At 37.3% G+C, this 288,358-nt stretch overlaps 2 pseudogenes; both read right to left on the bottom strand.

The window, feature by feature from the left end:
• Positions 1–29,945: 29,945 nt before the first annotated feature.
• On the bottom strand, positions 29,946–30,831 carry LOC107540572 (omega-amidase NIT2 pseudogene; annotated as a pseudogene).
• Positions 30,832–242,530: 211,699 nt separating this feature from the next.
• On the bottom strand, positions 242,531–243,957 carry LOC107540571 (neuronal acetylcholine receptor subunit alpha-6 pseudogene; annotated as a pseudogene).
• Positions 243,958–288,358: the final 44,401 nt, after the last annotated feature.

The raw sequence follows: 288,358 nt of genomic DNA, 5'->3' as shown, positions 1-288,358 counted from the left end.
GAGAAATCAGCTGACGGTCATATAGGTGCTCCCTTGTAGGTAACTAATTGTTTTTCTCTTGCTGCTTTTAAGATTTTCTCTTTGTTTTTAACCTTTGGTGTTTTAATTATATGTCTTGGTGGGGGCCTCTTTGGGTTCCTCTTGTTTGGGACTCTCTGTGCTTCCTTGACTTATAAGTGTATTTCTTTCCCCAGGTAGAGGAAGTTTTCTGTCATAATTTTTTTCAAATGGATTTTCAATTTCTTGCTCCTTCTCTTCTTCCAGAATCCCCATGATGCAAATATTGGTACACTTGAAGTTGTCCCAGGGGTTCCTTACACTATCTTTATATTTTTGAATTCTTTTTTTTTTGCTCTTCTGATTGGGTGTTTTTTGCTTCCTCGTATTCCAAATTGCTGATTTGATTCTCAGTATCCTCTACTGTTGAATCCCTGTAAATTATTCTTCATTTCAGTTAGTGTATCCTTCATTTCTGACTGGTTGGTCCTTTTTTATGTTTTTGATGTTCTCACTAAGTTTCTTGAAATTCTCACTAAGTTCCCTGAAGTTCTCATTAAGTTTCTTGAGAATCCTTATAACCATTGTTTTGAACTCTATGTCTAATAGTTTGCTTGCTTCCATTTCATTTAGTTCTTTTTATGGAGATTTCTTCTGTTCTTTCATTTGTAACATGTTTCTTTGTCACCACATTTTGGCTGCTTCCCTGTATTTCTTTCTATTAGGTAGAGCTGCTATGTCTCCTGGAAATTGTAGAGTGGCCTGGTGTAGTAGGTATCCTATTGGGCCCAGTGGCTCAGCCTCCACAGTTCCCTGAGCTAGACACTCTAGGTGTTTCCCTGTGTGGGCTGTGTGCACTGTCCTATTGTAGTTGAGCCTTGATTGCTATTGGCATTACTGGGAGGAATTGACCCCATGCCAATCAGCTATGTGGACCAGTTGCCACTACAGTAGAGAGTTGCTGTGCATGAGAAAGCCCTATGGAGCAGGACTTGCTTCAGTGGAGCTTAGTGCTCACCAAGTTTTCCTCTTCAGTGTGTCACTTGTGGATGTGGTAGGTTTAAATCTGGCATGATCTGAAGCTGACCACCAAGTGTGCTGGCTTTGGGGCCTCCCAGGAGGTGCAAAGTCAGCCTCTGCCTGTTTGTTCCCTGCCAGGGATCAACCTGCACAAGCTAGAGAGCTATCTGCTGATGGCTGCTACTTATGCTGGGCTTGGAAGTGTCCAGGAGAGGCCAAGCTGTGAACCTTGGCAAGCTGCCACTAGGCCTGGGGCCATTTATTGAAGGTATGGGGGATACTGAAGCCATCTTCTGATTGCTTGAGAGATTTTAGGAAAGTCTGAAGCTTGAGCCAGAACAGACCATTTATATGGAAAAGCCACTGCAAATAGCTTGGTTGGGGCTAAAAATTGGGTGGGACAGGGCTCTCAGGGAATCACCATGGTGGGGCAAACAGTGTGGGCCAGGTTGATGGAGACTCAGATATGGGGCATGCCAGTTAGCTCTGTGGTGGAGGAAGAATCAGCAGAGTAATAATGACCTCTGCCAGCAATTTTGTCTGGGAGAAAACTGCCCCCTAACTTCTTCCCTGATTCCAGACAATTTAGTTCCTCCCTGTATGTTCCTGGATCCTTTCAAGCTGCTGCTCCAGTGCTGGAGCTCAGAGGGAGAGAGTCTAAGTAAGTCTGTGTGGGCCCTTTAATAAGAACTGCCTGGATCTCTAGCTGCTTCGCTGTCACTCAGCCATAATTCCCACTGGTTTTTACAACCTAAAGCTGTGGGAACTTCTCTTTCCAGCACTGGAAGCTGATGGTTCTGGTGTGGGACTAGGGCCCCTTGCTCCTCACAGGGGATCTCCACAGCCAAGATACCCCTCCCAATTAAAACCATGCCACAAGTGGGTATTGGGCCAGCCTGGTCCGTGCCTCCACACCGCCTACCAGTCTCAATGGGATTTCTTCTTAAATCTCTAGTTGTAGGGCTTTCATTCAGTCAGATGTCAGGTGGTTCTGAATGATGATTGTTTTGTATTTTAGTTGTAATTTTGATATGGTGTGGGAAGAGATGAGTACCACATTTACCTATGCCACCATCTTGATTCTTTCTGTATTAATTTTCTTTCTCCTGGACTAGGCTCTGAGCTCCTTGAAGGCAGTTTCTGTAACTTTCATCTTTCCCCCTAGTTAAGTGCCTGACAAGTATTTAATGTACACCTTGTATAAATGAGTGAATGAAGGCAGGCAATTAGTTTCTTTATGAACATTGGGTGACTTATTGAGTTATTGTTAACAGAAAAAAGAGTTTTCCTGCTATTTATTGGTAACTGTGTAACTTTGTTCTTGCTACTCATCTAAAAAGAACATACATAATAGCACTTAAACACCTATAGTTAGTTAAATTAAAATATTAATAATTGTTTTTCTGGAGATAGCATATGGTTTAAAAATGGGATAAGGAAGTAAATACATTGGCAAATCAGGATCACCACTTTAGTAAAAGAGTGAAAAATGAGGTATCATTTCCGAATTTAAAAAAATAGAGAAGCTGCTCTGTGGATAAAAAACTTCAGTAAAGTTAGGAAGTGTCCAATTCAATGAAACAATATTCTGTTTGTTTAATTAAAAAAACAGATGGGTTATCTGGCTGCTGATGACTTCAGCTTTGTGAAGATGACACTTCTTTTTACTCAGAAAGAAATGGAAGATGCGACTACTTATTGAATAGATTTTGTATTTTTATCAGCCTCCTCAGAGTTTTTTCTCATTATGGCGCTATTATTTAAAAAGATGAAGATAAGAATCAGAGAGGATTAAGAGTGAGTTACCTAAAATATGGTAAAAATCTGCTGTATTTCTTAGGTTACATAAATCTTATATGTGCCAGTTCAGAGCTTTCTTCCAATTATATCTTATGTTTGTTCATGTATTTCCATGTGTTTTGTGTACTGACAGTATTTCAGAACAACTTGTTCATTTAGATTGTATCCATGGCATTGGGGAATCACTTTTTCAGGAATTTTTGCTGTGTAAGAAAAATTATGTTGTTCTCTAAGGCCTTTATAGTATTCTTATAGATTTTAGTAAGCATGCTATTTATTAATTTATAAATTAAAGAAATATACATTGATGTAGTTATAGTTTCTGCTTATATTCAACTTTTATCTAGAAGAGAAGATAGACTTTAGTTAGATAATTTTACAAATGAATTTAAAATTACAGTCCCGATCAGTGCCTCAGAGGATATGCCCATGTTGTCCTGAAGGTGCACATCTGAAGGATGAGAGGAAATTATTAAGCAAATGTGAAAATTTGTACTAAGGTGAATGACACTACCCCACATAGTTGTGTAGATAATGCATTTCACAAAAGATCCCAGCTTCTCTGGCCCACTAGCTTTATTAACTCAGAGTGACAATTGGTGATAGATGAGAAATGTGGGTTAAGAGACAGGGAAGACTGTTGAGAATGACTTCTGAGTTAAAGACTAAGCCACTGGATAGATGATGATGTCATTCACTGTCTGAATTGGATTTGTGCCTTTAAGAATAATTTGCTGTAAGTTGATATATAAAGCATCTTGAAATCTACACCCAAATATGCTCTCTAATTCTATCACCTGCCATTTATCTGGATTACAGTATAGCCTAGCCATAGTAATTAATAACAAAGTTCCTGAGAATTGAAAGTACTTTCATGCTTCCATGTCTTTGCTAATGCTATTTTCCCTGACTAGACTGGAATATCTTTTCCCTCTTATTCTGACTGGAAAACTAAAAATTTAAGGTTCTAAACAAAGAAGATTTATCTGTGCAGCTTCTCACCACCTCCTACTTCCCAAAGAAGAATGACTGTACTGTCTTATATTCTCCCCAAATATCTTCTGCATGCCTCTAATACTGCTTAACAGATAACTATTTGATGTCTTCCATCAAATCATGGACGCCTTGAGAGCAACTGCCCTTTCTCTTCCTTCCTTTTTCCTTCCTCTTCCTTCTTTTTTCCTTCCTTCTTCAGTCTTTCCTTCCTTTTTAAGATTAGTTTTCTTTCTGTTTTTAACCACACAATTTAAAAAGTCAAATAGTAAACCAAGATTTGTTTAAAAAAAAGAGCAGACTCTTCTACCCTCTTGTTTCCTAACCACTTTCATAGACAACCATTTTCAACAAGTAAATAATTTTTTATCATTTATCACCAAATAAGCTTATATTGTTACTTCTTAATTTTTCAGTTTGAGACATTATCTATTGACTCTTTCCTATGAGAGATGATAGCTTTTTATTTATATTTATTTATTTTTATTATTTTTTAAAGGTTTGTTTGTTTTTTAATATATCTTTATTGATTTCAGAGAGAGGAAAGGAGAGGGAGAGAGAGAGATAGAAACATCAATGATGAGAGAGTCATTGATCGGCTGCAGCCCGCAACCCGGGCATGTGCCCTGACCGGGAATCGAACTCTGATCACCTGGATCCTAGGTCGATGCTCAACCGCTGAGCCACGCCCAACTGGGTGAGATGATAGCTTTTTAAATGAAGGATTTAGTATTTGTTTCACACCCCCCTTAGAAGACACATTCACTAGTGTGTACATATAGTATCATAAACTTCTTGTCCTTCATTCTCTCAGTGGAACTATATTGTAATTTTGGTTGGTTCAAAATTCAGTGTTTATATTGCTATGACTTTGTATATGCTATTGAAAGTTGGCCCATGCAGTAATCATGTATGCACAACTTTTTCCCCTTGAGATTAATAATTGTCTTATTTTGTTTTCTATGTATTTATTATCTCCTTTCAATATGTTCAAACTTATCAGCTATTTCATTTTCTTAAGAAGATGCACAAAAAGAGTTGAAAATATATTCTATCTTCACACCTAACTGATAGTTTGCTACTATAGAATTCTGGCAAATCATTTTAGAAAATAATAAATTCTAGAAGGTTTTTAAAAAATATATATCTTTATTGATTACAGAGAGAGGAAAGGAAAGGGAGAGGGAGAGATAGAAACATCAGTGATGAGAGAGTCATTGATCAGCTGCCTCCTGCACTCCCCCGACTGGGGATTGAGCCTGCAATCTGGTCATGTGCACTGACCAGGAATTGAACCCCGATCCCCTGGATTCTAGGTTGATGCTCAACTGCTGAGCCATGCCTGATGGGGCCAGAAGATAATTTTGAAGGCATTGTGCCACTGACCTTTAGCTTTCAGTACAGCATTTAAGAAGTTAAACACTATCCTGATTCTTGAGTTTTTGTATGAAACTACTTCTCTTAGGAATCTTATAAAAGATGGGCCTGCAATAGCCAGAGAAGTTTTTATATTGCATTTCAATACACAGAAATGCATGGTGACATTCCCGAGAGAGTATAAGTTAGACAAACTTAGTTCAAATTCTGACTCTGCCCATAAATGTCTGAGCAACAGCAGGTAAGTCCCTTCATGTCCCTGAATGTCAATTTTCTCACCTGAAAATGGGGAGAATGATGTCTACCATTTGGGGTGGAGTGAGGATTAGAGATAGTGAGACCTATAGAAGATATCTTACCAATGGCTAATATTTTTCTTCTTCTTTGTGTATTACCATAAAAAGAGAATCAGCAACCATTCCCGAAACATTGGTATTTTATTGAATTTTGTGTAGCTGCACAGAGATAAATCAAGAATTTTCAACTAGGCAGGATTTTTTCTTTGCTTCCTAACAAAGCTTATTTGTTTTTCTAAGGTGAGTGCTTCCCTAAAGTCCTTAGAGTTAAAATTTAAATATATTTGATTTTTTCCCCTGATTATAAAAGTACAGATGCCCCTCTACTTATAATGGGGTTATGTTCTGATCAACCTATTGTAAGTTAAAAATATTGTAACATACTGGACATCATAGCTTAGCCTAGTTTACCATACACATGTTCAGAACATTTATTTTAGCCTACAGTTAGGCAAAATCATCTAACATAATGAGTACACTGTGGAGTATTGGTGGTTTACTTTCACGACCATGTGGCTGGCTGAGAGCTCTGGTTTGCTGCTGCTGCCCTGAATCACCAGAGAATATTGTACCACATATTGCTAACCCAGGAAAAGATCAGAATTTAAAATTTGAAGTATGGTTTCTCCTGAATGGATGTATATTGCTTTTGCATCATTATAGAGTAAAAAAAATCATAAGTTGAAACATTGGAAGTCAGGGACTGTCTGCAAAATATGCCCATTGTAAAACATGTAACCTATAGAAGCAGGAGGAGTTAAAAGCTCAGTTTTTAATTTATTGATTTATTTCTACTTAATATTTATACATAGGAAGAGATGATGTAGGAGGTGAACAGTGCATGTGCATATCATTAATGGGAATTGTACTTCTGTCCTGTGGATTAAAATACTAGTCTATTGAACTCCTGGTTAGTGCATTTCATAAAAATAGAAGAGGATATGTGTGGATAGAGCCAAATTAATTTAAGGAGAGGGTGCTAACTTGAATATAAAGGAAGAAAGAGAAAAATAATCAGATAAACTAGTGAAAACAGTGGATAATGATGATACTACATATGACTTGAAGCAAAGGTTGAAGAAGATGCTTCATACAGATGATATAACAATTAAGAAAAGATCAAGACTGCTGCCTGTGTTCTCAGAGTTCTCCTTGGCATTGCATATGAGTAATCAACAATGTAAACTTAGGAAACATGGGTGGTTTGAAACTCAAGACTGAAATATAGCCAGTTGACAGAATATGTTATTCCAAACAATAGTGATATTAGGAAAGGATGAAGAATATTGCCGTGAGCTATTACAAATACACCCATTAAAAAATCCATGGAATAAAGGACAGTACAGAAGTAATATTATAGTGAGATTTTACTACTGATCATATTGCCAAATGCATGGATGGTTAGTTTGTATGATCAGATCACAAAAACTTCCATATAATATTTTATACCTCTTATAAACCAAAAACAGTTGTCATGTTCTTGACTGGCTTTACTAATAACTTCATCTAACTAATTAAGAGATCTGCAAGTTGGAACTTAACTCTGACCAAGGAGAGACATTTTCTGGTGATGAGTAAGGGAGGATATTTAACAAGCAGCATGGTAATCATTTTACATACAGTATATTTTTTCACTAATTCTCCCAGTAATTTTACAAGGTAGGTATTAAAGTAAAAAAATTCAAATGACAAAATTGCTGCTCAGAGAAGTTATATAATGGCTTCTGTGGACAAGTTATGAATAAAATATTGGAATACAATCCAGGTCTTTCTGGCTTTATGCCTATTGTTTGTGAATGCATGGGTGCAGACTTAATGATAACCAGTGAGAGGAATACTGGGCATGATAAACATCCTAGATTTTAGGAAGTTAGACTTCACAAAGTGGACAGGAAAATAAATGAGCATAATTATATGGCATGAGTCCCTGAAAGAGAAATGAGCTAAAACATTTGAATATTATCAAAAATGCAGTTTTGCCACATGATTACAAAACAAATGATGGAGAAGAACCAAAAGAAATCAGTGTGCATACACTGAGGATTCTCAAATGAGCTCAGATTTTCACAACTATGAACAAAAGGTAGAAGGAAGAGCACATGACTACAGATGACTGTGACTGTCACAGACTTTTAAGAATAGAATTATGAGAGGAGTGAAGATGGCGGTGGAATAGGTGAAAGCAACACACAACTCCTCCTGGCACCAAACCAGACTTACAGTTAAAATTTAGAGCAATTAACCTGAATTAACAACAGAAGGACACCTGAACTGTTGTATTATATCCAAAGATCGAAGAAAATAAATTAAACAGAGACTGGTAAGAAGGGCAGAGATGTGGAAAGGCCTGGTCCCTGCACCCAGGGGCAATGGCTGTGAAGCCAGAGAAATATTGCAGATGCAAAAACTCTACCTTGAGTAAAGTGGGCTCTCAATCCCATGCCAAAACCCCCAACCTAGAACAACAGGGTCTGGAAGAAGAGCCTGAATAACATTTGGTAGCAAAAATAAGCGAGGACTTAATCCACTGGAAGGAGAGGGAGTCTGTTTGAATCCTGGGTGTTCTCTGTAAAGGCTATGCACAGGGACCTTTTCTTGGGCACTCACCCAAGGCTCTGGTAGAGGGTAGAAGACTCAGGGCATACAAGAAGAAGCCATAGGGAGAGGATCTGGGTGACATAGTGCTGGAGATCAGGAAGGTAAACTTCTGAGGTCTCTGTCCTGAGCCAACATCCCACACCACCCTTGGGCACCATCTCCCAGGGTTCAGCACTTTTATTCTTACAGAATGAGCTGGAGAAAGTGCACTAACCCTGTCCTCCAAATACTGGCAACACCAACCTGCCGAACTTGAAACTGGCATAAAGGACTGTTGGCTTTGCCCAAAAGAAACCTGAGCTTTATTTTTTTCTCTGGAGAAACTTTTGACAGTCTTAGACAAACATTGAACTGAATGGCTTGGGAACAAGAGCCAATCTTCACCCCTTCCCATGGGTTAGGCTGGCACCATCCCCCATGGAAGGCACCCTGGTCAGGGCCTCAGGCAGCAGGCAGCTGTGGAGCTAAGGGGAGGCCTTCACTTGTAAGCCTCCCTTCAGTATCCTTGGTGGGGTGACACCAAGCTAGAAAGGGAGTGGCTAACTACCCTGCCAACCCTGCACCCTCCCCCCTAACAAAGTGTCACCTGGGTTTGCATTCCCAAAACCTGCAGGCACCACCAGCCAAGTGCAGATCCACAGTGGGAAGGAAGTACAAACCAGATCTGGGAAAGTTGGAGCCACCCCTTGGAAGTTTACATCAGGGCCTTTGCAGAGATAGAAGGGGCAACAAGTTCTCCCCTCCCAAGAGCTGGTGCCACAACAAGCATAGAGGGCAGCCTTGATCTGTCCCTTCAAGCCCCACTGCACCTTCCTGTGTGTGCAGACTTGTAGGGTAAAGGGGCTACAACTCAGACTGGGAAATTTGGTGTGATCCCCTTAGAGCCTTCTTGCAGAATCTCTAGTATGGAGCTAGAAGGAGAGCAGCTACCTCCTCTCTCAAGGGCCAAGAACCTGCACTTCTACAATCAAAGGGTGGATTGGATTTGCATTCCCAGATTCTGCTGGCCCCACCCTTTTAATCTCATATCCACTGGTGGCTCAAATCAGAGCTTAAACATTGGACCTGACTTACTTGGAGCACCCCAACAGGGACTCTGGAAGTGCACTATTGAGATAGGAGAAGGCAAGCAGCTCTCTCTTCCCTCCCAACGGCAAGCACCACCCTAAGCAGAGGGGACAGCCTTGTTCTCTTCCACCAAGCTCAGCCAGCACTTCCCTGCTGGTACAGCCTCACAGGGGAAGGGGGACACAATTCAGAACTGTGTCATTTGGTATGACCCCCTTGGAGCCTCCCCTCAAGGTGTCTGATGGGACACCACTAAGCTAGAAGGGAAGCAGCTAGCCCCCCTCTCAAGGTCTGAGGGCCTGTGCCATCTCAATCAAATGGGTATTGGATTTTTACTCCCTTTTCCAGCTGGCCCCACCCTGATAATGTCTTTTCTGTGGTGTGATAGTTGATCCCACCCACCAATAGGCCAACAACAATCATCTCCCAATTACAACAGGAAGGTCCACATAACCCACACAAGGGATATTCCTAGAGCATTCAGCTCAGGAGATCAAGGAGACATTACCACTAAGTTCCACAGGACACTTACTACATAAGGCCACCCCATGAAGACTGGGAGTCATAGTAATTAAGTTTAACACATAGAAATAAACACAAAGACACAGTTTAAATGGGGTGACAAAGAAACAACCCCCAAATGAAAGAAAAGGAAAAATATCCAGAGAAAGAACTAAATGAAATGGAAGCAAGCAATTTAACAGACACAGAGTTCAAAATATTGGTTATAAGGATGCTCTAGAAAGAATTAAAAGTACACTGGATGAAGTGGAGGATAGAATCAGCGATTTGGAAGACAATGTAGAAAAAAACACCCAAACAGAGCAACAAAAAGAGAAAAGAATTAAGAAGAATGAGGATAGTTTAAGGGAACTCTGGGACAATGTAAAATGTAATAACATCCGTGTCATAGGGACTCCAGAAGGAGAAGAAGGTAAGCAAGGGATAGAGAACCTTTTTGAAGAAATCACAGAAAACTTCCCTAACCTGATACAAGGAAAAGACACACAAGTTCAGGAAGCACAGAGAGTCCCCATCAAGATGAATAGAAAGAAACCCACACAAAGACACATCATAATTAAAATGGCAAAGGCCAAAGACAAAGAGAGAATCTTACAGGCAACAAGAGAGAGACAGTATTTGCAAGGTAGTCCCCATAAGCCTGACAGCAGATTTCTCAACAGAAAGACTTCAGGTCAGAAAGGACTGGCATGAAGTTCTCAAAGTAATGAAAACAAGAACCTGCAACCAAGACTGCTCTATCCAACAAAGCTATCATTAAAAATTGAAGGTGAAATAAAGAGCTTTCCAGACAAAAGAAAGCTAAAGGAGTTCAGTACCACCAAACCAGCATTGTAAGAAATGCTAAAATGTCTGCTTTAAGTAGAAGAATATAGAGAAAGGTATATAGGTGTAAAGAAAAAAAATCGCATTAAATAAGTACATATCAATAATAATCTTAAATGTAAATGGATTAAATGCTCCAATCACGAGACATAAGGTAGCTGAATGGATAAGAAAGCAGGACCCATACATAGGCTGACCACAAGAGACCCACCTCAGAAAAAAAGATTCACAGAGGCTGAAAGTGAAGGATTGGAAAGAACTATTCCATGCAAATGGAAATGAAAAAGAAAAAAAAAGCTGTGGTAGTAATACTTATTTCTGACAAAATAGACTTCAAAACAAAGACCGTAATAAGAGACAAAGAAGGTCACTCCAAAATACTAAAGGAATCAATCCAATGGGAAGGTATAACCCTTATAAACATATATGCACCAAATATAGGAGCACCTAAATATATAAAAAAATTCTTGGTGGACTTTTGGGTGAGATTGACAGCAATACAGTAATAGTAGGGGACTTTAGCATGCCACTGTCATCATTGGATGTATCATCCAGACAAAAAAATCAATATGGAAACTGACTCTAAATGACACACTAGATCTAATGGATTTAATTCACATTTACAGAACATTTGCTCCCAAAGCAGCAGAATATTCATTTTTCTCAAGTGCACATGGAACAGTCTCAAAGACAGACCACATGTTAGGACACAAAACAAGGCTCTACAAGTTGAAGAAGACTGAAATCATATCATGCATCTTCTCAGATCACAATGGCATGAACCTAGAAATCAGCCATTATAAAAAAACTCAAAAATAGTCAAACACATGGAGGCTAAATAGCATGTTATTAAACAATGAATGGGATACCAATGAGATCAAGGAAGAAATAAAAAACTTCCCAAAGGCAAATAAAAATGAACACAAAACAACCCAAAATCGATGGGACAAAGCAAAAGAGGTCCTAAGAGGAAAGTTCATAGCATTACAGGCATGCCTCAAGAAACAAGAAAAAGCTAATAAACTTTCTTTCTTTCTTCTTCTTCTTTTTTTAAAAAATATATCTTTATTGATTTTGGAGAGAGGAAAGGAGAGGGAGAGAGAGAGATATAGAAACATCAATGATGAGAGAGTCACTGATTGGCTGCAGCCTCCAACCCAGACATGTGCCCTGACCGGGGAATTGAACCCCGATCTCCTGGATCCTAGGCCGACGCTCAACCACTGAGCCATGGCCAGGTGGCTCAGACTCTAATAAACTTTCTAACACTACAACTGAAAGAATTAGAAAGGGAACAACAAGAAAATCCCAGAAAAATAGAAGGAAAGAAATAATAAAGATCAGGGTGGAAATGAATAAATTGGAGACTAAAACAAAAGTACAAAAGAAGAATGAAACCAAGAGCTGGTTCTTTGAGAAGATAAACAAGATTGATGAACCTTTATCCAGTCTCAAAAAACAAAGAGGACCCAAATAAAATAAAAATGAGACAGTCAATATAACCACTGACACCACAGAAATGTAAAGAATTGTAAGAACATACTATGAGCAACTATATGCCAACAAACTGGACAACCTGGGAGAAATGAACAAATTCCTAGAAACATATAGTCTTCCAAAACAAAATCAGGAAGAATCAGAAAACCTGAATAGGCCAATAGCAACTAATAAAATTAAAGCAGTAATAAAAGAAATAAAGGTCTGGGACCAGATGGCTTCAAAGGTGAGTTTTACCAAACATTCAAAGAAGAACTAATACCTATCCTCCTCAAACTATTCCAAAACATCAAAACATTCAAGAAGAAGGAAGACTTTTAAGCTCTTTTTATGACTGGCTTTATCCTAATTACAAAACTAGATAAAAACACTACAAAGAAAGAAAATTACAGGCCAATATCCCTGATGAACATAGACACTAAAATCCTCCACAAAATTCTAGCAAAATTGGATCCAGCAATACATTACAAATATCATACAGTATGACCAATACAGATTTATCCTGGGGATGCAAGGCTGGTATAATATTTGAAAATCAACAAATGTGATACATCACATAAACAAAATGAAGGACAAAAATCACATTATGACATCAGTAGAAGCAGAAAAAGCATTTGACAAAATCTAGCACCCATTTTTTTTTTAAATCCTCATTATAGGATATTTTTTTCCATTGCTTTTCAGAAAGAGTAGAAGAGACAGAGAGATATAGAAACTTAGATGTGAAAGAGACACATTCTTTGGTTGCCTCCTGAACATGTGCTATGTAGGGCCAGGGGTTGAGGCTGTAACCAAGGTATGTGCTCTTGGCCAGAATCGAACCCAGGACCCTTCAGTCCACAGGCCATACTCTAACCACTGAGCCAAACCATCTAGGGCAAAATTCAGCACCCATATTTTTATTTTATATATATATATGTGTGTATATATATATATATATATATATATACACATATATGTATATGTGTATATATACGTGTATATATATGTATATATGTATATTTATTGATTTCAGAGGGAGGAAGGAAGAGGGAGAGAGAGGGCTAGAAACGTCGTTGATGAGAGATTTGTCACTGATCAGCTGCCTCCTGTACATACCCAACTGGGGATTGAGCCCACAACCTGGGCATGTGCCCTGACTGGGAATTGAACCATGATCTCCTAGATTCTAGGTCCATGCTCAACTACTGAGTCACACCCAGCTGGGCCCAGCACCCATCTTTGATAAAAACTCTCAGCCAAGTGGGATTAGAGGGAACATAACTCAACATAAAAAAGGACATGTATGACAAACCCAAAGTCAACATCATCCTCATTCAGCAAAAACTAAAAGCATTTCCACTAAGAACAGAAACAAGGCAGGGGTGTCCACTTTCAGCACTCTTATTCAATGCAGTACTAGAAATCCTTGCTACAATGATCTGACAAGAAGAAAACATAAAAGGCATCCAAATTAGAAAGGAGGAAGTTAAACTGTCATTATTCATAGGTGACAAGATATTGTACACAGTAAACCATAAAACCTCCACCAAAATACTACTAGATTTAATAAATGACTTTGGCAGTGTACCAGGAAACAAAATTAACATCTGAAAATCAAAGGCATTTAATACAATAATAGTGAACTCTTAGAAGGAGAAGTTAAAAATACAATACTATTTACCATTGGAACAACAACAAAATAAGATACCTAGGAATAAAATCTACCAAGGAGGTAAAAGACCTGTACTTGGAAAACAACAGGATATTGAAAAAAGAAATAAAGAAAAAACAAAGAAGTGGAAGAGTATACCATCTTCACGAATTTGAAGAATTAACATTATTAAAATACCCATATTACCCAAAGCAATTTGTATATTCAATGGAATTTCTATTAAAACACTGACTGTACATTTCACAGAACTAGAAAAAATATTCCAAAAATTCATGTGGAACCAAAAAAGACCCCGAATAGCTGCAGCAATCTTGAGGAAGAGGAACAAAGTTGGAGGGATCACAATACTGAATATCAAACTATACTACCAAGCCATTGTAATCAAAACAGGCTGGTACTGGGACAAGAACAGGCATATAGATCAATGTAACAAAACAGAGACCCCAGAAATAGACCCACGTCATTATGATCAGTTAATATGTGACAAAGGAGGCAAGAGCATACAATGGAGTAAAGACAGCCTCTTCAATAAGTGGTGCTGGGAAAATTGGACAGGAACATGCAAAAACATGAAACTAGGCCATCAAGTTACATCATACACAAGATTAAACTCAAAATGGACAAAGCACTTAAATGTAAGTCATGAAACCATAAAAATCCTAGCAGAAAACATAGGCAGCAAAATCTCAGACATCTCTGTAGCAATATGTTTGATGATACATCTCCTAGGGCAAGGGAAACATAGGAGAAAATATACAAATAGGACTAAATCAAACTAAAAAGCTTCTGTACAGCAAAAGAAACCATCAACAAAATGCAGATGGAATGCATGGTATGGGAGAACATATTTGTCAATGATACAATGGATAAGGGGCTAATTTCCAAAGTATATAAAGAACTCATACAACTCAACAAGACAAAGACAAACAATCCAATTAAAAAATGGGCAAAGAACCTGAATATACCCTTCTCCAAAGAACTCATACAGATGGCCAACAGACATAAAAAAATGCTCACTGTCACTAATCATCAGAGAGATGCAAATTAAAACCACAATATGGTGTCACCTCACACCTGTCAGAATGGCTACCATTAACAAACCAACAAATGACAAGTGCTGGTGAGGATGTGGAGAAAAAGGAACCCTAGTACACTACTGGTGGGAATGCAGAATGATGAAGCCACTATGGAAAACAGTATAGAGGTTCCTCAAAAAATTAAAAATGTAACTGCCATTTGACCCAGTGATCCCACTTTTAGGAATATATCCTAAGAAAACTGAAACAACAATCAGAAAAAATATATGCATCTCTATGTTCATAGCAGCATTATTTACAATAGCTAAGATCTGGGAATAGTCCAAGTACCCATCAGTAAATCAGTGGATAAAAAAGCTGTGGTACATTTACACCATGCAACACTATGCAGCTGTATAAAAGAAGGATCTCTTACCTTTTGAGACAGTATGGATGGACCTGGAGAGTATTATGCCAAGCAAAATAAGCCAGTAAGAGAAAGACAAATATCACATGATCTTTCTTATATGTGGTATCTAAGGAACAAAATAAATTGATGAACAAGATAGGACCACAGGCATGGAAGCGTGAAACAGACTGACAGATCCCAGAGGAAAAGTGGGAAGGAGAAAGGGATGAGATTAACCAAAGAACTTACAAAAGTATATATGTATAGCCCATGGACACAGACAATAAACCGGTGAAGATCCATTAGGGGCATGGGAGATGGGTAGAGGGGGCAAAGGGGGAAAATGGGGGATATCTGTAATTCTCTCAACAATAAAATAAATTTAAAAACAATAGAATCTGCATCTTCACATGAGTTGAGCCTTATAAAAATATAATGAGACTGGAAAGGCTTTTTAAAAATTTCGGGTATAACAAAGTCAAATAATGACATGTCCTGCTCAGGACTAATGGGAAAAAGCAAAAGGGTGAAAAAGAGAAAGAATCCACAAATCAAATCTGGCTTTCAGATTTGAGGAAAATGATTTTATAATTGGTAAGGATAGAACAAATATTTGAAGGAGGAATCTAAGGCCCTAAGAAAGGGAAGAGATTGTATGACGGCACGGACTGTCTTCAAGTGAAGTGTCTCCATAAAGACCTCTGAGAGGACACGGAACTAGACTGCTGTTGGTGTCTTCATGTCTTAATTCACTAGTACTGGTTGCTCTTGAGCCTGGAAGACTGATTCAGTAAGTTAAAGTGGAAGCACCACACAGTATAAATGATCCAATGGGTTGGGTTTTGAGCTGAGGTTGAATAATTGGTAGATATAGTCCAGAACACCAAGCAAAAGATACTTATAGAAAAAGAATAAAAGAAAGAGAAGCTAGGAAAGGCATTTGACCTGGCAGTAGTGACAATCATGGGTGCCTAGTCTCAATCCTGCACATTAGTGCATGCATGTTAGGTTTATTTTGTGATGTTGGAGGTAGAATGGTGAACAGGAAAATAAACTGACTTTGAAGAGCATTAATAGGTATTGAGATATATTGAAAACTATAGACCTGAAGAGACTTAGAAAACACCTAAAGTTGTCCAGATTTGGGGAGACTGGAACCTGGGAACAAACGTGGGGCTTATTAATATAATTCTCTAAGATTGATTTAAAGGGATGATCCTTCTTCACTGCATGGCATCCTTTTAAAATTTCTCACAATTTTTAGCCCAGTTTAAAAAAACCTAGTTAAAATATACCATTTTACAATGTTTATTATTAGAATAAATAATACTATAAACAAAAACTCTAAAAAGTTTTCAAGTCTCAAAGATCTTAAATGGAAACTTTCTACAGTTCAAAGTTAAGCAACTTTAATCTGAAGGCCATATTAGAAAAACAGGTATATTAGTCAAAAATAATTCAATGATGCTGTCAGATAAAGATATCAGAAGTGATGATTTGCTTTCGAAGAACCCTATGATAGAGATTCCTGGATTATCATAATAAGATTCAAATACAGCAATATCAATTTGGATAATATGTTCTAATTTCTCTAGATTTTTATTTCCTCACATATACAATGAGAGGCATAAAGTTGATGAATTTTCTCTCTCATTCTCTCATGCCTATGTTGTTCTGAACCCTTACACAGAAGCAAGACAGTCAGCAGTCATCTTGTCCCAAGCCAGGATTCCAGGTACTTGACGTTTCCTTCTAAACAATAGTGCTAACAGGTAGACTAGGAAAAACAATCTGGGCTCTAACTATATGATTTATTACCAACTTTGACTTGTCCAGTTAGTAGGAGAAGTGGAGTCATCAGTAGAATCTATAGAGTCTTTGTGAGAATTAAAAAAGATGCTGGCCTGATCAGCTCTATGTGTAGGTACTCAGCCTGGCAAGTGGATTTCAGCTCCCACACAAGCACTTGTCTATGCATGCCTGGGCAGAGCTAAATTTAAGCTATCAGAATCTAGAGACTTAGTTAATTTTGTGTTACATTATTACAGTAATGACATGATGTAATGTAGTAGTGAGTTTATTTTAGAGGCAGAATTCATTTTAATAGTTTTTCAAATGACTCCAGTTTTATATTTATGGAATCATTAAAAGTCTGGAGTAATCACCTAAATTTTTCAGTTGTACCTCATTAAATTTTATAGAGGAAATGATATGCTTTAGTACTGTATATTCACAGAGTTGGGATTCATGAAGGTCTTAGGAAATATACTCATGTGTAACAGAGGCCTATGGTATTTTCAAAGCATTTGGATGACTCTACTCTTTTTTCTTTATTATAACAAAAAATACATAACATAGGTTGGGTCTGTTTTAATATTGTTTTACTGTAAACATATCTTCTTTTCCCATATTTGAAATATTTAGAGAGGCCTAATTTGTACATATTTGAAGTTAAACCAGCATGGGTAGCAAAAGTTAAGTGTGCATTTGTAAAACAAAATCATTAATAGTGAACACTTTTATGATAAAATGATGTTATGACTTATTTTACACAAATGTAAAAATTGAGAAGCTATTCCTGACATCAGATAATTGTGCAATGAGGATAATAAATCAAGGGTTTTAAGGGTTTTAAGGTCCATGATTTCTGAATAGTGTTGGGAAAATTTCCAAAATATATTAGATATCTAACAACAGATTTTGAAGAAATCCATTCATATATTTGATTGGTTGTTTCAAGGAATTAAGTGTATATTAAAAACAAAAAAAAGCAATTATTCTGAAACTCATTTGTCCTCTTTAAACAGTAAATATGGCAATAATTGAATAATTAAGAAATTTAATACAGATGAATTGTAAACTAAGTTGGCTATGAGAATCAACATCATGAACCACAACTATGGGAAATGCTTTGAAATTAAGCACATTTTTGATAGCTCCAACTGCCTTTGTAATTAATTATTCACTCTTTTCCATTTTTATAAACTTTAAACGTGCCTGGCTGATGTGTCAGTGGTTGAGCATCAATCTATGATCCAGGAGATTGTGGTTTGATAACCAGTCAGGTTACATGCCTGGGTTACAGGCTCGATCCCCAGTAGGGGGCACGCAGGAGGCATCTGATCAGTGACTCTCATCATTTATATTTCTATCTCTCTCTTCACCCCTCCTCTCTCTGAAATCAATAAAGACATTTTATTTTATTTATTTTTTGTAATTCCAACTTCTATTTTTTTAATAATCAAGATTTTTTTAATTGTTCAAAATATTACAAATGTCCCTTTTCTCCCCATTGACCCCTCCCACCCTGCCCCACTCCCCTCTCCAGTCTCTCACCACACCATTGTTTGTGTCCTTGAGTTATTCATATATGCATACAAATTCTTTGGTTAGTCTTCCCCACTCACACTGCCCTCCTTCCCTCTGAAATTCATCAATATGATCCACGCTTCTATATAATCAAATCTATTCTGTTAATCAGTTAATTCAGTTCTTTAGATTCCACATATAAGTGAGATCATGTGATGTTTGTCTTTCTCTCCTCGGCTTCTTTCACTTAGCTTAATATTCTCCAAGTCCATCCATACTGTCCCAAAGGGTATGAGATCCTTCTCCTTTATCCTTCTTCAGTATTTCATGGTGTAAATATCCCACAACTTTTTTATCCACTGACATACTGATGGGCACTTGGGCTGTTTCCAGATCTTAGTTATAGTAAATTGTGCTGCTATGAACATAGGGCTGCATATATTCTATCTGATTAGTGCTTCAGGATTCTTAACATATACAGAGGTACCTCGTTTTTCAAACATTTCCTTTGATGAACATTATGGTTTATGAATGCCGTAAACCTGGAAGTAAATGCTTCAGTTTTCGAACACGCCTTGGAAGTCGAACATGCCACACGGCTTCTGCTGAGTGCAAGATCCTGATGCCTAGCTGTCAGCTGTTGATCCCTTAGTTTTTGTACATTTCAGAACTTGGACGGTCTTCTGGAATGGATTACTTTTGAAAACTGAGGTATTCCAAGAAATGGGATCACTGGGTAAAAAGGCAGTTCCATTTTTAATTTTTTGAGGAACCTCCATACTGTTTTCCATAGTGACTTTACCAGTCTGGATTCCCACCAGCAGTGTACTAGGGTTCCCTTTTCTCCACATCCTCGCCAACACGTGTCATTTGTCAATTTGTTGATGATAGCCATTCGGACAGGTGTGAAGTGATATCTCATTGTCGTTTTAATTTTTATCTCTCTGATGATTAGTGACATTGAACATTTTTTCATATGTCTCTTGACCACCTGTATGTCCTCTTTGAAGAAGTATCTATTCAGGTCCTTTGCCCATTTTTTAATTGGATTGTTTGTCTTTGTCTTGTTGAGTTGTATGGGTTCTTTGTACACTTTGAAAATTAGCACCTTATTAGATACATCCTTGGCAAATATGTTTTCCCATACTGTGGGTTTCCTTTGTATTTTGAGGCTGTACAGAAGCTTTTTAATTTGATGTAGTCCCATTTGTTTATTTTTTCATTTGTTTCTCTTGTCCTAGGAGATGTATCAATGAAAATTCCAGTACATGAGATATCTCTGACTTTACTGCTATGTTTTCTTCCAGTTTTTTATGGTTTTGCGGCTTACATTTAACTCTTTTGTCCATTTTGAGTTTAATCTTGTGTATGGTGTAACTTGATGGTCTAGTTTCTTGTTTTTGCATGTTCCTGTCCAATTTTCCCAGCACCACTTATTGAAGAGGCTGTCTTTACTCCATTGTATGCTCTTGCCTCCTTTGTCACATATTAACTGATCATAATGACGTGGGTCTATTTCTGGGGTCTCTGTTCTGTTCCATTGATCTATATGTCTGTTGTTGTACCAATACCAGACTCTTTTGATTACAATGGCTTTGTAGTACAGTTTGATATCTAGTAAAGTTATCCCTCCCACTCTGTTCTTCATTCTCAAGGTGTCTCTGGCTATTTGGGGTATTAATTGGTTCCATATAAATTTTTGAAATGTTTGTTCTAGATTTTTGAAATATTCTGTTAGTATTTTAATAGGAATTGCATTGAATTTATAAATTGCTTTGGGTAATATGGACATTTTAATGATATTAATTCTTCCAATCCATGAGCATGGTATATTTTGCCACTTGTTTATATCTTCCTTATTTCTTCTTCCAGTGCCCTGTAGTTTTCTGAGTGCAGGTCTTTTACAGCCTTGATTGAGTTTATTTGTAGATATCCTATTTTTTGAGTCGCAATGGTAAATTGTATTTTTTTTTTTAGTTTCTCTATCTGAGAATTCATTGTCGGTGTATAAAATGCCATCAAATTCTGGATGTTAATTTTGTATCCAGCTACCGTGCTGAATTCATTTATCAAATCTAGTAGAACTTTGATGGAGTCTCTAGGGTTTCTATGTACAATATCATGTCATCTGCAAATAATGACAGTTTTACTTCTTCATTTCCAGTTTGGATACCTTTTATGTTTTCTTCTTGTCTGATGGCTGTGGCTAGGATTTCCAGTACTATGTTGAATAAGCAGACATCCCTGGCATGTTCCTGTTTTTAAGGGAAATGGTTTTAGTTTTTGACCATCAATTATTATGTTGGCTGAAGGTTTGTCATATATGGCTTTTATTATGTTGAGATATGTTTTCTCTATTCCTACTTTGCTGAGGGCTTTTATCAAAAGAGGGTGCTGGATTTTGTCAAATGTTTTTCTGCATCTGTTGATGTGAACATATGATTTTGTTCTTCATTTTGTTTATGTGATGTATCACATTTATTGATTTACAGATGTCATACCAGCCTTGCGTCCCCAGAATAAGTCCCACTTAGGGATGGTGTATGATCTTTTTAATGTATTGCTGGATCCAGCTTTCTAGTATTTTGTTGAGGATTTTAGCATCTATATTCATCAGGGATATTGGCCTGTAATTTTCTTTCTTTGTAGTGTCTTTATCTGGTTTTGGGACTACAATGATGCTGGCCTAATAAAAAGAGTTTGGGAGTTGTCCCTCCTCTTGAATTTTCTGGGATAGTTTGAGAAGGATAGGTGTTAATTCTTTTTTGAATGTTTGGTAAAACTCACCTGTAAATCCATCTGGTCCAGGACTTTTGTTTGCTGGGAGTTTTTTGATTACTGCTTCAATTTCATTAGTTGTTATTGGCCTATTCAAGTTTTCTGATTCTTCCTGATTCAGCTTTGGGAAGATTGTAGGCTTGCAGAAATTAGTTCATTTCACCCACATTGTCAAGTTTATTGGCATATAGTTGCTCATAGTATTTTCTTACAATTCTTTGTATTTCTGTTGGTTCAGTTGTTATATTACCCCTTTCATTTCTGATTTTGTTTATTTGGGTCCTCTCTCTTTCTTGGTGAAACTGAGTAAAGGTACATCAATCTTATTTATATTCTCAAAGAACCAGCTCTTGGTTTCATTGATTTTTTATTGTTTTTTTTAGTCTCTATGTCATTAATCTCTGCTCTGATCTTTATTGTTTCCTTCATTCCTCTTCTGAGGGGCTTTTCTAGCTCTTATTGTTCTAGTTCTTTTAGTTTTTGTGTTAGATGGTTTAATAGAGCTTTTTCTTATTTCTTGAGGTATGTTTGTATTGCTATGAACTTTCCTCTCAGGACTGTTTTTGCTGTGTCCCATAGGTTGTGGGTTGTTCTCTGTTCTTTTTCATTATTTTCCATGAAGTGTTTGATTTCTTTCTTGATCTCATTGGTAACCCATTTATTGTTTAATAACATGCTATTTAGCCTCCATGTGTTTCAATATTTTTGAGTTTATTTATACTGGTTGATTTCTAGTTTCATGACATTGTGATCCAAGAAGATGCTTGATATGATTTCAATCTTCTTATATTTGTAGAGACTTGCCTTGTGCCCTAATCTGTGGTCTATTTTTGAGAATGTTCCATGTGCACTTGAGACGAATGTGTATTCTGCTGCTTTGAGATGAAATGTTCTGTAAATGTCAATTAAATCCATTAGATCTAGTGTGTCATTTAAGGTCTGTGTTTCTCTGTTGACTTTTTGTCTTGATGATCTGTCCAATGATGACAGTCAGGTGTTAAAGTTCCCCCCTATGATTGTGTTACTGTCTGTCTCCCCCTCAGGGTCCACCAAGAAATTTTTTATATATTTAGGTGCTCCTATATTGGGTGCATATATATTTATAAGGGTTATTTCCTCCTGCTGGATTGATCCCTTTAGTATTATGTAGTGACCATCTTTTTCTCTTGTTATGGTCTTTATTTTGAAGTCTATTTTGTCAGAAATAAGTATTGCTTCTCCAGCTTTTTTCCCCATTTCTATTTGTATGGCATATTTTTTCCCATCACTTCACTTTTAGTTTGTGTGAATCTTTTGCTCTCAGGTGGATCTCTCATAGACAGCATATATTTAGGTCTTGTTTTCTTATCCATTCAGCTACCCTTGTCTTTTGATTGGAGCATTTATTCTGTTTACATTTAAGTTTATTATTGATATATACTTATTTAATGCCATTTTCCCCCTTTATGCTGATGTATTTTTCTCACTATTCTTTCTTTTCCTTAGAGCAGTCCTTTCAGCATTTCTTGCATTGCTGGTTTGGTGGTACTGATCTCCTGTAGCCTCCTTTCATCTGGGAAGCTCTTTATTTCACCTTCAGTTTTAAATGATAGCTGTATAAAGCAGTCTTGGTTGGATGTGCTTGCTTTTTATTGCTTTGAGAACTTCATGCCACTACCTTTTGGCCTGAAGTGTTTCTGTTGAGAAAGTGTTTGTCAGCCTTGTGGGGGTTCCCTTTTAGGTCACTGCTTGTCTCTCTCTTACAGCCCTTAATATTCTCTCTTTTTCCTTAACATTTGCCATTTTAATTGTGATGTGTCTTGGAGTGGGTCTCTTTGGGTCCCTCTTGTTTGGAACCCTCTGTGCTTCCTGAACTTGTGTGGCTTTCTCCTTCGCCACCCTAGGGAAGTTTTCTCTCATTATTTCCTCCACCAAGTTCTCTATCCCTTGCTTTCTTTCCTCCCCCTCTGGCACTCCTATAATGCAAATGTTGTTTTGCTTTATGTTGTCCCAAAGTTCCCTTAGACTGTCCTCATGCTTTTTTAAGTGTTTTTTCTTTTTGGGGCTCTGATTGTGTGATTTTCTCTACCTTGTCTTCTAAGTCACTTATTCTATCCTGTGCTTCATTGATCCTGCTTTTAATTCCTTCCAGTGCATTCTTGATATCAGATACAGCATTCTTTATCTCTGTCTGAGTTTTATTTATGGTATGTATCTCTTTTTTCATGTTTTCACTAAGGTTCTCGATGTTATCATCTAGAGTCTTCATAAGTTCCTTGAACATCTTCATCATCCATACTCTGAACTCCATATCTGATAACTTGCTTAACTCCATCTCACCAATGTCTTTTTCTGGCAATGTTTCCTTTTCTTTAATTTGGGGATTGTTTCTTTGTCTCCCCATTTTGGTAGGTCTTAGGTCTTGTATCTATATATTAGATATATTTGCTCTGTCCCTGTCTTGTGGGTGGGATTTTGTCTTGTGAGTCCAGTGGAGCCCAGAGGTGTATATTGTTTTTCATACTGGTGGAAATTTAGAAAATAATAATAAACTAAAATGTAAAAAATAGAGAAGCTACTGGGAGATAACAGAAGCAGAGAAAAGATTCTGAAAGAAGGGCCAGCAAAAAATTAAGGGGGAGAATAGGAATAGGATAATAGTTGAAAATGAGAAAACAAAAATACAATAAAGGGAATAAGAAAAACTAACAATCAGACAGGAAGACAGAAGGGAGCAAAATGAAAGAATGAAAGTAAAGTAGAGAAAGAAAGAAGAAATAGAAGAAAAAAGTTATGCCAATGGATTGAGAGGAGAGAGAGAGATAAAGCCCAGGCAGGCAGGGAGTCTGGTAAGAGATTTGGGGTAAACTAGAGGAAAGCAGTAAACTTGGTTATAATGATAAAGCCCCAGTCTTTAAGCAGGGATATCAAGAGAGTCTTGATACTAGAAGCAAGGATAAAACAAAACAAAGCAAATAACCAAAACAAAACCAAAAACAAGCTAAGTAAGACAAAATTCTTTTATAAAAAAGAGAAAAAAAAATTTAGTTAAAAAAATGTTTAAAAAAAATTTAAAAAGGAAAAAAAAGAGATTTTTATAAAATTTAAAAAAGAAGAAAAAACAAATTTTCTCCCCTTTGTCTTCTTCCTAAGGAAAAAAGAGAAAAAATAAATAAACCCACAAACACAAAACAGACAAAAAACCCCCCCAAACCAAAAAAACCCAAACCAAACCAAACAAAAAAACAGCAGAAAAAAAGGTAGTTTCTTCTGGGCAACTTATGTTGTCTGAGGGTCACTGTTTTTTTGTGATTTCAGTTCTCCTGGGAGGTACTTGTGTATCACTGCAATGTGAGGAGCCATCTAGGTTTGGCTCTGGTGTCCTTAGGTAGAGGGTTGATCTGAGGCTCTCCGTGGGCCACCTCCTCTTGTCAGCTATTTTGCAACCTTGTAGTTGCCTGGTCTTGCTCCAGAGTCTTCTGTAGAGTCTTTAGGGTACAGGGTGGCTAACGTAGCCCAAGGTATCACTCTCCTTAGAGGTGTCACTGTCAGGCGCTCACTCTGTGGGAGTTAGTCTCTGCTCCACTGCCAGCTCCTCAGTCCCTACCCTGTCCTCTGATTCTAGTTCCCCAGGCTCTGTCCTGCTACAGCTTCAGATTGATTTCAGCCAGCCTGTTGCCTTTTCTGTATAGGCCGTTTCAGCAGCCTGGGCCCAGTGGGTTCGATTAAGAACACATTCTGGTGGGCCCTTTGCCTGCCCAGTCCCCAGCAGGGGTTTTCAGCATTTTCTCCAATTCCCAAACAATAGTTCCTGAGAGTCTTATTCTTGCAAAGTCCTTCTGAGAGCTCTCACTTCCCCCTCAGTACTGTGCCCTGTGGGTGTGTCTGGGGCTTCAGTGAGCGGGACCCACCCCTTTCCTGTTGGGGGGGTGCTCCCAGCAGCAGGAGAGGCTGGCGGGCTCCGCCCCTCCCTTCTCAGCTCTGGTTTGCTGGCCACACCAGGCCCGCCCCTCAGACCGTCTACTGTGCAGTCCCCAATGGCAGCCTCGGCTTTTCTGTCGGCACAGTGCATGCTGGGAAGGTGGGAACCAGTTCTGTGATCAAACTCACAAAGGCACAGAGCAACACACAGGCAGAGAGTTGACCTTGCAAGGACCCGCCACCCTTGCTCCAAGGCACCCAGCGGGAGGGGACCCAACGTCAAATCCACGCAGCTCTCCACACTGCTGGTCTGAGCAAAGCTGGAGCAGCTTCAAGCTCCACCAAGGGGTCCCTCATGGCTGGTCACAGATCCCAGCCTCCCGGCACTGGGAGCTCAGGGTGGGAGGGCTCCTCCCCTCCCCCACGCCACACAGATTCAGCAGTTTCTGGGGCTCAACACAGTGCCCCACAGGGAGGCAGAGGGTCTCCCTGTGTGGGTGCTCAGTGCAGTCCTCTGGTCCCTCACTACTTGGGTGCCACAGGCCTTGGGACAGCCTTCCCTATGGTCGGCACCCCAAACACCAGACACTGCCGGTCACAGCTGCCACTAGAGGCTTTGTTTCCTAGGAAGGCGCCGTTCCCTCTGGGACTCACCACTCCCCTGGGTCCCTTTGCCCTGTGCACGAGGCGCTCCTTCCCCTCTCTGCTCCGGGTGTGGGATCCCCACTTTTGGATGCTGTCCACAGAGCTTTGCAGCCTCCAAGCCTGTAGGCTCGGAGCCCAGAACAGGTTTCAGGGGGACTCCCCCTTCCTACAGCCCCCTCTTACCGGACTCCGTGATGTTTCTTCAGTGCTCCCCACTCACACTTCGTCCACTCAGGTATGTTTCTCTGTTTTTTTCAAGCTGGTTACATAGGATTTTAGGAGGAAATCAAGTCCATGGCTGGAGTGGGGGCACTGCTGCTTCTCACAGGGCTGCTATCTTCCCTCTTCCCTGAACTCTATTTCTAATAACTTGCTTAATTTCATCTTCAAGGACTTTTTCTGACATTTTTTATTTTCTTTCATTTGGGGTTTGTTTCTTTGCCATCCCACTTTGGCGGCTCTTAGTGTTTGTATCTGTATATTAGATATATTTGCTTGTGGGCTGGGATTTTGTAGTGTATGTCCAGTGGGGCCCAGAGCTGTGTTTTCCTTATACTTTTGATGTATGTACTCTGAGTGTGTCCCTTTTCTGCGTGTCTTTTTTGTGGATTTTTTGGGCTCTCCTGTTGTGATTGGGTCTAAGTTGTTGTTGACTGATTCTTGTGAATACCCTCCTCTGAAGTGTCCACCTGTGTGGCTCAGCCACAACCACATCATGTGTGCTGTTGTACAGGCACTGGCAAGGAAAGACAAAACACAATCAAACTGCTAGGAAACAAGCAGTATCATAAAAATTATTCTGACAATTACAATGAAAACATCACAAATGAAAGTAGAATTGAGAGAATGAAGGGAGAACAAATATGCTAAAGAAAAAAAGAGAGAGAGAGAGAAAGAAAAAAATAGAGAGAGAGTGTGTGTGTGTGTGTGAGAGAGAAGGATATTATTGCTATTAAAAAAAATAATAATAAAATAAAAAGTAAAAAATAGAGAAGCTACTAAAAGGTAAAAGGGCAGAATATAGATTCTGAAAGAAGGGTGAACCAAAAATTAAGGGTAGAGCATAGGAATAGAAAAATAGTTGAAAAATAAAAAATAAAAATATAATAATGACACAAACAGAAACAAACAAACAAACAAAAGGACAGGAAGACAGAAGGAAGAAAAAGAAAAGAAAGAAAGAAAAAAGAAAGATAAGAAAGAAGAAGAAATAATTATGCCAAAAGAACAAGAAGAGAAAGAGAAATAAAGCAAGGGCAGGGAGTGAGTCCAATAAGAGATTTGGGGAAAACAATAGAGAAAAGCAGTGACTTTATTGGTTATAATAATAATATCCCAGCAATTAAGCAGAGAATAACAAGAATATCTTGATAATAAAACAAAAACCAAACAATACAAAGCAAAAAAACAACAATCAAAGCAAAATAAAATTTTTTAACAAATCAATTAAAAAATTTAAAAATTAAGGAAAAATTAAAAATTTCAAAATAAATGTTATTTTCCCCCTCTCTTTTTTCTAAAATAAAAAAAAAGTCAATCAGGTGAGTTTCATTGGGGCAGCTTCTGTTGTCTGAGGCTCACTATTTTGTACACTGATTTCAGGTCTCCTAGGAGTTACTTGTCTATCAGCTAATGTCAGGCTCTGTCTAGGTTTGGCTCTGGTGTCCTTAGGTGTTTGGTCCAAGGTTCTTTGTGGAACACATCCTTTCACCAGCTATTTTGCCTCCCCCTTGTGCTTGCCTGGTCTTACTCCAGAGTCTTCTGAATAGTCTTTAGGGTGTAGGATGGCTAGTGTAGCTTGGGATATTTCTCCCTTTAATTAGAGGTTTCCTTGTCAGGCACTCACTTTGGGGAAGTTCGTCTTTGCTTCAAAGCCTTCTCCTCAGTTTCTATCCTATCCTCCAATTCTAGTTCCCCATATAATGGCCTGCTGCAGGTTCAGATTGAATTCAGCCTGTTGCCTTTTTTGTATGGGCTGTTTCAGAGGCCTGGGCTCAGTGGGTTCAATTAAACAAAAAAATTCCTGTGAGTACTTTGCCTGCCCAGCTGGGGTTTTAACTTTTTCCTCCAGTTCCCAAACATTTGTCCCTGAGAGTCTTTTTTTTGTATTACCATCCTATGAGCTGATCTCCCTTCCCCCCCCCAGGACTGTGCCCTGTGGGGGATATCTGGGGCTTCACTGTGTTGAACTAGCCACAGTCCTGTTGGGAGTGGTACCCCTAGCCTGCAGGAGAGGTAGTCATGCTTTGCCTCTCCTTCCCTAGATCTGGTTGTCTGGTTACATGGGGCACTTGTTTCAAACTCTTCACAATGGAGACACAAATCCCAGGTTTCCCTGGTCTCTGCTCCCAATTCAAGCCAGGAAGGTGGAAACCCATTCAGCAATCAAAAACTCAAAAGCACACAAAGCAACACACAGGCGGAGAACCTGCCCACTAGGTCCCTTCTCCCCTGTGCCTTGGTACCAAGCAGGAGGGTTCACAAGGTCAGCCCCACACAGCTCCCCTCCACAGCTGATCTCAGTATGCCTGGGGTAGCTCCTTGCACTCTATCCTGCCTCCCCATGGAGCAGGTAAAAAACCAAGATTCACTGCACCGGTAGCTGCGGCAGCTGGAGTCCTGATCTGCCCTTCTAGTGGCTCCAGACCATCTCTGGTGGCAGGAGGGCTCTCTTTCCCTTCCCCACTCCACACAGATCAAATGCTTTCTGGGGTTCTACACAATGCCTTATAGGAAGCTAGAGAGTCCTGTATGTGGCTGCTCAGTGCAGCTCTTGGGCCTCTTTCTTTCTTTTTTTTTTAACTTGTACAAAAATCTGTATTTGTAAGAGCCAAAAACTGGAAACTCAAATGCTCATCAACAGGTGGAAAAATTATGGTATATCCATACAACCGACTACTACTCAGCAATAAAAAAGGAATGAATTACTGATGCACACACAGATAAATCTCTAAGTGATGATGAAAGACAAATTAAAAAGTACATATATGGTATGAGTCTTTTTATATAATTCTAAAAATTCAAACTAATCTACAGTGACAAAACCAATCAGTGATTGCCTGGGAACAAGACATATAGCTAGAGGAATTACAAAAGAGAACAAGGTATCTTTTGGGGGTGGGTGGGTAGCATCATTACTTTGATTAAAGTGGTTTATGGATGTATACATGTGTCTTATGGTGTACATCTATTCCCAGTTGTTTGTGTAGAGGTGTCATATTGATATAGACCAAACTTGGCCTTCATGGAAGTATTTACACCACAGAAATTGGCAAATGCTACCACAAAATCATGCTTTTTCTTGGACAGCTGGTTGTTAAAACATTTACTAGCCCACTGCTAGCTATAACATACATAAAGAATTCTGAGAACCACTAGGCTAAAAACTTGCCTTTATCAAGGTAGAAAGTATTACTAGGGAGGAAAACAAACAAAAAAAGGGCATTTCAGATACTTTCTCCCATTAAGAAAAGCTCTTTTTCCCTGGATGGTGTGTCTAAGTTGGTTGGGCATTGTCCTATGCACCAAAAGATTGCTGGTTCGATTCTCAGTCAGGGCACATGCCTGGGTTGTGGGCTTGATCCCAGTGGGAGGATGGGGGATGTGCAGGAGGCAGCCAATCAGTGTTTTGCTCTCACATTGATGCTTATCTAAACATCAATAAAAAATCTTCTAAAAAATCCACAAAAACACTTCTGCAGAGACATACCTTAGTTGCCTGGCCAAATGTTGCCACTGCAATTCTCCCACAGGACTCACTTTTGACACAGAATTTACCCTAAGACCAGGAGGGTTAGCTCCTTGAAGGCTGACACAGAGGCTGCCATCTCCTCTAGCAAACACCAAGGATCCATCACCTTGCTTCCCACAGGTACTCACAGATGAAAAAGGTAACTTTAAGGTACTGCTTGAAAAAGAGTATACCTGTTTTCTACATAACAGGTTCCAATTCCAACAATGAGATAAGAAATTTATGACACAAATGCATTTGTAACAGGTTAATCAACCACCAGAATATCCAAATCTGATACTTTTACCAACTTCTCTAAGGCAGTTTCAATATGGAATAAGGTTTAGTGCCATCCTCTCCTCTTTCTGCTCTTCAGTGCCCACCTGAGTCTTTCTGACTATTTAATAAGGTGTGGAGATTATCAGTGTGCTTCAGTTCCATCATCTCAACACAGTTCCTGGGAAGGGAAGGCTAAAATTAAAAAAAAAAAAAAAAATCCCCATGAAAGAATTCAGCAGGGAAATGATGATGTTGCAGACATGTCTCTTTCTATTTTGTGACATGATGGAAACATAAACCTTAGGGCTTTTTTTGCCTCCACTGCATAGAGGTCTGATTGCTTCTGGCTAAAAATGGGGCTTTGCTGGTATATTTCAGCCACTTTCTTCAAGTCTATGTCTGAATACATGATCGTTTCTTCAGTGCCAGCTTTGGCCAGGATCTCCCCCCAAGGATTCACAACAGTACTGTGTCCTCAGGCAACATAGGAGGCTTTGTCATCTCTGGCAGGAGATGCTGTGGCCACATACACCTGATTGTCAACTGCCCAGAGTCGCTGAAGTTAACTCCCAGTGAGCCGGTCCAGTGGTCAGATTAAAAGCTCCAGGATAGACCAACAGCTGGCAGCCTCTCTGCAGGTAAACTTGTGCAAGCTCTGTGAAGCACATGTCATAGCAGATGCCCAGGCCCACTTTGTAGTAAGGAGTCTCAAATGTGGAGAAACTATCACCAAGACTCAATGTTTTAGATTCTTGAAATGTCATTTTCCCAGGAATGTCAATGTCAAAAAGATGGAGCTTTCTGTGCTTTACTAGTAAAGCTCCATCAGGCCCCCGAACGGCACAGGATCCTCTTCAGGAATGGAACCTCCAGTGAGGTTCTCCAATGCTGCACTCCTTTGCTACTTCAGAAAGCTCCTGTGTGGATTCACCGGGAATTTTCTCTGCATATTTGAGAAAATAGTTTGTGCCATATGGAGAGTTAAAGCATTCTGGCAGAGAAACTATTTTAGCCCCTTCTGTGGCTGCCTTCTGGACAAGGCCACAAGCTCAAGTGACATTATCTGATTTGATAGAAGAAACTTGAATTTAGATGAGGGCCAAGTGGAACATGGCCATGGCCTCCCTGGAAGCACCTCCTGTGACAGAGGTAGAGGTAAGTTCTCAGAACCAACTCCGGCAACACCGTGAGGGGCAGGGAAAATCCCTCAGTCCTCTTTCTTATTCCAGTGCCACACACTGTGGGACAGTCATTTGCATGGTGAGCACCTGGGGTGAAAGTGACCTGTCCCATCTGCCACCATTAGGTGCATTGTTTCACTGGGAGTCGCAGTCCCCTCCTCACAAGCACATATTCCCCTGGGTCCCTCTGCCCTCCATGCGGGGCTCTCCTTCTTTTCTCCTCCACTCCAGGTGTGAGATCCCCGCTTTTGGATGCCAGTCTGCACTCCCAAAGGGAGGGAGCTTTGCAGCCTCTAAGCCTTGGGGCTTGGAGCCCAGCAAAGGCTTCAGGGGGGACTCCCCCTTTCTATGCCTCCCCCTTTTACCAGACTCTATGATGTTTCTTCAGTGCTCCCTACTCAAATTATGTCCACTCAGATATATTTCTCAGGTTTTTCCAAGCTGGTTACATGTTATTTCAGCGGTAAATCAAGTCTGTGGCTGGGAGTAAGGGCGCTCTGCTTCATGTCACAGTGCCTCCATCTTTCCAGACCTAAAGACATATTTTTAAAAGAAAGCTTTAAAGGCAAACTGCATGCTAGGATGTCATAAAATTTCACTTTTAATCAGTCTAAAATTGTAAGGGTCACATTTTGATATCTGCAGTATAAAAGCAATGTACTGCAGGAGCTTGAGTTTAATGTTTTGCTAGCATAGCATGAGGTAACAGTTAATGTTTTTCTTTTCTTTATTTCTTTATTTCTTTTAAATTGAATAACATTTTTATTTTAAATAAAAGATCAGAATTGACTTTTTTAAAAAGTGCTGGACTCCTGGCCATGAATATGTACTAATTGATGATGTGAGAAAGAATCCTTTACCTTGATTAAGTGCTAGAAATGAAGCCAGCCCAAATTAATTTTTAGAGTAGTTCAGGTTTGTGCATAGCCATGATCAATAATGAGCAATGATGTTGTGGGAGGCATTATTACTGTTCTGACCACTGTGTCCCAGCTGCCACTGTATTCTTAACAATGGGAACGTATTATTAGCAGTGAGGCATATGACATGAGCAAGTGGGGGTGGGTGGCAGGGGTTGAAAGGTTGTGACATAACAACTTCACTCTAGATATTGAAAGAGGACATGAGAAGCGTTTAGGGGAAATAGTCCAAAAGAGCAAAGCAATAGAAGAGAAATATTCTGGGAAGCATAGCGGCCTTGAGCAAACAAGTGTTTGTCATTTCATTATGTATTTTCCTGGTGCTATGCAGGGCTACTGTTTGCTAAGGGAAGTATTAGTAATAGGACTTTCTTTCAGTGATTTGAAGGTGAATAAATCTTTTCTTTCTACTGGGAGGGACTGATGAACTACCCTCTTCTCATTCATTTACTTTGTGGAAGAGACCAGGCTTTTCCAAATGAACTTAATGTCTAACAACAGAGTTGAACAATTCTGACAGCTTTTCTTTGTTTTTTTTTTTTTGTTTCTTGGATGTAATCAAATCTATCTTAAGAATTCATCAAGCCTACAAGGGAAATATTTGCAAGCAGAAATATTTCTGACAAAGTATCAACATTACTGAAGGTAAGAAATGGTATGGCTCCCTGGGAAGAACCCAGAACCTGAGGGTCAGGAAACAGAGATAGTTCTGGGTATGCCTCTGGCTGGCTGATGCCTCTTGGCAAGTTGTACAGTGCGTCGAACTCACTTTTTTTTTTTTTTTAACTTAAAACATAAGCAGATTTATTATGTCCCTGGATTTAAAGGAGCTATGAAGCCCCAGGATCCCCAGAGGTGCCTCAGTGTCAGATTGGCTGCCCTCCGCTGAGCCTGCTGCTAACCCAGCTTTTCAGCTTGCATATGTTGTATATATTGTTATATTAGATTTGTGGGGGAAAAAGGTAATCCAGCTAAAAACATTTGAAAACCACTGGGTTAAGATTAAAAAGAAACTGAAAATGTCAGAAATTGTATTTGCCTGGAGAGAAAGGATGTTATCTCTTTGTCTTTTTACTGGTCACATACCAGGTGCTCCACCCATATTTATTATATGAATGCAATAATTGTAATGTGCACATGGGAAGGAACTGCAAAAATGCAAGGCACCATATCTGTATTGATATGTCCTGTTTTCCATTCCACATAGCTTGTGACCAGTAGTGAAGGAAAATATGGACTGTTCGATGGGTAACAGCTAATTTTATTGAATTTGTGTATATAATCAGAAATTCAGTCTAAGAACGAGCTATAGTATTATAAAGTCCAGATAATCTAGACATAAAACTGGGCAATTTTGAACAGAGTAGAAAAGTAACTTACTTTGATTAGAAAACACAATTTAAGGAATAAGGTCAGTTTGCAGTTTGTTTCAAATAGGAGTGAGTACTTTTTTCCTCTATGCAGTTTGTAAACTCCCAAATCATTTTCTTTGCATGGCAATATCTGTTCTATGACCTATTCTAGACAAAGAGGAAGTTTACAATTTACTTCTCCATTAAATAACTTGTGTGTGTGTGTGTGTGTGTGTGTGTGTGTGCTGCAAAAACAAGAGAGAAACAAGAATAACTGTAACATATGCTTAAAGGTCTAAGAATAAAGACACATGTAAATGGGGTTCATGGTGGGTGTTCTGTGCACCTGAATGAATATTCCCAAATCACAGCTAGAAAATTTTTGGAGTAAACTGACTTAATTTAGGGCAAATCAATAGTGGTCCCTGAACTCGAGGGGAATAAATGAGCAAGAAAAAAAAATTTGTTGACATGACTTCACTAAGGAAAACAACATTCAAGTAATGAATGATACAGTCTTCTGCCTGAGGAATTACTGAGCCTTTAACAAGGCAAACTCAGCTTCAACTGGCAGGAGGTTTGTTTTAAAACTGAAAGGAGAAAAAGGATCTGGGCTTACAAATGATGGGAAGATATATTATCAACAGGGGGGAAAATCAGAAAATAGCAACCAACTTGTTTTCCCAACACAACTGAAAGGAGAAAGAAGGAAAGCAATTTAATGTTTCCTGGTCAAGCAGTTACATTTCTTTATCTTTACTAACAGGGCTTGTCAAGATGGTTCTGGAAATTGCATGACTGTAAGTAATGAATCATAATAGATTTCAGTGAAATGCTTTATTTCTATTTCTCCAAGCTCATTGTTTCTTGCTTGACTTTCATGGGAAGTTTAAGTTTTCATTCTTCAGCTAGTTAGTTTCTGACTTCCCTGGTCATGAGGCTGAACAAACAATGAAGAAGGAGTTATAGTCTCTGTTTTTTTTTCCTTTCTCCCTCAATCTCAATTTCTTTCTCTCTCATCAGTACAACAACATATCGATAGTACTGAATCATGAATGGACTCTCTGGTCTTAAGCTTGACTTCCAAACTACCACTCTGACTATGGTATGATGGTGGTTATTGCTGTATTTGAGATAACCATCACATTCTCCAGCTTTAATGAGCTCACCTCTGAACAGATAGTCTTATAAAATATGCACAGGGTAAAAAAGAATAGTTTGAGTTTCTCTCAGATAACTCTAATGTCTACAATTCTTTATTTTTCCTGCCTTTACTTTAATGGTTATTGGAGGAAAATATTGTTTTTCTGACTTGCTTGGTTTACTTACTCAGTTTTAATAAATAATAATATGGTACCATTCACTATTATTTTTCTTTTTGTCCTCTGTCAGGGTATAGATCAACCTTGTTAATATTTAGTATTATATCCCAGAACAAAGTAGAGTTAATTAACCATAATAACCAAACCCTTAACCTAGACATGTTGCTTCTGCTTTAGTACTTGTTCAAAAGATGTAGAAGGTGAGTTAGATTTGACTTTAGCACCAGGGCCAAGTTCACTTGGTAGTTATTAAGATAACATAATGGTCAAATTAACTGTTGAAGGAAAATGCCCAGGGTAGGAAGTACCAATAATTATTAGTAAATCCTGTTTAGATTTTAGTGCTTCCCTATCCCAGTAGATTGATGTGTCATAGAAAATATTATGGTTGTAATTTCAAGGTTAGTCTTATCAAGACTATTTAAATTGTAAAGTACTTTATTTTTGATATCATTAATGTTTTGCAAGGAGCCTGCAGCTCTTATTATTCATGAACCTCCAAGACTTCTGAATATGTATATATCTGAATTTTGGGGGGTTTGGGTGAAATGGTGAGGGACAGAGAGGATAAAAAATCCAGTGTTTGCAATAGAAGAGAAGAGAGCTGGTTGGAAAGCCACTGATTGTTCACTGCTAGTGGCTTCCACAGCAGTGTCATAGAGGAATTTGGTGGGATTGAGGAGGGCAGAGTTGTGCCAATTATTATGGAATTTTAGGGACTTAGTCATAGAACTAAATAATTTTATAGATAGAAAATTACTTCCTTATGTGGCAAATATAAATCAAGACATGAGTAAAGGTAGGGTGACCATAAACCTTCATTTGTCTGGGACTATTCTCACTTATGCCCTTTGTCCTGGCTAGCTGTTATTAATAACATGCATGGTAGCAATCCTCCAAGAGGTGCCCAATGATCCTTGCCTCCCAGTGTTCACATTCTAAGTAATCCCCTCCAATATTACCCCAGTTGGTCTGTCTGATGAGTAGAAAAAGGCAACAGTGATTATTTGTTACTTCTGAGATTTAGATACCAAGACACTATGATTCATATCTGCTTCCCATTTCCCCCACCCCCCTTTCTCTCTCTCTCTCTCTCTCTCTCTCTCTCTCTCTCTCTCTCATTATTTACCCTCAGGGAAGCCTGATGTCTTGCCAGGAGCAGTTTTCATGTAAGGTTTCTTGGGAGGAACAGAAGCTTCCTGCCAACATCCATTTATCGCTTGGAAGCATATTGTCCAGTCCAGTCAAGCCTTCAGATGACTATAGTTTGGGTCTAAATCTTGACTGTAACCTCATTAGAGACCCTGAGACAGAACCACTGAGCTAAGCTTCTCTTTGATTTATGACCCTGAGAAATTGTGTGAGATAATGAGTATTTGTTGTTTTAAGCTGCTAAATTTTGGGATAATTTGCTATGTAGTAATATATAATAATTACAGTATTCCCTTTACTCCCCAAAGTGTTTTGATTTGGATGAAAAATTGTAAAATAATCTATATAAAGTGAATATGTTAACAGAAGTCTAATTCATAAACTTATTAGGAATTTTTCTCTTCTATTGCCGGTTGGAACTTTTACTATGATATTAATATACAGACATGAAAGTTATCAGGACAGAAGCATTTGACAGTGACAGGAGTTTAAATTTGTAGACTCAGAATCTTGAAAGACAGTATAACAGGGTAGATAAGAATATTGGATTTTTGAATAAAATTTGCCTGGATTTGAATTCTGACTCTACCATTTACTAACCTTGAAGAGTTAACTTTCCTGCCTCAGTTTTATCATGTAAAAAGTAGGGATAATAACTGTACCTCCCCATAGGATTTTTTTGAGGATTAAAAATGTGTAAAGCTCTTACAATGATCCTTGGCACATATATTCAATAAGAGTTACCTATTATTTTTGCAATAAGGAATTAAGTGAATATTTTCCCTTTGTTCTATTTATGCACAAATAGATGTTTCTTTTCCAATGGTATCCTCAATGATTTATTCCTTAAGTGCTTTTATATTCTTAGTGTGTGCCAGGGACATTAGATAGAAATGCATTATCCTTTAAGGGGCTTACAGCATAGTTGGGAAATTTTCCATATGAATATATACACACACACACATATATATTATATAATGTAAACAATAAATATGAATACATATATAGATTATATATATGTACATCAGCTATAAAAATATTCAATTTAAGGACTGGATGATAAAGTACAGATTGTATAAAGGGAAAATAGGAGTAAGTTAAAAAAAACTCTGGAGTATTGAATAAGAATGGGATAACTTTCTGGACATGGTAAAACACTTTGAAGCTTAGTTGATATCAGTATTGAGGAGACAGATTTAGTGGTCTTCAATATCGTGATTATATTTCAGTCTATGAGGTGATGGATGAATTCTCAATGAAAGTGAATTTGGAGAGAAATTCTTCCTCAAAGAGGTGTAAAGGCGCTGAAATCTGCAAGGGTGTGGGGTGGAAGGTGAAGTGTACTGTTATACAAGTGAAGGGAAAGAGAAGGTAGAGGAGCTAGTTTAAGAACCAAGATAGTGCCCGGCGGGGCGTGGCTCAGCAGTTGAGCATCGACCTAGGATCCAGGCGATCGGGGTTCAATTCCCGGTCAGGGCACATGCCCTGGTTGCAGGCTCAATCAATGACTCTCTCATCATTGATGTTTCTATCTCTCTCTCCCTCTCCTTTCCTCTCTCTGAAACCAATAAAGATATATTTAAAAAAAAAAAAAAGAACCAAGATAGTGTTAAAAAAGAGATGGTGGTCAACAATATCAAATACTATAGAGAGATTTTTGTTTGACAATTAAGAATGGATTTTATATATCACTGTCAGACTGTAGAAACTAGATTTTAAGGAACTTAGGGGCACTGAAGAAATGAAGATGGGACAAACTTGGCTCATGCTGCAGACTTTCCTAAATTCTCTCAAAGGTTCACAAACCCCAAACAAACAGCTTCAGGAAGCCATATACCTCTTGCTAAGGGTCCCTAGGCCTGGTACTAGCAGCAAGTGAACTTGCTTCACAGCTTGTCCTCTCCTGGGCAACTCTAAGCCCAGCACAAGTAACAACCAACTTCATATTGCTTTGTAGCTCATGCTGGGCAGTTGAACTTGGCCTGCACCTCCCTGGAAGCCTCAGAGCCAGTGCACCCAGTGGCCAGCTTCATACCTTCCCTGTGCACCACTCAGCCACTTCCATGAGTAACATACTTAAGGGTGGACTCAGTAGGCACCCAAGCCCTGCTGAAGTGAATTCTGGCCTGTGGATTTGGCCCCTGCACAGTAGCTCACTCATTATTGTTGCCTTGTCCTGGGGGGACACCCTTCATTGATGTGCCAACAGCAATCAAGGCTCAACTAAGACAAAAGATTGAATATAGCCCACATAGGGGGGCATACCTGGAGTGCCTGGCTTGGGTGCCTGACAGGGGAGGCTATGCCCTGAAAGGCGCCTACTATACAAAGCTATTGTATTAAGACTGGGAGACATAGCAGATATACCTATTACATAGAAAAAACAGAGGCAAGCAAAATGAAGAGACAAAAAACATGTATCTAATGAAAAACAGGAGAAATCTAGAAAAAGAACTAAAGGAAATGGAGGTAAGCAAACAACCAGATACAGAGTTCAAAACAATGGTTATAAGGATGCTGAAGGAACTTGGTGAGAACTTCAACAGCATAAAAAATCCCACAAAAACCATAAAAAAGAACCAGTCAGAAACCACGAATACAATAACTGAAATGAATACACTAGAAGGAATCAACAGCAGATTAGATGAAGCAGAGGACTGAATCAGCAATTGAGAAGACATGGGAAAAGAAAACACCCAATCAGAGCAGCAAAATGGAAAAATAATTTTAAAAATGAGAATAGTTTAAGGAACATCTGGAACAACATCAAGCATAACAACATTTGCATGATAGGGTTAACAGTAGGAGACAAGAGAGAGCAAGGGATGATTAAGAACCTGTTTGAAAAAATGCTGATTAGAAACTTCCTTAACTTGATGAAGGAAAAAGACAAAAATCCAAGAAGCACAGAACCCAAAGAGGTCCACACCAAGACACATCATAATTAAAATGGCAAAGGTTAAAGAGAGAATACTGAAAGCAGCAAAGGACTGCTTTCAATAATCAAAAGACATAAGGTAACTGAATGGATAAGAAAACATGACTCTTACATATGCTGTCTATAAGAGACTGCAGGTTGAAATACACACACATATTGCAAGTAAAGGGATGGAAAAACATATTTCATGAAAATGGAAACAAACAAAAAAGCTTGAGTAGCAATACCAGACAAAACAGACTTTAAAACAAATGCTATAACAAGAGATGAAGAAGGACCCAGCAATTTCACTTCTTGGTATTTATCTGAAGAAACCCCAAAACACTAAATCAAAGAGATGCATGCATCCTTATGTTCATTGCAGTATTATTTATAATAGCCAAAATATGAAAGCAACTTAAATGTCCATCAATAGACAAATGGATAACAAAGAAGTGGTACACATATAGAATGGAATATGACTCAGCCATAAAGAAAAATGAAACCTTGCCATCTGTAACAACATGGATGGACTCAGAGGGTATTGTGCTGAGTAAACTAAGTCAGGGGAAGACAGATGAAGATGATTTCACTCTTATGTGGAATCTCATAAACAAAATAAATGAACAAGCGGAACAGAAACAGACTCATAAATACAAAGAACATTTTATTTATTTATTCATTTATATTTTTAATCCTAATCTGAGGATATACTTTTATTGATTTTAGAGAGAAAGAAAGGGAGAGAGAGACAGAAACATTTATGTGAGAGAGAGACATCAATCACTTTCCTCCCCACAACCTGGGTATGTGCTCTGATTGGGAATCTAATCTATCACCCTTCAGTGCACAAGAGAATGCTCCAACCAACTGAGGCACACTGACCAAGGACAGAGAATATTTTGATGGTTGACAGATGGAGGAGATTTGGAGGAATGGGTGAAAAAAGTGAAGGGTTTGAGAAGTACAAATTGGGCCTGGCTGGTATTGCTCAGTGGGTTGAGCATCGACTCATGAACCAGGAAGTCACAGTTGGTCAGGGTTCAATTCCTGGTCAGGGTACAGGACTGGGTTTTGGGTTAGATCCCCAGTGAGGGGCATGCAGGAGGCAACCAATCAATGACTCTCTCTTATCATTGATGTTTCTATCTCTCTTTCCCTCTCCCTTCCTCTCTCTGAAAAAAATTTAAAAAGAAGAAAAAAAGAGTACAAATTGGTACTTCTTAAATTGGTTCAGAATATTTATAGGGATGTAAAGTACAGCATAGGGAATATTGTCAATAATATTGTAGAAACTATGTATGGTCAGATGAGTACAAGTTTTATTATGGTAATCACTTTATAAGTTATATAAATTTCTAATTGCTATATTGTATACCTGAAACTAATATAATATTGTATGTCAACTGTAATTGAAAAATAAAAATTATTAAAAAAATAAACGTGGCACTTATAATCAGCAATTTGAAGAGTTTGTGAAATGAACAAAAGTAGAGACATAGAAAGAGGAAAAGAGTCAGTTTTCATTTTCTTTTTTTTACTATAAATCCAGGAATTTTTTTAAATTCAAAAATTCAAAACAACTAGAAATGGTAAATACTATCACAAAGCAAAGATAGTTCAATAATTATTTTCTATACTAATATGTTAAAACAGGAAAAAATACAGCTCTCCCTCACCCACACATGGCAGATAAAAATCAGGAGGTATATCTCAGCTGTAGATGTCTCCCAGAGAAGCAAGGTGTCCCAGCCCTAGACCAGAATCCCAGCCCAGGGTGCCAGTGCCAGGAAGAGTAGTCACCGTAACTTCTGGAAGTAAAAACCAGCAAGGACTGGGTCTGAATGAGATGAGGGCTTCTGAGTCCTAGGCAGTTCCTCTTAAAGAGTCTGTGTATGGACTTACTTGGACTCACTCCCTCTGAGTTCCAGGGCTAGGGCAGCAGCTTGAAAGGCACCAGGGACATACAGGAAGGAATGAAACTGTCTAGCATCAGAGCAAAAGCTGGAGGGGCAGTTTTCTTCCAGACAGATTTGCTGGCTGAGGCCATTGTTTTTTTCTGAGCCCTTCCCCCATAGAGACAGATGGGCACCATATCTGAGTCTCCATCAACCTGGATATCACTACTTTTTCCCCCTTGGTGATTCCCTGAGACCCCGCCCCACCCAAATTGTGGGCCCACACAAGCCCTTGTCAGTGACTCCTATACAAATGCCTTTTTTTGGATCATGCTTCAGACTTTCATAAAATTTCTTAAATAAGCAGTATCTGGCCTTGTTGTGTCCCATACTTCTTGCTAAGTGGCCCCAAGCCTGGAACTAGCAGCAGATGGCCTTGGTTCATAGCTTGGCCTCTCTTGGGCACCTCCAAGCCCAGCACAATTAACTTCCATCTTCAGATCACATTGCACCTCATGCAGGGTGGCCCTGTAAGAACACAGGTGGTGGATGACTTTGGCCTGCACTTCCCAGGAGGCCCTGGAGTCAGTGAACCTGGTGGACAGCTTCAGACCATGTTGAAGCACCACCCAATCACCTTCACAAGAGACACGCTGAAGAGGCTGACTCAGCAGGCACCAGAGCCCTGCTGAAGTAAGTCCTATTCTTTGGGTTGGGCTCCTGCAAAGCTGATTCATTGCAGCCAGTCCTTTCAGCCCATCAGCCTGGGGGTAAATCCCTCCTATTTATGTGCCAACAGCAATCAAGGCTCAAACAAAACAGGAGGGTGTACATAGCCTGCAAGGGGTGGGGGAGCAAGGGGAGCACACCTGGGGTGCCCAGTTGGGGTGAATGGGGAGGCTGTGCCACTGGACCCTATAGGACACCTACTACATTAGGCCACTCTACCAAGCCTGAGAAATGTTATAGCTCTACCTAGTACATAGAAACAAACACGGAGAGTCTACCAAAATGAGGAGATAAAGAAACATCTTCCAAATGAAAGAAAAGAACAAAATTCCAAAAAAGCCAGTATTAAAAATGGAGACTCTGAGTCTTGGAAGATAAAAAAGAGCTGTATTAGGAGAGACTTATTGAATATTATACAACTATAATGCCAGGATTTATTTTAAATATTGCTCCATATATTTTGTATTAGATGGTGATTATATTGCCTGTAATTTACTTTAAAACATTTCAGTATAAACACTGTAAAATACATCATGGGTTTAAGTTAACTTTGTTCTATAGCTAAGGGGCTATTAGTTAACATCAGAGGTGCCCTAATCAGAATTTATATTTCAGGGATTGTTGGTTATTCTCTGAAGTAAGTTAATGAGGAATATATACTTCAGAGGATGTTATGGCAAACATTTAAATATCACCATTTAAACCAGTACTGTAACAGTGGGGAATTGTAACCCACCCTACCATTATTTGACACTGTTTCTGTAAATGTTGACTCTGGTTAATATGCAGCTTGTAGGAGGAAGATGAAATACACTGGAGCAGAGGTATCCTAGCTAAAGCCAATCTAGAGCAAATTCCCTAGGTGCAGATGCATAGGTGAGCCCAGTCAAGTTGAGCTGACCTCTAGCAGATTCATAGACATGCGAACTATAATAATAAATGACTTTTATAAGGCACTGAGTTTTGCTGTGGTTTGTTAATCAGCAGAAGCTAAGTGATACAAGCATGACAATCTCCATTTATATCTTTTACCAGTTGTAAATATATAAAGTAACTTTCAGAGAATACATTAGATGATTTCCCTACATATCTTTTCCATGTTAAGCTTACTTGATGATGTAACTAATCTCTTAGTAATGTAAAATTACTTTGGTGTCAAAAAAGAAAAACACAAATTAATTCATAGGGGAAATGCTAACTCTAAAATGTAGCTTGTAGATAAACAGCAGACACATGACCCTTAAAGTGTTGATAGGTGGACATTAATCCTTTTAGGAAGGTTAAAACAGCACAGCTCCCACCCAGCCAGGTGTGGCTCAGTGGTTGAGCATCGTCCTAGGATCCAGGTGATCAGGGTTTGATTCCCGGTCAGGGCACATGCCCGGGTTGCAGGCTGCAGCCAATCAATGACTCTCTCATCATTGATGTTTCTATCCCTCTCCCTCTCCTTTCCTCTCTCTGAAATCAATAAAGATATATTAAAAAAAAATAAAACAAATAAAACAGTACAGCTCCCAGTGAAAATCTGCAGCATTTTCTTTAGCACAAGGTCTGTGACAGATGAAAAACTTATTCTATTTCTGCCCTTGTTAATAAAATGCACTATGATACATCTGAAATGCTAAATCTAGAGTGACTGACTTTCAGTACTATAAATCAAGAGAAAATGTACAGAAGTTATAGAGTTAGACAGTTTACTAAAAATTTTTCTTGTTTTTTGAGGTAGGACTGTAGTGCTATGAACTTCCCTCCTAAGGCTGCTTTTGCTGTGTCCCATAGATTTTGGGCTGTTATGTATTCATTTTCATTTGTTTCCAGGAAGTTTTTGATTTCTTTCTTGATCTTATTATTTAATAACATGCTATGTAGCCTGCACGTGTTTGAATGTTTTGGAGTATTTTTACTGTAGTTGATTTCTAATTTCATGCTTGTATTGTGATCTGAGATGCTTGATGTGATTTCAGTCTTCTTGAACTTGTAGAGACTTGTTTTGTGTCCTAACATGTGGTCTATCTTTGAGAATGAACCATGTGCACTTGAGAGGAATGTATATTCTGCAGCTTTGGGGTGAAATGTTCTGTAAATATCAGTTAAATCCAGTGTGCCATTTAGAGTCACTGTTTCTGTGTTGATCTAGTGTGCCATTTAGAGTCACTGTTTCTGTGTTGACTTTTTGTCTGGAAGACCTATCCAGTGAAGTCAATGGGGTGTTAAAGTCCACGACTATGACTGTATTGCTGTTGATCTCTGCTTTAATTACTTAAAGTTATTATTGATAAGTCCTTATTTATTGCCACTTTAATCCTTTATGGCTATGTTTCTCTCCCCATTTCTTCTTGTTATTACAGCAGTCCCTTTAACATTTACTGCAGTGCTGGTTTGGTGGTGACAAACTCCTTTAGCCTTTTTTGTCTGGGAAGCTCTTTATTTCACCAGAGAAAGATTAATATTTCAATATAACTCTTTTTAACCTGTTTCACCATTGTTGTGGCCAAATTTGTGATTGATCCTATTTTTCATTAAATATGGAAGCCTTTGCTCTATTCACTTAAGATAATAGCAGTCCACCAAATTTTATATAATTTGCATTGATGTTGGCCCTTGAAATTTATTTTTAAGCATGTGCAGAGCTTTGATATTACATATGCATTCATATTTATTTCTTCTATTTCATATTTTCTAGTCATGAGCAGTTAATAAATAATTTTTAAATGATATGATGAATCTGAGTTTGACAAAAATAAATCATTAGTGGGTTTTCTAAGAGTTCTAGTCACTTGTGGAAACAGAAAGAATGGGATGTAATTTGCTGTAAAGGAAAAATTCCCTGCGTGATGAGATATGTATTTTGGGTGAGAAATTGACATTTATACTTAAATGAATGAAAGGCCTCACCTGAAAATGTCTTTTATGCTGAGTGACATAATGCATAATTATCTGTTACAGTTGTTGATGTGTTTTGTGTATAGGTTATGATTTTCATTTGCAGAACACCCAACTTACAAGGCTCATGTAATACAATATATAAAGAAACTTGGTGCCCCAGAGTTTTAAAAATCATTAATCATAGTGAATTAAGACAGTTAATCAAGACTTAGACACTGACAAGAAATTGTCCCAGAGGATTTCTACCTTGAAAAGCTTTCCAAAATGATGGTTTCTACTTTCTACTTGACTGCCTCAGTAAGCCAACTCATTTTCCTCAGGAGCAACTCAAGGTCAAGGATATGACTATGTCAGCTTTAAGTGATGTTCTTCCTCACACATGTAATCTAGACTTCCATTGTTATGACTGATGGTGAGAGTTGTACTGTCAAGAAGAAGCCATCACAATGTCTAGGAGGAGATTAAGTAAAGAAAAAGACCAATGATATTGCACATTTCAATTTGTCTTTAAATAAAATATTTAATTGGATATTTGTATAATATGATGCAATTAAATTAAAAAATTTAAACAATAAATGGAGAGTGTTACTCTATATGAAATATGCAGAAGAATTAGGCTAGGCTACGGTAGATTACTCTGGGGAAAAAATCAAAATAAAAATCTAATTGGTTTAATCTCTGTAAATATTAAAATTTCTGTAATTAATTTCAAATGGAATTTCTTAACCAGTTTTTCTCCTTTGATTATCCAGTGCTCTTCATTGTAGCAAATTATTTCAGTGCTGTGTCACAGAAACTGAATTCTTGAAGTCCTCGCAGAATCACATGTTTCATTAATGTTGATCTGAGAGACATCTCTGATGAGCCTGTACACAATAAAGCTCATTTACACAGCTGATCTGAAGCTGATGAGCGATTCTGAAGGGAGTCAGGCTGGTAATAAAGACTCCACCAAAGTGGGGTGATTACATCTCTGTTCTCATAAAATAATCTCATAACCTTATTTATTTGTTGAATTTCTCAAGGATTAAATGTATAATCTTTTCCAGTATATTGTCCCCTATAATTTGAAAGTGAGTTGGAGGATTAAGTTAACTAGTTAACTTTCAGGAGAATTCAAGTTCCTTAAACTCACTTTGCTTCGATATACTGGAACTTAGAAAATTCTGAAATTTGTTTCAATCCTTTATTTAGTTTTGTAGAAACATTCTGGCCTCTGGTACAACAATGACAAATTCATTTTTCCTAAGCTCTTTTCTTTTCTTTTTAAAAAAAGAAAAAAATGCCTAGGATTTGTCACAAAATTATATTAAAAAAAGAATTTAAAATAGCCACCTTTCTCCAGGAATATATGTATGTCCTAGAGCTTATTACAGAATGTACTCGACAGTAAATGACAAAGTAATAAAGGAAAAATGCTATTGGAAGCAGGTGACATTAAAAATAGTGAAATTTTGCTTTCATAGCCTCTTTTCTAAAGAATGATGGCTAAAAGAAAATTACACCAATTTAAAAATGAATTCTAAACATGAAGCTGAAAATAAAAGCAAGACATTTTTATAACAATACAAAATTATACTTCTGAAGAATTAAAAATAACTAAGAAATACTTTTTTAGCCATTGACTTGTATAACCTTTAAGGCCTTTTTCTGCCCTTCTCACTACACCTCACCATACCGTAGGTTTAAATTCATAATGCTGACTTCCACTCATGTATCAAAGACAAAGTTACAGTATTGAGAAGTATTTGAAATACATTTAAAAATTGGTGAATAGATAATGAAAATTGATCCCCAATGAATAATGCAAATTAAAATGTTAATAGGTTGATATTTTTTGGCTTTTCTACTTTTAACTTTGAGATATTAAAACTAAGGTTTAGAGAAATTTTAAAAACATAATGTTTAATTATCAGTGGACAAGGTCCATAATAATAATAATTTAAAGTATTCATACAAGTATTCTTACAATAGTGTGTAGAACTCTTTTTTTTTTGAAAACCAAAGCAAGATAATTTATCTTATGAATTAGTAATATATTGCAACAGTGCTAAATATAATTATACTTATGCTGCTATAATTAAGCCATACCATGATTAAGAGTCTGTCTGCCTTCTCAATTATAAATAAATATTTTAAGCCATTATCTTAGAATTTCATGCTGTTTTCAGGGAAGAATTTATCTTTGCCAAATACAAATCAAATCTTATATTAATGAACCAATTTTGCTATTTTCTGCAGTTGTCATTGTAGTGGTGTGTGGAAATTGAGACAGTGGTTCATAGTCTTAATTCACTTGTGTTAAGCAGAATGCAGAATAAAGCAATAAACATTTAAAATAATAATATTATTATTAATAATAATAATAAATGACTGGAAAGAAATAGCTTTTGGGAGTAAATGAGTTTACTATAAATTTTTATTATGTTTCATTTTGGTTAGCCTTCTCTGCTTACTTATTGAACTTTGCTGTAGATAGAGTTGCAAATATATCCAAACAACAGCTTGTTCAGGAATTGCTACACAATTCCTTATATAAATAGAAATGAAATATCATAGCTGGCCACTTAATTTCTTTCTGTTCTTCTTGGCACCATTTAATCCACTCTGGAATTGATTTAATCTATTTTCAAATAACATTATAGGGTACAGTAAATCACCCACTTGACCCCATCAAATCATTAAGAAATATTTGTGAGTCCACTGCATTCATATACTTTAATAGACATTATTTCTCCTTTCAGTGATCATTTATTGAGTACAAAGTTTTTGTATTGCTCTGTTTTGTGGGATAAAATGCATAGTTCCTATGTTGTTGTTGTTGCTTTTTTTAATCAAGCTCATGGTCCAATGCAAGAATTGGGAAAGCAAACAGACATTTACTATGTATGGTATGTACTGTGGTAGAGAAAGTATAAGGTGCTACAAGAAAGGTGAAAAAAAAAGAAAGAATACCACCTAAATCACAGGGGATGAGGGGAAGTCAGAGAATATTCCTAGAGGAGATAACAGCCTACTTGTTTTAAAAGAAGACAAGGTGATAGATAGGTTAAAAAATAGATGAAGGGGGATTCCAAGATGGTAGCAGATTAAATGGAGGCTACACTAACACCAGGACCAAACTGGAATTACAACTAAAACACAAAAAAACCATCCTGAATAATTAACTACAACTGAAGATGAGCTGGAGAGCACCCTCATAACCAAGGACATAAAGAGGAGACTGCATACAGACTGGTTGGAAGTGTAGAGGTGCTAAAGGGCTCCCTGGGTGCCCACAGGCAGCAGCTGGAGGTTGGGAGGGATATCGCAGCTGTGGGGGATTCCCACTGAAAACTTTGTGGTCTAAACACCAGGCTGGGCTTCCCAGCCCAGAGCACCAAAATGGAGAAAGTTGCCTATGTAACATCTGGCTGTGAAAAGCAGCCAGGTTTCTGTCTGCCAGGGAGAACTGCCTAGTAATGCAGACACCCTCTTAAAGGGCCAATGTACAAAATTAGTATGTAGCCACTCACCTTGGGCTCCTACAGAAGGAGGGTAGAGTGGACTAGAGCTATGTGAGGAGAATCTAGGGGTGCTGCCTAGGGGAATAGAGCTCATAGAGCATCCCTCTGTATTCCTGTGCTGAGTCATTCCCCTATATGGCAGAAGATCTCTTTCTCAGGCAGACATTTACCTTCCAAGGAACTTTTGCCTGGGAGAGAATTGCCCCATCCTGTTGGAAAATCTCTCACCCAACCCTGAGGAGTTTCACCATCCTGGTGCTCATTGAGAGACTGAATAACAGCACCTGAGTGCTTTGAGTCTTTGCCTGATTTGCTTCTGGACCCAGAGCTTGGGAAAATAGATCCTGGTGCACATATTGATATTGTCCAAACACACCCAGCCCCAGCAGAGGAAACCACAAGATGTGGAGTGCTGAAAACTTAAACAGTGTACTTAAGGCCAGTCACAAACTGCATCTGACATTGGCCTGCACTGGAGATCATCCAAAAGACTTGAAGTCCTAGCAGATCTACCTAATATATAGAAACAAACCCAAACAGGCAGCTAAAATGGGGAGACAAAAAAAACACCCCAACATGATGAGCTAAATGAAATGGAAATAAGCAATCTATCAGATATAAAGTTTAGAATAATGATTGTAAGGATGCTCAACACCATGAGAAAAGGTATGGAAACTATGAAGGAAATTAAGAATGATAGTAGGAAAAAACCTACAAAAAATTGTAAGGAATAAACAGCAGATTAGTGGAAGCTGAGGATAGGATCAGCAAATTAGAAGACAGGATAGAAAAAATTCCTCAATCAGAGAACCAAATATAAAAAACAATTAAAAAACAGGAGAACAGTTTAAAGGAGCTGTATGATAACATAGAACATAACAATATTCACATCATAGGAGACAAGACAGAAGATGTAGAAAGTAAGCAAGGGTTAGAGAACCTGTTTAAAGAAATAATGGCATAAAATTTTGCTAACCTAGTGAAGGAAAATGTCATATATGTTCAGGAGGCACAGAGAGCCCCAAGCAAGAAGAACCTAAAGAGACCCACACCCAGAAACATCATAATTAAAATGCCAAAAATTCAAGATGAAGAGAGAATCTTAAAGGCAGCAAGAGAAAAGCAATCTGTTACCTACAAAGGAGCTCCCATAAGGCTGTCAGATAACTTCTCATCAGAAACTCTATAGGTCAGAAGGGAATGGCATCAAGTATTCAAGGTAATGCAAAAACAAAGATCTGAAACCAAGACTACACTAAGCAAGGCTATCATTCAAAATAGATGGTGGAAAAAGAGCTTCCCAAACAAAATAAAAGGCTAAAGGTGTTTATCACCACTAAACCAGCATTGCAAGAAATGTTAAAGGGAGTACTGTAATAAGAAGTTGAAATAGAGAAAATGAGAAACATGGGCATAAAGAAATAAAATGGCAATAGATAAGTACCTATCAATAATAACCAAGAGAGGATCTGAGTAGGATAAGGTTCATGTGTGTGGGAGCCCACTAGAGATCAGAGATCCAGAGTACAGTGCCATCAATCTATATATTTGTGTGGTTTTCTTGACAAGCTCTCAGCAGCCCAGGTGTAAGATAAGAGAAGGCTGATTGTTGAATTTATCTAGAATTTGCAGAGTAGCTGTGGGAGAAAGAGAAGGGGACTAGAATATTGAGAGCCCTGGGGAGAGAGTAGTTACAAAGTTGCATTATGGATTTTAGGCTAGTGAGGGAAGGAAGCAGAGCCATGGAGCATGATCATAAATGAGGGTAGCATGAACGACTCAAACTTTTGAAAAGCTTTGGTGAAGGCAAAATCCCTGGGAAGATTAGATATTAAATAAAGAGATTTGGAAATGGCATAAAACTAAGAAGCACTTAAATATAAATTGCAAATCAGATAATTTTAAGGGAAACTTGCAGAATTTGAATATCAGATACTATTCCATGATAATATAGGTGCATTTTGGATGGCTCCAGAACCGAGGGATGAGCCAGAGGAAACAATTCCTGAGCAAGCAACTACCACAAAGAGACCTCAATATTGATAGTTCTCTCAGACTTGGGACAATAGTTTTCTACTTTCTCTTCCTGAAGACTCTATTATGGTTGAACTTCCACAACCCCACTTGAGGATTTTTAATTTCAGGAAGTTTCAGTTGCTGAAAGGAATGGGACATTAATAATAATATTAGTTTCCTGGTCATGACATGTTAGTCTATTGGCCCTCTTGAAATCTTGCTCCATTCGGTATATTTTCTCAGAATACAACAACTAGTAAAGTATTTCTTGGGGGAGAATATAATGTTCAGAACTTAGGTTCTGTTCTTCCTGACGAGTTTGGTATTTCCAAAGGGCTCAATCTCTCCACATTTTGCTCCCATTTGGGTATGTCCCCTAGAAAAATGCCCATATCTTTCCTTGCTCCTACACTGTAGAACATGGGTATTGTCAACACTGCTCTCTTACAATAATTGTAATTTTCAGATCTTTGGGGTCTGTGTGGCAGAAGAGATGGAGGGGGAGAGGGAACAATATTCTTCCAACCTGCCTAACCTTCTTGGTTTCTGTTCCCCATCAAAGTCATACCTGAGTCCCATCTTGACGATGTCTTGTCATCTTTGACTGTCTCAGCTGAAACTGAGCTGCTACTGTTGTTTTTATGTCTTGCCATGGCCAGTGGTTATAGGTCAACCAGGGTTGTGCCTTTGGCAGCCACTATCCTTTCCTTCCAGCTGCCTCATCAGAAATCTGAAAGTCATCCTAGAAAAATGCTCTCCCCCTACCTTCCTATTTGCTTCACTCACATACAGTAATCACAAAATCCTTTAAGGTACACCTTCTTAATATCTTAAATTTTTTGAATTTCATCCCTCCTCATTGTGATTAACTTTGATTTCTCTTCCCTGGATTCTAGAAATTGCCTTCTAGTATCTGTTTGTTTTCTTTCCCCCTCTATTTTTCACAGGCAGACAGAATAATATTTTCAAAAGACTAATCTGATTGGCTTGCTCTCTTGATTAAAATATCTTCAATAGCTTCTCATTTACCCAAAAATAATATAAAAAGCTTTTATTATCTGACCACAATTTAAATCTCTAGTCTCTTCCCTTGTCCCTCTCCACTCTGCATTCTAGGCTACAGCTCTAGTGTATCACTTGCAGTTTCTCGAATAGGCTGGGAACCCAGGTACCTCCCTCATCTGTTATAATAACACCAGAGGTACTATTGAAAATATTTGTCACCTCCTGTGGTATGGGGACCACTTGAAAATAATAGAGAACAGGACAATCAGAATGTATAATGGTTATAAACACCTGGCTTAATATCTGTATTGAGGAGCCCCCATTCTTATCCACATAACACTTACTATAATGAATTGCTATCTTGCATATTAGAGTAGAAGCCTCTGTCTTGTTTCTGTTGTATTTCTGGCTACATTGTAGAAACTAAAATGTTTTTGAATTAATTTAATGACTGAATTTGTCAATTAAATTCCAGCATAAGGATCTATTTGTGAAGTCCTAATTCTTATCCTGTTCTCCTTGTGACCTTTAGATATTGAGGGAAATGAAAAAGTAGAGCTTCCTTTTGCGAAGTAGGCTGTCATCTATACTTGAAGTACAAACAGATTTGTCTCTCTCTTTACCTACTCCCTTATATACTGCCAGAGTGAGAAGGTGATGGATAACATTGCTACCTTCTGAATATTACATACTAGAGCTCACTTTTTGTGAGTTTTGGTTTTGCATTTCCCCTGAATTGCTGAGTTTTGATCCCTGGATAATATTCCATTCAGCAGGACATAATGAGGCTGCATAAATGATAATGGAGTTTGTTCATTAGTAAAGTTCTTGTATGAGTGGTTAGGCAGGGCTATAATGATAAATCCTTGTTTCTCTGTCTTAGGGAACAATATCTCTCATCTCACATGATTTCATAGAAACTTGTCACTGCCCTATTAAGAGTTGGAATTTATGTCTTCTGCCTTTGAAGCTAGGTTGACCTCTGTGACTGCCATGGCCAATAAAGTATGGCAGAAGCAAGATTACATGACTCTGAAGTTATGTCATAAATATACAACACACCTCTGCCAATAAAGTATGGCAGAAGTGAGATTACATGACTCTGAAGTTATGTCATAAATATACAACACACCTCTGACTTGTTCTCTTGAAATGTTTGCCTTCACAACCAGGTTGTGAGGAAGGCCATACAAGTGAGTGGAGAGGCCACGTGTAGGAAATCTAGTTCAAGTCTGAGTCTGAAGGCAGGAAAAAACAGATGTCGCAGCTCAAAGACAGTGGGGTGGAGAAAGCAATTTCTCCCTTAATCCACCTTTTTGTTCTAACCAGGTCTTCAATGGATTGGATGAGGCCCATCCACACTGGAAGGCAATCATCTTTACTTAGTCTACCAATTCAAACGTTAATCTCATCTAGAAACAGCCTCACAGACATATACAGAATAATGTTTCAACAAATACCTGGTCACTCTATGGCTCAGTCAAGTAAATACATAAAATTAATCATCACAGACACTAAAGTTTGGGGTGATTTATTCAGAAGAAATAGGTAACTGGAATAGGTGTCTATTCCTCCATGTTAAAGGTAGTACATTTTGTAAATATAGTGATTAAAATATAAAAAATTATGTTTGAAAACTTAAAAACATTACTTCCCTTTTCTTAATAATCTTTTTGATGGTCACAGTCATGTTAATCACATCTCTGTATTGATTTGTATTTCTAAAGCAATTCTGTACATGGAGATACAAATAAATATATATTTTTAAAGAAACTAGCAATAGATTTCTTCTTCTTTCTCCCTTCTTCTGAGCAATTCCATCCTTAAAGAAGCAAAAAGAGAATTCCAGTCAAGGTGGTGGCATAAGCCAATGCAGTACTCAAAACTTCCTAAAACCATATCAAAATTACAACTATATTACAAAACAAGCATCATTCAGAAATGCCTGAAATCTAACTGAGCATAAGTTCTACAAGTAAGGACATAAAGAATAACACATTGAGACTGATAGGAGGGGCAGAGATGCAGAAGTGGCTGGTCCCACACCCTTGTGTAGTGGTTAAAAATTGGGAGTGATATCTTGGCTGTTGAAGACCCACTGAAGAGCAGGGCTCCTAGTCCCACACCAGGCCAACCATCTCAGGATTCCAGTGCCAGGAAGAGAAGTACCCACAACTCTGGCTATGAAAATCAGCAAGGATTATGGCTGAGTGATACAGAGGGCTGCTGGAGTCTCAAGCATTCCTCTTAAAGGTCCACACACTGACTTACTTGTACTTATCTACTCTGAGTTCCAGTGCTGGGGCTGCAGCTTCAAAGGCACCAGAGACATACAGGGAAGAATTGCATTGGCTAACATCAGGGTAAGGGTTGGAGGGGCAACTTCCTCTTAGATAGAAGTGCTGGCAGAGGCCATTGTTCCTTTGATGAACCCTCCCTCAACAGAGATAGCAGGTAGGCACCATATCTGACTCTCCATCAACTTGGCTATCACTGTTTGCTCTTCTCTGGTGATTCCCTGAGACCCTGCTTCACCCAACTTGCAGGCACACCCAAGCCATTGCCAGCAAATGACATCTCTTGGCTCATGTTTCAGGCTTCCCTAAAATCACTCTAACAAAAAGCGTATGGCCTCTGCCTACCAAGTACCTTTTGCTAAATGGCCCTAAACTTGGCACTAGTGGTAGCCAGCCACAGTTTGGCCTCTTCTGGGCACCTCTAAGCCCAGCACAGTAGCATTCATCTGCATATCACTGTAGTACATGTGGTGGCTGACCTTGCACCTACTGGGATGCCCCAGAGCCAGTGCACCTGGTGGCCAGCTTTCGACTATGCTGATTATAATCCAACCACCTTCACAGGTGACACACTCAAAGGGTGGACTTGGCAGGCACCAAAGCCCTACTGAAATGAATCCTGCTCCCTGGGATCAGCCTCTGCACAGCAGCTCCTTTGCTGTAGCTGCAGCTGGTCCTTATAGCCAATCAGCCTGGGGGGTTGTCAGTCCTTCCTGGTGACATGCCAACAGCAATCAAGGGTCAACTACAATAGGGCAGTGTACACAGCCCACACAGATGGTACACCTGGAGTGCCTAAATCTGGTGACTGGGGAGGCTGTGCCACTGGGCCCTACAGGACACCTACTACATAAGGCCACTCTACCAAGACTGGGGACATAGCAGCTCTACCTAATACATAGAAAAAACACAGGGAAGCAGCCAAAATGATGAAACCAAGAAAAATATCTTAAATGAAAGACACCAAAAAAATAACTAAATGAAATGGAGGCAAGCAAACTACCAGATACAGTGTTCAAAACAATGGTTATAAGGATGCTCAAGGAACTTAGTGAAAGCTTTAATAGCATAAAAAAAGATATGGAAACCATAAAAAGAACCAGTTAGAAATGAAGCATACACTAACTGAAATACAAAATAAATTACAGGGAATCGACAATAGGATAGATGAAGCAGAGAATCAAATCAGCAATTTGGAATATAAGGAAGCAGAAAATACCTAATCAGAATAGTAAAAAGAAAAAAGAATAAAAAAAAAATGAGTATAGTGTAAGGAGCTTCTGGGACAACTTCAAGCATATAAGCATTTGCATCCTGGGGATACCAGAAGGAGAAGAGAGATAACAAGAAGTTAAAAACCTATTTGAAAAAATCATAGGAAACTTCCTTAACATGGTGAAGGAAATAAACATACAAGTCCAGGAAGCACAGAGAGTCCCAAACAAGAGGAACCCAAAGAGGCCCACACGAGAAAACATCATAAATAAAATGGCAAAGGTTAAAGATAAAGAGAGAATCTTAAAAGCAGCAAGAGAAAAGCAGTTCGTTACCTACAATGGAGCTCCCATTACACTGTCAGCTAATGTCTCAACAGGGATCTTGCAAACCAGAAGAGATTAGCATGAAATATTCAAAGTGATAAAAAGCAAGGACCTACAACCAAGATTACTCTACTCATCAAAGCTATCATTTACAATCGAAGGACAGATAAAGAGATTCCCAGATAAGAAAAGCTAAAGGAATTAATCGCCACCAAACCAGTATTAGAAGTGTTACAGGTCTTTTTAAAAAGAAGAAAAAAAAGGTAAAAAATATGAATAATAAAATGACAATAAATGCGTATCTATCAACAATTACTTCAAATGCAAATGGATTAAATGCTCCAGTCAAAGACATATGGTGATTGAATGGATAAGAAAATAAGATCTTTACATATGCTGTTTATAAAAGACTCACTTCAGATCAAAAGACACACACAGGCTGAAAGTAAAGGATGGAGAAAGCTATTTCATGAAAATGGAAACAAAATAAAACAAAAAAGCTGGGGTAGCAATACTTACATCAAACAAAGCAGACTTTAAAACAAAAGCTATAACAAGAGACAAAGAAGGACCCAGTAATTCCACTTCTGGGTATTTATTTGATGAAACTCAAAACACTAAATTGAAAAGACATTTGCATTCATATGTTTATTGCAGCAATATTTGCAATAGCCAAGCTATAGAAGCACCTAATTGTCCATCAATAAATGAATGGATAAAGAAGAAGTGGTGCATATATGCAATGGAATATGACTCAGCCATAAAAAAGAATGAAATCTTGTCATCTGTAACAGTGTAAATGGACCTAGAGGGTATTATGCTGGGTGAAATAAGTCAGACAGAGAAGAACAAATGCCATATAATTATGCTTATATGTAGAATCTAAAAAACGAAACAGGCAAGTAGAAGAGAAACACATTCATAGATAAAGAGAACGTTTTGAAAGTTGCTGGATGGGAGAGGGGTTGGGGGGACGTGTGAAAAAGGTGAAGGGATTTAGAAGTACAAATTGGTAGTTACAGAATAGTCATGGGGATATAAAGCACATAGGGAATATAGTCAATAATATAGTCAATAATAGTAATAACTGTGTATGTGTCAGATTGGTACTAGATTTATTGGGGTGATCACTTCATAAGTTATATAAATATCTAATCATGGGGTTGTACATCTGAAACTAATATAATATTGTATGTTAACTGTAATTTAAAAATTAAAAAAAGCAAAAAAGAGCAAAGAATATGTCAAACTGGATGAATGTAAAGGCAGGTATATTCCTGTTGAATGTTTTAAACTTTTCTAATGTTCAAAACCTCATTTCTGCATACTTTTCTCATTTTAAGATAGATCTGTATATGTAGGTCAGGCTAATGGAGAAGTTGAATGGTCCTTAGAGAAACATTTATATGCTCCCTACCCCCTTGCTGTTAGATGGACTCAGATGACTGTTTCTGGCCAATGGGCTGTGAAAGGAAGTGATATGGGCCACACATTAGTGGTGACCATGGAAACTGCTTGTTGGCATGAAGAAATTGCAACCTGGAAGCAGCTTAGATGCCTAAGCCACCAGGAAGGACATAGCTGCCTACACACCACATGACCTGCATTAGACAAAGAGCCCCAGTATTTGAACCACAGAAACTTAGGGGCTGCTTTTCTGCATAGCCTATCCTGACTAATACAAATACCGGCAGTTGGAACTACCTTCAATTCTGCTGAATGCCACTAGACTGTGCTTAGTGAAGTCCCCAGGGCACAAGTCCTATTAATGCATGCATAAATGTCTTTTAGTTTCTCACTTTTAAGCATAATTGGACAGCAAAAGATCACCAGATATTTAAATAAATGTTTCTGTATTAAAGAGAGGGACCATACAAACAAAAAATAGATCTCAGAGAAAACAGAAACAAAGCAGTGAGCAAAAGTAAATTTAAAAAGTAATGTAGTTTATACCCTTAGTGGAATGTGAGGAGATAGTTATCCATGAAACAAAACAGGTTGCTATTAAAAAAGATATTATAAAAAAGCATTTGGGAATAAACATTAAAGTGCAACAACCGAAATTAAAGTTCGATAAAAGAGTTGGAAATAAAGTTAAGAAAAACCTTCCAGAATGAAAGAGAAAACAGAAAAAAAAGAGAGAAAATTAGAGAATGAATTGAAGGAGTGAGGTATTGAAAGAGTGCTAAATCCTCCTATTGCAAAAATAAAGTGTCAATAATCCTATCTAAACTTGCTTAAATCAGAACTATTGATATAACTATATTTAGAAATGAGGGTAGCCAGTTGAAATAATGAAGTGTGTGGGAAGAGAAACTGAAGAGGGGAAGAAACAGTGCAGAGCCCTGCTAATTTTCATGGGAAGTTCTATTAGTGCTATTTAACTTTTACAACTATGAACATGCATTAAAATATAAAAATATTAAAAAATAAAATATTTCTTATTTCCCTTTTTTATTTTTTTTAAAACTATGGCACTATTGACACTTTGAGCCAGGTAATTCTTTGTTGTGGGGCCAACCTGTGCATTGTAGGTTGTTTAACAGCATCCCTGTTCTCTATCCACTAGACACCAATAAACTCCTTCATTCCTCCCCCCAAGTAGTGACAACCAAACATGTCCCCAGACATTGTCAAATATCCCCAGGGAGATAAAATTACCGCCCTCCCCACCCCGTTGAGAACTGCTGCCCTAAATTTACACAACACTAACATTAAAAACAAGCAAACAAAAGATAGAGGTACATAAGCTCTCCAAATGTTGATCAACAATGTATTAAAAACATTTAGAGTTCACTTTGAATTTTATAGTCTGTTAAGAGTTCATGGGTTTTGAGATGTAAGTTCTCAGCACCTGTACGTTTAAATTTGTGATGTGTTATGTTGTGTGGGTAATGCTGTTTGCTTAAAATTAAGATCCTAATACCCACTGTGTACCTTGACTTTCATTTTAGCCATAGTGAATTTATTAGTAAGTCTAATATGAGAGGCACTGAGAGCCCTCTTGGCTCCCTGCTGGACTGTGTGCACACCCCTCTTGTTCAGAAGTTGCTGAACAATAATCCACTGTTCCAAAAGAAAGACCTAACTACTGAAGGGATGTAATTAAAAATAACAAGCTGTGTAAGCTGGTTACCTCAGTAGCAAGTTTTGCTTTGTGCGCTTGCGCTGTTTGGAGAAAGATCCTGCAGTTTTAACAGAACTCTTCTTGTGTCCATATTAATCAATGCTTTTTTTGTCAGTCAGAACTTTGACTGATGCTTTTATGCTGACAGAGTAATTCTGCCAGCTAAGAATAGAATAATAATAAAGAGAGGGATAATAATAGACAGTTGCACCTCTAATGGCCATAGCCTTTAGCCTGGAGAGTTTGTCAGCCTTGGTTAAGGAGTCAGCAGGCTGGTTTCTTTTCAATATGGACACATGACACCTAGGATTTCACTTCTTACTTTGCATGGTGTAATGAGCTGGTTGAGGAACTGCATGTCAAGTGGTGTGAAACTGAATATGTTTTCTCACTGTTTGAGGCACATTTTCTTGGTTCACTTCTAGAGACTCCCATGAACAATAATTTTACAGCCCAGCAAGGGAGAGAGAGAGTCCTTAAAAAGAGGCTTCTAAATGATTAACTTATTGTTTTAGGTTTTTAACATTACACTGACTTAGAATTGTGTTGTGTTGATTTTATTCCACCCACCACTCCTTCACATGGCATCTATTTGTATCTGGGCAACTGACCCACCTTTTCCAGTGGAAATGCTGATGATTCTCCCTTTTCCTTTAGCAGCTAGACACTTGGGCTTGATTTGTTCCAGGCATTTAAATTAAAAACCAAACAGAGATTTTCTTTCTTTTCCTGTCCTTTACTTTTCTTGGGCCAATGGCATCTCTCGGGTGCTGTGCAGCAGATGGAGAGATGATAGCTGCTGTCAGCTTGTGAGCAGCTTACCTTAGTGATTCAACCTGGGGATCAGAGAACTGCACAGATTTGTAAGATCGACACATCAAAATTCAACTTTTTAAAGTTGCCAAATTTTCATAAATCTACATGAAGGCAACCTAGTCAAAGGCAATATGGGCTTCCTTTTTCATTAAAGAAGTAACAGAATGCAATTTTCAGGACCATAAAGATTGTCCATTTTTATGAGGGCAGACTTGTGCTCAGAGGTTGAATTGCAAACTCATTCAAGAGCTTAACAAAGGGTATATGTGGTTAAATGAAAGCAAATAGTCAGGAAATAATAGTTTCAAAACATATTATTTTTCAGTTAACATGAATGAATAAGGAGCACAAATGACAATTTTACCTGCATGTCAAAATAAGCAAGATTCTCAGGACTTTCAGAGTTTAGAAGCCAAGATAATGAGAAAATGATTTAGAGAATTTTAAAAATCCATGGATAAATGGTTAATTGGTAACTATTCCTATTGCTAGCTTCTTCCATAAGAAAAGCTGTATAGTATCTTGGTTCTCCTGGACTGACCTGACATGTGAGAGGTATAACTGTGGAATGAACTAAAGGAACTTGCCACATTTATATATGAGCATTCTTGAAACTGAGATAACTATGCTACGGGAGTTGAAAGTGATTGGAACTTTGAAGGGAAGCCCACACTTTGTAGTGATGTAGCTAGTCCTTCAGGAAGTTAATGGATAGAGCATTTATTATGTTCCAGGCAACATGACTGGCACTAGGAATACAGAGACTCAAATACACAATCATTGACTTCAAGGAACTCATGTTCTAGAAGAGAGAAAGACAACTAAACAGATGTTTATGAATCTTTAGTAAGTGCTAAGATGGAGCCACATTTAACCCAGGTTGGAAGAGGAGTTGGTGGGTTAGATAAAGGGTTTGGGAGAAGATGTGTCAGGTAAATCTTGACGGACCAGAAACACATAGTCTGCAGAGGAAGAGGAAGCAGGCATTCCAGGAGTTTGGGTTCACACTTTTCTTTGCCTCCTGGCTGCTTAGAACTTGTGTAGGGGCTGAATAAGAGTCATGAGAAAGGTTTTTTTTGGTTTTATGGGGGAGAGTTCTTGTCCTTGAGGAGGCTGCTCCAGATAAAAGAAATGCGTTTAGGCGTAACCTATGCTATTAGGTTAACCTTCTCAGGACTCTCTTCCTTGCATTAAAGACTAAGGTTTTTTGTTTGTTGGTTGGTTTCCTAAAAGACAGACAATTCCATATGATATCATTTGAAGCCTATTGTGGCAGTGAGGCATGTTGTGCTGAAAGAATGACAAGTGTGATTTACTTGATGAAACAATCAGAAAGATTAATGATTATTAGGTACCATTTAATCCATGTGTTGACTGCTGCTTGCTTGGTATATGAAACTGTTGTTTAATCATAGATAAAAACTGGATTCTGGCACAGTTTCTAATTGCTTTTCAATCACAGGGCAGTGGGAGGCAATCCACGATCTGGATTTAAATACAAAATACTCTGGATTTTTTTGAATAGAATATCTTTATGGGTTAAACAGATTTCAAACAATTCCCAGAAGAACCATAAGTAATCTGCCAGAGAACTGTGTGTAAAACTAACCTTTAGAAGCTTTTACCACTAACTCTTTATGACTGAAAGAATGCTAAGAATTACATTTTCAAATGACAGGATCAGAATTTGTTTTAACTAAAGCTAGTGTAAAATTTTAATACCAAAATAAGAACATATGCATTATCAGGTCATTCCCTCCATTATTACTGAGAATTTATAAAACAACTTTGTCACAAAGCCAGGCCAGATTATTTCTATCAGACCATAACATAAAATGCCATTAGATGCTAAAGGCTTGCCAATTAAGGGTTTTTCTTTGCAACAGAGGCAGCAGACGAATGGTAAAAATGTATTATTTCTCTCCTTTATAAACTGCAGAGCTGGCTAGTAGCAGATCAACTGTATGAAAGAAATTCCTTATCTTTATGTACAAATCATTCCTTCAAACTTGGCTTCCTTCTTAGCCATGTTTTGCTTTTTTGCATATTTACTGATTGTAAGTCTAGGGACGTCATAAGTCAGTTGGAGAAAGCTCTTGTCCTCATTAGGAGGAAAAAAACACATATTAGAGTGAATGGATTCTGGACAAAGAACTCTGGAGTTCAGAGTGCTTATTAGCTCAGAGAGAATAGCTAGACTGAGACTTTAAATAAAATGACAACTGAGAGACAGTGGCGTAGGTCAGAAGCTCCAAGAAATCTGAGACCAGCTGCACTATTATTGTTCCACTAGTATATACATTTTTACATTCTTCTGTAAGTTGAATACTCCTGTCTACTCTATTAGTTCACTTCAACCCTAGCTTGCATGGCCAGGGCCAAGGTCAAACAAGTGAGTGTGGCTTCTGCTGTATTGGAAAACCCCAGGGTAAGGAAAGGTGCAGCAGCTCCAGTGGAAAGGGAAAGTGCTTTAATTCAGGGCGTGGCTCCTGGTGCTGCTTTGGGTGACTTTTTAAAAGGTGTCCCTCTGGGCAGGGCAGAGTTTGGGAGAGCAGAGTGCAAGTTGGGTTTCAGTCCTGACTCTTCTCAACCAAACAGCCTGAGTGGCCTGTTTTAATAGAGATGAAAAGAGGCCTCCTTAGTAGCTGCAGAAAGAACTTGCCCTAGATTCTTAAGTTCTAAGAGTAAGGCTCACATCTGCTTTCCCCTCTGTTTTATCTTGTGCCTAATACAAAGCCCCGCTCAATAAATATTTGATCTATATCTGCAACTGATTAGCTAACAAATAGGTGAGTCGCTAGATTAGAAGAATTGTTAGTTGACTATCTCCCCAATACACTTAAGGAATGGGGAAGCTTTGGTTGTGATAAGCAATTGGATTCTCTCTGTAGGTCTAGACTTACAATTTTCCTCACTGGCTATTAGGATGTCCCTCGTTGACATGCATGACTTGCTTTCCATCTCGTTATCAGAAGGGCTATATTAAGTACTTCAGTCTGTTCTTAATCATGGTACAGCCAAATCTCTACAGAGACGTGAAAATTCATCAAAGGTTTAAAGTGAGGCAATGCAGAGGGAACTGAGAAACAAAGAGAGGCAAAGAGGAAGAAATTCCTCTTCAGAGAGAGCGAGCGGGAGGTAGCTGGCTCAGCAGGCACACTTTTCTCCTCGCGTTCTTTTCCTTTCCAGCTACAGGGGAATATCTTTCCTGCGCAGGCGAAGCTTCCTCCTTTTTCAGCGAAGATGTTCCCTGCTAGCTTAGTGCCTGGGTCATCAGAACAAACCTTTGTGGGATGAAACAGGGCTCTCCTGTTTGGATAGGTTACATTAACCACACAGATATGCTCCCTGTGAAGAGTTTCCTATGTGTAGCCCAAAGCACTTTTCTTTTGAACATTTCTATTCTGTATTCAAACTGAGTTCTGATGCTGTGCCAAAATTTATCTTGCAAATCCCTATTACCAGAAACCACAGGTAGCATTCCACGTGTCCCTTCTCTTGCTTCTTGTTATCTGCTGTACACGTGTTTTGACTCCACGGTGACTCAAACGCATAGGAGATTTGATGCCCAGCTTCTTTCTCCCCCACCGCTGATTCAGAAACTACTTGTTTGGCCATGGAGACAGAGATGAAATGCTAGCAACGTTTTCAATTTCTTTCATGATCTGCCTCTGTTCCTAAGAAATTTCTACCCGTTGACTTCTAAATTTGTGGTCCTTCTGGAAGTTATTTTTTTGTCCATCTGGAAACTTGACAGGAATTGCAATTTAGTAAAAATTTCATCATGTGAAATGTTTTTCCTTAAGGGCCTGAATTGGAATCTCAGAATTTTACATGATGGTGGTGAGGGTGGGGGATGGTGAGGCAAAGAAGGCCAAGAAATACTTTTAAAGCTGCCTTAGACTCTGTCTGATCTTCATGAAAATAGTATTTATTTAACTTAATTTGAGACCAAGTAGTATGTACTGTAAAGAACAGGGTACATAGAAAGCTGGTTTATTTTTCTTAACCAAATATTTCCTCATTCTTGAATATGACCTCATTTATAGAAGTTACAAATTAGTGCTCAGCCCATCATCATCATCTTCATTTCTTGGTGTAGGACTATAAGAAGGTGATGCTGAGAGTCTGTGGGTGAAAGAAATTGTGCCCAGAAACCCTTGAGGGGGTGAGTGGCATATAGCCAGGGAACCTTATTTACTAGACCAGTGAAGGAAGGCTAAAGTCCCATTTGACTAATCAGCAATTTCTCTTCACAGCAGAGGGAATTCCAGCAAAGTGTACTTAGGAAAAGACATAAAAATGGCTTGGGGTGAGGCTATTAAGTCTCCAGCTATAACATTTGAGATTTAATAATGACCCTTGGCTGTTTCCTATAGGAAAGTACCGTGCTGACTAGCTTACATCAGCACCGATTCTTGCCCTCATTAGCTTCAGGGCTGTCAAGATCACGAGTTGTACATTTCCACCCTCGCCTTGGTGTAAAAGGCTCTGCACTTATGGCTACAGATGACATATGGAGGCATTTATTTTTCAGGAAGTTTAAGTGATTGGAATATTGGGCTCAATATTTTTCTTTTGAGCTATGTCTATTGTTTTGAATGTGTGAATAGATATAAAAAATAAAGAATAGACTTTTGAATGAATTTTACCTGAGGTGAAAATGGTTAGTTAGATTAGAAAAAGAACAATTAGAAACTGGAAAAAAAAAAAAAAAAGAGCAAGAGCAAAGGGATGACTGTTTAAAAATATTTCTTTATGGAAGGTTGGTTTAAAAATATGTAAAATGTGCCTGGCCGGCTTGGCCCAGTGGTTGAGCATCGACCTAGGATCCAGGAGATCAAGGTTTGATTCCCGGTCAGGGCACATGCCCGGGTTGCGGGCTTGATCCCCAGTTGGGGGCGTGCAGGAGGCAGCTGATCAACGACTCTCTCATCATTGATGTTTCTCTCTCTCTTTCTTCTTCCCCCTTCCTCTTTCTGAAATCAATAAAGATATATTTTTTAAAAAATATGTAAAATGTTAGTTTCCTTTGGTGTGAAGACTCTCAAAGGAGGATGAACAATAAACATAAAAAAATAAATATTATTAAAATATTTATGAGATTTTGCTTTAGCTTTGTGTACATGGCATGGAGATATTAGCAAAATTTTGTTCTTTTGATGCTTTCTTCATTTAGGAGAGAATCTATAATAATATCTTCTGTAAGATGCAAATCAATAACTACATTTGGAAAATTTTTCCCTCTAAAGCAAGAAGTATATTTTTAAAAAATACACCTCAGATGATAATCATAAGCTCCCAACATCAAAATAATAGCATATACCAATCCAGGATGTGTTGGGAACAAGATAGGAAGGGGAATACATGTGGGAACGTGCTTGGGTGCTGATACAATATAACACAGCATCAAATACGATTTGGTGGTGCCTGCTCCTGAAGAGCAGCATGAAACATTGCCTAATGATGAAAACTTCATTAGAAGATAAGCTCTGTTGACCACATATTAAATGTTACCCCATTCTGCAAACTTAAGTTTAGGACCTGGGCCAAGACTCACAGCAATTTTCTTTGAACCTGTTCTCACTCCACTAGGCCAATCTGCTTTCTATGCTAAGAATGTTCCAGAAGGAACTTAGGTACTATGGCATTACATGGAAAGGGCACTGGACTGGAAATGTAAAAACTGGGCTTCCAGTTTCAAGTGTATCGCTAATTAAATCTGTCAAACTGGACATATAAAAACATTTCTGGGTTTCAGTTTTTTCATCAGTAAAATGATAGGTGTCTTTCTAGCCATAAGGTTCTACAATGATTGCCTGTAGTTTTTCAAATCATTGTGGCAAGGAGAGTGGGGGGCACAAGCGAGGCCTCAGGTGGAGATGTTGCCCGGGGGTCTAGTCCTGTGAACATGTACCCAGCCTGTTATCTTCTTTATCTGTGATATTGTTAGTGTTGGTTAGGAGATTCTGATTGGTAAATTTGGACACCAGAGGAGACTCAGAACAATTTAAATAATTTCAGGAATGAAATGAAGTTGAAGAATATAAATTGTACAAAGTTAAAAGAAGTCAGAGGAAACTTATGGCGAAGTACGTTCTAAGACCTGGACTCTATAAAATAAGATGTGGTGCTATTTCTAGGCTGTCAAGCTGCCAAGTTTTGTTGAACACAGTTTTTTGTTTCCCTGGTTGGAAGATGTGGAGACATACAGGTGCTGTCCTCTGGAGACCCCTCGCTGCTCACATTTCACTGACAAAGACCCAAACCTCAGGGTTTTGCTCAACTCTACCACTAGGTGGCACTTATGGTGCATTTTCTACATAAAGCTGCTTTTCTCTTTCCCATTGCTGTATTTGCTTAGTGGCCACAGCAGGGGATTTAGTTCTAGAACCTCCTGGCTATACCTTGAATAAATGATTTAATACCGATATAGCTCATGTTCTTAGAGCAAATGACTTTTATTCTGAATCTTCCCAGAGAATGTGACTTAATGATTTATTGGGCTCATTTCCCCTATAACTGTAAAAATAGCAATATAACTAAGTCAGGACTGGTGTGTAAGCAAGTTATTTATTTGTGTGCGTGTGTGCTTTCAGATAAATGAGTCATTTCCTTGTGCACAAAAGAGGCTGTCTCAGGTTAATCCCACAGGGGAAGGTTTTCTTGATATCTGAAAGCCTTTAAAAATAGTATAGCCTGCATTATATTTGAAACATTCTCCCAAGTTTTTTCTCACTGTACTTTGCCTTTTCTCATCTCCCTATTCAAGCAGTCAATTTGGGGCTCATTACCTCTGAGGAGGAATATAGCTGGACAAAAAAGAAACATGTGTTGCGACTGTCTCTGACTTTATGTTTCAAAACCCTAAGTCTTTTGGGGAAGAGAATTTATGGGAATAAAACACCAGAAACTGGGGAGAAAGCAAGGCCTTAACCTATACCAAGCTAGAAAGAACTTCCATCAGGGCAGGAAGAGAAGAAAGGGGAAGAGGCCTGTGGGACCTGGGAAAAGAGGGACCTGGGGCTTGCTGGCTGCCACCGCCATTAGGGCAGCTGCAAGACTCGAGAGGAAGTGGCTGTCCATCGCACCTGGGCAGATGGAAACCCTACAGCATTACAGAAGATTTCTCTTCCACAGCTGTGGAATGGGAGTGCAGAGAGCCAAAGAAACGGAAGGGGCCATGTCATCAGAGAAAATGGGTGTTACAGTGGCAACCCCCTTGTGTGGCCTGGACCTGTCCACATTAGCCGTCACACCCACAGCCCTCAGTGCCTTGACACTTCATGTAACTTTAGGAAAGGACTAACTTTAAGTATTTTCTGCTAGTTCATAGATGAGGGTGTGGGTTGTTGTGGAAAATAGGTGTCTATTTCTTATATATCTGACTGTGTGAACCGCATTGCATTCTCCTCTGTTGGGAAGCCTTTCCTCTGTGCATCCGTCAGGAGTGTCCTGAAATTCCTCCGACCCTCTCTGCCTGGCTCAGATACCACTACGTCCTTTAAGTGTCTTGGTTCAGGGGGATTGAAAGTGATCTTCTGTTCAGGACTTTTGTAGCATGTAAATTCCCTTACAAGGCACTTTCCTATCCTTTCTTGAGTTGTGATTATGTGAGAACCTGGCATCATAGCAGCAATCATGGCATATGCATAGTTGAAACTGACATGACATCTAACATAGTATGTACTCAAGTGGTATTTGCCAAATAAATCTGGAGTGAGCACAGAAGTATAGCTGTAATACTAGTAGTTTGAAGCACAGCAGCAGATTCATGTGGAGCTACTAAGAATTCTTCAGTGGCTTGTTAGGACTTGGGAGATTTTCTGTTTCTCTCTTTTCTTTAATGTTATAAACAAATATAAAGGTCAACAAAATTAAGGTCAGGGATATTTACCATGATTTTAATTTTCTGTTGTCACTGAGAAGTTATAGTTGCATAGGAATCTTCTTTCTTTCCTTCCTCCTTTTTTTCCTTCCTTCTATTTTGGAAGAAAAACTTCCTTTTACCTTCAGGGTTCTGTGGCTGGTCTAAGAATTAAATGGGCATAAAATAGATTAACAGGAGAAAAGCATACACATTTTATTTAATAAAATTTTACATGTGTATGGGAATCCTTACGGGAAAATGAAAATCCAAATAAAGTGGTTGAACAAAGAGTGCCAACGTAGAAAAGTAACTAAAATAGTTGGGAGACTAAGGAAGAGAAGTTATTTTTAACAACGTCTGTTTGTACAGATTTTTCTGTCTCAACTTCCCCTTTCTGGTGGTAAGAACTTTCTTGTTTCTTTTCTCCTGATACATGGAGGGCATCTTTCACATGGGAGTTCCACGTGGAATGAAGAAAAGGGGAGGTTAGATGTTCTTTCTGTACCTGCTATTTTTCAAGTGCTGCTAATCATAATCAACATGCCAAAGCAACATGTTTTGGGGCTGCATGTCCTGAACTCCTCCTTTTCCTTCCCTCCTTCCTCCCTTCCTCCCTTCCTCCCTTCCTCCCTTCCTCCCTTCCTCCCTTCCTCCCTCCCTCCCTCCCTCCCTCCCTCCCTCCCTCCCTCCCTCCCTTCCTTCCTTCCTTCCTTCCTTCCTTCCTTCCTTCCTTCCTTCCTTCCTTCCTTCCTTCCTTCCTTCCTTCCTTCCTTCCTTCCTTCCTTCCTTCCTTTCTTCTTCCTCCTGCCTCCCTTTGTCTAGGTACACACACACACACACACACACACACACACACACACACACACATACACATATGTATAAAATTTTTTTCCAAGCCTGGCCCATGTTGCTCAGTGGTTAGAGAGTCAACACCCACACTGAAGGGTCAAAGGTTCGATTCCTGGTCAAGGGCAGGTATTTGGGTTGCAGCTTAAGCCCCTGGCCCTGGTTGAGGCATCTGTGGGAGGCAACCAATCAATGTATCTCTCTCACATCCTTGTCCCCCCCCCTTTCTCCCTCCTTTTCACTCTCTCTAAAAATCAATGGAGAAAATATCCTTGAGTGAGGGTTAACAAAATTTTTTCCCCCTTACCATCTGAAAGTAAGTTGTAGATGTCAGGACACCTCACCCTTACATGCTTTAACATTTATCTCCTGAAAACAAGGACAATTACTTACATACCCCTGGGAGAGTAAACACAGACCAAACTATTAGTCAATCACATTTTAGTGGACATTAATCAAAACTGCTTCTTTTTAAATAACATGAGCCCTCGATAGACTGGAGGAAACAGAAGTTAACTCTTCAGTATAGTCACCAACATCCAGAGGATGGCCCAGGCACCAGGCAGCTGGAGTGGAGGGAAGTAAGGGGTGAGTGAAGGGCAAGACAAGGACATGAGACGACCCCAGACAAAAAAGTCCCTCTTTCAGTTTTAGTCAGGACTGAATTTGGTAGTTGAATGATGTTTCAACCCATTTGAATTGGCTATAACTTAGTTTATAAAATGTAAAGTCAATTATTTAAACCACCTTACATGTATTTAACCTTGAAGACAGTTAACTCTTAGAGATTTAACTGATACAATTTTATATGAATTATTGAAATGGTGAAACAAGAAGCAAGCAGTTTACCTAATTTGCCCTTAATGATGAATGGCAGGGATTTGAGGTCAATCTCTTTCCTTTAGACTTAGTTTCTGTTAAATGAAGATGTAGACACTATCATTTGGGTTGGACTAGAGTGGAAAATATTGTTCTGAAGTTTATTAGCTTTCCAGCTGTGAATGTAATAAACAGCTGTTTGCAAATTAATTTTTGCTTCCATTCTTGTGAATATAGCAACTGTTTTCTAACTGGGGGATAGAAATAAAGGTGTTGATTTGGTAATAAATTACTTCTGTAGTCCATGGTTTATTTTTATGTAGATATTTTTTATGAAGTGTCAAACAAATCATGACTTTTTTGTGGGCAGCTTTTACTTATAACATTACTTATGCTATTTTTATGGTTACCTAGCAGGAGAAAACATATTTCTTTAAATTCAGAGCAATTAAAAACATTTACCTATTTATTTATTTCAGTTTTCTTTGAATTTAACATGTAGTGATATGAAATAAAGCATTTTCTCAGTATTGACCAAAGACAATTTTTTTCATTTCAGAATTTAAAAAAATCTTGATTGGTTTAAAGGAATTATTACAAAATCTGAGGGTTTTTAAAATTATAATAATAATCTTAAAATTTTAAGGTATAGTTCAAAATTATGCTTTACTGCTAGGTGATCTAAACCCAGAACCTCCTTCCTTTCTTTAATCTTGCATCTTCCAGAACAAGCATTGATAATTGATGTTCCATAAATAAGTGATGTGTAGATGTGGCTGAATGAAGATTGTTTAATAATACGTAAATACAGTTGCCTTAGTAATATGCACTTTAACAGAATTATCACAGAAAGGAAAAAAACAATCCCTTATATTTGTTTTTTTTAGATTTATCTTTATTGTTGAAAGTACTACAGATATCTTCCTTTTATTCCTCAATTGATCCCCTCCACCCTGCATCCGCCCCCCACAAGTCCTTCACCACACTATTGTCTGTGGGTTATACATATATGCGTATAAGTACTTTGATTCATCTCTCCCCACCCACTCCCCCATCCTTACCTTCCCAATGAGATTCATCAGTCTGTTCCATGCTTCTGTGTCTTTAGATCTATTTTGTTCCTCAGTCTGTTTTGTTTATTAGATTCCACATATGAGTGAGGTCATGTAAAACTGAATTGGGAAGAATCAGAAAACCTGAATAAGCTAATAACAATGATGAAATCGAAGCAGCAATAAAAAAAACTCCTAGCAAACAAAAGCCCTGGTCCAGATGGCTTCAGAGGGGAGCTAATTCCTTTAGTTGTAGGGTTAGATAGTTTACTAAAAATTTTTCTTGCTTTTTGAGGTAGGACTGTAGTGCTATGAACTTCCCTCATAGGACTGCTTTCTCTGTGTCCCATAGATTTTGGGTTGTTGTGTGTTCATTTTCATTTGTTTCCAGGAAGTTTTTGATTTCTTTCTTGATCTTATTGGTAACCCATTCATTGTTTAATAACATGCTATGTAGTCTCCATGCATTTGAATACTTTTGAGTGTTTTTACTATAGTTGATTTCTAATTTTATGCCCTTGTGATCTTAGATACTTGATATGATTTCAATCTTCTTGAACTTGTAGAAACTTGTTTTGTGTCCTAACATGGTCTATTTTTGAGCATGACCCATGTGCATTTGAGAGGAATGTATATTCTGCAGCTTTGGGGTGACATGTTCTGTTAATATCAATTAAATCCATCTGATCTAGTGTGCCATTTAGAGTCACTGTTTCTGTGTTGACTTTTTGTCTGGAAGATCTATTCAGTGAAGTCAGTGGGGTGTTAAAGTCCACGACTATGACTACATTGCTGTTGATCTCTCCCTTAAAGTTCGTGAGGTTATTATTGATAGGTCCCTATTTATTGCTATTTTAATTCTTTATGCCTTTCTCTCTCTATTTTTATTATTATAACAGTCTCATTAACATTTTTTGCAATGCTTCTATTGCTACTTCCAATTACAGCAATCCCTTTAACATTTCCTGCAATGCTGATTTGGTGGTGATAAATCCCTTTAGTTTTTGTGTGTTTTTTTTTTTTGGCTGGGAAGCTCTTTATTTCACCATCTATTTTGAATGATAGCCTTGCTGAATACAGTAGTCTTGGTTTGAGATCTTTGTTTTGCATTACCTTGAATACTACTTGCCACTCCCTTCTGGCCTGTAGAGTTTCTGATGAGAAGTCAGCTGATAGCTTTATGGGAGCTCCTTTGTAGATAATAGATTGCTTTTCTCTAGCTGCCTTTAATATTCTCTCTTTGTCCTGAATTCTTGGCATTTTAATTATGATGTGTCTGGGCATGGGCCTCTTTGGATTCTTCTTGTTTGGGACTCTCTGTGCCTCCTGAACTTGTGTGACTTTTTCCTTCACCAGGTTAGGGAAGTTTTCTGCCATTATTTCTTCAAACAAGTTCTCTAACCCTTGCTTACTTTCGACCTCTTCTGGCACTCCTATGATTGGAATATTGTTATGTTTCATGTTGTCCCACGGCTCCCTTAGTCTGTCCTCCTGCTTTTTAATTGTTTTTTTCTTTCTGGATCTCTGATTGAGTGATTTTTTTCTACCCTGTCTTCTACCTCATTGACCCAGTCCTCAGCTTCCTCTAATCTGCTGTTTATTCCTTCCAATGTATTCTTTATTTCTGCTATGTCATTCTTCATTCCTGACTGGTCATTTTTCATAGTTTCCATATCTTTTTTCATGCTGTTGAGCATCCTTACAATTATATTCTGAACTCTATATCTGTTAGATTGCTTATCTCCATTTCATTTAGCTCTTGTCCTGGAGCCTTCTCTTGTTCTTTCATTTGGGGCTTATTTTTTTGTCTCCCCATTTTGGCTGCCTACTTGGGTTTGTTTCTATCTATTAGGTAGGCCTGCTAGGACTTAGTCTTTTTGGAAGGTCTCTGGTGCAGGCCAATGTCAGATGCAGTTTGTGACTGGCCTTGAGTACCCTTTTTGAGCTATTAACAACCCATGGCTTGAGGTTCCCTTGGTTGGGGCTGGGTGTGTTTTGAAAGGACCAAGATGCACACCAAAGTCTGCGTTTCCAAGGCCTGGGTCCAGAAACAGGTCAGGCAAAGACTTAAAGCACTCTGAAGTCTGCCTCTTTCTGCAGGCTGATTAATCTGATTCTCTTAATTAGCTTCCGGCTATAGAAACTCCTCTGGGTAGGGCAAGAAGTTTTTCCAGCAGGGTGGGACAGTTGCTTCCACCTCAGGCAAAAGCTGCTTGGAAGGTAAATGTCTGCCTTTGAAAGCTGTCCTCTGCAATATGGGGGAATAACTCAGCACAGGAATCCAGAGGGGTGCCCTCTGAGCTCTCTCTCCAGAGCCCACAACTCTAGATTGTCCTCACACAGCTCCAGTCCACTCTGCCCTCCCTCTGCTGGAGCCCAAGGTGAGCCCAATGCACACGAAACTTTACGCATTGCCTCTTTAAGACGGTGCCTGCATTTCCAGCCATCTCTCCCTAGCAGACAGAAACCTTGCTGCTTTTCACGGCCAGATGTTATGTGAGCACCTTTCTCAGTTCTGATGCTCTTGGCTGGGAAGCCCAGCCTGGGGTTTAGGTACCGGAGTCCTCAGTGGGAGCCCCCCACAGCTGAGATACCCCTCTGGACCTTCAGCTGCTGCCTGTGGGAGCCCAGCCAGCCCTCTTGCACCTCTGCACTTCCTACCAGCCTCTATGTGGTCTCCACTTTTCCTCCTTGGTTCTGAGGATACTCTCCAGCTCATCTTCAGTTGGAGTTGATTATTCAGGATGATTTTTCTTTATTTTAGTTGTAATTCCAGTTTGGTCCCAGGAGAGTGTCAGTGTAGCTTCCACTCAGTCCATTGCCATCTTTAGTCTTTTAATCCCTAAAATGCTTAAAAAAATTTTTTTTAATCCTCACCAAAGGATATGTTTTTTTATTGACTTTTTTAGAGAGAGAGGAAGGGAGAGAGAGAGAAACATTGATATGAGAGAGAAACTTTGGTTGCCGCTTGTACTCTCCCAGAGTGGAATCAAACCAGCAATTTAGGTATGTGCCCTGACCTGGAATAAACACTGCAACTTCTTGGTGTACAGAGTGACACTCCAATCAACTGAGCCACTGGCCCAGGGCAGTCGCATATATCTTTTTGCTTAGCTTATTTTCCCAATGAGGCTTAGTTATTAGTGTAATGTTCAAAATTTAACAACACAAAATACCAATGAATAAATAGAAAGCCAAGGCTGTCTTATCAGTTACAGTAAGCCATATATTCCTAAAGAAGTAATTATATAGTAATCATCATTAGTGATTGGGATTTTCAACTTTATTCAAATGTAATTGACATAGGACATTGTACAAGGTGTTGACTAGATACACTTTTATATTGGAAAATAATTACCACAAGGACTAACACCTCCATTATGCCACAAAATTACCACTTCTTTTTTGTGCTATGAATATTTAATACCTACTTTCTTAGGAACTTTCAAGTACATCATAATATAGTATTATTAACTATAATCATCATGCTCTACATTAGATCCCCAGAATTTATTCATCTTATAACTGACAGTTTGTCTTTGACCAACATTGCCCCATTTTCCCTACCCTCAGTCCCTGGTAACCATTTTACTGTTTTTATGAGTTTGGCTTTTTAAAATGTTTTTTAAATTTATTGATTTGAGAGAGAGACATCTCATCAATTTGTTGTCCCACTCATTTATGCATTCATTGGTTGATTCTTGTATGTGCCCTGACCGGGAACAGAAATAGAACCAGCAATATCGGGATAAGGCTCTAACTGAGATACCTAGCCAGGCCTGTGTTTGGCTTTTGTAGACTCCATATATAAATGATATCATTCAATAGTTGTCTTTTTCTGTCTGATTTATTTCACTTAGCATAATGTCATTAAGGTCCATCCAGGTTGTTACAAATGGCAGAATTTCCTTCTTTTTTATGGCTGAGTGGTTGGGATTTTCATTACTAAGATAATAACTAGTATAAAAGCAGTTACCTTTCTGTCAGTAGCAGAGTTTGGTGTATCAGCAATTTATCACTGCCACTTTCTCTACATTTGTATTCCTACCACACAGCCATACACTCAGCACCATGTTTCTCAAGCTATTTTTTGATTCCTGAACCAGGAAGCATGAAAGTGGAATGATTATTTCTTATAAAAGGAGTATCATGATTTCAACTTTATTATGAGCAAGTGAACCAATGTGTTGAAAATGGTGACAGTAAATCAGGATCTTAAGAGCTTATGAGCTTAGATCCTGGTTTCTCTTACTAGCCAAAGGGGACTTGAAAATATTTTATATTATGCTTTTATAGTATTATTGACTGTGATAGACTCAGTCTATATGCTAAGTCATTTTCTCTCTTTCTCTTGTGGTTGACACCTAGAGATGTTTCTTAAGTCTATTCCAGAGACATTGCAATATTTTCTTTGGAGGTTAGTTGAGCAGTAATAAATCATGAAGTCCCTCAAGCCAAATATCCTCCTTTGGCTATATTCTGTACGAGGGCCACGGATAATATTTCATGCTGCTTTGTAATCCTTTGTGGTTTCTCTATAGTTACACTTCTAAAGGCCCGGAGCATTTGGAGTCTTAGATCTTCAGAGACACATCATGTACCTTAATATTTCCTTTGATTTGAAAGCAGAGAAAATTTTAAATGGAAGATATTGAACAGAATTCTATGGGACAGATTGGTGTCATCTTAGAAAGGATAATAACAAACTTTGATCTCAAAAATAATGTGCTAAGCAGGATAATAAAGCCTGAGTTCAGAACAATGCCTCATTAAAAGAAGCTTTATTGCATTTTTGTACTTTACTTAAAAAGTAAAATATGGTTCATATAACTAAAAGACATAAGCCTGAAGTACATAAGGCTGAACACACTCAGCATGGCTTAACATGAATTATGAAGCATGTGACAGACACTTTCTTTGGGCCATGTATTACTTTGGGTGATCATTTAAGTGGACATGATTGTAAATCACTGGTGTAGTAGTAACTCAGTTTAGGGCATTGCTTTCTAATTTTTGCTTATCTCTATGTATAGTTTGGTAAAACTATATTGACATTGTTAGTTTATATTAGTAATTTTGAAATAAAGAGAGGGAGACCGAATATTTTTATGTCACTTAATTTTGATAATGCTAGAGAAACCCTTGTGTCATAATAACAGACCCCACTCCCCATATTTAGTCTAATAAATATTAACCAGGAATGTTATTTCAATAATTCATTGGGTTCAGTGTCAATGACAATAGCTTGCCTAAGACTTAAAATAATCAATTAAGAAAGTCAGTGTAGGTCCTTAAATTATTAAAATAAACTTTTTTTTTAAAAAAAAATCTTTATTGATTTCAGAGAGAGGAAAGGAGGGGGAGAGAGAGAGATAGAAACATCAATGATGAGAGAGTCATTGATCGGCTGCCCAGCCCGCAACCCGGGCATGTGCCCTGACCAGGAATCGAACCCCGATCTCCCGGATCCTAGGTCGATGCTCAACCGCTGAGCCACGCCCAGCTGGGCTAAACATTTTCTTTAAAAAGTAAGAATATGAACCAAGAATATGTGGACTATTTGAAAATATAGATCATAGTAAAAAAGAAAACCATATCTCCTGTAACACCAACACTAATGCAATCCTTATTTATACTTCCTGATATTCAATACTGTTCCTAAGTAGAGTCATACATATGTACTATTGTTGAATGCCCAGTATTTCATCAGACAACCTGTTAATATAGCAAAGCTATGTTTATTAGAACCCATTTTAGTAAGAAAGTCATTACCTTGACAGAGACTTGGCAGTGGCTCAAAATAGGGAAATTAGAGAAGGGTAATCATAGAGTGTTAGGCCTGGGATAAGTGATATTATATTTTGTCATTTAGCATTTAGAACATTTAGAATTGGATACTTTTGTACTAAGATTTAATATGCTTATGGACACGTCATATAGTTCTATTGCTATTATTTACCCCTTCTTTGGCACTTTACATAGACAATTTGGAAAGTTATTTGAATTAAATAAAGTTTTTATATTTATCTCTATTTGAACTAGGTTTTTACTAGTGGTAGGTCTGCCAATTTAAATGGATTGCTTCAATTTTGTTGTCATTGAGTTGAGAATGAACCTCATCATCCATATGGTACTCTTAGGGGCAATTTCAACATGGCAGCTTGATTACTGAGTAAACAAATTACAGGAACTCGCCTCTTAAGTGGGAAAGCTGAAACAGTTAATCCTGAATTAAATGTAGGACACTTATATGAATAAAAGGCAACCCCAGAAATGACACACATAAGCACCCTTCTCCTAAGACCTCTTTCTTCTGCTATACACAGTAATGATTCTCCTTATTGAAGGCCAACTATAGTATACTAGGTGATCAGAAATATTTTGCAGCTGTGTTAAAAGACTACTTTTTCTTTATATGTATATAATGACCACATCCTAACTAAGCAAACTTTTTCTCATTTCCAGATTTATAAAAAAAGAATCCTTAGTGCTTATAGTTCTTGTGGTGAGAATAAGTTCATTTAAAAATTACAGTTCTAGAAAGATGCAGCATTATGCAGAAATACATTTCAGGCTTCTAAACTTGTCAAAAGGAAAGAGGTCTGTTTTATTTTATTTTTCTATCAAGATGACAGAATATAAACACACTTGTAACAACTGGGGTCTCTATCTTTATAATTTAAAATATTGACCATTTTTAATAGGCCTGATAGCTTTGACTAGTGTACCTAGTAATATTTTAATTTTAATTTTAAGTTTATTTATTTATTGAATTTATTGGGGTGACATTAGTTAATAAAATTATATAGGTTTCAGGTGTACAGTTTGTAATACATCATTTGTATATTGTATTGTGTGTTCACCACCCCGTCAAGTCTCCTTCCATCACCATATATCCCCCTTTATCTCTTCTACCTCCCCCACCCCCTTTCCCTCTGATAATCACCACACTGTTGTCTGTGTCTATGAGGATTTTTTTCTTAATCCCATCACCTTTTTCACCCAGCCCTCCAACCCCCCTCTCCTATGAGAGCTGTCAGTGTGCTCTCTGTATCTATGAGTGTTTCTATTTTGTTAGTTTATTTTGTTCATTAGATTCCACATATAAGTGAAATCGTATGTGTACCTAGTACCTTTGACTGAAGTGTTCTTATTCTAATCAATTGTACATTTATGGATGCCAAGCAAACCAAAGGGAAAATAACTGTTAATCAAATGATAGATTGTAGACACTTTAGTTCTTGTGACAAATGCTTTTCAGTCAGTTTAATAAAAGTGGGCTGAATTTAAGATGTGCCTTGTAAAGTGGGGAACAGGTTGACTGGGAAGATTTTCTGACATAAAAAATTTGGGTTGATGGATGAAGCATAGTGCAGGCCTTTTAAAAAAAATTAGATTTGCGCATTAAAAGAATGTCTTTATTGATTTCAGAGGAAGGGAGAGAGGGAGATAGAAACATCAATGATGAGAGTCATTGATTGCCTGCCTCCTGCATGCCCCCTATTGGGGATCGAGCCCGCAAACCGGTTATGTGCCCTGACCGGGAATCGAACCACGATCTCCTAAATCATAGGTCTATGCTCAACCGCTGAACCACACTGGCTGGGCTATAGTGCAGGTCTTGAAGTGAGACTGTTGTTTGATAAATGAGCTGTCTGCCCCAGTAAGCTAAGTTTTGTCTCAGAAATTAATTTTCAGGGATTTCAAAGCAGTAACATTATTTATCGGTTTATTGCCTTAACTTTCCTGGTCAAGTAACTTAGTCATGTTGACTCAGGTGGTCTTAGTTCTTAGTTCTAAGTTATGCCATGTGGATACAGGTGGTTGTAGTTATCACTGTTTTGTAAAAAATTTTCCTACTAATGTATGTATCCTGAATGTTAATCCAAGAGGCATGAATTTCAGGTAAGCATAATCACTTCTCCTGGGAGGGAAAAATATATACAAAACAGATAGTGAAATGGGAAAATCTTTGTATTTTTATCTATGTAAATGCCTGAAAAGTTGTGCACACGGCTCATCCTTAAGATTGGACCAGAGTTTCTCTTTCCACGCCTAAGTTCCATTTTAATCCAGTCAACTGCCAATCTTGAAACAATGAGAACTCAGTCAGGTGTTTGAGTGAGCAAAAGAAAGGCATTGTTCTGGCCAGATACCAGAAACCAGGTGTACCTGGCTTCACTTACAAGTGGAGATACCTTTGTCATATAATTTTATAGAATGCTATTTCCCCCCCTTTATAGCCCATTATTTCAGTTGGTAATCAAATATATATTTGGCTAATGATTGAAAATTTCAAGCGATGAAGAATCTTTCTGCTTTTGGTTGCCATAATATTCTTAGCACTTAGTGTAGAGCCTTGCAAACAACAACAATAACAACAAACAATAGCAACTAAAGCTTTCTAGGTTCTACTATGTGCCAGTCACTGTTCTAAGTGCTTTAGGTATATTAACTCAGTTTAATTCTTAGACAATCTTATGAAGTAGATGCTGCTCCTCCTCCTCCCATTTTATAGATGGGGAACTTGAAGCACAGGGAACTTAAGTAACTTGAATTATTGTTATGTAGTTAGTAAGTAGCAGAGCTAAGATTGGAATCCAATCTAGCACCCACTAAATATTATTGAATAGATGAAGTAAATGAAACGCAAGAAGTTCTTTAGGATTCTTTTAGATGAAAGCAATAATGCAGTAGGGTCCACTTATTCCCCTGTATTTAGAATATCCATAAATACTAAGTACAAGGGGGATGATAAACATATTTAAGTAAACTAAAAAAAGAGGCAGCGTCACAGAAGCATTTATAAATCAAGCAATTAATTCACTTAGGGCCTTATAAAGAAAACTGCTCAGATTAAACCCTCATTTTCTAAGTCTCCCCCAAGTTAATGCCAGGTGGTTTGCCTTCTACTTCCCTTTTCTTTAGGTGGTTTGTGATGCTTTATGCAGCAAGTACCTTGTAGAACATCTATAGCCTAATCTGTTAGGATATAATATTTTTGTAAAACAACTCAGATGTCAAAAACTCTAATTTTCTCTTTTGGGCTTCTGATTTACCCCATTTTTAATGCTTCTAAGAGTACAGTTCTGGCCCTGGCCTGCATGGCTCAGTTGGCTGGAGCATTGTCCTATACGCCAGAAGGTGGCTGGTTTGATTTCCCATCCGGGTGCATGCGGGAGGCAACTGATTAATGTTTCTCTTTCTCTCTCTTCCCCCCTTTCTCTCCCTCCCTCTCCTTTCCTTTCTCTAAAAATCAAGAAAATATACAGCTCTGTAAGAAATGAATTTTAGAACAAGAACATAGCCTGATAGCTTTCCCCCTACTATCACTCACCTTAAATTTTCTTGCTTCCTTAGCATGCCAGACTTCAATCTGCAATGTGTAACAAAATCCCTACAAGTCCCCAAACACCTTTCTTAATAAATTTGTATGAGCTTTTGTTTTTTAGAAATGTTTAAGAATAAATGTTAGGGCACAACCGTCTCCCCTGTAACATGTCTATATTAATTTCCCATTTCAACCAGGTCAGGAGTTTGTTTTAGTAGAAGCTGCCTGGTCTTATTAAGAACTTTAGCTTGCATTTAAAATTTGTATTGGCAGGATTAATTGCATAGAGAATTGCTTATATGGGTTTGCCATAGATGATTTACAACCTGATGTTACATCTCAAATACTTTGCTTTTTGAAACGGAATCATGCATGATTTTCCAGAGGTGATGGTATAATGTTTCACTAGAGTTGAGAGTTTCATTTGAAATTTGGACTTTTGCAGAACAGACTGTAGTGTAAAAGTTATAGTGAAAGGCATAAAAAATTACTAGCTCCTTTTAGAGAAATATGTTGATTGTCACAAATCACTAGAATGGAAGTTAATCTAATTGGAAGTTGGTATTTAATTTCATACATCCTTGTTTTAGAGTATTCTGAGTGACTTACATTACCTTCAATCAGAATACTGTGCTATACTTACATAAGCTTAGGTGAAAAAATATCCAGCAAGAGTCATAGCTCTATGAAAAAGGGGAAATATGTAACCTCCTTCTTGTAATTTGAAGGGTGCTAAATTCATGGAGACAGAATTTAGAAAAGTTCTGGGCATTGGATGACTCCTGTGAATGTTCAGGCTTGATGAGATTTGGCACTGGTGTAAGTAGCCAAGGAATAGTTTGATGATCATACTGTAGTGATGAAGGGTGAAAGGTATCTTGATGGAGGAAGTACAGTAATATCAAAGATAAATAGGGTCTGCTTTATAACTTTACAGTGTTTGACTTGTCCATTTGCTTTCATTAAGAACAAGAATATGGGCAGTGGCATCCTAGATTTTATTAAAGACCAAAACCAATTTCAGAAGAGACAGCTTTAAACACTGAAAATGTTTATGAAGGCACTTCATGTCTGAGTGCCTTTCACACAGTAGATACTATGTTGGATGAAAATGAAACGGTGTATAGAAAGAAGAAGCTAGGAGAAGATAAATGTGGGATTATTTTGTCCTAGAAGGCAATGACTGTGATCTTTATCCCCTCTCTCTTTTTACCTTGTCACATACTTGGAAAAATGACCACCCAGAATATTATTTAGGCTTCAATAAGCAATAATTTATTCACTAATCAAAGAATATTTGTCAAGCACATGCTTTGTGGGAATTATGAGGTCCTGGGAATATAGTAAAAAACAGTCCATGTTTATAGCCTTCTGAAGCTTACATTCTCATCCTGGTTGGGGAGCAGGAAAGAGAGAGAGACCAAGTAAATGCCTTTCAGGTGATAAGAAAGTCAGGACATAGACAATGATAAAGCTATTGTATAAACAATAGGCTAAGTCTCTCAATAGGCTGGCATTTGAGCAGAGATCTGGATGAAGTGAAGAAGCTGCCCAAGTAGATATCTGTAGAGAACATTCCAGGGGAAAATAAACAGGTGGGTATTGCAAATAATTTGGTCCCCACAGTGCGCCAGCATCTGTTTGCCACATTCTGCCTTGAGCCTCCAGGACCCCTTTCAGTATATTCCAGTTCTGTCTTTCGGGAAACTCCAATGTTTTATCTCTTTATTTATCACCTGCTAACAATAATAGCTCCCAATTATTGAGTGCCAACCAAGGTCCCAGACGTTGGTTATCTAATTTATTCCTCACAACAACCCTGTAAAGGAAGCATTACTAGCTCAATTTCAAAGATGAGCAAACTGGGCCCAAGAGGTCACATAATTTAATAGCATGTAGTAGTCACAGATCTCTGAATGGAGGTTTTCTAATTCTAAAGCCCATTTTGTTAGACTCTGTGGTTTCTCAACCTTTATTTGGCTTATTTCTGTTTCATGACTTTGCTTTCAGGTAAGAGCTAGTATTCCAATACGCAAAATTATGTTAATGGATAATATTTTAAAAGTTAAATGTTTAATGGAGACTGAAGATGTCAGCAGAGTAGGTGGAAGTTGCACTCCCCTCCTCCCAGCCCCAAACTGGAATTTCAACTAAACCGTAGGATAATCAAACAGAATAATCATTGAGAGACAGCTGAACAGAAGTCTTACAGCCAAGGATTTACAGAAGCCACACTGAGACTGGTAGGAAAGGCCACCCGAGGAGGGCTGGCCTCTGCCCAAGTGTGGGGCTACATATCTAGAGGGGTATCTCAGCTGCAAAGGTCTCCTCGAAGTAAACTGGGGTTATAACCCCACCACAGGCTCCACAGCCTGGAGAAACAGAGCTGAGAGGCGGTGCCTACATAACATCTAGTGGTGAAGATCAGCTAGCATTCTGTCCATCAGGGGCTGAAGGGAGATGGCTAGAGGTCCAGGTGCTCTCTTGAAGAGAAGGTGCACAGGATCTTCTTCACAGCCACTGCTCTGGGATCTGGTGGGTGGAGTGAGGGTCAGAGCATACTAGAGTCTTGCAAAAACAGACTGGGATATGTAGCCACTGGGGTCCTTGGTCTGGGTCCTTCTCCTGAACCACCTAAAGATGCCATCTTTCCTGAGGAGAACACTCTCCTCCAATATGCATTGGTATAGGGGGAGTGCACAAGCTCCACTCTCCCAGTGCCCGGTTGCCCTGCCAGAGCTCATGCCCTGCAGAAGAGGCTGCTGCCCGAGCCTGTGGCATAGTCTCTTGAAGAGATATTGAGGACGAACACAAGGAGAATCAGAGGCAGAGCTGTGTACCCCTCCCCACCCACTCGGGCTGGGAAGCCCAGCCCCAGGACCATTGAAACCCAGCCACCAGCTTCTGGGAGCATCCCTCCCCACCCTTGCAGAGTTGCCTGCTGTCTTGAGTGGCCTTTTCCCACCCCCAAACAGCCAGGGTAGTGGTGTCCCAATCCCACATGGGAGATACACTAGCCTCATCAGGGCTGAACCATTTAGCTCCACCTTCCTGACTCCTGGTGGTTCTGCCCAGTTGAGCCTGTGCTCCTCAGTATTGCCACCCTGGTTCCCAGTGCAGAAACTCCAGGAGGTCTGGGAAAACTGGGAAAAACTGAGTTGTGTGGCTCTGGGGTGGGACTATTTTTCCTGTGCATTCCAGACCAGATCCACCATTCCTGTGCAGAGCCCTCTCTTCAGAAGCCCAAACCCTGGTTGATGTGGGGCTAATGAACACTGCTGGCCTCACCCTGCTGAATCCCTGGCACCCTCCCCCACCACATAGGTCAATGAGCACATGGCAGGTGGTGGCTGAACTCAATGTTCCCTGAGACTCTTGATGAGTGGCTTCAAACCCAGCACAGACAGCTAACAAGTGAAGGTGGATCTTGGAAAGCATTAGGCTTTTTGCTGACCTGCCTCTGGACCTGAGGTTGGTGGAAACTGGCCTTGATGCCAAGCTGGGCCCCCCTCCCACACACCAAAGCACAGCAGAAACAGCCACAAATTGCATATCCCTTTCTGTCTCCAAACAGGTTGCCCAGGGCCTATCACTGGTAGCACCTGACATCAGCTGGCAATGGATCCCTTCCCAAGGTGCCCCAGAACCAACAGAAATTAGAACAGAAATAATTGATATCATTGAAATATCCATAATATCCAAAGCAATCTATGGATTCAATGCAATCCCCATAAAAATACCAATGGTGTATTTCACAGAACTAGAATAAATATTTAAAAAATTTATATAGAACCACAACAAACTCTGAATAGCTTCAGCAATCTTGGAAAAGAAGAACAAAGTTGGGGGTATCATCATGCTACCTGATATTAAACCATATCACAAGACTATAGTAATTAAAACAGTGTGGTACTGGCATAAAAATAGATATATACATCAATGGAACAGAATAGAAATCTCAGAAATAAACCCACATCTACATGGTCAATTAGTATTTGAAAAAGGAGGCAAGAACATATAATGGGTTAAAGACTCTATTCAATAAATGGTGCAGGGAAAATTGCACAGATATGTGAAAAAAAAGAAACTAGACCACCTCCTTATACCTTATGCAAGAATAAAGTAAAAGTGGATTGAAGACTTAAATGTAAGACTCAAAATCACAAAAATTCTGGAAGAAAACATAGGCAGCAAAATCTCAGAAACTTTTTAAAAAAATATTTATCTTTGTCGTTAGAAGTATTACAGGTATCCCATTTTTCCCCCATTGACCCCCTCCATCTTGCTTCCCTCCCCTCCCCAGACCTTCACCCCATTATTATCTGTGTCCTTGGGTTATGCATATATGCATGTAACTTCTTTGGTTAATCTCTTCCCACCTCCCTTCCCTTCCCTCTTCCCCCTGAGATACGACTGTCTGTTGCATGCTTCAATGTTCTTGGGCCTATTTTTTTGTCAGATTATTTGTTCATTAGCTTCATCTTAAACAAGTCCCTTCAACATTTCATGTAGTACTGGTTTGGTGGTGATGAACTCCTTTAGCTTTTTCTTATCTGTGAAATTCTTTATCTGACCTTCAGTTCTAAATGATAGCTCTGCTGGGTAATCTTAGTTGTAGGTTCTTGCTTTTCATCACTTTGAATATTTCTTGCCACTCCCTTCTGGCCTGCAAAGTTTCTGTTGAGAAAACAGCTAACAGTCATATGGGGGCTCCCTTGTAGGTAACTAATCGCTTTTCTCTTGTTGCTTTTAAGATTCTCTCTTTGTGTTTAACCTTTGGCATTTTAATTATGATGTGTCTTGGTAGGGATCTCTTTGGGTTCCTCTTGTTTGGGACGCTCTGCACTTTCTGGGCTTGTAAGTCTTTCTTTCACCAGGTAGGGGAAGTTTTTGTCATCATTTTCTCAAATAGGTTTTCAATTTCTTGCTCTCTTTTTTTTTGCCTTCTGGCATCCCCATAATGCAAATGTTGGGCCCCTTGAAGTTGTCCCAGAGACTCCTTACACTATCTTCATATTTCTGGGTTCTTTTCTTTTTCCTTTTCTGGTTGGGTGTTTTTTGCTTCTTCATGTTCCAAATTGCTGATTTGATTCTCAGCATCTTCTACTCTACTGTTGATTCCCTGTAAATTATTCTCCATTTCAGTTTGTGTAGCCTTCCTTTCTGACTGGTACTTTATGATGTCATTGATGATCTCAGTAGTTTCCTTAATAGTCTTGCTAAGATCCTTGAGCATCCTTATAACCATTATTCTGAACTCAGTGTCTAATAGCTTGCTTGGCTTCAATTCATTTAGTTCTTTTCCTGGAGATTTCTTCTATTCTTTCCTTTGTGACATGTTTCTTTGTCTCTGCATTTTGGCTGTTTCCTGGTATTTGTTTCTATGTATTAGGTAGAGCCTCTATGTCTCCTGGAATTTGTAGAGTGGCTTTGTGTAGTAGGTGTCCTGTAGGGTCCAGTGGCTCAGCCTCCCCAGTCACCTGAGCTGGGCCTTCTAGGTGCTCCCCTGTGTGGGCTGTGTACTCTGACCTGTTGTAGTTGAGCCTTGGTTACTATTGGCCTCACTGGGAGGAATTGACTCTCTGGCCAGTTGGCTATGAGGACCAGCTACAGCTATAGCCGAAGAGCTGCTGTGCTGGAGACATCCCTATGGAGCAGGATTTACTTCAGTGGAGCTCTGGTGTTCACCGAGTGTGCGCCTTGAGTGTATCACTGGTGGATGTGCTAGGGTTTTAATCCAGCATGGTTGAAACTGACCACCAGGTGCACTGTCTCCAGGTGAACTGTCTCTTTGAACCTTCTGGGAGGTACAAAGTTAGCCTCTGCCTGTGTCCTGCCCAGGGACACCCAGCATGAGCTACACAGCAATCTGTAGATGGTTGCTACTTGTGCTGGGCTTGGAGGTGCCCTGGAGAGGCCAAGCTATGAACCAATGCAGGTTGCTGCTAGTGCCAGGCCTGGGGCCACTTATTGAAGGTATGGGGCATGCTGAGGACACCTGCTGCTTGTTTGATTTTAGGAAAGTCCTAAGCATGAGACTAGAGAGGCTATTTGCATAGAAAAGCCACTGGAAGTGGCTTGGATGAGCTTGCAAATAGGGAGGGGGAGTGTCTCCAGGAACCACCAGGGCAGGGCCAAAGGTGTGAGTCAGGTGCTGAAGATTTAAATATGGCTCCTGCCTTCAGGCTTTGTGGGGGCAGCCATGGCCTTGCCAGCTCTTCTGTCTGGGAGAAAGCTATCCCTCCACCTCTCACCCCAATTTCAGGCAAGTTAGTTCCTCCCCAAATGTCCCAGGTTCCTTTCAAGCTGCTGCCCAGCACTGGGGCTCTAAGAGAGCACGTCTGAGTGAGTCCATGCGTGGGTCCTTTAAGAGGAGCTGCCTGGGACTCCCTCAGCCTCTGCTCACTCAGCCACAGTCCCCGCTGGTTTTTACAGTCTGAAGTTGTGGGGATTACTCTTCCCGGCCCTGGAGCCCTGGGCTGGGGTGCCTGATGTGGGGCTGGATCCCCTAGCTCCTCCAGGAATCTCTACCTCGGAAATATCCTTTCTGGTTTTAAACTTGGCATCAGGTGCGGAACCACAGCTCCAGCTCTGCAATACAGCCCTGACCCACGCCACATCTCGGCCTCTTCTACCGGTCTCATTGCTTCTTCAGTTCCCTCGTTGTTTGACTTCTGTTCAGCTAGATTTCAGGAGGTTCTGAGTGATGGTTGTTCTATATTTTAGTTTTAATGTTGATATGGCTGTGGGAGGCAGCCGGTACTGCAGTTACCTACACCACCATCTTTTTTTTTTTAAATATATCTTTATTGATTTCAGAGAGAGGAAAGGAGAGGGAGAGAGAGAGAGAGATAGAAACATCAATGATGAGAGAGTCATTGATCGGGCCCGCAACCCAGGCATGTGCCCTGACCGGGAATCGAACCCCAATCGCCTGGATCCCAGGTCGATGCTCAACCGCTGAGCCACGCCTGGCTGGGCTGCACCACCATCTTGTTGTCTCAGCCTCAGACATTTTTTGTAGCAATTTTTTTTCCTGATATGTCTCCTTGGCAAAGAAAACAATAGAAAAACAATAAACAAATGGGTTTACATCTAACTAAAAAAAGTTCTTGCACAGTAAAGGAAACTATCAAAAAACAAAGAGACAACCTACTCAGGGGGAAAACATAGTCTCCAATTATGTACTTGTTATGGGGTTAATAACCCAAATTTATAAAGAACTCATATTACTCTAGCACAAAAAAACAAACAATCCAATTAAAAAATGGGCAGGGGATCTGAATAGACATTTCTCCAAAGAGACATACAGAAGGCCAATAGACATATGAAGAGATGTTCAACATCACTGTCAGAGAAATGCAAATTAAACCACAAGGTGATATCACCTCACATCTGTCAGAATGGCTATCATCAATAAATCCACAAATGACAAGTGTTGGCGAGGATGTGGAGAAAAAGGAATCCCGGTGCACTGTTGGTGGAAATGCAGATTGGTGCAGCCACTGTGGAGAATAGTATGAAGTTTCCTCAAAAGATTAAAAATGGACCTGTCATAAGGTCCATTTCACTTCTGGGGATTTATTCAAAGTGATTTCACTTCTGGGGATTTATTCAAAGAAACTGAAAACACTAATTTGAAAAAATGTATACATTCCTATGTTCACTGCAGCATTACTTATAATAGCCAAGCTACATAAGCAACCTAAGTGTTCATTAATAAATGAGTGGATACAAAATTTGTGGTACATATATACAATGGAATATTACACAGTCATAAAAAATGAAATCTTATCATCTGCTACAGCATGGGTTAACTTAGAGGGTAGTTTGCTCAGTGAAAGTGTCAGTCAGAGCAAGAAATAAGTCAGTCAGGGAGCATATTATGCTTGGTAAAATAAGTCAGTCAGAGAAAGTGATTTTACTTATATGTGAAATCTAGAGATCATAATAAACAAACAAACAGAATTGAAACAGACTTATAAATAGAGAGAACTGGTGGTTGCCAGAGGGGTGGGAGGGTTGGGTCACAGGATAAAAGAAGTGAAGGAACTAAGAAGTACAAACTGATAGTTACAAAATAGTTACAAAATAGTCATGGGGAAGTAAGTAAAGCATAGGAAATATAATCAATAATATGGTGATAGCTATGTGTGGTGCCAGTTGGGGTGCTGGAAGTATTGAGGGAAACATTATGTAAAGTATATGATTGTTTATCCACTAAGCTGTAAAAAAAGTTAAATGTTTATTTTGAGATAACTGTAGATTTAGATGCAGTTGTAAGGAAAAATACAGAAAAATCTTGTGTACATTTTACTCAAATTTCACCAATGATAAAATCTTGCAAACCTGTAATACAGTAAGGAAGAGAAGAATTCAGGCAAATTTTAAGATTGTACAAAACTATAGTATAATACTGGGATTTCTATAATTTCATCATTTTAAAATATTATATCAGTGGAATCATACAGTGTATAACCTCTGGAATTTTTTTTCTACTCAGTATAATTCTGTAGGGATTTATCCAAGTTGTTGTGTGAATCAGTACTTCATTGCTTTTCACTGATGAGTAGCATTCCATGATATTGATGAGCCACAGTTTGACTAAACATTCAATGGGTTAATATTTTATGGTTCCTAGGATACACGTACATTTTAGTAAGGGCTACCTAAAGACAATGTCTTACCTCAAAGTACGGATTTTAATGTTGGGAACATCAGTTGTTGTAGACTAGAGGATATTTTGGGAAGTCATGATGTTGGGTTACTCCTTAGTTTATACCATGTAAGTATATGACGATGGGAAACAGGCTTTTTCATTTTGTGCTTGATCTCACTGATAGGGTTTCAAATGATGTTGCCAGGGCACGTCCTGAAACTGGATGAGATATAGCTTTTTGCAGAAGTAAAAAGTTTTCTATTCCCTGCACATCGTCTCAACTTTATATGAAGGGTTGCATGGTCCATTTTTCCCAAAGAGGGGAAAACAGAAATGGAAAATATTATGTCTGTATGTTAGTTTCCTTATGGATAATTCTCAAATGGTTTTGGTTTTGGCTGCTTACTCCGCACTCTAACCAAGCACCTGCAGTTATTATCATAAACACTAGGTGGGCCCTTCCTACTGACCCAGGAAGCTTAAAAGAAAACTTATTTGATGCAAATGATTGGAGATTTTATATATATATACATATATATGTATATATGTACACACACACACACACACATATATTGTTATTTTGTTGTTGTTGTTGCTTGGCCTCAACCTGCTTTTCAGTTTCAACTGCTGGTCTTCTTACTATATTTTTGATTCTAGGTGCTCAGGTTGTCTCAGTGATTTCCACCTATCTTACCTATTCTAAATTTGAAACCTATCTACATCTCTAAGTCTTGCCTCAATTCTCCATTTCCTTATATTTTAACCACTGCATCACAAGCCCATTGATATGTATGCTCTGCCTATCTAGGTTTTAAAATGTAAATCTGTGTAGTGCTGTGATATATTTGAGTGTGGCATATGCACCTTTTCTTTTAATCTACTAGCCCAGGTTACTATGAAGAGGAGAGTGAGTGACATTTCAATTTCTATATTAATTCAATTAATATTTATTGAAATTTCTATTATGTAAAACATCATTCTAGGTATTGTGATGGACACAAAGATGAATTGGCCTTCAAAGAACATATCCTAATAGCAAAGATAAGACAGATCTATCATTCTAATGCAAAATGCTAATACAGTGAATGGAAACTCAAGAGGATAATGAAGATTTGTTGATCCTATTTATTTCATAATTTTAATGTGATGACTATGTCACCCTTTATAGAATGCATTCATATCTTTCATTTATATTCTTTTTTAGTCTTCATTGCTCTTGTCCATAGATTAAGACTGTGAAGTTCAGACACGTGGAGACAGAGATCAAAGACAGATCCCGTGTTTTGAGTGCAGCATTCATGAGGTTTTATTAAGAAGCTTTACACCTTGGCAAGGTGGCTTGATTGGAGAATCGTTCTGAATACAAATCGTGGGTTCAATTCCCAGTCAGGACACATGCCTTGGTTGCAGGTTTGATCCCTGGTTGGGGTGTGTACGGGAAGTAACAGATCGACGTTGATGTTTCTCCCTCTCTGGCTCTCTTTCCCTGTCTCTCTCTCCCTTCCTCTATCTGAAAATAAATAAAAACATATTGTCAGGAGAGGATTTAAAAAAAGTTTACATTCTTATTTTTAGTTTTAACAAGAATTTTAGGTTTTAAAACTTTACCCAAGGTTGATATACTTACTACCTTATAATTGTGTGATGTGGAGGTAAAGGATTTAGGAGTCAGTTTCAATAATCTCATTTTCCTTTAAAATAATTCTCAAAATAAATATTTTTTCTCCCATAAGGGATATGAATTAAATAACTTTCTTCCCCTGGATATAATTTTGAATTATGTTGACTAGGGAGAACTGCATATGAGTATATGAATGTTTAAATAATTATCGTTAATTTAAGTGTCCTTAAGAGAGCTTTAGCTGCTCAAGTGAGCATTTGCTTAATTTAAATTGAATTAAAAATAATCTTTGGAAGAAACAGTTTGTAAATGCAACTTGAGTTCCATGAAAATAGAAAAAATGAGATGTGTTGCAAAGACCTGATATTGCAAGGATGGAGTTTTGAGCCATACTGATGTAGATATTCTTAAATATTAGGTTGGTACAAAATTACAATGTTGAATGGTGCCTCAGAGGGGTAGAAAAGTTTCTGCCAAAGGTTTCTTTCCTGAGGCCACAGAGCTCTGTAAAAGGTTCATTTCTTGGTTTCAAATTTAGGAGCATCTCGGGAATTCCCTGAAGGATAATTTTATGTAGAATATATTAAAATGTTCCAATTTTTGCTCACCTTCCAGGTGGCTGAGCAGAACCAAAGGGAAGGAGATTATATAAAGGCTTGATAAGTAACCTAACATAGGTGCCAAAGCAATCTCTTTGTTTTAGAGACAAGTTTTTGGAGAATTTCATAAGTATACTATTATATATGGTATATTCTCTCATGGGAATTGCCTGGGCACAGTTTGATTCCTAAAATAACTTGCTCTGGCTTTCCACCCCTATTTTAATAGGAAAAGCTCTGCTTGAAGAGAGAGAAGAAAGTGGTGAGAGGGACAGCTCTGGGAAAGAGCTTGGGGGAATGAACACGACTATCACAAATGTGTGCAGGGACTTCGTACTGGTGCTCTGCCATTATTCTACGTGGATACTGGTGTCAGAAGGAGCACAAGACTGTCCTGGCTTTGATTACCATGTAAGTGGTGAGGCAGCCCAGGCAAAAGAAGCAACTGAAAAATACTGCTGAAGACCTTAAGAAAAGGCCCTAGGCAGTTTGCAAAATATTGGGAGGCTTAATCTTACAAGGGGTAAGGGATTAGGAAGGGGGTTCAAAATCTAAATTTTAGGGATGAGGGCACCAGATGGAGGAGTTAACATAGCTGGTCTGGGACTGCTATGTTTAGAAAAGTCTGCTTGCAAGGTTAGTCCTTGTCTGGTTTCTGGGTCTCAGATTTTGAGACTGTTTCCACAATCCATAACGAATAAGGGTGGTTTACTGTGCCTAAAATGTTTATGCAAACAATATAGCTAATGCTTTCACACTTGCTTTCATTCTGAGAGTCTGAAATGCTGGTATATGCTTGGCAGAAGTGCCCCCAAGAAAAGCCTTGGGCACTGAGTCTCTAATAAGACCCCCTGGTAGACAACATTTCACACATACCACACGATTTGGTGCTGCAGGAATTATCATCTTATGAGCCTACACAGGGAGAAGACTGTCTGAAGCCTGTGCCTGGTTTCCTCCACACTTTGCCCCATGTGCCTTTTTCCTTTCCTGATTTTGCTTTGCGTCCTTTCACTGTAATATATCATAGTTATAAGTCCCAGCTAGAATTCAGTGAATTCTAGCAAATCACAGAATGTGGAGGTAGACTTGGGAATCTCCACACAGAACACTAACTGAAACAGGTGAAATGAGAGTTATAATGTGGAGTATGGTACCTTCTGTAACTTAAACCAGGAATGAATTTAGAATAACTCTCTACAACCTCTTGAAAATCTTGTCCAGAAATTTGAATGAACTAAGGTCCTTCTAGTGTAAGAACATTATTTTTAATGTTAAAAATCAGATTAAGGCAGGTAGGGCCCATCTATTCCTCCTCCACTACCAACATAATCTGAATCTGCTGAATTTAATCTGCTAAAGGAGTAATGAACAGCCTGTTAATGGAAAATCTCTAAATAGACATTTTGGTGGAAAACTTGTTCTAGCAGTGCAAGCAGGGAGAAGGCCCCATTGCTGGCACGGCAATAATTTTTAGGCCTGACATGAAGCAGTCATAGTTAATATAATACGTTTGCCCTAGTTAAGTGTAAACCAAGTTTCTTTCACCATTCCTTTTTGCTGAATGTTATTTTTATGTTAAAGAAAGTGATTTCATTGATAGCTAACTCTCTTAGAAGCCAAAGCAAAATGGCCTTACATCTACGGGAAAGTGAAGTGAGATTGTAAATACTTGCAATTTAGTGTTTGCAGGGAGTTTGGCTTGTACAGTCAATGTCCAAGAGGGACAAAGCCTCTATTTAAAGAAGTAAGCCACCTTACTTAAAAAAATTACATTAAACAAGTTTCAGTCCTTAAGAGACTATATTTCTTGACTTTCCATTCCCTAACATAAAGTAGGAAAATCTCCCTTTGAAACCGATAATGTGCAGTTTAGTTATATGGTTCTTTTTGGTGTCTTGTCACTTTCAGTTTTAGAAAGCAAGAAAAGGCCACTATTCTGCAACATTTAGAATTCTATAACAATGAGCATAGAAGATACTGATTCCTTACATGAACAAAGAAAACTGTGTTGATACTCTGCCTTGTTACCTGTTATAGGACCTGGATTAAAGGACAGAGTCTTGGAATCATGTGGTCTTGGTTCTGCCTTATTCTTACCATCAACTGCTAGTTGGTACTTTCATATACTGGTAATGTGAAAGGCATGTTGTTCAAAAAGTAAGTGCATTTGGAATTTTCATATAATTAACTTGGATATTTTATCATGAGTTATTTGGGAAAGAGGTGAGGGTGTGAATTTTATTCTGTATAGAAAGGATCTTTGAATTAGGACAGCTTGACATCAAATAGGATGACCATATAACTTATTCAACTGGGCACTTTTTAAAATTTATCTTTATTGTTGAAAGTATTACAGATGTCCCCTTTTTCCCCCATTGATCCCCTCTACCCTTCATCCACCTCACCCCCAGGCCTTCCCCATACCAATGTCTTTGTCCATAGGTTAAGCATACAAGCATATAAATTCTTTGATTAATCTCTCCCCACCCACTCCCCCACCCCCTCTTATCCTCTGAGATCCCTAAGTCTGTTCCATGCTTCTATGTCTCTGGATCTGTTTTGTTCATCACTTTATTTTGTTTATTATATTCCACATATGAGTGAGATCATGTGGTACTTGTCTTTCTCTGACTGGCTTATTTCACTTAGCATAATACTCTCTAGTTCCATCCATGCTGTCCCAAAGGTAAGAGATTCTCTTTTTTTTACAGCTGCATAGTATTCCATGGTATAAATGTCCCACACCTTTTTTATCCAGTCATCTACTGATGGGCACTTGGGCTGTTTCCAGATCTTAGCTATTGTAAATTGCACTGCTATGAACATAGGGGTGCATAAGTTCTTTGTGACTCATGTTTTGGGTTTCTTAGGATATATTCCTAGAGTGGGGTCATTGGGTCAAATGGCAGTTCCATTTTTAATTTTTTTAAGGAAACTTCATACTGTTTTTTAGTATGCATTCCTACCAGCAGTGTACTAAGGTTCCCTTTTCTCCACATCTCACCAGCATTTGTTGTTTATTGATTTTGTTTATGGTAGCCATTCTGACAGGTGTGAAGTGATACCTCTTTGTGGTTTTAATTTGCATCTCTCTGATGATTAGTGACTGAGCATTTTTTTATAAGTCTCTTAGCCATCTCTATGACCTCTTTGGAGAAGTGTCTATTTAGGTTCTTTGCCCATTTTTTAATTGAATTGTTTGTCATCTTTTTGTTAAGTTATATGAGTTCCTTATATATTTTGGATATTAAGCCTTTATCAAATGTGTCATCAGCAAATATGTTCTCCCATACAGTGGGCTCCCTTTTTGTATTGTTGATGATTTCTTTTGCTGTGCAGAAGCTTTTTATTTTGATGTCCCATTTGTTTATTCTCTTTTGCCCTAGGAGATGTGTCAGCAAACATATAGCTATGAGAGATGTCTGAGATTTTGCTGTCTACATTTTATTCTAGGATTTTTATGGTTACATGTCTTACATTTAAGTCTTTTATCCATTTTGAGTTTATTTTTGTGTATGGTGTAAGTTGGTGGTCTAGTTTTATTTTTTTGCATGTACCTGTCCAATTTTCCCAGCACCATTTATTGAAGAGACTGTCTTTACTCCATTGTATGTTCCTGCCTCCTTTGTAAAATATTAATTGAGAGTAATGGCTTGAGTCAATTTCTGGGTACTCTGTTCTGTTCCACTGATCTATATATCTGTTCTTGTGCCAGCACCAGCCTCTTTGATTAGAGTAGCTTTGTAGTATAACTTGATATCCGGTATTGTGATCCCACCAACTTTGTTCTTCCTTCTCAAGATTGCCATGGCTATTCAGGGTCTTTTCTGGTTCCTTATAAAGTTTCAAAGTGTTTGTTCTAGATCTGTGAAATATGCTGTTGGCATTTTAATAGGGATTGCATTGAATTTATAAATTGCTTTGGGTATTATGGACATTTTAATGTTGTTGATTCTTCCAATCCATGAGCATGGTATACTCTTCCCCCTAGTTTATATATTCCTCTATCTTTTTTGCAATGTTCTCTAGTTTTCAGAATACAGGTCTTTAACATCCTTGGTTAAGTTTATTCCTAAGTATCTTAATTTTTTTGTTGCAATGGTAAATGAGATTGTTTTTTAATATCTCTTTCTGAGAGCACATTATTGGTGTATAAAAATGCCATTGATTTCTGGGTGTTCATTTTGTATCCTGCTACCTGGCTGAATTCATTTATTAAATCTCGTAGTACTTCGATGGAGTCTTTAGGGTTTTCTATGTACAATATTATGTCATCTGCAAATAATGATAGTTTTACGTCCTCCTTTCCAATTTGGATGCCTTTTATGTTTTCTTCTTGTCTGATTGCTCTGGCTAGGACTTCCAGTACTATGTTGAATAAGAGTGGTGAAAGAGGACCCCCTGTCTTGTTCTTGTTCTTAGGGGAAATGCTTTTAGTTTTTGCCCATTGATATGATTTTGGCAGTAGGTTCGTCATATATGTCCTTTATTATGTTGAGGTATGATCCCTCTATTCTCATTTTGCTGAGAGTTTTTATCAAAAATGGGTGTTGGATTTTGTTGAATCCTCTTTCTGTGTTTACTGATATGATCATGTGATTTTTGTCTTTCAATTTGTTTATGTGATGTATTACATTTATTGATTTGTGAGCATTGTACCAGCCTTGCATCCCTGGAATAAATATTACTTGGTCATGGCGTATGATCTTTTTAATATATTGCTGGATCCAATTTGCTAATATTTTGTTAAAGATTGTAGCAACTAAGTTCATTAGGGATATTGGCCTGTAATTCTCTTTCTTTTTAGTGTCTTTATCTGGTTTTGGAATTAGGCTGATGCTGGCCTCTTAAAAAGAGTTTGGAAGTGTTTCTTCTTGGATTTTTTGAAATAGTATAAAGAGGGTAGATGTTAATTCTGTGAATGTTTGGTAAAACCATGTGAAGCCGTCAGGACTAAGGCTTTTATATGCTGGGAATTTTTTTATTACTGCTTCAACTTCATCAGCAATTATGGGCCTATTTGGGTTTTCTGATTCTTCCTGATTAAGTTTTGGAAGGTTCTATTTTTCTAGGAATTTGTCCATTTCATCCAGGTTGTCCATCTTGGTGGTGTATAGTTGTTCATAGTATTTTCTTACAACCCTTTGTATTTCTGTTGAGTAAGTTGTTACTTCACCTCTTTCATTTCTGATTTGTTTCATTTCTCTCTTTGTTTCTCGATGAGTTTGGCTAAAGGTTCATCAATCTTGTTTATCTTTTCAAAGAACCAGCTCTTGGTTTCATTGATCTTTTGTATTTTTTTTTTCAGTCTCTATGTCATTAATTTCTGCTGTGATCGTTATTATTTTTTTCCTTCTACTTACTCTGGGCTTTTCTTGTTTTCTTTCTAAGTTTTTAAGCTGTAGGGTTAAAGAGTCTATTAGAAGTTTTTCTTGTTTATGAGACAGGCTTATAGTGCTGTGAACTTCCCTCTCAGGACTGCTTTCATTGTATCCTATAGATTCAGAGTTGTTGTGTGTTCATTTTCATTAGTCCAGGAAGTTTTTGATTTCTTCCTTTATATCTTTGGTAATCTATTCGTTGTTTGAAAACATTCTATTTAGCTTCCATGTGTTTGAATGTTTTTTAGTGTTTTTATTGTAGCTGATTGCTAATTCATACCATTGTGGTCCGAGAAGATGCTTGATATGATTTCAATCTTCTTGAATCTGTGGAGACTTGTTTTGTGTCCTAACATGCCTTCTATCTTAGAATATCCTGTGTGTACTTGAGAAAAATGTATATTCTGCAGCTTTGGGGTGGAATGTTCTCTAAATGTCAGCTAAATCCATCTGATCTAGTGTTACATTTAGGGTCACTGTTTCCTTGTTGATTTTTTGTCTGGAAGACCTATCCAGTGAAGTCAGTGGGGTGTTAAATTCCCCTAGTGTGACAGTATTGCTGTGGATCTCTCCCTTAAAGTCCTCTAGAAGTTTTCTTATAAATTTAGGTGCTTCCATATTGGGTACATATATGTTTACCAGCGTTATATCCTCTTGATGGATCAATCCCTTTAGTATTATGTAGTGACATTTCTTGTCTCTCATCGTGGTCTTCATTTTGAAGTCTATTTTGTCAGATATGAGTATTGCTACTCCAGCTTTTCTTTTTTTCCATTTTTATGGAAAATTTTTTCTCCAACCCCTCACTCTCATCATGTGTGAGTCTTTTGTTCTGAGGCCGGTCTCTGGTAGACAGTATATATTTGGGTCATGTTTACTTATCCACTCAGCCACACTATGTCTTTTTATTGGAGTATTTAATCCATTTACATTTAAGGTTATTATTGATAGATACTTATCTGTTGCCATTTTAATTCTTCATGCCTATGTTTCTCTCTCTCTCTATTTCTACTTCTAATTTTAGCAGTCCCTTTAACATTTCCTGCAATACTGGTTTGGTGGTGATAAACAACTTTAGCCTACTTTTGTCTGAGAAGCTCTTTATTTCACCATCTATTTTGAATGTTAGCCTTGCTGAATAGAGTAGTCTTGCTTTCAGATCCTTGTTTTGCATTACCTTGAATACTACATGCCATTCCCTTCTGGCCTGTAGAGTTTCTGATGAGACGTCAGCTGACAGCCTTATGGGAGTTCCTCTGTAGGTAACAGATTGATTTTCTCTTGCTGCTTTTAAGATTCTCTCTTTGTCTTGAATTTTTGGCATTTAAATTATGATGTGTCTGGGCATGGATTTTTTTGGTATTCTTCTTGCTTGGGACTCTCTGTGCCCCCTAAACTTGTGTGACTTTTTCCTTGACCAAGTTAGGGTAGTTTTCTGCCATTATTTCGTCAAACAAGTTCTTGAATCCGTACTTACTTTCAACCTCTTCTGGCACTCCCATAATGTGAATATTGTTACATTTCATGTTGTCCCACAGCTCCCTTAGTCTGCCCTCTGTTTTTTAATTGTTTTTTTCTTTCTGGATCTCTGATTGAGTGATTTTTTTTCTACCCTGTCTTCTACCTCACTGATACAGTCCTCAGCTTCCTCTAATCTGCCGTTTATTCCTTCCAATGTATTCTTTATTTCTGCTATGTCATTCTTCATAGTTTCCATATCTTTTTTTATGCTGTTGAGCAACCTTATAATCAGTATTCTGAACTCTATATCTGATAGATTGCTTGTCTCCATTTCATTTAGTTCTTGTTCTGGAACCTTCTCTTGTTCTTTCATTTGGGGCTTATTTTTTTGTCTTCCCATTTTGTCTGCCTATTTGGGTTTGCTTCTATGTATTGAATAAGCCAGCTAGGACTCTCAGTTTTTTTGGAAGGTCCCTGGTGCAGGCCAATGTTAGATGCAGTTTGTGACTGGCCTTGAGTACCCTGTTTGAACCTATTAACACCCCATGGCTTGAGGTCCCCTCTGTTGGGGCTGGGTGTGTTTGGAAATGACCAAGATGCACACTAAAGTTTGCTTTTCCAGGGCCCAGGTCCAGAAGCTGATCAGGTAAAGATTCAGAGTCCTTTGAGGTCTACCTCTTTCTGCAGGCTAATTAATCTGATTCTCTTAATGAGCCTCAGGCTGTAGGAACTCCACAGGGTGGGGCAGCTGATTGTTACAGCTCTTAATAAGCCTTAGGCTATAGAAACTCCTCTGGGTAGGGTGAATGGTTTTCCAGCAGGGTGGGACAATTGCTTCCCCCTCAGGCAAAAGCTGCTTGGAAGGTAAATGTCTGCCTGAGGAAGAAGTCCTTTGCAGTATGCGGGAATGACTTCACAGGAATCCAGAGTGGTGCCTTGATAGAGCCCACGGCCCTGGATTGTCCTCACATGGTTCCAGCCCATTCTGCGCTCTCTCTGCTGGAACTCAAGGTGAGTGGCTGTATACAAAACTTTGTGCATTGCCTCTTTAAGAGGGTGCCTGCATTTCCAGCCATCTCTCCCTAGCAGACAGACCCCCAGCTGCTTTTTACAGCTACATGTTATGTGGGCACCTTTTTCAGTTCTGGTGCTCTTGGCTGGGAAGCTCATCCTGGAGTTTAGTCCCCAGAGTCCTCAATGGGAGCCCCCCATAGCTGAGATATCCCTCTGGACCTTCAGCTGTTGCCTGTGGGAGTCCAGCCAGCCCTCTTGCACCTCTGCACTTCCTACCAGTCTCAATGTGGTCTCCACTTTTCCTCCTTGGTTCTGTGGGTGCTCTCCAGCTTTTCTTCAGTTGCAGTAGGTTATTCAGGATGATTTTTCTCTATTTTAGTTGTCATTACAGTTTGGTCTCAGGATAGTGTCAATGTATCTTCCACTCAGACCACCAGCATTTTTAATCTCCAGTGCTTTCACTTTTACTTTGACAAGGGAGGAAATGTTTTCATTGGTGGATGAGGAAACTGAGGTTCAAAAAGATATAATGAATCTACTTCACCTTTTGCAAACTTGAGAAATGTAGCAGTCTATTTTTTATTTTTTGTTTATTTTTGCTTAAAATATTACAGGTGTCCCTTTTTCTCCCCAGTGACCCATTCCACCCTGTCCAACCCCCCTCCCCAGTCTCTCTCCACACCACTGTCTGTATCCCTGGGTTGTGCATATATGGGTACAAATTCTTTGGTTAATTTCTCCCCATCCACCCATCCACCCTTGCCCATCCCTCTAAGGTTCGTGAGTCTCATCTATGCTTCCATGTCATTGAATCTATTCTGTTCATCAGTTTATTAAGTTCTTTAGATTCCACATATAAGTGAGATTATGTGATGTTTGTCTTTCTCTGCCTGGCTTATTTTTTAAAAATTTTATTGATTTTATTATTTATTAATTTTTTTTTGTTTAAAGTATTACAGGTGTCCCTTTTTCTCCCCAACGACCCATTCCACCCCATCCCCTCCTCCTCCCTAGTCCCTCTCCCCACCATTGTCAGTGTCCTTGGGTTGTGCATATATGCATATAAATTCTTTCATTAATCTCTCCCCCTCCACCCACCCACCCTCCTCCATCCCTCTGACATTCATGAGTCTGATCTATGCTTCCATGTCATTGAATCTATTCTGTTCATCAGTTTAAGTTCTTTAGATTCCACATATAAGCGAGATCATGTGATATTTATCTTTCTCTGCCTGGCTTATTTCACTTAGCATAATATTCTCCAGATCCATCCATACTGTCCAAAGGGTAAGAGATCCTTCTTTTTCACAGCTGTGTAGTATTCCATGGTGTATATGCCCCACAGCTTTTTTATCCACTTATCTACTGATGGGCACTTGGGCTGTTTCCAGATCTTAGCTATTGTAAATTGTGCTGCTATGAACATAGGGGTGCATATATTCTTTCTGATTGTTGTTTTAGGATTTTTAGGATATATTCCTAGAAGTGAGATCACTGGGTCAAAAGGAAGCTCCATTTTTAATTTTTTGAGGAACCTCCATACTATTTTCCATAGTGGCTGCACCAGTCTGCATTCCCACCAGCAGTGTACTAGGGTTCCCCTTTCTCCACATCCTCACCAGCACGAGTCCTTTGTTGATTTGTTGATGGTAGCCATTCTGACAGGTGTGGGGTGATACCTCATTGTGGTTTTAATTTGCATCTCTCTGATGATTAGAGGTGTTGAGCATCTTCTCATATATCTCTTGGCCATCTGTATGTCCTCTTTGAAGTGTCTATTCAAGTTCTTTGCCCATTTTTTAATTGAGTTGTTTGTCTTCCTCTTGCTGAGTGCTATGAGTTCTTTGTACACTTTGGAAATTAGCCCCTTATCAGATACATCCTTGGAAAATATGTTTTCCCATACTGTGGGGTTCCTTTGTATTTTGAGGCTGTTTTGCTGTGCAGAAGCTTTTTAGTTTGATGTAGTCCCATATGTTTATTTTTTCTTTTGTTTCTCTTGCCCTAGGAGATGTATCAAGAAAAATTCCACTCGGTGGGATGTCTGTGACTTTACTGCCTATGTTTTCTTCCAGGATTTTTATTGTTTTGTGACTTACACTTAAGTCTTTTATCTATTTTGAATTTATTTTTGTGTATGGTGAAAGTTGGTGGTCTAGTTTCATTTTTTTGCATGTATCTGTCCAATTTTCCCAGCACCACTTATTGAAGAGACTGTCTTTACTCCATTGTATGTTCTTGCTTCCTCTGTCAAATATTAACTGATCATAATGGTGTGGGTCTATTTCTGGTGTCTCTTTTCTGTTCCATTGATCTATATGTCTGTTGTTGTACCAATGCCATGCTCTTTTGATTACAATGGCTTTGTATTACAGTTGGATGTCTGGTAAAGTGAGCCCTCCCACTTGATTCTTTTTTCTCAAGATGGCTGCAGCTACTCATGGTCTTTTTTGGTTCCATATAAATTTTTGAAATGTTTGTTCTAGGTCTGTGAAATATGCTGTTGGTATTTTTATAGGAATTCCGTTGAATTTATAAATTGCTTTGGGTAGTATGGATGACTTAAGGATATTAATTCTTCCAATACATGAGCATAGTTTATTCTTTCACTTTTTTATATCTTCCTCTATTTCTTTTTTCAGTGACCCATAGTTTTCTGAGTATAGATCTCTTTCATCCTTGGTTAAGTTTATTCCTTAGTATCTTATTTTTTATTTGTAATAGTAAATGGTATTTTTTTTGGTTTTTGTTTCTCTCTCTGAAAGTTTATTGTTGGTGTATAGGAATGCCATTGATTTCTGGGTGTTGATTTTGTATCCAGCTACCTTACCAAATTTGTTTATCAAATCTAGTAGTACTTTGATGGAGTCTTTAGGGTCTTCTATATACAATATCATGTCATCTGCAAATAATGACAGTTTTATTTCCTCCTTTCCAATTTGGATATCTTTTATGTTTTCTTCCTGTCTGATGGCTGTGGCAAGGACTTCCAGTACAGTCTCTTTTTTATTAAACAGAATCCTCAGTACTAATCATGTGAATAGTTCTAAGTTGACTATGCATTTGATTATGCCTTGAAAGGCTTTTATAGACCTTTTATGTGGACACGTGGCTTATTCAACTTTTCTTAGTCTTCTAATCTACTTACCTTGATTTTATACCCAAGTATCCTCTTCTTTTCAGAAAGTTATTGTCCCAGTGAACTGCATAGCAATTTGAGCTTTTTATTTATTTGTTTATTTTTTGCCAGAGTAGAAGAGACTATTAATTACAGGCTGTACATATCTTCATTGTAAGCTCTTTACACTGTGAAATAGAATGCTTAAGCAGATGATTTTAAATATCTGCTTTCTGCAACCTACATGCCTTTAGATCCCTTTAACAGCCTAACAAGAACTGCTGTCACTAGGCATTAAGGCAGATGCAATATGACTTGTCATTAATAGTCTCTGCTACTCTGCCATCATAATTGCTGACCTTAACTTGGCCCTCTGCTATGGATTAAATTTTCTGTTAAGAGAAAATATTAATAAAACAAACTTAAATTCCTCAGCAGTTTGCAACTGGAATGAAAGACAGTGTCTATTTCATTTTTAAAAGAGAATGGCCTTGAATCTACAAACATTTCTATTTTGACTTCAAAATGATAAGCAAGATGCACAAAAATAATTATGCTTAGAAGTCATTCTTTTGAGGAGGCTGGGATAGGCATTTTGTTCACATTATAAAATTCCTGGAAGAATTAAAAACATTTATTCTGAATGACTGATCTAAATAAATATAAAGTATATAAAGTAAAGGGTATACACAAGACAGCTGAAGAATTACTTAGTGAAATGTATTAGAGGGAAAAATGTCATTTTTTTCACCATCATGTACTTCACTAATTTCAAACAAGAGCTAGGTAAGGACATTACTTATTTAGAAATGCATAAACACTGAAGCATAGGACATGATCTATCCTGTTTTTCTTTGTTTCTCTTTTTTATTTAATTAAATTTATGGGGTAACATTAGTTAATAGCATTATATGTTTCAGGTATACAATTCCATAATACATCATCTGTATGTTGCATTGTGTGCTCACCATCCAGCATCTAGGCTCCTTCTGTCACTATATATTTGACCTACTTTATCTTCTTCATTTTCTTCTCACCATAAAAATCATATGATCACATCAGTAGATGCAGAAAAAGCATTTGAGAAGACACAACATTCATTTTTGATTAAAACATTCAATGAAATGGGCATAGAAGGAAAGTACCTCAACATAATAAAGGCCATATAGAACAAACTCTCAGCTAATATCATACTCAATGGAGAAAACTGAAAGCTTTTCTTCTAAGATTAGGAACAAGACACGGATGCACACTCTCATCACTGTTATTCAACATAGTACTGGAAGTCCTACCCTGAAAAATGAGGCAAGAGAAATAAAAAGCATCCAAGCTGAAAATAAAGTAAAGCTGTCATTAGTTGCAGATGACATGATTATACACACACACACACACACACACACACACACACACACACACACAGAGTCTATTAGAAATAAACAATTTAGTAAAGTTGCAAGATATAAAATAAATGTACAAAAATCTGTTATTTCGTATATACTAACAATATAATATTGGGGAAAAATGAAGAAAATAATTCCATTTACAATTGCAACCAAAAGGATAAAATACCCTGTTTTTAAATGTGTTTTATGTATTATTCAACTTCCAAGAGATACCATATGCATATATTGAGTGTTTATTTTATTTTTTAGAGTAGAAATGTTAGGATTGAGTGACATGTTAATTGTACTGGGCCATGCATCAGGGCAATCATAGAAATAACTATCAGGCTCATAGAAATGTGACTAACTTGGGGATTTGACAGTTGTGATGTGGTAAAATTCCTTTATTACCCTTTATAGGGGAATACATATTTTATTTTACTTTTTTGGGGGGCATATATATTTTAGAAGTTCAAAACTTCACTATTACTTTGAATCTTTTGTCATATGGGATACCTGACATTGTAGAATCCATAACCAGATAACCTAGAAATTGGAGATTTTTCAATAGTATATTATAATCACTTTGGTTTTTAAAATAAGAACAATATTTTGAAATTATAGCTAATTTCTAGTAATTTATTTCTATGATTTCTTTAATTTACTGCTTTAAAAATGTTTTGCTTTTCTTACCTCAAAAAACAAGAAAAACTTCTAATTGACTCTATAACCCTACAACTTAAAAACTTAGAAAGAGAACAATAAATAAAGCTGAGAGTTAGTAGAAGGAAGGAAATAATAAAGATCAGAGCAGAAATAAATGACATAGAGACTAAAAAGAACAATACAAAAGATCAATGAAACCAAGAGCTGGTTCTTTGAAAAGATAAACAAGATTAATGAACTTTTAGCCAGACTCATCAAGAAACAAAGAGAGAGGACCCAAATAAACAAACCAGGAATGAAAGAGGTGAAATAACAACTGACCCAAAAGAAATACAAAGGGTTGTAAGAAAATACTATGAACAACTATACACCACCAAGATGGACAACCTGGATGAAATGGACAAATTCCTAGAAAAATACAGCCTTCCAAAACTCAGTCAGGAAGAGTAAGAAAACGCGAATAGGCTGATAACTGATAATGAAGTTGAAGCAATAATCAAAGGGCTCCTGGCACACAAGAACCCTGGCCCAAATGTCTTCACAGGAGAGTTTTACCAAGTATTCAAAGAAGAATTAACACCTACCCTCCTCAAACTATTTTAAAAAATCCAAGAGGAAGGAACACTTCCAAACTCTTTTTAATGAGGCCAGCATTAGCCTAATTACAAAATACACTACAAAGAAAGAGAATTAGAGGCCAATATCCCTGATGAACATAGATGCTAAAATCCTCAACAAAATATTAGCAAATCAGATCCAGCAATATATTAAAAAGGTCATACATCATGACCAAGTGAGATTTATTCCAGGGATGCAAGGCTTGTACAATATTAGAAAATCAATAAACGTGATACATCACATAAACAAAATGAAGGACAAAAATCACATGATCATATGAATAGATGCAGAAAAGGCATTCGATAAAATCCAACACCAATTTTTGATGAAAACTCCCAGCAAAGTGGGAATACAGGAATCATACCTCAACATAATAAAGGCCATATATGACAGACCTACGGCCAACATCATATTCAATGGGCAAAAACTAAAACCATTTCCGCTAAGAACAAAAACCAGACAGGGGTGTCCACTTTCACCACTCTTATTGAACATAGTACTGGAAGTCCTAGCCAGAGCAATCAAACAAGAAGAAAACATAAAAGACATCCAAATTGGAACGGAGGAAGCAAAACTGTGATTATTTGCAGATGACATGATATTGTACATAGAAAATCCTAAAGACTACACCAAAAAAACTACTAGATTTAATAAATGAATTCAGCAAGGTAACAAGATACAAAATTAACACCCAGAAATCAATGGCATTTTTATACACCAATAATGAGCTCTCAGAAAGAGAAATTAAAAAAACAATCCCATTTACCATTGCAACTAAAAAAATAAGATACCTAGGAATAAAGCCAAAGATGTAAAAGATCTATACTCGAGAAACTACAGGACACTGAAAAAAGAAATAGAGGAAGATAAAAACAAGTGGAAAAATATACCGTGTTCATGGATTGGAAGAACTTACATCATTAAAATGTCCATATTACCCAAAACAATTTATAAATTCAATGCAATTCCTATTAAAATACCAACAGCATATTTCACAGACCTAGAACAAACACTTTGAAAATTTATATGGACCAAAAAACACCCCGAATAGCCACGGCAATCTTGAGAACGAAGAACAAAGTTGGAGTGATCACAGTGCCAGCTATCATGTTATACTACAAAGCCTCTGTAATGAAAACAGCTTGGCATTGGCACAAGAACATACATATAGATCAATGGAACAGAACAGAGAGCCCAGAAATTGACCAGCACCATTATGGTCAATTAATATTTGATAATGGAGGCAAGAACATACAATGAAGTAAGGACAGCCTTTTCAATAAATGGTGCTGGGAAAATTGAACAGGTACATGAAAAAAATGAAAGTAGGCCACCAACTTACACCACACACAAAACTAAATTCAAAATAGAAGACTTAAATTTAAGATATAAAACTATAAAAATCCTACAGGAAAACATGGGCAGCAAATTCTCAGACAGCTCTCTTAGCAATATGTTTGCTGATACATCTTCTAGGGCAAGAGAAACAAAGGAGAAAATAAACAAATGGGACTGCATTGAAATAAAAAGCTTCTGCACAGCTAAAGGAACCATCAACAAAACCAAAAGGGAGCCCACTGTATGGGAGAACATATTTGTCAATGACACATATGACAAAAACTTAATATCCAAAATATATAAGGAACTTATACAACTTAACAAAAGGATGACAAACAATCCAATTACAAAATGGGCAAAGGCCCTAAATAGACACTTCTCGAAAGAGGGCATACAGATGGCTAAAAGACATATGTAAAATGCTCAAAGTCACCAATCACCAGAGATGCAAATTAAAACCTCGAAGTGGTATCACTTCACACCTGTCAGAATGGCTACCATCAACAAATCAATAAACAACAAATACTGGCTAGATGTGGAAAAAAAGGAACCCTAGTACACTGCTGGTGGGAATGCAGACTGGTGCAGCCACTATGGAAAGCAGTATGGAGTTTCATTAAAAGTGGAACTGCCATTTGACCCAGTGATCCGACTTGTAGGAATATATTCTAAGAAAGCCAAAACACCAGTCACAAAGAACTTGTGCACCCCTATGTTCATAGCAGCACAGTTTACAATAGCTAAGCTCTGGAAACAGCCCAAGTGCCCATCATTAGATGAGTGGATAAAAAAGCTGTCGCATATTTATACCAAGGAATACTATGCAGCTGTTAAAAAGAAGAATCTTTTATCCTTTGGCACAGCATGGAGGGTAGTACAGAGTATTATGCTAAGTGAAATAAACCAGTCAGAGAAAGACAAGTACCACATGATCTCACTCATATGTGTAATATAATAAACAAAATAAACTGGTGAACAAAGTGGATCCAGAGGCACGGAAGCATGGAACAGACCGTGAGATCTCAGAGGGAAGGTGGGGAGGGGTGAGTGGGTGAGGAAATATTAATCAAAGAACTTATATGTTTATGAGCATAACCCATGGATACAGACACTGGTCTGGGGAAGGCCTGGATTGCATGGATCAATAGGGGTAAAAAGAGGACATCTGTAATATTTTCAACAATAAAGATAATTTGTTAAAAAAAAAAAAGTGTTGCTTTTGAGATTATTTCCTTAAGTTAAATCTCTCTGTTCCTGTCTTTCCTGGATTTGAAGGCCATTACTAGTTTACTTATTTTCTTGTTAAGGACATTTACTAGGTTAGCAAAGGGTAGTATAATAGCAAGAGGAAGTATGTAATTCAGTTGGTATATTACTTCTAAAAATTGCTGTGGAATATTCACAGAGCATTCAGAAATGGCATTAGAGTTCACTATATAAATATAAATAGGAATGTAAATATAAATACATATAAATACTAGCTTAGTTCAAATAATGGAAAGATGGTAGAATTGAACCTTTAGGTGCACTTTAAGAATTTACACATGATGACAGAGAAGACACCTGTTCCAAATAGTAAGTCAGTTTTCACCTAGTAGAGATGTTGCCCCAATGATTTTTAAATATATATATATATATATATATATATATATACACACACACATATATATGTATTGTAATATATATATAAACATCAATTTGTTGTTCCACCCAATCCATGCATTCATTGGTTGTCTCTTGTATGTGTCCTGACTGGGAATCGAACCTGCAATCTTGGGTATATCGGGATGACTCTCCAAGCAACTGAGCTACAGAATCAGGGCCTGCCCCAATGATTTTTAATCTTAAAATGTGATAAGCCTGGGATCTGGCCAGAAGATCCAAAAGCTGCTCTTCTCACTGTATTGCCTACCTTCTATTTTTTCAAATTGTAAACTTATTTGCAAGCTGAATAAAATTCTAGGTAATGGTTGCAGGGTAAGGGCTTGAATGTAAGATAGTGGGGATAGAGGACTCTAAGGGAATTTGACAAGAAGTTTGACTTTACTGTCTATTATCACCCATTCTCTCAGAAGAATTCTGCTGGAATAAGTTTTCAGAAATCCTATCTATGATCAATCTGATATCTGTGTTTACTTGCATGGCAAGAAAACTCTCATTCCCATTCTCAGTTAAAAGAATTGTGGTTTCAGAAGAAATACAGAATACAAATTAATTTTACAAGATAAAAAAATGAAAAGACATGTCGAACTATGTAATTGTCAGGGCATCTCAAATAATTTTGCAATCTGTCTTATAAGCACAGGACTATTTTTCTTTCCTTCAATCTGGCAGCTGTAAGAGGAGCCAAGGAGAAAATGAAAGAAACTTTAGTAAGGTTATTTTAAAGTCTGACCTTTCTGCTCTGTGCAACCCTTAGAAATTGCATTATCATTTGGCTTTCTTTTCTGAGTAGACAGCTGGGGTAGTTGTAGTTCAGCTTGAATGAAAAAAAAAAAAAAATCAATGTTTAAACTCTTGTTAAGATGGCAGTAAAGTTAGGCAGTTCCAGTAAAACCTTAAAGGACAAATAATATTTTATTTGGTTTCAAAGTATAAGCATTTTTTATTTAAACTTCCCTATGTGGGGAAAATGCACATTAATCTCTAAAAAGATTATTTTGAGCTAAAAAATTTGGAATATTTAGACCAGGCTGAAGTTTAGTTTTTAATTTTCTGTAAAATTGGTATAAACAAATAATTAATATAAATAAAATTTAGGAAAGTTATTAACGAACACAGTAAAATGACAAGATTATTTCCAAATATTTTGGCATAGATTAATATGTAAATTATTTACGGGATAGGAAATCACTCTCAACTTTTTGTTAGAGCAAATCCTGATGTGGTAAGATTTATATTAATTAATCCTAGGTATTAGTAAGTTTTTAATTCCTCAACATAAAATAGAAGATAAAATTTACTAGTTTTTATTGTTCTCCTCATTCTGAATTACGAGCTGGTAAGTGATGATTACTCTTGAATTTTGGGTATTTTAAATGAACAGATAACTTCTTGTAATACAGTGTTGGTAGCACAGAGATAGACAGGGTATATATAGGAATGCCTAGACATAAGGAAAGGTGGAATAATGTAACCTAAAAGTGTCAGAATGCTCCCTTGCTGCCAACACATCATCCCCATAATGAATGGTTACTTTGGGTTAAAACACAAAAGACCTCTGAATAATTTCAAGTGCGTTAAACTACTTTTCACTAATGGCCTTAGCTAGTATGAATATATCAGTAAGTATATCTAGTTATGCTCAAATTGTCATCTAAGCTGGGGAGGCAGTCAGATAGATAATAAGGGCCCTAAATCTCTGGAAAAGAAGTGGGAGCCTCGAACAGGTGAAGGTAAGGTTGACCCTGGGTGGACATCACAGGTAGTTTGCTTACCTCATATTTTGGCTGAGTGTGTGTATATTGATTATGTGGGTAAAGTGGTAGAAGGTGGGATAACATTATGCTATTATACCTTTCAAACCTACGCTATATTAGAGTGTTGCCATGGTGAATATTTTTCCTGCTTAATGCTAACTCCAGGTCATGAATTAATGTCTGAAAATATGATAAAGAGGCAAAACATCCTCTGCCTTTGGCAGAGAGTTACTGTGGGTCAGGGGCAAACCAGCATCAGGTGTAAACAAAGTTGTGCATTTTCCTTCTTATTCTGTCATACCTACTGCTTGACTTGAAATAAACCCATTATTTCTGTTTAAAACATACTGAAGAAGCAGGCAATTTTAGACAGACCCAGCTGACAGACAGTCATTATTTGTGAATGAATTATGTTTTCTAATTAAACTTTTGCACATAGAGTTATTATTTAATGACATGAAACATTGACTTAGTTATAATGAGTGAAATATTGAGAAAACTAACTGTAATAATTCAGACCTAGAGTAACTTTATCAAAGCTTTGAAGTAATAGAGAAAACAATTATTTGGAGGTCTTTTTTCCTTAGACTATCTGTCAATTGTCTTTTCTACTGTGTGACTCTGGAGACCACCCAGTCATTCCTCTTCTATTCCTCAAATGTTTCTTGAGCATCTACTCTGGCTAAGAACTGGGAATGTGAGGTGACATGAACAAAACCATCCCTCCAAAAACCGTACTGTATTTTGAACTCTTAACCTTTTAAACACTGGTGTTTATTACTTTGTAAGATATAAACATGACTCACATAAATATAAATTTAAGCAGCTTTAAAGACTTCTCTTGAGATATTAACCACAAAGAATAAAACTAGACCAGTGGGCAAATAATCTGTAAAGCAATTTAAAATATTCACTTAAGTCTCATAAAGCACACCAGTGTGAGATTGCAATAACAAAGCCCAGCTAAATTTCCCACACCCCACCATTTCTCAGGAAGTTACTCAGTTCCCTAAATCTCTGCGTTTTCTTCTCTGCCATCTCCCTAAATACTCTTCAGCTTTTGATTTCTCCTTCCATATCTTCCTATTCTCTTCCCTAGTAACTCTGCTTTCAGAGCCACTCAATTCTCCCCTCACTCACTTCCTTGACTTGGTGTAACAAAGGCCACATCATGGAGACAACACACACACATACACACATACACACTCACAGACACACATAGACTCACACACACTTTTTTTCCCCATGACGTAAAACTTATTAAAGTATATTTGAGTTTGTTTTAGGATATAAATGCCTCAGACAATGTAGTTACAAATCTAAAATGTCATATTTCAGTCACTTAATATTAATGAGTTGAATATGATAATTTCATATTTTTTGCCTTAGGGGTTCATTACTTTGGCCCAAAGAAGCATGTTCTGCAGTTGTAGAGCAGCCAAGTGGACTATAATATATGTTTGTTATTTTTTTTGGTAAACACGTTTAAGTAGATATCTTCTTTCCATACTGACACCACAGTGTGGTATACGTTGATACCCCTTAATCTTTTAAAACCAAAATGTTTTTTAAAGCCTCAACTGTTTCTATTTGGAAATACTGCTGCTTTGTGCACTAGCTTGAGTATGTCTCATAAAAATTTTATCTCTAGTGCTAGCTGTGCCTATAAGATGTTATGGGAGCATTGAAATCATAATAGTTCTATTGATATCATAATTGCTCTGAAGAACAATTACAATGTAAATATGCAAGTGCTGTTGACAAGCTACACTGTTAAATGAAGCCACCAAAAACAAGCTGTTAGAATCCAGATGTAACAAGCCTGCTAGAGACAGCTCCTTCCTTCTTAGCTAAATGGGTAGGGTCTTAGGAAATAACTCAGTATTTTAGTTTTAAGAAATAATGTTGAGTTAAAAAATAAAATATAAGCATTTGGAATTATTAAATAAAAAGAATTAAGGTAGACTCACAAACGTGGCAAAGGCCTAATCTTTACTTTTGAGAAGAGGCAAAGGGGGGTTAATGATTTATTTGTGGTTTTATAGCTAATGGCATAGCAAAAACTAGACTTTAAGTCCTGACTTCCAGTCAGGATTTCTTTCACTACATAGTCCCCACTCCAAGTAACTTCAAATGAATATACTTGTTTTAAATGCCCTTTGTTTCTCCATTTGGCTGAAGGTGTTCCTTATCCCATTATGAGATCTTTTTGAAAATAAAATTATTTACTGATGAGAGAGAGAGAGAGAGAGAGAGAGAAACACCGATTTGTTGTTCCATTTATTTATGCATTCCTTGGTTGATTCTTGTATGTGCCCTGACTGGGGATCAAACCCACAATCTTTGGGTATCAGACGATGCTCTAACCAACTGTACTGCTTGGCCTGGGCCCAGTATGCGATCTTGATCACAATCTATGGCTGTTCTTAAATGTGCTGTAGTGTTAATGACCTCAAATGAGAGGTAAAACACTGCATAAAACTAAGAAGATTTTCGGGGGAAAGGAGAAAATGCTCTCTGAAGCAGGATGTAATATCCCCCTCCCTGGAGGGTAATTAGATGACTGTCCGGTAGCATGTTCCTTTATGTCCATTGCAGGGTAGAAACCAAGAAAGACCGGGGCAGAGGGTTAGTTAGGGCATCAGTAGCCTACTATCCTGGACACTTGACTAATTGTAGGAATTTGGGTTTGGCCTGCTTGATGGTCCTAGATCAACTTTACACTGAAAGAGCTAAAGAGTTTAAAATGTTAGATTTCATTTTATAGGGCAGTATATATAGAAGATAAACATTTAATTTGGCAACTCTCAGTGTTTCTGTTTAGGCTTCATTCCTCACACCTCTTTTCCATAAAATTTAGGGTGAATAAGCAACTCCAGGAGAATGGATGGCATCTTAATTTAGCGATTCTTAGTGAATTTAATTATTTATTCTTATGAGATAGATGCTAAACAACCATTAATTATTTTAAAAGTTATTATGCATACTTTTTAGGAGAGGGCTAGTGAGTCTTGAGAGGGTAAAACTCAGGACACTGACTTAGTTGAAGAACACATGATGGCTTCCTTTACAAAGTGACGCGAGCTAAACTCGTGGAAGGAGTAGGAAATATTGAAACATAGTACAGAGGAAAGCTTGCTAGTGAAGGGCAAAGACCCCAAGATAAGAAGGAATATGGCATTTTTAAGAAACTGAGAAAAAGTTATTGTAGCTGGAGAGCTGAGAGAGCACAATAAGAGTGGCCAGAGAAGAGGGTGATCAGATGATACTTAATAATCAATATTCATATTGATAATCTATAAAGATACATATATTTGATGCAGTTTAATTTTTTAAAGAATAAAGTTAAGTGGGATGGCATTTTAAATAAAATGTTTCATACTCCTGAATATTTTTACTAGAGAAAGATATTAAGTGAGAGAATTTTAAGAAAGAATATATTAATTGTGAAGTTAACGACAAGCTTAATAAACTAAATTAGCTGGGATTTTTATGAGTGAGTATATTTCAAATTGAAGAAAGATCAGTTATTCTATTTAGAAGTAAATGTAACACACACCTAACTTATAATGGGATATGTTAAAAAATGAAATAGATTGATTTTAGTTATCACCATCATTTTTCCAACCTGAGAGATACTTGTTTTCTTTTCCAATCATTTGTTATAATTGAATTAGCTTTGTTTTATTCATTCAGCATTTTTCTTCCTCTTGGTTGACTATATTCTGGAGGATTGCAATTTTTGAATTTGAAAATAATTAGAAAGTTATTTAACACTTAATTGGTTGATTCATACTTTGAACTGAGTTTGCCATTAGCAGTGACTGAAGGAAGCATGCTAGCTCTGGCTAGGTAATGGTAGGGCTGGGTTTATGTACTTTGAGATGATCAAGCAGCAGTTAGTATAAGACTGAAACTTTTGAACCCAATTTCTTGATGAAAAGTTATCCAGTCTGGCCACCTTTGTAATGACATTATAATCTAGCTATAATTGCAATTATGAATACATTTTACTTGCAAAGTTAATAATAAATAAAAATTCTTGTACTGCTCAGCCTTAACCAGTGATAATATGGTTATTTTTAACTGGGTTTGATTAGGAATTTTTTTTAAATATATCTTTATTGATTTCAGAGAGAAGAAAGAAGAGGGAGAGAGAGAGATTGAAATGTCAATGATGAGAGAGTCATTGATTGGCTGCCTCCTGCACGCCCCAGACTGGGGATCAGGCCCTCAATCCGGGCATGTGCCCTGACCAGAAATCGAACCCTGATCGCCTGGATCCTAGGTCGACACTCAACCGCTAAGTCACGCCCAGCCAGGCAGGAATTTTTTTTCAACAATGATAGTGATGTGGTAAAATGTCCCATGTAACAGTGTAGGAGTCAAATGTAATATTTGCTATTTTTTGTATTTCATGTAATAATTCATTACTTAGGTATATACTCCTATTACTTAGGTATATGCTTCCAGCCTCTTCCAGAATGGCATCACATCTCAAACAGGCACATAGGTGCAGATGGACTTAGTATTGAGCATTGACCAGGATCTGTGCTGGGTGCTGGACTCAGTGAGGAACTCACTAAAACAGATATGATACTTATGCTCATGGAACTTCTAGTTTAGGTGGAGAGGCAGATGTTTTAAGTTAGTTATTTAATACATAGTTATGACAGGCTTATGAGAGCATATAATAAGGGAGTTAGATTTATTTTGAATGGTCCTGAGGAAGTGAGGACACCCAAGAAAACTTTCTGTTGAGTAAATGTCATTTAAGCAGAAAGCTGAAGGTAATTACAAATGAAGGTTGAGCTGAGTGGGGCAAGATCCCTCAAGGAAAGGCCTAGCAGTAGAGGGAGCTGACATTAATTCAAGAATCTAAAAAGATTATTTATTAATTATTAATAAAAATTATAATTATTGAAAATAAATAGCAATTACCAGGAGAGGTCAGTAAATGAGAGGTACAGTATATCTGAAGACATTCTGTTGTATTAAATATGTTTGTAAGATTTTTTATGGGTCTTGCTTTTTTAAAGATTGAGAAAAACCACCAAGAGGTTATTATTTTTACTGCCTATTCTTTTCTTTTGCCAAACATTGAAGATTGCAAAAATTTGCTTGTTTCCAAAGAATTATGAGGGCTGAAATTTAAATTGGGCTCCTGTGCAAGAATGAAATGTAAAAATTTTTCCAGTAAAAGAAGAAAATAGAAGTAATTACACATGGAGGTGGAAGGGTAGGGATTATCTACTTTTTTAAAAAAAGTCAGTGAAGATTTTTTATGGTATATTAACCAGAATTTAAAAATCTTGCCACTTTTAAGTATAGGTTCCAATTAGCCCACAGACTTAAATTTGACAACAGGTAGTCTAAGTAGTTTAATTCAGTATTCAAGGGCAGCCCTTTGTCAGCTAGTCATTCACCAAGAGGTCTTCTAAATCCTCACATTGGTAGTTTGATTGGGCTTTGGTCTTCACTGAGCTTTAACTAATTTGGTGTAACCATTTAAGTATCACCATGAAGTTGACGAAAGTGTGCAGACATGTGCCTTCCTGAGGCAGAAAAAAGTTCAAGAGGACTGAACATGAAATGACAGTGGCAGCTATCCACAGAAGAGGTGCTAGATCTGTTTGGATTGTGGAATTGGTCAAAGTTTGGAGTGTTGGTCATTTTGAACATACAGGCAATTCTAATTCCCTATTTCTGGTGAAATCTGGTTTCTTATGCGTAGTCTTCACACTCAAAGTTATGCCTCACTGTAATAGGAAAGGAAGGCAAATTCTTGCTACTGACAACCATCTAATGCAGCAGTGTCCAATAGAAATATAATCTGAACAACAAATATACTTTAAAATTTTCTGGCAGCCACATTACAAAAGTAAAACTAAACTTAATATATTAATTTTAATAGGATATTTTATTTAACACAATATATTAAAAAATGATCATTTTAACACATAATCCAAAGAAAAGTATTGAGAAATTATACATTTTTTTATACCAAAACTTCAAAACCCAAGGTCTATTTTATACTGGCAACACATTTCAATTCTGACTAACCCCTTATCAAGTGTTTAATAGCTATGTATAACATTTTTCACTACAGAGACATGATTGTTTGTGTATAACTTGTTTTCACATGACTAAATTTTTTTGTTTTTTTCGTTCTCTATTGTCTATCAGTTTTTTCTTGTTTATTGATAATATTTTAGACATTTATACACATTAAAAAAATGATCAATTTCTTTTTCTCTTTCTGCAGACCTTCATGCCCTAGTCCTTTGTTCTTCTGTTTCAGTCTGAACTGGTTGTTCCCTATGTTAAAACTCCAGTGCTTCCCTTTGCCATTTTTTTGTTCTGGGGGGAGAGAGAGAGAGAGAGAGAGAGAGAGAGAGAGCTCACACACTGGGTCTCTTGCCTTAAGGGTTTTTATCTATTTTATAAAGGCAGGAATTTTAGGGAGGTCTCAGGGGATTATCTCAATACAATATTCATCGGGTTTCCAAGTGTGTCCTTTCAAATTCATGGTTTTTACTGATTGATCGCTAGTGTAGGGTGTCATTAGTCATTGTATCCAGTCCTGATGTCAACTCCAGCATTGCTTCATCTGGTTTTGCTACTTTTCTGGGCTTGGAGCTGAAACACACCTGAGGCCTAGATGTTATCTCTAGTTTGAACAAAACTGTGTCTCTGTGGTCAACAGACCCAGGACTTTGTTCTTAAGATTATTTGATGTGGGTCAGAACCTCATTGTCCTGAGGGCTTAATGCTTAAAGGAGTGGTCATGCAAGGACTTGTATGGGAGTTGTATGAAGCTATTCTCTGGCCCCTTGTCCCTCTTTTAAGGGGGCCTAAACCACATGACTAGCAATATGAAAAGTCAGGAGGTCTAAACCACATGACTAGAGATGTACGAGGGGAGGAAAGGTTACCCTGAGGGTAAGGTCCTAGCCTATAATACTTGTTTTCCGTAGTTTTGCCCATTGTGAGGCACCTGTGACTTTCTGCCCTGGCGACATTCTGTACCTGGTTTATTGTGCCTGCTCTGCTCATGCCTGTCTAACTGCCTACTCTATCAGTATGATGAGCCAAGGAGAAGAAAGGGAGTCTACCTGTAGCCTGGAGAACAGACAGAACCTTAACAGTGATCCAGGAGAGGATGATAGTGCTGCTAATGCTTCCTTTCCTGTGGAAACTGTAGTTAAGAGGCCCGTTAGAACATTTTAAGAAATAAAACATTTCAGACTATTCCTTGCTAACTTCACAGACTTAAATTTAGTAATTTGGGGAATTATTGTTGTTCAGGATTAGCCCACGGACACAGGTGGTGAAGGCCTGGGGTTGGGGGCAGGTCCCGGGTGGAGGAGGTCAATGGGGGCAAAAAAAGGGGACACCTGTAATACTTTCATCAATAAAGATAAATTAAAAAAAACACAAAACAACAAAACAACAGGATTAAGATATAAAAGAGACTTATATCCCATTCTCATTTTCGTTCTTAATTTAGGATTGAAGGATGTGAGTGTTGATCCTACAAGGGGCTGAGATTTCTTTGAATTTAGACTTAGACATAATGAAGAGAGGTTAGATTTGTTTACCAGTACATCCTGCCCTGATTTAATGCCTCATTTTTTTCACTTTTTTTAAAAAAAATCTTAAAATATTTAAAAACAAAACAAACTCTGATGCACTATTCATCTTCTCCCTCTTTGCTGCCCATATGTTTTCTCAACCTCTCCTCTTGTCCTTGCTCCTTCTCACCCAGACTGTCTTCATAGATCTCTACAGTTTATGTCTTTTTAAAAAAAATTTCTTGATGTAACCTTGGTTACATTATATAAGTTTCAGATGTACAGCTTTATAATACATTACCTGTATACACCATGATGTGCTCACCACCCAAAGTCTAGTCTCCTTCTGTCACCACATATTTGACCCCTTCACCTTCTTCACCTCCCCACCCCCATCCCCTCTGGTAACCACCGTACTGCTATCTGTGTCTATGAGTTTGTTTGTTGCTTTTTGTTTTATATCCCACATATGAATGAAATGATATGGTTCTTGTCGTTTTCTGTCTGACTTATTTCACTTAGAATGATCCTTCTATGTTGCTGCAAATGGCAATATTTATTTGTTTCATCCTTTCTCTGAATCCTGCCCATCTTTTCTTTGTATTGAGGAGAAAAAAGGGAAAGGTTGGTTTGGGCCACAAGTAGGGTGAGAGAAGAAAAGAAGAAAATGTAGCAAAGGGTACAGGTTGTGCTAAAAGATATAAGCAATGAATGTATCTGGCTTCATTCTTTGAATCCTCATATCCTCATTTAGCTGGGAATTTCCCAGACATAAAAATGTTTTATCTTCTCTTTGAATGATGTATGCATAATTATTCACCATTTCCAAATGGGCTGGATATTCTTTCTTGCTGTCTCTCTCTAACAGAAGGAGGCAGAAGGGGGAAAAGAGAGGAGAGATAGAACTACCCAAAGAGCCACTGTCCTTTTGGTCTTTTTTTTATAATCTAATATTTAGTTTTATTTTGTTGATTGATGGCTTTTAGAGGCCAGCTATGCTCCACCACAGGGCCAGTGGTCTTTCGTGCTGACTTGCTCCTTCTGGTCGGCAGGGGCTCTCCTGTGCTGCCACTTGACTGTCCAGGGCCCTGTGCTGCCCCACTCCATCCCAGCTTGGCACTGAGGCTCCATCTCATGTTGCTGTGACCCAATGCCTGGTGCCCTCCAGGGCTGCAGGTTCCCAGCTGTCTTCATTTAACTTTCTTGTGCTAAGACCCCTCCTGAGTTCCATTGAAAATGTCAGTCTATGGACTGTGCATATTGGCATGTTACCAGAGAGGACTATAAAAAAAGGTAGCCTGGCTTTCTTTGCCCTGCTTGTTACTCTATCTTTAAGCAGTTGCCTCCAGGGGACCTTAAGCTCCCACTACTGTCACAGGAGAAGAGCAGTTAATAAAGTTGCCGTGACTTGGCCTGTAGTCCCATCACACAGGTGACTCTCTGAGCACCAACTCTCTCCTGCCATGCTTTGTGTTTGGTCCCTGCTCCTACTGTAGGTAATCTGTACAATGTCAACATGCAACATACTGGGAATGCCTTTCTTGTTCTGGTTTAATTGTCAATACCCAACCTACATGTCTTTTCTGATGCTGTGCTTAGTCAGTTAGGTATGATTTTTGTTGCAGAGAACCATGCAGATTCTTCTATTAAGGGTCTTTGCACATTTGAACCAATTCTTTACATACTGAACTAGTATTTACTTATCTGTTCCCACCATACTTTCAGCAACTTCAGGGGGCACCACATCCTATTCATTTTGAATTATCGGTGCTTTGCACATTTTTAGCACACTGTAGGTAATCAGTACAATATCAACATGCTGCATGAATATGTTACCTATGGTGGAAAGACTAATAAGGGAAATTTGGGGCCAAGTGAAATGGGTTCTGAGAGGTGGCAAAGAGCTATTTGTGGACCATGCAATAGTATCCCCCGATGGCATCATTTAAGGCAGCTGCTTCCAGCATCATTCCTAAGGCCAGATAATTTTTCCTGGTAGGCATTATTTTGTACATTTCCCTAAAGAGATAACCTGAATGACTGTGTCTTTCTAATGTGAGTAGTATAAGAAGCAATGTGATTGACTTTCTGTGAATAACCACTTCAATCTTATATATTTCTAATTTAAAATAATTCATCCTTAAAATACCAATTTTGAGTTGGATGGTTTTGCCTCCCATTTTATGAGCTAATATATTTTTATTAAAGTTTCAATCTTGACTTTCCATCATTTTCTCTCATTATTTTCGCTTGCTTGCAGAGTTGTGGACAAAGAAGTTCCACGTAGAGAGGTCATCTGCTCCATCCCCTTGCCCCAGGTGGGACAGCTGTGTCAGCAAGACAGTTGGCCAGAATCTTGTAGAGGGACACAATGAAAGCTTGCCAATCTGTTTGTCAGTCTGTGTTTTGAAGCAAATAGCTAGTTTAGAAACCCTGAGAGTAAAAGTCAGTGCAAATGCTAACCCCTTTACCTCAATGCTGCGCTGCACAGAAATGATTTTATACCCTTGTGACTCTCAATGGTAAGAAGTATGTAGTCACTTCCTATGTATATTCTAAAATGTATGCATATTTATATTATTGCGCTTCTGTGAAATATTATGGTTTCTCCTGTTCTTTCCAATTAGGAAAGGAAAACAGGAATAAATTTATCTATGGATATTCTCTCTACCATATATTGCATAGATTTTTAAAACATATGGCTGATTTAAAAATGCTACTTACCAGATAAGAATTATTTTGAGAAAAATAAATAAAAAATGACTCATACCAATATGACATGTTAATGAAAATTAAGATCTAAAATATCCATTTACCCAATTTCTAATATCTTTCCTGGAATTTGAATTTGGATAAGATTTAACTCTACAATGTTAAACTGTGAGCTTTTTGCATATTTAAAACAGATTTATCAAACACACAAGTTAGCAACATTTCTGTTAATTGCCTCTGAGCATACTGAAAAACTGCTGTGTGTATGGAATTGTTACAGAAGTAAAATTGAAGGGCTGCAGAGTAGATTGTGAATTTTGCAATTGCGTTTTTAGAGCCAATTCAATCTAGCCTATAACTATTTTCTTTGCTTGTATTCATATAACAGATAATGGGTGCTTTCTATGAGGTAAGCAGATTGAAATGAATATTGGAGTTTGTATTTCTTTGCTTGAGAAAGCTGACGTTTTTTAGTTAGGCCCAAACCACAGCAGTCTTTATGAACAAAAATCATCTAACATTCTCAAAAAGTATATTTCAAGCCTATAATCATAATGACAATGGAATGACAGTTGAGAACTGCTCACTGAAAATGTGGTTCTTAGAGTTTTGATGTGAATTCCTCACAAATAGAAAACTGACATAATTGATTTCCCATCTTCCTCCCCTCCTTCCACCTTACCTTTTTACTTTCATTTCCCTTCCTCCTGTGAAATTCAACAACTGTAAAGAAAAATTTTAAAATGAAATTGAACTGTTTTCCTTACTTTCTATTGATTTTTTTTAATACCTAAGAAACTATATAAAGCATATGGTTTCTAGTGTATGCACCATTTTGCATTTTTTAAAATCTAATGTTGTTATTTACACACATACTTCCAACATATTGATATACTTAAAATGTTATTTATTTTTAAAAATAGACTTTATTTTTTAGAGCAGTTTTAGTTTCACAGCAAAATTGAGCAGAAAGTACAGAGAGTTCTCATATACTCTCTGCTCCCACACACTAACACCCTCCCACACCATAATGGTATATTTATTTGTTACAATTGATGAACCAACATTGACATACCATTATCACCCAAAGGTCATAGTTTACATTAGGGTTTGCTCTTCATGCTGTATATCTTGTGGGTTTTTGACAACTATTTAATGACATGTATCCATCATTGTAGTATCATAGAAAATAGCTTTACTGCCCTAAACATCCCCTATACTTACTTGCCTATTCATCCCCTAAAATGTTTATTTTTAATAAGTCCATAGTTTGTTATGTGTGTGTGAGTTTTAGCCATATCCTTATTCTTGGGCATATGGATCAATTTCAACATTTTAAAATTATAAGTAATGCTTATTGGAGAAATTAACTCTTTTTTTGAATCATAACCCTAAAGGACAGTGTATAAGAAAGAACTGGGTTGGAGTATAATAGCAAGTTTATAGTATTTGTTTCTTTCATCCAGTAAGCATTTTCTGAACACCATCTATGCCTAGATACTAAGGTTATAGAGGTGAATAAAGTACAATTTCTGCTTTCAATTTTGAGTATGTGGGGTGAGGGTGAGAGTAGATATGTAAGCCAAAAAATAAATATATAATGCAAAATGCTAAGTGTCATAGCCGAGATATGGAAAATGCTTTTTGATTCCTAATGAGGTGTGATAGCACAAGTGAACAAGACAATAAAAAAAAAGTTTAAGAAACAGGAAAGGACTTTTCAGGTGGGTTTTGAAAGATGAGCATGATTCTCTAGGCAGTGAAGTAGTGAAAGGATTTTTCTAGAATGAGGGAATCAAATTTGCAAAGCAAAGATCCAATTGCATTGGCTGTTTGAAGAATAGCAATACAATAACTGAGGCTGCGGCATGTGTTTGTGTGGGTTAGGGGGCACAGTGAAAACTGGGAATTTTGGGCAATTTTGGAATCTTAGGCCAGCCTAGACTGTGAGAGGTCCTGTGTCTCTCAAAGAACTTGAGCTTTATTTTTTGGACAATAGAGGGTCAGCAGAGTTTACCAGAACTTCCCATGATAACCTGGGGATAACAGGCAAGTGGTGTGAGTGACAGCAGCAAATGTTATGTAGCGCAGTTCTCAAACTTTTGTGTGATTCAGAGCCACTGGGAAAGCTAATAAAGGCTAGGGAGAACCAGGCTTGTTGAGCAGGATGGGGCTCAGACCTCTGCATTTTTGCTAATCTGTCCAGGTGTTTCTGATAGACACCAAAGTTTGAGAACCACCGATGCAGTGCATATGTAACAGCCATTGTGTGGCTCATTTTCGTTAGCATTGCAAGAAGCATCACAGGGAGATTGTAATATTTAACAATTAAAATATTTAACAAAGTCTTTAAGTTAACACCAATGTAGAATGCTCTTTATAACTTCTTGGATTCTCCTTTTCCCATCTCTCTTTTTATACTTAAGAGTTGTAATTTAAACCCTCTGTGTAATTTACTTGTGCCTTTCATGATCTTGTTATAGTGACTAAAAATGTTAATACATATAAGTTTTTACAGTTGTGCTTGGCACATAGTGAGGTTCTATAAATTTCAGCAATTTATAAATTAATATTATATCTCACCTATGGCACCACCTATCATGTAAAAATATCTCTAAACACCTCCCCATGTAACTCTCAAACTAGCTTTCATAGAGTCTTGAATTTTTCATGCCCACCTCTCTTTATGAAATTATTCTTTTTTCTTTTTTTTTTATTAAATATATCTTTATTGATTTCAGAGAGGAAAGGAGAGGGGGAGAAAGAGATAGAAACATCAATGATGAGAGAGTCATTGATCGAGCCCGCAACCCGGGCATGTGCCCTGACCGGGAATCGAACCCTGATGGCCTGGATCCTAGGTCGATGCTTAACCACTGAGCCATGCCCGGCCGGGCTGGAAATTATTCTTTTAAACTTCTTTCTACACTTAAAAAGAAAAAGAACTGAAATAAAACTTATGTTACTGTGAATCTTCAATTGTTTGGTATCACTTTCTTTATTTGGAAATAACCCCTTATTAATGTTATTTTCAATGTTATAGCAGGATAGTTTTATCTTAGATGAATTTATTGTCTAGTTGGTAAGTGACTTCTAAAATAATCCTTGAAATATACAGAATTCTTATTCTTTTTAAACTTCTACTGATATTTTCTTTAATACAACTTTTTTTTATTAAGCACAGTTACAACCCTGAAGTATGTAGGGATATAGAAAAGAAATGTAAGGCACATTATTGGTTCTCAATTTTTGAAAAGTCACACACACACAATAACATTTTCTGGATTTCTTATTCATCAAATAGTAATCCAAATAGCCCATACAATTTCTAGTCATTTGGGTTTCAGACAGTTGCTTTAATATACTATATTATAACTTGATGCCTTTCCTTATAATATTCTTTTTGTCTAGAGCATCACTCCTCCCTTTCTCTCCTGATTTCCCTGCTTGTTTGCTTACTTATCTGTAAAGACTCAGTTGAAGGGTTACTTCCTCTATGGCAGTCCTCTCCAGTAACTCCTCCCCCTAATGCACCACTGAAAATGGCCCTTTTCTCTGTGTTTCTCCTGTACTGTGTACATGTACATTTTCTTTTTTGATTGCTCTAAAAATCAGCAAGAACAACAAAACAAGAGGTGTGGGTCTGCAGTCATTTATGGTCTCAATTATGTGAGTACCAGGTAATTTTGTATATGAAAAAATACTTGCTTATCAAAACCTATAGGGAAAAAACAACAACATTGAAAATCTGTTTCAGAATCAAATTCTTGGAGTTTATAATGCATTCAATGAATTTTTAAAAATGTTTCAGACCCACTCTTTTTTGGGGGGAGGACTGTCAGTTTCTTGAGGGCAGGGACTGTGTCTCATTCATTTTTGTATTTTCCCTACTTAGAAACATGTTTTGGACAAATAGGGACTCAGCTGTTTGTTGAATGAATGGATGAGCATCCAGGGATTGTGGAACATAACGTATATTCTGCTTGCTTGGTGTGTTGCATATTTTCTATTTGCCCCTCCAGATCTATTCTTTGCTCTTACCTACCCTAGAGCCCATGTCCTGTGTCTCCTGGTTGAGTTTAGTCAGTGGGGAGTCCTAGAAGGAGACTGGAGAAAGAGAGTGTTTATTTCTGAGGCTTTCTTGTTGTGAGGTCACTTTGGGTTAGTTGTTTGCCTTACTGATGACCTTTGCTTCTCTCAAGGTGACTCTCTTAGTTTTAGTCAGCTTCTTGGTTTTAGTAAGTGCTCCCTTTCATTTTCCCTTTGGACAACACTTCTAAGTTTTTATACTATCTCTGCCTTTTCCTTGGATGAAAATTTCTCTTTTCCTTTCAAGAACACCCTTTTGGGTCTAATCCCCACCCACTGCTCCAGGGATTAGCACAGGACTCAGACTTGGCACAGTACCCACCCTGATAGCTTGAGTTGTTAGTTTGTGTAGGGGCTCAGGACCAGAATTATTTCTCCTCTTGCTGTTTTTTCTAGCACTACCAGGAAGGAGTCACTCTCTCCTGAAATTATGGGAAACCTGGAGTATGTGGGAGCCATCTTTGTCTTTATGTGGAGAGTCTCAATAAAAATGAAGCCAATATAAAGGAATGTTGGAAGAGGGAAAAGACAGGCCAGTTTGAGCTGAGTGTCTGTCACTTGTAACTGAAAAAAAGATCAGTTAATATATGGTATCTTTACCATCCACAAACTATGGCTGTGTATTAGGAATTGGGCAAAGGAAGATGACTGTATTTGAGGGGTGTTGTGTTAATTTATGACAAAAGCATATAGAGAAAAGAGGTCATTTTGTTTCTGGATATGTCTACACACTTAATAACTTGTGGTTGTTAAAACACTAGTGGTTCTGTCTCTAAGTGATTATAAAATTAATTTATGTGATGTTAAGAAGCTCATGTATTTACATTTTTTCCAAAATCCTCTAGAATGAATTTTTTACCCCTTTTCGTACATATTTTGGGTTTCGAGTAAGTCTTATTTCCCTATTTGAAACATATTTATAACTTAGTCTTTTTATTTCTCCATAGGCCAATGTTTTCCAAATAAAGATGGCTGAGTTTAGCTTTAGTTTGAAGGAATCCATCACATTGATTTCACTTGTGGTCTAAGTTTTATTTTCACTTAAATCTCCAGAGCAGGAAGTCTACCAGTTGTACTAACTCTTCTCTTACTGAGAATTCCGAATGGAGCAGAGAGCAAATTTCCAAAGGCAAATAGAATATACTGTTACAAAATGTCCAATTTATGTCTACATCTCAAAATAATTCAAGTGTGATAATTTCCTCAACAGCAGTTTAAAGTAAGTAGTTTATCTAAGTATTTCCTAAGACATCAGCCTGGTTAGTCTGGGTCATAGAATTCAAAAGTCTTGATTGCATTTTCATTCAAATGAGTATAAACATTCAAACCATGTTTATCTTCTCAAAGGAAATGGAAAGGAGAAACACCAACCCCCAAACCAAAAACAGTGTTTATTTTTAAGGATTTGGAATGAAGGGATCGCTAAATTACAAATCTCTATTTGTAAATGTCAAGTTATTTTTCAGGGATGCTTTGAATTCTTTCCAATTACACCGACAATTGAGATTCTTTTCCCTAAAGGTTGATTCTTTAGATTTCAATTGTCATTTTTTTCTAGAAGGGAAATACTGCAGAAATAGTATGTTTCAGTGCAGGATAAAGAACCACATACCTTCTGATTTGACGGTTACAATCCAGAAACACCTTCTAATGAGTCTAAATCCTGATTGTTCAATTATTCTTGAGTCTCAGAGATACTCTTGTGTCTTCCTTTCAAGACTCCTGGCTCTTATTTAGCAGTTTTTTTTTACTTTTTTGTTTGCCCTGGCCTGAGTTGATTTTGTTGCTTGCAACTAAAATATCTTGATAATGTACTTGAAATGGTTACACTATGTCTTTATGACAAGAGGCAATGAAAGATGCCTCCCTCAGGCACAGCACAAATTTCACTTTTGTACTTCAAATATATTTATAACTCTTTTCAAAAGATATTAAAATTAATTTTAGTAAAAAATTGAGTGATTGCTGTTAGCAGTTGTTATGGCCACTTTCATATATAATATTTTGAGTCTTTGTTAGGGCTGATTTAAGAAATTATCATAAAGGAGGTGGTAAAACAACAAACATTTATTCTCTTATAGTTCTGGAGGCCAAAATTCCTAAATCAAGGTGTTGGCAATGTTCGTTTCTTCTGAAGGCTGTGAGGGAGAATCAGTTAAATGTCTCTTTTCTAATTTCTGGTGACTGCTGGCAATTTGCACTTCTTGACTTGAAGCTGTATAACTTCATTCTCTGTCTTAGTTTTCACATGGCCTTCTCCTCTATATCTCTGTGTCTTCTCCATTTCTGTCTCTTACAAGCTAGGATGATCTCAATTGAAATTCTTAACTTACTTCTATCTGCAAAGACTCTATTTTCAAATAAGGTCATATTGAGAAGTATTGGGGGTTAGGACTTGTGATACCATTGTAATTAGCTAATTATCAATAATAGTAAAGGAGCAAAGGGGGAGGCCAGAAATTATAAGCATGATCATTTGGGCAGTTTCATTAGGAAGTTGCAACTTCACACTCCCCAGGGAACCACTAGTCCATTTCTTGCAGAACACTGGGGGGAAGGGGCCTAACAAAGGGGAAATGGGTGCATGCACAGTGAAGTTTGGGTGACATAAGGAAGGTAGCTTGTCAGTCTAACCTGGAAACAGAGATCATTGACTGGAGGGGCCAGAGACACTAAAGGCCTGTGAAAATTTGGGAATACATAATCCCCCTAACAAAAGATTTTACTTTCTTGGCATTTGGAGCTCTTGTCTCTTGGCTCTTGTAGTTCTCTTGCATTTACCTGTGTTCCTAGAGGCTGTATGATCCATGGCCATACAGACCCCACATGCAATGGACTGATGGATTGCCTCTGGAAACACAAGCTAAGCTAGCCTGATGCTAGATTGGACTGTCCCCCAACATGGAATTGAAACTCTGGGCAACAGTGGTAATCCTAGCTCTGCTGAAAGCAAAATGGAACTTCTTCCTTGTCAGGACAAAGGGAAACTCAAGGGTGTAATTTCATTTTATTCCATTTTTTTATTCTTTAAACTAATTCTTGATAAATGAGAACTTGGAAACTCAGGGATGTAAATCCACAGAAATGAAGCTTTCTGTAATATCTCATCCTCCCTGTGTGAGTCTCAGAAAATTCTATCACAAGAAGCCCACATCTCCCAGCAATAGGTGGGGAAATGGAGTGCTCCCCACACTGTATTTTTTTGGATCCATAGTAACCTATTAACATCCTCCAATAGCTTGTGACATGGGTGACAATGTTATTCCCATTTTATACTTGAGTAAGTAGAGGCTGAAATTGCATAGCCTGCAGAATGGAAAGCAGGATATGAGCCAAAACCTCATTTTAAGACCAATGAGATCGATGTCACAGCCACTCCTGACACACTATTTTTGTTTACATAAACATTTCATCTTTAAAATAGGAGATAATACATGTTTTAACATTGTTCATAGATATAATAAAATTATATATTTTATCAACATCATGTTTAATTTCTTCAATATAAGTGATTTTTGTTAACAAGCTATTCCTAACAAGATTCCTCAGCTTTTCGGAAAGAAAGGGCTCTAAGCTTCTATTTACATTGCTCTCCTTCTGCTCCCCTCATCCCACTTCCAGATCCTTGGGGTTCAGCCAGGGATGAGCACTCTTGCAGAAGTCCAGGGAAGGCATGCTGGCTCTGTCTACTGTCTCATTTTCCTGGCAATCTGTGAAATAAACAAGGATGCACCTGCCCCATTACAGAAAAGGAAATAGGGCCATGATGCATGTTTGGGTTTTTGGTTTTTAAGAGAATTTATTTTGTAGACTAGTCCACATAGAGCACAAAGTAACACGTGGATAAATTTGCTGTGAGGTATGACACATGGCAGTAATTTGCCTGAGTGACCTAAGAAGACTTGCATATCCTTTCATGCTTTTCTAAGCTTTGGAATATTCTATAATACCACAAAACTCCAAAATCCAATTCACATTGAACTAGTTATAGAAATACAGAATACATAGAAAGAATGTGAACATTTAAAAAAAATTTTAAACTAATTCTTCTAAAAAATTACTTTTTTTTTATTGTTCAAAAGATTACAGATGTCCCTTTTTCTCCCCATTGACCCCTTCCACCCCACCACACCCTCCTCCCGAGTCCCTGTCCACACCATTGTTTGTGTCCTTGGGTTATGCATATATACACATAAATCCTTTGGTTAATCTCCCCCCCCCCCCACCCACACACCACACTCCTTTCCTCTGAAAATCATCAGTCTGATCTACGCTTCCATGTCACTGAATCTATTCTATTCACCAGTTCATTAAGTGGTTTAGATTCCACTTATGAGATCATGTGATGTTTGTCTTCCTCTGCTTGGCTTATTTTGCTTAGCATAATATTCTCCAGGTCCATCCATACTGTTCCAAATGGAAGGAGATCCTTCTTCCTTACAGCTGCGTAGTACTCCATGGTGTAAATGTCCCACAGCTTTTTTATCCACTCATCTACTGATGGGCACTTGGGCTGTTTCCAGATCTTAGCAATTGTAAATTGTACTGTTTTTATAGAATGTTCCAAAGCTTAGAAAAGCATGAAAGGATATGCAAGTCTTCTTAGGTCACTCAGGCAAATTACTGCCATGTGTCATACCTCACAGCAAATTTATCCACGTGTTACTTTGTGCTCTATGTGGACTAGTCTACAAAATAAATTCTCTTAAAAACCAAAAACCCAAACATGCATCATGGCCCTATTTCCTTTTCTGTAATGGGGCAGGTGCATCCATGTTTATTTCACAGATTGCCAGGAAAATGAGACTGTTATGAACATAGGTGTGCATATATTCTTTCTGATAGTGTTCCAAGATTCTTAGGATATATTCCTAGAAGTGAAATCATTGGGTCAAAAGGCAGTTACATTTTAAATTTTAAATGAAAAGAAAAGAGCCTCAAAATACAAAAAAAAACACCACCGTCTGGGAAAACATGTTTGCCAAGGATGTATCTGATAAGGGGTTAATTTTTGGGTCAAAAGGCAGTTACATTTTAAATTTTTTGAGGACCCTCCATACTGTTTTCATAGTCGCTGCACCAGTCTGCATTCCCACCAGCAGTTTACCAGGGTTCCCCTTTCTCCACATCTTCACCAGCATATGTCATTTGTTGATTTGTTGATTGTAGCCATTCTGACAGATATGAAGTGATTTTAATTTGCATCTCTCTGGTGATTAGAGACACTAAGCATATTTTCATGTGTCTCTTGGCCATTTGTATGTCCTCTTTGGAGAAGTGTCTATTCAGGTCCTTTGCCCATTTCTTAATTGGGTTGTTTGTCTTCCTCTTGCTGAGGAGTATGAGTTCTTTGTACACTTTGGAAATTAGCCCCTTATCAGATACATCCTTGGCAAACATGTATACCCAGACGGTGGTTTTTTTTTGGTATTTTGAGGCTCTTTTCTTTTGCTGTGCAGAAGCTTTTTAGTTTGATGTAGTCCCATATGTTTACTTTTTCTTTTGTTTCTCTTGCCCTAGGAGATGTATCAGTGAAAATTCCACTACATGGGATGTCTGTGACTCACTGTCTGTTTTCTTCCAGGATTTTTATGGTTTCGTGACTTACATTTAAGTCTTTTATCCATTTTGAGTTTATTTTTGTGTATGATGAAAGTTGGTGGTCTAGTTTCATTTTTTTGCATGTAGTTGTCCAATTTTCCCAGCACCACTTATTGAAGAGACTGTCCTTACTCCATTGTATGTTCTTGCCTCCTTTGTCAAATATGAACTGACCATAATGGCGTGGGTCTATTTCTGGGGACTCTGTTCTGTTCCATTGATCTATATGCATGTTGTTGTACCAATACCAGGCTGTTTTGATTACAATGACTTTGTAATACAGTTTGAAATCCACTAATGTGAGCCCTCCCACTGTGTTCTTTTTTCTCAAATGACTGCAGCTATTCATGGTCTTTTTTGGTTCCATATAAATTTTTGAAATGTTTGTTCTAGGTCTCTGAAATATGCTGTTGGTATTTTCATAGGAATTGTGTTGAATTTATAAATAGCTTTGGGTAGTATGGATGTTTTAATGATATTAATTCTTCCAATCCATGAGCATGGTATCTTCTTCCACTTGATTAAATCTTCCTCTATTTCTTTTTTCAGTGTCACATAGTTTTCTGAGTACAGGTCTTTTACATCCTTGGTTAAGTTTATTCCTAGGTATCTTATTTTTTTAGTTGCAATGGTAAATGGTATTGCTTTTTTAGTTTCTCTCTCTGAAAGTTCATTGTTGGTGTATAAGAATGCCATTGATTTCCGGATGTTGATTTTGTATCCAGCTACCTTGCCAAATTTTTTTATCAAGTCTAGTAGTACTTTGATGGTGTCTTTAGAGTTTTCTATGTACAGTATCATGTCATCTGCAAATAAAGACAGTTTTACTTCCTCCTTTCCAATTTGGATACCTTTTATGTTTTCCTCCTGTCTGATGGCTATGGCGAGAACTTCCAGTACTATGTTGAATAAGAGTGGTGAAAGTGGACATCCCTGTCTTGTTCCGGTTTTTAAGGGAAATGGTTTTAGTTTTTGCCCATTGAGTACGATGTTGGCTGTAGGTCTGTTGTATATGGCCTTTATTATGTTGAGGTATGATCCCTCTATTCCCACTTTGCTGAGTGTTTTTATCAGAAATGGGTACTGGATTTTGTCAAATGCTTTTTCTGCATCTATTGATATGATCATATGATTTTTGTCCTTCATTTTGTTTATGTGATGTCTCACATTTATTGATTTGCAGATGTTGTACCAGCCTTGCATCCCCGGAATAAATCCCACTTGGTCATGATATATGATCTTTTTAATGTATTGCTGGATCCGGTTTGCTAGTATTTTAGTGAGGATTTTAGCATCTATGTTCATCAGGGATATTGGCCTGTAATTTTCTTTCTCTGTAGTGTCTTTATCTGGTTTTGGGATTAGGGTGATGCTGGCCTCATAAAAAGAGTTTAGAAGTTTTCCCTCTTCTTGAATTCTCTGGAATAGTTTGAATAGAATAGGTGTTAATTCTTCTTTGAATGTTTGGTAAAACTCACCTGTAAATCTTTCTGGTCCATGACTTTTGTTTGCTGGGAGTTTTTTGATTACTGCTTCAGTTTCATTAGTTGTTATCAGCCTATTCAGGTTTTCTGCCTCTTCTTGATTTAGCTTTGGAAGGTTGTATGCTTCTTGGAATTTGTCCATTTCCCATGTTGTCCAATTTGTTGGCATATAGTTGATCATAGTATTTTCTTACAATCCTTTGTATTTCTGTTGGCTCAGTTGTTATATTGCCTCTTTCATTTCTGATTTTATATATTTGGGTCTCACTTTGTTTCTTAGTGAGTCTGGCTAAAGGTGCATCAATCTTATTTATATTTTCAAAGAACCAGCTCTTGGTTTCATTGATTTTTTGTATTGCTTTTTTATTCTCTATGTCATTAATTTCTGCTCTGATCTTTATTATTTCCTTTCTTCTACTTCCTTGGGATTTCCTTGCTAGTCTTGTTCTAGTTCTTTTAGTTGTTGTGTTAGATGGTTCATTAGATATTTTTCTTATTTCTTGAGACAGGCCTGTAATGCTATGAAGTTTCCTCTCAGGACTGCTTTTGCTGTGTCTCATAGATTTTGGATTGTTGTCTGTTCATTTTCTTTACTTTCCATAAAGTGTTTGATTTCTTTCTTGATCTCATTGGTAACCCATTCATTGTTTAATAACATGCTATTTAGCCTCCATGTGTTTGAATATTTTTGAGTTTTTTGTGTAGTGGTTGATTTCTAATTTCATGGCATTGTGATCCAAGAAGATGCTTGATATGATTTCAATCTTCTTGAATTTTTAGAGACTTGTCCTTGCCCTAACATGTGGTCTATTTTTGAAAATGTTCCATGTGCACTTGAGAAGAATGTGTATTCTGCTGCTTTGGGATAAAATGTTCTGTAAATGTCAATTAAATCCCTTAGTTCTAGTAAGTCATATAAGGTCTCTGTTTCCCTGTTGATTTTTTATCTTGATGATCTGTCCAATGTTGGCAGTGGGTTGTTAAAGTATCCCACTATGATTGTGTTGCTGTCAATCTCCCCTTTAAAGTCCAGCAAGAAATTTTTTATATATTTAGGTGCTCCTATATTGGGTGCATAAATGTTTATAAGGGTTTTTTCCTCCTGTTGGATTGATCCCTTTAGTATTATGTAGTGACTATCTTTTTCTCTTGTTATGGTCTTTATTTTGAAGTCTATTTTGTGAGAAATAAGAATTGCTACTCCAGCTTTTTTTCCTTTCCATTTACATGGAATATTTTACTCCATCCCTTCACTTTTATCCTGTGTGAGTCTTTTGCTCTCAGGTGGGCCTCTTGTAGACAGCATATATTTGGGTCCTGTTTTCTTATCCATTGAGCTACCCTTTGTCTTTTGATTGGCCCATTTATTCCATTTACATTTAAGGTTACTATTGATATCAACTTATTTAATGCCATTTTCCCCCTTTATGCTGATGTACCATTCTCTCATTATTCTTTCTTTTTCTTAAAGCAGTCCTTTTAGCATTTCTTGCAATGCTGGTTTAGTGGAAATGAGCTCCTTTAGCCTTTTTTTTTTTTTTGTCTGGGAAGCTTTTTATTTCACCTTCAAATTTAAATGATAGCCTTGCTGGATAAAGCAATCTTGGTTGCATATTCTTGCTTTTCATTACTTGGAGAACGTCATGCCACTCCCTTTTGGCCTGAAGAGTCTCTGATGAGAAATCAGCTGTCAGCCTTATGAGGGTTCCCTTGTAGGTCACTGCTTGTCTCTTTCTTGCAGCCCTTAATATTTTCTCTTTGTCCTTGACATTTGCCATTTTAATTATGATGTGTCTTGGAGTGGGTCTTTTTGGATCCCCCTTGTTTGCAACCCTCTGTGCTTCCTGAACTTGTGTGGCTTTCTCCTTCACCAGCCTAGGGAAGTTTTCTATAATTATTTCCTCCACCAAATTCTCTATTCTTTGCTCTCTTTCTTCCCCCTCTGGAACTCCTATAATGCGAACGTTGTTTCACTTCATGTTGTCCCAAAGCTCCCTTAGACTCTCCTCATTCCTTTTAAGTGTTTTTTCTTTTTGCATCTGTGATTGTGTGATTTGTTTTACCTTGTCTTGTAAGTCACTTATTCTATCCTATGCTTCATTGATCCTGCTTTTAATTCCTTCCTGTGCATTCTTGATATCAAATACAGCATTCTTTATCTCTCTCTGAGTTTTATTTATGGTATGTATCTCTTTTTTCATATTTTCACTAAGGTCCTCGATCTTATCATCTAGAATCTTCTTAAGTTCCTTGAACATCTTCATCATCCATACTCTGAATTCCATTTCTAATAACTTGCTTAACTCCGTCTCACCGAAGTCTTTTTCTGGCGACTTTTCATTTTCTTTAATTTGGGGTTTGTTTCTTTGTCTCCCCATTTTGGTAGGTCTTAGTGTTTGTATCTATATATTAGATATATTTGCTGACCCCCAGCCTTGTGGGATGGGATTTTGTCTTGTGGGTCCAGTGGAGCCCAGAGGTGTGTTTTCCTTATACCTCTGAGCTCTTTGCTCTAGTCGTGTCGCTCTTGTGGGTGCCCCTTTTGTGGTTTCTTTATGTTCTCCTGTTGTGGTTGGTTCTAGATTGTTGTTGATCAGTCCCTGGGAGGACCCTTCTCTCAGGTTGGCTAACTGTGTCTCAGTCCCAACCTCGACGTGTAAGCTGTTGTACATGTGCTGGCAAGGCAGGCCAATGCACAACTAAAATTCCAGGAAACAAGAGGTATTTTATAAAATATCTTGACAGTAACAATGAAAACAACCCACATGAAAATAGAACTGTGAGACTGAAGGGAGAACACAGCACACACACACACACACACACATACAGAAAAAGAAAAAAAAAGATGCTTAAAAAAAATAAGAAAGAGAAAAATAAAAGTAATGCTTAGAGAGAAAGAGATGTATGTAGTTGTTAATACTGGTGAAAATTTAGAAACTAATAATAAACTAAAATGTAAAAAATAGAGAAGCTACTGGGAGGTAACAGAAGCAGAGAAAAGATTCTGAAAGAAGGGCCAGCAAAAAATTAAGGGAGAGAATAGAAATAGGATAGTAATTGAAAATGAGAAAACAAAAATACAATAAAGAGAATAAGAGAAACTAAGAATTGGACAGGAAGATAGAAGGGAGCATAATGAAAGAATAAAAGAAAAGTGGAAAAAGAAAAAAGAAACAGAAGAAAAACTTTATGCCAATGGATTGGGAGGAGAGAGAGATAAAGCCCAGAAAGGGAGGGAGTCCAGTAAGAGATTTGGGGGAAACTATAGAGGAAAGCATTAAACTTGGATATAATGATAAAGTCCCAGTTGTTGAACAGGGATATCAAGAAAGTCTTGATATTAGAAGCAAGGATACAACAAAACAAAGCAAATATCCAAAACAAAACTAAAAAACAAGCAAAGCAGAACAAAATTGTTTTATAAAAAGGAGAAAGAAAAAAAATAAAATAAAAAATTTAGTAAAAAAATGTAAAAAAAAAGAAAAAAAATTATTATAAAATTAAAAAAAAGAGAAAACAAATTTTCTCCCCTTTCTCTTTTTCCTAAGGAAAAAAGAGAAAAAATGAACAACCCCACAAACAAAAAACAAACAAAAAAACCCTAAAACCAAAAAAACACAAAACCAAACAAAAGAAAAAAACAGCTGGAAAAAAGGTAATTGATCAGGTGAGTTTTTTCTGGGCAACTTATGTTGTCAGAGGGCCACTGTTTTGTGTGCTGATTTCAGTTCTCCTAGTTGTGTATCAGCCAATGTAAGGAGCCGTCTAGGTTTGGCTCTGGTGTCCTTAGGTAGATGGTTGATCTGAGGCTCTCTGTGGGTCACTTCCTCTTGTCAGCTATTTTGCAACCTTGTAGTTGCCTGGTCTTGCTCCAGAGTCTTCTGTAGAGTCTTTAGGGTGCAGGGCGGCTAGTGTAGCTCAGGGTATCACTCCCTTTAGAGGTGTCGCTGTCAGGCACTCACTCTGTGGGAGTTAGCCTCTGCTCCACCGCCAGCTCCTCAGTCCCTACCCTGTCCTCTGATTCTAGTTCCTCAGGCTCTGACCTGCTGTCACTTCAGATTGATTTCAGCCTGTTGCCTTTTCTGTATGGGCCGTTTCAGCAGCCTGGGCTCAGTGGGTCCGATTGAAAACACATTCTGGTGAGCCCTTTGCCTGTCCAGCCCCCAGCAGGGGTTTTCAGCGTTTCCTCCAGCTCCCAAACTACAGTCCCTGAGAGCCTTATTCTTATAAAGTGTTCTTGTGAGCTGCTCTCCCTTCCCCTTCAGGACTGTGCCCTGCCAGGTGTCTGGGGCCTCAGTGAGTGGGACCCACCCCTTTCCTGTTGGGGGGATGCTCTGGGCAGCAGGAGAGGCTGCCGGGCTCCGCCCCTCCCTGCTCAGCTCTGGTTGGCTAGTTGCACCAGGGCCGCCCCTCAAACCATCTACCGTGCATACCCCAACCCCAGCCTCTGCTGGTCTGTCCGTGCAGTGCCAGATGGTAATGGTGGGAACCAGTTCCGCGATCAAACTTACAAACGCACAAAGCAACACACAGGCAGAATGTCCGCCCTGCAGGGTCCTGCCACCCTCGCTCCAAGGCACCCAGCGGGAGGGGACCCAAGTCAGCTCCATGCAGCTCCCCCCACAGCTGGTCTCAGCAAAGCTGGAGTGGCTTCATGCGCCACCACGGCGCCCCTCAGGGCTGGTCACAGACCCCCAGCCGCCCGGCACTGGGAGCTCAGGGTAGGGAGGGCTCCTCCCCTCCCCCACACAACACAGATTCAGTGCTTTTGGGGCTCAACACAATGCCCCACAGGGAGGAAGAGGGTCCCCGTGTGCAGCTGCTCAGTGCAGTCCTCTGGTCCCTTACCACTTGGATGCCACAGCCCTTGGGACAGCCTCCCCTATGGTCGGCACCGCGAGTGCCAGACGCTGGTCGCAGCTGCTACTAGAGGCTTTGTTTCCTAAGAAGGTGCTGCCCCCTCCAGGACTCACCACTCCCCTGGGATCCTCTGCCCTGTGCATGGGGTGCTCTTTCCCCTCGTCGCTCCGAGTGTGGGATCCCTGCTTTTGGAGGCCGCCTGCACTCCCGAGGGGAGGGAGCTTTGCAACCTCCAAGCTCGGAGCCCAGCACAGGCTTCAGGGGGTCTCTCCCTTCCTACACCCCCCTTCTCTTACCAGACTCTGTGATGTGTCTTCAGTGCTCCCCACTCGCACTCTGTCCACTCAGGTGTGTTTCTCTGGTTTTTTCAAGCTGGTTATTTAGGATTTTAGGAGTAAATCGAGTCCGTGGCTGGGAGTGTGGGTGCTCTGCCGCTTCTCACAGTGCCGCCATCTTCAGCTCCCCGGGGGTTGTTTCTTTGTCTCCCCATTTTGGTAGGTCTTAGTGTTTGTATCTATATATTAGATATATTTACTTTCTCCCAGTCTTATGGAATGGGATTTTGTCTTATGGGTCTAGTGGTGTCCAGAGGTGTGTTTTCCTTATACTTCTGAGCTATTCGCTTTAGGCATGTCCCTCTTGTGTGTTTCCCTTTTATGGTTTCTTTATGTTCTCCTGTTGTGGTTGGGTCTAGATTGTCATTGATCAGTTCTTGGGAAGACTGTCCTCTCAGGTTGACTAACTTTGTCTCAGCCCAACCTCTTCGTGTAAGCTGTTGTACCGGTGCTGGCAAGGCAGGACAATACACAATTAATCTTCCAGGAAACAAGGGGTATCTTACAAAATGTCTTGACCATCACAATGAAAACAACCCACGTGAAAATAGAACTGGGAGAGTGAAGGAAGAACACACACACAAAAAAAAGCTTAAAAAAAAGAAAGAGAGAAAGAAAATGCTTAGAGAGAGAGTGATGCATATTGTTGTTAATAGTAGTGACAATTTAGAAAATAATAATAAACTAAAATGTAAAAAATAGAGAAGCTACTGGGAGATAACAGAAGCAGAGAAAAGATTCTGAAAGAAGGGCCAGCAAAAAATTAAGGGAGGGACTAGGAATAGGATAATAGGTGAAAATGAGAAAATAAAAATACGATAAAGAGAGTAAGAGAAACTGACAATTGAACAAAAAGATAGGAAGACAGAAGGGAGGATAACAAAAGAACGAAAGAAAAGAAGAAAAAGAAAAAGGAAAAGAAAAAAATTTATGCCAATGGATCAACAGGAGAGTCAGAGATATAGCCCAGGCAGGGAGGGAGTCCAGTAAGAGATTTAGTGGAAACTATAGAGGAAAGCAGTAAACTTGGTTATAATGATAAAGTCCCAGTCATTAAGTAGGCATATCAAGAAAGTCTTGATAGTAGAAGCAAGGATAAAACAAAACAAAGCAAATAAACAAAACAAAACTAAAAATAAGCTAAGCAAGACAAAATTCTTTTACAAAAAAAGAAAAAAATTTAATTAAAAATCTTTAAAACATTATAAAATTTAAAAAAGTAGAGAAAACAAATCCCCCCCTTCTCTTCTTCCTAAGGAAGAAAGAGAAAAAACAGACAAACAAACACACACACAAACGATAACCCCCCCCCCAAAACCAACACCAAAACCAAACAAAAAAACAGAAGAAAAAAAGACAGTCAATCAGGTGAGTTTCTGCTGGGCATCTTGTGTTGCCTGCGGATCAGTGTTTTGTATGCTGATTTCCATTCTCCTGGGACGTACTTGTGTATCAGCCAATGTGAGGAGCCCTCTAGGTTTGGCTCTGGTGTCCTTAGGTAGATGGTTGATCTGAGGCTTTCCGTGGGCCACCTCCTCTTGTCAGCTATTTTGCAACCTTGTAGTTGCCTGGTCTTGCTCCAGAGTCTTCTGTAGAGTCTTTAGGGTGCAGGGTGGCTAGTGTAGCCCAGGGTATCACTCCCCTTATTTAGAGGTTTTGCTGTCAGGCGCTCACTCTGTGGGAGTTAGTCTCTGCTCCACAGCCAGCTCCTCAGTCCCTACTCTGTCCTCTGATTCTAGTTCCCCATGCACTGGCCTGCTGCAGTTTCAGATTGATTTCAGCCTGTTGCCTTTTCTGCATGGGCCGTTTTAGCAGCCTGGGCTCAGTGGGTTTGATTAAAGAACATTTCAGTGAGCTCTTTGCCTGCCCAGCCCCCATCAGTGGTTTTCAGCATTTCTTCCAGTTCCCAAACAACAGTCCCCGAGAGTCTTATTCTTGTAATGTCCTCCCGTGAGCTGCTTTCCCTTCCCCCTCAGGACTGTGCCCTGTGGGTGTGTCTTGGGGCTCAGTGAGTGGGATCAGCTCCTTTCTTGTTGGGGGTGGTGGTCCCACTCTGCAGGAGAGGCAGGCAGGCTCTTCCCCTCCCTTCTGGGCTCTGGTTGGCTGGTCGCACCAGTCCCGCCCCTCAGTCTACTGTGCAGACCCCAATCCCAGCCTTTGCTTGTCTGTTTGCCCAGTGCATGCGGGGAAGGTGGAAGCCAGTCCTATGATCAGACTCAAAAATGCACAAAGCAACACACAGGCAGAGAGTCCGCCTGCAAAGTCCCACTGCCCCCACACCAAGACACCTAGCAGGAGGGGACCCAAAGTTAGCTCCATGCAGCTCCCTGCACTGCTGGTCTCAGCAAAGCTGGGGTAGATTCACACGCCACCATGTCGCCCCTCAGGTCTGGTCACTCATCCCAGCCTCTTGGCTATGGAAGCTCAGGGCAGGAGAAGACCCTCAGGACTGGGCACAGATCCCAGCCTCTCGGCACCCAGAGCTCAGGGTGGGAGGGCTCTCCTCCCCTCCCCCATCCCATGCAGATTCAGTGCTTTCTGGGGCTCAACACAGTGCCTTACAGGGAGGCAGAGGGTCCCTGTGTGCGGCTGCTCAGCATAGTCCTCTGGTCCCTTCCCCTCTGGTGCCACACACTTTAGGACAGCCCTTCCTATGGTCAGCACACGGAGCATTAGATGTGGGTGGTGTCTGCCATTAGAGTCTTTGTTTCCTAGGAAGGTGCTGTCCCCTCCTCGTGGACTCATCACTCCCCTGGGTCCCTCTGCCCTCTGCACTGGGCACTCCTTCCCCTCTCGTCCGCTCTGGGTGTGGGGGTCCCCGCTTTTGGAGGACAGTCTGCACTCCCGAGGGGAGGGAGCTTTGCAGCCTCCAAGCCTCTGGGCTTGGAGCCCAGCATAGGCTTCAGGGGACACTCCCCCTTTCTATGCCTCCCTCTCTTACTGGACTCTGTGACGTTTCTTCAGTGCTCCCCACTTGCACTCCATCCACTCAGGTGTGTTTCTCTGGTTTTTCCAACCTGGCTATGTAGGATTTTAGGAGTAAATCGAGTCCATGGCTGAGAGTGGGGGTGCTCTGCTGCTTCTCACAGTGCCGCCATCTCTCCCCCCAGTGCATTCTTGGTATCAGATATAGTGTTCTTCATTTCTGACTGATTCTTATTTATGATATTTAACTCTTTTTTTGTGTTTTCACTAAGTTCCTCAACCTTTCCATTAAGTATCTTGTGGTTCTCATTAATTTTCTTGAGCATCTTTAAAAACCATAACTCTGAACTCTCTTTCTTACACCTTGCTTAACTCCATCTTGTCAAGGTCCTTTTCTCACAATGTTTTCTTTTCTTTAGTTTGGGGGTTGCTTCTTTGTCTCCCCATTTTGGTGATTCTTAGTGTTTGTGTCTGTATATTAGATATATTTGTTGTCTTCCAGTCTTTTAGGGTGCGATTTTGTAGTGTATGTCCAGTAGAGCCCAGAGGTGTGTTTTCCTTATACTTCTGAGCTATTTTGTCTAGGCTTGTCCCTTTTATGGGTGTCCCTTTTGTGGGTTCCTTGGGCTTTCCTATTGTGATTGGGCCTAGATTGTTGTTGACCTGTTCTTGGGAGGGCTATCTTTTCAGGTTGGCTAATTATGTGTCTCAGCTCCAACCACATCACATGAGCTTTTGTATGGGTGCTGGCAAGGCAGGACAATGCACAACCAAACTGCCAGGGAACAAGCAGCATCTTACAAAATATCTTGACAATCACAATGCAAATATCCCAAGTGAAAGTAGAATTGGGAGAGTGAAGTGGTAACACAATTGCTGAAGAAAAAAAAAAAGAAAGAAAAAATAGAAAGAGGAAAGGATATTATTGCTAATAGTAACAAAATTAAAAAAAAAACAAAACAAAATAAAAAGTAAAAAGTAGAGAAGTTACTAAGAGATTAAAGGGGAAGAGAAAAGATTCTCAAAGAAGGGTGAGGAAAAAATTAAGGGTAGAATGTAGGAATAGGATAATAGTTGAAAATGAAAAAATAAAAATACAATAAAGAGGCAAACAGAAACAATCAAACAAAAACAAAAACACAGAAGGGAGAAAAAGAAAAGAAAGAAAAAAGAAAGAACAATAAATAAATAAATTAAAATAAATAAATAAATAATAAATAAATAAATAAATAAATAAATAAATAAATAAATAATAAATAAATAAAAGTTTTACCAATGGGATGAGAAGAAAGAGGGCGATAAAGCCAGGGCAGAGAGGGAGTCCAATAAGAGATATGAGGGAAACTATAGAGAAAGCAGTAAACTTATTGGTTTTACTGAATGTCCCAGCAATTAAGCAGGAAATATCAAGAATATTGTGATAACAGAACAAATGACAAAATGAAACAAAGCAAAAACAAACAAACAAAAAACCCAAAAAGAGTCCCCTAAAAAATACAAGGAAAGCAAAAGAAGTTCAAAAAATTAATTAAAAAATTTAAAAAAATTAAAAAAATTTCAAAGGAAAAAAGTTTTTTCTTTTTTCTCTTTTTCCTAAGGAATAAACAATGACTATCATGTGAGTTTCATGGGCAGCTTATGTTGTCTGCAACTCACTATTTTTTATGCTGATTTCTATTCTCCTGGGAGGTACTTGTGTATCAGCCAATGTCAGGAGCTCTCTAGGTTTGGCTCTGGTGTCCTTAGGTAGTTGGCTGGTCTGAGCCTCTCTGTTGACCGCCTTGTCAGCTATTTTACCTCCCCCTTGTGGTTGCCTGGTCTTATTCCAGAGCCTTCTGAAGAGTCTTTAGGGTGCAGGCCAGCTAGGGTAACTCAGGCTATTTCTCCCTTTATTTAGAGATTTTGCTGTCAGGCACGTTAGTCTCTGCTTCAAAGTCAGCTCCTCAGCCTCTACCCTATCCTTTAGTTACAGTTCCCTATACAATGGCCCTGCAAGTTCAGATTGACTTCAGCCTGTTGCCTTTTCTGTGTGGGCAGTTTCAGCAGCCTGGGCTCAGTGGGTTTGATTAAAAATCATTCTAGTGAGCACTTTGCTTGCCCAGCCCCAAGCTAGGGTTTTATTTTAAGCTTTTCCTCCAGTTCACAAACAACAGTCCCTCAGTGACTTATTCTTGTAATGTCCTCCTGAAAGCTGTTCCCCTTCCCTCCTTGGACTGTGCCCTATGGGGTACATCTGGGGCTTCAGTGAGTTGAACCAGTCCCTTTCCTGTTTGGGTGACGCTCCTAGCCTGCAGGAGAGGTAGGCATGCTTCACCCTTCCTTTCCCAGATATGGTTGGCTGATTGCATGGGGTGTGATAATTTTAACTTCTCTGTAATGCAGACATAAATCCGAGCTTTCTCTGATCTGTCTCCCCAATGCAAGCCAAGAAGTTGGCCACCTGTTTAGTGATCAAAAACTGAAAAACACACAAAGCAATATACAAACAGAGAGTCTTCCTTGCAAGGTCCCGCCGCCCCCACACCTAGGCACCAAGCAGTAGGGGTCACAAAGTCAGCCCCATGGAGTTTCCCTGCACCGCTGATCTCAGTAAAGGCGGGACAGCTCCTTGCATGCTATCTTGGTACCCATTAGGGTGGGTCAAAAACCCCAGAATCATCCCACTGGGAGCTCAGGTGGCTGGAGAACAAATTAGCCCTGCAGGTAGCTCAGGAGCCTCTCTGGAAGTAGGAGGGCTTTCTTCCCCCTCCCCATGCCACACAGATCAAGTGCTTTCTGGGATTCTACACAATGCCTTACAGAAAGACAGAGGGTCCCTGTATGTGGCTGCTCAGTGCAGACCTCTGACCTCTTTCTATTCAGGAGCCACACACTGTGGGACAGCCTTTCTTATGGTCAGCACCTGGGGTAAAAGAGACCTGTGCCATCTGCCACCATTAGGTGCATTGTTTCACTGGGAGGTGCAGTTCCCTCCTTGCAGGCACACTGTTCCTATGGGTCCCTCTGCCCTCCACACAGGGCTCTCCTTCCCTTCTCCTCTGCTCCGAATTTGAGATCCCAGCTTTTGGATGCCAGTGCACACTCTTAAGGGGAGGGAGCTTTCCAGCCTCTAGCTCTAGGGCCTCTCAAAATTCAATGATGATTTTTTGATAGAGAAGAATAATTAACCCAGGCTAGAGCAATGTTATGCCATCCCATTTTAGGTGAAGTCTCTCTGACTCACTGAAAACAGAATTCAACACCTCATGGCAAATCCAAAATCCAATAGGACTGCACAAAAAGGTGTTAGATTTTTTTCTCTGAAATTTTTGTGCTTTCCAGTTTGTTTTTTAAAATTTTATTTCCTTTGAAATAATGTCCAGATTGTTTTTGAAGATATTTAACATATAGCTATAGAGTTATTTCAAGTCAACTACCTGTATGTTTGTTAAAAATTCTTACGTGTCTATCTCCCAAATTAGCTAAATTCTTCATATTTAAGATTATGGTGTCTTCTGAAGCCTATTTTTATACTGTTCCATGTACTAGCAGAGTTGCTATATCCTGCCCAGATGAAACATATTTTCAGAGATAAAATGCAAAAACCCAGAGAAAACTTCACATCTGAAAGAAAGAACACTTCAAATCATCATGAAGATATGTAGCTATACTTGTACGACTAGTTTCCTGAGAAATGGCAACATCTTAAATAAATTTATAATTTTGATGTCTTCATTGTGACATGGAACAACTAATGTCAGGAATTCTGTAACTTTTTAACTTTTTAAATTTAAATTTTATTTTTAATATATCTTTATTGATTTCAGAGAGAGGAAAGGAGAGGGAGAGAGAGATATAGAAACATCAATGATGAGAGAGTCATTGATCAAGCCCACAACTGGGGCATGTGCCCGACTGGGAATCGAACCCCAATCGCCTGCATCCTAGGTCAACTCTCAACCGCTAAGCCACGCCCGGCTGGACAGAAATTCTGTAACTTTTAATAAAGATAAAAATGTCTATCATGAAACTTCAGCAATATTTGAACAGTAATTTGAAGCTGTTTAAACTACTTGGCACACAGATCACAAATATCTTAACAGCTCCAGCTGAAGAATACTAACAGGGAAGAGAGTAAAAATTCTACCAGCTTAAATACTTTACCATTTATCTAACTTGTTTAGAACCTTTATAAAAGAAATGTTTCAATTAAAAAAAAATTAACTCTTATTTCATTTTATTTTAATAAAGTTCATCAAAATTATCCAAAACTTGGCCTTTTGAAAATTAATTTCCACTATTATTTTAATAAATGTTATGGTCAAAATTATTGAAAACCATTATATTCTAAAAATGGTTACCTCAAATATCTTGAGTACTTTATACAAAACCTAGATGTTCTTCATAGCTGAACAATTCAATTATTTGAGTAATTCATTCCTACCAGAGGTACCCTGGCTTGGGGTGCTGCTATGCTCAGTCCCAGGAGATGGTTTTCAGGGTCATTTTTTCCTTCCCACTACCAGTCTCAGAACCCAAGTGGCTCTGACTTGATCCACAATGTTCTGAGCCAAGTTTCACAAAAGCCTTTTGAGTTTGGTTTCAAGCATATTGAATTTGAGCTGACTACAGTAATACCTAAGTGAATATGCCTAGAAGACTATATCAAGATGGGTCCTCCTAGAAGCAGAATTTGAAGTACAAGAGAATTATTAGGAAAATATTTATGAAAGAAAGAGAGGAGGGATCAGGAATTCAGGTAGATGTAGGTGTTGACACCTGTGAAAAGAGAGAGGGTTGGGTTGGAAGAGCCTCATACTACAGTGAAGTTCTGAGCATGTCTTGGCCAAGACAGTGGGAGCTCAGAGCAGAGACTGTGCACCAGAGCAGAGCACCAGTATGCCCTTCCTGTTTAGTTAGTGGCAGGGAGCAGCTGGTGAGAAGAGGCCTCAGTGTGTCTGTGAATGCTGGGCTTTGGTGAATCATGAAGGTGGAAGTTGTCAGCTAACTAGACTTTTTATAGCAGGTTCTTACTTGAAGGGAAATCTGAGCAGCACTCCTCCATGATCACCACAAAGGCACGTGGAGCTTGGTTTAAAGATGTGGGAAGGTTGTTTTCTTACTAGTCAGAAAAGCATTCCATTTAAGGAGGAAACATTTAAAAAAAAAATCTTTATTGATTTCAGATTGAGGATAGGAGCGGGGAGAGAGAGATAGAAACATCAATGATGAGAGAGTCATTGATCGGCTGCAACCCGCAACCTGGGCATGTGCCCTGACTGGGAATCAAACCCTGATCGCCTGGGTCCTAGGTCGATGCTCAACCGCTGAGCCACGCCTGGCCGGGCAGGAGGAAACATTTTGATTTGGAAGAATATTTAATAAGTCAATCGATGTAAAAAGGATGTCTGTAGAAGCCCAGGCAATACAAATGATAGCTAAGATGCTCTGATGAGAAAAATCCCCTTTGATTTACTTAACCAAATATTTACTGGGCACATAGGGCATGCTAGACACTGTGATGATGGAGCAACCAACAAAACAGCAGTCCTTGCCCTCATGAGGTTTACATTTTAGTGGGTAGAGAAAGATGGTAAACAAATAAATGAGCAAGTTATATAGATTGTCAGAAGGTAATAAGCGCTATGGAGAAAAATGAAGCAGGGAAGGTGGCTAGAAATGAGGAGATGAAAGGTAGCCATTATAAAAATGGTGTCTAGGAAGGTTTCACTGAGCAGACAATTGAGCAGAAGCTTGAGGAGGCAGAGGGGGTAAGCCACATAGGAAACCAGGGGAAGAGTGTTCTAAGCAGAGGGAAAAAGGCTTTGAGGCAGGAGTGCCCCAAGGAGGCTTTTGTGTTGGGAGCTGGCCAACAAGGCAGGGGTTGGTAGGAGGAATGTTTGAGAGTTACTTGGGGGCCCAGGTCATGTAGGAAACATTATAAGGACCTTGGCTTTTCTGCTGAGTGTGATGGGAAGCTACTGAAAGATTCTGAACTGAGGAGTGACATGAATTGACACATTTTCAAAGGAGGCCTTTGGCTCTATGTTGAAAATGGGCAGCAGGACGGCACAGTGGAAATAGAGAAACCAGTTAGAGGGTTATTGCAATAATCCAGGTGAGAAAATGAGATGAATTTATTTTTATTCTGAGGTGAAAGGAGAGTAGAAAGTATAAGGAAAGTCTATATGGAAACATGGCCAATGAAGGTTTCCTATTGAGTGATGGATAAGGGACATTTTAAGAAGGTGAATGTCAAATAATACTTTTGAAATTGTTGTCATGTTTCTGTTTCTGCTCTAGATTTCCATTCAAGCCCATTTCACTCACAGATGTATTATGGAAATGTGTGTGTGTGTGTGTGTGTGTGCATATCTATGTACCTTTTTTTATTCAAGAAAGGGACTGGTGTTACAACTGGGTTGGCCTGTAGAACAGAGGATACTCATGGTAATAGGAGCTTGAAAGCAAACAAAACTAGGAGAATGAAGGCCATAGGAGTTGGCAGAAGTCTTGGGGAAGTCTTTGGATCTTAAAAGTGGTATTTGAACAAATTTTATCTAGTTGCAAGAGGCTTGAATCCTCCAGCTGACTTCTGATTCAAGCAAGGCTAGAAATTTAAATTTTTGAGATAGTGCTCATAGAGATGATGAGGAATAGAGGAAACCTTGAGGGAAAACATCAGAGGAAAAAATGCCTGTAAGTTAATAATTATTACATATAGAATAAAAGAGATGATACATTTAGGAAAGGCAATGAATGATCAAAGTTATAGATGAGAACCAATGTTGCATGTTGTGGTAGAATCTGCTGGTTTCCCACCCAAATCCATATTTCTAGTTCCTATTTACAGAACTCAAGTTTTTAATGTATATGTAAAATAGTATATTTTCTACCCTCTCTTGGTAATAGACTTGACTCAGTTCTGGCCAATGAGATGTAAGTAGAAGTTAAACAGAAGCTGTCGATGGAATGAAAAGGAGCCTTAAAAGTGAGCAGACAGCTGAAATGAGTCCTTTTTGTTTCCCCCTTTCCCCTTTTCTGTCTCTGGGAAGTTGGAAATACTATGATGGCTGGAGATACAGTAGTCATTTTTGGCTATTAAATGCCCTTAAGGGTGGACAGTAATTGCTAGGATAATGAAACAAAGAATAGGAAGAGTTCTGGGGTTCCTATCTCTAGACTTTTATTATGTGAAGAAAAATAAAGTTTTCCCTTATTTAACCTGTGGCTAATTTAGGTTCTCTGTTTATGTTAATATGACTGTTATAGCCTAATAGCACTCACCATTTATTGAGTCCTATTATATATTTCAGGCATGGTGTTTAGAACTTTGTATTACTAGCTTAATTATCACAGTAATCCTATGACATAGGTGCTATTATTTCCACTGATATAATAGAGGAGGAAAATGATTTTTAGAAGGGTCTATAAATTGCCCAAAATTACCTAGCTAGTGTACAGCTTTAAACTTATTTGTTTGATTTTAAAGCTTGGGTATTATCTACTCTAGCATACTGTCAGGTGAGGATAAAACTTAATTGAGGTTCTGAAAGTCTTGCTTAAAACTACTGTTTTTCTAAACTTAATACTTTATTATTGACCAACTGTACTTTTCAGGCCTGACTTCTTTCACACACGTTTTTGACAAATCCCCTTCCCACCTAAGACCTTATTCCACAGCAGCTATGCTACAGCCCAGCGTGATGTTTAAATCCTGCCAGAATCTGCTTCATGACGTTCTCTATGATAGCAATCCTGAGGCAGGGGTAGAGCTGTGCTCTCAGAGGGTAGGTCTTTGTTCAAAATTGAAAGGAAGTAGCAGCTGGCCTAAAATTATGACTGGCATCTGGTCTCAGACTCACTATGGTTACCCTGATGCTTTCTCAGATTCACTGAAATGTTTTTCCTTTGAGAACAAAGCTTTCAGAAACCCAAACCACCTGTATTAATTGGTTACCTAAAAGGAGCACCTAACTGCTAACATCTTGGCTGGTTTTCAAGTAGCTTGGCAGAGCCTTCCTGCTGTTACTAGGCTGCTACAAAGAATTAATTATTCTAGACACCTAGGCCTATTTCCACAGAAAGTGGTTCATTTTAAAAATCTGTCTTTTCAAATAACCATTAAGATTCAATTAGCAAAACTGTAAGGAAAAGAAAAAGTTAAGACTAGTAAAGGCATCTCAACCGTCCCTATGGAAGACACAGCAGAGTGCATTAGTTTATGTGAATATTTTTGTTTTACAATTAATTTGGATTACAGAGATGAAAGAGCTTCATGTTTTTTTTATTTGTGTGAGTGATTCAGGGTGGAGTATGACAGAATGAATGGAAAGGATCATTTAAATAGTTTATTTAAAGTTACATGGACACTTACCATTTATTGAGTGCTATTAGGTGGCAGATGCCACATGAGTAATGCTTTACTGCTCTCATTTAATGCAATTCTCACACTAGCCCTAATGAGGTAGAGTACAGTGTGTAAATATGATGATGTTCAGAGACATTGAGTGAATTGCCTAAGGTCACACAGTGGGAACTTACTCTAGATCTGTCTCCAAAGTGCATGATCTTTCAGTTTTATTATGCTATGGCAAAAAGTGCTTAGTGCCATGGGATATTTTAAACAGAGGTCTGCTTTATAAAACATCAGCGATATTGAAAACTCAAGTGCCACTTGTAAACAACTTTTGATCACTGAATATGGTCTTATTTGAAGTTTCCAGATCCTATATTTTTCTCTTTCCTGCTGCTACCCTTTGGCCATTTCATGTATGCTAGAAGAAATAATATACTTTAATTAATTTTGTTCATTATTATCTGCCTTGGCAAAAGTTTTGATGAAAAAGGAAATGGAAATTACCAGTCAGAATTAACTTTATTATTTTTCAATTTCATTTAGTGATATATTACCATACTTTATTCCCATAATTTCTCAGATCGATTTAGTTTTTTTAAATCTCTAAATTGGTCTCAGATAGCAAGTGAATACAGTATTTTTTTTAAAACAAAACTAAGTTATATTTGCTTATAATGGTTTATAATTGCCCTAATGGTTTCATAAAGAAATAAAGTAAATCCTTAAAGCAACCAGCTTCATTTGTTACTTCGAGTAGAGCTATTGTGGTAGGGTCTCAGCTGAAGCAAGTTGGTTCACTTGATGTTGATGCTTAAAATCCCTGGCAGTAGCCATAAGATTTTATCACCACTAGTAGTACTTAACATTATTCAGCATACTGCAAAGTTTCTACTTAAAGGAAATTTATCATCTGCTAAATTTTACAGGAAGGCAAAGCAACATTTACTATTGTGGTAGTTCTAAAATGCATACCCTTGTCTATCCTCTATGAAAATTTTGAATTACAAATGAATATTGTTATTTAATTTCCATCTCTATATCTTTTAAGATAATGAGGTCTGGAGAGAGTAATAATCAAATTATTTATTTTTCTCTCTTTACATTTGAGTTAAGTATTTTTCATTTTCCTTTATGGGTTGATATTGACTATAAATTATTACTATTAGAAAATTATGCAATAAATCAATTATTCAATATATGTAGTACACTTGTTTCTTTGGAAATATATAAAAGAAAGAGAAAATACCTAAGTATTTACAAAGTGTTTGACAAGATCAAGTGATCTTATTATCACATACTTGTTGCTGATACTATTTGTGGGTGAACATGTAGGAAAAAAAAGAGTATATGTACAGACTCAGACTCTTGGACTTGTCTGTTTTCAGCCTGTGCAATAGCTTTCCTGGAGTTGGGGGATAAGCAGGAGTCATGTACTTTGACTGCAAAAGGAGAACTTGTTTGAGGGTTTAATTTTGCCTGGCTTTTCTCTGAAAAAGTATTACTTGCCTAGCCATCTTAGACATTCAAGTTTAGAGGACATTTGCAGCCCCTGTTCTAGGATTAGGTTGTGACATGTTTTGGGGTTGGGATTCATCAAGATGCTTTTCCTTGTAATCCCAGGTTTGAGAAGGATGGTTCCAAGGTCCCAGAGGAGATGAATCCATTTACACTAGGAGCTTTCCTCATCCCTTCTCCCCAAGACTTGGAACTGGAGATCCTCAGGGTAGCCTCAGTCAAGGTCCAGTGGCAAGTACAGGAAATAGAGATCAAGAAATAAAGTGGCCTTGAGGAAAGAGAGAGCCCAGTCAAGCAGGCCTTACACAAAGGGCTAAAGGCCTGTGAAAGAGGACTGGTTTTTGTACAGTTTGTATGTGGCCAAAACTAGTCATTCTATTATGGTGGTTCTCAAACTTTGGGCTGCCTCAGACTCTCCAGGAGGGATTGGTAAACACAAAAGTTTTGTACCAACATCTAGAGTTTCTGATTTCATAGGCAGCGATTTTCAACCAGTGAATTTTAGTAATTAGTTATGTGTGCCATGAGATGAAAAAGTTTGAAAATCGCTGGTCTAAGGTGATGTCTGAAAGGTTTAATTTTTAGTCAGTTCCTGGGTAATGCTGCTGAGGGACCACACTTTGAAAATCATTGCCCTCATCACACAGATGAGCTTTATTTCAGGGCTCCTGTGAACCCAGAGTGCTGTAACTGTGATGCTAACGTGGGGAATTATGGGGCTTTTGCAGGAACCTAGTCAAGAAAGGCATTCCTGGAACAGTGGGAAGCTTCTTTTGGACTGGATCTGATGTGTCTTTTGGAGCTGTGCTATGAGGCAGCGACAAACAGTGATGGTGAACTTGTACCTTTTAATCTCTCTCTACTGGAATTGGAAGCAGGACTGACTAGCCACAGTATTCTGACTCTCCTGGAATTTTTGAATATTCTCATTGTCCAGCTTATAATGAATGAACATTTTATTGCTTTTATTGCCATTATTTTAGACAGTTTATAAAGGGTAAATTTATAGAATATATCTGTATAATTTTTATTAATACTAAAACTTTTTACTTTATAATTCACTTACACAAGACAATATTTCCAATATTTCTGAACACAAGGTGATTGTAAAATGTGTTTAACAGAAAATGATGATGCTTTGAGAAGTTGAAGGATTTTCCCCCCAATCCTTGCTCCATCCCAAAATGTGACTTTATCCGCATTGCATATCAGGTATGGCAAAAAGTTTGTTTCAAGTTTCAAGAAAGTAATATTAAGAAGTATAAACTTTCAGTTGTAAAATAAGTCACGGGGATGTCACGTACATAGGGAATATAGTCAAAATATAGTAATAACTGTGACAGATGGTGACTAGACTTTTTGTGGTAATCACTTTGTAAGGTATATATGTTGAATCACTATGCTATACACCTGAAACTAATATAATATTATATGTCAAGTATAATTTAAAAAGTGATATTAAATAAGCAGTTAATGGGGAAGGGGAAATGAAATAAAGAAGAGTGCCCTCAGACACTGATTTGCTGTTTGTTTGTAATGTTTTTCTTTTCCATTAAAGAAAAAAGTGTCTTGTGGGTGTAGAGTGAGTGGGAGTGTACATGTAGGAGTTGGGGAGGCCAGTGGTGGGAATAGATCGGACAGGCCACCCACTCATTTACACTTAGATATCACTGGCTTAGTTAATCATTCTTTATGTATGAAATAGCTGGTATCATATTTTTAGAGAAAATCAATTTATGCATATTGAAAATTTCCCCCGTGGTTTCTCTAAATAAAAACATAATGTAATAAGTGTATTTAGCTGACTACAAATTACTACATTATATTTATATACTTCCAACCTTTGGCATTTTTCCTTCCTCTCTATTTGCTGGACCATTTAATTCCTTCCATTATTTTTTCCTTTAATTTGACTTTGCTTTATAGTCCGAGGTTAGGGTGGTTAACAGTTAAGTATCTTTCCTATATAGTTTTGGTCACTTTATTATCTACACCTTAGGAAGACAGAGCAAAGATGAAGACTTTACACTCTAAGAAACTGCTTCTCTTTAACCTTCACACAGCTTAATGTTTACTCACATATTATTAGTCTCCGCAGACTTCATCTCATGACAGAATAACACGGAAACAGTTTTACATAGTTTACATTTTTGCTAGGACATAATATGCTCAGCAGTGTAGACACTATGAAAAACTGTTGGTTCAGCATTTGGTAGATTGACTTTGTTTTAGTAATTTCCAGCATAAATTCTACACAACAACATAGTTTTAAAAATGTGTCAGAATTGGAATCTTTGAAAATGTTGATTTCATCAAAATCCTTATGAGATTACAGAAACTTTACAAGGGGATGATATATTAGGGTCTCAACAAATATTTTGTCCAACTATGTTCCTAAGCACCATTATGGGCTTTAAATCTGCCCATATTCATATTCTTTGATGAGAACAGAATCAGGGAAGGAGCTATTCCAAAGGCTTTTTATTTGAGTTCAACCAAGACAAAGGAGAAACACTCTTGTGGATCTGCCAAAGGACAATTTTTCTAATTAATGCAATTTATGCAAGTTTAAAGAGTTTAGATAGAGGAAAAACAATTGCTTTGAGTTTCTGGATTAGGCAGAAAAATTGTTCACACTAGCTGTGGTCTTTAAAAATTTACAGTAAATTAAAGACCTGGTAATATAATTCATCTATAATTCTTATGGGAGAACATCATGATACTGCTACTTATATTTTTCACTAATTTCCCTGTAGCTGAGAAGTTCACACTCATGTCACTGTAACTCAGAAGGTCACACTGAAGTTCAGGGTAACTACACTGCCCTGCAGAAACCATCGCTTCCATAGTCCATATCCTTTCCTCATATTTGTGGGATTGCTTGTCTCCACTTTGGAGGAAGAGCTTCAAGCTGGACCTCCAGACAGAAAACTACAATAAGGTTTAATTATATAGGTAAACTGCTTTGCTTCTCCATGAATCTGGGAAATTTAAGATAAAGAATAACTTAAAAATGAATTAAATGTAAGACAGGTACATTTTCATTTCCCATCAGTTTGCAACCAAACATGAGATAGAGAACACTCTCCTAGCTTCATTATATCACTGAACAACATTAGAAAGTAATTTGAATTGAAGTCCCCAAAAGGTCTTTCTGTAGGAGGAGGTGAAGGAGTGGGTAAAGTCAGATCCTGTTCATGATAGCTTATTTTAGCCTTAAACTTCCTATGGGAGAAGAGAGTTCATTCAAAGAACACAAGAAGCCTAGAAGAGAAGGTGAGTAACTACAGTTGGAGGAGAAGGGGTAATGGAGCTTTAGCTGAAGTCATGACATTAGAGCTGGGTCTTGAATTACTTGTTCAGGAAAGAAAATGTCTCAGGCAAATGGTACAGCTCACACAAAGGCAGTTATCAGCATGGCAGTGTGGTGACGTGTGTGTATGTGAACACGAGTGCCTAGGGAGTGAGAGATGGAGCTGGAAAGGCAGGTAATGGAATAAGAAAGGTCTTCTATATATGCAGAGAAACTAGGACCTTGACCTAGGACTGTCTTTTCAGACAGAGCTCCAAGAGCCTTTTCAGGCACCTGGTGGTGGAAGTGAATGAGGCTTTGAGACTCATCCTTATTTCTGCCAGGGTAAATTTACTTATGTTATAAATTTGGGTTTGTCTTAGGCTTTTTATTAAAGTTTCTGCAGGCCTCATATTCATCCTCTGTGGTTATGCCTTCCTTGCCACTTTTGGCATAATCTTTTCATTTTTTGGCATGTAGCCTATAAAACTATATATCATTGTCTTAGTCTCTGAATTTCTTGGACCACCATGTTTATTTTTATACTCTCTTCTCTCTGCATGAAGATAATTTGTGATTGAACAATCAAAATTGTATATTGTGGAGGCTTTAACCCTTTTGCCCTAAGTTTTCTTTTAGGATTGAATGCCACAGAATCATAAATTTTGCTCCAAGCTTTCAGATTTTTATCTTCCTATAGTCTAGACTTATATCAAGGTATCCAGCTCAACTTTTTCCTTTGTGGTTATTGTAAGCTTCCAGATAACAGGGCCCCTAAATCCTAAGATTCTTACCACTTTTGCTTTACTTACCAATTCTTTTTTGGTCTTAAGTCCATAGGTGTTTTTCCCTTACCCTTTCAGTGCCCAAATTAAGATGATCTGTCATATGCTTTGCTTGAACTAAGAGACAAGAACTAACTGAGGTCCTCATCTTGCCCTGTTCTAGTAGCACATTCTAGAATTGCCTCAGGAATATTACATTATCATCATATTACTTTTCATTTTTTCCTCCTATTAATTTCTACCAAAAAGGTTTATATTCATTAATTTACTTATAAATAAATAAATAAATAAATAAATAAATAAATAAATAAATAAAGTAACTCCTCTTATTGTTACATCTGAAATATAGGCTTATTCTAGCAATTATCAATAATACCTGCATAATCATGGTTATTATCCTATATTATACATTTAAGCCTGGCATTCATTTCAGTTCAGTCTTGTTGGTTTTCAGGATTCTGTGCATAGCTATGTAGCTATGTTAACATCTTAATTTTAAGTAGCATTTCTGATTTTTAAAATTGTTTTCTGATGGTAATTGTTGGACATCTGCTCTCCAGTTAGATTTTCTGGCAGGCTAATGAGAGAGGCATGTTGGGAGAATAGAACTTTTAGTATTTCTCAGTAACACTCAGAAATGATTTACTACTCTATGTGCAGTGGTAACCATTCATGATCTATGAGCCCAGTCAAGAGACCTCTTTTAAGAAGAATGGAAAAAATATGAGGAAGAAAAAGTGGGAAAGTGTGCTAACCTTGCACCCATTTGGGGACCTGGAAAGCTTGGCACACATTAAAACTGACTAATTTATCTTCTTGTGGATCACAGTTTGAGGACATCATCAGGCTGAGACCAGAATTGTAGTCATTCATTGTAAAACAAAACAAAGACCATAATGAATGTATTTGGGGAGAATTGCAAAATAAAAGGAATGGAATGTGGTATTAAGTGATTATTTCTGGATAATAATACACAATTTACTTCTGCTATCACAGATCAGTTCTATTAGAGTGCTCTATAGCTACAGGTGACGAATGTTACTTAATTTATAGGGAGCATGCAAACCTAATTTAGTTAAGCAAGTGAAATGATGTGTATTATTTGTGATAAATCATTAATTTAATATCCTAATTTATGCTTTTAAAGATCATGACAAGTTTACCTTCAAAATAGGTTTTATCTCAATAGATTTTTATTCTCTGTGAATCTGTTTTCCATCTTGTTGTGATGACTCAAATGTTAGTGCTCACATGGACAGAATGTTTGCTTTCCTTATTTCAATGTTATTGATTTTGTTTTACACAGTGATTTTGGGTTTTTTTCTTATCATTGTTTGAGAATATTGGTTCATTCACAGGGCTATTTTGAAAAGTGAATGAAGAAGAGGGTTTGTAATCCTACAAAGTCTTGTGACAAAACACTTAGTGGTTAAGTGGTTTTCCTGGCCACTGTCATCCATGCTGTAACTGTGCTTTTCTTTTCAAATATTTTTTCTTTGTTAATTATGGTTACAAAGTTGAGATATTGACTTTCTTATTTTGGGAGATAAGAGATTGTTGTTAGAGAGGAGGGAAGATGGCAGCACTCTGACAAGAAGTGATGTACCCTTGCTCCCAGCCACAGACCAGATTTTATAGCTAAAATACTGCATAGATAGCTTGGAAAAACAAGGCAAATATACGGGAGTGGACATATTTTCATTAAGGCTCACTGAAAAAAGTCATAGAGTTTGGTAAGAGAGGGGGAGCATAGAAAGAGGGTGTTCCCCTGAAGCCAGTGCTGGGCTCCGAGGCCCAAGGGTTAGCGGCTGCAAAGCTCCTGCCCCTTTGGAGTGTGAACTGGCCTCCAAAAGCTGGGATCTCAATCCCCGAGTGGAGGAGAAGGGAAGGAGAGCCTGTGCAGGTCAGGCAGAGGGAGCCAGGGGAACAGTGTACCTGTGCGGAAGGGACCGTGCCTTCCCAGTGAAATAATGTGCCTAAGGAGCTGGGGCAGGAGACTTTCAGCCCAGGTGCTGACCTCAGGAAAGGCTGCCCTGCAACGTGTGGCTTCCGAACAGAAAGAGGCCAGAGGACTACACTCGGCAGCGACCTACAGGACTCTCTGCTTTCCTGTGAGGTATTCTGTAGAACCCCAGAAAGCATTTAAATTGTGTGGTGGGAAGGGGAAGAGAGGCCTCCTGCCACCAAAGAAGGACCAGAGAGCCACCAGCAAGGTGAATCGGATCGGGACTCCAGCTGCTGGTGCAGTAAATCAGGGATTTCTGACCTGCTCTGAAGAGAACAGGGGTAGTGCAGAAGGAACTGCCCCAACTTTTTTGAGATCAGCCGTGCAGGAGACCTGCATGGAGCCGACTCTGTAATCCCACCAGCTAAGATCTGAGGCTCAAGGGTGCCAAAACCTCGCAAAGCAGGTTCTCTGCTTGTTTGTTGCTTTGTGCCTTTTTTATTGCTGAATGGACATCCACCTTCCTGAACTGCACTGGGGAGACAGACTAGTGAAAGCTGGGATTTGTGCCTGCATGGTGGAGAGTTTGAACTGAGTGCATTGTGAAATCAGCCATCCAGAACCTGGAAAGGAGGGGCGGAGCACACTTACCTCTGCTGCAGGCCAGGAGCACCACCCCAACAAGAAAGAGGCTGGTTCAGCTCACTGAAGCCCCAGATTTCCCTTGCAGGGCACAGTCCTGAGGGGGAAGGGAGAACAGCTCACGGGACAAAAAGACCAGAGTAAGACGCTCAGGCTCTATTGCTTGAGAACTGGAGGAAAAGCTTAAAACCCTGGCTGGGGGCTGGGCAGGCAAAGTGCTCATGCGAGTCTCTTTTGACCAAACCCACTGAGCCCAGGCTGCTGAAACTGCCCCTACAGAAAAGGAAGCAGACTGAAGTCAATCTGAAACTGCAGCAGGCCATTGTATGGGGAACTAGAATTGGAACATTTGGTAGAAACTGAGGAGATGGCTTTGAAGCAGAGATTAACTTGCCCACAGTGAGTGCCTGACAGCAAAATCTCTAAGTAAGAGGAGCAATAGCTCAAGCTACGTTAGCCAGCCTGCACCCTAAAGACTCTTCAGAAGACTCTGGAGTAAGACCAGGCAACCACAAGGGGGAGGGGGGAACAGCTGACAGGTGGGGGTGGTCCACAGGGAACCTCAAGCCATCCAACTACTTAAGGACACCAGGGCCAAACCTAGACAGCTCCTGGCTGATACACAAGTGCCTCCCAGGACAACCGAAATCAGCATACAAAACAGAGAGCCGCAGACAATGTAAGCAACCCAGACAAAACTCACCTGGATGACTTAAAGTTTTCTTAGTTTTTATTTATTTAACTTATTTATTTTAGAACAAAGGGGAAAACATGTTTTTTAAATTTTTTAACTAATTTAAATTAATTTTTTTAGGATTTGTTTTGTCTTGCTTTGCTTGCTTATTTGTTGTGTTTTGTTTTGTCTTTTGTTCTATTATCAAGATTTTCTTGATATTGTCTGCTTTATTACTGGACATTATAATTATAATCAATAAGTTTATTGCTTTTCTCTATTGCTCCTCTGTATCTCTTATTGCCCTCCTTCCCTGCCCTTGCTTTACCTCTCTCTCTCTCTTCTTGTTCCATTGACATAACTTTCTATTTTTTTCCTTTTCTCTCCCTTTTAGTCTCTGTCTTCCTGTCCATTGGTTAGTCATTTGGTAACGTCTCAGTTGTCAGATCAGCTGTTGTGAAATTGCAGTGCTTATGTTCAAGTAACACTTATTTGACTAAATAGTGGCCCCAAAGTGCAAGAATAGTGATGCCAGAAATTTGGATATGCCAAAGGGAAGCTGTCAAGTGCTTCCTTTAGGTGAAAATGTGTAAGTTCTTGACTTAGTAAGTAAAGAAAAGAAATTGTATGCAGAAGCTACTAAGATCTATGGTAAGAATGAATCTTCTACCCATGAAATTTTGAAGAAGGAAAAAGAAATTCATGCTAGTTTTACTGTCACACCTCAAACTGCAGAAGTTATAGCCACAGTGCATGATAAGTGCTCAGTTAATATGAAAAAAGCACTAAATTTGTGGGTGGAAGACAAGAATAGAAAACAGTACTGATTGATGGCCACTTGTTGTGCCAGAAAGCACTGAGCCTATATAATGACTTCAGCAAGGAGTCCCCTGAAATGAGTGACACCAAACCATTTGCTGCAGGTGAGAGATGGTTACACAGATTCAGGAATAGGTTTCGACTGAAAAATATAAAAATCACTGGAGAGGCTGCATCTGCTCATGAAGAAGCTGCTGCCACATTTCCGACAGAGTTAAAGAAGTTGATTAAGGAGAAAGAATGCCATGTAAAGCAAACCTTCAACTGCAGTGAAACCAAACTCTTCAGGAAGAAGATGCCCAATCATAAGAGTGCAAAGAAGCACCAGGGCATAAAACATGGAAGGACAGATTAGCTCTTGTACTATGTGGCAATGTTGCTGGGCACATGATAAAACCAGGCTTAGTATACAGAGTGAAGGATTCATGATCTCTCAAGAACAAAAACAAAAATTACCTGCTTGTCTTCTGGCAACATGATCAGAAAGCGTGGGTGACTTCTTGGTTACGGAATGGTCCCACCAATGAATTGCAAGAAGGGTGAGTATAGTACAGTAAAATATTTTGAAGAGAGACCATATTTTCATAACTTTTATTAGAGTATATTGTTCTATTTTATTATTAGTTATTGTTGTTAATCTCTTACCATGCCTAACTTATAAATTAAACTTTATAGTATTATGTATAGGAAAAAACATAGGGCTTGGTAATGTCTATCATTACATGTATGTCATGTGAATAAGGGGGAACTACTGCATTCTCACAGGATTATAGTCAGGTTGAGAGGTGATCTGTTATAGAAACTACTTAAGATTAGAAGTAGTTCTACCCAGAGATAGGTGTTAATGGATTTTTGGGGGTAAGTGTTATTTATATAGAACCCAGAGTTTGGGTACCTGAAGCTTAGGAAAATAAAGAGGAAAAAATAGGCAAAAAGAAGGCTGAAATATTGGTTGTGCATACCAGAAATCAAATGTAAAGTTAGAGCAAACTTACGTAATACAAAGTGCTTTTAAAAATAGTTATAAAACAAATGGCATTTTCTCACATCCCTTGCTTTTGGATATTTCAGTCTAATAAAGCTACCCTGAAGCTTCACTTTTCAGGCTGGCATAGGAAAGGGCTTCCATCTACTTCCCAGGTTTTGTTTGTTTCTTAAATCACATTCCAGTGTTCTTTCGAACACTAGGATTTCTCTAGTTCAGCTGTACTATGGTTTCTAATATTTTAACAGCATTTGCTTCATCCACTAAGGAGAATGGATGGAAATCTTTGATAGGAGGTGAGCCCTGTAGTGTTTTTCATCAGATAAAAGCATGACAAAGTCTTCTGATAGGACTAAAGAGAAATACGAGGAAAAAACAAAAACAAGAACCACAACCACTGCATGAGCTTTTCCTGCAGATGGCACTGATGTTACTTAGATACATACCATGCTTGTGCTTAGCAGCTTTTTGTTCACTGTGCACATTGAAAAGGCTCAAAAGTACTAGGAAACTCAGTAGGTGTCTTGCAAGTAAGTAGTTACTTATCTTTGCGTGATTGAACCCCAGCGTGGTTCAACCAGTCCTTTGGGAGGTCTGTTTTTCAGTTAATGCATTTACATGGACAATGAAATTTGATGGAGAACTCATTTTGACCAGGGAAGAGACCTACTGCCAAAATCACATTACAAAGCTCCAGGCCCATTCTACCAGTTGTATCTGTAAGAAAAATCTAGCTTAGTCAGAAAATATGTAAATATCACAGAAGTTTGGAGGAAGGTTTTGTGATTTTCTTTTTAAAGTAAAACATCCTAAGAAATTTATTCTGGTAATCTTAAAAGTAAATTCATCAAGTACTTACTGAACACACTTATTTGAGGCAATGCATTGTGCAAGATTGTTATGGAGGGTTCAAGGATTAAAAACAAAAAACAAACATAATCTCCATCTTCTCAGATCTTTTAAGCTAATTGCAAATATATATATATATATATATATATATATATATATATATATATATATATATATATATACATATATAAAAATATGTGAGATACAAGTGTCTTAATCCATTCAGACTGTTATAACAAAATACCACTGGGTAGCTTATAAACAACAGAAATTTATTTTTCACAATTCTAGAGCCTGAAAGTTTGAGATCAGAGTGCTAGGAGAGATGAGGGCTCTCTTATAGGTTGCAGACTTTTAATTGTATGCTCATATGGTCAAAGGGGCCAGGGATCTCTCTGGAGCCTCATATAAGTTAGTTTCATAAGTGATAGACAGATTACCAGTAAGAAATTATTGGAGTGAGTCAGGGAGGAGTGTTGAGGTGGTTTGAGAGGGACTATGAAAGGAGAGCCTACCTTCAGCTGAACATGAAATGGGGAAGAGACAAAATAGAATTCCCAATAAGGGAACTGTATGTTGAAAGCTAGAGAGTGGTGTTTTATTTTAGATTTAATGATTTATTTAAGTACTGATATATTCCATGCTGTTAGGTGCTGACTGTATACCACTTTTGTCTTGGGCTTATATAACAAATAGTCTGGGTGGCTTAAACAAAAACATTTATTTTTCATAGTCCTGGAAGCTGGGGAGTCCAAGTTCAAGGTGTCTACAGATCCAATGTCTGGGGAGAAACTACTTCCTGGTTTTAGAATGGATGTCTTCCTCTTGTACCCACCACATGGTGGAGAGAGCAGAAAGAGAAAGCAAGCGTTCTCACTTCTCTTCTTATAAGGGCACTAGGGTTCCATTTATGAGGGCTTACCCTCATGACTGAATTACCTCCCAAAAGCCCCACCTCCTCATACCATTACATTGGGGATTAAGCTTCAATATACAGTAATCTCCCCTTTTCCATGGGGTATATGGTCCCAGACCCCCAGTGGATACCTGAAAACTACACATACTCTATTTTCTCCTATACATATATACCTATGATAAAGTTTAACTTATAAACTAGGTACACTAAAGGATTAACAACTAATAATAAAATAGAACAATATTAACAGTAAAATAAGTGTACTTGAACAGAAGCACTGCGATACTGCAACAGTTGATCTGATAACCAAGACGACTACTAAGTGACTAATGGGCTGGTAGCACATATAGCATGAGTACACTGGACAAAGGGATGTACACATTCCAGGTGGGACGGAGGAGCAAGATGGCTCCAAATTTTATTACATACTCAGGATGGTAATTATTTAACACTTATGAGTAATTTCTGGAATTTCCCACTTAATGTTTTTGGACTGTAGTTGATTGCTGAAACCATGGAAAGTGATACCATGGTTAAGGGGGACACAAAATTTTAGTCCATAGAGACTTTCTAATTCTGTGTTCTTAGCTTATTTAGCCTCTCTGTGTCTTTGTTCCTTCATCAGTAAAATGGGAGTGGTAAGAATACTTACCTCAAAGGGTTTCTGGGGGCATTATATGAACTAACATATATATAGTACCTGGCCATAGTAACAAATATTACTGTAACTATAAAAACAAATTTTAGCTGTCATTGTACATATTTGTATTTTATGCCAATCATTCTGTAGGAAGAAATTTAATTCTATCAGGAGACTGTGAATTAGGTATCCTTGTAGTTTTACATATAAGAAAATTTATGTTTAGGAAAATTTATGAACTTCCGAAAGAGAATATAGGCTACACTTATAAAAGTTAAGTATAATTGACAGCTAAAAACTGTATATATTTAAGGTGTACAAGTTGATGATTTTATATACATATACTCTGTGAAATAATCACTGTAATCAAGCTAATTCACATGTCCATCGATACAGGCTACATTTGAGCTCAAGCCAAACTTTTTTTTTCTGCTTTACTATTCATTTCTTTATAACCAAGTTGATTGTAATTAGTCTGTGTGGTAATTGGGTGGCTGGTAGCTACAGTAAGATTTAAAGATGATATGGGCCTAGAGTGGAAGGCTTTTAATGCTTGGCCAAGAGTTTAAACTTTGTTATGCAATGGGAAATAATTTAAGGGCTATCAAGGACATTTCCTGTCTCTCTTGACAAAGAATGAAATATAATTGGAATCTGTAAAGTCAATTAATAGGTATGGTTGAAGACTAATTCAAGAAAATGTTTTTCAAATATCAAATGTTCTGCCAACCATTCCTTTATAGATTGGTGTCCTGGTCTAAAGGAATGTTTGTAAGGTATCAGGATGGCCTATAGGAGAATATGAGATCTGAACATGGAAGAATATTTAACTTTTAGATGGAGGTTGAGGAACAAGAGTAATTTGAGTGGTTATGGGAGAGCCAGGAGATATTCTGAGTTTCATGGATATGAATGATGGGAAAGTTCCAGGAAAGAACAAAAAGTGTTGACTACTATAGAGTGGTTGAGCAAGGGAAAGGCTCAGAAGAAATCTTTGACAACTGAGAGAACAGATTCAGTCCGATGCTGGAATCTCAAACTGATGGGTAAAGTAAAGGGAGATTGAGAAAAGTATATGCGGACAAGTATAGATCGTCTGACAAGAACAAAGTTTGGAAGTAACAGAAGCATCATTGTAATTTAAGGGGGAAGTACTATTACTATGGGGGAGGTGTTATCACTGAGGGGTTTCTTTTAATATTGGTATAGGGAATGCAGCATGGTAGTAGTTCATGGGACTACAATAGTGAAGGACACTGAAAAGGAACAGCTGAAGAAGGAAAGGAAAAAGTAATGGCATAGTTTTGGATGAACACAATAACCAAGAGATCATCAGAGGAGTGATCAGTAATGTCAAGAACAGAAAATAAATCAAATAATATGTCAATGGAGGAATGAGAACAGAAGCTGCATGAAGAGCTTTGATGGTGTGTGGTTATGAAGAGGAAAGAAGGGAGGCAGCCCCAGAGGTGGTGTTTTGTTTTGTTTTGTTTTGTTTTTAAGGATGAGAGTGTATTTATAGTCTTTGAGGAAGGTGCCAATAAAGCTGAAGCCAGAGAAAGAGAGTAAGTGATGAAGTAAGGCCAGGGAGGTGATAATGAAGAATCTGATGAGGAACTAAAAAGAGTTATTTTTTCAACGCAATGAAGATTAGAGGGAAGAGCGACGTGGGTATAAGTTTGTGAGTGGGGCTGGAAAGTTGAAGGAACTCCTTCTTTTTGCTCCACAGAGAAAAATAGAGTGATCAGGGGCTATTAAATACTCTCTGATTCTCATATGTGACTCATAAAGCCCTTGACTAACATCCTACTCTTCATCTCCTGCTTCTCCAAGTGTGACTTAACACTCCTTACAGCTTTTACCCATATGCTAGTTATATCCTATGTCTTTGCATATGATGCTACCTCTGTTAAAAGTTCTTTATTTGGATAGCTTTGCTGTTCAAGTAGAGTTCAATGTCTTTCTTTTGATCTTCTGTCTCTTAAGCTCTGTAGAACCCTCTCAAGTAGACTTCATTAGACAGAGAGCCCCTTAAGAACAGGGATCATTTTCCAGTTATCTTTTTATTTGTAGTTTCTAGTATTCAGTAGTTGCTCAATAAATGTTTGTTGAATTTAATTTCTTTATTTTCCAAAATAATACTTTTGTGTTTTTTAAATGTTTTAATAGCAATTGGAGATTATTCCAACTTATATACTTTTAATTTATAAGGCTGAATTAGAGACAGATTTGATTTTAAAACTGGTGGAAATGATATTTTACTGAATAAATCACTCTCTTAAGTGCACACTGTCTGTGCTTGACTTGGTGTGTGTATCTGTTAAATCTCTCAAGGGCAGAATGTTTGTTTTAATTTTTTAAAAAACATCACCTGAAGATATATTTATTGATTTTAGAGAGAGAGGAAGGAAGAGAGAGAGAGGCAGGGAGAGGGAGAAAGAGAGAGAGAAACGTTGATGTGAGAGAGACACATCAATCAGCTTCCTTCCTGTAAGCTCCCTGACATGGGATCGAACCCAAAACCTAGGCATGTGTCCTGACGGAGAATCAAACCCACAACCTTTCAGTGCATGGGACAAAGCTCCAACCAACTAAGCCACCCAGCCAAATCTTTTTAATTTCTGAATCTACAACATAAGCTTGCCAGAACCATGCTCCATAAATTCCTAACAAATAGCTAGTACATTTTATTAAATAAGTAGACATTTGTTCTATTTATGGGTAGAGTGTCTCCTTGAAGAAGCCATTTTACATTTCTGTGTCTTAATTACCTCTCTGTGAAGTGACTTCATTTCCACATTCAGTAACTTCTTTTCCACAATTATAGTTCAGAATTAAACAGGTTATATTTGATTAATACTTTTTGCTTACAGAAGAAAAAAATAAATAATTATTAAACTAGGGGAAAAGTCATTAGTCATGTGCTGCCCTTTTCAGTGGATGACTATACATGGGTATTAAGGGTAGGGCAAAAGTAGTTTGTATGGGAAATAACACAATAATTAATAGATAATAATACAAAATACTCTATTTTGCGGACTCATGGCTGTAAGCCTATTTTTACCCTGACCTGTATATTCCCCAACAACCATCTTTGTATGTGAAATCCAATAATAAATAATAAAATAAATGCTTTTACTATTATTTAAAAAAACATGGATGTACTGCCTCTGTTCCTTAAATGATCAGTCCTCTCTTCTCTTTTATTTATATCACTTTTTATTTCCATTGCTGTTCTTCTGTGGCTTGCTATACTTCTCATCTCAGTCCAAGATATTACTCTCCGATATTTGTTTTTCCTTCTTCAGCTGACAGGGTTTCTCACCACCTGGAGTGAACACTGTCATCCCGTATTGATGGCTTTCATATGAAATGTTGACAGTGCTACTACTCAAGAGTGGGAACGTGGTTAAAAAAGACAGATACGACTGTCCATCCTTTCCAGAGAATACCGCTGTGATAAGGGACGTTCACAGGAAGCTTTTCTGTTTTAGCTCCCAAGGTAACTTTGGTGTGCACATCTTACTTTTTATTTTTCAAACATATACTGTTGCTACCCCTCTGAAGACCTTGCTTGACCTCATACCCTAAGGTTTTGCTTCTGTGAATTTTGCTTAGCATGCATGCAAAGAAATAGTGGTGTTGACATTCTCTATCTTATTTAGAATATTTTATCCAGGGCTCAATGTACTATGTAATTTAATTTTAAATAATAAATTGAATACAAATGGAAATAGTGTGCTGTCTTTCAAAACATACTTCCTAGAGCTCTTTCTTGAGATTGCTGTGCCTATCAAAGGACATCATTATGGAAACATAACCTTTGTTCAGCCCCATGTTTGAATGTGCTTCATGAGGGCAATAACCCAAGAAGAGAGGCAGTCATATTGTAATTTTAAGTCCTTCAGTATGAGACAAAATTTCAATGTGTTTGTAATGTGATTTTCTATAAAAACTCATTCTATGATGTTACATATAATCAATTAATAAATATATGTATTAATACAATTACTGTTTAACCAGACTATAGACATCATAAGCAAAGAAAGTGGATTAAATTGAGTAAAAATGAATAAAGTAAGAAAAAGTAGCATAGAAGTAGAGGGGAAATATAAGAAAATCTTTTTATAACAATTATTGCCCCTCTGGGAAGAGAAAGGGATTGGATAAAAATCCAGTGGAACTTTACAATCACCTAAATTAATTGAAATTTTATGCAAAGATGAATTAATTTAAAATATATATAATTAAAGTTGTTTTAAATAAATACAATTGCAGAAAATTTAAAAAGTCAATGAGCAGAAAAGAAAACCTGCAGCTGAAAGTATTATGGAAACTGAGTTCTCCAAACTATAAGGGCATAGTGTTTAGTAGGGTTTGTCTGAGTGTAGTTAATACGTTGAAGTGAGAAAAAAACTATAAGCTAAACTGAAAGTGTTTATATATGGTTTAAGGTTGAATCACATTCTGTGGGTTAAGTTTTAAGCAGAATTATGATATCATTGGACTTGTATTTTACAGTTTTATCTGTTGTGCAGGATGGAGTGGATAGATTAGAGACAAAGGGTTAAGGCTTTTGTGTGTGTGTGTGAAAATTTCAAGAAGAAAACATGTAGTATTGTGTTACATCTCATAAAATCAACTTACAAATATACTTTTGGTGGTCGAATGGTAGAAATATCTTTAAGCACACTTATATATTAATGTGTCTACATAATTTTCCCATCTTAGCTATTGCTGTCTTTTGTATATGCTGAAGGAAATTTTAAACAGACAGACGAATCTCAGAGGAAAGGCAGGTGTGGGGAGGTGGGTGGGGAGAGATTAAGCTAAAAATTTATATGCATATATGCATAACCCATGGACACAGACAATAGTGTGGGGAAGGCCTGGAGGAGGGTACAAGGTGGAGGGGGTCAATGGAGGAAAAAGGGGACATTTATAATACTTTCAACAATAAAGGTAAATTAAAACATAAAAAAAGATGTAAAAATTATTAGGAGTTAGCAAAAATTTTAACCTGTTTTTTAAGGACACTTGTTCTGCTTTTTTCAATTTCCTTGACTTCAGATTCTTAAGAAACCATGAACCTTCAGGTTCTTAAGAAACCATATCAGATCAAAAAGACGGATGACACCTAGTTCAGCATCTATCTCAAGATATCTTTCTGACTTCTTTAAGTAAAAAAGATGGATATTGAGAAAGTCATCAGTCACCACTGCCTTTTCCTCTACTGGCGATAGAGTCAATCACCTTGAGCATCTGCCCAGGTCAGCAGATTAAGAGACTTTTCACATGGGAATACATTTCATGATATAGCTCTCCCTCCAGAGCACATAATATTTTAACCCTGGACTCCTCTTATTGTTTTTAAGAAGGAAGGTTGATGTTCTTATCTCAGGCAAACTATCTACCTTCTCCTATGCTGTTTTTTTCATCACCAAGACGTTTAAAAGCTATCTATCTCATAATTTTTAACACAAAACACATTTCCTAAATGCATCCTCACTTCCTAGAGCATGATTTTTAAAAAGTTAAAAGGGGAAAAAGAAATCTATCTCCTGTAGAACATAACACATTTGCTACTACATGCTTGTCAAGTTTTCAAAAGTGAAATTAAAATGGAGATGATAAATGAAGGTAGTGTTCCCATGTTCCTTTCTCTTTTCAAGTTCTCTTAATATTTCTCCTTCCCTCCATTATCAATCTCCTACCTTCAGCAACACCAATTCCTATTGTTCACATTATATTTAATTGGACAGATATTTGTCTACTGCCTACTAAATGCAAGTCCTAGAGCAAGAAAGCAGTCTTGTCTTAATTGTGGATAGGAATCCACATTAAAAAGAATTAAAAAGGATATGGAACATAGTGGCCATGAGTTTCCTGAGCATAGGATTCTTTTATTCAACAAGTGTAGAAAACACTAGGTACTAGGGACCCACACATGCTTTAGATGGCAACTCTGCCTGGGCAAGGCTCAGGTTAATAGGGGTAAACATGATATTATATCCTGAGTTCTATATCAGAGGTATTTAAAGATTCTGCATGAGTTCAGAAAAAAAGTAAAGACTCAGAACTCATGTGGAGAGAGGTCAAGAAGGGCATTATAAAGGAGATGACACCCAATGACCAAAGGAGAAGTACAGTGGGAAGAAGGGAGTGAAGGCAGTGTGCTTGCCATGTGTCAAGGTAGAGAGCAGGAAAGCATTCATTATTTGAGAAAGAAAAATTGTTCAGTGTGGTTAAAGGACAGGGTGAGTAGAGGGGAATTTAGGGAAGAACTGGAAGTGGGAAAGGGCTGGATGTATTGCTGTGTGTGTAGCAATGGCCAGTAACTGTTCTCAATGTTTTATGTTCTTTAACACTTACTCCAGCAAACATTCTGAGTCAAGTATTATTAGTCTGATATTGCACAAAAGGAATCTAAGCCCAGCTAAGGTAAGAACAAAACCAAAAGTATCTCAAATCTACATAGGCAGAAAGCGGTAGAGGCAGGATTTAAATTCAGGCCTAACAGGCTTTACAGCCTGTGTTCTGATTCTTAGGAAAGTGGACAGTAAAGGGAAGTCTACTGGTAAGGAACCTTGTTTGCCATGGGAATTTCAATTTTATGTATATGCAGTGGGAATTCAAAGAAACATTTTAAGCAATAGGGAAAAAATAGCCTATCATGTAGAAAGAGGAAAGCAATGGTGTTCTCAGGATTTCTTTTGCTAACATTAATGATGTACAGTAATTAGTATTAGATTAAGATTAGCTTCAAGTTATGATTAAACAGAAACAAATTATAATTAAATTGTTCTATGGTAACTGAATATAGTCATGTATATACAATTAAACTAAAATATGATTTAATTTAGGAAAGCATCCTGAAAAGGACAAAAAGCTAAATAAAACTAGCTGGCTGCATGATTTTCAATACATTTTCAGCTTGTCGACATTTAAATGAATTAAGAAAAGGCCAGCTCACATACATCTGAAAAGCACTGCTTTCACAGTTATTTAAGGTTGATGTCAACACAGGATTCAAACAAACCCAGTATGACATTATGACTGTCTTAGCCAGGCTTTTCAAAGTGGGAGATAAAAACCTGTATAAATTTGTTATCATCACAGGGAGGTCAATACCTCATTGCTTTATACATCTTAATTTTATCTGAAACAAAAGGTATATTGTAATCCGTTGTTCTACAGGAAGTAAAGTATAAATAAAGAAAGGTCTCTATATAGGCCCCAGGATGTCCTAGAAGTATGTGAGCAGAAACTCAATTGATGCCAAAAGCACAATGGCCTGTTATGTGGCAAATGCCTGCATTTCTTCTCTTTTCTTTTTCTTTTTTAATGAGGGAAACCATTAACAAGACAGAAAGATTGTTGCATTAACCTGCTCATATTATCTTTTATTGAAAACTATGTGTGTGTGTTGTAAAGAAAATCTCAATATGTAAATTAACTAGAAAAGCGTTTTTCAAAATGCAAAAGCTAGGAAATAGTACTTTTTCCCTCTGAGTTCCATATTTAAACATGATGATTGTAGACTGAGTGGACACATTCCAGTGATTATTCTACTTTGAATTCTGATTCTTCTCCTTCCTAGATGGATGATCTGAACAAGTTACTTAACAGCTCTGAGCTTCAGTTTCTTCAACTCAAAAATGGGAATGAAACTTCTCTCCCTCTAGAACTGGTAGGAAATTAAATGCGATAATGTGTAGGGTACAGGTAGGTACTGGGTTCTCAGAGGCTCCCATTGTCCTGCTTACAGAATGCCACATGTAAATTGTTTTGATTTTAACATCTGGTTGCTGCCAAAGCAGAAAGTCCTGCTGAGAAATATTTGTTCATCTAAAGATAAATTAAAGATGATTGTAGGTGTGAATCTTAGACTTTATCTGAATATTCAGATGTTTTACAGCCATATTAGTAATTCATCAGAAAGTCAGGGTTCTGATGCATCTACATTCCTTACAGGAGTTGCATGTCATCAGAAGACATTTTAAAAAGGATAACAGCAGGACGGGGTGGCCTGCTTATAAAGAGACCCTTATTTGGCACATGACTTATGAAGACCTTTCTTTCGGCCCCAAGTCTAGTTTTAGAGTCTTGCTTATAGGACGACCGCTTGGTTCTAAGTGCCAGTCTGCAGGATAGAGCACAACCTCCTCTACCTTATGACAGCTGGTTTTGAAACCAAACCGAAAGGGCTTCAAGGATCCCCAGGATAACTCTGCCAAGAACGAGGGCGAGGGTCTTTATTAATTTTTGCTTTCCCTTGCAGCTGACTTTGGGATCTGTCATTTACGGGTTGCCATGGAAACGAATCCCACGTGTGAGTTCCCATGGCAAAAGCGCTAGCCTGTGAATGGCGAGTATTCAAGGTGGCACCGGGCTCATCTAGGCCGAGGATCGTTAGGTTCTAAAACATCCCATAATCTTGGTCAGTCATAGCAAAAAGGGCACTGTTTCCGTGAATGAAAAAACAGTTGCCGAATACATTTCGTTGCTGGCTGGAATATGCTGGCTTAGACATAAAGAACAGTTTCTCCAGTGTGGCTGTCATGGTGCCTATTTACATTTTGACCAGGACACACTGATTTTTTTTTTCTCAATAATAATGGACATAATATTAATAAGAATCCTGACTTAATATTTTAGTATTAATTAGTTTTATTCAGTCAAAAGGAGTCTTTGGTATTTTTTAAAGCAACCTGGAGATATAACTCCTCCAAATAGGTTGCTTTAAAAACCAACACTTGTTTAGTTTCGCTGAGCTGCGAGCAGAAAACCTCACACTTATGGGAGGTTAATACAGTAAAAACTATTCTGATCATTTTATGGGCTGTTTTATATACAAGGTGGGGCATAAGTAGGTTTACAGTTATGAGTACATAAACCGCAGAGTTTATTCTTGTGTTATTATTTATTAATTACTGTATTTTCCACACGAACAACTGTAAACCTACTTGTGCCCCACCCTGTACTTTAAGAAGAGGAGCTATTTAAACTTTATTTTTTATGTGTTTTTCTGATCCTTTTCTGCTCATACATTTTCCTACCTCTTTCATTTATTATAACAGATAGCAGGCACTACAACAGATAAAATAACTATGGGAACTGCCAAGCGGTATGCATTCTGAAGACACACAATTTCAGAGGTCAAGACATCAGAAAAGTCACATTTATCTATTAATCTGTATCTTCATCTTGTTTTGCTACACTTTGCCTTTGGATTTCCATGACATGACTAGTAAAATAGATTTATTTTAAAGACTAAGAGGTTTTAGTTACAGAAACACAAGAAGAAATTTTTCTGTTGTTTTGACTAGGTCAAAAACAAAATTTTAACTTACTATTGATATGTAGGGTTGAAATTTTCATTCAAATTATGTCTCAATTCACCACTTCTTCCAGGATTTATGAATCTAGCTAATTATTTTCTACTCTATTCTGACTACTTTTGGATAATTGTACTTATATGCCCAGTCTTTCATATACCATTTTCATAAGTACAACTTCTTATAATTCATCCCTTACTACTGTATAGGTGTAATGTGCATAGATCTACTGATATATTATTATCCTTCAAACTTTACATATGAATAAAATTATTTCTTCCTTGTTTCTAGCTGCCTTTATCACAGAATAGCTAGAGATTTCATTTGAAGTTTACAGAATTTGCCTTAAGTATGTATTAGAGATAAGTGCTAAAATGAAAAAAGTAGAACACTAGCCTACAAATGTAACATCCCAAATCCTCCCTGCTAAAATGCACATAAAACCTCTGTTTCTCAACTCCCCCATTACTTGTGTTGAAAAGGTGTCTGGATGAACAGTTCACAGGTTTTTGTCAGATTTAGTCTGCCCATTGTGTACATAAGGCAAGGGTGACTTGGTAGAATCCCAGCAGAACAAGCTAGAAAAACACACTATAAAACTAAGAAAGGAAAGAGCGGTAAAGGTGAGAACTCAAGAGAAAATGCTAAAATGAAACCAGAGAAATGTTGAAAAAGGAGAGAAACAGTACAGAAGGAGAAAAGAAGTAAAAGAAAAATGAACAGATTGCAGACAGGATCATTCTAAAACAGAACATATCTGAAGTGGCAGGCAATACATCTCTAAAAATGTATTTGGGAGTGTAGTCATTTCTTTTTAATAGTAGGATATTCTCAAGTGTCATGAAAAATGTGAGCTTCGGTGTCAATTCTACTCTTGGCATTCAGTCTTTCTGTATAGATATAAAAGGAAATCACGAGGCTAAAAAAGAGGGTAAAAGGCAATTTTTATAGAAAGGGAATCAAGGAGCAATGTATTGACATTGGAAAAAGCATTTTAGGAATATTACTACTTTTCTAGTTGCTTATTTATCTGTGCTGTGAATTGTAGGCAATGTTGACAGCGTTGTCACTGATTTGAAATCAAATGCTCTGCACACTTTACATTTCAATGTTCTCTCATATGTTTGAAAAAGCTGTCTGATAAAATGGCCTTAGGATTGTAAAAGTAGGTTTCCTTCATAGGAGTTGTAAAATTCATTGAGAGTGGTGACAACAGAATTTCAGTTTTTAAACTACAAAAACATTCCTCTAAGCACAAAATACCCAAACCTTAATAATTATAAAATTTTGAAAAGTCCAAGTCAGCTATTATTTCCTTAGTTCTGGCACCAGTGGCTTCTCTCAACTGCACATTTCTGTTCCATTAGAATGAAGACACGAATTTCAACTGTTTCCAAGAAGGTGTTTTGCAGAAAGAGACTGATGTATCTATCTAGGATTTATTCCCTCAAAGACATATTCAGCACAATTGAACTCTAATATTTGATGGATGGACAGAGATTTAAGTAGACTTTTGAGTGCCTCACTAATAATTAGAACAAATTATTGTTTAAAGATAGAATAAAGATGAATAAGTTGTAAACACCCAAAAATGAGATAATCAAGAGACTTTGTCGCCAGGTTTGTTTCTATGATTCTTACCTTTCCTTGCATCTGGCACTACTACACTGACTGACAACTAGAAATCTTATAGTAATAAATATGCAGTATGTGTTGCATGATGTTTTTTTCTAAGTTGTACTCAAGGGAACTAAAATGAGGGCCAAGAGTCATCACATTTATCCAGTTTTTGTGTATTTTTCCCTCCTGGATAGGAAAATACATTAATATGGAACTAGTTAGCTCTAAAACATTTCCTTCCATGTCCATTTCAAGTCTCTAAAGTAGCAATATATATCATAAAAACATGAGAACTTCTATTATCATTACCTAGACAATAATGAGAATTTCTGGGAAATGAATGACAAACTTTCCAATCAATGCTTTTAATTTTGCTACAGTCCTTTAAAATTTATGATTCTTTTACATGTGATGAAATTTACTTAAAGTAGGAATCATCTCTCAAATATTTTTTTCTAAGAATATTAATCATGAGCTCATTAGTTTCAAACCCAAATAAAATACATGAAATTTTAGCACATCAAAATAATCTCACATAAAAATTTAATAAAACTTTTCATGACATATTTTGAGTAGGGAGCACTGAAAAAACATTATAGAGTCTGGTAAGAGAGGGGGGCCAAGAAACGGAGAGTCCCCCCTGAGGCCAGTGGTGAGCTCTGAGCCCAGGGTTAGATGCTGCAAAGCTCCCTCCCTTTGGGAGTGAGGACTGGCATAAAATAGCTGGGATCTCAAACCAGGAGCAGAGGAGAAGAGAAAGAGAGCCTGTGTGCACAGGGCAGAGAGACCCAGGGGAACAGTGTGCCTACGAGGAGGGGACTGAGTCTCCCAGTGAAACAATGGACCCAATGGCCACAGACAACATAGGTCTCTGTCACACCAGTTGCTGACCATGGGAAAGGCTGTCCCACAGTATGTGGCTCCTGAATAGAAAAAGGCAGGGGGCTGCATTGAGCAGCCACATACAGGGACCCTCTGCCTTCCTGTAAGGCATTGTGTATAACCCCAGAAAGCATTTGATCTGTGTGCTAGAGGAAAGGGAAAGAGAGCCCTCCACCAGAGAAGGTCTGGAGCCTCCAGAAGGGTGGATTAGGACTCCAGTTGCCAGAGCAGCTGGTGTGAATTGTTTTTTTTTGTGTTTTTTTTTTGCCTTCTCCGTGGAGAGCTGGGATAGAGTGTAAGGAGCTGCTTCAGCTTTAGTGAGATCAGCTGTGCATGGGAGCTGTGTGGGGCTGACTTTGTGACCCCTACTGCTTGGTACCAAGGCTCAAGGGTGAAGGGACCTCATAGGGTTGGTTCTCTGCTCCGTGTTGCTTTGTGTGCTTTTGAGTTTTTGATTGCTGAATAGGTATCCAACTTCCTGGCTTGTATTGCAGAGACAGACCAGCAAAAGCTGTGATTTGTGTCTGCATAGTGGGGAGTTTGCAGTTAGTGCTTCATGAAACCAGCCAACCAGATCTGGGGAAAGAAGGGCAGAGCACGGCTACCACTCCTGCAGGATAGAAGCACCACCCCCGATAAGAAAGGGCCTGGTTCAGCCCACTGAGGCCCCAGATATCCCCCACAGTCCACATTCCTGAAGGGGAAGGGAGATCAGTTAACAGGGTGACAATACAAAAATAAGTCTCTCAGGGACTATAGTTTGGGAGCTGGAAGAAAAACTTCAAACCCTGGCTGGGGGCTGGGCTGGCAAAGTGCTCACTGGAATGTTTTTTAATTGAACCCACTGAGCCCAGGCTGCTGAAACGGCCCATACAGAAAAGGCAACAGAGAGGAAGGAAGATGGCTGCACTGTGAGAAGCAGCAGAGCCCCCCCTGCTCCCAGATATGGTCTCTAATTACTCCTAAAATACTACGCAGCCAGCTTGGGAAAACCAGAGAAACATAGCTGAGTGGACAGAGTGCAAGTAGGGAGCACTGAAGAAACATCATAGAGTCCAACTGCTGAAATGGCCCACACAGAAAAGGCAACAGGCTGAAATCAATCTGAGCAGCAGCAGGCCAGAGCCTGGGGAACTAGAATCAGAGGACAGGGTAGGGACTGAGGAGCTGGCTGTGGAGCAGAGACTAACTCCCTCACAGTGAGTGCTTGACAGTGAAACCTCTAACTACGGGGAGTAATACCCTGAGCTACACTAGCCACCTGTACCCTAAAGACTCTACAGAAGACTCTGGAGCAAGACCAGGCAACTATAAGGTTACAAAATAGCTGACAAGAAGAGGTGGTCCACACATGGCCTCAGATCAACCATCTATCTAAGGACACCCGAGCCAAACCTAGAGGGTCCTCACATTGGCTGATACACAAGTACCTCACAGGAGAATGGAAATCAGCACACAAAACAAAGAGCCACAGACAGCATAAGCTGCCCAGAAGAAACCTATCCTATTCCCGATTGATTGTCTTTTTTCTCTCTCTTTTTTTTTTTTTAATTTTTATTTTTTTATTTGTGTGTTTGTTGGTTTGTTTTTTCTCTTTTTCCCTTAGGAAGAAGGGAAAGGGGGAAAAATATTTGTCTTTTCTTCTTTTTAAATTTTATAATAATTTTTAAAAAAACATTTTTAACTAAATTTTTTCCCTTTTTTCAATAAAAGAATTTTGTTTTGCTAAGCTTGTTTTTAGTTTTGTTTTTCTGTTTTGTTTTATTTGCTTTCTTTTGTTTTATCCTTGCTTCTACTATCAAGACTTTCTTGATATCCCTGCTTAATAACTAGGACTTTATCATTATAACCAAGTTTACTTCTTTCCACTAGAGTGTCCCCCAAATTTCTTATAGGACTCCATCCCTGCCCAGGCTTTATCTCTCACTCTCCTCACAATCCATTGGCATAACTTTTTTTTTCTTTCTTCTTCTTTTCTTTCATTCTTTTGTTATCCTCCATTCTGTCTTCCTGTCTTTTTGTTTGACTGTAAGTTTCTCTTCTCTTTATTGTATTTTTATTTTCTCATTTTCAACTATTATCGTATTCTTATTCTCTCCCTTAATTTTTTCCTGGCCCTTCTTTCAGACTCTTTCCTCTTCCTCTATTATCTCCCAGTAGCTTCTGTATTTTTTACATTTTAGTTTATTATTATTTTCTAAATTTTTACCACTATTAACAACAATATACTTCTTTCTCTCTAAACGTTACTTTTCTTTCTCTCTTTTTGAAGCTTTTGTGTGTGTGTGTGTGTTCTCCCTTCACACTCCCAATTCTATTTTCACTTGGATTGTTTTAATTGTGACTGTCAAGATATTTGTAAGATACTCCTTGTTTTCTGGAAATTTACTTGTGTATTGTCCTGCCTTGCCAGCACCTGTACAACAGCTTATATGATGTGATTGGGTCTAAGACACACAGTTCACCAACCTGAGAGAATAGTTCCCCCAAGGACGGGTCAATGAAAATCTAGACCCAATCACAACAGGAGAACATAAAGAAACCACAAAAGAGACACCCACAAGAGGGTCACACCTAGAGCAAAGAGCTCAGAAGTATAAGAAAAACACACCTCTGGGATCCACTGGACTCACAAGACAAAATCCCACTCCATGAGACTGGGAGACAGCAAATATATATAATATACAGATACAAACTTTAAGACCTACCACAATGGGGAGACAAAGAAACAACCTCCAAATTAAAGAAAAGGAAATATCACCAGAAAAAGTCTATGATGAGATGGAGTTAAGCAAGCTACCAGAAACAGAGTTCAGAGTATTGATTATGAAGATGCTCAAGGAACTTAATGAGAAAAACAAGGGAATAGAGGATCAGAGTGAGGACTTTAAGGAAAACATGAGAAAAGAGATACATTCCATAAACAAAAAATCAGACAGATAAAGAATGCTGTATCTGATATCAAAAATATACTGGAAGGAATTAAAAACAGGCTCAATGAAGCAGAGGATAAAATAAGTGACTTAGGAGATAAGGTAGAAAACACCACTCAATAAGAGAAGCAAAAAGGAAAAAACAGTTAAAAAGCATGAGGACTGTCTAAGGAAGCTTTGGGACAACATGAAATGAAACAACATTCTCATCATAGGAGTACTAGAGGGTGATGACAGTCAGCAAGGGATAGAAAACTGGTGGGGGAAACAATGACAGAAAACTTCCCTACTCTGGTGAGGAAAAAAGACACACAAGTTCAGGAATCACAGAGGATTCTAAACAAAAAGGACCCAAAGAGACCCACTCCAACACACATCACAATTAAAATGGCAAATGTTCAGGACAAAAGGAGAATATTAAGGGCTGATAAAGAGAGACAAGCAGTGACCTAAAAGGGAACCCCCACAAGGCTGACAACTGCTTTCTCAACAGAAACACTTCAGGCCAGAAGGAAGTGGCATGAAGTTCTCAAAGTAATAAAAAATGAGAACATGCAGCCAAGATTGCTTTATACAGCAAGACTATCATTTAAAATGGAAGGGAAATAAGGAGCTTCTCAGACAAAAGAAAGTTAAAGGAGTTCAGTACCCCCAAACCAGCATTGCAAGAAATGCTAAAAGAACTACTTTAAGAATAACAAGATATATTGATAAAAAGGTACATCAGTTAAAGGGTAAAAATGGCATTAAATAAGTATATATCAGTAATAACATTGAATGAAAATGGATTAAATGCTCCAATCAAAAGACATAGGGTAGTTGAATGGATTAGAAAACAGGACTCAAATATATGGTGTTTACAAGAGACCCACCTGAGAGCAAAAGATTCACACAGGCTAAAAGTGAAGGGATGGAAAAAATATTCCATACAAATGAAAATGAAAAGAAAGCTGGAATAGCAATTTTTATTTCTTACAAAATAAACTTCTAAATAAAGACCATAACAAGAGACAAAGATGGTCACTACGTAATACTAAGGGGATCAATAAAACAGGAGGAAATAACCCTTATAAACATTTATGCACCCAATATAGGAGCACCTAAAAATATAAAGAACTCCTTGGTGGACTTTAAGAGTGAGTTCAACAGCAACACAATCATAGCGGGGGACTTTAAAAACCCTCTGTCATCATTGGACAGATCTTCAATATAAAAACAACAACAGGAAAACACAGACCTTAAATGACTCACTAAATCTAATGGATTTAATTGACATTTAAAGAACATTTCATCCGAAAGCATCAGAATGCACAGTCTTCTCAAGTGCACATGGAACATTCTCAAAAATGAACCACATGTTAGAGCACAAAACAAGTCTCTACAAATTCAAGAAGATTGAAATCATATCAAGCATTGTCTAAGATAGCAATGCCATAAAACTGAAATCACCACGATAAAAAAACTCAAAAATATTCAAACACATGGAGGCTAAATAACTTGTTATTAAACAATTAATGGGATACCAATGAGATCAAGGAAGAAATCAAACACTTCCTGGAAAAAAATAAAAATGAACAAACAACCCCAAACCTATGGGAAATAGTGAAAGCAGTCCTGAGAGGAAACTTCATAGCAGTATAGGCATACCTTAAGAAACAAGAAATAGATCTACTGATCCATCTAACAGAACAAGTAAAAGAACTAGAATGGAAACAGCAAGAAAAGCCCTGAGGAAGTTAGAAGGAAGGAAATGATAAAGATCAGAGCAGAAATTAATGGCATAGAGACTAAAAGAGCAATACAAAAAAATCAATGAAACGAAAAGCTAGTTCTTTGAAAATATAAATAAGATTGATGCACTTAGCCAGACTCACCAAGGAACAAAGAGGATCCAAATAAATAAAATCAGAAATGAAATAGACAATATAACAACTGAACCAACAGATATAACAAAGGATCATAAGAAAATACTATGAGCAACTATATGCCAGCAAATTGGACAACATAGATGAAATGGAAAAATTCCTAGAAGCATGCAATCTATCAAAGCCGAATCAGGAAGAGGTAGAAAACATGAATAGGCTGCTAACATCTAATGAAATTAAAGCAGTAATCATAAAACTCCCAGCAAACAAAAATCCTGGGCCAGATGAATTTGCAGGTGTTTTACAAAACATTCAAAGAATTAATACCTATTCTCCTCAAACTATTCCAGAAAATTCAAGAGGAGGGAAAAGCCTCAAAATTTTTATTAGGCCAGCATCATCCTAATCCCCAAACCAGATAAAGACACTACAAGGAAAGAAAATTACAGGCCAATATCCGTTATGAACATAGATGCTATAATCCTCAACAAAATACTAACAAATTGGAACCAGCAATACATTCAAAAGATCATACACCATGACCAAGTGGGTTTTATTACAGGGATGCAAGGCTGGTATAATATTTGCAAATCAATAAATGTGATATATCACATAAACATAATGAGAAACAAAAATCATATGATCATGTCAATAGATGCAGAAAAACATTGAATAAAGCACAGCATCCACTTTTAATAAAAACTCTCAGCAAAGTGGCAATAGATGGAACATACCTCAACATAATGAAGGCTATATACAACAAACCTACAGCCAACATCATACTCAATGGTCAAAAACTAAAACTATTTCTCTGAAAAACAGCACCAAGACAGGGATATCCGCTTTCACCACTCTTATTCAACATAGCACACTGGAAGTCCTTGCCAGAGTGATCAGAAAAGAAGAAAACATAAAAGGCATCCAAATTGGAAGGAAGTAAAAGTGTCATTATTTGCAGATGACATGACATTGTACATAGAAAACCCTAAACACTCCATCAAAGTACTGATGGAGTACATTAATGAACATGGTATATGTTCAATAAATGTGATATATCACATAAACATAATGAGAAACAAAAATCATATGATCATGTCAATAGATGCAGAAAATGGTATAAATTCATTTAGAAAATGAATTTGGCAAGGGAGCTGAGTAGAAAATTAACATTCAGAAACTGATGGCATTTTTATACACCAACAATGTACTCTCAGAAAGAGAAACTAAAAAAAAATACCATTTACCATTTCAACTCAAAAACCAAGATACCTAGGAATAAATTTAACCAAAGATGTAAAAGACCTGTAATAGGAAAACTACAGGACAGTGAAAAAGGAAATAGAGGAAGATATAAACAAGTGGAAGAATATACCATGTTCATAGATTGGAAGAATTAATGTCATTAAAATGTCCATACTACCTAGAGCAATTTATAGAATCAATGCAATTCCTATTAAAATACCAACCTCATATTTCACAGAGCTAGAAGAAATATTACAAAAATTTATATGGAACCAAAACAGACCCCTAAAAGCCACAGCCTACTTGATAATGAAAAACAGAGTGGGATATCAGATATCAAACTGTTGTACTAAGCCATTGTATTCAAAACAGCCTGGAATTGGTACAACGACAGACATATATATCAATGGAACAGAGCAGTGACTCCTAAAATAGACCCATGCAATTATGATCAGTTAATATGTGACAAAGGACGCAAGAGCATACAATGGAGTAAAGATAGTGTCTTCAATAAATGGCGTTGGGAAAATTGGACAGGTACATGCAAAAACATGAAACTAGACCACTAACTTTCACCATACAGAAGAATAAACTCAAAATGGATAAAAGACTTAAATGTAAGTCACAAAACCATGAAAATCCTGGATGAAAACATAGGCAGTAAAGTCATAGACATCTCACAGTGAAATTTTCACCAATACATCTCATAGGGCAAGAGAAACAAAAGAAAAAATAAACAAATAGGACTACTTCAAATTACAAAGCTTCTGCACAGTAGAAGAAATCAGCCTCAAAATACAAAGTAAACCCACAGTATGGGAGAACATATTTGCCAAGGATGTATCTTAATTCAGTGTCTGAGGTGGCTATTTATCCTGCCCATGCATCACTGACATTAACCTTTCACTTACTATTGGATCAATAAATTTTATTTTTTATTGTTTAAGGAATTAAACTAAAATAAAAGTAGACTTTTATAAGGAAGATTCTTTCAGTATTAACTTTGATTTTTTTTTATCATAATGCTAATTCAAAGAATAAATATATGGGTTTGACTATTTCCTAAGTAACACAAATCAAATTGCTCTGCCTTCCATTCTATACCACTGCCCATTGGATTTTTTCTTGAAAGATCATGGCTTAAGCTTTGTATAAAATAATTAACTGAGTAATATACTCAAAGTCTTAACGTTGATTTGTAAAATACGGTAAACTACAAGTCAATATCTCTCATGAACATAGACAGAAAATCTTAACAATATATTAGTAAATCAAATTCAACAATGTACTAAAGAAATTATATATCATGATCAAGTGAGATTTATTCCAGGTGTGCCAGGCTGGAAAAGACTTCTAAATTGTTTCCCGTAATTGGAGGAATATTTTCTTGATTGAGATCCAAAAGGAAAACTGATTCTCAAGCTACCCCCAACCCAGAACAACTGAAATAATTGCCCCTTCATTGTGTCCCTGCTACAGGTTTGAACTTAATTTTTGACTTTGCTAATGGTAAGTGTTTGAACACAGATTCTTAAGATATCAAATGCTAATAAGAATCATCAAATACCTAATAATGCTTTTCTTTGCTTGATCAAAGATCTCCACAGGCAGGAGATTGGCAATTCAGTAAGTGGCACCTTTCCCACTGAGCCAGAACTAAAGCAAAATCCCAGGAACTCAACCTTCCCCAGAACAAGTATCTTTCCACTGAGAAATGGGACAGAGGAGGTATTTACTTATGGTATTAAAAATATATTTTTTAAAGTGCTCAGGTGTGCTGGTTAAAATCCAGTTTGGATAATTACATTCTTTTCACAGAAATTCCACCTACAATTATAACTTCCAACTCCAATTTCACCAACAGTTTGAATTCTAAATAGTCTCTTTTGACACACATTGTTTTCAATTCCACTTTGCACCTCTGGCCAACTGCCCACCTTCTCCCTGTACCTGACTGGGATGAAGTAACAGGAAAGTATTTTTGGTGTAATTAAGTGATTTGAAATGAATGGTACTATATTAAAGTAATGCAGTACTTATTAAAGCACAATCTGATTATCTAAACTCATAGATTTTGGATTTTTTATTGTGGTATCTTACAAACCTAGAACTTGATGTATTATATATTCTTCTGTTTTTTAAAAAATAGCTGGTTTTATGATTCTTCTTTTAAATATGTGAGTGTATCACCTGCATAATAACACACATTCATGCTGTTGGTATTCATTCCATAGAGTATGAAGTAGTATAGTTAAAAGATAAAGTACTTTACATGGAAAGCAGAGTACTTCACTAACACATACATCAAACCCTTCCTTTGAAATGAGAAACATATGAAAGAAAGTGTGGTTTTTTGTTCTCAAATAGTGTATAATTTTAAAACTGAGGGAACCAAAAGTAACAAGAATTTTTCTTAAACTTGATATCCAGAAGAGGTAAGTTATATCGTTAAGGTAAGACCTTGAGAACTAATTTCAGTACTATCCCTCTATTTTCTTTATTCTTCTATCCTTTCACACCACCATTAATATCTCCAAATTTAACAGAAACACATTCTTAGTTTCGTAGTGTTCCTACCAGTCACTTTTGCATTTGTGTTTCATTTTTTCTTTTCCTACCTTGCAGCCTCCTCTGAAAGTTGAGTGTGTATAATGAATTTTAGCTTTTCAATAATGCCTGTATAATGCATAATAATCACTATTCAGATATTGTAACCTAAATCTCTTTGAAACGCTGAGAACTTTGAAAAGTACAGAGCACTAGTCATTCAATAAATATTTATTGTGCACTCACTGTAACATGGACATTAAGAAATCTTAAAAACAATGATCATTAGTTTTATTTTACCAAACCAAAGCCTACATTAAAGCTCAAGGCCTCACAGCATGCTTAGAGTCAAGCTTGGTTTATACATCTGCTCTTCTCATTTTCTATCCTGAGTTTCAGTTGTTTAATACCAACTTCAGATATATTTTTGCAATCAGCAACATCAACAGTGCACAAGCCTCCCTAATATTCTGGTATCTCTCAAAAGTTATGTCAGCCCTATTGTTATTATCCAGTTTCAACTTGAATTCTAATTTTAACAAGACTGTAAAGCCAAATCCCTGTCAGTACCCCTTTTCATAAAGTTAGGGAGGAGATCAAGCATACATTAAGAAAAACATGTTACTCATCTGGATGACTTATTTCAGAGAGTATTAGATTTTTCTGCCTCGTGGTAAAGACAACAGGCAAGAACACAGAATCTGTGAAATTTAAATTGACAAAATTCATATTTGAAAAATAGTCAGGAGGTTCTAACTAAAGTTGCCTTAGATCAGCAATTGGGACAGTCACACAATTATCTGATAAGATGTGCCCTCACACATCTGAGGAGGCAGTTTAATACTTATGACCTGACAAGGACTCCCTCCTTGACCAAACTCTAGTTGGGCTCCATTGAGAAGGCCCTATCTTTGGCTGGCTGACTCCAATTTTAGGAAAGAATCATGTTGAGCTCAGTTGCAGTGAGAATCCCGATAAGCCAATTTAGAGAGAATCCCCCCACCCTCGATCTAATCAAGTTCCTCACCCTGCTCATTGTTTATAAATCCCAGCCATCCCTGTTGTGTTCAGAGTTGAGTTCAGTGTTTCTCTCCTGTTGCAGTAGTCCTGAATAAAGTCTTCCTTGCCTGTTTAACTGCACTTGTTGCAATTTTTCTTTGACAGAATCCAAGGGTGACCTTAATCCAAATATCTTCCCTCCTAGACTACTACAATATGAAGTACTCACACTTAGAGATAGTTTTTGAGTGGCAAGTTCACAAAAATACAAATATATAATGTAGGAGGACCACATATTAACATCCATTTGCCTTTAGTAGGATAAAGGTATGGAACCCATGAATGGTAAATTTTAATCAGGAAGAAGGATTATGTAAAACAATTACAGATGAGTTTATCTGCTGTGAGTGTCTATCTAAGAACACAATGGGGGATCCCATACAATTTAGCTTTGGGGTGGAGAATAGCTTACACATAAGGTGCAAGGTACAAAAGAAAAAGAAGTAATAAGGAGGCAATAAAATGGAAAATGTTTAGACATACTGAAGAAACAGCAAATATATAATTAAAGTGGATCCTGTTGTTCCTCTGGTTTGTATACTCACCACAAAATAAGCTTTAGAGCACACCTTAGATGGCATTGGAAAAGATAATGTCACAAGGAGAAAACTCTCATAGTTTACTGAGTTTTACAAATGAAGGAAAATTTTAGTTATCTCAATTTTGACCCAGGGATCTTAGCTAAAAATGTTGCTTGTCTCTCTTAGGAAATATGGGGACAGGGTGGAACCAAACTTTTTGTCAAATACTATAAATTATAACAAAAACTAGGCAAATAAACAAAGGTTTAAGTTAAAAATAATTTATAAAACAGTTAAATATTCTTATTTTTTGCATACTCTATTATCAGTGGGATATGCCATTTAGATTTATTTTCAAGGATCAGTTAGTTATTTCCATTAAACCACACATATTCCTTTTTTCTTTTTATTACTCTTAAAGCCAAGAGCACAGAAAACCAGTTAGTTGATTTTCTAGGACAAACTTTGACATAGAAGAAAAGCAAAACTAACTGGATTGTGGAGACCTTGAACCCAGACCTTGATCAAGTTCTCATCTGTAACAAAACAAAAGCACTGAGAAAGACAGCTATTTCAATCATTCTCAACTTAGACATGGTTTTGAACACTTTTTACTCCACCCACTACTCTCTGAGGGTCATAGTATTATCTTGCGAGATCCACACTACAAACACTTAAAGTGCCAGTCCCCAAAGCCTTAGAAATAATGATTTCCTTTCCCACCTAGGAAACAATTATTCTCATTCTGATAAGAGCCTGATGATTTTATTCATTTTACTACAGTAGTGGTTCCTGGAAGAGATATGACTTTTAATACAGTTGTGTGGACTTTGTAAATTTTTTTCACATAATTATAAGGACACACTTCTGTAATACTTGGTTTAAAGAAATAATGATTTCCATAGATCAATTTGTCTGCTTACATGTGGATAATACTAACCTACTCAGAATTATAGGGGTAAAAACTGACAAAAATAGTGCTAAATTTCTTTATAGATATACAGGTGGACATAAAATAAGAATGAGAAAAAGGTAAATATTACCTCCAAATTTTAGCAGCATATTTGCTTTGGCAGAAATGGAACTGATCTGTATATATTGAATTTTATTTTAGATTCTACAAGTATCTGCATCAGAATCAAAGCTGCTTTCATGGCTCCTCCCATTAAATTCAAGTGTTATTGTCCAAGTGTGTCTAATTGGTCAGATGTTGCCAATTCCAACAAAGAATGTGATGAGATGCAGGCCATTTAAAAGTGATTAAAATAGAACAGTAAACACCAAGGCTCTTATACTCCCACAATGGAATGCTACTTCTCTGAATGTAAAGTGAGTACAAAGGACAATTGTGTTGCATAGAAAAATATGAATAGAGTCAAAAAGTCACCACTTAATGCTCTTGTCCACCCAATACTTCAGAGGTCATCCAATCAGAAATAACTCAGGAAGTCTTTTCAGCTCTGCAAGCATGTGGTTATTATAGAGACTAAGACAGAGAAAGACAAGTACCAAATGATATCACTTATATGAGGAATCTAATGAACAGAATAAACTGACAAAGTGGAGACAGACTCATGTATACAGCTCTCAGAGAGGAGTGTGTTGGGAGCTGGGTAAGAAGGGCGAAGGGATTAAGCAAAAAGAAAAAAGAAAGAAAGAAAGATTTATGGATACAGACAACAGGATGGTAATTGCAAAAGGAAAGAGGTGTGGGGAGAGGTAGAAGAGGGTAAAGGGGGGATAAATGGTGATGGAAGGAGACTTGACTTGGGGTGGTAAACACACAATGCAATATACAGGTGATGTATTGTAGAATCATGTACCTGAAACCTATATTATTTTATTAACCAATGTCATCTCAATAAATTCAATAAAAAATCAATTTAAACAATTTAAAAAGATACATATCTATATTCTTCCATAAAAGAGAATAAATAACAAAATCTAATCCCCTGCAAAAATTATAGAGGTTGAGATTGACACTGAAAAACACTAGAAAGCTCGCTGTTTTCATAGCAAATGCCTTTGAGTCAACAAAATTACTCTGTGAGCTTTTCCACTTTACAGGAATGTTTTAATCTATATGTAATATAACTAACAACTGTCATACATATACTAATGGAGCCTGATTCTTTCATGAACAAGTTTTCCTTTGTTTCTCCCACAAATTCAACAGCCCAACCCAAACTTGAGTTTTTTTTGAGGGTTGACATCCTGCTCAAGTTGCCAGACCTATGAAACTGCATTAACAGATTTTAAAGAAGCCTACTGATCTGCTCAGATTCTACTGCTGGGACATGCACAGCTTCTGTCTTCTTCACCGTCTTTCCTCCAATATATCTTTGCTTCATTTTCTCTGGGATTTCTCTTTCCCAAAATGTTCGCTGTAAAAATGACCTTCAATAAATTTATTTTAGCACTTTTCCATCAGTTCACCAAAACCCATCCTTCGCAACTCCTAAAATCAGATATGGCTTCTTTTCATGATGGCAGCATAGGTAAATGAGGTATACTTGCATCCTCTTACAACCACATCAAAATTACAACTAAAGTATCATTCAGAACTGCCTGAAATGTAGCTGAATGGAATTCCTACAACTAGAGATTTAAAGAAGCTACATCAAAATTGGTAGGGGGCAGAGTTGTAGAATAGGCTGGTCCCATACCCATGTGTGCCAGATAAAAATTAGGAGGACTATCTTGACTGCAGAGGTTCCCACTGAGGAACAATGGGACTCAGCCCCACACCAGACCCTACAGCCCAGGGTTCCAGGGCCAGAAAAAGAAGTCCCCATAACTTATGGTTGTGAAAACCAGCAGAGATTGAAGCTGAAGGAGGCAGACAGCTGCTAGCGTCCCAGGCAGATCCTCTTAAAGGGCCCATACATGGACTTACTAGAACTCACCCCCTTTGAGCTCCAGCACTGGGGCAGCAGCTTGGAAGGGACCAGGGACATGTAGGGAAGACCTGAATTGTCTGGCATCAATTCAGGGTGAGAGCTGGCAGGGGAAGGGGGGTAGCTTTCTTCTAGACAGAAGTGCTGGCATAGGCCATTATTCCTTTGATGAGCCCTCCCCTCCACAGATGGCCTTTAGGCAGGTGCCATATCTGAGATTCCATTAGCCTGGCTATTACTATTTGCCCTGCCTTGCTGATTCCCTGAGGCCCTCCTCCACCTAACTTTCTGGCCCACTCAAGCTATTTCCAGTAGCATATCCATATGAATGGCCTGTATTGGCTCATGCTTCAGATTTTTCTAAATCTCTCAAATAAGCAGCATCTGTTCTGAGCATGGCCCGTAATTCTTGCTAAGTGGCCCTGGGCAGGCACTAGCAGCAACCAGACTTGATTCACAGCCTGGCCTTGCCTGGGCATCTCCAAGCCAAGCACAGGTAGTAGCCATCAGCAGATCACTTTGTAGCTCATGCCCTGTGACCCTGGACAGAACACAGATGGCTGCTGACCTTGGCCTGTACCTCCCAGAAGGCTCTACAGCCAGAGCACCCAGTGGACAGCTTCAGAACAGGCTGAAGCACCACCCAGCCACCTCCACTCAAGGGGCAGACTCAGTAAACATGAGAGCCCTGCTGACCTGCTCCATGGGGAGGGCTCCTGCACAGCTTATGCACCACGATGGTTGGTGATAGCAGCCAGTCTTTGTAGCTGATTTGCCAGGCCACACATTCCTCCCATTGATGTCCTGACAGCAATCAAGGCTCAACTACAACAGGTGGGTGTACATGGCCCACATGAAATGTGTGTGTGTGGTGGGGGGTTGGCACACCTGGAGTGCCCAGCTTGGGTGAATGAGGAGACTGTGCCATTGGACTCTATAGAACACTTACTACTTGAGGCCACTCTACCAAGCCCAGGAGATGTAGCAGCTCTACCTATACATAAAAACATACACAGGGAAGCTGACAAAATGAGAAAAATAAATGTGTCTTAAATGAAAGAACTGAACAAAACTCTAGAAAAAGAACTAAACAAAATGGAGACAAGCAATCACTAGATGCAGAGTTCAAACACTGGATATAAGGATGATCTGGGAACTTAGTGTGAACTTCAACAGCATAAAAAAACCATAAAAACCACCCAACATGGAAACCATAAAAAACCCCCAAATAGTCAGAAATGAAGGATACACTAATTGAAATGAAAAATAATTTACAGGGAATCAACAATAGAGTAGATGAAGCTAAGGATCAAATCAGTGAACTGGAGTATATGGAAGCAAAAGTCACCCAATAAGAACATCAAAAAGAAAAAATAATCTACAAAATGAGGATAGTGTAAGGAGACTCTGGGACAACTTCAAGCATATCAACATTCACATCATGGGGATGTCAGAAAGGGAAGCAAGAGAGCAAGAAATTGAAAACCTATTTGAAAAAATAATGGCAGAAAACTTTCCTAATTTGGTAAAGGAAATAGACATACAAGTCCCTGAAGTACAGAAAATTTCAAACTAGATGAACTCAAAGAAGCCCATAGGAAGAACACATCATAATTAAAATGCAAAAGGTTAAAAGCAAATACAGAATCTTAAAAGCAGCAAAAGAAAAGCAGACTGTTACCTGATATCTCAACAGGAATTTTGCAAGCCAGAAAAGATTGGCAAAAAATATTCACAGTGATGAAGAGCAAACACCTACAACCAAGAGTACTCTATCCAGCAAAGCTATAATTTACAATCAGAGATTAAAGATGGAGGCAGACTAAGTGGAAGCTACACTGACACTCTCCCAGGACAAAACTGGAATTACAACTGAAATACAGAAAAACCATCCTGAATAATCAACTGCAACTGAAGACAAGCTGGAGAACACTCTCATAACCAAGGAGGAAGAGACTGGATATTACAGAGAGACTGGTAGGAAGTGCAGAGGTGCAAGAGGGCTGGCTGGGTTCCCATAGGCAGCAGCTGAAGGTCCCGAGGGATATTTTAGCTGTGGAGTGGTTCCCACTGAGGACTTTGGGGCCTAAACCCCAGGATGGACTTCCCAGCCAAGAGCACCAGAACTGAGAAATGTGCCCACATCACCTCTGGCTGTGAAAAGCAGCAGGGTTTCTGTTTGCCAGGAAGAGACAGCTGGAAATGCAGACACCCTCTCAAAGAGCCAATGCACAAAGTTTTGTATGCAGTCACTCATCTTGGGCTCCAGCTGAGGGAAGGTAGAGTGAACTGAAGCTGTGTGAGGAGAAGCTAGGGTTGTTGCCTTTGGAGATAGAGATCAAAGGCACCCCTCTGGATTTTCGTGCTGAGTCATTCCTCTGTACTGCACAGGACATGTTTCTCAAAAAGACATTTACCTTCCAAGCAACTTTTGCCTGGCAGGGGTGGTGGTGGTGGTGAAGCAATTTCTCCACTCTGCTGGAAAACCTCTCACCCTATCCCTTGGAGTTTATATAGCCTGAGGCTCATTAAAAGAATCAGATTAATCAGCCTGAAGGCAGAGGCAGACCTCAGAGTGCTTTGAGCCTTTGCTTGATCTGCTTCTGGACCCGGGCCTTGCAAAAGCAGTTTTTAATTGCATCTTGGTCTTGTCCAACTAAACCCAGCCCCAGCAGAGGAGACCTCAAGCTGAGGGTTATTGATAGTTCCAAACAGGGCACTCAAGGCCAGTCACAAACTGTGTCTGACATTGGCCTGCACCAAGACCCTCCAAAAAGAATGACTCCTAGCAGATCTACCTAATATGTAGAAACAAACCCAAACAGGCAGTCAAAATGGGTAGACAAAAAAACAAGCCCCAAACGAAATAACAAGAGAAAGCTTCAGAAAAAGAGCTAAATGAAATGGAGATAAGCAATATCTCAGATATAGAGTTGAGAGTACTGATTGTAATGATGCTCAACAGCATGAAAAAATTATGGAAACTATGAAGAAAGTAAAGAATGACATAGCAGAAATAAAGAATACATTGGAAGGAATAAACAGCAGATTAGAGGGAGCTGAGGATCGGATCAGCAAATTAGAATACAGGGTAGAAAAAATCACTCAATCAGATATCCAAAATGAGAAAACAATTAAAAAACAGGAGGAAAGTATAAGGGAGCCATGAGGTATCATGAAACAACAATATTCACATCAGGAATGCCAGAAGAGGTCAAAAGTAAGCAAGGGTTAGAGAACCTGTTTGAAGAAATAATGGCAGAAAACTTAGCTAACCTGGTGAAGGAAAAAGTCACACAACTTCAGGTTGCACAGAGAGTACTAAGCAAGAAGAATCCAAAGAGGCCCACACTCAGCCACATAATAATTAAAATGCCAAAAATTCAAGATAAGGAGAGAATCTTAAAGGCAGCAAGAGAAAAGCAATCTGTTACCTACAAAGGAGCTCCTTTAAGGCTATCAGCTGACTTCTCATCAGAAACTCTACAGGCCAGAAGGGAATAGCATGAAGTATTCAAGGTAATGCAAAAAAAGGATCTGAAACCAAGACTACTCTACTTAGCAAGGCTATCATTCCAAATAAATGGTGAAATAAAAAGCTTCTCAGAAAACTTAGGCAAAAGGAGCTTATCACCACCAAACTAGCATTGCAAGAAATGTTAAAGGGACTGCTGTAATAATAAGAAGAAATAGAGAAACATAGGCATAAAGAATTAAAATGGCAACAAATAAGGACCTATCAATCATAACCTTAAAGACGTTAAGGGAGAGATCAACAGCAATACAGTCATGGTTGTGGACTTTAATATCCCAGTGACTTCACTGGATAGATTTTCCAGAGGAAAAGTCATTACATAAACAGTCACTCTAAATGGCACACTAAGTCAGATGGATTTAATTGATAGTAACAGAACATGTCACCCCAAAGCTGCAGAATATACATTCCTCTCAAATGCACATGGGTCATGCTCAAACATAGACCACATGTTAGGTCACAATACAAGTCTCTACAAGTTCAAGAAGATTGAAATCATATCAAGCATCTCAGATCACATTGGCATGAAATTATAAATCAACTATAGTAAAAACATTCAAAAATATTCAAACACATGGAAACTAAAAAAGCATACTCTTAAACAATGAATGGGTTACCAATAAGATCAAGAAAGAAAGAAAAAATTTCCTGGGAACAAATGAAAATGAACATAGAACAACTCCAAATCTATGGGACACAGCAAAGACATTCCTAAGAGGGAAGTTCATAGCACTATAGGCCTACCTCATAAAGCAAGAAAAATTTTTAATAAACTATCTAACTTTACAAAGTAAAGAATTAGAAAGCTTCCCTGTGAAGCCATCCAGACCAGGGCTTTTGTTTGCTGGGAGATTTTTTATTGCTGCTTCAATTTCATTAGTTGTTATTTGCCTATTCAGGTTTTCTGATTCTTCCTGATTCAATTTTACATTATCTCATTCATATGTGGAATCTAATAAACAAAATAGACTGAGGAACAAAATAGATCCAGAGATACAGAAGCATGGAAAAGACTGATGAATCTTAGTAGGAAGGTGGGAATGGGGGAGAGGGTGGGGAGAGATTAATCAAAGAACTTATATGCATATATATATAAAACCCAGGGACACAGACAATAGTTTGGTGAAGGCTGAGGGGATGAATGCAGGCTGGAGGGGATTAATAGGGGAGGAAAGGGAGGATATCTGTAATAATTTCAACAACAAATATAAATTTAAAAAAACTCAAAAAACAGATGAGCTCTCCAGACAAGAAAAAGCTAAAGTTCATCACTACAAAACCAGTGTTACATGAAATGTTAAAGGGTCTTCTTTAAAAAGAAGAGAAAAAAAGTTTAAAAATATGAACAATAAAATGACAATAAATACATATTGATCAACAATTGAATCTAAAAAATCAAAATAAATGAACAAGTAGACAGAAACAGACTCATAGATATAGAGAATGTTTTGACTGTTTCGAGATGGGGGGAGAATTTGGGGAATAGGTGAAAACAGTGACGGGATTAAGAAGTAAAAATTGTTTGTTAAAGAACAGTCATGGGGATGTGAAGTACAGCAAAGGGAATACAGTCTTTAGTATTCTGGTAACTATGTATAGTGTCAGATGGGTATAAGATTTACCTGGATGATCACTTAGTAAGTTATAGAATGTCTAATCACTGGAGTGTACACCTGAAACTAATATAATATTGTATGTCAATTGTAATTGAAAAATTAAAAAAATTAAAGGAAAAAAAGAGCCAAACACTTTAAAACATGACCTTCTTACCTTTGTTCTCTTGTTGTCATTTTATTTCCTTAAATTAAAATGTCCATGGAGAAAATACCCCCAAATAATGTTGACTCTAACCACCACCTTTTAGTTTATTTATTATATATTCTGTCTCATGAATGAATATACAGTACTATTATCTCTTATTTGGCTTTGATCACACAAAATTTAATACTTAAGAATGCCACCTAGACCTGATGTCATGGCTCAGTTGTTGAGCATCCACTTATGATCCAGGAGATCAAGGTTCGATTCCTGGTCAGGGCAAGTGCCCAGGTTGTGGATTCGATCCCCAGTAGAGGATGCAAGGGAAGCAGCTGATCAATGGCTCCCTCATCATTGATGTTTTTCTCTCCCTTTCCCTTCATCTCTCTGAAATCAATAAAGACATAAAAGAAAAAAGCCACCTAAAATATATCGGGAATGATGTTGACAACTTTTTTTTTTTTAAGTTTAATCCAAGATAAAACTTTGTCTTCCTGATATTCATTTAAGTGAAATTCAAAATAAAGCTTATAAAGTTTTTCTAACCTTTGACATTATGGCATTGTTTTAAAATATGACTACAGCTACAAAATAAAAAATGCTTTTAAAATAATTTTTAATAATTTAATAACATTGTGGATTCATATAATCTATTGATTTGAAACTACATAAATAATGTAGATGAGCCATCTCAAATACATACATACAAATACATACCCCACACACGAACAAGTACATACAGGCATACATACATCATACACATTTATTATACAGTGGTATCTCATTTTTTTAATGTAATCTATTCCAGAAGACCAACTGCGTGCTCTAATGTTTGAAAACTGAGGGATCAACAGCTAGGCCTCAGGATCTTGCACTCAGGGGAAGTCGTGTGGCATGTTCAACTTCTGAGGTGTGTTTGAAAATCGAAGCATTTACTTCCAGTTTTACAGTGTTACTATACCGAAATGTTCTTCAAAGGAGATGTTCGAAAACCGAGGTACCACTGTATATGCATAACACACGACAGGTGGCAGTAAATAAGCTTCAGATGCATATAATAAGTACATATGCATGCTACTTGTACTGCTCAATTAACAAGCATTTCTTTGCTCCTGAGCTATTTTTTATAGTCCTCAAGAAGGAAAAAAATTAAATTTAATCTAAATGTCAAAGTACTCTGGACAAGGGAACCCTTGTGTACTGTTGGTAAGAATGTAAATTGATGCAACCACTATGAAAAATAGTATGAAGCTTTCTAAAAAAATTAAAAATAAAAGTACCATATGATCCAGTAATTCCAGTGCTGGATATTTATCCAAAAGAAAATGAAATCACTGTCTTGAAAAGATATCAGCACCACCATGTGCATTGCAGCATTATTTACAATAGCCAAGACATGGAAACAACCTAAGTGTACCTTGGCTGATATGTGGATAAAGAAAATATGGTGTATAATGTATATACATATATGTACTATAAAAAAAGCCATAGAAAAGGATATTCTGCCACTTGCCACAACCTAGATGCTCCTTGTTCCTTGAAGGCATTTATGCCAAGTGAAATCAGTTAGACAGAGGAAGACAAATACTGTATGATCTCATTTATATTGGAATTTAAAAACAAACAACAGACTTGCAGAAACAGAGAATAGATTGGTGGTTGCCAGAAGAGGGGATTGGGGGGTAGGGGAAATGAGTGAAAGTGGTCAGAGAGCATAGACTTACAATTTTAAGTTCTGGGATTATAATGTCAGCATGGTGACTAATTAATAATACTGTATGGTATATTTGGAAGTTGCAGAGAGAGTAGATCTTAAAAGTTCTCATCACAGAAAAAAACTTTCTAAAAATTTGTGAAAAAAAGTCACTTCCATTAATACATTTTGGGGTGTTGATTGTACAGACTTTTCCTGTAAATTATCCTGCTTAGTTGGAGAAATTGAGACATTAGGAAGACACACACTGTGGATTGACAAAAACAAACAAAACAAACACTTCTGTATGATATGTCTAAAATGTCATTCTTTCCTTAAACCTTCTATGATCACCTACCACCATTCATCCCATATAACTGAATGCGTTTTCTACTTTTAGTTCGCAAAGCAGTGTGAATCTCAACCATCCATCTCTCGTCCATCCATATATTTATCCATTTGCTTTTTTACTCATCCAATCCATAAATACTTTCTATGATGTTGCTGGTACAATATTAGGTATTTAGGAAATCATGCACAATTCCTGCTCCAAAGGAATTTATGATGTGGATTGAGGATGGACAGTAATTTCAGAAAAATCAAACAAATTTATAATTACAGGATTTGATACCATTTTTTTGTTGCTCCTCTTCTAGAATGTGAGGGTATTAAGAACAAGTGCTGTGCTTTCTCAACCTCTGTATCCTCTTATATTGTCTACAATATTACTTGTACCAAATAGCTATTCAGTTAAAGATTAAAACTTTACAAGGTTTCAAATCTAATTCTAAGCTTATTTTAATGACAGTTTTTGTTTTAATCATCTTTATTTACCCAGGCTCATTGAGAATTCTAGTTGTTATGGAATTCTATTGGGTAGAAACTACCTTGGCCTAATTTCACACTAATGTATGAAAGCTTTCTGGGGATTACTGTGGAAGTCAGGAAAAACCCCCTCAACTATAGTTTAAGTTTCAAGCAGTTATATTTTCTGGGGTGATTAAGAGAAAATAATTTTTTTTCCTTGGAGAATACAAATACATACAGAAGATTTCTTCAATCATAAGTATATAGCTTCATGATGAAATTTTCACAAAACAAGCACCTGGCATGAACACTCAGAACAAGAAATTGAACGGTAAATTTCTATACAAATATAAAATCTTATCATGATTTTGATCCTAGCTGGCAAAAACCACTTTATATAGTGACTATCACATTACCCTGTACAGACACTTAATATTTTATAAGAATGTAAATATTTTAATAGTCTCCCTGATTTCTTTTAGATAAAAGGACTGTGCTTATTTTCATGCTTGTCCTTTAAGTAAAGTAAAAATATCTTCTCATAGCAAATGCTTTCTCACAAATACAAACCAGTTGAACATTCAAATTAAGCCTGGAATCCTTTGACCTCTTGGACTTTTGTTGTTCCTACTTTGTCAACTTTCACCTTTGGGTGAGCCTCATGCTCCATTTCTGCTCTCAGAACTTCTGACTGTTCCCAGATGCAATATAATTTCATGCTGAGTATTCACTGGTGCTGAAAAATTCCTTGTTTTATCTCTTTTTTCTGGAAGTAGCAGTTCCAATTGGTTTGAATTCTGCTTGAGCTCTTAACTCTTTTAGTAATTGGTGTGGTTTGTATTTATTGAGAAGAGTGAATTCTTCTAATTTTTTAAATTTTATTCTCACTTTATTTTCCTTGTCCGTGTTTATATTCCCCTTGGCCATTTTACTCCTTAATTACTGAAAGTGTTCTTTACTCAATCCGAGTCGTCCTCACCTCTCTGCAGCATTTTACACTGTTATGCCTCTACAGTACCAGGATATATTTGGTACAAAAGGAAACGCCCCTCCCTTTTCTTCCTCTATTCCTTCCTGCATAGTTCTCTTTCCTTGGCTTCCATCACATCTCACATATCCTGGTTTTTCTGTTAAGAGTTGTTCTTTTATCTTTATAGCTGAGTCTTCTTTTCCCATACAAACTAAAATACTTAAAGGAATAGGCTTTTAACCTCCCTAACACATAGTTAGTACTCAATAAGTATTTTAGGTTTAATAAATCCACTAAGATTCTCACATTTTCCTCTTTCTTAATATTCTCTCTCACCACTTGCTTTATTTTCCCCTCTTTCTTTTCTCTCTTCATAACAATTCTCTCTCTTGACAACTTCCCCTAGACCCACAAATACACTTACACCCCCTTCCTTAACACATAGACACAGAATCAATGTGTACAGTTAAGTTTTTCTTTTGCAAAAAACAAAAACCAATTCTGGTTAATTTAAACATAAAAAGAATTTATTTTTGAGTCTCTGGAAGCTCATCAAATAAAGGGGAATCATGGAAAACTAGTATCTTGTTTGAAGAGGATTATCTACATACCTACATAAAGGAGCATTAAAACAGAAAGCAAGTAACATAAAATAACTTTTCTCCATACACATAAACTTATTTTCTACTCTGTAATCCAAGCTCTATCCACATGCAACTTCAGAATCTGACTTATAATCAGATTTCTTTTAGTTCTGTTGTAATATTACCTTGAAATTCTGCAATCTATAGATTAAGTTGTAAAGCTACATACCTAAATAACTATATATAAAGTAGCAGGGAAAGGAAAAGGAGAAATTATATATATATATTATTATTTCTATAATTTTATATTCATTAATCATTATTTAATAACAATTTATTAACAATTGTGCATTAATTATTTTATATATGTAGACATATATACACACATACATGAATATGACTCACTATTGAAGAAAACAAATACCACACACATTTCAGCCTTCATTTATGAAACGTCATGAAGTTACATATGCCTTTGTGATTTCTTCCTCCACTTCTCTGATTTTCCCCATGATTCCTTCAGGAATATTCTATGGCTTCTGGCTTACATCTTGGTAGAAAGAAAAAGATCCAGGAGCTTCCACATGGTTCTATCATAATTGCCATTAGAAGATATAAAGCAGTATAACAAAAGCATGGAATTAAACCAGGTCTGAATCTAGGGTCTGGCTGGCACTTGACGAGTTTTATAATCTTGGGACATTGCCTAACTCATTTGCGTCTTAGTTTCTTTTTCTTTTTTTTTTTAAATTTAAAATATTACAAATGTCCCATTATCTCCCCAATGACCCATTCCACCCCATCTCACGCCCCTTTCAAGTCCCTTCCCATACCATTGTCCATGTCGTATGCATATATGCAAATAAATTCTTTGGTTACTCTCTCCCCCTCCACCCACCTGCCCTCCTCCCTCCCTCTGACATTCGTCAGTCTGATTTATGCTTCCATGTCATTGAATTTATTCTGTTCATCAGTTTATTCAATTCTTTAGATTCCACATAGAAGTGAGATCATGTGATGTTTGTCTTTCTCTGCATGGCTTATTTCACTTAACATAATTTTCTCCAGGTCCATCAATACTGTCCCAAAGGGTACAAGATCCTTCTTCTTTATAGCTGCATAGTATTCCATGGTGTAAATGTCCCACAGCTTTTTTATCCACTCATCTACTGCTGGGTACTTGGACTGTTTCCAGATCTTAGCTATTGTAAATTGCACTGATATGAACATAGGGTGCTTATATTCTTTCTGATTAGTGTTTCAGGATTCTTAGGATATATTCCTAAAAATGGGATCACTGGGTCAAAAGGCAGTTCCATTTTTAATTTTTTGAGGAAACTCCATACTGTTTTCCATAGTGGTTGCACCAGTCTGCATTCCCACCAGCAGTGTACTAGGGTTCCCCTTTCTTCACATCCTCCCCAGCACAAGCCATTTGTTGATTTGTTGATGTCAACCATTCTGACAGGTGTGAAGTGATACCTCATTGTGGTTTTAATTTGCATCTCTCTGATGATTAGTGACTTTGAGCATTTTCTTCTATATCTCTTGTCCATCTGTATGTCCTCTTTGGAAAAATGTCTATTCAGATCCTTTGCCCATTTCTTAATTGGGTTGTTTGTCTTCCTCTTGCTGAGTACTATGAGTTCTTTGAACACTTTGGAAATTAGCCCTTTATCAGATACATCCTTGGCAAATATGTTTTCCCAGACTGTGTGGTTCCTTTGTATTTTGAGGCTGTTTTCTTTTGCAGTGCAAAAGCTTTTCAGTTTGATGTAGTCCCATATGTTTATTTTTTCCTTTGTGTCTCTTGCCCAAGGAGATGTATCAGTGAACAGTTCACTATGTGTGGTGTCTGTGACTTTACTGCCTATGTTTTCTTCCAGGATTTTTATGGTTTTGTGACTTACATTTAAGTCTTTTACCCATTTTGAGTTTATTTTTGTGTATGGTGAATGTTGGTGGTCTAGTTTCATTCTTTTGCATGTGTCTGTCCAATTTTCCCAGCACCACTTATTGAAGAGACTGTCCTTACTCCATTGGATACTCTTGCCTCCTTTGTCAAGTATTAACTGACCATAATGGCGTGGGTCTATTTCTGGGGTCTCTGTTCTGTTCCATTGATCTATAAGCCTGTTGTTGTACCAATATCAGGCGGTTTTGATTACAGTGGCTTTGTAATATAGTTTGAAGTCTGGTAATGTGACCCCTCCCACTCCATTCTTTTTTCTCAAGATGGCTGCAGCTATTCAGGGTCTTTTTTGGTTCTATATAAGTTCTCGAAAAGTTTGTTCTAGGTCTGTGAAATATGCTGTTGGCATTTTCATAGGAATTGCATTAAATTTATAAATTGCTTTGGGTAGTATAGACATTTCAATGATATTAATTCTTTCAGTCCATGAGCATGGTATCTTCTTCCACCTGTTTAAATCTTCCTCTATTTATTTTTTCAGTGTCACATAGTTTTCTGAGTAGAGGTCTTTTACATCCTTGGTTAAGTTTATTCCTAGGTATCTTATTTTTTTAGTTGCAATGGTAAATGGTATTGCTTTTTTAGTTTCTCTCTCTGAAAGTTCATTGTTGGTGTATAAGAATGCCATTGATTTCTGGATGTTGATTTTGTATCCAGCTACCTTGCAAAATTTGTTTATCAAATCTAGTAGTACTTTGATGGATTCTTTAGGGTTTTCTATGTACAGTATCATGTCATCTGCAAATAATGACAGTTTTACTTCCTCCTTTCCAATTTGGATACCTTTTATGTTTTCCTCCTGTCTGATGGCTATGGCCAGGACTTCCAGTACTATGTTGAATAAGAGTGGTGAAAGTGGACATCCCTGTCTTGTTCCTGTTTTTAAGGGAAATGGTTTTAGTTTTTGCCCATTGAGTATGATGTTGGCTGTAGGTCTGTTGTATATGGCCTTTATTATGTTGAGGTATGATCCCTCTCCCTCTATTCCCACTTTGCTGAGAGTTTTTATCAGAAATGGGTACTGGATTTTGTGAAATGCTTTTTCTGCATCTATTGATATGATCGTATGATTTTTGTGCTTCATTTTGTTTATGTGATGTATCACATTTATTGATTTGCAGATGTTATACCAGCCTTGCATCCCCAGAATAAATCCCACTTGGTCATGATGTATGATCTTTTTAATGTATTGCTGGATCCGGCTTGCTAGTATTTTAGTGAGGGTTTTAGCGTCTATGTTCATCAGGGATATTGGCCTGTAATTTTCTTTCTTTGTAGTGTCTTTATCTGGTTTTGGGATTAGGGTGATGCTAGCCTCATAAAAAGAGTTTGGGAGTTTTCCCTCCTCTTGAATTTTCTGGAATAGTTTGAATAAAATAGGTGTTAATTCTTCTTTGAATGTTTGGTAAAACTCGCCTGTAGATCCCTCTGGTCCAGGACTTTTGTTTGCTGGGAATATTTTGATTACTGCTTCAATTTCATTAGTTATTATCAGCCTTTTCAGGTTTTCTGCCTCTTCTTGATTCAGCTTTGGAAGGTTCTGTGCTTCTAGGAATTTGTCCATTTCCCCTATGTTGTCCAATTTGTTGGCATACAGTTGCTCATAATATTTTCTTACAATCCTTTGTATTTCTGTTGGATCAGTTGTTATATCACCTCTTTCATTTCTGATTTTATTTATTTGGGTCCTCTCTCTTTGTTTCTTAGTGAGTCTGGCTAAAGGTGCATCAATCTTTTTTATCTTTTCAAAGAACCAGCTCTTGGTTTCATTGATTTTTTGTATTGTTTCTTTAGTCTCTATGTCATTAATCTCCGCTCTGATTTTTATTATTTCCTTCCTTCTATTTCCTCAGGGCTTTTCTTGCTGTTCTCGTTCTAGTTCTTTTATTTGTTGTGTTAGATGGTTCATTAGATCCTTTTCTTGTTTCTTGAGATAGGTCTGTAACGATATGAATTTTCCTCTCAAGACTGCTTTCACCATGTCCCATAGGTTTTGGGTTGTTGTCTACATTTTTGTTACTCTCCATGAAGTGTTTGATTTCTTCCTTGATCTCCTTGGTTACCCAGTCATTGTTTAATAACATGCTATTTAGCCTCCATTGTTTGAATATTTTTGAGTTTTTTTATAGTGGTTGCTTTCTAGTTTCATGGCATTGTGATCCAAGAAGATGCTTGATATGATTTCAATGTTCTTATATTTGTAGAGACTTGCCTTGTGCCCTAACATTTGGTCTATTTTTGAGAATGTTTCATGTGCACTTGAGAAGAATGTGTATTCTGCTGTTTTGGGGTGAAATGTTCTATAAATGTCAATTAAATTCCTTAGTTCTAGTAAGTCATTTGAGGTCTGCATTTTCCTGTTGATTTTTTTGTCTTGATGATCTGTCCAATGTTGACAGTGGGGTGTTAAAGTCCCCCACTATGATTGTGTTGCTGTTAATCTCCCCTTTGAAGTCCCCCAAGAGATTTTTTATATATTTAGGTGCTCCTGTATTTGGTGCATAAAAGTTCATAAGGGTTATTTCCTCCTTTTGGATTGATCCCTTTAGTAATATGTAGTGACCATCTTTGTCTCTCGTTATGGTCTTTATTTTGAAGTCTGTTTTGTGAGAAATAAGAATTGCTACTCCAGCTTTCTTTTGCTTTCCATTTGCATGGAATATTTTACTCTATCCGTTCACTTTTATCCTGTGTGAGTCTTTTGCTCTCAGGTGGGTCTCTTGTAGACAGCATATATTTGGGTCCTGTTTTCTTATCCATTCAGCTACCCTTTGTCTTTTGATTGGCCCATTTATTCCATTTACATTTAAGGTTACTATTGATATCAACTTATTTAATGACATTTCTCCCCTTTATGCTGATGTGCCATTCTCTCACTATTCCTTCTTTTTCTTAAAGCAGACCTTTTAGCATTTCTTGAAATGCTGGTTTGGTGGTACTGAACTCTTTTAGCTTTTTTTTTTTTCTGGGAAGCTTTTTTTTCACCTTCAAATTTAAATGATAGCCTTGCTGGATAATGCCATTTTGGTTGCATGTTCTTGCTTTTCATTACTTGCAGAACTTCATGCCACTCCCTTCTGGCCTGTAGAGTCTCTGTTGTGAAATCAGCTGTCAGCCTTATGGGGGTTCCCTTGTAGGTCACTGCTTGTCTCTCTCTTGCAGCCCTTAATATTTTCTCTTTGTCCTTGACATTTGTCATTTTAATTATGATGTGTCTTTGAGTGGGTCTCTTTCAGTCCCTCTTGTTTGGAACCCTCTGTGCTTCCTGAACTTGTGTGGCTTTCTCCTTTGCCACCCTAGGGAAGTTTTCTGTCATTATTTCTTCCACCAAGTTCTCTATCCCTTGCTCTCTTTCCTTGCCCTCTGGCACTCCTATAATGTGACTGTTGTTTCACTTCATGTTGTCCCAAAGTTCCCTTAGACTGTCCTCATGCTTTTTAAGTGTTTTTTCTTTTTGCTGTTCTGATTGTGTGATTTTCTTTACTTTGTCTTCTAAGTCACTTATTCTATCCTCTGCTTCATTGAGCCTGCTTTTAATTCCTTCCAGTGCATTCTTGATATCAGATACAGCATTCTTTATCTCTGTCTGAGTTGTAGTTATGGTATGTATCTCTTTTTTCATGTTTTCACTAAGGTTCTTGATCTTATCATCTATAGTCTTCTTAAGTTCCTTGAACATCTTCATCATCAATACTCTGAACTCTGTTTCTGATAACTTGCTCAACTCCCTCTCATCAACATCTTTTTCTAGTGATGTTTCCTTCTCTTTAATTTGGAGGTTGTTTCATTGTCTCCTCATTTTGGTAAGTCTTAGTGCTTATATCTATATATTAGATACATTTGCTGTGTCCCAGTCTTGTGGGGTGGGATTTTGTTTTATGGGTCCAGTGGAGCCCAGAGGTATATGTTGTTGTTAATACTGGTGAAAATTTAGAAAATAATAATAAACTAAAATATAAAAAATAGAGAAGCTACTGGGAGATAACAGAAGCAGAGAAAAGATTCTGAAAGAAGGGCCAGCACAAAATTAAGGGGGAGAATAGGAATAGGATAATAGTTGAAAATGAGAAAACAAAAATACAATAAAGAGAATAAGAGAAACTAACAACCAGACAGGAAAACAGAAGGGGGAAAAATGAAAGAATGAAAGAAAAGTAGAAAAAGGAAGAAGAAAAAGATAAAAAAGTTATGCCAATGGATTGAGAGGAGAGAGAGAGATAAAGCCCAGGCAGGCAGGGAGTCTGGTAAGAGATTTGGGGGAAACTATAGAGTAAAGCAGTAAACTTGGTTACAATGATAAAGTCCCAGTCGTTAAGCAGGGATATCAAGAAAGTCTTGATAGTAGAAGCAAGGATAAAACAAAACAAAGCAAATAATGAAAACAAAACCAAAAACAAAGCAAGACAAAATTCTTTTATGAAAAAAAAAATAGTTAAAAAATGTTTTAAAAAACAAAATTAGAAAAGGAAAAAAAAAAGATTTTTATAAAATTAAAAAAAAAAAGAAAAAACAAATTTTCTCCCCTTTGTCTTCCTAAGGAAAAAAGAGAAAAAAATAAACCAACCCACAAACAAAAACCAAACAAACAAAACCCCAAAATGAAAAAAACAAAACAAAACAAAAAAAAAACAGCAGAGAAAAAGGTAGTCAATCAAGTGTGTTTCTTCTGGGCAACTTATGTTGTCTGAGGGTCACTGCTTTTGGTGATTTGAGTTCTCCTGGGAGGTACTTGTGTATCATCCCAATGTGAGGAGCCGTCTAGGTTTGACTGTGGTGTCCTTAGGTAGATGGTTGATCTGACATTCTCCATTGGTCACCTCTTCTTGTCAGCTATTTTGCAACCTTGTAGTTGCCTGGTCTTGCTCCATAGTCTTCTGTAGAGTCTTTAGGGTACAGGGTGGCTAGTGTAGTCCAGGGTATCACTCCCGTTAGAGGTGTCGCTGTCAGGCACTCTCTCTGCTCGAGTTAGTCTCTGCTCCACCGCCAGCTCATCAGCCCCTACCCTGTCCTCTGATTCTAGCTCCCCAGGTTCTGTCCTGCTACAGCTTCAGATTGATTTCAACCTGTTGCCTTTATTGTATGGGCCGTTTCAGCAGCCAGGGCCCAGTGGGTTTGATTCAGAACACATTCTGGTGAGCCCTTTGCCTGCCCAGCCCCCAGCAGGGGTTTTCAGCGTTTCCTCCAGTTCCCAAACAACAGTCCCCAAGAGTCTTATTCTTGCAGAGTCCTCCTGTGAGCTGCTCTTCCTTCCCCCTCAGGACTGTGCCCTGTGGGTGTGTCTGGGGCTTCAGTGAACGGGACCCTCCCCTTTCCTGTTGGGGGCTGTGCTCCCGGCTGCGGGAGAGGCTGGCGGGCTCCGCCCCTCCCTGCTCAGCTCTGGTTGGCTGGTCGCACCAGGCCCGCCCCTCAGACCGTCTACTGTGCAGACCCCAATGGCAGCCTCCGGTGGTCTGTCTGTGCCATGCACGCCGGGAAGGCGGGAACCAGTTCCGCAAACTAACTCACAAAAGCGCAAAGCAACACACAGGCAGAGAGTCTGCCCTGCAAGGTCCCGATGCCCTTGCTCCAAGGCACCCAGTGGGAGGGGCCCAAAGTCAGCTCCACGCTGCTCTCCATACAGCTGGTCTGAGCAAAGCTGGAGCGGCTTCATGAGCCACCATGGGGCCCCTCAGAGCCGGTCACAGATCCCAGTCTCTGGGCACCGGGAACTCAGGGCGGGAGGGCTCCTCCCCTCCCCTGTGCCCCGCAGATTCAGCGCTTTCTGGGGCTCAACACAGTGCCCCACAGGGAGGCAGAGGGTCCCCGTGTGCGGGTGCTCAGGGCAGTTCTCTGGTCCCTCACTACTTGGGTGCCACAGGCCTTGGGACAGCCTTCCCTATGGTCGGCACCCCGAACACCAGACGCCGCCGGTCGCAGCCGCCCCTAGAGGCTTTGTTTCCTAGGAAGGCGCCGTCTCCTCCGGGACTCACCGCTCCCCTGGGTCCCTCTGCCCTGTGCGTGGGGTGCTCCTTCCCCTCTTCGCTCCGGGTGTGGGATCCCCGCTTTTGGATTCAGTCCACGGGGCTTTGCAGCCTCCAAGACTTCAGGCTCAGAGCCCAGCACAGGTTTCAGGGGGACTCCCCTTTCCTACGCCCTCCTCTCTCACTGGACTCTGTGATGTTTCTTCAGTGCTCCCCACTCACACTTCGTCCACTCAGGTATGTTTCTCTGTTTTTTTTTTCAAGCTGGTTACATAGGATTTTAGGAGGAAATCCGTGGGTGGAGCGGGGGCACTGCTGCTTCTCACAGGGCTGCTATCTTCCTCCCTCAGCTTTTATTCATTTTGAGCTTATTTTTGTCTATGGTGAAAGTTGGTGGTCTAGTTTCATTTTTTTGCATGTGTCTGTCCAATTTTCCCAGCTCCACTTATTGAAGAGACTGTCTTTACTCCTATGTATGCTCTTATCTCCTTTGACAAATGTTAACTGACCATAATGGTGTGGGTCTATTTCTGGGGTCTTTGTTCTGTTCCATTGATCTATATGCCTGTTGTTGTACCAATACCAGGCCGTTTTGGTTACAGCAGCTTTGTAGTACAGTTTGATGTCCGGTAATGTGATCCCTCCCACTCTGTTCTTTTCTCTCGAGATGGCTGCAGCTATTCAGGGTCTTTTTTAGTTTCATATAAATTTTTGAAATGTTTGCTTTAGATTTGTGAAATATGCTGTTGGTATTTTAATAGGAATTGCATTGAATTTATAAATTGCTTTGGGTAGTATAGACATTTTAATGATATTAATTCTTACAATCCATGGTATATTCTTCCACTTGTTTAAACCTTCCACTATTTCTTTTTTCAGTGCCACATAGTTTTCCAATTACAGGTCTTTTACATCCTTGATCAAGTTTATTCATAGGTATCTTATGTTTTTAGTTACAATGGTAAATGGTATTGCTTTTTTAGTTTCTCTCTCTGAAAGTTCATTGTTGGTGTGTAAGAATGCCACTGACTTCAGGATGTTGATTTTGTACCCAGCGACGTTGCCAAATTTGTTTATCAAATCTAGTAATACTTTGATGAAATCTTTAGGGTTTTCTGTGTAGAATATCATGTCATCTGCAAATAATGACAGTTTTACCTCTTCCTTTCCAATTTGGATACCTTTGATGTTTTCTTCCTGTTTGATGACTGTGGCTAAGACTTCCAGTACTATGTTGAATAAGAGTGGTGAAAGTGGACATCACTGTCTTGTTCCTGTGTTTAAGGGAAATGGTTTTAGTTTTTGCCCATTGAGTATGATGGTGGCTGTAGGTCTGTCACATATGGCCTTTATTATGCTGAGGTAGTATCCTTCTCTTCCCACTTTTCTGAGAGTTTTTATCAGAAATGCATGCTGGATTTTGTCAAATGTGTTTTCTGCATCTATTGATATGATCATATGATTTTTGTCCTTTAATTTGTTTATGTGATGTATCACATTTATTGATTTGCAGATGTTGTACCAGCCTTGCATCCCCGGAATAAATCCCACTTGGTCGTGGTGTATGATTTTTTTAATGTATTGCTGGATCCGGTTTGCTAGTATTTTAGTGAGGATTTTTAGTGTCTATGTTCATCAGGGATATTGACCTGTAATTTTCTTTCCTTATAGTGTCCTTATCTGGTTTTGGGATTAGAATGATAATGGCCTCATAAAAAGAGTTTGGGAGTTTTCCCTCCTCTTGAATTTTCTGGAATAGTTTGAATAGAATAGGTGTTAATTCTTCTTTGAATGTTTGGTTAAACTTGCCTGTAAATCCATCTGCCTTAGGACTTTTGTTTGCTGGGAGTATTTTGATTACTGCTTCAATTTCATTAGTTGTTATCAGCCTATTCAGGTTTTCTGCCTCTTCTTGATTCAGATTTGAAAGGTTGTATGCTTCTAGGAATTTGTCCACTTCACCCATGTTGTCCACTTTATTGGCAGATCGTTGCTCATTGTAGTTTCTTACAATCCTTTGTATTTCTGTTGGGTCAGTTGTTATATAGCCTCTTTCATTTCTGATTTTATTTATTTGCGTTCTCTCTCTTTGTTTCTTGATGAGTCTGGCTAAAGGTGCATTAATCTTATTTATATTTTCCAAGAACCAGCTCTTGGTTTATTGACTTTTTGTATTTTTTTTTTAGTTTCTATGTCATTAATTTTTGCTCCAATCTTTATTCTTTTCTTCCTTCTACTTCCTCTGTGCTTTTCTTTCTCTTCTTATTCTAGTTCTTTTAGTTGTTGTGTTAGATGGTTCATTAGATCTTTTTCTTGTTTCTTGAGATAGACCTGTAATGCTATGAAGTTTCCTCTCAGGACTGCTTTCACTGTGTCCCATAGATTTGGGGTTGTTGTCTGTTCATTTTTGTTTTTTTCCATGAAGTGTTTGATTTCTTCCTTGATCTCGTCGGTAACTCATTCATTATTTAATAGCATACTATTTAGCTTCCATTGGTTTGAATATATATATATATAATTTATAGTGGTTTCTTTCTAGTTTCATGGCATTGTGATCCAAGAAGATGCTTGATATGATTTCAGTCTTGTATTTGTAGAGACTTGCCTTGTGCCCTAACATGTGATCTATTTTTGAGAATGTTCCATGTGCACTTGAGAAGAATATGCATTCTGCTGCTTCGTGATGAAATGTTCTGTAAATGTAAATCAAATCCATTAGATATAGTGAGTCATTTAAGGTCTGTGTTTCCTTGTTGGTTTTTTGTCTTGATGATCTGTCCAGTGCTGATGGTGGTGTGTTAAAGTCCTCCACTATGATTGTGATGCTGTCAATCTCCTCCTTGAAGTCCACCAAGAAATTTTTTATATATTTAGGTGTTCCTGTATTGGGTGCATAAATGTTTATAAAGGTTATTTCCTTCTGCTGCATTGATCCCTTTAGTATTATGTAGTGACCATCTTTGTCTCCTGTTATGGTCTTTATTTTGAAGTCTATTTTGTCAGAAATAAGAATTGCTACTCCAGCTTTCTTTTGCTTTCCATTTGCATGGAATATTTTATTCCATCCCTTCACTTTTAGCCTGTGTGAGTCTTTTGCTCTCAGGTGGGTCTCTTGTAGAGAGCATATATTTGCATCCATTCAGCGACTCTGTGTGTATTGATTGGCCCATTTATTCCATTTACATTTAAGGTTACTATTGATATCAACTTATTTAATGCCTTTTCCCCCTTTATGCTGATGTACCTTTCTGTCACTATTCTTTTTTTTTTTTTTTTTCCTTAGAGCAGTCCTTTTAGCATTTCTTGCATTGCTGGTTTGGTGGTACTAAATTCCTTTAGCCTTTTTTTTTGGTCTGGGAAGCTCTTTATTTCACCTTCAATATTAAATAGTAGCCTTGCTGGATAATGCCATCTTGGTTGCATGTTTCTGCTTTTCATTACTTTGAGAACTTCACGCCACTCCCTCCTGGCCTAAAGAGTTTCTGTTGAGAAATCAGCTGTCAGCCTTATGGGGGTTCCCTTATAGGTCATTGTTTGTGTATTTCTTACAGCACGTAATATTTTCTCTTTGTCCTTGAAATTTGCCATTTTAATTATGATGTGTCTTTGAGTGGGTCTCTTTTGGTCCCTCTTGTTTGGAACCCTTTGTGCTTCCTGAATTTGTGTGGCTTTCTCCCTCACCAGCCTAGGGAAGTTTTCTGTCATTATTTCTTCCACCAAGTTCTCTATCCCTTGCTCTCTTTTCTCCCCCTCTGGCAGTCCAAAATGCTAATGTTTTTTCACTTCATGTTATCCTAAAACTCCCTTAGACTCTCCTCATGCCTTTAAAGTGTTTTTTTCTTTCTGATGCTCTGATTGAGTGATTTTTTCTACCTTGTCTTGTAAGTCACTTATTCTACCCTCTGCTTCATTGAGCCTGCTTTTAATTCCTTCCAGTGTATTTTTGTTATCAGATACAGCATTCTTTATCTCTATCTGCATTTTGTTTATGGTATGTGTCTCTTCATGTTTTCACTAAGGTCTTCGATCTTATCATCTAGTGTCTTCTTAAGTTCCTTGAATACTTCATAATCAATACTCTGATCTCTGTTTCTGATAACTTGCTTAACTCCATCTCATCAAAGTTTTTTTTCCTTGCGATTTTTCCTTTTCTTTAATTTGGGGTTGTTTCTTTGTCTCCCCATTTCTGGAGGTCTTAGTATTTGTATCTATATATTATATATATTTCCTGCCTTCTAGTCTTCTGGGAGGGATTTTGTCCTGTCAGACCAGTGGAGCCCAGAGGTGTGTTTTTCTTATACTTCTGTGCTCTTTGCTCTAGGCGTGTTCCTTTTGTGGGTTCCTCTTTTGTGAGTTCTTTGGGTTCTCTTGTTGTGGTTGTGTCTAGACTGTTGTTGTTCACTCCTTGGGAGGACTCTCCTCTCAGGTTGGTTAACTGTGTATCTCAGCCCCAACCTCATCATATAAGTTGTTGTATGGATGCTGGCAAGGCAGGACAATACACAACTAAACTTCCAGGAAACAAGAGGTATCTTACAAAATATCTTGACAGTCACAATGAAGACAACCCAAGTGAAATAGAACTGGGAGTGTGAAGGGAGAACAAAAGCCCTAGAGAAAAAAAAAAAAATCTTAAAAAAAGAAAGAGAAGGAAAAGTAAAGCTTAGAGAGAGAGAAGTATTTTGTTGCTAATAGTGACTAAAATTTAGAAAATAATAATAAAAAACTAAAATGTAAAAAATACAGAAGCTACTGGGAGATAATAGAGGCAGATAAAAGATTCTGAAAGAAGGGCCAGAAAACAATTAAGGGAGAGTATAGGAATAGAATAATAGTTGAAAAGGAAAAGCTGAAAATACTTTAAATAGAATAAGAGAATCTAACAATTTAACAAAAAGACAGCAATACAGAAGGGAGGAAAACAAAAGCAAGAAGGCAATAAAGAAGAAGAAAAAAAAAGAAGAGAAAAAAGTTATGCCAATGGATTAAGAAGAGAGAGAGAGAGATAAAGCCTGGGCAGGCAGGGAGTCCAATAAGAGATTTGGGGAAAGTATAGAGAAAAGCAGTAAACTTGTTGGTTATAATGATAAAGTCCAGGCCATTAAGCAGGAATATCAAGAAAGTCTTGATATTAGAAGCAAAGATAAAACAAAACAAAGCAAAGAAACAAAACAGAGAAACAAAACAAAAACAAGCTAAGCAAAATGTAATTTTTTTAAAAGATAAAATAAGAAAAAAAATTAAAAATTAAATTAAAAAAAATTATTATAAAGTTTAAAAAGAAGAAAAAACAAATCATTTTTTCCCTTTTCTCTTTTTCCTAAGGGAAAAAGAGAAGACAAGAAGACAAAAACAAAAAAAACACAAAATAACAGCCTATCAGGTGGGTTTCTTCTGGGCCACTTGTGTTGCATGCGGGTCACTGTTTTGTATGCTGATTTTTGTTCTCCTGGGAAGTACTTGTGTATCACCCAATGTGAGGAGCTGTCTAGGTTTGGCTCTGGTGTCTTTAGGTAGATGGTTGATCTGAGGCTCCCTGTGGACCACCTCCTCTTGTCAGCTATTTTGCAACCTTATTTGGGATAATAATACAGTGGGTTCAGAGTGTGACTGGCCAATAATGAGGTGGAATTAAGTAAAACTTCTTTTAAGTCTTCTATTCATGTGAGCTCCCATTCTGACAAGTGGACCAGAGTGGCAATATGAGTTCCCATGAATTTGTGTTGATTTAGAGTGTTAAATATCTGAAAGTTTTGGAAATGTCCCTTTCCTCAGTGTGCAGTAAACCTAACAAATGACTGCAAATTCAACTAAGAAAGGCCCGAGAAAGACGACTCTACATACATTGATGTTATTTCAGGTCCTTCCTCAAGTTATACAGTCCCCTATATCAAGGGACTGTAGGTGTTTGAATTTCCTCAAGTCTGAGAATTGGATGAGGAGTCTTGACTCTCAATAGTTTTATGAATCAGGTTGTATTTTAGTGAGCTGCCCATCTATTTTGCTCCTAAGGGCCTCATGCCACCAAAAGACCCTGTAGTTAGAATATTCTGGTTATCACAGTGGCCACACAGTGGCAAGACTACTTGGCTTCCTCTGACTAAGAATCATTGCTGGGTTTCTATCACCAAAAAATTATTGCTACTACATATAACTTTTTCTGTACTTTCACCTTAAATTGTTATTGATATCACTAAATGCTTTTCATTTACTGTTTTATATGGCCATTATCTTCTTGTATTTCCTTAAGAATGCCAAATTATTTCTTAAAAGGTTCTTCTGTTATTCTACAATATATTATTTCCAGAAGTCTGCTGTTCTTCTGAGTCTTCACGCTTCATGACAAACTTTTCTTTGTTTTGCACTTTTGATTTCTCCTTTTTAAAAAAAGTAATAGCTTTTCCAGATACAGTGTTTGTCAAATGTTCTGAGCTTGTCTGACCAGTTGAGTGGTGGTCAAATCTCCCTCTAGATCTTAAGCTAGTCATGAAGTTGATACAAATGGTTTCTAGCTCAACTTCTAGTCCCCAGCAGGTTTCTTCTCTTTTATGATACTGATAAGACACTCTCAACATGAAAATGATAATCCCCATTATCCAATTCTTTCAATCTTCTTTTGATATTTATTCCCTACCTACTAAGTTTTTCATAGGAAACACCTCATAAAATGCCAAATGCTACTTTTAATCACTTCTCCATTCTTCTTAACCAGTTTTCTGGGAGCTCTGTCTCCTCCTGGATATATAAAGAGAAATACTGACTGGGGTTGTGGGCATAATTCTCAATGACTTGAAAATCTGCAGCAATGGATGATTGGCCAATTTCCTGATTGGTGCAGACCCTGAATTTCTGGCCTAAAGGCAGAAGGTGAAGCATAGCTTATGGACTGGTATAACATGACATTTAAAAATCTGATCCTATGAAGCTTATAGTGGGTAATGGAAAATCTCCCTGATTCTGACAGTAATCTCACTACCAATCCTAATTAGTATGGATAATGTGAATTTTCATCTTTTTGGTCTTCATAGGTGTTTCAGTGAAAATTTAGGAATAGTTATATCAGGCACAAATGCTGCTTCATATCAAAAACCTTCATTCACAGAAGTAGTTTATAGGCCATTTTTATCTTTCAGAAGTGCAGAGAGTCCCAAACAAGATGAACCCTAAGAGTCCCACATCACAATTAAAATGCAGAAGGTTAAAGACAGAGAAAATCTTAAAAGCAGCAAGAGAAAAGCAATTAGTTACCTACAAGAAAGCTCCTATAAGACTGTCAGCTGATTTCTCAACAGGAACTTTGCAGGAATGAAGGGATTGGCAAGAAATATTCAAAAGTGATGAAAAGCAAGGAACTACAACCCTTCTCAGCAAAGCTATCATTCAGAAACAAAGGACAGATAAAGAGCTTCCCAGACAAAAAAAAAAGCTAAAGGAGTTCATTGCCATGAAAACAGTATTACATGAAATGTTAAAGGGTCTTCTTTAAAGAGAAGAAGATAAAAGGAAAAAATATGAACAATAAAATGACAATAAATATATATTTATCAAAAATTGAATCTAAAAATCAAAATAAATGAATATGTAAAACAGAAACAGACTTATAGATACAGAGAACATTTTGACAGTTGCCAGATGGGAGGGTGTTTGGGGAGATAGGTGAAAAATGTGAAAGGATTGATAAGTACAAGTTGGTTGTTACAGAATAGTCATGGGGATATAAAGTACAACATAGAGAATATTATCAATACTATTCTAATAACTATGTATGTGTTAGATGAGTGTGAGATTTATCTGGATGATCACTTAGTAAGTTATATAATGCCTAATCACTGAGGTGTAATCTTGAAACTAACATAATAATGTATGTCAACTGTAATTGAAAAATTAAAAAATTATTTAGAAAAATAAAAACAGTCTATGGAAAATAAGGGGTGGAGGACTTGTATTCAAATAAATTTGGGCAGTAGAAAATATAACTCTACATCTAGCCAAGGAATTGTCTATATACATTAACATTAAATTTTTAAGAAGCCTTATTTTAAAAAAATATTTATTATAGCCCAAATGTTCTGTGAAACACTACTTTTTAAAAATATAATTAAAAAAATTATCTTTATTGTTAAAAGTATTACAGATGTCCCCCTTTTTCCCTATTGATCCCTTCTACACTGTACCCACCACCAGGGAAGGTGGGGTGGGTAGATGGGTGGGGAGAGATTAACTAAAGAATTTAATATAATTTTTTGCTGGTGTTTTCAAAATATAGTACACATCAAAACCGTGTTAATGTTTTGCCTTATTAATCCTACTTCTAAGAGTTTATCCTAGGGAAATAATTATGTATGTAAAACTATAAGACTTAAGACTTAAGACACTTTGTGTGGAAAAAGGAGAATAATTTTTAACAGTTGAAAGTTACAATGGCTAAATATCTAATAATAACGAATTGGCTAAGCTTTGAAATGCTCATATGATTGGATATTATAATACATGAAAATACTGCATAAATACATCTATTGTCAGGGAATAATATTCATTATATAAGATTCTTTCAATTGTCTCCTGCTGCATAACAAATCTCCCCAAAACTTAGTGACTTAAAACAAAATCAATTTACCCTGATGCTGTGGGTTAGCAATCTGGGTGGTTCTGCTTGTCTTGTTTGAGATCACTCATACAGCTGTAGTTATATGAGGGCTTAACTGGGGCTGAAGAGCCGGAGCTCACCTCACTCACCTGAATGGTAGTTCATGCTGTCAGTTGTTCTCTGAGGTTCCAGAACTTATACAGTCTCACTTCTACCACACTCTATAGGTCAAAGCATGTCACAAGACTAGCCCAGATTGAAGAGATGAAGAAAGAGATTCTACTTCTTGATGGATAGAACTGCAAATAATTTATGCCATGTTCATGACCCATCACCAATATCAATAAAAGAAGCAGGTTATAAATAACTTGGCTCAGATTTTTTAATGTTATTGATATGCACACAAACACAGATAAAATTCTTAAAAAATATATGCACGAATGTTACAAGTGATTTTCATAGGTGAGAGGATTAGGATTATTTTTGTGGGATTTTTTAAATGAGTGATATGATTATGATTATCTAATTTTTCTATAACTAATCAATTGTGTAATGAATGTATGAGAGTCATCTCAAACTATTAATCTTTGTGTTTTCTGTGTACATCCTTACTCTTCCCCTCTCTCACAGGTGTTCTCAGGGTCATCTTTCTCTTCCCCTGTTTAATTAAGCTTTACAGGAGAGGAGATTCAAATATAACTTACAGGTAAGGATGGGGAAGAAAGGCAGGGAGCAACTCATTATAGAAAGAAATGGTGAGACCCTCCACTGGTGAGGGGAAAGAGAACTTTCCACAAGAGCTCCTGAGCAATGCTGAGTGCAGGTCAATGGAACCCTTCAGTCTGGTTATAGCACCATACATAGTTATTATAATATTATTGACTATATTCCTTATGCTGTACTTTATGTCCCCACAACTATTTTTTAACTACCAATTTGTATTTCTTTTTTTAAAATATATCTTTATTGATTTCAAAGAGAGGAAAGGAGAGGGAGAGAGAGAGAGACAGAAACATCAATGATGAGAGAGTCATTGATCGAGCCTGCAACCTGGGCATGTGCCCTGACCGGGAATCGAACCCCGACTGCTTGGATCCTAGGTCGATGCTCAACCACTGAGCCACGCCCTGCTGGGCACCAATTTGTATTTCTTAAACCCTTCACCTTTTCACCCTTCCTTCCAACCCTTTTCCCATCTGGCAACCATCAGTTGCATCTATGAGTCTATGAGTCTGTTTCTGTTTTGTTTGTTCATTTATATTGTTCTTTAGTTTCCACATATAAATAAAACCATGTGGTCTTTGTCTTTCTCTGTCTGACTTATTTTACTATTATTATGCTAACAATACCCTCAAGTTCCATTCATGACCTAGTAGTGACTCTTTAGTAACCAGATCAGAAGAAATTATGAGGACATCTTCTATTCTTGCTCCACCTATAATTTCTGTCTAGAGGGTAATATGACTCCATAAATCAATGATGGATACAGTTTAACTAGGTATATCAAACTGCCAAATTATAGTATCATCTAGTTCATACTTATTCATCTTTAGAAAAGCATCACAAAAAGATTTTTGTTAAATGCTCTATGGAAACTAATATGCACACTCCACTTATGGCCTTCCTTTTATTAGACTACTGGACTAACTTAAATAGGATGAGGTTACTTGGCATACCTTGTTCTTTGCTGTCACATGCTGGGTTATAGTGATCATCACCTCTTTTTTTAAGTGTTTACATATTACCTTCCCAAATCTCATTTATAATGATCTCTTTAACAATTCTTGCTAGAATTATTTCAGATCATGTTAAGCTCACCAGGTAGCACCAAAGTTATAATTTAACTAGGAAGGCCAAACTCACCAATATGAAACAATTGTTAGTACTTAAGGATTTGTCTTGGTATATATACTTGCCCTTCTTTGCGTATCTTCCCTATGACTTCATGTCTTTAAATGCCTTCCATCAGAGGCCAGCCTTGGCTCCAGGTTTTTTGAAAGCCCTCTTGGTGATACTAGGTCACACTGATTCGTCATTTTCTAATATTTTGATTGAATTTACTATCTGTACTCTCCCACCTAGTATTTGATCTATTTGACAGTGCTCCAAAAGGTGGGAACACATTTCTTCTACTATATCTGTGCAACAAGTTTATTATGTATCTAGTACTAGGCATCCGCCAATAGCTTAGTAAATGCTGATTAACTTTACAGTTAAGAATTACTGTTTTGGAGAGTATTTGAGATCTTGTTTCCCAGCATATGTAGTTAGTTTGGCTCAAATAAACTCTTACTAACAATTTTTTTTTAAAAGAATTACTGTTTTGGCTTAGTAGTTTATCTAAAAAATGTTTATCACCTTCTGAGCCCTGGAATATCCCTCTGTACTAGCCTCTTAGCCCTCTTTGCCCTGTGTCTGCCCTGAATTTATGCTTGGAGTTCCTAGAATTTTGCATTAGTTTTTTGTTTTAAAGTGTATTTCTTTTTTTAATATCAACACTTTTATGAAAGCAGAATGATATCTCAACAGGAGATGGTGATGTTCAACATGATCCATTCTAAAACTTTGAATTTCATACTTTAGAATTTGAAAATTAAGTTAGCTTCCTATTTATAAATTTCATCACCCAGGAACTTAGTGCACCAGTGTGTAAGGATACTAGTGTATATTTTTAAGTGCTTAATGGCAATCCTCTGAAGAAATAGGCTATGCTTGAAGTACCACTATTTCCTACATGTGTTTCTTGACCAATCATGTTTACTTATCTCAAATACTTAATGTATCACTGTGTGTATGTTTTATATCATTTGGATGTGTCTTTATCTTTCTTCTTCCTCCCCTCTTCCCCACACTGTCCTTTTAGGTGTATGTTGTTCAATATGTTGGCTAACAGACAGAGTGGCTATTGACTATTTGAAATGTGGATAACCCAAATTGAAATGTGCTGGAAGTATAAAACACAACTGCAATTCAAAAACTTTAGTACAAAATATAAACTATATCAATAATTTTCATATTGATTACATGTTAATATAATATTTTTGTTAATCAGTCTAAATAAATTAAAATCTTACATTAAATTTAATTTCTCCTAATTTTTACTTTTTATTTTATTATTATTATTTTTTAATATGTATAATTTTTATTTTTGTTTAAAGTATTACAGATGTCCCTTTTTCTCCCCAATGATCCATTCCCCCCCATTCCTTCCCCCTCCCCAGTCACTCACGCCTCCATTGTCCGTGTCCTTGGGTTGTGCATATATGCATATAAATTCTTTGATTACTCTCTCCCCCTCCACCCTCTCTCCCCCCTCCCTCTGACATTTTCTCAGTCTCAACTATGCTTCCATGTCATTGGATCTATTCTGCTCTTCAATTTATTAAGTTCTTTAGATTCCACGGATAAACGAGATCATGTGATATTTTTCTTTCGCTGCCTGGCTTATTTCACTTAGCACAATATTCTCCAGGACCATCCATACTGTCCCAAAGGGTACGAGATTCTTCTTCTTTACAGCTGCGTAGTATTCCATGGTATAAATGTCCCACAGCTTTTTGATCCACTCATCTACTGATGGGCACTTGGGCTGTTTCCAGATCTTAGCTATTGTAAACTGTGCTGCTATGAACATAGGGGTGCATATATCCTCTCTGATGAATGTTTCAGGATTCTTAGGATACATTCCTAGGAGTGAAATCACTGGGTCAAACAGCAGCTCCATTTTTAATTTTTTTGAGGAACCTCCATACTGCTTTCCATAGTGGCTGCACCAGTCTGCTTTCCCACCAGCAGTGTACTAGGGTTTCCCCTTTCTCCACACCCTCGCCAGCACATGTCGTTTGTTGATTTGTTGATGGCAGCCATTCTGACAGGTGTGAAGTGAGACCTCATTGTGGTTTTAATTTGCATCTCTCTGATGATTAGTGACGTCGAGCATTTTCTCATGTGTCTCTTGGCCTAATTTTTACTTTTTAAATGTAGCTATTAGAAAGCTTAAATTACACAAGTGGCTCATATTTGTGGCTCAAGTTAAATTTTTATCAGTGTAGTCTTAGACAGTCAGCTCAAAGATTGGACTCACACCTTTTTTCCTTCCTTCCTTCCTTCCTTCCTTCCTTCCTTCCTTCCTTCCTTCCTTCCTTCCTTCCTTCCTTCCTTCCTCCTTCCTTCTTTCCTTCCTTCCTTCCTTCCTTCCTTCCTTCCTTCCTTCCTTCCTTCCTTCCTTCCTTCCTTCCTTCCTTCCTTTTCTCCACCATGACCAGGAAAACACTGTACATTTGATAATAGCACAATAGAAGTTGAGTGGTCAAAGTGATCAGAATTTTGAGAGAAAGATTGTCTGAAATAATCTTATGGGGGTGAAAGGTGAGCTGGTAATAAACAGAAGAAACAATTCTATTTAGACTTTCCATCTCCTACTTTAAGGCTGGTCAAAAAACAAGAATAATGATCTCAGTCAGAATTTAAAAAGCTCATCATACTTCCCCTTCTATTTGGGAAGTCTGCTTGGGAAACATGTAAATCTGAGTACAAAATAACTTAAACTCCCAACAAATATTATTCACTACAATTTCAAAATTATAGCCAAAGTTTCAAGGCCTAATTTGAACATAGCAATTAAGATAGATTATTTATTAGATCAAAATGTTTTATTAATTACTCTTTGCTGTTGGGAATTTTATAATCCTTTTAGTTCAATCAATGATGCAAATAAGTTTGCTATGTTGGACTCTGGTCATTTTCCTTAGTGACAAACAAAAACAAAAGCCTTCAACAATAAGGAGACATAAAAGAATTACAAAAGTTTATCTTTTGACAAAATTTTATAAACTAACAAAGTTCTTTCAAAAATTGACATCTGTCAGCCCTGGTCAGGTAGTTCAGTTGGTTGGAACATGGTCCCCATGCACCAAGGTTGGGAGTTCAATCTCTGGTCAGGGCACCAGAAGCAACCAATGAATGCATAGGTAAGTGGAACAACAGATCAATTTCTCTCTCTCAAATCAATAAATAAAAATTTTAAAAATGCCATCTGTCAGATTTAAGAAAATGTATACCAAAATTCAGAATTACTTTATTTTCTTTGTTATCTATGAAGAAGAATTGGTTCATTAGTAACTGATTTTACAGCTTCTAGGATAACTATTGAACATGTTTAGAGAAAATAAGAAAGATTGAGTCTTAGCATTCTCTCTTCAGCCTTCACTGACAATTGTTCCACAACATATAATTTTCTCCATTGTGTTATACAAAAGGCCAAACATGAGAAAAATTGCACTAATTCATCAAAAGAATAACAAGTGGAAACTTTCCCATTTCAGTAATAACAAATGAGACATTTACATTTTTTCCAGCTTTAAATACTTTAGTTTAATTATGAACAAACACCTTTTCTAATACTTTTTAGAATTATTTTCTCTAATGACATTTCCCTATCCCTACCAAAGAAGTATTTAGATACCAAAAAACATGAATACTATTTTGAGAATTTATTTTTGCCTATTAACTTTCTTTCTTTGCTAAAACACTTTTTTAATGACCTGTTAAAAATGAGCTTCAAAGTGTTCCTTTGGGACTTTGCTTACAGACAAGCTTTTGGACTAATTTTGTCAAATCCTATCTGGTCTATTCTCACAGCTGATGGCATTAGGCATTTTAAATAACAGACACTAAAAAAAAAGTTACTTTTGCCTGACCAGATGTGGCTCAGCCATTGAACATCAATCTAGGATCCAGGAGATTGAGGTTTGATTCCCGGTGAGGGCACATGCCCGGGTAGTGGGCTCAATGTCCAGTCGGGGGTGTGCAGGAGGCAGCCAATCAATGACAACTCTCTCACTATTGATGTTTCTATCTCTCTCTCTCTCCCTCTCCCTTCCTCTCTCTGAAATCAATAAAGATATATACATATTTAAAAAGTCTTATTATCTGGGTGATCTCAATAAAGAAGGAATTGATGTCCCCTCACCCCTTTCCCCACACTGTGGCTACTGTGGTATTACTCTCTCATTTCTCAGTACTTTCTCATTTAGGTGGGATTATGTGTTTTATGATGGATGCAGTGTTAATGGCTTCCCTTGGCTCATTGATCTGTTTTCTGTGCCATTGGGACTGAAACAACAGGGTTGGTTTTCTGGATCTCTTCCTCACGGGGTGACAAATAAGTCCATCACTACAGTCCTTGTCTGTGACCACTCATTCTTCTCACTGATCCCTCAACCTGCTGGGAGTATATATTATTTAAGATATATTAGGGTAAGATGAAGTAATAAATCAAGCCCCTATTATCAATGGTTTAATAAAATAAAGAATTTTTTCTTGCTCACATTTTATGTCCAGTGAAGGTAAATGGTGATGGCGTGGGGTTCTGATCTACATAGTTGTTTGGGGACCCACTCTGGTTGAGCCGCTATTACCTTGTAATACTTCCATTTCAAAATTTGGTTGGTTGAATGATTACCCAGCAAGGGAATTTGAGTACAAAGTAACTTGAAGCCATGTATGTTCAATTTTCCAACATTTGACTTTCAAATATATAATCAGAAAAATAGGGGATACCTATATTTTGTTTTTGAACCATATATTTTGTCTATTATTAATAATAACCATGTAATTTTCTAGTGAAAACTTTAATTGGTTGAAGATAGTCATATCAATAATTGAAATAAGAAAAAAAAATTAATTTAGTAACTACTGGGTTACTTTTGAAAGCATTTTCCATAAACATTATAAAGTGGTCCATTTAGAAATAAGATAATTAAAATAAATTGCTAAATAAAAGTGTTATAGATTATAGAAACCTTTTCCCAGGTAATAAGTGCCATTTTCACATGGTTCTTTATGAAAGTTTAATTTTGCTGATGCCTTATGGATCTAGTGAGTCTAACAATGATTAATATGACTTTTACTTTCCTTAGAAGTAAGCTATTAAATTAGATGTTATTCTGAAAGATTCATTCTGTAGAAATATCCTTTGGTTTAAAAATCTTGCTATTACAAGGATGTAGGTTTCAGAGGGGAAAATAAAATGGGCAGCCTGAGAGGAATGCCAGATGGCCCAACATTGTACAGAGAGAGTTGTGAAGCCGGGTATAATGCCAGGTGGTGCTTACTAGGATCACAGCGGAGGTAGGAGAGCATAAATGATTGCTTTGTATGAATCTTTCTGTCTAGGCTAATTCTAGGGACTCATAAACTTTGTAGTCCTGTGCACAAGTTGGGAACAATTTAGTTTCCCTGTTGGACTTTGACCCAAGTTACCTAGAAGCCAGACAAACTCTAGGTGGAGATACTGATTTAGCGGAATGTTATGATCTGATCCAAGAGTTTTCAGTAAGTATCAACTTTTCCACTTCCATATGTCGGCTAAAACCCTGTAACCATGACAAAAGTCAGTTCCTGAGGTTATCCCAGGTGTTATGGTCTCAATGTTTGTTTTCGCCCAAAATTCATATATTGAAATCTTAACCCCCAAAGATGAGATGGGGCCTTTGGCAGAACCCTCACAAATGAGATTTAATGCCCTATGAAAGAGTCTCCAAAGAAATCCCTAGCCCTTTCATCTTTTGAGGATGCAGCAAGAAGTCACCAGCTAAACCAGGAAGAGGGCCCTCACCAAAATGTTATCCTGCTAGTACTCTGATCTCAGGCTTCCCAGACTTCAGAACTGTGAGACATACATGTTTGTTGCTATAAGCCACCCAGTTTATGGTATTTTTGTTATAGTTGCCTGAATGGACTGAAATCCTAGACAAAATAAAAATCTGAACCTCGATATTTGTTAATAGTGCTAAGGGATTAGGAATCATATAATGTCCAGGGAATGTAGTAAAATAGCATTAATCTTCATTCATTCATTCATTCATTCATTCATTCATTCATTCATTCATTCCACTAGTTATTCACTGGTCTTTAGAAGTGCCAAATATTCTACTGGGCCCTGAAAGAAGCAAGCAGATTAAAGACACAGTGGTAGTTCTCAAGGACCTTGTGATTGAGATTAACAATGATTTTCTTCCTTGAAATTTTTATGTACACAAAAGAGGGCTACTTATGTGGCTCTGGGACTGCCCAGTTCTTGGCTTTAAACACGTGACAAATATACCTGCTCAACAGGGCTTTGTTAGCTAGTGTGCTAATGTACAACATACTAATGTACAAATACAGCCACAGTAAAGATTGATTAACAACAGTTTAAAATTTTCTAGTGTGCTTTCACTGGAGGAAAGTAGGTTTTGAGAAGGGTTCTTTTAGTTTACATACCTTCTCCAGTTCTTTACTATTCATCTACACCAGTTACTTTAATGTAGGAACATATTTCACAGTTTAGTAGGAGCAGTGGTGGGAATGGTTGTAGGCTAGACATCCTTCCCACTCCCCCTACCCAACAACAAAATTACCATTAAGTTTCGGAGAAAATGTTTGGAAAAAAGTTTTCAGATAACTTATCTCTAAAAATGTGGAATTACATTTACATCAGTGGTGGACTATTGTCATGGTGCTGATGATTCCTGAAGATTGAGAAAGACAAAGAGTTTCACCTTTTAAAGAAAGTGACTAAGATTTCACCAGTCCTTTGATGCAATGAGTCTAAGTGGAGAAAGCTATAAAGATAGCACAAAATATACACAACAATTTTTGTAGATTGTAAAGATAAAAGTAAAGAGTGAAAATGAAACTGAAAATTTATTAATAAATATGTATTCTTTAATTACTATAGCAAAGGCACTGTGCTAATCACTGCAGTGGTACAAAAATGACCATGACCATTGATCCCTACCTTAGGAGGCTGTCGTCTCCAGGTGTAGGAGTATGGTAAGTATATATAACTGTAGTACACACCATAATAGGCTAAGGGTTTGTATGACAAAGGTAGAAATAAAAGGTTAAAATGTTCAGGAAAAGAGAGAACATCTGGTTCAGTATGTGTTTGGGGCTTAAGGGCATGCTTGAGATTAGTGAAATGGGATTTCTGTTGAGTCCAAGATGGATGGCATTTAAATCAGTAGAGATGGCAGAGTTGCAGAGGTGGGAAAGCACCGCTGACACCTGTGTAAGAGGGTGCAGGCGTGCTTTGAGGAGAAATGGCTGATAAAGTTAGAAAGATAGTATGGCAAAAGATTGCAAACATTTCTTATTTGTCTTTCTTTTCTCTTATTTTTACCTATCTAGTTACTTTTTAAATCTTATCATTTTTTTCTTGTACTTACAGGGAAAAATCTGTCTTCCAAACAATCATATTGTTTAATTGTAAGGTCATTAAATTTGTGTTTTATACAAGTGTCTATTATATGTGATTTTCAAAAATCACTGCAGTGAAATAGTACTCACAAGTCTCTAGTGTAGCAAGTCTTGGAAGATCAATAAAAGAGAAATAAGAATAAAAGAAAAGCTTTAAATATATGATGTGAAACCAGGTGGTTTTCCATAGCAACCTTTCCACCACAGGCATACAGTTTTGATGCATTGCCTTTTAACTTTTAGTGGATTAAAGATAAAACCTCAGAGTTGAAACAGATCAGTAATTAGATTTTTCTAAGTTTCTTTACTTTAAGGAAGAAAGCAGGCTACTCTCTACTTGAGTTACTTTATTTTTGGCTTACCTTATAGTTGTTCAGCTTTGAGAAATTTCATGTTGAGATTAAACATGCCTTTGGGCAAATTTGATTTTTATCAGAGTAATTCCCAACCATGTTACTCTCACAAAGTTAGAGGTATAAAAGCTTGTTTCTGATCACCTTCAATAGGATAACACTGGTGTTTTTTGTTAATTTTTAAAAGTAAGCTCTTGGATAACATAATCATTATTCTATCACAGATTAGTTATGTTCAGATGCTTGCTAGTTTGAATTATAAAAAGCCACTAGTGATTGGAATTGTCAAAGTTTTCTTTGTGGCTAATAGTAAACCTATTTTCAAGTTCAGATATTTACTTTATATTTGAGTTTGATTTCTTTATTTAAAAATAATTATGGAAACACCAGATTAGGTGAATTTTTTGTATGATAGAATCTGTTTTATAAACAATTTTTTTTACAAGAAAAAACATTGCCAATGTATTTCTAATTTTCAGCTTCCAAAATCAATCATCCTGTAGCAGACAGATAGGCATGAACAGAGCAGGAAAAATGGGCCAGGTACAGAGGATCATGAGGGCAAGAGCCCCAGGTGCCTAACAATAAGACACTGCATATAGAATAAATATTGTTGAATTGAATTAGTGTGAAAAAATCATGTTCAGGTAAAACTATTGTTACTTTAAAATTTTTTTTTTTTATGATGGATATATTTAAAGAACAATGGGCTCAACTTGGATCATCATACTTGGCTATTCCAGCAAAATTTCCGAGATTGTCATCCAGCCTCTTATTTGAAGTTAACAGTTGAAGGTACTCCATCTTATATTTTATTTGAAGTTAACTGTTGAAGGTACTCCATCTTATATTACATATTGGCTAAAATATGGGAGATTACCTAGTGTTTTGGGCAAAAATGAAGCAATGCATGTTTTGGATATATAATGTTCTGGGCTTCACTAGTGTTTCTGCCACATTAGTATAGGGGCAAGTCCTGAGAGTAGTCTAATAACATATCAGATCACCACAAGCCTATTTTTATTGTGTTCACTGGCTTGGAAATTGCAGCTGAAATGACTTACATGCAGTTGGATAATTATCCTGTTACTATCTTCTTTACCAGCCTGTGTGTAGCATAGATTTCTTGGATATTATAGCAATTTTCAACCTGGAATGTGAGAAGACTAAACAGCAGTACTTTAAACAAAGATTGGACTTGGTGTTTGAGCACTTATGATATTCAGTGTGGCAAATAACGCCTTGGCTTGATCCTATTTGATAAGGCTGTTGAATTTGGTGTATCTACCATGTCACTGTAAGAAAGGTTTTCAAGATTTTCTCTCTCTCTATCTCTTTCCCTTTCTCCCTTTCTCTTTTTTTCTTTTCTCAGTAATTTAGGAGATGTGGCTTAAAATAATAAATTCATTTAGCTTATTAAAATTTGAGAAAAGGGAACTTTTCAATTTTAATTTCAATGACTAATAAATTATTAATAAAAATACACTAAAATTAGAGGAGAAATTTAAATTAATGAGCCCACTTCTCTCCTGAATAAGATGAGCCCTCTAAATATGGTCATTGGTTTGTAAGGTGTTTTTTTTTTCTTTTTAATTTTAAAAGTAACTTTCTGCTCCTTTATTTCTATGCTATGCTTTTGGTGGGGAGACTGAATATGGTCATGCGCTAATATGTAAAGGAAAAATTGTCCCAGATAATAGTCAGCCAGTTGAATTCTGTCCTATTAGTACACTGGGAAGAACAGAATTATGTTTGTTTGGTCTTCCACATAAAAACATTTTATTTTTTCAAGCATTGTGGAGTCAGTGGGATTCAGCTTTCGCACATAGGTGGATTAAACACAATGACTGGTGAAAACAGGTTGCTCAGGCTTTCTGTGAAGCCTTGCAGCCAGTGTAAATTCCTTGTAGCCAGATATAAATATAGTCCGTGCATTAAAAAATATTAAAACACTTAAGGACACACGCTTATAGATAGTATTTAAGTTTCATTCCCACGCATATCTGAAAGTCTCTTATGACTTTCTTATTTCCTTTTGCTTCAGGACATTGACATGAACCTTACTCAGAGACAAGATATACATATTTATATGTTTTATAAGAACAATAACCTTGAAAAAGTGTAGAATAATTTGGAGATGGCTGAATTATGCTTACTTTTCAAATTCCCAGTAGTCCTCTATTTTTTTGAACAGTGATTTAAAGTTCTTGTGAGTGAAGAACTTTCAAAAAGGGGATTTATTAATGTGCTCAATATATTTATTTATGACAAAATATATTTTATAAACTGTATGTGTTCTAGATTTGGAAAATGTTGTTAGGCTTTTTTAGTATCATTTTTCTGGCTTCCGAAGACATATTCTCAGTAAGTATTTAAATTTTGACTGACCAAAAAGGAAGAAAGATGAAAAAAGGAAAACTACTAAAGTGTTTTCAGTATACAGTTGTTTACTCAGAATTCTCTTTATGAGAGTTTTAAATAGCATTTTGTAAATCACGAATGCAGTGATAATTTATTGTAATGATGAGTTTTAGTTAATGCTACATATTGAAGAAGCTCTGAATCATTGAAGAAACATTATGATTAGATTAGTTTTATTGTTACATGTTTAACATAATTTCTCCTTTCAGACTGTATCACTCACAGAGATACCTTTCAGATTCTCTTATGTTTGGGAAAGCTGGGCAGGGCTGGTTAAACATCCTTAATGTTAGCACTTGCTAAATTGCAAGGGAGCCTCTTCTTTCTCTCTAGTGGCTTCATCTGTGTCATTTTGGAAACTTGGGTCTGGATAGTAGCTGAGTCTATTCTGATCCTGTTTAGGCTTTTTTATTTTATTTTTATTTTATTATTTTATTTTTTAAGTTATACAATTGATGGTGTAACATTATTTATTTATTGAATTTATTGGGGTGACATTGGTTAAGAAAATTTTATAGGTTTCAGGGGTACAATTCTATAATACATGCAAAAAATTGAAATTAGACCACCTTTTTTATTTTTATTAAATTTATTGATGTGGCAAAGGTTAATATGAACATATAGGTTTCAGGTGTGGGTTTCTATAGGATCTGTATATTGCTCTGGGTTGCCACCATCCAAAGTCATATCTGCCCCAGTCACCATATAGTAGGACCCCCTTCACCTCCCACCCTCTTCCCTCTGGCAACCACCACACTGCCGTTTGTGTCCACGTGTTTCAGTTTTATATCCCACATACAAGTGAAGTCATATGGTTCTTAGCTTTTTCTGACTTATTTCACTTAGCATAATATTTTCAAGGTCCATCAATGTTGTTACAAATGGCAGAATTTCATCCTTTCTTATGGCTGAGTAGTTTTCCATTGTGTACGTGTCCCACATCTTCTTTATCCAGTCCTCTATCATAGGACACTTTGGTTGTTTTCATGCCTAGGCCACCATGAATAATGTTGCAATGAACATAGGGGTGCATATATCTTTGTGAATACATGTTTTTGAGTTTTTTGGGTATATACCCAAAAGAGGGATTGTTGGGTCATATGGTAGCTCTATTCTATTCTTGAGGGATCACCAGACTGCTTTTCATAGTGGTTGTACCTGTCTACGTTCATACCAGCAGTGAATGAGGTAGACTACTTTCTTACACCATGCACAAAAATAAGCTCAAAATAGATTAAAGACTTAAATATTAGACTCAAAACCATAAATATCCTAGAAGAAAACATAGGCAGTAAAATATTGGACATTTCTTGTAGCAATATTTTTCTCTCTCATATATCTCCTCAGGCAAGGGAAACAAAACAAAATATAAACAAATGAGACTACATCAGACTAAAAAGTTTTTGTGCAGCAAAGGAAAGCACCAAGAAAATGAAAGGACAACCCACTGAATGGGAGAACATATTCAACAATATATCTGTTATGGGGTTAATATCTAAACTTTATAAATAACTTATAAAATGTAACAGCCAAAAAACCCAAACAATCCAGTTAAAAAAATGGGCAAAAAACCTGAAGGAAAGACAGTTCTCCAAAGAGAACATACAGATGGCCAATAGACATATGAAAAGATGCTCAAGGTCACTAATCACCAGAGAAATGCAAATTAAAACCACAAAAATCATGTCATTTTAAGAAAACAGGTCTTGGCCCAGTTTGTATTATCCTTTGCATTGGTCTCCCCATGCCTCTTCCTCCTACTCTCCTTCCTTCCCCAATACATCCTTTACAACTATTTCTAAAATATACTTCCATTTGAGCCATACTTCTGCTCTTGAACCTGCCATGTATTCTTCCTCTGTTCTCTGCTCCCATCTCTTTTCTGGTGGTCATACAAGTTTGGGATGGTGGTCAATGGAGTACAGAAAAGAGTATCAAGAGAAAAACACACACAGATGGGAGAAGAATCAAAAGAGATAAATTTGAGTATTTGAACATTCATTAGAAATGATTTCTAATTTAGTTAGTTTGTAATATGCTGCAACTTGGAAATATTGTCTTAAGACCCTCAAGATGGTTTCGTCTAGTTTGGGGTACGAATTGGACTGATTTCCTTTGTTAAAAATCTCTGGATCATTTTGCTTATTTGGAAACAAATGGGAGATGATTCAGTTAATATGTATCTTCAATATTATTGGCATTTTCATTTTCATTTATGCATAATTATTTTGATATCTAGAAAATATAAGATACCCTCCGGGATCAGGGTGGGAAGCATCATTTCACTTTTAGGTCTCCTTTGGCTGTGCCCCGTGGAGAACAATCGATTCTGAAAAGGGGTATCAGTTGAGCAAGACAAAATTGTGAGATGGGAGAAGCTTTTTAATCTCATCACATTTAACTTCCCCTATGTTATTTCACTTTACTTTCCACCCTCCCTGCAACATCTTGTCATCTCTCAGTTTCCTGCCTTTTAATTTACCCTGCCTAGCCTCCTCTCCTAAAAAAGGGAGGCTAAACTTTATTGAATCCTAGTTATGACAACTGTTTATTTTTACAACCATGTTTATTGTAAAATAAAACATAGATAGGGAAGATGGCCCAAATCAAATGTAGGGCTTAATGATTTATTTAAATAAGGTAAGCATCACTCAGCTCAATAAATATTCACTAAGAAGCCCCTTCTATTTGTCCTATCCCAATTATAACCTCCTCCTCCTGACTTTTATAGTGACTTCCTTGCATTTTTCTTTTTATAGTTTTATCACTCAGTATGTATCACTAGACATTATAGTTTACATTTTAAAAATTTTGATATGCTTTTAAGTCTTTTAAAAAAGTATCTGTTCCTTTTCCATCCCTTTTATTTTTTTACAGTGGTATCTGTTAAACAACCTGGGAAATTTGCTATGTAGAATTTCCCGGTCTAGAGCTTGATAATGCTATCCTTTTGGAGCAGTTCAACATGTTTCTTTGCCATGGATATTTTTTATACATTGGGTATTAAACTCAGAGGGTCAACCTGACTTGCCTTGATTCCTTTGACAAGACTATGCTTAGTCTTTGGTATGGTTATGGAGGTACATGTCTAGTTTTCTCTCTTTTTGTAATTTTAGCAAACATTGATATTTAACTACTATATCAGTTATTCATTGGCAGTTGTAAAATGGTATTTTTAAATTCTATCATTTCTTTTTTCATTTATTAATTGGAATACTTTTAGAAAGAGGAACTTCTTTTCATCTCCTATTTGATTACCTTGTGGTACAGTTCATACAGAAAAAGCTAGATGAACTCATGAATTTGGACATACTTGATAGATTTGAATTCATTGCAAATTGTATCATTGTTAAAGCTCACGTACTATTTAATTAACTTTTATTTAATCCTTATGTTACTAGAGTCATTATTTTTATTAAGATGACTTCTGAGTCTTTTTTTTGGGATAGATTTCACTCTTCTTTCTTCTTCTATTTCCTCCTATAGAATGTAAGTGGTTTTATTTTATTGTTGTAATAAAGAACACATTTATTGTAGAAAAATTAGAAAACACAAAAAAGGCATTAAAAGAGAAAATGAAACTAATTTAATTCCCACCACCAAAAATTAACCACTGTAACACTTTAGTAAATATCTTTCCAGAATTTTCTATGCATAATATATAGAAATAAAAATCTTAGTTTTTATTTTATTTTATGATATCTTTTTAAAACCTATGTATGATGAACGTATTTCCATGTGAATAAATATAGACTGAATAATCACTTTTAATGCATGGATATAATTTAATGGATATTTAGACAGTTTCTATTTTTTAACCAAAAATAATGCTATCTAGTAATTACTAAAAATAATGCTATAATAAGTAACTTTGTTTTAGACATGCAAGACATTTTCTGACCCAACCATCACCTTAGAAATTTCTGAATGGGCAATGGAATACAAGACATTGCATCTGCCTGTCCTCCCCAACAACTGGGGTTATATTATGGGGTTCCATAGCTTGTGGCTTAGCTCAAAGTGGTAAAACGAGTAGTACAATCAGACTTCCTGCTCAATTATTTGGAATTATAACTAATAAACTGTGCAAGTGACTAATAGTTTAAGTTGGGGGGTGTAGCAGCCATACTTGATCATGTGCAAGCAGGCGACCAAGAAGAGATAATGGGTCTATAGAAAGAGAATAAATGGAGCATACGTGCAGAGCACCTACTCTTCTAGCTGTTTGGGACACATCAGTGAATAAAACAAAGATCTTTATTTTCATGGAGCATATATCCTAAAGGAGAGGGACAATCAATATTTTAAATAGGCAATGTAGCATGTGGGAGTGCTATGGAAAGAAGAAAAAGGAGAGTGGAATAGGGAGATGGAAACACAGGTTACGGGGATGGATGATGTGGCTCTTGTGAGGCAAACGGAGAAAGGCACTGTCTTGGTTCTGGCAATTTTCTAGTTACTAGCTACGGTTTGCATGAATTTTGCTCAGCTGTATTCATTTATAGTGCTTGGTTTTGTGCCATTAGGTATCCTTTAATAAGCCTTTATTTTTTGTATTTTCTTTTATTTTTCACCTTTATTATTCAGAATATTACAGATGTCTTCCTTTTTCCCCCCATTACCCTCCTCCACCAGGTTCCTGCACCACCCCAGGCCTTCACCACTCTATTGTCTGTGTCCATGGGTTATGCATATATGCATATAAATTCTTTGGTTAATCTCTTCCAGCCCTCCTCCCCCCTTCCCTCTGAGGTTGGCAGTCTGTTGCCTGCTTCCATGCTTCTGGTTCTATTTTATTCATCATTTTGTTTTGTTCATTAGATTCCACGTACAAGTGAGATCAGGTGATATTTATTTTTCACTGAATGGCTTATTTCATTTAGTGTAATACTCTCCAGGTCCTTACATGCTGTCTAAAAATTATTTAAATAAATTTGAATCTGTTTTTGTTCTTTTCAACTCTGATAAAAATATTTTTATATATTAATTTTTGGGCATTTACCCAATTATTTTTGTAGAATAAGTTTCTATAAGTGGATTACTAGATTAATGAGTATGCACATTAATAATTTCAGATATCTTTAGCTGAATTTGTGTTTTAGTTTCCTAACTCCTGGTAATATTGAGGGAGATAAATATCCATGTGGCATATTGCTAAACACATAGCATATCAGACAGGGGCTAGGGAGGAGCCAGAAACCACATCTGTCATTTGACAGGGAAAGTTTCACATAAATAATTTTTATGAGATAAAAGGTGATAAACAACTAAAAAGAATAAAAGAGAACACCAGAATCTACAGAAGTAACATCTGTAGAAAGTGGCTGCTCCCTTGAGAGCTGAGGAAAAAGTGAACAAGGAAGCAATTGAGAGGATCGTCTTGCAAGGCTGGTTCAGACCTCTGAGGAGAGGTGGTTGCCACTGGATCATGTTGTTTCCCACTCTGGAGACTAAGGTGCTTGATGGGGACAGCTTGCCTTGAAACTTGAGAGCCATCACTCTTGTGGTGACTCTTGCTGATTGGCACCTGTTGCTGAACTTCTAAGAATGTCACTGGCTGCAGGACCCCAGCAAAGCCCTTCTTCCTTCTCTAGCCTGATAGTGTCCCTCCAGGACTCTTGAATGACTGTGCCTAACTGTGAGCAGACTGGCAAAGAAGTGTAGTCTGTTCAGAGTGGGTTTGAAGCTGGGAGGCAATATATTAATACCTGCAAATGTATTTGCAGTGTATCCTTTAAATCCATAAACAGAATACGGATGACCTCAATTTGTGATGCAGTTATGTCCTGACAAATGCATCGTAAGTTGAAAATACGTATAAGTTGAGAATGCATTTAATACACTTCACCTTCTCAACATCATAGCTTAGCTTAGCCTACCTTAAACTTGCTCAGAGCACTTCCATTTGCCTACAGTTGGGCAGAATCATCTAAACAGTGAGTACACTGTAAGGTATTGATTGTTTACCCTTGCGATGGCCTCGCTGGCTGGGAGCTGTGACTATACAGCGTACCTCCAGAAGTTCAGTTTCTATTGAATGTTATTTCACAACAATGTAAAGACAAAAAAGATCTTAAGTGAAACCATCGTAAGTTTGGGATCGTCTATAGTTTTAATGTATTAGAAAATAAGGCAAAATGGATCCTTTTGCTTTTCTCTATACAAAATAGTGTATTTGGGTAAAATCCTGTTTGATCTGAAGCTATTTTGAGCATGAGAAAGTTTCTAATATTTAAAAAATTCGATCTTTGGACTATCACTCTATATTACTATCTGGCAACGTGATGGAATGGTTTGTTTCATCACTCAGTTTTACCACCCAAGTGAAGACCTGATAGTGCTTGAGTGCAGAGAGAACTTTATTGATTTAAGTTTAATACTGTGTATTAATCTTGCTGCGAACAATCTTTCCAACTCATCAGGTTCCCTGTACACTACTTACAATTATTTTCTGTGTATAACCTGCAAGCCTTTTCAAATGCATTTGTCTCATAGGAACCCAAAAGCTCTAGAAACATGTGTAGTATGTGTTTCAGTGGTTGCCCTTTCAAGGTGCAGCAACACCCGGTGAGACCATCATGATTTATCTGTTGTCTCTTAGGGAATGTAGTAAATTGTCCAATGACCTAGATATTTTTCTGTATTTCTCTTTTTTCATATTACATTTGCTCAACAAATTATACTAATATAAAGAAAGAAGATTATTCTAAAATGATATTTTGACAAGTGTTATTTATATAGAATAGTCATTACTGCTGAATTTTTTAAGAGCAAAAGCTATCCTCTTCTTAACATTTCATATTATACAGCCTACATTCAAACTCCCATCATATCTCACTTAGACTACTAGGCCAGCCTACTAAATTGTCTCCTAAACTCCATTCTTGTCTGGCCCAAATCTGCCCTCCACACTTTTATCTGCAAGGTCTTTCCAAAAGATATGTTTTTCTACAGTATTAAAAACCCTCAATTATTCTGCAGTAACTAAATTCCTTTGCAAGACAGACAAAGTCACATCTCCAACTGCTCACCCCCTTTTACTCTGTATTTCAGTTTCTTTAACCACTGGTCATTTTGCACAAGTGTATGCTATTTCATGCCTAGTGGGTTTCTATTCATCCTTCCAGACCCAGATTAAGGGCTGCCATGCAGACATCCATGATACTTGGCAAGGGTTGATTAATCTTTGCCACCAGTGTTTTATTCCAGCACTCATTCAGACATTTAAAATTTTTTATCACCTACTATGTGCAGGAGAAAAGAATAGGGAGTGATGGGGTAAAAGACAGAAGATTTTAGGTAGGATGACTGATTTCTCTGAAGTAATGTTGAGCAGAGAGCTGACCGAACTGATGTATTGAACCTTGCAGTTCACTGGAACAAGAACATTTCAGGCATTAGGTATAGTAAGTGCAAAGGCCCTAAGGCAGGATTGTGTTTTGGAATAGAAGAAATTACATGGAGGGTGATTGGCAAGAAAACAGGAGCAAAGGGGAGACTTGTTGGAGACAAGGTTGGATACTGAGATGGGAGGGCGGGCAGATAGCTTAAGGCCTTGTAGACCACGGTAAGGATTTTTGTGTTTTATTCTAAGTAAGACAAGAAGTGAAGTATTGTATAACAGCATATAGGCTTAATTTCCCCTCCCTTACTTAGTTTCATAGAAAGTAAATTCATTCTTTAGAACTTGGGAACATGACATTCTCTAATTAAAATTGTTTTCACTTTTGCAGCAGAACTTGACATGCAAAAATGGGTTAACCTGTTGTTTGCCTTTAAAGGTAGGCGATATATTTAAGTGAAAGGAAAAGATGTTTCTGGGAAAAATCAATTTCTTCTTATCAAATCTCTGAAAATGAAAAAAATGAAAAAAGCTCACAATTTTATAAATCCCTTGGAAAATAACATTGTACCAGTAGTGGTTTTTGATTATGTATTAACCCAATTTGCAAATTAAGCTATTTCAATGGCTCATTTTTTTTTTAAAAAACCAGTTTGTGTCTGAATACATGAACTATATTTGTAATTTAAATTATTCTTTAATAATTCATAGTAAAATCTTGACAGAGGAAAAAATAGAAACACAGAAGTATATAATTGTTTTCTGTATGGAAAGAACTTTTTAAAAAGATAAGATCTTTATCATTTTATAGAATGAATTAATGTGTAATTTACATAACTCTTGCAATTCAATGGGAATTCTAAAAGTAATATAAATACACAGGGTACAATTCATCTGTAATTTTAACTGACTTTTAAAGATAAAATAGATACTTAAAAATAATGGACATATTTAGAATAAAAATCAAAGTATGTTAGAAATTGTATGAGAAACTCATGGATATGGGAATCTCAATTGGGTTATAATTTATTCAATCAAAGTTGGTATAGTTATGTCATTCACTTTATAGTTTGTGGCCCATTCCATTTTTTATATGAATGTCAGAAGTTCAATACTGAAATTGTGAAACTGAATGGAGTTTATACTTGAAGAGCTATATTAACTTCTTTTTAATAACAGGATGTTACATGACTAACATTTAAACCTACCACACTAACTGATCAATAAAAAACTTCAGTTTCAACAGCATTAAAATAACAACACAAAGTTTCAACTATGTGAAATTGTACCAGAGAGATTTGAAATGACATTAGAATCCAATGGAAGCACAGATATTAGTCCACACTCATGTTTTTACTCCCCAACTCTTACACTCAGTGCAAGAAGGTGGTGATGGAGTGAGCTTCTATGTATGTTTAAAGCAATTACAACAGAAAAGGAGAGTGAGGGTGAACCAGAATGAAAGTTTCTCAGAAAATAGTTTAAGGAGATGTCCTTCCCTACCCTTATCATGTATTAGATGTAGGTTATTCAGTTTTGCATACATGGTGTTTTGTCAAAAAGTGGAATATTTCTTTTCTGTTAAATTCTTATGTGTGCTCTAATCTTTTCATGTTACCCCGATTTCATTTGAGTTTCAGAAGATATTAAATATAAAACTAAATTTTTAAAAAAAGTTGATGAATTAGTGTTCTATTCATCTCCAAGTTAGACAAAACTCATATAATCCATTGAACACCATTTCACTCACAGTCCTTTTCTGGCATTCTTTGGTGTGTGTGTGTGTATGTGTGTGTGTGTGTGTGTGTGTGTGATCTTTCTGTCTCTGTGCATGTGCATGTACCACATTCTCAAACAACCAAAGAACTTAATATTAAAGAAATAAGAATAATTTGTGTAATGTTACTTATTCCATCTACTTAGAGTATTAACTTTTAGATAAAGAATAAGGCAGTGAATTTGGCCAGAGAGGAAGACTAGCAGGGGGAACAAAGCCTATGTTTGGTATACTTTGATGTGGTCCAGCTACCTGGTCAAGCTGCATGCAGGGGTTTCTGGAATTCCAAGTCCTTAGTTTACCAGCTATCAAAATGTCCCCAGACAAATAGAGCCAGCCTAAATGCTTTTGTTGTGATGTGTTCTAACCCTGGTGTGCCACACTTTGTTCTGGCCTCAAAGTGCCTGAGAGAATTTTAGGAAGCGCTTGGGAACAGAAATCACTTTGCTGGGGTTGGGTGAAGGTGGTAGGGAGATGTGGAAGGTAGGGCCTGTCTGGCAATTTTTCATCCCAAGGAACATATTTTTCCTATGTCTGATTAGTCCCCAGTTCCCATATTATAAGGAAGAAAGACAGGACAGAAGATTCAGAAAAATAAAAAATAATCTTCAAACAAGTGTTCTAGCAAAGAGGCAGTATAAGTCAGGATCTATGGAAACCAGGAATCACAAATTCTTAAAAAGGAAATTATAGTAGTTCTGTAAGAGAACTAGTAAGAGGATGCAGGAATAGGATTAATTAAAGAAAGCGAAATAGAGAGAAATACTGAAAAAGAAATAGAGAAAGTAGATGAACAAATATCCTACTTATCTTCACATTAAGTAAAGCTTCCATGGCCATTTTTCACAAGTCATTAATATGATGAGTCATTTTCTGACAGAAAAATTTGCCTCTGATGTTAGAGCTCCTAACATGGAAAATATTCAGACTTTTTGATTCCACATTTTCTGAACATTGATGGTTCCTCTCATCTGGTTTGGCCCTTTAGAAATGTTCTTGTAACAGCATCTCTCCTCTCATCAATCAGGAAGCCTTGGAGGTTATTAACACTGTCCCACTTTCAAAGTCCTGAGCCCCAGGGTATCCAGTTGTGTAAAGAAACACAGGCAGGGGAAATGGCAGCCTTTCTGTGTCTTTACGGGGAAGAAATCATCCCTGTTAATTAAATGAAGAGTTTGAAAGGTGTTTGGAGAATTCTTTGTAGCTCTCCAGTGAAAAGTTTTCTTTGTCATGTCTTTGAAAATCAAAACTCCAGTTCAAGCTTTTCCTCTGTGATTTAGAATTTGAACTCTTTTCATTACAGAAAATTAAATCTTGGCAATCAAATCTCTAATTATAAATAAAAATCATGGATCTCAAATGTAGATTTGGACTATCTATCCCTCTACTCTGTTAATCGCTCTAGAGAAATGGTTTGTTGATTCAAAGTGCTGAAATGCATCATAGTCAGAAGCCCAACTTTTAACTGAATTTTTACTGGCATTTGTGTAATCTCTCCTTTATTATCTGCTATAAATACAGGGGCTTGAAGTGGCACCTGCAGGCAGGTAGGGCTCCAGACTCTTGTGTTGGCACTCCTCTAGTCTGCATGTCTGCAGAGTGCAGGCTTGTTTACAGTACATTGCTGTTTTGCACATTCAGGAGCATGGAAGGGCGCTCTGGGATGTCAAAGTAAATCTTACACTGCTCGCTATAAAATGGGAAGGAGCTTGTGATCAAATTTTTGTCTGGCCTTTTCCTAGACCAGTGAGCCTAGGAAGGTTACTTATTTCCTCAACCCTCATTATAAAGATGAGAGTTTGTGCACTGGTTGTGTGTCATCTGAGAAATTGCCAAACACCCAGTAGGCAATTGATAAATAATAGTTATTTTATTATTCAGCATTAATTAATACAATATTGACACTTTGAATCCTTTCTTAGAATTGAAGTCACCTAATGTTCACACACATCTCCATTCTTGATTCAGCTCCTTGAGGATTCAGGCATTTGGGAGGGATGGCTTCGCTCTGTCCTCAAATTATTTGCATGCAGGCTTTCAGAGAGAAGGCATTAAGTTGCATTTTTAGCGCTCATGATCTCCAGGCTCTCTTCTCATTCTGCTCTCCTAACCCTTCTGTCCACTTTTTAGCAGGAAGAACTGCTTTTTGTTGCACTTTGGTTTTCTCTGCACTGTTGCAGCTGTTGCAAGAAAGGTTGCTGACTTCTTTTTCTTCATCCTGAACCCCAGAATCCGATACAAAAATATGTACACCACCCCACCCCACTGACACAGTGGACACAATTTCTCTCCTTCATAGTCTCTTTCTAACCAAGCCCTCCTTGACATTTAGAGTCCCAAAGCTAACTTTCCCCTGGCTATTGCCACCTGTGCTGTTATAAATAGTAATTATACAAGATCACTTAAGATTACCTTTTAAATAACCTCTAATTCTTCCAACTGTTTTATAACTTGGATCCTGCCGGAGACTTTTAAGGGTGCGAGGGTTCATTTCATCTAAATATTTAAAATGCATTAGACACAAATTTCAAAGAGAAATATACTGAAGATCCTTCATATGAAAGTCATTTGCTTCTGATGTTGCAACCAAGTAATATGCTTCCACTAAGTACTAAATATATAAATAAAGATGCCTGTTTCTGCAGTGCTCTAAGAAATAGAATAATATTAACAAGAAAACCAATTCTGGTCATTGACCAGACTTAGGAAAGGGTATATATAAAGGTTGGCAAACTATAGCTCATTGGCCAAATCCAGCCCACTGTCTATTTCAGTAGGGCTTGCCACCTAGGAACAGTTTTTAAATTTTTAAATGGTTGAAAATAATCAAAAGAAAAATAATATTTCTTAATACGTGAAAATTATATAAAATTCAAATTCCAGTGTCATAAAGTTTTATTAGAACGCAGGCACTCTCATTTGCTCACATGTGTGATTGCTCTCATGCTGCATCAGCAGAGCTGAGTAGTTGCAACAGAGATTGCACGGTCTGCAAAGGATAAAATATTTACTACCTGGCCCTTTACAGAAGGAGCTCGCTGTTTTACGATTTATATTATATTTTCCTAAGTGTTTAAGCCTCTTCCATGTTATTAATAGTTGGTCTAAGATCATAATAGTGGCAGAGGTTAGGTTTCACATATCTTCTCAAGAAGACCAACATTTTAAACTTAGTTTAAAGAAAAAAAAAAGTTCATGCAGGAAGAAAAACCTGTATTTTTAATGTTTATTTTTTATTAAATTTATTGAGGTAACATTGGTGAATAACATTATATAAATTTCGGTTGTATAACATAATACAACATCTACCTACTCGATTGTATGCTCATCATCCAAAGTCTATCCTTTACTGTCACCATATATTTGACCCCCTCTACCCTCGTTGTCCTCCCCATCCCTTTTTCCTCTGGTAACCACCATTCCACTGTCTATATCTATGTGTTGTTTTGTTTGAAAAGCTTGTTGTTTTAAAATATACAATACTTTTTAATGTATTTACTTGGATTTATTGAGGCCCAGAGTTTTTCCAAGTAATTAATAAGGACCTAATTCCTAGCTTATTCTCTAATAAATTAGGGAATAAGTACATTCATAAAATAGCTGGTGAAATATACAGCAAGTCCATGATATTGAGTTACAGATTTTGTACACACATGTGCAGTGAATGAAGCAAAAAGGAAAGTATCGTGAAATGTGATTAAACCTAGAAAAGTGTTAAAGAATAGTATTTTTTTTCTAAATTTTGTGATGTTTGATTTTAAGTTTTGTCATAAAGATTCAAAATAATTCATCAGTCTGCATAGATACAGACAATAGTGTGGTGAAGGCCTGGGGTGGGGGTGGGTGTGGGGTAGAAGAGGTCAATGGGGAAAAAAGGGACATCTGTAATACTTTCAACACTAAAGATAAATTAAAAAATAAAATAAAAATAAAAATAAGATTCAAAATAACATATGTGACAAAATAATATAAAAAGGAAACTATTATATAAACTGTATGATCAGCTTTACATCTTATCTTTTATACTAATTTCTGAAAAAATGATATTAAATAGATGGTAGTTATCACTGTATGATGTTTTTAGTGGAAAAACAGATGGGTTGAAAATTCTGGAGGTAGAAAAAAATATTGGATGAGTAAATGACTAATTTTATAAACTTTGATCATCTTATAATCAAGCATTGATTATCTTCTTTTGACTTAAACTTAATCTGATGTGGCATGAAAAACTGTACTGTGTCTTAGCAATGAACACTATAAAAATCTTTTATTAAGGATAATTTCAAACATATACAAAAGTAGAGAGAATAGTATAATAAGTCCTTTATATAGTCATTACGCAGCATCAACAATCATTATCTCAGGGCCATTCTTGTTTCATTTTTTAAAAAATTTATCTTTATTGTTAAAAGTATTACAGATGTCCCCTTTTATTTCCCCATTGACCCCTCCATCCCACATCCCACCTTGTTTCATTTCTAAAAAGACATTACCCAACAATGAAATATTTTAAAACAAGTGCCTATAAATAGCCTGTATGTATCTCTAAAAGGTAGCTATTTAAAGCAACAATAACAACAACATTATCACACACAAAAAAAATTGTCAGGATCCAAATAAAGGACATGCATTTGAAATTAGTTGCTATATCTCAATTTTTTTTTTTTTTAAATATATCTTTATTGATTTCAGAGAGAGGAAAGGAGAGGGAGAGAGAGAGATAGAAACATCAATGATGAGAGAGTCATCGATCGAGCCCGCAACCCGGGCATGTGCCCTGACCGGGAATCGAACCCCGATCGCCTGGATCCTAGGTCGACACTCAACCGCTGAGCCACGCCTGGCCAGGCTCTCAAATTTATAAATTTCCTGTCCCCCCCTCACCCCATGCAATATTTGTTGAAGAAACCAGGGTAGTTGCTCTATAGAATTTCCCACATTGTTAATTTTTGCTAATTGCACCACACTGGTGTCATTTAATATGCCTTCTGTATTTCCTGTAAAAGGTATTTGCAAATAGAGCATTGATCAAATTCATGCTCAATTTTAGGACAAGAATACCTCATAGGAGGATCCACCAGGAAGCAGTTGAATATTCTGTAAGTGTTCCTTTTTGTGATTTAAGGGCCTTGATGATCACTGCCCGGATCCATTATCTCCTTATGGTGACACTGTAATTCTATCATTTCTTCTTCACTTATTACTTGGAAAATTTCTGTAAAGAAAAGCTTCCCCTCATCAACTAGTTGGTTTACCTCAAGTATAGTTTGTAATGTTAAACATATTATAAATATGGTTCTTTTACCTAGTATTATCTAAATGTCTTGCAAATATATATTTGTGTATGCCATATTTATATGTATAAACAATTGATTTAAACATAATATGAAGTTTTCAATCAGTTGCAGTTGCTATTCCTATTATTGTTCAAAATGTTCTATTTTTAGCTAGTGGGAGTTTAGAAAATTTTAAATGTATTTTTAAAAATGTTCCCTTAATATATGTCATGAGAATTTCTCTTTATTTCAAGTTTAATATAAATAATTTTAATGCTTTATCTTTATACACACAATTGCTTCTTTATTGCTTGTTATTATTCAACTGAGAATTAAGCCTTTCAACTTGAGTTTTGTGCAGGGATGACAATCTCCATGCTTCTTCAGTTCTGTGATCAGAACCCTGGAGGGGTCTCCCTGCTTGTCTTTGCTTCTCTCACCATTTTCTTCTTATTTGCTATAGGTTGAAGGAATTTCCTACAACCAAAAAAGTCTAACACAAACAGAAATATTCCTGTCAGTAAACATTAGATTGAAAATAAAGAGATTTGGTTCTTGTTCTGATTCTGCCACTAAATCACAATTTGTCAAATTGGTCTTGATCAGCATTTTCCCAAATGATATCCCTCAAAATGGTAATTCTATGGGATCCTCTGTAAAAGGGTTTCTTGGTCAAGTTAGTTTGGGACATATTGCCTATAATTTTCCTGTCTTGGTTTGTTAACAGGCTAAATTAAAAGGTTCTGAGAATTTTACAGGAAAAAATCCACTTAGCTTGGTATAACTGTACAGATTCCTAAATCTACCTGGCCACAAAATCATTAACACTACTGTTCTGTGCCTCTAGAGTTCCAGGGAACACTCTGAGAAATGTTGGGAAAACAACATTTCTGAAAATTTGATTGTCGTGATAAAATGTGTCCGAAATCAAAGTTGTCTTTCGTAGTTTTTTTTTTAATCCTCACCTGAGGATATTTTTTTCATTAGTTTTTCAGAGAGAGTGGAAGGGGGGGAGAGAGAGAGGAGAGAGAGAGAGACATCAATTGCTTTCCTCCTGCTCTAGTCCCGACTGGGGCTGAGCCTGCAACAGAGGTGGGTACCCTTGGCCTGAATGGAACCCAGGCCCTTCAGTCCCTGGGCCCACGCTCTAACCACTAAGCAAAACTGGCTAGGACAAAATTGTTTTTTTTTCTTGTGGAACCTGCTTTCCCTCTTGTCTTCCTCTGCTCAATCACTGAAGCTGACTTCATCTAGTCCCAATGGGGAAAAATTGTCATGGATCCTAAACTTCAGGTTGGATGTGAATTTTGGTTTCAATAATTTTCTAAAGAGGCCTAGAGAAAAATAGGTTTGTCTTTGTCAAAGTAGACATAAGGAGACTCTTAGGAAAATCAGTGTAGTGTTGGAGTATTAGACAATTAACTTGGAAAAATGAGAGTGTGAAGTCATTCAAAACAGAGATTAAAACCTAAACCAGGGCAGTCATAGTGGAAATAGAAAGTGGAAGAGAGAAGTTATTTATTATCAACTGAGAGGATTTTGACCTCAGTATACACATTTAGCATCACCAGGGCTTTGGGTTTATGGACCTGGGAGCTATCTGGCACTAGCTCTGCCACTAACTGGGTCACCCTTCATAAATCATATGGGCCACAGCTTCTTTATGTGTAAAATGAGAGTACTCACTAGATGATCCCCAAGCTCTCCTTCTGTTCTGAGTCAGTGATCTTGTGAAATGTGTTTTAAAAGCTTCTGTGTTTTGTATACTATTGGCGTATAGAGAAATAAAGCCAAAAATATTTCCTTTTTTCGAGAGTTATTTATATTCCCAAGAATCACAATTTAGCTTAAAATATGGGGCTGGAATTTTCCTGAAGATATAGGTAATGTGTTTGGTGTTGGGAAAGGAGGTAGTGAAAACAGAGTTTAAAATGAAAAGAAAGTTCTAAAAGTATCATTTTCTCTCCAATATACAAATGAACAACTAATTTTAGGTAATTATTAGCATTAGAGTAATATAGCACATATTCTGAATGTAAATAATTTTTATTATTTGTGGAGATTTTTAAAACAAAACATATGAACAGGCAATAGGAGAGAAAGAACATGGACCCTGGGACAAGTAGAACTTCCTGCACTGTGAAAAAGACCATATGGGCAGCCTGGGACATCTTTGCAGATTTTTATTTTCAATTCCCACCACAATCCTTTACTAACCTTTTTCTTTTTAATTACATTCTCATTTTATCCAAGCCAACAACTTCAGAATTACTGTGCTTTTCGTTTCATGCCGTCGGTTTGCAAATAGAGCATGTCTGGTTCCTCTGTGGTAAAGAGAATTTTTTTAAAAGTTAACTTTAATTCTGTGACAAAATGTCTATACACACAACAAAACTTAGTCATGGTCCCACACAAAATGGCTTTATTAAGCTACCTGATCATGATTCTGCCCAAAGTAAACCTTTAAAACTCCTTAAGTGATTTGCTAGCCTGAAGCAATCAAGGATAGTGAAGCACTCAATATTCTAGTGAACTTGAGAATACAAGTCGCCTGAATATTCAATGGTACTAAACAGAGTGACCAATTTTCTATTTCTCACCTCAGTCCTGAAAAACTATTGTATAAAACAGTATGGAAAATGTCTGTTTTTAATATGGTATTTGCAATTCAAATGTTTTTCTTCAATTTTAGTCTGCAATTGCGAGCACCATATTCCCCTTTTGCTTATAATATCCTCAGGGCTTTGTTCTGCCAAATTGTTGGCTCCCTACTTTCCACAGTAATTTATAGAACCAGGTTCACTTTGTGTCACAACAGGTTATAAATGAAAATGGAAACAATTTGCTGGGAAGAAATCTTTCTGAAACAAATTGCAAATAACATGTTGAAACAAACTAAGGCTATTTTAAAAGAGCAGTGCAATATAATTATAGGGGTTATATTACAATAAGCTTTTTAAAATAGTCTCTGTCAGATAATATCCTTTTGTATTTAAATTAAAATACTTTCTCTTAGGAACTTTTAAAACCTATTTCTGTATTTCCCAGTCAGGCTTCACGCTCTGGACTGTGTTGGGAGTTGGGGGTATGTGTCTTGGATTATTCCTCAGTGTCTACAAATCCATCTGTACGCCAACTATTGTCACCACACTGAATAACCTGTTTTTCACATTCATAAACTATTATTTTTAAATATAGCAGAGGTTGCGATTAAATTTATTTAAAACTTAACTAAAGTCATGGCAATTTTTTTTCGATTATGTACTTTCTTAACAGGTTCTCAAAGTATCACCTGTGTCAAATGACTATTTTACATGTAAATCTAAAAAAAGGAGTTTCTCATACTCCTGCTTGTGAAACACTTCTGTATTCAATATGTTGAATAACAAATTGGTCATTAAAAGAATCACTATGAGTTCAAACATGATTTTATTAGAGCAGGGTTTCTTAATCACGAGTTCATGGACCCCTGGAAATTACTTGCAACATTTTATGTGCACAAGCATATGTTCATATTTTCTGAAGAGAGAATCCAAAGCAGTGTTCATTCAATTAACAAAATGTCTGTGATCATAACAAGATTGGGAAATACTGTATGAGGGAAAGAAATGAACCTGAAAAAGTGGGTAAACTCTGAATTTCCTTGGAATTTACTATATTTTTAAAAGATAAAAAAATTCTAAGTCAGCAAGTAAGAAAAGCTTTTGTAGGTTGCTTTTGTAGCAGAATGGCATATTCCAACAATAAATTGAATATACTCTTATGGTAACTGCTTAGAGATAAGGAAAATTCAGATATACTATTTATTCTTTTATAGAACTATTGCCAATACTAACCTGTTTTTATAATTAACACACTTTTGTTTTACCTTCTGTGTTTGTAAAGTGCTATCATTTATTGGAAGAAATACCTCAGACCAGAAGTTAAGAGGTTGGTTTAATTTTTCTTCCATTGCCTGATCACTTGCTATTGGGACAGCAGATTGTGATGCTCATTCTAAAAATGATATATTAATTAAAAATATATTTTTCAGTTGTCTGATTTTGAACAATCATGACAAACCAGTTAGCAAGACTGCTAGAAATGGTCTGGCTGGGCGTGGCTCAGCAGTTGAGCATCAACCTAGGATGCAAGAGACTGAGGTTCGATTCCCAGTCAGGGCACATGGCCGGGTTGTGGACTTTATCCTTAGTTGGGGACATGCAGGAGGCAGCTGATCAATGACGACTCTCTCATCATTGATGTTTCTATCTCCCTCTCTCCCTCTCTCTTCCTCTCTCTGAAATCAATAAGGATGTATTAAAAAAAAAAAAAAAAAAAGACTGCTAGAAATAAGTGTTCGCCTTTGAGCTAGTCACACTGGTATTAAATAATTATAAATTTAATTTCTCTTTGCTTCAATATTTCTACCTATGAAACAAGTCTAAGCATATATTGCCATTTATTTAATGGAAATACTTAAAAAGGTACCATTTGTAGACATATAAAACTCAGAAAATTGAAATATGCTTTATATTTTTTTAGAAAATTCAGCCTCAGTAACCAGAAAATACAAAGCAGAAGGACCAAATTTTTAATGATTTCCACACTCTCTTCTCTATGCTTTATGCTATTCCAACACGTTGGATTTCAGACCCTTCTAACCCCAAATGACCTGGTGAAATAATTTGAGCAAAGGTGGATTGTCATTTCATAGTGCCCATGTACTGGTGTCCATAATAAAACATGTAAGGACACAACATTTTATTTTCAAGATTGTGCTGTGCCCACCCATGAAATAATATACCCCAGGCTTTCAAATATCACAAAATTCCTCAATAATATCTTTCTTTGAGAGCACATACATTTCTAACTGGTAACATACAGGTCAGTTCAAGCAATGTTTTTTGACTAATGAGCTGGGATATTTTATATTTTAAAATACTTTATTAAGATAAAATTTGCCTACAGTGAGTGCTCATAAATGTTTGCACACATACAAACAACATCTCAGTCTAAACATAGAATGTTTCAGTCTCTTCAGAAAGTTCCCTGTACATACCATCCCCGTAGCTGATCACTGTTCTGAGTTATATCACTACAGACTAGTTTGGATTGTGCACAAACTTGATGTAGGTAAAGTAATGTAATAGGTACTATTTTGTGTCTGGCTTCTTTCCGATGCATATGTTTCTGAAGTTTTTCCTGTTGCATTTATCTGTAGTGTGTCCCCATTTTTTCATTCCTTGTATTGTATCAAAACATTTATCCACTCTCCTATTGATGGATAATTGCACTCTTTCCAGTTTTTGGCTACTATGAATAAAGATGCCATAAACATTTTGCACAAGATTTTGTGTGGATATATGTTTTCATTTGTCCTGAGTAAATACCCAGAAGTGAACTTGCTCAGCTATAGGTTATGTATATGTTTAACTTTATTTAGAAACTGCCAAGCAATTTTCCAAAGTAGTTGTACCATTTCATAATTTCACCAGGATTGTTACAGGGATTGTTCTGGGAATTTCAGGGGCTTCATATCCTCAACATTTAAAGTTGTCAGCCTCTTTAATTTTAGCTCTTCTACTGAGTGTGAAACAATATTATTACTGTGGCTTTAATTTGAAATTTCCTGATGACTAAAGATGCTGAATACTTTTTAATGTGTTTTTATTTCCTTTTTGGTGTAGCTTTTTCCTCATATAAAAAATTGGGCTGTATTTTTAATAATTTGTAGCAGGTTTTTATGTACTTTGGGATGTGTGTGTATGTGTGTGTGGAGCTTGACTTGTCATTTTTATTTTATTTTATTTATTTTTATTTATTATTTATTTATTTTCCTTTGTTAGGACAGATTTAGTTTTTTTTTTTTTCTGCTTTAAAACACATCTTTTAAATTGTTAGGATCATATTTATACAACAAATAAGAAGATAGTAAATTCAAGTGGAATAAAACAGAGTTTTCAAAGTACTCCCTCTCAGAAAAGGAATTGCTCCAAAAGGTACAAGAGCACAATTTCTGATAGAAGAAATAATTTTGCTTTCGGTCTCCGCTACAATGAACAAATGGAAACTGTTGACAAGGAAAGACAAGGGTTGCATTGGGTTTGCCTGGCCACACCACACCATGTCCTCCTATTGTGATTGCTCTAGTTACATTCCCCAGGTGACACCTGGCCCTAGAGATCTTTGTGTTTATGACTTTTCTTAAAAAGCTGCAACTGCTTGGGGACAACCTATGTCTGTTACCCTTGCAATGCCTAGCACAGTGCTGGGTTACCACTCAGGTTTCCTGCCAGGTGAATGCTAATTAAATACAGCCTGCTGAGAGGCTCCCACTACCTGCTGCTGCCTTTTGCCAATTGATGTATCCATTAATGCTGGTGTGTGAGCCACGTCACGGAGACACGCACGAGAGAGCAAGCCTGCAAGGGCACAGGAGCGTTGCAAACATCAGCAAGGTCCATGTGTCATTCTACGGATCTGCAGCATAAACTGGAGGACAACAGAACCCTTTTTAATGTGGCTCGATGCTGATTACATGGTTCATTGTATTATGGTTCATCATATCCCTGGAAGCTGAACATGTCCAGACAAGAGAAGCCTGTGGGTGCTGCCAGCTCTGGGCTCCAGCGCTGAAGCAAATCTCAAGTATTCCTCTGTGCTACAAAGGAGGGCACCCAGGCTCCTAATGTTCAGTCAACTCCTCTCTGCCCATCTAGTCATCAGCTTCAGTAGATGGGGGCTTAGATGGGAAACTTTATGTTCTTTTCTTTATGGCACAGAGCACAGGACAAACATAGCTCCTGTAAACTTCACAAGATAAAATCCTTAAGATTTCCTGTGTTCCCCAGTAGTGGCTGAAGAAATAGCCCTGCAGTTCCAAACACACAGACAATTATAAAATCCAGAGAAATACTCTGTCCACCACCATGGCCACATATTTCCAGTCATCTTGTACCTCTTTTGCTTCATTTTGGTTCTTCATGTTTCCTGCTATGAGTTGAACACTATTAATCACATCTTCAGCTTCAGGTGAGTGCTGCGAATTTTCTGCCATCCATTGTAAAGGCTGATGACTCAACCTTCTCTTGCTGGTGGCAAGCTGATGTGATTCATGGCAGTGGCAGCATTCTTTAAGGAGTTTGGGTTCTCTGCAATTATCGAACTTGACTTTGGTAGGCCTGCTGGAAATGCTTTTGGGGTTTTTATCAAAACTTGTCTTCCTTGTCTTGTCCAGAGGTCTCTTCATCATCAGGATCTGGGGTAACAGCTGGAGGAAAACCATCTTCACCCACTTGGGCATGGTATGTGTTGTTGGGGTCCGATAGTGTATGTTCAACACAAATACAGCCACGGCGATGGAAAGGGTGACAAAGATCATGGTGAACAGTAAGTACTCACCCACCAGTGGGATCACAAAAGATGTAGATGGGATGGTTTCTGTGATCACTAGTAAAAACACAGTGAAAGAAAGCAGAACTGAAATGCAAAGTGTCACTTTTTCACAACAGTCAGAAGGAAGGTAAAAGACCAACACAGTTAGAAATGAAATAAAGAGACGGGATGATCAGATTAATGGCGTAAAACATTGGCAATCTTCTAATGTAAAAAGAATAGGTTATATCTGTGTATATCTCTTCACAACAGTCGTATTTTATGTCATGCTTGTAGCCAGAAGCATCAACAATTTCCTACTCACTGTTTTCCCAAAAATCATTCACATCCACTTTAGACCCAATGATTAGAAGATCAATTTCAGCTTTGTCATGTGTCCAGGACCCAAATTTCAGGGAACAATTTTGATGATCAAAAGGGAAAAAAGTGATATCCATAGGACAGGAACTCTTGAAAATAGCTGGTGGAGTCCAGGTTATCATGCCATCGTATTTAAGAAGAGCTTTGGTCTTGCCTTCAACTTGGAAGTCGCCAACAGCATTGCTGTAAAGAACAATGTCAGGTTTCCAGATCTTATCCGCAGGAACACGAATAGTCTCAATGCCATCAAATTCCATCGGGTCCCAGCGCAATTTATAATCATTCCAGACATGACATAGCCACAGATTGGTTTCCATGATCTGGTTTACTTCATCCACATCGCCCAGCTATGTGATGGCCACTTCAAAATGCGCTGTGATGGGGTCAGAAACATTTTCCACCGGCCTTTAAAGAAAGGTATGAATATATACAGCCAGAGACACAAACCAAAGTGAAGGCATCCCTGGCCCTTGCTGGTCAGCATGGTTAAAACACACTTCGATTCCTTTTTCTAGTCAAAGGACTGTGGAAAACAAAGAGCTATCAGACAGCCACTCGCGTCAGGCCTTTAGATCATCAGTCCCACTGCAATCCATGTGTGTCTTCTGCCTGAAATCGGGACAAGAGGTGGAGGGGCAGCTTTCTCCCAGGCAGAAGAGTTGGCAGAGGCCATTGCTCCTTTGGCGAGTGCTCCCTGCACACAGCCGGCAGGCAGGTGCCATACTGGAATCCTTGACTTGTCATTGTTAAACACATCTTTAGAAGCACAGACGTTTTTAACTTCGATAAAGTCCAATTTATCATTTTGTTGCTTTTATAGTTAATGCTTTTTGTGTACTCTCAAAGAACCACTACTTTCCCCCAAATTATAAACATATTCTCCCATGCTTTCTTATAGATTTATAGTTTTAGCTTTTACCTTTAGGTCATGGTCTGCCTTGAACTGAGATTTATTATGGATTGAAGTAGCTTGCATTTTGTCAGTTGTTCCAGCACCATTTATTGAAATGACTGTCCTTTCTCCAGTCACTATATATTTGTTGGTCCCTTGAAGAACATTTGGTACTGTCCAAAATGTCCACTCACACATTTGGTTTATGCCAAAGGTCCTTGAAATTTGGCCTTGTTCAAAACATCCATGGAGACATTAGGTCCATGCCAAAAATTCCCTGCCATTTGGTTCTGTCCAAAGCATCCATGGAGACATTGGGAAGTTAAATATTGTATTATTTAATGAATCATGGACCAAATGTGCCCACAGACATTTTGGACAGGACCAAATGTCATCTAATAATTTTGGTCCATTTCTGGATTCCCTATTCTATTCCATTGATTTATTTTTCTATATTTATGCCAATGCCACACTATCTTGATTACTGTAACTTTATATTAAGTTTTGAAATAAGGTTGTGTAAGTCTTCCAACTTCGCTTTTCTTTAAATTTTTTTTCCATCCCAAGTCCTTTGGGAATTTTTTTACTTCAGGCTTTTCTTATAAATTTACATAAGAAGACCTGCTGGGATTTTGATCAGAATTATATTCAATCTATAGATGACTTGGGGGGAATTGACATTGTTTCAATGCTGATTCTTACAATATATGAACATGATATATATCTTCACTTGTTTAGCTCTTTATTAATACTGCAAAATGTATGATTTCAGTTTCCAGGTATTTTATAGTTTTGTTATTGCAGATGAAATTATTTTTAAATTTAATTTTTATTTTTTTGGTTGCTAATATACACAAGTATAATTGTTTGTTCTATATTAACTTGTTATCCTACAACCTCATTAAATTTGCTTATTAGTTTTAGTATTTTTTTTTTTTGTAGTTTATTTAGGATTTTATACATAACATAATAAACACAATTTTTAATTCTATGACTAAAAATAGTTTAATACTCTTTTCTAATTTTTATATCTTTTAATTCTTTTTATTCTCTATCACACCAACTAGGATTCCTGAATTTGTGGGTCAAAGGATATGATTCCATATTTCACCAATAAATGTAATGTTAGGTATAGGTTTTCATAAATGCCCTTTATCAGAATGAGGAGTTTCTCTTCCATTTTCAATGTGTGAGTTTTTTATCATGATTGACCCTGAATTTTTTTTACTTTTTATACATTTTTTCAAATTTATAGGCATAGAAGTGTTTTATATATTTCTGGATTTGACTTACATTTTGTTAAGTTTTATGTCTACGTTCATGAGGGTATTGCCCTGTAATATATTTTTTCTGTTTTTTAACTTAAAGAGTATACAATTCTACAACACTATCTGTACACTGTATTGGGTGTTCACCAACCAAAATCAAATCTCTGCCTGTCACCATTTATCCCCTCTCCACCTCCCCCCATCACCCCTCCTTCTGGCAGTCACCACACTGTTGTCCATGTCATGACTTTTTCCTCTTTTTTGCTCAGCCCTTCCAACCATCCCTCCCCATTCAGCTATTATATCCCCAATAGCTGTCAGCCTGTTCTCTATCTATGAGTCTGTCACTATTATGCATGTTAGTTTATTTTGTTCATTAGATTCCACATATGAGTGAAATTATATGGAACTTGTCTTTCTCTGACTAGCTTATTTCACTTAGCATAATGCTCTCCAGGTCCATCCATGCTGTTATAAAAGGTAATATTTTCTTCCTTTTTTACAGCCTCATAGTATTCCATTGTGTAAACTTATCACAGCTTTTTTTTAATTAAAAAATTTTTTTGATATTAAACACTTTATAATTAATGTTTTTATTTATCTTTTTTATTTAATTTTTTTTTGTTTTAATTTTTACTTTTGTTTAAAATATTACAGATATCTCTTTTTCTCCCCATTGACCCGTTCCAACCCATCCCATCCCCCCTATCCAGTGCCTCTCCCCACCATTGTCCATGTCCTTTGGTTGTGCATATACGCATATAAATTCTTTGGTTACTCTCTCCCTCTCCATACACCCACCCTCCTCCATCCCTCTGACATTCATCAGTCTCATCTATGCTTCCATGTCATTGAAAGTATTCTGTTCATCAGTTTATTAAGTTCTGTAGATTCCACATATGAGCGAGATCATGTGATATTTGTCTTTCTCTGTCTGGCTTACTTCACTTAGCATAATTTTCTCCAGGTCCATCCATACTGTTCCAAAGGGAACGAGATTCTTCTTCTTTACAGCTCCGTAGTATTCCACGGTGCATACATCCCACAGCTTTTTTATCCACTCATCTACTGATGGGCACTTGGGCTGTTTCCAGATCTTAGCTATTGTAAACTGTGCTGCTATGAACATCGGGGTACATATATTCTTTCTGATTAATGTTTCAGGATTCTTAGGATGCATTTCTAGGAGTGCAATCACTGGGTTAAAAGGCAGCTCTATTTTAATTTTTTGAGGAACCTCCATACTGTTTTCCATAGTGGTTGCACCAGTCTGCATTCCCACCAGCAGTGTACTAGGGCTCTCCTTTCTCCACATTCTCACCAGCACATGTCGTTTGTTGTTTTGTTGATGGTAGCCATTCCTACAGGTGTAAAGTGATACCTCATTGTGGTTTTAATTTGCATCTCTCTGATGATTAGGGACGTCGAGCATTTTCTCATCTGTGTCTTGTCCATCTGTATGTCCTCTTTGGAGAAGTGTCTATTCAAGTCCTTTGCCCATTTCTTAATTGGGTTGTTTGCCTTCCTCTTGCTGAGTGATATGAGTTCTTTGTACACTTTGGAACTTAGCCACTTATCAGATAACATCCTTGGCAAATATGTTGTCCCAGAAAGTGGGGTTCCTTTGTATTCTGAGGTTGTTTTCTTTTGCTGTGCAGAAGCTTTTTGGTTTGATGTAGTCCCATGTTTGTTTTTTCTTTTGTTTCTCTTGCCCTAGGAGATGTATCAGTGAAAATTCCACTACATGAGATGTCTGTGACTTTACTGCCTATGTTTTCTTCCAGGATTTTTATGGTTTTGTGACTTACATATAAGTCTTTTATCCATTTTGTGTTTATTTTTGTGCATGGTGAAAGTTGGTGGTCTAGTTTCATTCTTTTGCATGTATCTGTCCAATTTTCCCAGCACCACTTATTGAAGAGACTGTCCTTACTCCATTGGATACTCTTGCCTCCTTTGTCAAATATTAACTGACCATAATGGCGTGGGTCTATTTCTGGGGTCTCTGTTCTGTTCCATTGATCTATATGCCTGTTGTTGTACCATTACCAGGCTGTTTTGATTACAGTGGCTTTGTAATACAGTTTGAAGTTCAGTAATGTGATCCCTCCCACTGTGTTCTTTTTTCTCAAGATGGCTGCAGCTATTCAGGGTCTTTTTTGGTTCCATATAAATTTTTGAAATGTTTGTTCTAGGTCTGTGAAATATGCTGTTGGTATTTTAATAGGAATGGCATTGAACTTATAAATTGCTTTGGGTAGTATGGACATTTAATGATATTAATTCTTTCAATCCATGAACATGGTATATTCTACTTGTTTAAATCTGCCTCTATTTCTTTGTTCAGTGTCACATAGTTTTCTGAGTACAGGTCTTTTACATCCTTGGTTAAGTTTATTCCTAGGTATCTTATGTTTTTAGTTGCAGTGGTAAATGGTATTGCTTTTTTAGTTTCTCTCTCTGAAAGTTCATTGTTGGTGTATAAGAATGCCATTGATTTCTGGATGTTGATTTTGTATCCAGCTACCTTGCCAAATTTGTTTGTCAAATCTAGTAGGACTTGATGGAGTCTTTAGGGTTATCTATGTACAATATCATGTCATCTGCAGATAATGACAGTTTTACTTTGTCCTTTCCAATTTGGATACCTTTGATGTTTTCTTCCTGTCTGATGGCTATGGCGAGGTCTTCCACTACTATGTTGAATAAGAGTGGTGAAAGTGGACATCCCTGTCTTGTCCCTGTTTTTAATGGAAATGGTTTTAGTTTTTGCCCATTGAGTATGATGTTGGCTGTAGGCCTGTCGTATATGGCCTTTATTATGTTGAGGTATGAACGCTCTGTTCCCACTTTGCTGAGAGTTTTTATCAGAAATGGGTGCTGGATTTTGTTGAATGCTTTTTCTGCATCTATTGATATGATCATATGATTTTTGTCCTTCATTTTGTTTATGTGATGTATCACATTTATTGATTTGCAGATTTTGTACCAGCCTTCCATCCCCAGAATAAATCCCACTTGGTCATGATGTATGATTTTTTTAATGTATTGCTGGATCCGGTTTGCTAGTATTTTAGTGAGGATTTTAGCATCTATGTTCATCAGGGATATTGGCCTGTAATTTTCTTTCTTTGTAGTGTCTTTCTCTGGTTCTGGGATTAGGATAATGCTGGCCTCATATAAAGAGTTTGGGAGTTTTCCCTCCTCTTGAATTTTCTGGAATAGTTTGAATAGAATAAGTGTTAATTCTTCTTTGAATGTCTGGTAAAACTCACCTGTAAATCTTTCTGGTCCAGGATTTTAGTTTGCTGGGAGTTTTTTGATAACTGCTTCAATTTCATTAGTTGTTATCAGCCTATTCAGGTTTTCTGCCTCTTCTTGATTCAGCTTTGGAAGGTTGTATGCTTCTAGAAATTTGTCCATTTCCCCCATGTTGTCCCATTTGTTGGCATATAGTTGCTCATAATATTTTCTTACAATCTTTTGTATTTCTTTTGGGGCAGTTGTTATATCACCTCTTTCATTTCTGATTTTATTTATTTGGGTCCTCTCTCTCTCTTTGTTTCTTAGTGAGTCTTGCTAAAGGTCCATCAATCTTACTTACTTTTTCAAAGAACCAGCTCTTGGTTTCATTGATTTTTTGTATTTTTTTTTAGTCTCTATGTCATTAACTTCTGCTCTGACTTTTTATTATTTCCTTCCTTCTACTTCTTCGGGGCTATTCTTGCTGTTCTCATTCTAGTTCTTTTAGTTGTTGTGTTAGATGGTTCATTAGATCTTTTTCTTGTTTCTTGAGATAGGCCTGTAATGCTATGAGTTTTTCTCTCAGGACTGCTTTGCCGTGTCTCTTAGATTTTGGGTGTTGTCTACATTTTCGTTACTTTCCATGAAGTGTTAGATTTCTTCCTTGATCTCATTGGTAACCCATTCATTGTTTAAAAACACGCTCTTTATCCTCCATGTGTTTGAATATTTTTGAGTTTTTTTTATAGTGGTTGATTTCTAGTTTCACAGCATTGTGATTCGAGAATATGCTTGATATGATTTCAATCTTCATATATTTGTAGAGACTTGCCTTGTGCCCTAACCTGTGATCTATTTTTGAGAATGTTCCATGTGCACTTGAGAAGAATATGTGTTCTCCTGCTTTGGGGTGAAATGTTTGGTAAATGTCAATTAAATCCATTAGTTCTAGTAAGTCATTTAAGGTCTGTGTTTCTCTGTTGATTTTTTGTCTTGATGATCTGTCCAATGCTGACAGTGGGGTGTTAAAGTCCCCTACTATGATTGTGTTGCTGTCAATCTCCCCTTTAAAGTCCACCGAGAAATTTTTTATATATTTATGTGCTCCTATATTGGGTACATAAATGTTTATAAGGGTTATTTCCTCCTGTTGGATTGACCCCTTTAGTATTATGTAGTGACCATCTTTGTCTCTTGTTATGGTCTTTATTTTGAAGTCTGTTTTGTCAGAAATAAGAATTGCTACTCCAGCTTTCTTTTGCTTTCCATTTGCATGGAATATTTTATTCCATCCCTTCACTTTTAGCCTGTGTGAGTCTTTTGCTCTCAGGTGGGTCTCTTGTAGACAGCATATATTTGGGTCCTACTTTTTTATCCATTCAGCTACCCTATGTCTTTTGATTGGCCCATTTATTCCATTTACATTTAAGGTTACTATTGATATCAACTTATTTAATGCCACCTTTCTCCTTTATGCTGATGTACCTTTCTCTCAGTATTCCTTCTTTTTCTTAAAGCAGTCCTTTTAGCATTTCTTGCAATGCTGGTTTGGTGGTACTGAACCTTTTAGCCTTTTTTTGTCTGGGAAGCTCTTTAATCTCACCTTCAATTTTAAATGATAGCCTTGCTGGATAATGCCATCTTGGTTGCATGTTCTTGCTTTTCATTACTTGGAGAACTTCATGCCACTCCCTTCTGGCCTGAAGAGTCTCTGTTGTGAAATCAGCTGTCAGCCTTATGGGGTTCCCTTGTAGGTCACTGCTTGTCTCTCTCTTGCAACCCTTAAAATTTTGTCTTTGTCCTTGAAATTTTCCGTTTTAATTATGATGTGTCTCCGAGTTGGTCTCTTTTGGTCCCTCTTGTTTGGAACCCTCTATGCTTCCTGAATTTGTGTGGCTTTCTCCTTTGCGAGCCTACGGAAGTTTTCTCTCATTATTTCCTCCACCAAGTTCTCTATCCCTTGCTCTCTTTCCTCCTTCTCTGGCTCTTCTATAATGCTAATGTTATTTCACTTCATGTTGTCCCAAAGCTCCCTTAAACTGTTTTCATGCTTTTTAAGTGTTTTTTCTTTTTGCTGCTCTGATTGTGTGATTTGTTCTGCCTTGTCTTCCAGGTCACTTATTCTGTCCTCTGCTTCATTGAGCCTGCTTTTAATTCCTTCCAGTGCATTCTTGATATCAGATACAGAATTCTTTATCTCTGTCTGAATTTTGTTTATGGTATGTATCTCTTTTTTCATGTTTTCACTAAGGTGCTTGATCTTATCATCTAGTGTCTTCTTAAATTCCTTGAACATCTTCATCATCTATACTCTGAACTCTTTTTCTAATAACTTTCTTAACTCCATCTCACCAAAGTCTTTTTCTGGTGATTTTTCCCTTTTCTTTAATTTGGGGGTTGTTTCTTTGTCTCCCCATTTTGGTAGGTCCTAGTGTTTGTATCTATATATTAGATATATTTGCTGTCTCCCAGTCTTGTGGGTTGGGATTTTGTCTTGTGGGTCCAGTGGAGCTCAGGAGTGTCTTTTCCTTATACTTCTGAGCTCTTTACTCTAGGCGTGACCTTTTTGTGGATGTCCCATTTGTGGTTTCTTTATGTTCTCCTGTCGTGGTTGGGTCTAGATTGTCATTGATCAGTCCTTGGGAGGGCCCTCCTCTCAGATTGGCTAACTCTCTCAGCCCCAACCTTGTTGTGGAAGCTGTTGTATGAGTGCTTGCAAGGCAGGACAAAACACAACTAAACTTCCCGGAAACAAGAGGTATCTTAGAAAATACCTTGATACAATGAAAAAACTCACATGAAAATAGACTGGGAGAGTGAAGGGAGAACACACACACACAGAGACACACACACACACACGCAAATGCTTAAGAAAGAGAGAAAGAAAAGTAATGCTTAAGGGGAGATGTATATTGTTTTTAATACTGGTGGAAATTTAGAAAATATTAATAAACTGAAATGTAAAATATAGAGAAGCTATAACCGAGGCAGAGAAAAGATTCTGAAAGAAGGGCCAGCAAAAAATTAAGGGAGAGAATAGAAATAGGATAATAGCTGAAAATGAGAAAGCAAAAATACAATAAAGAGAATAAGAAAAACAAACAATCGAACAAAAAGACAGGAAGACAGAAAAACAGGAAAAGAAAAAAAGAAAAAGAAAAGAAAGTTATGCTAATGGATTGAGAGGAGAAAGAGAGATATAGCCCAGGGAGGAAAGGAGTCCAGTAAGAGATTTGGTGGAAACTATAGAGGAAAGCAGTAAACTTGGTTATAATGATAAAGTCTCAGTCATTAAGGAGGGATATCAAGAAAGTCTTGATAATAAAAACAAGGATAAAACCAAACAAAGCAAATAACCAAAACAAAACTAAAAACAAGCTAAGGAAGACAAAATTTTTTTATAAAATAGAAAAAAATTTAGTTAAAAAATGTTTAAAAAAAAAAAAATTATTATAAAATTTAAAAAAGAAAAAACAAATTTTCTCCCCTTTCTCTTCTTCCTGAGGAAAAAGGAGCAAAACAAACAAACACACAAACAAAAACCAAACAAAGAAAAACCCAAAAACAAACAAAACCAAAACTAAACCAAAAATCAGAAGGAAAAAAGATAGTCAATCAGGTGAGTTTCTTCTGGGCAACTTATGTTGTCTGAGGGTCACTGTTTTGTATGCTGATTTCAGTTCTCCTGGGAGGTACTTTTGTATCAGCCAATGTGAGGAGCCATCTAGGTTTGGCTCTGGTGTCCTTAGGTAGGTGGTTGATCTGAGGCTCTCCATGGACCATCTCCTCTTGTCAACTGTTTTGCAACCTTGTAGTTGCCTGGTATTACTCTAGAGTCTTCTGTAGAGTCTTTAGGGTGCAGAGTGGCTAGTGTAGCTCAGGGTATCACTCCCCTTAGAGGTTTCACTGTCAGGCACTCACTATGTGGGAGTTAGTCTCTGCTCCACTGCCAGCTCCTCAGTCCCTACCCTGTCCTCCAATTCTAGTTCCCCATGCTCTGCCCTGCTGAAGCTTCAGATTGATTTCAGCCTGTTCTCTTTTCTATATGGGCCGTTTCATCTCCTGGGCTCAGTGGGTTCGATTAAAAAAACATTCTGGTGAGCCCTCTTCCTGCCCAGTCCACAGCAGGTGTTTTCAGCATTTCCTCCATTTCCTAAACAACTGTCCATGAGAGTCTTATTCTTGTAATATCCTCCTGTGATCTGCTTTCCCTTCCCCCTGAGGACTGTGCCCTGTGGGGTGTCTGGGGCCTCAGTGAGCTGGACCAGCCTCTTTCTTGTTGGGGTCAGTGCTCTTGGCTGCAGGAGAGGCAGGCAGGCTCCTCCCCTCCTGGGTCAGCTCTTGTTGGCTGGTCGCACCAGGCCTGCCCCTCAGTCTACTGTGCAGACACCAATCCCAGCTTCTGCTGGTCTGTCTGTGCAGTGCATGCCGGGAAGGTGGGAACCAGTTCAGCGATCATACTCACAAACCCACAAGGTAACACACAGGCAGAGAGTCCACCTTGCAAGGTTCTGCCATCCGTGGGCCAAGGCCCCCAGTGGGAGGGGATCCAAAATCAGCTCCATGCAGCTCCCCGCACTGCTGGTCTCAGCAAAGCTGGGGCAGCTTCACGCGCCACCTCAGCACCCCTCAGCGCTGGTCACAGATCCCAGCCTCTCGGCCCCGGGAGCTCAGGGCGGGGGGGTCCTCCCCTCCCCACGCCACACAGATTCAGCACTTTCTGGGGCTCAACACAGCACCCCACAGGGAGGCAGAGGGTCCCCGTGTGCGGGTGCTCAGTGCAGTCTGGTTTCTCACCACGTGGGTGCCACAGACCTTGGGACAGCCTTCCCTATGGCCGGCACCCCGAGCATCAGATGCCAGTGGCAGCCGCCATTGGAAGCTTTGTTACACTGGGAAGGCGCCGTCAGCCATTAGAGGCTTTGTTTTCTAGGCAGGTGCTGAGTCTCCGGGATTCACCGCTCCCCTGGGTCCCTCTGCCCTGGGTCCCTGTGCGCGGGGCGTTCCTTCCCCTCTCCTCTGCTCCGGGTGCGGGATACCCGCTTTTGGAGGCCGGTCCACACTCCCGAGGGGAGGGAGCTTTGCAGCCTCCAAGCCTCAGGGCTCGGAGCCCAGCACAGGCTTCAGGGGGACTCCCCCTTCCTACGCCCCCCTCTCTTACCGGACTCCGTGATGTTTCTTCAGTGCTCCCCACTCGCACTCTGTCCACTCAGGTATGTGTCTCTGGTTTTTCCAAGCTGGTTACGTAGGATTTTAAGAGTAAATCGAGTCCATGGCTGGGAGCGGGGGCCTCTGCTGCTTCTCACAGGGCTGCCACCTTCCCTTCCCTATCATAGCTTTTTTATTCACTCATCTACTGATGGGCACTTGGGCTGCTTCCAGATCTTGGCTATTGTAAACAATGCTGCAATGAACGTAGGGGTGCATATATTCTTTCAAATTAGTTTTGTTTCTTTAGATAAATTCCCAAAAGTGGCATTGCTAGGTGATAAGGCAGTTCCATTTTTAATTTTTTGAGGACACTCCATAGTGTTTTCCACAGTGGTTGCACTAATCTTCATTGCCACCAATAGTGTACAAGGGTTCCCTTTTCTCCACATCCTCACCAACATTTGTTTGTTGATTTATTGATGCTAACCATTTTGACAGGTGTGAGGTGATAGCTCATTTTGGTTTTAATTTGCATTTTTCTGATGATTAGTGACCTTGAGCATGTTTTCATATGCTTACTGGTTATCTGTATGTCCTCTTTGGAGATGTGTTATTGAGTTTTATAAGTTTTTAATAAATTTTGGATATTAACCCCTTGGATATTAATCAGATGTATCATTGGTAAATATGTTCTCCCATCCAGTGGGTTGTCTTTTCATTTTGTTGAAAGTTTCCTTCGCTGGACAAAAACTTTTTAGTTTGATGCAGTCCCATTTGTTTATTTTTTTGTTTGTTTATACGAAAATATGTCAGAAAAAATATTGCTATGAGAAATGTCTGAGATTTTACTACCTATGTTTTCTTCTAGTTTGTTTTTATGGTTTTTAATGTAACATTTAAGTCTTTAATTGATTTTGAGTTTATTCTTCTGTATAATGTAAGAAGATAGTCTAGTTCCAATACTTTGCACATATCTGTCCAATGTTCCCAACACTATTTATCTTTACTCCATCATATGTAATTTATAATTTTATTTATTTTTCACGTCTCATTTTTCCTTGTTTAGTATAGCTAAAGTTTTGTCAATATTTGTTATCTTTTCAAAGGACTATGAGTTTTCTTAATGTTCTCTATGCTTTCCTGTTCTCTATTTAATTTATTTCTACTCTAATCATTGTTACTTTATTCCTTTTGCCAGTTGGGTTCACTTTGTTCTTTTTCTAGTTTCTTGAGGCAGAGTTAGCTTGTTTATTTTAGAACTTTGTTATTTCTTAATCCAGGTATTGATTGCCATGAACTTTTCTCTTCGAACTGCTTTTGCTGCATTCTATAAATTTTGGTATGCTGTGCTTCCATTTTCATTTATTTTAAGATACTCTTTTATTTCCCCTTTATTTTTTTGGATCTAGTGATTGTTTAGCAGAATACTATTTAATTTCCATATATTTGTGAGGTTTTCAGTCTTCATCCTTTCATTGATTTGTAGTTTCATACCATTGTGGTCAGAGAAGATACTTGGTATCATTTCAATTTTCTTGAATTTGCTGAGACTTGTTTTGTGGTTTAATATATGGTCTATCCTAGAAACTGTGTGATGCGTACTTAAGAAGAAGCTGTGTTCTGCTGTTGTTGGATAGAGGGCTCAGTATATGTCTGTTAGCTTCATTTGGACTGTAGTGTAGTTCAAATCTGCTTTTTCCTTTTTGATCCTCTCTCAGGCTAATTAATGCACTGTTGAGAATGTGGTATTAAAATCCCCAGCTATTATTGTATTCTTTTTTTTTCCTCCTTTTAGCTCTTTAGATTTTGCTATATATATTTAGGTGTTCCAATGTTGGGTGCATTTATATTTACAAGTGTTATACCTTCCTGATGGATTGACTCCTTTATCATTATATAATGACCTTGTTTCAGTCTTTTTATCATTTTTAATTTCATGTATGTTTTGTCTGATATTGGTACAACTACCCTTGGTTTTTTTGTTACCATTTGCTTGGAATGTCTTTTCCATCATTTCACTTTCAGTCCATGTTTATATTTAAGGCTGAAGTGAGTCTCTTGTGCTTGGCATATTGTTGGGTCTTTTTTTTCCCCATTCAGCCATCCTGTCTTTTTGTTTAATCCATTTTCACTTAAAGTAATTATTGATAGATGAGGAACTATGTTGCCATTTTGTTCGTTATTTCTGGTGCTTGGTAGATCCATTGTTTCTTATTTCATACCTTGTTGTTTTTGTCATGTTTTGATGTCTTTGGGTATCAGTATTCTTTGAATTATTTACCATGTTCTTTTGTGTAATTACTACTGGTTTTCCCCTTGTGGTTACTATAGGGTTATATAAAACATCTTAAAATTAAAACACCTTATTTTAAGCTGATAACAACTTTCCTTCAATAGCATTCCTAAACTTTACACTTTAACTTCTCTCCCCCTCACATTTAGGTTATTGATGTTACATTTACATATTCCTTATATTGTGTATCCATTAACAGATTATTGAGTTATGTTTATTTTTACTTCATTTTTTAAACTTTGAAACTAGAGTTGGAAGTGAATTACGCAACATCATTATCATATCACAGAATCTAACTTCGACTACATATTTATTTTTACCAGTGAGTTTTATGCTACTTTCTTTTTTTTGAGGTAACATTGGTTAATAACATTTTATATGTTTCAGGTGTACCACATTATCATTTATGTGTGTATAAAGTACAGTGTGCTCACCACCAAAAGTCTAGTTTACATCCTTCACCATATATTTGCCCCTCTTTACCCATTTTGCCTTCTTCCACACCCTTTGCCCTCTGGTATGCTCCAATTTGTTCTCTGTATATAGGAGTTTGTTTTTTCATTTCATTCTTTTATTGTTTTATATTCCACGTATGAGTGAAACCACATGGTTTTTATTCTTTATCATGTGACTTATTTCACTTAGCATAATACCCTCAAGATTTATCCATATTGTTACAAAAGGCAATATTTCATCTTTTCTATGGCTGAGTAGTATTTTATTTTCTGCATGCACGTGTGTGTGTGTGTGTGTGTGTGTGTGTGCATCTCAAATCTTCTTTATCCATTCATCTCTCAGTGGACATGAATTGTTTCCATATCTTGTCTATTGTAAATAATGCTACAATGAGCATAAAAGTACATATATCTTTTTAATTAGTGTTTTCACATTCTTCATATATATATACCCAGAAGAGATATTGCTGGATCATATGGTTGTTCTATTTTTAAACTTTTGAGGCACCTCCATACAATTTTCATAGTGGCTGCATCTTACATTTTCACCAACAGAGTACAAAGATTCCCTTTTCTCCATTTTCTGGCCAACACTTATTGTTTGTTGATTTATTGATGATAGCCATTCTGACAGGTGTAAGGTGATAGTGCATTGTGGTTTTAATTTGCATTTCTCTGATGATTAATGATGTTGAGCATCTTTTCATATGTATATTGGCCATCCATATGCTCTATTTGGAGAAATGTTTATTCAGGTCCTTTGTCTATTTTTTAATTGGATTGTTTGTTGTTGTTTTTTGTGGTGAGTCATAAAACTTTTTTTATAAATTTTGGACATTAACGCCTTATCAAATGTATCATTGGTAAATATGTTCTCCCATTCAGTGGGTTGTTTTTTTATTTTGTTGATAGCTTTCTTTGCCAATCAAAAGCATTTTAGTTTTATGTCATCCCATGGGTTTATTTTTTTCTTTTTCTTTCACTTGCCCAAGGAGATACATCAGAAAAAATATTGCTATAAAAATATCTGAGATTTAATGCTTATGATTTCTTCCAGAACTTTTATGGTTTTGAGTCTAACATTTAAGTCTTTAGTCCATTTTGAGTTTATTCCTGTGTGTGGTATAAGAAGGTGGTCTAATTTTATTATTTTTTTTGCACATATCTGTCCAATGTTCCCAACACCATTTATTGAATAGACTATCTATACCCCATTGTATGTTTTGGCCTCCTTTGTTGAGTATTAATTAACCATAGAAGCATGGGTTTATTTCTGGGCTCTTCATTCTGTTCCATTGATCTAATGTTTGTTTTTATGCCAGTACCATGTTGTTTTGATTACTATGTCTTTGCAGTATAGTTTGATAACTGGTAGCATTATTTTTTCAACTTTGTTATCCTTTGTTAAGATTGCTGTGGCTATTAGAGATCTTTTCTGGTTCCATATAAATTTCTGAAATATTTGTTCTAGTTCTGCAAAATATGCCATTGGTATCTTGATAGGAATTGCGTTGAACCTATAGATTGCTTTGGGTAGTATGGACATTTTAATTTTGTTGATTCTTCCTATTCATGAACACGGTATATGCTTCCACTTATTTGTATCTTCTTCAATATAAAAGATGTAATTTTACAAAATTTATTCCAAGGTATTTATTTTTTTGATGCAGTTGTAAACAGAATTGTATTCTTTTAGTTTCCCTTTCTGATAGTTCATTATCAGTGTAGAAAAATGCAACTGATTTCTGAATATTTATTTGTATCTTACTATTGTACTGAATTCATTTGTCCATTCTAGTAGTTTTATGTGTGGAGTCTTTAGGGATCTCTACATACAGTATCATGTCATCTGCAAATAATAACAATTTCAATTTTTTCTTTCTAATTTGATTGCCTTTTATTTCTTCTTATATAATTGTTGTGGCTAAGACATCCATTATGTTAAATAAGAGGTGAAAGTGGACATCCCTGTCTTGTTTCTCATCTTAAAGGAAATGATTTTAGTTTTTGCCCATTGAGTATGAAGTTGGCTGTGGGTCTGTCATATGTTGCCTTTATTATGTTGAGGTATGTTCCCTCTATTCTCATTTTGTTGAGAGTTTTTATAAAAAATCAGTGCTAGATTTTGTTGAATGCTTTTTCTACATCTAGTGATATGATCATATGATTTTTTGTTTTTCATTTTGTTCACATCATGTATCACATTTATCTTTTGTACCAGCCTTGCATCCCTGGGATAAATCCCACTTGGTCATGATGCATGAACCTTTTAATATATTGCTGCATCATAGTTGCTAATATTCTGTTGAGGATTTTAGCATCTATGTTCATCAGGGATATTGGCCTGTAATTTTCTTTGTAGTGTCTTTATCTGGTTTTAGAATTAGGGTGCTAGACTCATAAAAAAAGCTTGGAAGTCTTCTATCTTCTTGAATTTTCTGGGATAGTTTGAGGAGGAAAGGTGTTAATTCTTCTTTGAATGCTTGGTAAAACTCCCCTGTGAAGCCATCCAGTTCAAGTCTTTTGTTTGTTTGGAGGTTTTTGATTGCTGCTTCAGTTTCACTAGTTTTAATCTGTCTATTTAGATTTTGTGATTCTTCCTCATTTAGTTTTGGATGATTGTATATTTCTAGGAACTTATCCATTTCATCCAGATTGTCAATTCATTGGCATATAGTTTTTCATAATATTCTCTTACAAGCCTTTGTATTTCTATGGAGTCAGTTTCTACTTCTCCTCTTTCATTTCCACTTTTATTTATTTGCATCCTATCTCTTTTTTTCTTTATGGTCTGTTTAAGGCTTTGTCAATCTTGTTTATCTTTTCAAGAACCAGCTCTTGGTTTCATTGTTCTTTTGTATTGTTTCTTTAGGCTTTATTTCATTTATTTCTTCTGATCTTTATTATTTCCTTCCTACTACTCACTTTGAGATTTGTTTGTTGTTCATTTCCAATTTTTTCAATATGTAAAGTTAGATTGTTTATTTGAGATTTTTCTTGTTCTTTGAGGTAGGCCTGTGATGCTATGAATTTCGCTCTTAGGACTGTTTTCACTATGTCCCATGGATTCTGGGTTTTTGTATTCTCATTTTCATTTGTTTCAAGATATGTTTTGATTTCTTCCTTGATCTCTTTGTTAAATCATTCTTTGTTTAATTACATATTATTTGGTTCCCATGTCTTTGTGTTTTTTTAAGTTTTTTTCTCTCTTGTGATTGATTACTAGTTTCATGCCATTATGGTGAGAGAAGATGCTTGATATGTTTTCAAACTTCTTAAATTTATTGAGACTTGTTTTTGTGTCCTAACATGTGTTTTGTCTTAGAAAATGTTCCATGTGCACTTGAAAAGAATATATATTCTGCTGCTTTGGGGTGAAATGCTCTAAAGATCTCAATTAAATCCATTTGATCTAGTTGTGTCATTTAAGACTACAATCTCTGAATTGATTTTTTGTCTGGAACGTCTATCCATTGATATTAATGGAGTTTTAAAGTCACCTACTATCACTGGATTATTGTTTATCTCTCCCTTTATGTCCATCAAGATTTGCTTTATATATTTAGGTACTCATGTTGGGTTCATAAGTGTTTACAAGGGCCATATCTTCTTGTTGGATTACTCCCTTTATCATTTAGTAGTGTTCTTTGTCTCTTATTATAACCTTTGTTTTAAAGACCATTTTAACAGATATAAGTATTACTACCCCAGGTTTTGTTTTTTTCTGCCCCCATTTGTGTGAAAAAATTTTCCCATCCTTTTACTATTAGTCTGTGCTTATCTCTCATTCTTAGATTGGTTTCTTTTAGACAGCATAAAGACATATTAAAAAAAGAAAAAGAAGACCCTTTAATTTTTTTTTTATATGTATTGATTTCAGAGAGAGGAAGGGAGAGGGAGAGAGAGGGATAGAAACATCAATGATGGGCAAGCCGTCATTGATTGGTTGCCTCCTGCATGCCCCTGACTGGGGATCGAGCCCACAACTTGGGTATGTGCCCATAAAGTATAATGTTGAAATGTTTGTTTGACATTTTTCTTGTTTTTTGAGGTAGCCTGTATTGTCATAAATTTACCTCTTAGTACTATTTTTGCTACATCCCAAAGATTTTAATATTTCATATTTTCAATTTCCTTTGTTTATATATCTTTTTATTTCTTCATTGACCCAGTAGTTGTACAGCAGCATGCTGTTTAATCTCCACATATTTGTTGCTTTTCCAGCTTTCTTCTTATAATTGATTTCCAGTTTCATACTGTTGTGATAAAAACAATATTTTATATGATTTGAACCTCCTTAAGCCTACTGAGACTTGTTTTATTTCCCAACATATGGTTTATGCTTGAGGATGTTCCATGTGCACTTGAGAAGAATGTATATTCTACTGTCTTAATGAATTGCCCCCTTAATCATTATAAAATGGCCAGCTTTATCTCTTGTTACCTTTTTTGTCTTGATGTCTTTTTTTGTCTAAGTATGGCTATTTTCATGTTCTTCAGGATATTATTTGCTTGGAGTATCATTGTTTGTCTTAAGAGCTGATTTGGGTCTCCTGAAAGCAGCATATACTTGGGTCTTGTTTTTTAAACCACCCAACTACTTTATTCCTTTGTATTGGTGAGTTTAGCCCATTTACATTTAAGTGATTATCGATATGTGGGGACTTACTACTGCCATTTTATCATTGGTTTTCTGGTTGCTTTGTATCTCGATTGTTTCTTTTCCATTGTGTTTTTGTCTGCTATTTTAGTTTGGTGGTTTTCTATGATGTCTTTCTCCATTTCCTCTTTTTCACATTTTGTGTCTGAGCTCTGGATGTTTGTTTTGTGACTACCATGAGATTTGTATAAAATGCCTCATAGATAAATTTTTTTTCTTCTAATAGCATCTTATCTTCATTTGCCTGTACAAGTACCATCATTTCCTCCTCCCTGTTCATATTTTTGTTGTAACAAATTATTCCTTTTTATGTTGTATGTTCATTACCAAATTGAAGTAGCTGTATTTTTAATGCTCTTTTAACCATTAACCTTAATGTTGTAATTGTTTAATACCCTATTCTGAAATAGAGTTGCAACTTTTTGCTCCAGTTTATCTGTCATCTTACTCAAATTTTATTTTTGTCTTTTTGTTTCAAGTAGAAGAGCTCCTTTCAACATTTCTTACAATGCAGGTCTTGTGGTGGTGAATTCCTGAGCTCTTATTTGTGTGGAAAAGCCAATTTTCCCTTATAGCTAATGGATAATTTTACTGAATAAAGCAGTCTTGGCTGGTGACTTTTTTATATTCCAATATTTTGAATATATCATTTTACTGTCTCCTGGACTGTGGAGCTTCTGCTGAGAAATTGGATGATAGCTTAATGCTGATGGGATTTTCTTTATAGGTTACTGTCTTTTGTTCTCCTGGCTGCCTTAAAAAAAATTATCATTGAATTTTGACAGTTTTAATATAATGGGTCTTGGAGGTCTTTTTGCATTGAGATAATTAGGTGTTCTGTTGGTCTCTTGTATACATATGTCCAGTTCTTTCCCCAAGTTTGGAAAGTCCCTATCTATTATTTCTTTGAATAAGCTCTCTTTTTCCTTCTTCCTCTCTTCTCCTTCTGAGATACCCATTATCCTTATGTTGCCCTTTCTAATGGAGTCAAATATTTCTCATTTATTTATTTATTTTTAAATCTCAGTTCTCTCTCCTCTTCCATCTGAATAATTTCTAGGTTTGTATCTTTGAGTTTGCTAATTCTCTTTCCCATATGGTCTGCTTTATCTTTAATGCTTTAAAATGCATTCACTTCATTTATTGAGTTCTTTATCTCCAGAATGTCAGTTTGGTTCTCTTTTACAGTTTCAATCTCTTTGATATTGTACTCTTAATGTTCATTAATTTTATTCCTGAGCTCATTGGACTGCTTTTCTGAGTTTTTTTGTACCTAATTGAGTTTCTTCTTGATTGTTGTTTTGAATTCTCTATTATTTAGATCACAATATTCCATGACTTTGAGTTTGGTTTCTGGAGAATTGTCATTTTCTTTTTGTGATACCATGTTACCTTGGACATTCATGGTGTTAGGTGTGTTGTTCCTCTGCTTAGTACATTTGAAATAGTGAACGCTTTTCTTATTTAGGCACTTTTTTGGTTTTAACAATTCAGCAGGTTGATAATTAGAAGTTTTCTTTTGTTTTTCATTAGATGGCTGTATAGTGCAAGTTTTTGTTTTTTCTTATTTGCCTACTACTTACACCTCCAGGAGTGCTGGTGCCCCACCTCTGCCTGTGCCCCTGCAGTGGGGGTGGAGTGGCACTGCTGTGGTTGTGAGAGTTGCTGACTGGATCACTGGAGTGGTGAGTGCCCCACTGTGTCTGAGTTTCCTGGGTTTCAGGGTCCCACCACTATGGTGGTGAGATGTGGCAGGTGTGGGGAGAGCAAGGTTCATGAGTTCACTATGCAGCTACTACTTGGGTGCTGCAAGATCTTAGGGCAAATTTTTGCAAACTCCTCTCCATTTCTCTGTCAAAATCAGATTCCCAGTGGGCAATCCCCACAGATTCCCTCATGATCCCTGTGATGTGAGACTTAATGGGAACTCCCAAGAAGTGACCCACAATGCTGAGTTAGCTGGATGTCCAACTTGGGCTCTATTTTCCCAATGTAAGAACTGTAGGCTGAGGGAAGACCTCTTGGCAAGGTACTGCCCTAGCTTAAGGGAAGGGCACTGAAGTTAACATGTAGCTGCTTCTCTTACACCATCACAAATGGTCTGTCTTGGTTTCTGTGGTATAGAGGGGTGCTTTGTCTTCACTCCCTTGTTCAGAAATTTTCTCAGTGGTGTCTTGTCCATGAATAGTTGCTGGTTGTTCTTATGAAGGGGAGTAAAGTCACTTTTTAAAATCCTGTAATCTTTTCATCTATTTTAAGTTCTATAATCTTCTTTGGTCAAGAGCAACTATATTCTGCTTTTAATTTTTTTTTTAAATCCTCACTTAAGGATACATTTCCATTTATTGAGAGAGAGAGAGAAATATATTGGTTGCTTCCCATACTCACCCCAACCTGGGATTGAAGCCACAGCTTAGGTATGTACCCTGACTGAGAATTGGACCTGCAACCTTTTGGTGTATGCAACGATGCTCCACAAATCCACACATTCAGGGCTGCTTTTAATGTTTTAAAGTTAAATTTAGGAAGGTTTTACTTCATAGTAAATGGACATTTTGGTTGATCAGCTATTATTAATGTTGGTAATATATATTTGATTTTTAGTTTTTCTGACAGCTGAAAAAATTCAATAAAAACAGTTTCTTTATGGATCAGTTACCTTCTTATCAGAAAAGTAAAACTATGTTTGTTCTGTTTTCCTGGACTTTGTTAAAAAATGAGATTTACTTAATATCTCCACCAAATATAGATCATCACAAGCTAACAGTCATATTATTTGCTTCTCTTAGATTATAAGGTCCTTAAAGGGGCCTCTATTTATTCTCAGCACCTAGAATAATGTTTGGTATATGGTCAGCACTCAATAAAATAAAGGATCAAAATATTCATCTTAAAGTTTCTATATCATATGTCAATCTTTTATTATAATACCCATTCTCCTAGGTGCTTTTGTTTATAGAAATAAGATTTAGACCCTGTGTGGTTATATTTTATCCTTTTATTTTTCAAATTAAATTCATATTTGAAGAGTTAATATTTTAAGAGATTTCTAATTTCTAATTTCTTTAAGGATTATAAAATAACTTTAAAATGGATTATTTCACATGCTCTTAAAATATTATTGCTTCTGCTTCTTTTAATTTTTTCTTTTGTATTTTGAATGTTTCTATTATAAATATGCACTCATTGTTTTAATCTTAACTTTTTTCTTCCCTATGGGGAGCATCCTTTTGTGACATTTTTGTGATATGTGACATCTCATGTTCTCTGAAGTATGAACTCCTCAGCTGAGGCTGGAAACCAAAAAAGAAGATTAATCCATTTCATGCCCACATTACCTTTTGCTCATATATCCAAGTTTTTTTTGCATGTATTTAGAACAAATTTCTTTTGTATGTTCCTTCTTTCCCCAAAGACTGACAAACATCTACATAAAAATATTTCTTCCTTAGCTTTGTTTTCAGGGTTTACTCATTTATTCACACTCCTTCTCTAAGAAGACTACTGTATTCAAATTCTTAGTTCAATAAACATCATCACAAGAATTCCTTAGTGAGATTTAAAAATGCACTGAGGAGATGGAATTGTCACAAACAGGAATTCTGCTACCTATATATTGTCAACTCTAGTATGAAGCCACTTATTTATATATTAGAAACATAAGCACATCTAATAGAGCAAAGAATGCTTTGTGTTAGGCTTGGAATTCATTGGTATATTAATCCTAGGGAACCCTATAAAAGAAACGTGCAGGGTTGAAATATAAAGGCACATTCAGTGCCTGGGGGAAAAAAAGACTCATCTGGACCATGATATACCAGTCTTCATTTGCTGAGTTCAACCCCTAAAAATATCTACTGCAGTGAAGAGAACGAATGAGAGCAAATTAACTTTCATTTTCCAGCAGGGGGAGATGGGAGATACTTGGAGTGAATCAATCACTCTGCCACTCCTTGAAATTACAGCATTCATCGTGTGAGCAAACTTCTGTGTGGGCAATGCCAGTGAAATTTATTTCTCCAGGAGAGTTTACTGCTTATATTCAGGGAGTCTCATCTTTCTGGCAATCAGGATAAATTGTGTCTCAGTAATAACATTGTAGCAGGCTATTCTTTACCGTGAGGAGCTGGTAATGACTGTGTCTTACATTTGCATTAATTCTGACAAGATTTACTGGTGCTTGCTGATCTGTAAATTTCAAAATGGCAAACAGCAGCAAAGGTCAACATGGCAATAACATTAATAGCTTTAGAAAAAGGTTGAGAGACTCAGAGATTCCAGATGACAGCCTGGGTGAGAGCGAAATTCAGGGAATGTTTTTGTCATCTATTACTTCACCCTTTCTTTTATAAGGTAATTATAGTACCCTAGCAAAGGAAGCAAGAGATCACAAAGAGCAATAATATAGAATGCAGCTTAATCATAGGTAACATTTGCTCTTGAATTTCTATATTCTATAAAAACACTTGGAAAATACAATGAAAAGATGGAGGTCCTTAGATTTAGGTCCTTTATATTCTATAAAAACACTTGGAAAATACGGTGAAAAGATGGAGGTCCTTAGATATTATACTTTTTAGCTATAGCACATCCTTGGAATTTTTTTGAAGGTTAAGAACAATTCATCAACACTTTAATACTTTCATTTGTGTTATATTTCTCACTAAATGGAAAATGCAGAGCTAGAAAAGCATGTTTAAATATAACGAGATAGTGTCACTTTGATTCTTTAGGTCTCTAATGGGAGAAATGTGGTCTACATCAAACTGGATTTACATCTTGTGGAAATTGTTCCTGATGCCTCTAGAATGATGGATCAATCATTCCTTCTTCTGTATCATTTTTTACCCAGATGGCACAGGAGCTTCTCTTTGTTCATGACCTTTTTACATTCTCTGTAATTTATTTGTTTACTTATCCCTTTCTAGACCCTCTTGTCTACAGGGTAGGAACTGTTTACCTTTCATCTAGCAGAGTGTCCAGTTTATAATAAGTGCTCCATAAATATTGTAGTGAAGTCGAAATGCCTGAAAGCACCTGGGCAACTGTGCACTTTGTGTTCAGACACCTCTTTGTTCCATTGATAAGAAGAGGGATCAGATAATTTTAGGGCATGGAGCAGGAGGCTTCTGTGGGAGAGATGCTGAATAGCTGAAATGTGTAGAACATCCAGACTGGAATCACCACTGGGCAATTGACCAAAATAGTCATGTGTAGTTTGACTAATCTGGACATCCTTCCTGAATAAAATCTGGATGAGTTCTTTAGGTTAGGCATCTTAAAGATCACAGAAGAATGATGTAGAATAACTAAATCACTGCATGTGTAGAGAAGCAAGTACAATTTGTTCTATAGTTAAGTGGTATTATATCTAGTCAACTATAAATGATACGGAGAGCTCTTGTGCAAAGCCTAACTTTTTCTCACTAAAGATATGGAGAAAATTCTAAAGCAGAAGAGAATAGTTTGTTCTTGCTGTGTATGAACTTTTTTATTTTGTTATTTCAAGTTTTCTTGTTCCTGTGGTGGCCTGAACTAAGATTTTGTTTGCATTAGAACTTTTACTATTTATTTTTCTTTTAAAGAGAACTTTTACTATTTTTTGCAGAAAAATCTATCTTTACTCATAGGGTCTTAATTGATTAGATTCCAAAGGAAGTTTGATCCTCTAATAGAATTGGTACAAATGCTCTTAGATAACTTATCTGTTTGTAGCCCTTCATCTTTCTTTCATATCTTCATGCTCTGAGTTTTTCAAGGTGTGTCCTAAATTATACCTGTTACGGTAATTGGAGAGGTTGTGTTCTGTCCTATTGATGAGGAGAGTTATTTCCTGAATGGGGTCTGAGGCAAAGCAGAGCTTGAGTTGGAATGAAGGGCCACACCAGCTGCTCTGTGACAGTTCAGTCTCCTTCCTAGCTAAAATGGGTCATGGTTTTACTTTTGAATCATTTCACATCTGATCAGATATAAACCTTAGAGACAAAGATTGAGGATTAAAGCAGGCAAACATGTTATCTGTTTATTTAGACACATGTAACAGCTATCATACCTGATGTTATAAAGAACAGGATAATTATAAGGCATGGATTCTGTGGAGAAGAGACCTCTCCTCTTCTCAGCAGGTCCACTATGGTAGAGTTAATTACCACCCTTAATTATTCACCTCTCCCTATATTCCTGCCCTTTGCTATGTAAATGGAAAGTCTTCCACTGCTGGCCAACTGTGTTTTCCGTCCCTAACTTGGAGCTTGATCTTATGCTTTGCTTTGGTTAATAGGATGTCAGGACACAAAACAAGCAAAGACTCAAAATGAGCAAGGACGGTTGGGCTTCCCCTCATGTGTCTTTACCACTGTCATGTAAGAGGTTCCCTTAGATAGCAGCTGTACTCTCAGCATAGGAATACTGAGATGCAGTATGAACATACTTGGTGCAGATCTGAGCCCAACTTACGTGGAATAAACTAACCCAGTGGAACCTGCATGTTGAAGCAGATTCAGCTGACCTTCCAACCCATGACCAGCAGTCATGTGAGTGAAAATAAATGGAAGCTGTTTGAAGGTAATGGTTCTGAACCATGTGCGATTTCACCCCTCCAGGGACATCTGGTGATGTCTTGAAACATTTTTGGTTGTCACAGATTGAGGGGTGGTACTGGCACCTAGTGGGTGAAAGCCAGAGATGCATGGGACAGCCCCCCACTAAAAATAATTGTCTGGCCTTAAGTTGTCAATAGTGCTGCTATAAAAAAATCCTATTTTAAAGTAATAGGTAATTGATACACTCACCATCTGCCATCTTCTACTACACACTTCCGGGTCCCCACAAAGAAGAGTCAAAATCGGTCAGAACCCAGAATAATGATTGGACCAAAGTTTGTTAGTGAGCAGAATTTTATGTCTTTAAAGGTTTGAGTCCATTCTATGTACTGCCTTGTGTTTTCTTGTTACAATACTAAAAGACGGACGTAAGACCTACTTCTTTGGGTATGAATCAAACTGTCTTCCTCTCTTTTTCTTATTTTCTTTTTGTAGGATCTCTTCTGAATTTTTTGCTCACTCATGTTCTCTCTTGAGATGATCCTGAACTTGCCTCCAGGTCCCATGATATATGTTAGGTTCGATTAAACATGAGGGTTCTCTGCTTCTTGCTCAGCTGTAAATACAATGGTACTTTGATTTCCACTCTGCTGTTCTTCCTGTATAGGGCTCCCCCGGGAACTCCACAGGGAAGAAGGTGTTTGGCATGATAGGTTGCAGGCAGTTCTTGGTCTCAAGTGGTAATACCATCAAGTAGCACTGAAACCTGTCTTTGAGATCTTCACAGGCTCATAGCTGTTAAATTGTCTGGTAAAAGTGTTAAATTCTATAGAAGTTCAAAGAAGGAGGTGTGAAAATCACTGGGAAGCCTTTGTAGAGAAAATAGGCAATATTCAACAACTATTTGTTAAAACAATTTCAACTAGGTACACTTGGCTTTTAAGCATTCAACACCCTTCAAAATATAGCCTCAACATTTTTTTCTACCCTACTCTTGTCTACCTTGATCTCTTTTTGTACCTCAAACAATAACCAAACCAGATGACTCACTGCTCTTCCAATAAGCTGTGGATTTACACTGCTGTGGTGGTGTGTGTGCTGTTCCTTCTGTATCTAACTCTCCCCCCTGTACTGAGAAAGCCTTTTCTACTTTAGAGCTTATAACCAATCTCTAATGCCATCTTCCTGTTTTTTTTCTAATTTGTTTGTTTGTTTTTTTTTTTTTTTTTTCATTTGAACTTATTAGAATTGTGTTTGTGTATTTCTTAGTGTTTCAAAATTCCTGACAGATGTTACTCTTTGGGATTCAGGAATAAGAAACTAGAATTCCCAGGAATTCCTGGGAATTCCTGAAGTACTCAGTTATTCTTAAAGTACTTCATACTTTTTATATTATGGATTTCTTTAAAAGTTGTACAGTAAATAGGAAATATTAATTTAAGAGTATTTACAAGAAAAATAGCCTATAGCAAATATTCAAACACTGAAAAACACCAGCCAACATTATTTGGTAGTGTTCAAATAGTGTGACATTTAGATCTCTAAGCAATATTAACAGCACTACAGGGAAACACCTGTCAAATTCGCCAATTCAAAGACTTACTTTCCTTCCATTAACTGTTATTTCTTGAAATTTCACTCACAGGATCTGTTTACAGTATATAATGAATGTAAACATATTAATATTTATTTTAATTGAAAAATGACTGACCATTAACAGGAGATAAGGCCAGGAATACACACTTACAGCAAGGCAACAGCTACAAGACTGACTGAACAGGTTATGAACACTTCTCTCCTACTTGCTCTTGTCCCAGTTTCTGGAAATGTAGACTTTAATCTTGGACCCCATGTGTCAGCATTTTCTGTCTTGCTTTCACCTGGACATCAGTGATTCCTTCTCACCAGTAATACCTCTATGTTAATTGTTAAACTTTAATTTTTGCAGGAGAATTATAACACTTTTTCCATATTTCTGATTTCTATGAGGATTTGAGATTTGGCAAGCCATAGGTTTCCCCAGAAATGCCAGGAAGGAATTCCAGCGTAGAAATACCAGTGCTTCTCAACTTACATATCCTGTCTCTTATATGCACATTCAGACTTCCACATGATACAAGAGTCTGCTGTAGATTTCGTGAAAGGGGCCAATATGCTAAATGTAGGCCTTTACCAAGATTAATCTTGAGAACTTAGAAATGTCAAGTTGCAGGTGGTAGGGAACAAGATGAGAGTAAGTGAATATAGTTAGATAGAAGTAAATTATAAAATGCTAATGCAATAATAAAGATATGAATAAACCTGTCCTAGAATAGAGAAGTAGGAATAGAGAAATAACTTGATAGTGACTTAATAAAGACAATAGAGCAGATGGAATGGCTTAAGATCTGAGATATTAAGCTTGGGGACTAACAGAGTTGTGGAGTATTAGTAGAAATAGGGAATTTGAGAAAAGGAGCTAACCCCGAGGAAGCACAGGTTAATACATCAGGAGCTGTTCTACTCACTTTCATACATTATTTAATTTAGAAGTAGAAGCAATTCAAAGAGGGAAGGTAAAATATTGGGCATGAGAATCTAGAGTTGGAGGAGATGGAACAGACAGTAGTGATGTCTGATTGGCAACTGGAAACATAGGACTTGAATATAGTTGAGAAATCAGGGTTGGTTACACAGACGTACTTTTGAGTAATTACAGTAGAGACAAAGTTTCCAGCTGTGGGAAATCATTGTGAGGCCTAAGTCTTATCACCATTTATAACAGGATATTTAGACATCATAAACTGAAAGCAAGTGGAGAAAGTATGCCTTTCCATCACTGGGATTGGCACTTGTTAGGAAAATCCCAGGTGTGTTTAACCATTTGCCTTCTAAGTTTGGATACGCAACAGAATTTATTAATTATACAAGAAGCTTTTGAAATGTAGCCATAATGATTTTGCTAAGCTCATGACCTACTGTGCTAACAAAATGACCCCTTAGCCTTAAATTTGAGTGAGCAAGTGACTTTTGGAAATTTTCGAAATGTAATCAAGTTGCTCTTTTAAAAATCAATATCATGGATGATTTATTATTAGAATCAAGGAATGAGCAGAAGCTATGGTTTTAGGTTTAGATATCAAGCTTCAGTGTTATTCTCCATTCTTATGTTATTTCTATGAGTGATTAAGTAATTCACTCTTGGCACTAAAACAGTCAGAGGAAGAATTATGATCTGAACTCTCTGATCCCAGGAATTTTCCCCACTGACATTTGCTTTGGGTCCTGAAATGCCACCTGGTTAGGAAAAAAACCCCATGAAGAAGGAAATGTGACCTGCTAATATAACTAGTAAGCATAAAATAAAGATGAGCTTGGTTAAAGATAATGTTAGTATATTAGCTATTAAAAACCTCCTCTATAAGAAAAATCAAAAAATGGTAATGGGATTAGGAAAAAAGTAAGAAAGTGGTTAGAAAATGAAAGCACAAATACTTCCCTTCCTGACCTTTTGTTCTCTGCCTTTCTGATCCCATCTAATTATCTGTTTTGTGCTTGCCCTTGCTCCTTAAATTCTTTTTTTTCTTGATATCTATATTTATAGCTGTTCTTTTGCATAACAGAATACTACACTTGCGTGAGTTTGATGTGTCTCCTTTAAATACATGATAAAAGTGGCTTCTCTCTAAGCTGCATCAAGAAGATTTTCCTCACAAGCACAGAAGGAGTAATACAGTTAAGATGCATAAATGGAACTAGGTTTAAGTGAAAGGCATTCATTTCATACATCCAGCACTCTTCTTTTAAAGAATGGTGAGTTTATTATTCAAAGCCACATTTAACTAGAAGAATTTTTACCAGAGTTAGCCACTCAATCACAGGGCAGAAGTGAAAACCGTATGCTACTTAGACCCCAAGTGCAACTGGCTTATTGAACATTTTAGCAGATTGTACCAATGCTTTGATTGTAGGGAATCATTATTATGAGAAGTTTTCTAAGTTACAGGCCAAGAAATGCATTAAATTTCAGTCAGATATGGTACATGTTGAGTTCTAATTATTAATGGAGGCTCGATATCCTTCCTTGAAGGGGGATATAACAACTCAATAGTACTCTGTTTTGTATCCCTTCAGACAATTTAAGTGACCACAATAGAATCTCCTGTTAATTTTTGTCCAAACTTATTTTACTATCAAATAAATGATGCCATTTTGGAATAATTTGTTCAGCTACTGTGATTTTAAGGTTTCCATTTTTGTTCACTGAACAAATTCTTAATTATCTCAGGGCAGTTGAAATGCTCCACAAATCTTTGTGCAGTCAAAGTTATTCCTGTGAATAATGTACAAACTAACCTCTTGGGAGCCCATCTATATTTGAAAGATTTACTAATGGGCTGCCTCTTCCCCTTGCACATATGCTGGTTTATAATTTACAGCAGCCCTCTAGGAGCTGTGTCTAATCCCACAGCCCGGCCGCACATCACAGCACACAGCTCTCAGCTGCCACAAATCCCTGACTGGGAACTTTCTGTTCTCTTCTTTTCCTACAGTTTGCAGTGCTTTGTTTCTATGGTTTTAGTGTTTCAAATTATGTAATTGACACTCAAGCACGTTAAGTTTTACATCATTAAAAGTTTTCTGTAACTTCTTTTTTAAAACATACAGATTTCCATGTTCTATAATATTTTTACTTTTCAGCCCCAAACATATAGATGACCATCATTTCTTTCTATAATCAAGTGATTGGTTCAGGAGTCCAAACAATTGTAATGTTCTGAGGATATTTTTTCACGGCTGTTTCTCCCACTGCTGCTCATTTTCATCCACCTGTGTGCCAGACCTGCTCCCTTTGCTGCCACTGAAAATATTCCTTCAAATCAAGGATCGATCTCTTTGGGAATAGCAGTTGTGCTTTGTCTTTGTGGCCCTTAGGCAAATGCTCACTCTTGGATTTGTGGAATGGAAGAAAGCCAAATGAATTACAGTTTACTCTTTCTGTTTTTGACATGCATTTTGGAACATTTGGGAATTTCAGTTTTGAAATGCCCAAGTAATTTACAGGACTAAATTTAGGAATATATTTTTAGCATTTTATTTCAATTTCTAATCAATTTTATTTTCACCTTAAATTTGCTCAATACCTCTTTTTGATTTTTGATATTTTCTGCTATTTCATTAATTTTTATAATTGCTCAGTGCTTTACCTTTATCCCACTTCAAGTCCGATGCAAACTAGATATATTAGCTTTGGCGTCTGAAACTGACAAAGCTTTCCGATCTCTTTCTTTCAAGGCAAAATTCCTATTACTGAGAAAGAACTATCTCCTTCTTATTAAATTTAGAGCATATCCTATAGTGGGGCCATTTTATTTAATAATGAACCATTTTTTTCTTCATATTGCTTCACATTTTATTTTTTGGTATAATCCCAAGAATTGTGTATCTTAAAGAAAAAATAAAATAATGTGTTCCTTGTATTTGGTTTTTGAAAGTTTTTGCATCTGTGCTTCAATTTATTAAAAGCTGTTTTTACAAAAGAACATATCAGGAGCAAGTTTTTTGTTTTATTACAATAGTCATTCTTCCAAATCTGTTTCCTATTTCTTGAGCTTTGTCACATTCTTGGGGCTATTGCAAAACCAGCCAGATGCCTATGGAGAAGGGAGGTTCAGACTTTCTTGAACATAGCTGTGTGGAATCACCATGGAAATACAGCATTAAGGGCATAATGACTGATTTACATTGGTAATACAACATTCTCCCTTTCCTATTAAACTTTTGTCAGGAGAAATGATTAATCATGTGACATTTTCTTTTTCATTACATTTTCTGTGATGAGAATATAAGATTGTGAAATGCCTATAACATTTTATGAATGATGGCTGAGTGCAGTAACATTTTGATTTTTTTTTTTTTTGTCTACACTGTATTGTTGGCCGACAGCTTCATTCAGTTTGACTATGCAGCATTCTGACTTATGGTTCAGAGTCAGATAATACAAATGCAGAATACTAAGGGCCTATAATTCAAAGGCAACATCAATCTCATAATGCAATTTTCTCATTAAAACAAGATCATAGTGAGATATGCTAATATCATAATATGAACTGTTCTCATTAAGTGAATGGTATTCAAATTAGACAGGAGCAAATTAAAACCAACCCTACTCAAAATAAATCATTGCTTTTTTTTTCTCAAAACATGCCATTTATTGACGAGCCACTGGGCAGTTATGTGATTTTTTAATATGGACACAAAATGCGTAAGATATGCGAGGATCATACTTTTGAATTTTAGAATGTTAAGTGTAAATTACTGGGCATAAGGTACTTGTAAATCCTCATGGGTGGCAGGAGCCCTGGGACATATGAGGGAATCAGGATACAGGAAGCATGGCACTTCCAGTTCTACCGGGCAGCCTTGGCTTCCTATTTTTCTTGTGCACCCTGACAACATTTACTGCCTTCCCTGGGAGAACAACTGAACATTGGGATATTGGGAAATCTGAGGTGAAAATGTACACTAAAACCCCCTAGCTAATTTCAAAGCTTTTGCTTTTTATTCACTTTGGTTCAATGCTGTGGCAGCTCAGTCCAAATTTCCAAGGTGACTCTAAAATGAATTCCATTGATTATAGGTTTCTTGACTTAGCAGAGAATGACAGCCTGCTGGTTGATACACTCTGACTTTGTACCTCTATCATCCTTCATGAAACAACAATCACCTTAAAAGCAGCAAGTCTGTATGAATTTATCATTGTATTCCCCACAATTTTAGGTGTATAGTGCCTTACACTTAATAGGTAATTAATAAATATTTATAGAATTGAACTGAGACCCTAATAAGAAGAAATGAGCTTACATACCACAGCAGATAGGATTTTAATTGCCTTCACTGTTGAGTTTACAACACAGATATTAGGAACCACTAAATGGCAATTTCTAAATGTCTCTTATTTGTTAACCAACATTTATTGAATCTACATGTCCTGTATTGTGCTGGGAGCTGGGGAGAGAGAGGGGTGATTAAGAGCCCAGGCCCTCAAGAGGATCCCAAGAGGATATTGTTAGGGATATTTAGCTGTAATAGGTGCTAGATTAGTTCAAAGTTTAGATCACAGTTTTGCTCAGGTCAAGATAACTGGCAGTCTTGCAGTCCCTTTAGTCAGACACTATTCTCAGGCCTATATTAGTGTTCACAAGAGGGACTTGGTGATAGACTATGTGAATCTGTGTGCAGTCATTACTGCTTTGGGGAAAACTCCCCTTAAACATGTGACCAAAATGGTCAGTAGCATCATCTCCTCTTATAAAAAACATTTTCACATCTAAGGTTTTTTTTGTTGTTGTTTTCTTAAGCTTACAGTTATGGAAACTAACTCTTTGAATTTCAACTCTTATTTTCAAAATTGACCCTGGATGCTTGACAGGAAAAAGAGTTGGTTTGTGGAATCTTCTTTGTGTAGTTGCTGCTGACTTTAGTTGCCACGGTGCTAGTAGCACTTGTCCAAGATCTGCTAGCCTATACAGAATGTTTGGGAAAATTATAAAAAAGAAAGCTTTTTGAGGAAGAGAATTAGGAAGAGGCACTCATTTCCTGGAGGCCTATGAAGCCCTACACCAGAGTGCAGTGTTTCGTGAGCAGAGAGCGTAGATTGAATTTTTAGCTCCATTCATACCTTCTGCCAGATCCCATTGTGCTTTAGACAAAATGCACAACCATCAACCATAGCCCTGGCACTCAAAGATGAAGTGAAATTTAATTATAACTCTATAATGATATCCACTTAGTTTTTAACCTTAAAGAGAATGCTGATCCTATTTTCATAAAGATTCTCTATTTAAAAATTACTCTGCTAATGACATATTTCAGGACTCATTTTAGTACACAAGTTCTTCCATGTAATGTTTGAGAATTAGATGTCTTGAGAGAGCAGCTTAGTGCTACTTCATGAGTTCTCTGGGACAGGTGTGAATGGAAATTGTGGGAAAGTGAAGAGCATTAAACAGTGTGAGTGTTTTTCAATGTGTAATGTATATAGTACATGATGCCATCTTTATGCTGTTTGCTAAATAATATTTATGCTCCACAGTTTATATTGCTTTGCTTATTTGTGAAGAGCCTAGCAAAACTATTATATTTCTAAATGCATCATGCTGTATTCTGAGATCTCAGTGTTAAAAGGCTAAGTTTCTCTTTATATCTAACAGGTTAAGAAGGAGAAGAGCCCTCTTAATAGTTGTGAATCTAAGCAGGTGGCTTTGTAGTCATAGTAACACAGAAGTTGTTGGACTTCACTTGCCCATATAAGCATGTGTTACATGCTAGGCATTTTATATCACTTAATTTAAATAGATTGAGAATGGTATAAATTCTCTATTTGGCATAGCAGAGAAATTTAAACAGTGTTAAGATTACCTTGATTCTTTCTGACTGTTCGCCTGTTGCAATGTAAACTCTAATGAGACAAGGATCTTGTTGTTTGGTTCATTATAATATCCCCAGATCTTATAACAGTGTATCTGCATTGAGTATATTTTCAATATATATTTTTGAATAAGTAATGAATTAATGGTTTTAATTATATCACTATTAAATTTTTATTAAATCTAATGAATTTTTCACACTTAAAGTAGGACTAGTTGGGACATCCACAGAACAATTGGCAATTAAACTTAAGATATTTTCTGATGAATTTTTAATTCATTGTCTGCCTGTTTTTGGCTTAGAGACAGCTTGTAGGAAGCCTACAAGGAATAGATCAGTCTGTGCCATAAATTAAGAGAACACCAAGTAAGAATGACTAGAAAATGACTTCATTTTTTGTGTATGGATGAATCTGGTCAGAAGGAGCTTAATGATAAGGGGGTGGGATAATTTTAGAAAAATATGCACTAAATGAAAAAGGTATTTTGCAGTAATATATTTTTTTAAATCCTCACCTGAGGATATTTTTTTCCATTGCTTTTTCAGAGAGATTAGAAAGAGAGAGAGAGAGGGAGAGAGACCAGGGATCAGCCTGCAACTGAGATATGTGTCCTGGGCCTGAATCAAATCTGGTACGCTCTAACCACTGAGCCAAATCAGCTAGGACATTAATATTATATTATTAATTCTAATATATAGTTTTGCCAATTTTATTATCAAGACTAAATTTTCTGGCAAGCCAATTAAGTGGTTTGTTTATGGACCTAATATTCAAAGATATGACTTATTGTGTGTATACATGCTATTGTATAAATTCTGCTTGCCAGAAACATCTCTGGTTTATTTTAAGAATATGTGACTTGAGTTCCAACATGAATTTCCTATAATTGGGAAAAACACAGAAGGTCTTGACCTGAATTATCTAAAATCACATATGAATTCAAATCAGGCAATTGTTAGCATTTCCATTTGCACTGCTAATTAATTGGCAGATATTTGTAGCTCTAGAAGCCAACACTCTTGTAAATTAATGCATTAGGTATTCAGAAAGGCAGAACTTATTACAATGACTATGTTATAGTATTGTAATTTGAAATGATATACATATGTCTTGTTCTATAACATCCTATGATTAGACAAAATAGTTTGGTGTAGTAATTTGATTCACATGAGACTCTGATATATAACTGACTTTACTACTTGGCATAAAACAATAACATCTTGTTTTAGAGACTCAGGGAAGGGCTCTTTCCCTAGATCTCTCTCTCTTACTTAGGAATGACCATACGTTCCCTGGCATATTACTAAGAGTATCTCTTTTCACTCTCAAACGTGTTCCTTTTTAAAAATAAATAACTGGCTCAATATTTTTTATTTATTTATTTATTTATTTATTTATTTATTTATTTATTTATTATTTTTTAATCTGAGAAAGTGGAAGGGAGGAGAGAGAGAGAGAGAGAAAGAGAGTGAGAGATCTGTTGCCTCCCGCATTTGCCCAGACCTGGGATAAAACCAGCTGCAACCTGGATGTGTGCGTGACTGGGAATTGAACCTGCCATCTTTTGGTGTAGGGGACAGCACTCCAACTAATAGAGGCACACTGGCCAGGAGAAAAATGTTCTTTGTTTGACAAGAAATTATTTGAATACACTACTACCAATAATTTGCCTTGAACACTAGACTTAGTTTGTTATACTTTAGTGTGAATGCAATTTAGAACCTTTCCTAAAATCTGATATTTTAATTGAAAAATCAGATCAGATCAGAAGGAGGCACAGACTTAAGGTGAAAGGGATACTTAATTGGAAGCTTGGGGAAATAGACACCAACTTAATCTATTTCACAGTTTTCCCCTAGAAATTCTTTTCAGAAATGTACTGTAAATAGATTTAATCAGTTTTGTGTTTCTCATTCTCCTTTTCTTTCCCTTTGATGTGGAAACTAAAATAAGAAAGCCTAGAACAGAAAACCTGGAAAAATTATTATTTTCTCTTAGTTAATAAACAACCACCCACCTTTGGGTAATTTTTATCCATAGCATTTATTTTAATGTCTGTCTCCTTCAGTTCCCTTCCTTGTCCCTGGACCTCCAGTTGCATTCCCCTCTTGCTCGTTCACTCTCTCCTCCCAGTGTGTCGTTCTCGGCCTCATTCTCTTTCGGTCTCCTTTTGTTTCCCTCTGTCTCATCTCCCTTCTACCTCTTCCCACATTTCATGTCATTTTGCCCTTCTGCTTGCTCTTCGAAAACAGTAAGTCTAAGACCTCAACGTATATATGAGAGCACTCTGGTATATTTATGTAGCTCGAATTTCAACATATGCTGGTGTAATTGTTGGTTTTGGATAGTAACTTATAAGTTTTCCTGTGACCTTTTTTCTATTTGCAGAACTTCTTTGCTTTTTGATCAATCAACAGCATTTTTTTTTAGCATGTTCTGTAGGCTCAGGACCTTGATAAGCATTGTGGAATGTTTAGTAAAATAAAGCAGTAGCTCTCATACCCAAGAGAATGGTTACAGTGTAGTTAGGGAAGACTGACTTTAACAAACAGTGCAAGTCAGAATGTGGACTGCTCTCATTTATAAATAAGGTAAACTTCAAGATTATTTGAGAGATAGTAATTTAGAAATTAGAATGTTTTCTCCTCACAGAAAATAAATATTGTATGGCAATAATAAATAAGTATAGAAAAGCTAGCTATGCTTATAATTAATTAGATTAATGGTGCTATAGAACTTAAAAGTGCCCAGGAGAAGATAATCCTAAATTTTAACTGGGATAGTAGAAATACATCTCCCCCCTGTACCACGGGGTTTAGGATATATCTCCAGTAGCGGGGAGATAAATGAGAGCCATGCAAATTGGAGGTGTGATGTTTGAATGTGGAGGTGGTTTCCAAAGCCAGGTGTTCACAATTAGGGCCATTTGAGAGTAATAAGGCTTAAAGAGAGAGTACACACTATAGAACCTTTTATAGTGTCTACTCTTGTCTCAGAGGCAGTAAGTTGTCTCAGAAGTTTGTCCTCTCCCCATCCCTCACCCCCATCCCACCACTGCCTCAGGTGTTAGAGGGAGTGGGCCCCTAGGTGATGCTGACTGAGGGGCTAAGCCACACATCCCCTGGACAGCTTGTGGCCCCACCTTCTCTCCTTCTTAGTGTCACCTGCTGTACTTGAGCTATGAGACCAACCTAAGACATGTCCTGCCTGAGAGGGGAGGCAAGAATTCCAGTACATGGTGATGGGGCTCCTGGAGGGTATGTTTGGGGAGTCTTCAGCAGGCCCTTGCCCTGCCTTGGAGGGAGTGGGGAGGGTGAGATGAGGGGGGCTGCTTAACAGAGAGCCTGTGGACAGTGGGCTGGAAGGTTAGAGGCTCTTGGGGTATTCCTTTGGACTTACTTCAGGGAAGTGGGAGGCCTTAGGGTGCTGACTGATGTGGCAAGCACTTTGTGGCACACCTGGTACAGAGGCAAGGCCCAGAAAATAAAGGTGCTAATATTATAATATTTTTATTAGAACATTTTTTAAAAATTAAAAGATATATATCTTTTTTGATTTCAGAGAGAAGAGGGAAGAGGGAGAGAGAGAGGTAGAAACATCAATGATGAGAGAGTCATTGATTGGCTGCCTTCTGCACACCCCCTACTGGGGATGGGGCCCACAACCCGGGCATGTACACTGACCAGGAATCGAACCAGGATCTCCTGGATCATAGGTCAATGCTCAACTGCTGAGCCACAGTGGTGGGCTAGAATGTTTTGATTATAAAAATAAAACTTGTTTTGTTTTTTTTTAAAAATATATCTTTATTGATTTCAGAGAGAGGAAAGGAGAGGGAGAGAGAGATAGAAACATCAATGATGAGAGAGTCATTGATCGAGCCCGCAACCCGGGCATTTGCCCTCACCGGGAATCGAACCCCGATCGCCTGGATCCTAGGCCGACGCTCAAGCACTGAGCCACGCCCGGCCGGGCAAAACTTGTTTTTTTAAAAGAAAAAATACTTTCAACTTCCTGTGTGAAAGGGACAGGACACACTATAGGAGGTTAAGGAAGAGATAAATGAAAGTTTGAGTTGTCATGGGAGTCTGTAAGAAGGACACAAGACTTGAACTGAGTATTATTAAAAAATTGATGGCTTCTTATCCTCATTTGATATCATTTTCCTACATACTTATTCTAGTTAGTTATTTCTTGGGTTAGCTCATCCCTTCATCACCAAATGTCTTAACTGGTTTGAAATCTGCCAGTTGGCTATTCTCATACTTTCACCATTTCCATGAAGCATCTCAACAGATGACCAGGAGCAAAGGCAGCAAAGAGAAGACGATCTTTAAGCCATGACTCATACTTCAGCTACATGCAGCTGACTTTCACTACCTGCATGAGGGCCACCTGTGCTTGTGGATTGTCTTTAGAGATATATGAAGGCAGAGAAAATTTTTCTTTGATGTTCCTCATAAACCCAGGACATATTCCTGCATGTACAATTTCATGTTAAGGTTTGCAAATGCAAAATTGGAAAAGGTATGCTTTTCTCAAGAGCTAACAGAATGCATTTGGAAACTCAATTTCAGAAATTTGGATATAAGACCTGTGTGAGAAAAAAATGTGGTACAGTGGAAAGAACATAAGACTTGGAGCAGAAGATCCAGGAGCTGATTGTATTGGCTCAATTTATTAAGCCTGTGATCTTGGTGAAGGCATAAACCACTTTGAGGCTCAGTTTTGATATGTGGCAGAAGTAGCTAATACTACAAGCCCATGTTCACATAGGAGGTTGCAAGGCTCAAATGAGACAGAGAAAGTGATACTGTGTAGAAATAACTCTCCAAATCTACAGGTCACTTTATTATTCTCTTGGCCCTGGAATAAAATGTCAGGGCTTATATACCAGTATTTCTAGAGTAGGATGGTGCTTCAAGACACCATTCAGTCTACCCTGTTGCCTTTAAAGAGATCATTAAATGCAGAAAATGAGACCCAGAGAAGTTAAGTGACATACATTGGCACTTAGACTGTGAGTAGTTGAAAACTGAAATAGTGTTTTTTCCACCGTATCAGACTAACTTTTACAAAACATAATGCATCTCATGTGAGTAAAATTTTTAAAAATGTACAATTATTTTTTGCCTTAAAAACAAACATGATTTCTTTAAATAAGAGATATGAAATGTCTGTAATAGTTACCATTTTCAGAGTGAGTTTGGGATATAGAGTATAGAACATCCATAATTGTATTTCTTAGTACAATATTTAGTTTAATTTAAAATATCATTAAGATGGAGAAGAGTTTGTATTTGACCCTTTTACTTGAATAACTAAGATCATTAAATGTTGCTTAGGTTACTCATCAATGCCAAATTTTCGGGAACCAGAGAGGGTATGAGTATCTGGTTAATAAATACAAGAGTATTTACAATGTTTGCCAATTAAAGCAATTGATATTACTTAAGTAAAGAGGAGGGTAAGCCTTTATTGAGCATTCTTCCCAGGCTATTAAAGATCAATGGAGTTCTGCCTCAGCTAGCTGAGGGCTGTAAATTAGGAAAACAATTACTTTTATCCTACATTTACCTCGCTTTATCCCTGTGGATTTAGGAAGCTATTAGTGAAGCAGAGAAGCAGCAGACTGCAATATACACTCCTCTCCCAATGGGTCGACTCACTAGCAGTAATCAAAGCAACTTTAAAAGTAATTAACAAAATAAAAATAAGATCAATAAACAACCAGCAGAAATTTTTTAGTCTCGGTGCTAAGAGAGGATTTAGCACCCCCCCCTTTTTTAATCATTAATTGCTACAAGGTGACAAACTCAGAATTTTTCAACCTTGTCTGACTGTATTTACTCACAGTATTCACTATGGTCAAGCGCTTTTTTGCAGTTGAGCGTGAACCTTGATTATGGCTATTTGGTTAGGGCAGGAGTTTGAGGAAATTATCTGAAATGATATTTAATTGACTTATTACCATGTTTGATCTGAGGCAGTACAGTTCATTATAAAGTTTCAAAGAAAAAAATACAAGTTTGGCAATTTACACAAACATTTTCAGTTAGAGGAATTAAATTATAAATCTTGAATGTCTGGGCTTTCTTGGGAGTATTCTAATATTTCTGCTCAAACAGAAAATACATGAGAAGAACATTGCAGTGGCGTTCAGTTACTTTGGTCTTGAATCCACTCAGAATAGTGGAATAACAGAATAGTAACATAGCAATTGGGTTGCAACGTAGTGAGACCCCCTCTTGACTTTCTTTATTTTTCTCAAGACTATATTTTCCAGTCAAATTTCTTACACTTTTCAACCTAAAGACTTGGCCATTATGTATAATGATCAATTTTACAATCATTATAGGTTTTTTTTACGTCTATGAAAAGACTTTTCAAATGTATACATTGGAAAAAGAATATGGTTGATATGATCACAAAAATTTGTTACAGATCTCTGTACTGAAAAAAAAAGAACTCTGGTCAACTCGTCTGTGCATTAAAAATGTAGACCCTTGTAGTCACAGCACATCTTCAAGTCCCTGAAAGTTTGGGGGTTAAGTCTTTGGTGCTGAAACTAAAGGAAACAAAATCATCAGAATCTATGAATCTTTTACTTACTTGAGTTTTATTGATAAAAATATTTTAAAATCAGTCAGAGAAAGACAAATACCATATTTATTCATTTATATGTAAATCTAAAGAGCAACATAAATGAACAACAAAAAAATAGAAATAGACTCATAGACCCAGAGAGCAGACTGATGGTTGCCAGAAAGGAGACGAATTGGGGAACTGGGTGAAAAAGGTGAAGGGACTGAGAAGTACAGATTGGTAGTTACCAAATAGTCATGGGGATATAAAGTACTATATAGGGAATATAGTCAATAATATTGTAATAACTATGTATGGTGCCCAGAGGGCACTGGAAATATCCGGAGGGACACTTTGTAAAGTATTTGATTGTCTAACCACTATGCTGTACACCTGAAATTAATACAAAATAATATTGAATGTAAAATTTAACTGAAAAAAAAGTCCCATGAACAGCAAAACAAACAACAAATGAAACAGCCCCGATTATTTGAGAATTGTTTTGGAAAAGTAGACAAAGAAAATATAACATATGAAGTACAATGAAAAAATATGTTGAATGTATTTGGATTTACATGAAGTATAAGGAAATTTTAAAGGGAATATTTTGAATAAAATTTAACATATAAATGGGTAAATAAATAATAGTATTATAAAAGTAACATGATTATTGAGGAATTGGAAAATATGGAAGGCACACAGATTTCACCACTTAGGAACAATTATTTGCCTTTCCAGTTGTTTTTCTATATACTTTTAAAAAATTTATTATTATTATTATTTTATCTTCATTGTTGAGACTATCACAGATGTCCCCTTTTTAAGCCCACTGATCCCCTCCACCCCACATCCATCCCACCCCCAGGCTTTCCCCATACCAATGTCTGTGTCCATGGGTTATGCTTATAAACATATAAGTTCTTTGATTAATTTCTCCCCACCCACACCCCCCTTCTCACCTTCCCTCTGAGATCCCTCAGTTTGTTTCATGCTTCTTTGTCTCTGGATCCACTTTGTTCACCAGTTTATTTTGTTTATTATATTCCACACATAAGTGAGATCATGTGGTACTTGTCTTTCTCTGACTGGCTTATTTCACTTAGCATAATACTTTCTAGTTCCCTCCCTGCTGTGCCAAGGGCCAAATGGTCCTTCCTCTTTAGAGCTGCATAGTATTCTATGGTATAAATAAGCCACAGCTTTTTTATCCACTTATCTACTGATGGGCACTTGGGCTGTTTCCAAATCTTAGCTATTGTAAATTGTGCTTCTATGAACATAGGAGTGCATAAGTTCTTTGCAATTTGTGTTTAGGGTTCCTTAGGATATATTCCTAGAAGTGGGATCACTGGGTCAAATGGCAGGTCAATTTTTAACCTTTTGAGGAAACTCCATACTGCTTTCCATAGTGGATGCACCAGTCTGCATTCCCACCAGCAGTGCACTAGGGTTCCCCTTTCTCTACACCCTCGCCAGCACTTGTAGTTCTTTGACTTGTTGATGGCAGCCATTCTGACAGGTGTGAAGTGATACCTCATTGTGGTTTTAATTTTCATCTCTCTGATGATTAGGGATGTTGAGCATTTTTTCATGTCTCTTAGCCATTTGTATGTCCTCTTTGGAGAAGCATCTATTTAGGTCCTTTGCCCATTTGTTGATTGGATTGTCTTCTTTTTGTTAAGTTGTATGAGTTCCTTATATATTTTGTGTATTAATCCTTTATCAGATGTGTCATTGGCAAATATATTCTCCAATACAGTGGGCTCCCTTTTCATTTTGTTGATGGTTTCTTTTGCTGTGCAGAAGCTTTTTATTTTGATGCTGTCCCATTTGTTTATTTTCTCCTTAGTTTCTCTTGCCCTAGGAGATGTATCAGCAAACATACTACTACAAGAGGTGCCTGAGATTTTGCTGCCTATGTTTTCCTCTAGGATTTTTATGGTTTCATGCCTTACATTTAAGTCTTTTATCCATTTTGAATTTACTTTTGTGTGTGGTGTAAGTTGGTGGTCTACTTTCATTTTTTGCATGTATCTGTTCAATTTTCCAACACTATTTATTGAAAAGACTATCTTTACTCCACTGTATGTTCTTGCCTCCTTTAACAAATATTAATTGACCATAATGACATGGGTCAATTTCTGGGTTCTCTGTTCTGTTCCACTGATCGGTATGTCTGTTCTTATGCCATTACCAGGCTGTTTTGATTACAGTGGCTTTGTAGTATAACTTGATATCTGGTATTGTGATCCCTCCCCTATATACGTTTTTAAATGGAATTATTTTCACACTATTTGATAACATTAGTCATCACTTAAAACACATTGGAGAGTTTCAAAAATAAATAAGACTTAGCAACTTAATTTTAAAAAAAAAAAATCTTTATTGATCTCAGAGGAAGGGAGAGGGAGAGAGAAATAGAAACTTTAATGATGAGAGAGTCATTGATTGGCTGCCTCCTGCACACCCCAACTGGGGATCAAACCAGCAACTCAGCATGTGCCCTGACCAGGAATCAAACCGTGATCTCCTGGATCCTAGGCTGACGCTCAACCACTGAGCCATGCCGAGCAGGGCAGCAACTTAATTTTTAATGGGTGCATATTATTCCATCCAATGAACATACCATAGTTTGTTTAAACAATCCTTATTAATGTTCTCTTAGAGTACTGACCACTTTTAAAAAATTATCTTTATTGTTGAAAGTATTACAAATGCCCTCTTTCTTCCCCTTTTGCCACCCTCCACCTCGCTTCCACCCCCTCCCCAGGCCTTCACTGTCCATGGAAAAGTATTATGCTAGAGTATTGACCATTTTTATTATTATAAGATGAACATTTTATGTTTGCATATGTATGTACTATATAATACATAATATATGCACATATATATGCACTTAAAGTATTTTTGCATATTATGTAATTGGTATCCTGCAAAGAATGAATAAATAACCTTGTCTCAGCACAGGTTACTTAAAGATAAAACATGCAAAAGCTTTGGTAAAGCAATGTGCAATCATCAGAGTGGGAACTGACATACACTAGTTTCCAGTCAGCCAGGCACTGTTCTCAGCATTTTGCATAAAGTTAATCCCATAGCAATCTGATGAGGCCAACCATATGATTTTATGATTATTTCCCCCTTTTACAGTTTATTTATTTATGACTTAGGTTAAATGACATGTCCAAGGTCATACAACTAGTAAGTGACTGAGCTAGGGTTGTAAACTCAGGAAGTCTAACTCTAGGTTCAGATGCCTATTGTTTCCCAAACATCTGTGTAAGTTGAGTTTGAATATTTTGTATATGACAAAATTTTAAAATGTATTTTCTTGAAAAACAGAGATAGGCCCACCTTTGTGAGAGAACAGAGGTCTGGGAAGTGAACTGCAAGAGTGAGTGTGGGAATATTAATGTTCTCCTAAAGGAGTCTGTGGATATCAGAACAGGGGATCTTCTATCAACCACTGTTAGTATCTCATTAAATGAGTGTTAAGGACATAGTTCTTCCTTCATTTGCTACAGACTTAAAATCTTCTAAAAAATTTTCTCAGACCTATCTTAAAATTGAGCAAACACCAAAGTATAAGATATGTAGAAAAAATAAATATCAGGACATAATAGTGTCTTTGAAATTCATTTGAAGAATACCAAGCAACCTTACACTGTTAAAGGAAAAAACAAAGCAATTTTAAAACACAAAGTGCTATAAAAATGTTTAAAAAAACAGAAAGGTAAGAACTGATTGTGTTATAAATGACATATTAATTTTGTTCTTTTTAATGTTCATTTCACATCTGTGTTTATTAATAAATGTGTGTCATTATTCCTTATTAAAAAACAAACATTGGTTTCCTTTCCTCATAACAAAATTAAGATGGCATACACTTTATGGATGATAGAGTATTTTCAAAAGCAACTTAAGTTGAATGTGTTCTGAGGTTACCTACCACTGCAGTAATCTTAGGTGACAAACATCCAGGAGACCTCAGTGGCACAAACTTTTTTATTGCTTTCACAGTGTGTCAGATAGATGAGCTTTGTTCATCTGGTGAACACTGGGTGTCAGCAGCCCTTGGCTGATCTAAACTGGCCTGCCTGGGACAACAACTGGAAATCAACTCTTATCAAGGGTTGTTCATCTGTCTGGAGGCTGAGACATATTTTTATGACTGTGGCAGAGGCACAAAAGCACAAACAAGTACGTGCTCTTACAAACCTTATTTATATAATATCTTCCAGAATCTCATTTGCCGAAGAAAGTCACAGGGCCATGCTCAGAATCTGAATGGGAAAATATGCCATTTGACAGGAGGAAGTCAAAAGTCACATAACAAAGGCTGTGAATACAGACAGAGGTAAAGAATTGGGGCCAGTAATGCATTCAACAGTTGGTTAGATAACAATATTGTGTAATTGTTTTTAGTCATCTATATCAGATAAGTAAATACAATCAAAACACATCTTTAATAATACTGACTTTAGTAGATAGAGGTAATCACATTCTATCTTCTGAAGTACTCATATGTGCTAAAGACTATTAGCCAGAGAGGGTTTCATTTGTGGTCAAATAGAATCCTAGTGATGCAATTGCAATTTACCTTTAATTTTGCCAGAGAGATAAACTAAATGCTTACCGAAAAGCAATCTAGGATTCTGATGGCATCTCTGAAGTAGAGCCATTCATAAAGTGTATCTTTATCCAATAAGCTGACTATGCAAAATATTGCTCCCATATGAGTATTTCTAAGAAACCTAATAGTAATGATGTGACCGTGTTGGGGATAATGTTAGGTGCTTTGTAATAGTACTTCCCCTAAGACTCACAAGGACATATCACAAAGTGTGCCTTTTGGATGAGGAAATGAAAAATGAGAGACTAGTCTGATCAGAAATAGAGTGGAAGAAGCAAGTTTTGTTCCTAGATGTGTCTGGATTAAAAAATCTGTTCTTGTTCCACCACAGCACACTGTTTGACATATGTTTCATAAGTATTTGTATTGGAGTAAAATAACTTGTATGTGTTACTGTGCTTACTGGATAATAAAAGCATCTTTTTTATCTAATTCTGAATATTTTAGAATGTGCTACTATTTTTTAAGTGGACTTACTGAAGTATAATTTACATACAATAGAATGTACCCAAGTTAAGTTTGATGAGTTTTGGTAATTGTATACAGTATTGCATCTGGAAGAGAGTAGAACGGATTTTCTCATGGTCCTCAGAAGCATCCAACCTTGCTGACACTTTGATCTCAGACCTCTGGTCTAGCCTCCAGAACCGTGAGATAATAAATTTTTGTTGGTTAATGCTGTCAGTTTGTGGTACTTTGTTATGGCAGCCCTAGCAAACTAATATAATCCATATTCTCATCAACTCTTGGTAT

This window comes from Miniopterus natalensis, chromosome 1, assembly GCF_054644295.1.
Source record: "Miniopterus natalensis isolate mMinNat1 chromosome 1, mMinNat1.hap1, whole genome shotgun sequence".
NCBI lineage: Eukaryota > Metazoa > Chordata > Mammalia > Chiroptera > Miniopteridae > Miniopterus > Miniopterus natalensis.
This window is presented reverse-complemented; position numbering and strand designations above follow the sequence as displayed.